Source organism: Callospermophilus lateralis, chromosome 8, assembly GCF_048772815.1.
Source record: "Callospermophilus lateralis isolate mCalLat2 chromosome 8, mCalLat2.hap1, whole genome shotgun sequence".
Classification (NCBI taxonomy): Eukaryota; Metazoa; Chordata; class Mammalia; order Rodentia; family Sciuridae; genus Callospermophilus; species Callospermophilus lateralis.
The window spans coordinates 12694650-12983007 of NC_135312.1; the positions used below are offsets into that span (position 1 = coordinate 12694650).

At 34.7% G+C, this 288358-nt stretch overlaps 3 protein-coding genes and 1 pseudogene across 11 annotated transcripts; 2 read left to right on the plus strand and 2 right to left on the minus strand.

The window, feature by feature from the left end:
- Nucleotides 1-12318: 12318 nt before the first annotated feature.
- On the minus strand, nucleotides 12319-23700 carry Dcaf16 (DDB1 and CUL4 associated factor 16). 3 transcript variants are annotated; one of them, XM_076864219.2, is made up of 4 exons: nucleotides 23511-23700; nucleotides 16100-16140; nucleotides 15701-15818; nucleotides 12319-15367 (listed from the first exon to the last, which is right to left on the minus strand). In XM_076864219.2, exon 4 carries the CDS (start codon nucleotides 14760-14762, stop codon nucleotides 14112-14114), a length of 651 nt encoding a protein of 216 aa, XP_076720334.1. In that variant the 5' UTR covers nucleotides 14763-15367; nucleotides 15701-15818; nucleotides 16100-16140; nucleotides 23511-23700; the 3' UTR covers nucleotides 12319-14111. The 3 variants fall into 3 exon arrangements, with proteins under 3 accessions (XP_076720334.1, XP_076720333.1, XP_076720335.1); XM_076864218.2 differs by lacking the exon at nucleotides 16100-16140; XM_076864220.2 differs by lacking the exon at nucleotides 16100-16140 and having other exon boundaries at nucleotides 12319-15382.
- Nucleotides 23701-23944: 244 nt separating this feature from the next.
- Ncapg (non-SMC condensin I complex subunit G) lies at nucleotides 23945-58402 on the plus strand. The gene is made up of 21 exons (XM_076865378.2): nucleotides 23945-24055; nucleotides 24964-25167; nucleotides 25590-25818; nucleotides 28143-28288; nucleotides 28540-28624; nucleotides 29984-30176; nucleotides 30564-30713; nucleotides 32870-33010; nucleotides 34160-34283; nucleotides 35382-35471; nucleotides 35786-35965; nucleotides 38860-38970; nucleotides 41653-41772; nucleotides 48246-48470; nucleotides 52075-52256; nucleotides 52543-52717; nucleotides 54391-54552; nucleotides 55008-55146; nucleotides 55509-55595; nucleotides 57261-57330; nucleotides 58279-58402. The coding sequence occupies exons 1-21, from the start codon at nucleotides 23945-23947 to the stop codon at nucleotides 58400-58402; spliced, it is 3048 nt and encodes a 1015-aa protein (XP_076721493.1).
- Nucleotides 58403-59105: 703 nt separating this feature from the next.
- Lcorl (ligand dependent nuclear receptor corepressor like) lies at nucleotides 59106-210207 on the minus strand. Of its 7 annotated transcripts, XM_076865370.2 has the most exons (9): nucleotides 209930-210207; nucleotides 184198-184263; nucleotides 169764-169843; nucleotides 168646-168775; nucleotides 105620-105871; nucleotides 89903-89996; nucleotides 77211-82009; nucleotides 70720-70746; nucleotides 60753-60825 (listed from the first exon to the last, which is right to left on the minus strand). In XM_076865370.2, exons 1-8 carry the CDS (start codon nucleotides 210090-210092, stop codon nucleotides 70721-70723), a joined length of 5610 nt encoding a protein of 1869 aa, XP_076721485.2. In that variant the 5' UTR covers nucleotides 210093-210207; the 3' UTR covers nucleotides 60753-60825; nucleotide 70720. The 7 variants fall into 7 exon arrangements, with proteins under 7 accessions (XP_076721490.2, XP_076721491.2, XP_076721485.2 ...); XM_076865375.2 differs by lacking the exons at nucleotides 70720-70746; nucleotides 77211-82009 and having other exon boundaries at nucleotides 59106-60825; XM_076865373.2 differs by lacking the exons at nucleotides 60753-60825; nucleotides 70720-70746; nucleotides 77211-82009 and adding an exon at nucleotides 86978-88573 and having other exon boundaries at nucleotides 168646-168745.
- On the plus strand, nucleotides 184675-184844 carry LOC143642093 (thymosin beta-4-like; annotated as a pseudogene).
- Nucleotides 210208-288358: the final 78151 nt, after the last annotated feature.

Sequence of the window (288358 nt, forward strand, 5' to 3'; positions counted from 1 at the left end):
CCATGTATGTTCTGCCTCAGAAACACAGATTAAAAACATGGTTCTCAGCAGGCCATGAACGAGGCATAATCATTCCTGCATATTTCTGACATAGCAAGTATATATTGACTCTAAGCATTGCTAAGCCCTCCTTCTCCTTTTCAGTTTCAACCGTGGTTCTCATGACCAAACTGTTAGAAGTGAGGGCTGATGTAGCAAAAGACATAAGGACATAACAACACTGTGTAACACAGAATTCAGGTAATATTGTCCTCTGACCTCTGCCGGACTTTGTCTTAAATGTATTAACCTTCACTACAACTTTCCAACCTTTTTTTTGGTTTGTTTTGAGTAATCAACCAGGTGATTTGAGCATCTTAATTTGGGTTGGGGGGATTCCTGTTCATGATATCTGGGACAGCTTGCCTAATAGTGAATTTGGAGGTTATCATTGCATCAAGATAATTCTTAATGACATCACTGTACATGAGTTTGCACAGTGTGTATTTCCATAGAAATAGTCCCCCTGTGTCATTTATTTGATAACTAGTATAACTGAACACCAATAGATCATTCAGTGTTATATTTAATACTTTTGTGCAATGTTTTTGCTTGAATTTTTTCCCAGATTAAAAAACCCTTTTTCTTAGTAGGGGCTTTTGGTACCTGGCTTGTCATACATATTACAAACCTTTTCCCCATTAAAATTTCTTCCAGCTTTCTTATGCCTTATATTTTTATATCAGCAAATCTATTGATCTTTTCCCTTATGTAATTTGACTTTTGCCTAATACTTAGAAAGGCTATCTCTACCTTACATGATAAAAAGTTACAACTCATAGTTTCTTCCTGCACTTTTATGGTTTTATTTTTAAAATGTTTATTTTTTTATTCTAGCTAGGATTTATGTTGACATATGAAATATAGTTAGGACCTAGACTCAAGATTTTCTTGACTGGCTAAATGTTTATCTCAACAGTTATCGGATAATTAATCCTTACCATAAACTGATAATCTAAGTGACACTTTAGGTGATTTCTTTAGTAGAAATTTACTTAGGTAAATTGACTTAAGTTAGTGATTTTTCTTAGTAATTTTCTTTTTTAATTAGTTAAGTAGCATGAGTAACTATTATTATCATTACTCATCATATACTTCTACCACTCTTCTAAAAACAAGTTCCAATTCTTGCGTATGTCACTGGTCTTTACCTAGAAGGCCACGTTCCATACTCTGCTGGACTCACTCTTATTCATCATTCAGATGTCAGCTTGTCTCATGGTCTGTATCTAGAAATGTATCCCCCAAAGCTCATTTTGAATGCATGATCTCCAATGTAGGAATGTCCAGAGGTGAAATGACTGGATTATCATGAGTATAAATTCATCAGTGGACTCGATTTGATGTATTAATAATCTGAATGGCTTACTAAGTGGTGACTCTGGGCAGATGGGGCATGACTGGATAAAGTGGTCACTGGATGGGTGCCCTTGGATTATATCTCGTCCCAGGTTCCCTGCAGTGTCCTCTGTTTTCTGGCTGCCATGAGTGCAGCAGCATTCCTATGTCATGCCTTTCTGCCATGATGTTTTGTCTCACCTTGGGCACAGAGCAATGGAGTTAGTCAACCATGGAGTGATTCTCTAAAATCAAGAGCCCAAAACAAACTTTTTCTCCTCTAAGTTGCTTATTTTGGTCAATGATGAAAAGCTGACTAACACAGCCTGAACATCACTTCCTCAGGGAGATCATCCCTGTAGTTGCAGACCAGTTTTCATTTCCCAAAATATGTTCCCATGGCTCTCACTTTTGAGTGGTAATGATGTCATTATAATATTTTTAAAACCTTTTCTTTGGTCAAATGTCCCCACTTTTGAGTAAAGAATGCAAGAACATACAGCTTTAAATGGCATTATGATTTTATTATTATCCTACCATACATTAACTAATATGGGGGTTTTATTAAAGGTATTTATGTTATTAAGGGTAACTTTAAGGGTACTATCTCATATACCAAAATAAAAAAGAAACCCTTGTCACAAAATGGTGACATTTGCACTGAGATTTCAGTATATCAACATAATATCATGGAACATGACATTTTAGAATAGAAATGTTTTGTGGAAAAAATAGGCTATATTAAATATTAATATGAGCACTATGAGCTCCACAAATTATCTTAGAAACAGCCATGGGAAATATGAGTTTAAAACTTTAGGATTGGTTGTCATTGTTTTCAGCTTCATATCTTAAAATTTTGTTAGTGGTAACAAAGGTGTGGAACACAGAGTTTACAAAAGAAAGGCACATGGGTGAAAAGCAGTCAATGGCACAAGTACCTTTCCAATATCAGAAACACAACCAATTTGAAAAGCACACCTGATTCATCTTAAGAGAAAACAGGAAGGAGTGAACCTGGCATTAATATTGTTGACATTCTGGTCTTTCCCTATAATTCAAAGAAACTCTCAACACTCAAAAAAATGAAAGAAACTGTACTTTCTGTTTTCATTTATTACATAGAAATAGAGTGCTCTGTATTCAATGGAAACACAAAGGTTTTTAATGGAATTAAGAATTGTCACTATGGATAACCTATCAAGTACTGGCAATATGGTTGGCCAATATTTAATGAAATTAACTGTTGGTAATATGCAGTGTAGCCATTTCTCAATTTCCTTCTGGAACTGATTACTGCTTTTTTAAAAAAATAATTGTATGGGATTTCTTTAATATAAATCCAAGTACCATTGAGAATATTTACATGCAGTTAAGATATTCTCAAATTTTGGTAAACATAAAATTTATCAGGAACTTGACAGAAATGAACATTCTGGCTCCTGACCTCAGAAATTTTGATCCAGTAGGTCTAGGATAAGGCATCTTAAACAATCACTTCATTGATGGCTGTTGTTTAATGGTTCAACCAAGCCTTGCCAGTTCTCTGCCTTCTTGCTCTGTTCATGTTCTTATCCTCTTCCCTATTCAAGTTCTATCAGCTTCAAGTCTCAAATCAAGTCAAACCTCTGAGGTAGCCCTGGCCTGACTATCCCATCAGAGAGATTTTCTGAGCTTCCATAGCAGTTAGTTTTTAAATGAAACTTTTGGAATATTATACATTATTAGTATATTATAATACAATATAACATTTAAAATGAAGCAATGTAATTGAGTGTTTCAACATTTTTACAATCTTGATTTATCATTTTGAGATGCTGTGATTCAGATTGTTTTAAGTTCAGTTTATTTCAACACTTTAATAGTTGTTATAACTAAAAACCCATGAAATTTCCCAAGTTTAAGGGAAGGATATCATTAAGTATACTTACTAAATTATGTAATCAATTTTGTGATCTGATCCACCAATTTGAAATTGAAGACATATTTTTTCTGACTCATCAATTCTCACAAGCTATTCATCAAATTTGTATTTCAACAAGTGTTTTTAAGTAGGTAATATACTCATATGGTACACTATTCAAACTTGAAAAAAATGAAGTCTCCCTCACATCTCTGTTCTTAGTCATAGAGTTCTACCTCCCTTGAGACAACCAATTCTTTTAACACAAGAGCATTTAAAGCTTGTATATATGATTTTCTAACTAATTTTTATATTTACTACCATTCTGAATGAGGAAAAACATGGTTTTCTCATACAAAACTCCCTACACATTCATCAATGCTATTTGATCAGAATTTAAATAGTAACTGCTTAATATTATAATTACCGTTATAATAATATGGTTCAAGGGGCAAAGAGAGCTTACAGTGACTCTTGCACTTTGTTACATAATTCCTTTATTTTTTTAAAAAATATACCACCAACTGTTAGGGATGTCCTAGAGTTTTTATTGGTTCAATATTCAGTAATAGACTGTTCTTAGACATTTCGTAGGTCTTTGGGAGGCTAAATAGATGAGTACCTCCTTTACTAGCACTTCTGGCACTCCTAAAATTATATCTAATCAATAATAATTATTGTTTTAAGATAAGCATCATATTTAGTCAGATTAATAAAATCTGCAAAATTAACAATTATATTAGTTAAGGTAATGTTAATTGCTAATATAACCTCCCCTTCCCAACACACATCAGTAGCTTAATATGTTACTTTTCACTCACATTAAAGTCAGAGTATTTGGACTTCCTTTCCTGTCTAAATAAATCATGGACTGCGTTCCTTCCGTCTTGTGGCTTCACTACTGCCTAACACTTGCTGTCAGATGCACCTGATCAGTGAAAGGCAAAAAAAAGAAAGGAAAAGGTATACTCCTAAAATATCTTGACCTGAAAGTGACACACCAATTCTATTGTTCTATTGGGAAGAACTGATGATAGGCACTATGTAAATGTTAGGAGGTGTGGGAAATATAATTCCTGCTGGGTTGCAATTTCTCATACAAGGGAACACATTTTTTTATAGATACATTAATTTGAACTAATAAGTCTCACATAATTCAGATTTATTTTTGATATAAATTCACTGTTAAATAGAGATAAAATTCTAACCAGGTTTAATGACACATGCCTATAATTCCAGAACTTGGGAGGCTGACACAGGAGGATCAAGGCCAGTCTGAGCAAGTTAGTGAGATCCTGTCTCAAAATAAAAAACAAAATGCAGTTTTTTTGGGGGAATGTAGTTCAGGGTAAAGTACCTGAGTTTTATTCCTAGTACCAAAAATAAGTTAATGAATATAACATTCTGAATATAAACAGAAATGGAAAAAAATCACACTAAAATGTAAGCTTTATGAAGGCAGGAATTTTTGGAGTTTTCTGTAAAGTTCCAGTGCTTACAACAGTAAGGATACAACAGTATCCTTGGCACTGTGTAGCTGCTCAGTAAATATTTGTTGAAAGACTTAACTGGATCAAGGTGTCTATCTCAATCAGCCAAGACATTAACGTGTATGTACTGCAAAAGTGAAGTGCTGTAAATAATTAATGCTTGTGAAAATTGTTAATTTTGTATGTAGAAAGAGATACTGAGAACTTCCTGGTCGTAGAGTAATAGAAAAATAAATGGATAATAAGAATTTTGACATAGGAAAAAAGAAGAATATTTGACTAAATAATGTCTAAAATTCCCTCAAATGTATAGACATTTAAACGATAATACATACAGAAAAATAGATTTAATTATTTATAATTCTAATAGCTGCAGAATTGGTATATTAACACTTAAAAATTTAAGCAAAATACATGTTGAGAACTATATTTAGTTTTTAGTCATTTTATGCCATTTAGAAAATTTTTAGAAAAATTCAGTTTGGAAAATCTTCAGTCTTTTGGGGTTAACTCAAAATAATGCCAAATTTCCTACCCCAAATTTCATGAAAGGACAAACTCCAAAATCTCACATACATGATAAATCACTGTTAGTTGGATTTTTTTTAAAAAGAATATAAAGTGTATAAAGAAAAGGAGAAAGTTGGGCTGGGGTTGTGGCTCAGTGGTAAAGCACTTACTTAGCATGCATGAGGCACTGGGTTCAATCCCTGGTACCACATAAAAATAAACAACAACAACAACAAAAAGCTTTTAAAAAAAGAAGAAAAGGAGAAAGTACTAGAGAAAACTCATACACCTAAAATGTTTTTCTCAGTAACCAAATTTGAAAATTTAACAGGAAAAAATCTGATAAACTACATTTCATCAAAATAAAAAATGTCTATCAAAATATATCATTAAGAAAGTAAAAAGGCAAGGCATGGAATGGCAGAAGATATTCACAATATACATATCTGATAAGTTGTATAGAGCATACATGCAGAACTCCCACAAATCAACAGAACTCCCACAAATCAATTTGTATGTGGACAAAATCCATGAACAGGTACTTTCAAAAGAGGTATATGGATGGCTAATAAGCATGTAAAGATGCACTCAACATCACTGATCATGGAAATACAAATTAAAGCCACAATAAGATACTATTACACAATATCAGAATGGGCAAAATGAAAAGGACTGGTAATAATAAGTGTTATTAAATGGAACTGAATGAAGCATTGTTCACTTATGGGAATGTAAAATGATAAGATCATTTTGGAAAGCATCAGGCATTCTACTAAAAATAAACATACACCTACCCTATGACATAGCACTTTGACTCTCCTAGGTATATACTAAGAGGAATGAGTATACATATCCATGGAAAACCAACATTGTTTATTGCAGCTTTATTCATAATAGCCAAAATTTGCTAAGAACTCAAATGCCAGCAACAGGTGAAAGGATAAATGAATTTATGATTATTCACAGAATGGAACTGTCTATAGTCTATATCAACTTTCTGCTGATGAAAGAAGCTGAGTGTAAAACAATACACACTATCTGCCACATCCACATGAAATTTAACAAAAAACAAAACAAACTGATCTTTATAGGTGACTATTTTTGGGGGAAGAGTGCCCAGGAACTACAGAGCCAGAATTGTTTTGTACTATAATCCGAGTGTATAGATATCTTAATGTGATCTTGTTATGAACATATACATTTGTGAAAAATCATTAAGCGATATATTTATGATTGGTGCACTTTATGTATATTTTACTGTATGTTATCCTTTTTACTGTACATTATCCCTATTTAGATAAAGAGGAGTCGAACAAATTGTCCTGATGGTTCACTCAATAAATTTGATGACAGTGAATATATCATTTACAATTAAATGAAAATTTATTCTGTAACTATATAATATAAACAAAGCATAGAAAAACCCCTGAAACATAATTCATAGAAAAATAATATGAAATATTATACAGGAATACATTATAGACCAGCCACTGAATGTATCTTGATAGTACAATTGGAAGGTGAAAAGCAGTATGAAAATTTAAAATATTTAAATCTACAGTAGTGAAAACTCAAATGAAAAGCTTGTTGAAATTGCTACAAGACTATATGTCATTTCTATACATAAAAAGTTGAGGGATAAAGTTCCTTTAACAAAAAAAGTTGTTGAAAAATTGAAAAAACCCCACAACTTTCTGCAGTGCCCATCTTATTTAAAGTGAACAACTATTGTAACTGTGGAGTATGATACCTTAAGGATCAATCTAATATCGAACAATAAAATTTTACTATATTTTTAATGTCAAACCTCTAAAATCTGATTACTCAAAGAAGAATATTTCAATCTATTCTTGTGTGATTCTCATCCAAAATGTGTTATTTGGTATACTTTTAATTTTCTCCTTTTGTCATTAACCTAGTTTCCCTAAGTATTTGGATCCTTTCCCCCTTATGTCCCCAAATCTGTCTTACTCCTTTCTGCATTTTCCATTTATTCAAATACTTTGTGCCAAGTTTTCCTAGAGACCTACTTCTGGAATCCCCATCCTACTTACTTGACATAGTCTTCATCCTGAGGTTTTCTTTCAGTTTGCCTTTGAGATTTTGTTTTCAGGATCCCATGCCCTCTTACTTACCTAGTCCCTTGGTGAAGCACATCCTCCAATGTTATCCTAAGAGAGGGTATATGGTGAGATAAAAACTTGAGACCACAAAAGTCTAAAGATATCTGCCGCAGCCCGGCTGGCTGGGCAAACTAACGAGGGTGTGTGTGTGTGTGTGTGTGTGGGGTGTGACGAACAACTTGCATAGATTGATACAGCAGGAGAGGGAGCCATTTATTGTAGGACAGGAGCGGTATTTATACATTCCACACAGCTTATCTAATTAACATAAACTAGATGCAGCAGTCAACCAATCAGGAATCTCCACACTTAATGGCTCACTGGCGTTACTTCGCAAACCACTCCCTCTGGCATTTTGCCAGGTGCCATCCAGACTTGTTTACAGACTCTTAACATTTCTCTGGCAAAATGCCAGGCGCCATCCTGGCATTTTTTGTTTACAGACTCTAACAGATATCTTTATTGTAGCACCATATTTGACTGCAATGTATGGGTACAGAAATCTAGGCTGGATATCATTTCCCTTTTTAAGTTTAAAGGTCTTGCTTTAACAGTCTCCCAGCATCCAGTGTGGTCTACTAAGGAATCTAAATGTCATCCTGAAAACATTCTTTTTATATAATCCGTTTTTCTCCCAACTTGGATATTCTTTAATCCTGGCATCATAAAATATTACAATGTGCTTCTTTGTCTTTTAACTCATTGGACTGGGCAGTTGGTGGGATCCTTTTACTTTAAGATACTAATGACCTATCTTTTCAGGAAAAGTTAGTTTTTTTCTCTCTTCATAAAATATTTTATTTTGGAATTCTGACTAATAATCAAATGTTGTATTTTAATTTTTTTCTTGCCTATTTTTCATCTTTTTATTTTACCTTGGGAAATTTCTTCAATACATATACTGAATGATTAATTTTGGCTCTGCCTTTCTAAGAGCTCTTACTTTCTGATTATTTATTTTTATAGCATCTTCTTATTTCATGGATGCAATATGTTTTGTTTCTGAGATCACAGCTTCTTTCAGAAGTTTTATCATCTTTCACATTGCAGGTTTCCTCAAATGTCTAGTGAATCTTGGCTACCAGTGCATAGTGATTTCAAGTGATTATAAGCTATGTATGAATGAGCAAGGCTTGTAGACTCTGGGTGTCACTATAATAAATAGTTGTCAAACTATTGTTTTTTCTTCACTGTTCATCTTTTTTTCGGGTGGCGTGGATTAAAGCTAGATATAAGCCCAGTTGCTAGATTTCATAGTTGGTTGGAGAAGATGGACTGGAGCTTACAATGTTTCCAATACTGACAATGGTCCTGTCTTCAATACAGCACATAGCTACCATTACCCTCTTCCCCCAGTTCCCAGTTTTGTTTGGCTCAATTTCTCCAAAAAATAGGCCTTCAGTGTTTTGTCAGAGAATTAGTTGTCTGGTTACAATGTGAGGGCAAAAATTAACTTTCAAATAATTTGTTTTCAATTTTGCTTCTCATCCCCACCCTCCAGGGTACCTTGTGCCTTCAAATCCTTGAATCTTTTGGGGGTTCTGGAAGGCAACGATAGGTGTTCCAAATTTGTGGACTTTTTCTGTGATGAAGAAAGGCTGCCACAACTGTTCTACCTATCAAGTATTAAAAAACAAAACAAAGAGGAATACACTTAATTTTTCCCTTCAGGTAAAGGAGTGAGAAACTGCTTAAAACACATAAACAAGAAACAACAAAATCAAACTACCTACTATTGAGATAGCATTTTGAAAACTGCTATCTGGAAATTATAGAATGGTTATGTTTTAGCTAAATATAAAGGAATCTCCTTAAAAAAAAAAAAACTCTTTTCTGCAATTAGGCCTACTTCTTCACCACTTAATATGTTTTAACCTTGGGTCAACCATGTGGTAACCTCCCTAATTCCTAGTCAAGTTTATAGAAGTAAGACAAGAACATATAATGGACAAAATCAGACTATTGCCTGGGAACAGCTATGACAACAACTCAAGCTTAATCAATGTTGTTTTAATTTGGGAAATTTCTTCCACACATCTACTGAATGCTTAATTTTGGTTCTCCTACTTTTCTAATAGCTCTTATCTTCTGATTATTTTTCATAGCATCTTGTTCTCATTTCATGGATGCAACATGTTTTGTTTCTGAGAACCATGGCTTCTTTTTAAACATTTATAAAGTTGTCAGATAAAATCAGAAAAGCAGTTAAATTTGAATTTCAGATAAACAAATTTTTTTCTGGTATGTCTTATATGGCAGTTTATCTGAAATTCAAATTTATTTGGGTGTCCTGTATTTTTTTTTTTTTTTTTGGTACAAGGCCTAGTATTTTTGTTTGCTAAATTTAGCAACTTAACATTTAAAGAAATGTATCCCAAGAAGTATAGAAAAGCTCGGTTCAAAGAAGGAAACTGGGCTTTGAATCAAAGCATTCAGGTCACTGGGAAAGTCTACTTCACCATCAGGTAGGGAACCAGGGGCCCAACACTATGTAACACATTTTTATTATATTAAAAGTCCCCATGGGGCTGTTGGGATGTGGCTCAAGCGGTAATGTGCTCGCCTTTCATGCGCGGGGTGCTGGGTTCCATCCTCAGCATCACATAAAAAATAAAAGATTTTGTGTCCACCGAAAACTGAAAAATAAATATTAAAAAAAATCTCTCTTAAAAAAAAAAAGTCCCCATGAAATGAACACATTGGCTGTAGCCAATAATCATCCAAGCCTGAAATTATGGTTCTCCATGTAGTGGCTGGTCCTTCAGTTGTGTCACCAGAGCTCTACCACTCTATCAAGCCATTGGGTTACTTAGGGTGCAATCATAAAGCCAATCTAGGGTCTTTCTTGATAAAATGTTGCCATACCTTTGAATAGTTTGTCTGGATATCTCTGGGAAGAAGTTACTGCTAGTAGACCATTGCTTTAATACATCTTGTAACACCAGTTGATACTTTGGAATGTCAAGTCCCACCAGATAATACCATAGATAGGAGAGTAATAATAAGTATAGGCATCTCAGAGAGTCAAACATAATGGTTTCTGTTGCAATCTCATTTGATATCCTACCATCCTGATTTCTCTGTAGTCACAACTGTTTTTATCTTGTTAGGTCAATCAAGAACCTGAGTCTTTTTCTGGAAGATTACTGGTTTAGATAGGCCTAACTCCCCAAATGATCCCAGGAATTTTCATATTATCCCAAATAAACTGTCCAAATTCTGGTCAACTTTCTCTTTTATAAACCAACTCTAAACTGTTGCTAACATTTTTAACTTACTCTACATTTGTTTAGAAGCAATACTCAAGTGCTGTCTTCCTCATTTTTAAAAATCAGCATTCATTTCCCACATTGAGAAGTGCTGGTCACTTCTATCTGCCAAGTGTCAGATATCTTTGTCCTGTCCCTTTACTTATCTTGCTCCTAAAGGAAGAGCTCAGCAGACTACTTAAAATGATCAGACTTGAACATGTAGCCATTATTGAAATTGCCAAAGATACAAGCATTTTCTTTTGGCAACCGCAAGTTGACCCACAAAAAATACCAGTTAGCTGATGCCTGTTCATGTAGCTCCCTTAGTTTTCCTAAGTATAACTGATACTATTCCTTGGTGTACCACTATGCCAAAAGCATATACAAAGTTGTTCCATGAGTTCTGAGTTTATCCAGACTTTTCCATATACCCTAGCCACCTAAGCAAATGTTTCTAGCTTGATATTTGTGTGTTTTTGCTTTGTGTACTTGGCATATACAGCTTAAATCTGCATTTTATTGCTTCTTTTGCCTATTCCTTGTGGAGTTGATTTGTTGAGAGTGCCCTCCATATGAAATCTCCATGACACTTGGATGGCTGCTCCATTTAATTCCTTCATGTGATCTCCAACCATAAGCCATTTTCAAATATTTGAAGGGCCTGTTTATGGATTAGGGGCTTAGGCTTCTTTAGTGGGACCCCAGAGAAATGGCATTGGATGATGTATGTTGGTTCATATATTTTGCATTCCCAGAGTCTAGTCCATAGTAGGCACTCCTTAATAATAGTAGTCACTATATGTCTTATAAGATATTTTAAAAACTAATGGTATGCTCTAAAAGACATTTCATTCTCTAACACTGGAGCAAAAAGTAGAAAGCTAGTTATCAAACATATAAGACAATTTATGCATCAGTAAGAAAATAACCCAAGTGACTTCTAAGATCCTTAACTACTTAACAATCTAATATCAGAACAGTTTTCCCAAGAGAAAAATGTTTAGATGGATAGATGTGGGCATAATAGGATCTCTAGAACGAAAAATCCCTTGGAGAAGACCTACCATCTGTCTGCCTCCTGCCATGCATGATCCCCCCCCCCGCCCGGGGCTTTTCTTAGGAAGCAGATGGGACCAAAAGACAAAGTTCAAGGTATCTGGACTACTTCAACATAAAGGCTGCCTCTGCACTGAGAGAGAAAACACCTTTAAATAATCTATTAACATTCACTGGTTTAGAAACCCTGTTTCCTCTCTTCTTTGATAACTATTATTATAAAGAGTGAAAAATTTGTCTTTCTTTACCCTAATTATGGTGACTACATTTAATCAGAGGCCCACACAGGGAGAATGTAAAAGTGGTACATTTGTCTCCAACGTCAAATCTGACACATAAAAGGAAGCAAAGGCTTAAGGCTTATTCAGGTACTTATTATTTTGTACAACCTGGGATTACTTAAATTTGAGTCTTGCCTGAATGAGATGTTTTCTTCTTCAAGTGTGTTCTTCTCTAAAGATGCCAAGACACCTTGTCAGATACTACACAGATATAGATAAATCTGTCTACTAACTGCATTCAATACTTATTTAATGTTGAATATGCCTTATGCCAAGCAGGATACATTTCATTTGTGGAGGATAAATGACCATACTCTGTTCCGCATGTACAAAGATGTTTGTTTATTCAGCTGCCAAGGTGGAAAAAGGCTTCCTTTTTGGAGTGAATAGCAAAAATGCATTCACAAGCAAGGCACTTTTACACACACACACACACACACACACACACACGAACATGTTATGGATACATAAAGAACACATTTTAATTTTCAGATTTCTTTCCTACCTCCTCCAATCTTTACCCCTAAAAAAAAGGAAAACAGATTTTGTAACGTTTTAAAAACCAATTTCACAGAACATCTATATAGGAACAGTTTCTGATACATTCAGTTATACTAACAGTATGATATAGGTCCAGGTCAATAATTACCATGAACAAGTTTTTTTTTTTTTCCCCCTACTTACTATAATACTCTTATTTTCCCCCTTAAGACAGGATAACTAAAGCTCAGTAGAAATACTTATTAGGTTATAAACACTGTTTGCTCTCCTTAAGCTATTATATATTTACAAAATTTGTGATTGCATCACTGCTTTTTTTTTTTTTATTCAACCTTGTACATAGCAATTATGGAGAACAAGAAAAAGCAAAACTAAAATAAAGAGAATATATGATACATTTTTAACAATATGTTTTATGATTCCCTTTAGATGCCCAGTTATCCACAATGACACACAAATTTCACTTTTTATTGTAGGATATGTCAAAAAATTTAATGGTCTCATGCATTTTATTTTTGTTGATTTCTATGTTTTGGCTCATAGTAGAATCATAGGCAATGTACTCAAAGGCATATACTCTTCCTTATTCAGTCAGAAGAAAATCAGAAGTTAATCTACTTAAAAAATGCCAAAATGCTTAATTTCAGATGTGTTAGGCTGATTCATTAATATTAGAAGGGTTTTTGAAATGTTTGCAATGGATGTGGAAAGGGCATAAATTTCTGCTCCATGAAATGTAATACAGTTGAAATGTTTTAATCTTTTACCAGTTGATAGTGAAACCATATTCTCTCTTAATCCTTTTTATCTTTTTTGAATATATTTTATTTGCGCATGACAAAAGTCTGAGTGCCAAGATCCAGGAAACATACTCCCTACAGAATAGCGGACTGTTATAATTCAAGGGATGATATTATGGGCCAATTTAGCCACAGAAAGCCTGGTAAAAGCCTATGATATAGAATGCTCAAGTTGTAAATGCAGATACCTTAATAGGTTTAGAGTTCGTAGGCTAATTTTGAAAATGCACTCCCCATAAAAAACAGGAACCCCCCAAAAGGTATATCTATATAAAATCTGAGAGAGAAATCCACATTTCTATCATTTTCGCTCATGTAATTACTCACTTTACTGCTGTAGAAATGAATGTTGAGAAGATCATACTTGAAAAGATTTTAGTGGGGGTAGCTAATTTCTTGCTTTCTGATGGTTGAATCCCACCAGTCTGTTCTGTTGATTCAGTAACAAAAGGGTGATGGTTTATTTTTTCCTATCCATTAATAACCAGACATGTAACAAGTACATTCAGGCAGGCAGAACAAAATGAAGTAGGGTGAATACTAATTGTGGAGAATATTCAAGTTAGCTTTTAAAATATGTTTTCTTTTGACTAATTCTTTACTGAAGTTCTCATTTTATCTCTAGGGTTTGTCAGAAGGTATGCTTACCACACATATTTTGTATAGCTGAAATACAGGGCCCTTGGGTGCTCTAGCTTGTTAGGACATGGCAATTTGGTTGAGAAGGCATTTGTTTCTCAGCTGTAGCCTGTGTAGTAATTAATTTTGGACTCCCACTTCAAATAGCAACATCAGAGATATCAGGGTGAACGGCAATCTTTATAATGAAGCAGTTAGGAGTTTGTTAACTGCCTTTTGGAAATCAGTGTAGGAATAAGTAGTGTTGATGGGTTCGGTGCGGGTGGTTTCCTTTACTGTTTTAGTTAGCCAGCCACAGCAACAACCAGAAACACATGAATTAGGATTCTGTTTTAAGTATTCAGGTATGGGAGTAGCTCTGCTCAATGTTCGGCTTAACTGTTTGGTAGCAAACTGCAGTGCTCCATTTAAAGAGGCATGATCTCTAGAAAGCCTGCTGGAACTTGTAAGGGGCTTTTGAAAAGGTGGGACTCCACAAGAGGCTAAAGGGGGCCATTCAGGAATTGGTTCCAGTTTGGGGACACAATGGGAACAATGGGAGAGTCTTAGACCTATCTCTCGAAGTATATGAACTGGTGTACTTGGATCCAAGAGTTTAGCATGATACAACCAGGAATTAGGATTTAAAGGTTTCCAAGTTGTAGAATATTTTAAAAGGCACTTAACCTGCCAGGCAAGACTCTCAAGAGGTGTTAGGTTGGGCACCTTGGGGTCGTCTTCTTCTGAGGAATCCCACTCTTCTCCAGAACTCTCATTTAGGTAGCTAATGTTTTCTTCTTCCTCACTTTCTGATTCTGACAAAGGGTCAGGAGAGGGATTTCTGGGACCCATTAAGAAAAAAGTAAGAAATCAGAAAAAGGTTAACAATCTAAGCCAGCAGAACAATGACTAACACTGGCGAATAGAAATAAGATGACAAATCTTTTCACCAAGATTAATTTGTCAGTCCATTATACACACAGAGTATGCCTCTGGCCTACACCACTGTGCAGTTCTTCAAGATTATGATGTATATTCTTCACTTACAAGGTAGACATCTTAGTCCTCAGGATCAGTTCAGCGAGTAAAATTGTTAGTCACTTACCAGTGGCACATGTCATCGAGTATCTCCTTCAAATCCTGACTACCCAAGAAGAGAAGGGTCCTCAACTAGGCATGCTGATTTTCTTGGCGTAGTTTCAACGGGTAGTGATATTATCAAGAGACACTTTGTCCACTCTGTTTTGTTGGCAGTGACATTAAATCTACTTGGTAATAAAAAGCTCAGCAGTTGTCTTGGTTGTCCGCTGGTATGGCAACTTATGTAGAATGGGGATGATGGGATGAGTTGTCAAGAACATCTGATAGGCAAGGATCTGAAGTTTTCCACAGGTGAGGTAAATGCCCTTGGAAACTCCTGACTTAGTGGTTGGACTATGTGGAAAAGTAGCCTTAACCTGTGAATGAGAAAACTAGAGACTTGATATTAAAGTCTGAAGGCACTAAGTAACATTACCACCCATCTAACTTTACACAAAACCAAGAAAATGAATACTAAGCAAAAAAGCCTAGTTGATTTTCTCCTCTCTATGTCATAGGCTTAGGCTGATTTTCCTGTTGGGAACTCTTATAATCACAAAATTAGGAAAGAGCTTGGGGACATTTTAATACTTTGTTGGAACAAAACTGGTCCAGTTTGTTTTTAAGAATACAGCTCTCACATAGAAAATTACTTCTGAAAAAATAGATCCCTATGCCCCAAAGCCCAAACTGAGAGTTTATCTTTTTACCTTTAGATGTACTTGTTAGGATTAGTTTTAGAGGGTCTGTCCTGGTGATAGAGCTGCTAGATGTTGGAACTCTTGATGTGGTCTCAGAGACTGAGTCATACGAACAATCTTATATAAGCTGTTCCAGAAAAAAAAAAAACAGCATGAAAACTGACTAATTTCTTTTATGAGAATAAAAAAATTAACTTCAAATCTAGAGACATATGAAATATAAAAAGCATACGCTCAATGCATTTTCAAAAACTCTATTACTTAAGATAATCTAACAGTACCTTAAATAAAGTAAAAAGAATGTTATAAGTAGAGCTTTTCTGGGAAAGAAAGAAGAGTCCAACTTTAGAAATTTATAAATTTAAGTTTCCAAAAGTGAAAGGGAAAAAAAGATTAAAGTTTACTTACCAAAAACTTTAAGCAAATATGATCCCAAATGAGATATATTCCTTTAAAAAGTGAAATCAGAGTATGAATGATACTGTCTGACATGGTACTGAAAATGCTAGTTAATGTTATAAATAAATGACAGGTTCAGGAATTGGAAAAGAATCAATAAAACTATTAATTTACACTATTAATTTCAATATCAGCAACACTAACAAGAAAATATATTATATAGTACATTTAACAGTAGGAAAAACAAATGTCTCCAAATTTATAAAGGACATAAGGACTAGTTAATAATATATAAGACCAAGTAAGACATAGAAATAGAAACATTCCATGCTCTTGGATGAAAATAAATAAATGCTACAAAGATACTAACTTTAATTTATACAACTCTGGACAAAATTTTGAGGAATTTAATGAAAATGAACCTCAATGTTTATATAGAAAGAATAAAACTTCACACATGGCCAAAGCAGTAAACAGACGAGAAAAGGTTTTTTTTTTTTTTTTTTTTAAAGTTCTTTTTTTAGTTTTATATATAACATTAGGAATCATTTGACGTAACTACAAAAGCATGGAATATAATTTGCTCTAATTCAGTCCTCAGTACTTCCCCTTTTCCCCTATCCCTCCTAGACCCCGTCCCTCAACACTACAGAACTTTCTGCTAGTAAAGGGCGTTCTTAATCTTCAAACTATTAATTATAAAAATCTGAAAATTAAAATAGGATGGAATGTAAGATCAGACATAATTCAGTAAAACAGAATACAGTCACATATAATTTGGGAATACAGTATAAGAGTGGTACATAAATTCAAGGGGGAAATGGATGCATTTTAGCACATTTATTGGTACAAGTGGCTCAAATGAAGAAAAATAAAACTGTACACCTATATAATGCCAGGTGTATAGGAGGATAAAACCTAAGTGAGATGGTAAAGCCATATAGTTAATCAAATATAATAGATGAGAATACTTTTGTGATTGGAGGCTGATGTTATGGTTTGTATCTGAAAATTCTACCAAAAGTTCATGTGTTGAAGGCTTGGTTGTTTGCGCAGCAATGCTCAAAGGTAGGCTTTTGGGAAATGACTGAATCACAAGGGCTCTCACCTCATCAGTGGATTAATCCACTGGTAGCTGAATGGACTACTGGGAGAGGATGAAAACTGCAGGCAGGTGGGACAGGGCTGGAGGAAGTAGTTCAGTAGGACATACCATGGGTACTATATCTTGTTTCTGGCCCGTTCTCTTTGTCCCTCTGCTTCCTGATTGCCAGGAACTGAGCAGCTTCCTTCTGCTATACTCTTCTACATAATGTTCTGCCTCATGCCTCACTTCAGGCCCAAAGAAAGGATGCCAGCCAACTACATACTGAAACCTCTGTAACTGTAGCGCCCCCGCCCCACAAAAACCTTTCCTCTTTTAAGTTGTTATTGTCAAGATATTTTGGTCATGGTGACATAAAGCTAATACAGTCAGGGAAAACAAACAAAATAGCATAGAGCACAAGACCAAACAATGATTAATTCAATCACCAGAATCAATAATACCTGGAGAGAACTAAAGATATCAAAGACAACATTAATTACAAATTAACTTTTTAAAAAGGGTTGGGGCTCTAGCCCAGAGCTCAGTGGTAGAGTTCTTGTCTAGCATACTTGACGCCCTGGGTCTGATCTCTAGCATGGCAAAGAAAGAAGAGGGGAAAAACACAAAACAAACTAGTAGCAAATTCAATTTAAAAAATGGGCAAAATACAAGAATATCCAATTAACAGAAGAGAAAATCCAAATGGATTAATCATATGATAACATTATGCTATTAGTTTGGTGAAAATTAGAAGGCTAGATAACATCAAGTGTTAGTGAGTTCCCTGTAGGAACTGGCACTGTTGGTGGGATTGTATATTGGTATAACCATTCTGAAAAGAAATCTGGCAGTAATACTTAGCCAAATTAACTGTACAGCTCATGATCTAGCAACTCTACTTTTGGGTATATAGCAAATAAATTTTCCTTAAGACCAACAAGCATTAGGATATACTCTGAAGCTCTATCAGTGATAAGGAATTAGATATATTCTAAGTTTTCATCACTAGAGAGGATAGGTAAAATGCAGTAGAAGCACATTAGAAATATGCATAGCTAGAAGTATATGTAACAAAACAGATGGACTTTAAGGGTATAGTACTAAATGAAAGAAAATCAAGAAACATTATCAAGATCTCATTTGTATTATTCTGAAGGGGTAGTATACAAAATAAAAGTCAGTGAATATCTGTAGTTTCAAATACACTGAGTTGTGCTAACATGGTCATATGGTATGGCTTTAATTAATAATTTTTTTATATGCTTCAGTTCTCAGCACAGTGTCTAGCATATATTAAGGGCTCAATAAATGTTGTTTGAAAGAATTAATAAAAATCAGGTACTGTGGTATATGCCTGTAATTCCAACAACCCAGAAGGCTAAGGCAGGAGTATCCCAAGTTTGAGGCCATCCTCAGCACAATTAACAAAATCCTCAGCAATTCAGTGAAACCCTATCTCAAAAAAAAAAAAAAAAAAAAAAAAAAAAAAAAAAAAAAAAATTAATGAGGAAATGACTAGGATCTGAAGTAAATAACCACAGAAATGTTGTTTTATTCTTGAGAGAGAAAAACCCCCAAGTTGTATTTTGGTGATCTAGTAATACGGTATACAAGAAACAATCCTAAAGAACAAGATCAACAAATATGATGCTACTACAGCAAAACAAAGGCAACTCCTTATAACTTTAAGAAACATGAATATAAATACTTTTTTTGAGGGGGGAGGTAATGGGAATTGATCCCAGGTGTGTTTAACTACTGAGCCACATCCCCAGCACATTTTAGTTTTCATTTTCAGACAGGATCTCACCAAGTTGCTTAGACTGGCTTTGAACTTGTGATCCTTCTGCCTCAGCTTCCTGGGTCACTGGGTATAAAAACCTTTTAAATGTATGTATTATTACCTAGTTCAATCTGAAATGAATATTAACATCTGTCACATACTGTTGTCTTAACTTTATTGAGACTAAAGAAGGGTTTTAATTGTTCTTTGTGCTTTTATTTTTACTGTTTTCATTTCAAGCAGATTGCATCTATAAAATTATTTGGGTACACTTCAGTTGTTACTCAAAACATTCTAAAAAATGGGTTACTCTTGAAATCAGCAAAAAGGCTGAAAAAGTCTATGTGAAGGCATACCTAAATCCTAGACCTAACAACGAACCCATTACTGTTATCCTTAACAGTCCATGCACAAAATTTTTCCATATTGTTTATTCTATGCCATTATGTGTTCAATGTATATAACCTGCTTTTGAGCTTTCCTAGGGCTCATGCTGAGAGTTTGTCTTGAGTTTCAGAGGAGACTTTGGACTTAGACTTTTGGGAAATGGTGGAACTGTTAAGACAATGGAATCATTAAGATTCTTTTTTTTTTTTTCTCCTTCTTTTGGTACCTGATTCAACTCAGGGGCATCTGACTACTGAGCCACATCCCCAGCCCTATTTTGTATTTTATTTAGAGAGAGGGTCTCACTGAGTTGTTTAGCACCTTTCTTTTGCTGGGTTTGGCTTTGAACTCACAATCCTTCTGTCTCAGCCTCCCAAGCCACTGGGATTACAGGTTTGCACCACCATGCATGGCTGATCCTTAAGCCTTAAAAAACAGACTATAAACATATTTTGCACTGAGATGTGCATGAGCTTCTAGGGGCCAGGGGCAGAATGTTATGTTTGATTCAAAGTGTTCCCCCAAAAGCTCATGTGTGAGACAATGCAAGAAAATTTAGAGACGAAATGATTGGGTTATAAGAGCCTTAACATAATCAGTGCATTAACCCACTGATATCAATAATTGTAGAAAGGTAGGGAAGGTATGGCTGGAGGAGGTGGTTCACTAGGGGCATGCCTTGGGGATTTATAATTTTGTCCCCAGTGAGCTGAGATCTGTGCTTTCTGATCACGATTTCCTAAGCTGCTTTCCTCTGTCATGCCATTCTGCCTTGATGTGCTGCTTCACCTTGGGCCTAGAACTATGGAGTCAGCTGCCTATGGACTGAGACCTCTGAAACCTTGAGTGCAAACTAAACTTTTCTTCTTTTCAAACTATTCTTGTCAGGTCTTTTGGTTATGGTGATGACAGAGCTGACTAAAACACCTATCAAAACTGAATGTACTGGTGGGACTGCAAATTGGTTCAGCCAATTTGGAAAGCAGTATGGAGATTCCTTGGAAAGCTGGGAATGGAACCACCATTTGACCCAGCTATTCCCCTTCTCGGACTATACCCAAAAGACCTAAAAAGAGCATACAACAGGGACACAGCTACATCAATGTTCATAGCAGCACAATTCACAATAGCTAGACTGTGGAACCAACCTAGATGTCCTTCGATAGATGAATGGATAAAAAAAATGTGGCATTTATACACAATGGAATATTACTCAGCACTAAAAAACAACAAAATCATGGCATCTGCAGGGAAATGGATGACATTAGAGCAGATTATGCTAAGTGAAGCTAGCCAATCCCTAAAAAACAAATGCAGAATGTCTTCTTTGATATAAGGGGGGCGACTCAAAACAGAGCAGGGAGGAAGAGCATGAGAAGAAGATTACCATTAAATAGGGATGAGAGGTGCGTGGGAATGGGAGAGAGAAGGGGAATTGCACAGAAGATGGTAGGAGACCCTCATTGTTATGCAAAATTACATAAAAGATGGTGTTGGGGGGAAGAAAAAAGAGAGAGAGAGAAACATGTCACAGTAGATTGGGTAGAAAGAGGAGAGGGGAAAGGAGGGGGGGATAGGAAGGGCAGCACAATACAATAGACACTAGTATGGCCCTATGTATAAACGTGGCTGTATAACCAATGTGATTCTGCAATCTGTACACGTGGAAAAATAAGACTAAGATTACGGTACCCCATTTGAATCAAATGTATATGTCAAGATCATTGTAATGTTTTGAGCAACCAATAAAAAAATAAAAATAAATCTGAATGTACTCTATAATTTCCATGTACAATTTACCTTTAAAGAAATATTGGTAATTGATACCTTTAATACACATCTTTTCTTAGTGTTTGTTATTTTTTTAGTCAAACTAACTTTACCAAGGACAGGAAGAAATTCCCATAGTTGTTATTATTTGTTCTCTTCCACAGCACTAAAAACAAGGCAAAACCCACGTAAACTTTAGAGTGGTAAGACTGTGCTGTTTAAATTTAATCTAGCATCTTTAAAAAATTTTCAGATTATAATTTTCAAAAAATACTGAACAAAAAGCATGGCACTAATCATAAAAAAAAAAAAAAATGTAAACAGGCTGACCTCTGGTGGCCAGATGCCTCATCCTTTAGTAACTAACAAAACATTATGAAGTCTCTCATTGATGGTGAGATAGTCAAATAAAATGTACTACATAATACAATTAGAAATTTTACAAAATAACAAAGGTAGCAAGCACCCAAACACAAAGAGAGGGGTACAATTAAAGTCATCAAAATAAGTAAAATGTCGCCAAATATTAGTTTGTTCTAATGTTTAGTTTATCAGTTAATGTTACATTAAAAAAAAAAATTGTATATGAACTAGTTCTCCTAAAGTAAAGGAAGAGTTCTGTGCAGTTCACTACTGTAACCACTAGCCCTGTAGACCACTAGCCCCATGGGCCTACTCAGTGCCTGAAATGTGGTTACAGTAAAATAGTACCCAATTTCAAAGACTTAGGAAAAAAATGTAAATTATCTCAATCATTTATATTGATGACATGTTGAAATAAAATTGAGTATACCTGGTTAAAAAATTAATGCCCTTTCTAGGTTTCTTTCACCACAGCTTTCTAAGTATTCTGCCTTTTAGTTATAGTGAGATTATCTATGCTCTCCTTATAATCTGTGCATTTTTAGGCCTCTATGCTTTTACTCTGATTAACTTGAATACCTCTCTTTTCTTTAAATTTAGACATCATGTTAATTTCAAAACTACAGGCAACTCACTTAACTAGCACTTGAATACTTCAAAGTTTCAGGAATTAGGGACATGAAGCAGAAGAACCTTATTCTTTGGTAGTTGGTCTGTGCCTTGGTTTCATCATCTTAAAGGAGACTGAAATTACCTTACAGGGGTTTTTGTAATGATTTAATGGTCTCTGGCACATTGTTACTATTAACATTATCAATATGAATAAACTTAAAAATCATATTGGCTGCAAAAGCCAGTTGCACTTATGATTATTCATATAATATTCAAAACATCCAAATCACTACAGTCTATTCATTCAGCGATATTTCTTCATATGGTTAATATATAAAAATTTGCATGATCAAAATTAACAGTAAATTTTAAAGTATCTGTTATTTCAGGAAAGGTTAATTCTAAAGTTGTACAGGTAACTTTGTTGTAACTATTTCTTCACCTGGCAGTGGTTACTGAAGTGTAGGGGAGAAATGTTTCTTTCTGCCCTCCTAAGTTCTTTGGTTGGATTAGGAATTGATAAAAAGACATTAATTACAAGAACAACAACAACAAAAACACATTTAATAACGTACACAGGCACAGAAGACTCACAAGACACTGAGACTAGAAGGGTCAGATGACTGAAGTATCCTGAACTACAGAAGGAAGAGGGGCTTGGGGCTTCTGGGGAAGCAGGTGGTGCCATAAATTAAGGAAAGATGCGGAGAGGTAATGTATGGGGAATAAAGGCTGTCGTGTCATGCAGATAGTTTTCCAGTAATAAAAACTGTCCGGGGAGAGCCCTCTTCCTGACATAGATACTTTACTAAAGTTGCCGTAAATGATGATTTACTTTTTTATGTCTTTAAATGTGTATGCTTTACAAAGACAGTTTTAAGAACTAATCCTGATTTGCGGTTTCTCAGAATATAACAGCCAGAAATACGCCAAGTAAGCACTCTCTAGTGACATATTTTGGAGGGGTATGTCCTGAGCCTCAACAGAGGTATTCCTTTTTATTGGAGATCATTTCATTAAAAAAAAAAAAAAAAGTTTAGACTTCCTTCTCTTAATCACGACCCCGAAGACCTCTCTCCCTGCGATCTCTTTTGTTTACTACACCGAGCTCCCGCAGGTTTGTGAAGGACGCCGGAGAAGCGGCAGCTCGACCACACCGGGCTGCTCCTCCTCACAGGCCCCGCCTCCATTCGCCATGGCAAGTGCCAGGCACCCTAGGCCAGGACAGAGGGCGGGACAAGGGCCGCAGGGTGTCGGGATCGGGGAACTCGGGACGGCTGGCTTCTCGGAGCGCGCCGGCCGCGCCCCGGCTTCGCCAACGCCCGGTCCCTCCTCCACCTCCACACGCATCCCTCCTCGGGTTCCCTGCCCCGTCGCAGGAGCGGAGACAGTTCCCTCGGCTGACTCCCTGTTCTCACCGTGGAGGATCCTTTCTGCTTTCTCGCCTCACGCCCAGCCACGCGAGTCCGCTAACGCCTAGCGCCACCAGCCCTGTCCCGAACGTAGTACCAGATCTCCGCTTGACATCCCTGACGGCACCACTTCCGGCCGAACCAACGCCTCCGGTCCTTAGAAACGCCACTTCCTACCGGGAAAAACGGGGGGCGCGGGGGCGGGGAAACACACCCTAGGCGCATGCGCCGAAGTCGCGGGGCTCTTAGTGGATGGACTCCTTTCTTCCCGCTCAAGCATCCTAAGCGCTCGCGGCGTTCTCGCGATGTTTCAATCTCCCGCTGGAGTTATTTGAACGCTCTGGCGGTAACCACGCCCTGGACGCTCAGAGGCCGGCTTGCTGGAGTCAGTGGAGACTAAACTACTGGGTTTCGGGGCCGACGGTAGTCATCTAGGCGCCATGGGAGCGGAGAAGAGGCTGCTGCCGATTAAGGAAGCCTTTCGGCTGGCACAGCAGCCTCACCAGAACCAGGCGAAACTGGTGGTGGCGCTGAGTCGCACCTACGGCACGGTAAGCTGTCTTCCCAGCGGCGCGCGCCTGAGTGCCGCGCCCCACCTTCCTCCGCCCAGCCTCCCCGAGGGCCTCCTGTAGCTCTGCGGACTTGATGCATCTTGCCTCCACCCCTATTCCCTGTCGTGACCCCCGGCTTACAGTGATCAGGCCACTTGCCCGAGTCGCCGGGGGCGCTGTCCACCCGGGGATCCGCCCTGGCTTTTCTGCACTGACCCTTCCCTCCTCTTCTGCGATCTCCGGGGCGGTGTGGACCATTAATCCTGAGCCTGAGGCACCGAGCGTCAGTACTTAGAGTGGGCTCGGTGGCTCTGCCGTCGTTTCGCGGAAAAGCCCCAACCTCCTGCCACCGCCAAGCTGGAACCAGTCATCAAATGCCCATTAGGCATCGGAACTTAGCCCTTCCTTTACTGTGTGTTTTGAGTGGAGCCTAGGGAGCAAAGGGACAATGATTTGGGGGAAGATAAGGTATCTTGATATCAAAGAAAAATTGTAAGGAAGTATAATAGGGCTTTAAGAAGGAGATGGGATAGAATGTGGAAGTTTTACCAAGGGAAATTTCCAGGTAATAGAAAGGGCAAAATATGTCAGTGTTGGTTATGAGTTCTTGAAAAAGCAGGTTTATACTCCAGTGACACTAAATGCGTAATGAAAATTTAAAGGGCATTTAAAAAAAATATAAGAATTCTTTAACTGCCAAAAGTCACTCTGGTGTACCCTCTGAGAGGTGCAAATTATAGTTTAGAGAGAAATTCGTGCAGACTTCTTTGTTTTTGCTCTTTTTGGATAACTGAGCTTACCAATGATTTTAGTTTGTGTTTTGGCTAGTGCTCTCACAGTATTAGGGTCATGTTGGGTTAAAGGATCTTAATCAGTGCAGTTTATGAGGGGTTTCTTTTGTCTTTCAGATGGATGATAAAGCAGTTTTTCATGAGGAGTTTGTTCATTACCTTAAATATGCTATGGTGGTCTATAAACGGGAACCAGCCGTGGAGAGGGTAATAGAATTCGCGGCAAAATTTGTTACTTCATTTCACCAGTCCAATTTGGAAGATGATGAGGAAGAGGAAGATGTTGGCATTTTAAATTATTTGTTTACTTTTCTCTTAAAGGTACTTATGAAAACTAGCACCTTGGGGAAGTAATGTAGAAACTTTTACTTTAAATTTTGTATATGTCAGGACAATATCTGGTGATTGAGAAAATATCTGAATGAGTATATAATAACTCTGGTTAACAGTAAAAGGTGGGCTTTACAAATAACTTCAGCATCAAGTGTTTGATGATCTCTTTCAATCGGTTCTCACTTGTTTTCAGTGAGTTTGATATTTTACAAGTTCCTACAAAGATAATAATTTGTAATTTAGTAAATACTTTTTTTCAAACTGTCAGACTGAATAAAAAGTATCTTTATATAGTTAAATATAAATGCATTCATAGTTTATTAGCAAATAATGAATTACTGTTGTCATTTCAGGTGGCATTGAATACTTAGGAATGGTATGTTGACTAGGAATATTGATTTTTGTTTTAGTCTCATGAAGCAAACAGCAATGCAGTCAGATTTAGAGTATGCCAGCTCATAAACAAGCTTTTGGGAAGTATGCCAGAAAATGCCCAGATTGATGATGATTTGTTTGATAAAATTAATGAAGCCATGCTTATTAGATTGAAAGATAAAATTCCAAATGTGAGAATACAAGCAGTCCTGGCTCTTTCACGACTTCAGGATCCTAAGGATGATGAATGTCCAGTGGTTAAAGGTATGTGTGACCTCCTAAATCTTTTCAGTTTTTATTGATCTTGTTAATTTTTCAGCAATTGTAATTTTTTTTGTATGTGTAACACACACACACATACACACACACACACACACACACATACAGAAGAGTAGAACACCCAAGTAGCAACCACCCAATTTAAAAAAACAGAACATGGGCTGGGGTTGTGGCTCAGTGGTAGAGCACTTGCCTCGCATGTGTGAGGCACTGGGTTTGATTCTCAGCACCACATATAAATAAAATAAAATAAAGAACTATTGAAAACTAAAAAAAAATTTAAAAAAAGAACATTATCAGTGTCTTTGAAGTCTGCCTGTCTGTATCTCACAACTGTATACCTGTCCCTGAGAAGTAATTATTATTGCTTTTTTGAAAAAAAAAAACTTAATTTTTAGTTAAAAAACATAATCATATGTGGCTCTTGTAAAGTTTTGTCTATCATTTTGTGTGAACTGTACTATATTTTTCTTTCAAAATTATTTTTAATTTTAGTGTCTATATGTGATACTTTTTAAATGTATTATATAGCATTCTGTTGTTTGGAGTTAATAGTTTTTTATTATTTCTAATCTTAATGTATTTTTTAATTGTTTCCAATTATTTTGCTTTTAAAAAATTGTTATTATGAATTTTCTTAATTACATAGCTTTTGGTATGTATGTTCAAATATTTTTATAAGGTTTATGCCTAACAGTGGACTTGGAATATATGTGTGTTCAGCTTTATTAGGTAAGGTATGAGTACTCTACACAGTGATTTACAATTAATATTTCTAGTAATAGAGCATGAAAGTGTTCATTGATCCATATCCTGTCAATATTTAGTAATATCAGATTTAAAATGCAGTGATGATGTGGGTGTATGTTTGCGTGTGTGTATCCCATTGTTGCTCATGTTTTCATATATTTAGCAGCCAGTTATAGTCATGTGTCATGTAAGTATGGGAATACATTTTGTGTTCTTAGGTTGATTTTTCTGGTTGTGTTGTTGTGTGAACATCATAGAGAGTACTTATACAAACTGGATGCTATAGGTCAGTTTTTCAATGTGCTTTCTTGGTGCAATCAAGAGATGTGCTGAACATGAGATGTATGAGACTGCTGCCAACACGGCATGACATTACTTTTCTACAAACACTTTTTTAGTAGTGGAAGGCGTATACTCTAAACCGTAAAAAGTATGACAAGTACATAGACCAATAAAAGGTGTTTTATTAGTGTCATGTATTGAATGCTATACCTTGTATGTACTTTGTTTTATATAAATGGCAGTACAGTATGTTAATTTATATTTGTCATCACAAACATGTGAATAATGCATTATGATATGATGTTACCCACAGCTAAGATGTAGCTAGGTGATTGGAATTTTTCAGCTCCTTTGTAATCTTATGGGACTACTGTCACATGCTTTTAGTCCGTCATTGACCAAAACATCATTACACATGCATTATTATTTCTATATGATGCCTGTCAGTGTGTTTTATCCATTTATCTGTTTTTTATTTAAAAATCAATTTTTAATTGATTTATTGGAGTTCTTTGTATATTCTGAAAAGAAAATCCTTAGATTATATGATTTACATATGTCTTCCAGTTTTTCCTCATTGTTTCACTTTTCTTTAGGTGTCTTTTTTTGATCAGAAATTCTAGTGTCAGAATTATTAACTTCTGTTAGGATTTGTACTTTTTAATCCCTTATTTAAAAAAAAAAACTTTACCTCTGGAGTCATAAAATTGTCAATGTCACTTTTCCATATGTGCTAGATATATTTTAGACACTTTTGTGCTTAACTATTCACTTGTCCCTGTTACCAGTTTTGTAATCAAGCTTGATAGCTTGTAGTATTTGGCATTTTGGGGTGTTAAATGATATGCATAATGATGTTGTATAAAACATATATGTTTGATAGTCAACATGTACTTGATAATGAAGCTGGGGACAATGTGAAAAGTACAAGAATAAATATAATTAAGTATAAGAAATGGATTTTGTTTTATTGAGGACTACCAGAAGTTATTTTTACCATGCATTCATTAAAAATTCAACTCATGGATCCTAATAAAGGCATAGTAGTTTAAAATAAACTGCCCACAAAGTAAATTTTCTTTTCACTTTTAGGGTTATTTTTAGGCACACCTAGTTTATTTTTAATTTCTCGTTCTGTCCTTAGAAGGGAAGTTGGTGGAGAATATTTTCAGTTAAAATTAAGTGTGTGAGACTAAAATATGTAATTTTAAAAAAAATTTTAAATAAGACTTGTTAAATAATTTCTTTAGTACTAAAATGTATTACTTTATTTTTAGCATATGCTACTTTGGTTGAAAATGATTCAAATTCAGAAGTTAGGCGTGCAGTGTTATCATGCATTGCACCGTCAGCAAAGACTTTGCCAAAAATTGTGGGGCGCACCAAGGATGTAAAAGAGTCTGTCAGAAAACTGGCTTATCAGGTAAATATATTCAATATTTTTGCAGGCATATTAAAAGAAGCCATTTTCTTTAAGTACTTTTGGAAAATACTTAGCACATAACTTGGTTTCTCTAAGATTATGGAGAGTATAGATAATTTAGGTAGAATTTTTGTCCGAGTTTTTTTTGGAGATTCTGGTTAACTAAGATGAATGTTATTTATATTACTAGTTAAGAAATCTATAAATTGTGTTAAGCTTAATGACCATCTTTTTATTATTACCTTTTTAAGGTTTTAGCTGAAAAGGTTCATATGAGAGCAATGTCCATTGCTCAAAGAGTAATGATCCTTCAACAAGGTCTTAATGACAGATCGGGTAAGATATACATCTTTATATATGAAAGTTTTACTAGATTTTGAAGTCAGACTTACTGGGGTTTAGGAAACAAGTATTAGAAATTAGGGTGAGTAAGCCTGTCATTCCCATAAACTTGGTAGAAGTTGGTGGATCATACAGAAAACATTTCATTGTGTTAAAGATCTTAGAATTTTGAAGGAGCTGAGCTTTCAACCTTTCTGTTTCATAGATGGAGAAACTATATTTAGGTCTCTGAAGGTAATTAACATCAGAAGTTAGAATCTTTTTGTGCCCCCCCCTTTTTTTTAGTTTTATTGATTTTATTTTTTAAAATACACAACAGCAGAATGCATTGCAATTACAAAATACAGTACAGTTTTTCATATCTTTGTATATAGAGTATGTTCATGCCAATTCATGCCTTTATGTATGTACTTTTTTTGCATTGTAATTCTTATTACACAAATATACCACAATTTTTCATATCTGTTTATATATAAAGTATGTTGACACCCAATTCGATTCTTCATACATGTATTTTGGATAATGATGTCCATCACATTCTACTGCCCTTGCTAATCCTCTGCCCCCTCCCTTTCCCTCCCACCCCTCTTCCTTATCTAGAATTCATCTAATCCTCCCATGCTCCCCCCTCCCTAACTCACTATGAGTCAGCCTCCTTATATCAGAGAAAACATTTGGCATTTTTTGGTGGGGGGATTGTGCCCTTTGTCTTTCTTAAAATTTGTGTATCTTGGCAAATACTTGACAGACCATATACTGGTGCATTAGGCCAGTATAATATCCCTCTCCCCATCTGTTAAACTACAGAATCTACTTATAGGAATGATGTTTTAAAATTCCCAACTCTGATGGGAAGGCCAAGATGGTGCAATTTTGCTATAGCAAGAAAACAAACTTTTGTCTGAAAAACATTGTCCAAAGTCATTGAGTAGGATAGTCTTAAAACCTAAGACAAAGGTTTGTGCATTGGTGTATATTTGTTTAATTCACTTCTGCAAATAGAATTGTGTTATAGATGCAACAAAGTAGAATAATAGATATTATAAATTCTAGGCTAATACCTGGAGCCCATTGTCTTAGGGTAGAGGGAATGCAAAATTTTTTAGTTGGGTATTTGGTGCTGAATTTTTTCCATTTGTAGTTGGAAGTGAGCATCATTATAACTTTTGCAGTATGATTGTATTTTTCTTTTCTTTATTTAATATGCTTTGTTCTGCTTCTTAATCTATTTGCATTGTAAATATCGTCTTGATGTTAACATCAATCTGAAAGAAATTAATGAAAATGCATGAAGTACAGGAAATGAAAGCTAGGGGGAGCCTTTGTTTATCTATGTTTCAAATGATCCAATAGATGCTGTGAAACAAGCAATCCAGAAGCATCTTCTCCGGGGCTGGTTACGTTTCACTGAAGGAAATATCTTGGAGTTGCTTCATAGGTTGGATGTGGAAAATTCTTCTGAAGTGGCAGTGTCAGTTCTTAATGCCTTATTTTCAATGACTCCTCTCAGTGAACTGGTGGAAATCTGTAAAAACAATGATGGCAGGTACATAAGGGATTCATTATTTGAATTGTGCTTATGAACTTCTGCAAATAAAATTAGTTTTTCCTCCCTATTGCTTTATATCAATATCTTTAATTTTTTTCTAGTTCCCCCCCCTGTACTATAAGAATGCATTGATTTATTATAGACTGTCTACTTTAGCTGTGATCTCCCATTTTATTATTTTGATTTTTGCATTAGCCTTCCCTGAGAAAATCCAAAAACATGCATCCCTATTGTATATTTGTTCATTGTGTGTGGATAATTAATTTATGATGTCATTAAAAGAATGGTAATTATAAAGCAAATATTTTCATTTCAATTTTTATTCAAAATTTTAACTAAATATAAAGATTATTCTTTTTCTTATCGTCTTCTTATTTAATGAAGGAAATTGATTCCACTGGAAACATTAACTCCTGAAATAGCTTTGTATTGGCGTGCTCTTTGTGAATATTTGAAATTACAAGGGGATCAAGGTGAAGAATTTTTAGAGCAGATTTTGCCAGAACCTGTTAAATATGCAGAATATTTACTGAGGTAAATTTTTTTTCTTTTGTTTTTTATTGTGTTTGTGTGTTGGTCTTAGCCCTTTCTTCAAAGTCATGCTTGATTGGGAGTAAGTTAAAAACCCCTTTTTAGACAGGTAGAGATAAATGGGTATGTATATTAGGTATTCTGGAGAATATCCTATACTGGTCAGTAGTCAATATGTTTATGGTTTTATTCCTCAAAGCTGTTGAGACATGATTATGAACATTTCTCCATGAAATTAATAATAATGGTGTGTGTGGTTTTTTTTTTAATTCATTGGTAAACTTATTATTATGTGCCAGATAGTAAATGTTTTCCTATCTGTGGGCCATATATTCCCTGTCAAAATTACTTAGCTATGGGGCTGGGATTCTGGCTTAGCAGTAGAGCGCTCGGCTAGCACATGCAAGGCCCTGGGTTTGATCCTCAGCACCACATAAAAATAAATAAATAAAATAAAAGCATTGTGTCCAACTACACCTAAAAAATAAATATTAAAAAAAAATTACTTGGCTCTGCCACGGTAGTGCAAAATTTGCTGAATACATTATGTTAATGACTTGAATGTGGCTATTTTCTGATAAAATTTTATTAACTTTTATGACACTAAAATTTGAATTTTGTATAATATGCAGTGTGTAAAAACTTAAAAAAATTTAATAGTAAGAATTATTTTTGGCTTATAAGATGTACGAAAATAGCATAGTGGATTTAGTCCTTGGGCCATAGTTTTCAACTCTGGGTGGGATTTTATGGCCAGTTTTATTATTAAAAACTTACCATGTAGATTTTAGTTTTAAAGTTTAAAAAATTTGTTTTTCTTAAATTATTTGCATAACTTATTTCTATACATTTCATTTTAAAATTATCAAGTAAAATATTCATTCTTGTAAAAATTCAAATTACAAAAGTACATAAAATAAAAATATTGAGTTCTCCTTTTATTTCTTGCTTTCCCAATCCCATTGATTAATTGATTGATTAGTTAACAACTAAACAATGTGGGATATGTACTTTGAAACTTCCTTGTTTATATATATTACTGTAAATGTATACATAGATTTTTTTCTTGTTTTTTTAAATATAGCATACTAGCCTGGTGTATTGGCTCACACCTATAAATAATCTCAGCTATTTGAGAGACAGACATGGGAAGATCACGAGTTAGAGGCCAGCCTATGCAACTAGTGAAACCCTTTCTCAAAGTAAAATATAAAAAGAGCTCCATGGCATAATATCTCTGGGTTCAATCTCTATTACCTGCCCCACCCCCCACACAAATAAATAAAAGAACAGCAGCTCTATATTTTTTATGTGTGTGTGTATACACTCTTGTTTTCCGTTTATGTATTTGTTTTTTTAAGTGTTGATGGCCAAAGGCATTATATGTTGTTGGATATAAATCTGTATAGTCTTGACAAGAGTTTATTGTTTCATAGTACATTGGTAGCATTTAATTTATTTCTCTGTTAGATATTTAGGGTGCCTCACCATTTTCACTGATTAAAACAAAAAGTCTACTAAGCTTCCTTGTAAATGTCTAAATTTTGCTTTTAAGTAGCCTTTTTTTTTTGGTTTGTTTTGGGGGGTTTTACACATGAGAAAGGGAGACCTTTGTGATAGGGTATTGAATATAATCTTGATATGAGGGTTGGGAAAGGCTTCAATTTGGGCAATGATAAGGATGAAAGGTAGTTAATGGTGATTTTTTTAGTAGTACATTCAATGAAATAAGAACACTACAGAAATGAAATAGGGTCCTAAGAAAGGATAATGTACATTTATGAAATTGTTCATTTAAAAATTTTTTAATTGTATTCATGGATTACTTCTGTAATTACTATTATTACTATTATTTTAAACAAAAGAATGATTGTTAATTAGGTATGATGAGGAAAGACTAGATTTTTATGACTAGTTGAACTTTTGGACAAGAGATTCAGAACTTGAATATTTTTAATAGAAAATACATTTTCTAATTCTTTAGCTCCATCAAAAGTTTGCAAAGTTCATTATAATAACATTTATTATTGAATGGGTATAAACTTCATGTTTTTAGAATAATAAATTAATTGAAAAAGATGTCTTTATGGCCTAAAGGTGGGAATCAACTTCTTTTTGGGGTCCACTAGATCCTACTTTATTAATTTTGCTTGTTTTAGTTATATCCAGAGCATTCCAGTAGTTACTGAAGAACAAAAAGGTAATTTTTCTTACATTGAAAATTTGATGACAAAAGAGTTCATAGGTCAGCAATTGATTCTGATTATCAAGTCTTTGGATACCAGTGAAGAAGGAGGAAGGTATGTGTAAATGTTAATCCTTTTTCATATTTACTCTTCTAATTTCCTATATTGGAATAATGGTCTTGTTATAATATGATTGGACATATTTACCCTAGCTCTCTAAGTGTTTTAAAAAGTTTTCATTTTTCTTTTCTGTATATTTCTATATGTATATATACACATAGACATATAGTTATGTGTCATTTAACAAAAGGAAAAGAGAAATGTGTTATTAAATATTGTTGGTGTGCAAACATTATGCTGTGTACGAACAAAAACCAAGATGGTGTAGGTTGCATGATATGGCCCCCTGGTGTAATGAAGAGACTATAACAAACACAAGGCTGCCACCAGCATAACATAAAATGGAATAACTGTTTTATGGTAGGCTTTTGTTTTAATAAATAGAAGTACACTCTAAAATAATGATGAATACAGTATAGTAAATACATAAACCAATAGCTACTCACCTATTATTAAATAAATGTTTATTATTAAATAAATATATAAATAAATATATTTATTATTAAATATATACAATAGTACTCGTTTATTATTAAATATTACATACTGTAACTGTACAGAATTGTATGTACTATGCTTTTATATTGGTAATAATGTGATGGGTTTTTATTTTTTATGCCAGCATCACCACAGAGTAATGTGCTGAACTATATTACTGTGGCTATTGTGTCATTAGGCACTCTTTTAAGCTCCAATTTAATCTGATGGGAATCTCATTATATATGTAGTCTATTAACTAAAATGACACTGTGAATCATGATGGTGTGTGTATGTGCATATATATGTATGTAAACCCACTTGAGTTTCTTCAGACTAAATTTTTTTTAGCTTTTAGTTAGAAAAAAATCTCTATTTGTATTTATTTCAGAGAGGGCTAGTAGTACTACTTTCTAAAAGGTTTGGTTCATGTTTGGGACTTTGTCATTTTATTTTGATTTATTAAAGATTATAGGGTGGTTTATAAACTTTGTTTTGCAGAATATGAATTTTTTTTACCTAGTCTGTACATATGGATTTTTTTTAACCTATAGTGATAAACGTAAGTGAAAAAACCTGAGATAAATTTAAGTAAGTGAAATGTTAGAGATAAAATGTGTTCTATCATAGTGATATTTAAATTAAAACAGATCTCTTTGATTGTAGGAAACGACTGTTGGCTATTTTGCAGGAGATTCTTACTCTACCCACAACTCCTATATCCCTAATTTCATTTCTTGTGGAAAGACTTCTTCATATCATTATAGATGATAATAAGAGAATACAAATTGTAAGTGATTTTGCTCATTGTTCATAAAGAGGTTTTGGTCAATGACTTTTAATTTCTCTTTAGAACTTTTTGTTTTGTCTAACTAAATTTTTAAAAATTAAAAGTCCATATATCTACCTCTGTCTCTCACTCTTTCTCACACACATACACATTTTTAACATACCTTCCTTCTTTGGTGGGTCTGTTACTCTGTTTAATCAGTTTAAAGTAGAATAGGTTTGGGAGGAAGTGAGTAGTAGTAGGATGAGGTTTTGCCCATGAGGCACTGGGTACTGCAGTACTAAGAGTTGGCTGAAGTCACAAATACCTGGGTTGAAACCCCTCTGATACTTTCTGACTTTGTGTCTTTGGGCAAGTTACTTAGGTTTTTTACTCAACTACAAAATAATAACGAAACCTACCTTTATTTAATGAGGTACTACTCATAAAGTGCTTGGTAAATATGGAAATAAATTTTATTTACAATATTGTTTTCAAAAGTGTTATTTTTTTTCTAGGTTAGCCAAAAGAGACCTGTATTATTTTCACATAATTATGTAGTCTGAGTTGCAGGTTCAATTCTTTCTACAGTGTTCTTAGTGATTATCTAGCGTTTGCTACAGTACTTTGATTTGGGAGGCAGCCTTTTCCTGAATTAGCCAACTCCAGTGTCCAAATGGCTCCTTGTTTATGCTATTAATATTTATGCATTGTGTACCCAGTAGAAGAATAAAAGGATATTCTACTTTTCTGTATTTAATTCCCACAAAGCCAAACAAGAGATGAATTGAAGAGTTTAGACAGAATTTTAGTTTATAGTGTCTAATCATGGGCATCATAATTTATTTTTTCTGTTTTTCAGATATCATATGAGAGTTAATTAATCTTTAACATCTTTGTGCCTATTTCCCTTCAGATATCCTCAGTGTTTAGTCAGATGTGTTCAGTCTTTTTTGTTCTAAAATTGTCTAGCAAGCAGAATGTGTGCTACTTTTACCTATATATTTTGCTCTGGTTTTCTGTAAATGACATATGACAGATAATACTTGGAGTTTCATGTAGCAGTTTGACATCATTTGCAGATATGTAAACCTTATAATTTGAATTATAACTTATCAGGTTACAGAAATTATCTCAGAGATTCGAGCGCCTATTGTAACTGTTGGTGTTAATGTTGATCCATCTGATGCAAGGAAGAAAGAAATCAAGGTCAGTCTCTTTTAAATTAAAGAAGTGTTTGAGTAATCTAGTTGTGCAAGTCTAATTCCTCTTGCAATATGATTTTGTGATATTGTTCACAAAGTCAAATTATTTATTACATATCAAACTATAAAAGTATTTACAAAGTACCAGATTTTGTCAGTCTGGAGATTTGCTGATCCATAATTCAGGAAGATTGTGACTGTAAGTTTTATTGCTTAAGTTCTGGGTCATTGAGATATTAAAATAATACTCATGTTTTCTATAGATTTTCACATTAATAATTTTTGTTTAGTGTTTACACAATCAGTATTTTTTCCTAGATGGCTGAAATAAAAGTTAAACTAATTGAAGCAAAAGAAGCTTTGGACAATTGCATTACCTTACAAGATTTTAATCAGGCATCAAAATTAAAAGAAGAAGTAAAAGCATTAGAAGATGCCAAAATAAACCTGTTGAAAGAGACAGAACAACTTGAAATTAAAGAAGTCCACATAGAGAAGGTATTAATAACTTTTTAAATTAATTAATTATTTTCATTTATATATGATAGCGGAATGTATTACAATTCTTATTATACATATATAGCACAATTTTTTATATCTCTGGTTGTATACAAAGTGTATTCACACCAATTCGTGTCTTTATACATGTACTTTGAATAACAATATCCATCAATCAATAACTTTTTCATACTAAATCTCAAGTGTAATTAATTACCTCAATTAAATCTTATTTTCTTTAACTCACAAAACTGGCAGAATATATTCACTTTGCAGAAATTGGTAGTAGCAAAATGAACTAAAATAGGGAAATTTTTTTTGTTTCCCTTGTTCCTTTCTATTTTTGGACTTGGAAAGGCCTTAATTAACTTCAATTATCCTGTAGCTAGGACTTTTTTTGTTCCCTTGTCATGCTAATCTCTGAAATCTGAAGTATTTCTTTCAGGGAAAGTAGTCTTCCAGTAGTTTACTTCTCAGTTTTATTTATTTATTTACTCCCCCCAACATAGTTTAAAAAAACCATTTAAAAAAGGAAAATATGTCCATTGTTCCCTTATTTGTGGAAGACCAATGACCTTTCTACTGCTAGGAAAAGCATTTCATTGGTAACCATGCTGTTACCAATGGTTTTTTGGAATGTTAATTACTCCTTTTTATTTTCCTCCTTGGGGAGAGGGGAGATTGAACCAGGGGCACTTCGCTATGGTACATCCCTAGCCCTTTTAATTTTTTTCTATTGAGACAAGATCTTTCTAAGTTGCTCAGGCTATCCTGGAACTTAAGATCCTCCTGCCTCAGCCATCTGAGTTGTTGAGATTATAAGGTGTACACCACCATGACTGTTTTTTTAAAGTGTAATTACTTTAAATGTTTTTAGAAAAAGTTTTGTTATTTTTAATGAAATACTAATCTTGATATCTAATAATATTTAAAACTTTTTAAACAGTTTTTAAAACTTTGGTCATTTGATAAATTAGTCTCTAAAATGGATTATTTATTTCCTAACAAACTTACTTTAACATAGGATAGATTGATATCAATTATTAAATTTGATGTTAACTTAATTCAGATTTTTTTTGGATCTTGCCTTTGTAGTGAACATTTATTATTATACTTTTCGTTTAGGGAGTGGTATTTATAGTACATTCATAAGTAGAATGCTGACTTGGAAAGTTTACTATATAAAAAGGTTTCATAAGCTACATTATATCCATATCATTATATCTCTAGCCATGGACTTCCTCATTCCAGCACTTCATCTGTCCATTGAGAATGACTGAATTTATTTTCATAGTAGTAGCTTCTTTCTTTCTTGTTTTGTTTTTTTTTTTCAAAGTCTGTGGATCATGGGCCATTAAACTTTAAAGCAAATTTAAAGCAAATCTGAAATACAATCTAAAAAATGACAAACTGCAAATAAATTCGGAGAATATTAGCAAAAGTGGTCTGTTATGATATCTCTTTATGTTGACTCTGACCATTTACTTGTCTAATTGTCCTATTTGAAGGGTATAAAGCTATTTTAGTACAAATAGAGCATGGCAAAATAGATGCTATGATTGGGAAATACAGGTTTTATGGAAGAAGTGTTTTAACCTGAGATCTGAATGAAAATATTAAGTGAACAGTAAAAGGATGTTTTTTCTGTTAGTTCTTCAGGCACTTCAATTCATTTGATTGTAGCTGTCACTCTATGAGGTTGGTACTATTTTTTTTTAATATTTATTTTTTAGTTATAGGTAGACACAATAGTTTCATTTTATTTTATTTTTTATGTGGTGCTGAGGATCAAACCCAGTGCCTCACGCATGTTAGGCAAGTGCTCTACCTCTGGGCCACAACCCTAGCCCTATGAGGTTGATACTATTATCTTCATTTTTTAAAAAAATATTTATTTTTTAGTCGTAGATGAACATAATACTTTTATTTTTTTTAAATGTGGTGCTGAGGATTGAACCCAGTGCCTCATGCATGCTAGGCAAGCACTCTACTTCTGAACCACAACCCCAGCCCTATTATCTTCATTTCCAAAGATTAATTTATTTGCCTAAATTCACACTGATAGTAAATGGTAGAGGTAGGATTTGGATCTAAGGAGTGATCTACGTGTGTACTTTTAATGAACTCTGGTATCTCTCCTTGATGGAATGATTTGTGATGGCCCACAGGTTAAACAATACCTCCTTTGTTTTAAAACTTCAGATTGACTTGACTAGAGAATTGAGGGAGAGGTAATAAATAAATCTAGGGGAAAATTGAGGGCAAGGTCATGTAAGGCTTTGTAAAAAAAATCTTAAGAATTTGTGCTTTACTCAAGAATCCATTAGTATTTTGAGTGGTAGGAGTATTCTGTCTTAGAAAGATCACTGTTTTTCAGAAAATGGGTGTAACAGTGGGAGACTGCTATAGTGATGTAGGCTTGAGATGATGGCAGTGTGAACAAGATGACTGGATATGGAAAGAAGCAACGTATTTGAGAGGCTTTTAGGAATTTACAACAGGAAAAAGAGGGAATTCAGCATATTCTAGGTCTTTTACTTTAGACTGCTGCATAGATAATGATGATGTTATGAAGAAAGAGAGCGCAGTAGGAGGAGAGATTTGGGCAATAATCAGTTCCCTTTTGTACATGTTGAGTTTGAGGGGCTTGTGGAACATCCAAGAATAAATGTAACAGTTTATATTTACGAATCTGAAACTTAGAAAATAGTTAGTCTACCTCATAGATGATAAATGGAGGTGTATGACTGGATAAAATCATCCAGGGAGTAAAAAAAAAAATCACCCAGGGAGTATATGTGAAATGACAGTATGCCCTAGGCATTTAAGCAGATATTTAGGGAATATGCAGAAGATATTCTTAGTAATGGTGAATATTTTGTCTTTTATTTTAGAATGATGCAGAAACATTACAGAAATGTCTTATTTTATGCTATGAACTATTGAAGCTGATGTCCATTTCAGCTGGCATAGGTGCAACCATGAATGGAATCATTGAATCTTTGGTATGTTGTTGACCTTTGAAGCTTTATTTTACCCCAGTCCTTCCTCTCAAGTAATACGTTCATTAGGTTTCAAAAGTATGAAAGATTACTATTTTAAGCATCTGATAAACAAATAGTTAAAAAAATGTTTAAAATGACTATTTCATATTGTGAGAACTAAATAAGGTAATGTGTATAAAGGAACTAGTACAAAAGTAATAATTACTCTTAAAAGATTTGGAAAAACTTATTTCACATTGGAAAGAGAGAAGAATGACTTCATTCTTTGAGTAAGAAGAGGAGATAACTTAATCATATAAAAAATAAAATTTTAAGTGCTGGAATATTGGTGTAGAAAAAAACTGTGAGAAGGTTACAGTGTGATCCCCGTGAAAAGAGTTCATTTACTATTATTATTATTTTTTGAGATGGTTCTTGCTCTATTGCCCAGGCTGGCCTTAAATTTTTAGGCTCAAGCAGACAAGTCTGTCTGCTTTAGTCCCCCAAGTGGCCAGGACTACAGATGTGTGCCATTGTGTTCTGCTGTTCATGACTATATTTAAAGGACTTTAAAGTAAACTTTTATAGTTAGTCTCCATTGTGTAGACATCAGAACATAAGTACTACAAAACTCAGGAACGGTACTTTATGATAGGAATATTATAGAAACCTTATGTAACTTCAAAATTTTCTAGTAATTTAAAGAAAAGTAAAAAGAATCAGGTAAAATTAATGTTAATGTATTAAGACATATTACATGTATGTCCAAATATTTTTCATTTATGTCCAAAATGGTATTTTATGATTTACTTGGTGTTAAAATTGTTAAGATATTTTATATCGTTTTTCATACTAAGTCTTTTAGCATATCTCAAGCTTGACTAGTTACACTTCAAGTGCTGCATAGCCATATGTGCCTAGAGGACACAGTATTAGACAGTACAGATGTAGGTCTTCCTTTTTTTTTTTAATGACATTTTTCATCAGAAAACAGATTCTGAATATGCCCAAGCTTTTAAGGATTCTGTTGAAATTAATTTAATCTGTGATTAGTGAGAAATAGCCAGTTGTGTGATCTGAAATGTAATTCCTTTATTGGGATATCATGAGTTTCTAAATGCTCTAGACAACTGTCTAGAGCTTCTGATTAAAGTATAGATTCTACTTCAACCTTTAGAATTTAGTTTTATTTTTAGAGAAGCAGTATCTTTAGTGAAAAGTGATCCCTTTTAAACTCTGCTTGGGAACTTTATGTCTGGTCCTATTAGAGAATGGTATATTGTAATACAGTTCACTCTAAAATTGAAGAGTAAATATGAAGTGTGTGTGTGTGTGTGTGTGTGTCTGTATTAATGAAGAAAATACAAAATTGAATGATCATAATGACTATACAGTCTATGGCTAAAGATTGAAAAGATGAATAAAGGAATGTAAATTAGATATTTGAATAAAATAATTATATTTATGTGTTTTAAATAAAATGTTATAGATTATTATAATATATAATATTATAAATATTATATATTTATTGAATGCTTACAGTAAATGCTGGGACTATAATTATACATGGTATATATAATCTAGAGACTGCCATTATGGTTCTTCTGTCAAGAGAGGGGAATATCAGTTAAATAAAATAAACGAGTGAACACTATTGCCTTTAATATGTGCTATGAAAAAGAGCTACGTGGTCATAAGCAATCATAATTGGAGTAGATATTTATGTGAAAAAGGGAGGGAAGAATGTTTAATACAATAGCTATTAGGCACATGTGGCCATTAAAACCTACTTCAAATTGAGATCTCTATCCTAAAAGGATTTTTGAAAAATTGGCTTTCAGAGACAGTACAAACAACAGAATATGAGTTGATTTCATTAATAAGTTTTTTATTGAGTACATGTTTAGTGATAATATTTTGATTACATTGGATTAAATGTAAATAAATAAGATTAAAATATAAAATTAGTTTTACTTCTTTTTACTTTATATATAAATGAATAAGGTTAATATGTAAAATTAGTTTCATGTGCTTCTTTTTACTTTAATATGGCTTCTATAATGACTAAAAGAACAGTGCAGTTCCCATTTGTAGCTTGTATTGTATTTCTGAATAAGAAGCATCAAAATCAGACCAGTTGAGCTGGTCTACTTAAGAGGTTGATTCAGGAGGATCGAAAATTTGAGCAAACCTGTGCAACTTGGCAAGACCTTCAATCAAAATAAAAAAGAGGGTGGGGCTACAGCTCAGTGGCAGAGCACTTGTTTGCATGTGCGGACCCTGGGTTTGATCCCCAGTACCACTAAAAAGAAAAAAGATCATACCAGTTAAACAAACCTAACAACAAGGGGTAGCATGATATATGATAAGATGGAGAAAGACTACATGATGAGGGGTGGAGTATATCGTTCTAATGAGTTTTACTTATTCTATAAGCACTGGAAATCCGTTGACTCAGTTTTAATAGATATAATGGAGATGTTTTATGATCATCTATGTTTCAGGAAAATTATTCTGGCTTTTGCAATTTAAATATTTGCCCTTTTTTCTTTTTTTAAACGAAAAATGACTTCTTGGAGTTAATAGACAATATGACAGTGAAGTAGATTTACAAAATAATGGAAATTCACATTTAGACCATGATTTTAATATATTATTATAAATTTCTTGCTTTGGTCAAAATTAACTTCTAATTCATTTTAGATTCTTCCTGGAATAATAAGTGTCCATCCTATAATAAGAAATCTGGCTGTTTTATGCTTGGGATGCTGTGGACTACAGAATAAGGACTTTGCAAGTAAACACTTTGTGTTACTATTACAGGTAGGATTTACTTTGTGACAAAATCTCCATTGCATTTCCTGAACTATTCTGTCTCTGGTGATAAGGCTAATATTTAATTCATTCTGAAGATTATTGATGATGATTGTTGACAATCTATAGGAACTCATTTTTTGTCCTTTGATTTTTTTTAATTAAAACATCTTTGTAGAAGAAAGATGAAATGTTAATTTAAGATAATCTTAACCACAGATCAAATATTAAGTGCATATTAAGTTCCTTGCCTAGACTGTTCTAGGTTTATGAAAAAAAATGTGACAGGTAAGTGGTGAGAAAAAACAAGATTTTAAGTTCTTGTGTTAATAGAGCTTACACTCTAGAAAGTAAAACTCACATTGAAAAAATAAACATGTAGTATGTCAGATGAAGAAAAATAATGCAGAGAAGGGGAATAAGGACTGAATAGAAAAAGGGACAGTATAGTTCAGGAAGGCTTCACTAATAAATGGGACCTGCATCAAAGTGAAGTCGAAGGAGTGAACCACAAGCATATCTGGGAATAGGATTTTTTTTTTTTTTTCTTAGCACATTTGAGGACCAGGAGGACATATGGCTAGGAAAGACTGAGCAAAGTGGAGAGTAATAGGAAAAAGAATTTGCAGGATGTCTATCTCTTATAGGAGTATATGAACTAAAAAGCTGTCAGCTTCCACCATGAGTAAAGTAGGAAGGAATTGGAAGACTTTGAACAGAATATTGTGATCTGACTAGGTATGGTGTGGTGTAGACCAGGGAAGGGTTGGACACCTTTCCTATAAAGTGCCAGAGAATAAGTAGTTTAGACCATTTAAACCATAGTTCTGTTTCAACCATTCCTCTCTTGTGTTGTAGTGGGGAGACAGTAATGGATGGTACATGAATGAATGAGTGTAACTGTAGTCCAGTAAAACTTTATTTATGGACATTGAAACTTGAATTTCATAAATTTTTACATGTACTGAATTTTTTTAATAATTTGAAAATTTAAATAAACTATTTATAACTTGCATACTGTACAAAATTAGGTGGTATATTAGATTTGGCCTGTGGGCCATAGTTGTTATATCCTTGGTATGACTGCAGAGGTATAATTATAGAAGCATGGATACTAGTAAGGAAGAAGTTCAGCAATCCAGGAAAGACATGGTTGGGATGAGGTGTATGGTTATTTGGATTTGAGAAGGATAGTGTATTAGCTACGATTCTTCAGAGATATAAAACCAATAACATACATATGTATACATGGATGTATTGTATGTTGATAGATAGATATGAGGGGATTTATTAGGGGAATTGGCTTATATGGTTTTGGAGGCTGTAAACTTCTGTGACAAGTGGTCTGCAAACTGGACCCTGGATGCTGCTAGTATGATAGAACAAGTGTGAAGGCCTGAGAACCAGGGAAGCCCATGTGTTATGGTTTAGTTGTGGTGTCCCACAAAAGCTCACATGCGAGACAACGCAAGAAGGTTTGGAGGAGAAATGATTAGGTTATAGCCTTAACCTTATCTGTGAATTAATTCCTGATTGGGTTAACTGAATGGTAACTGGAGGCAGGTGGGGTGTGGCTAGAGGAAGTGATTCATTGGGGGCATGGCTGTGGGGTATATATTTTGTATCTGGTGAGTAGTTTGTGCTTTCTGGTCATCATGTGAACTCCTTTCCTCTGCCGCACTCTTGCCATGATGTCCTGCCTCACCTTGAGCCCTGAGGAATGGAGCTGGCCTCTCATGGACTGAGACCTATGAAACCGTGAGCCCTCAAATAAACTTTTCCTCCTCTACAGTTGTTCTGGATGGGTCTTTTAGTCATAGCAGGCAAAAAGCTGACTAAAACACCACGTAACTATTGATCTGTGACCAAAGGCCTGAGAACCTGTAGTCCTGCTGGTATTAAGACCTGGCGTCCAAGGCCTGAACAGTCTGGAATTCTGATGTTCAAGTACAAATGAGAGTATATCCCAGTTCTAGGAGAAAGAGGAGATCCCCTTTTTGTTCTGTCTGGGCCCACATTGAGAACATATCTTCCCCCAATTAGTCCATTGACTCACATGCCAATCTTTCTTGGAAATATTCTCACAAATATACCCTGAAATAATCCTTAACCAGTTCTGTGTAACCCCTAATCTAGAAGTAATCCTTAATCACTTCTGTAGATAATCCATAATTCAGTCAAATTGACCTAAAATTAACCATCACAAATGGGAAGTCTAAGATTGAAAATAGTCTGTAGGATTTGCTGATGTATCTAATATAGCATGTGAGAAAAAGAGATCTAAGATAACTAAGGATTTAGGTTGGATTAACCAGAAGGATTAAATTATTATTCCCCATGATGGAGAAAACAGGAGCCTGTTTTCCCCCTTTTTATATATTTTTTTATTTGTTCTTATTAGTTACACATGATAGTAGAATGCATTTCGACACACCATACGTAAATGGAGTATAACTTCTCATTCTTCTGGTTGTACATGATGTAGTGTTAGACAGGGCGTGTAATCATATATGTACATAGGGTAATAATGTCCAATTAATTCTACTATCATTCCTATCCACATGCCTCCTCCCCTCCCTTCACTCCTCTCTGTCTAATCCAACGAACCTACCTCTGTTTTTCCCACCACTCCCTGTCCCCATCATGAATTATCATTCAGATATCAGAGAACACATTCAGCCTTTGATTGTTTGATTGTTTGAGATTGCCTTATTTAGCTTAGCATAGATTTCTCCAGTTCCATCCATTTACCAGCAAATGCCATTATTTCATTCTTCTTAAATTAGGCTGAGTAATAGTCCATTGTGTATATATATACCACAATTTCTTTATCCATTCATCTATTGAAGGCACCTAGATTGTTTGTCTCTAATGTCTGGGCCTAGCTTAACTTGAAAAATAAACTTCAACTTCTACTAGTCTGGTGTTGCCAGTGGGATAAAATGTTTATAATAGGATAAAAAAGCCATGAGAAATTTTGATGCACATTGCTTCTGAACAGTTCAATAAAGGTAGCAAAGGAGAGCTTTGTATGCCCATGTTGAAAATAATGTGTTAGAATATGGCTCATAATTTTCATGAAAAGATTATTTTAAAGGGCTAAACTCAGCAAAGAAACTTCCCTGGAACATAAAACTCTGTTGTCCATGGAATGGTCAAACTGACTTGTATTGAAGGAAGTTTTGTATTGAAGGAAGAAAAATAGCGCTGTACTTTTAAAAAATAATTATTTTTAAAAAAGTAATCCTCATGAATTTCAGTGTTTTAACTTTCTGAAAAATTACAAAGAAATTGACAGCTAATCAATTAATTTTAATGTGTATCAGTGAAATTCCTGGTGTGTCTGCTTCTGTTTATCATCCCATTCTGTTAGTATCCATGAAAAATCTCTATTGTTAACCTCCTTTGAAAAAAATAGAATGCCAGTATTGTCTTTAAAATGGTGAAGCTTCTTTTTTAAACTGGAAAAAATAAAGTCATTAATTTTTATATCAGCAGGTATTGACATTAGTGATGCTGCTAGTAATTTTTGCAGGGAATTTTATTTGTAATTGAGAAATTTATTGTTTTTAAATATTGGATTTATTATCCGGGAAATAAAATCCTACATTTTTAAAGGAGTTTTGCCTAATATTGTCATCCCTTGGTATCCATGAAGGATTGGTTCCAGGACCATTGTGAATATCCAAATATGCAGATTCTCAAGTTCCTGATATAATACTGAAGTATTTGCATATAACCAGCACTTCTTCCTGTATGCTTTAAATCATCCCTAGATTACTTATAATAACTAACACAATGTAAATGCTATTTAAATATTTTAATACTGTATGTTTTCAGGGAATAATGACAAAAAAAGTCTGTACAATTTGTTTTTTCTTTTATTTAGTTTGTTGAACTGATGGATTCAGGATCTTGTATGAGATGCAGGGTAGACCATAATTAGAACAGGAAATTTTCTACTTCCATTTCCTGGGATTCTAGAAGATGGGCCTTGAAATGTTAGAATAATTGTTGGTCATTACCTTTTTTTTTAAGTGGAAGAAAAAATCTTATTAGAACATCTGATAGGGAAGTGTTCGTTTATGTCTGGCTTACTAAATAGTTCTCTAAAAAATGAGGTAAAGCATTCATTAAGATGGCCTTTATGCTATTATGAATGATCCTTAAAAATTATAATTTCTTCTAGTCAAGTTGGAACTGATAGAAGAGATTAGAGGCAGACAATTATATAAACTTTCTAGTGCTAAAGTAAAGAAAATATCTTTAAATTGCTTTCAGATGATATTTAAATTCACTTGACCTTTAAACTGAAATATGGAATTGTAATCCTTTTCTTTTTAGTGGTATAATATCATTAATAAATGCCTTGGACATTTCAGACAGAAGAAATGTAATATGAATTTAATCCCAAATATATCCCAGGAGTATTCTTGAGTTAATCAGTACAAACTCCTTCTCTACAGGACAAGGAAACCTCTAAAAGTTTTGATATTGTTTTTCCTATTTAATTTCTTGTAGTTATCAGGAATTGTCAAAATCAAGTTGATGTGAAAGATGTTATCGAGACAATTTCATAATTTTGATAGATTTTCAAATAAAGTAACAAGCTTGTCATGGAATTATAGTCTTCAAGAATGAAAGTATACTCTTTGTTTAAACAACTTACATCTGTAAATTTCCATTAGGATCTAGCTATTAATTTTATCAGATTTTTTTTAAAATTAAAAATATATGTGAATGATATCAGATTCAATTGCAGAAAAAAATCTTTATAAACTTTTTAAATATTTTGTATATTCTGGGGGCTAATATCAAAAATATTAACCACAAAATAGATTCAGTTGTCTTTATAAGTGTATTTTCAAGGTTATCATTGAAAGATATTAGAGAAAAATAGCTCTTTTTGGGGATAAGAGATCAATCCTTCTTGTTAAGTTTTAGTAATAAATTTGATGTAAGAAATATATGAGCCCTTGTTAGAGGGGCAGAAGAGGGAAATTATTGCATTTTAAAATCTTAAGTGAGAATCCAACTGGGCTATTGGTGCCCAGTAAGGTACATCTTTTTTTTTAGTATTGGGGATTGAACTCAGGGATACTTTTAACCATTGAGCCACATCCCCAGCCCTTTTTTAAAAAAAATTGAGACAGGGTCTGCTAAGTTGCTGGGGCTGGCTTTGAATTTGCAATCTTTCTGCTTCAGCTTACTGAACTATTGGCATTATAGGAGTTTACCACTACACCTCGTCTATAAGTGTCATCTGTAAGAGTGAGGGAAACCAAGTTGCTGCTGAGATAGGAGAATATTTGGGATATATTTATTATTAAATGAGAGCACTCATTTTAGTATATTATTATCAACATTTAGATTTAACAGATTTATAGGTCTGACCCTCAGAAATAGTATGCTGGTTCCTTCCAAGTTTTGAAATTTTAAGCCATTTTTCCTGATTTTTATTAGTTTGACCAACTTGATGATCATAGGTGTATTTAAATTTATTTTAAAGGCCAAATTATATGCCAGTTATTTTTTTCATTAATCAAAATGTTATCACAGAATATAGTTAATCTTTCATAACAGAAACATTGATTGGGTTCTGTTTTTTAAATCAAAATGTAATCACATAGAATATAGTTAATCTTTCATAATAGAAACAATGAGTTCTGTTTTTTCATGGCTTTGAAATTTGGTTTATATTTTTGTAACTCAAGACAGACTAAATAAACTGCTGATTTTTATGGCTTACCTTCTTTTATACAAGAGTCCAGTTGAAAACTGACTAACATGCTTTTAATTTTTTAGAATCTAGTGTTTTTCTCTTGATGGATGAACTAAATCAACAATTTTGATTTAAACAGTTTTTCTGTATCTTAAAAAAAATGATAAAACCATAGTTGATATTATTGTTCTTTTTATAATGAAAGTGACAAATAATATGTTCAGCCAGCCTCTAATTCAGGATTTTTTTTTTTTTACATACCGCAAAGATTAACTTCTTTCGTTTTTTCTTTTTTTACGGTTCTGGGGATCGAATCCAGTGCCTTACACAAGCTAGGCAAGTGCTCTACCACTGAGCTTAATCCCTAGCCAGATTAAATTTTTCTTAAGGAATATAATTTCAATTATTATGGTACAAATAAATGCATTTTTAAAATTGACGTTTATATTTTAAATTGAATTTAAATTATACTTCTGAAAAGTGTTGTTTTCTCTATATCTGACAGTCATTGAAATTTGAGAGCTGGGCATGTGGCTCAAGTGGTAGCGCGCTCGCCTGACATGCGTGCGGCCCGGGTTCGATCCTCAGCACCACATACAAACAAAGATGTTGTGTCCGCTGAGAACTAAAAAATAAATATTAAAAAATTCAAAAAAAAAAAAAGAAAAATAAATTTGAGTAAAAGTTTGTGTAATCATTTTACTAAGGGTAAATAAATCATTAAACTGAATGCTTTTTGGTGGGGGATGTCTCACTTTAGGTTTTGCAAATCGATGATGTCACAATAAAAATCAGTGCTTTAAAGGCAATCTTTGACCAGCTGATGACGTTTGGGATTGAACCATTTAAAACCAAAAAAGTCAACACCCTTCAATGTGAAGACGCAGACATAAACTGTGATGATGAACAAGAATCAATAGAAGTTGAGGAGACTGCTACAGCTAAAAATGTTTTGAGACTCCTTTCTGATTTCTTAGATAGTGAGGTAAGAAATAGTTCCAATCTTGTGGTTATGAAGTGTCATTTGCAGCATCTAATTTGTTTATGTTCTTTATGTTTTTAGAACTAAAGTTTAAACTTGGACAAAATTTTTGAATTTGCTTTTTTGACATCTTAATTAAATCTCAGATTTCACTTTTATCATAATTTCTCACTATTAAATTGGGTAGCATAGGATTGCAGTATAAAGAAATGACTCTTAAAGGCAGTAATTAATATTTTTTGTTTTATAAAAGATGGTTTGTGATTTAAAGACAAGCTTTTCCTCCAAGAGTTTTAAGAAATTGTTTTGAATGCTTTTACATTTGACTTGGTAGGAGGTATAATAAAGGCTATGGGATTAGATTTTTTTTTTTCTTTTTAAGAATTTTTTCACAATACGTTTATTCTATTTATTTTAGTTTTATGTGGTGCTGAGAATAGAACTCAGGGCCTCACACATGCTAGGTAAGCGCTCTACCACTGAGCTACAGCCCCAGCCCTCTTTATATACTCTGACCTACATTTTTATAGCATATAAAAACATTTAGCTTGTTTAAAAATGTTTATACTGACTTAGTTTCATTTCATTGAGGTTAAATTGACATAATAAAACTAACAATTTTAAAGTGAACAATTAATTGGCAATTAGTACTTTCATAGTCTAGTGCAGCTATTATCTGTATCTAATTTTTAAAACATTTTCATCATCTCAAAAGGAACTGTATCTAGAAAACAGTTGTCCCTTATTGCCCTGCTTTCCAGTCCCTGACAACTACCAGTCTGCACTCTATGAGTTTTACTATTCTCGGTATTTCATATAAATTGAATCATATAATATGTGACCTTTTTTTGTTTGGCTTCATTTAGCATAATGTTTTTGAGATTCATTCACATTGTAGCTTGTAGCAATACCACTTTCCTTTCTGTAGCTGAATGGTATTCCATTTTATGTGTATTCAGTTTATTTTTTCATTCAACTATTGAAACACATTTGGGCTATTACTACCTTTTGGTTACTGTGATTGTACTACTATGAATGTGCACATATATGTATTTGAGTGCCTGTTTTTAGTTCTTTGGAGTATATACCAAGAATTGGATTTCTGGGTCATATGGTATTTCTTTGTTTACCTTTTTGAGGATTTGCCAAATTGTCTCCTATATCATCTGAAACATTTTATGTTCCTGTCTTCAGTGTACAAGGATTCCAATTTCTCCACATCCTTTTCAACACTTATTTTATTGTAGCCATCCTAGTATATGCGACATAGTATGGTCTTGATTTCCATTCCCTAATGATTAATAATGTTGAGTATCTTTTCATCTGTGTGGCCATTTGTATATCTTATCTGCAGAAATGTCTGTTAAATCTTTTGCCCATTTTTAAAATGAGTTATGGAGTTCTTTATATTGCTTGAGTAAGTATATCCTTATTAGATACATAATTTGCATATACAGTTGTTTTTTCACTTTCTTGATAATACTTCTTAACATTAAATTAAAGATGTTTTTTCATTTATTTAGGCTGTTTTTAATTTCTTTTTGCAGTGTTTTGTGTTCAGCATAACAGATCTTTTTATTCCTAGGTATTTTATTCTTTTCATGAAAAATTTTTCTTAATTTTTTTTTTTTTTGGAATTGTTCATTGTTGGTGGATACAAATTAAACTGGAACTTTTGTTTCTGTTAATTTTATTTTCACCCTGGAGCTTTGTTGAATTCATTTATTAGCTCTTGTGGGCTGTGTGTGTGTGTGTGTGTGTGTGTTTGAAGTTTCTTTATGTAGTACCATCTTATTTGTGAAAATACATAGTATTCCAATTTAGATGTCTTTCTTTTCTTGTTTGATTTTTCTGGATAGAACTTCTACACAGTGTTGAATAGCAGTCGTTAAGTGTTAAGAGCACACAGTCTTGTCTGATTTTGGGGGAAAATTTTTCAATCTTAACCACTGAATGGGTTATTGTAGGTTTTTTATATATATATATCCTTTATCATTTTGAGGTAGTTCCTATCTATAATTACCACCTCTGTTTTTTATTTATTTATTTTTTTTTAATGAAAGGGTGTGGATTTTGTCCAGTGATTTTTCTGCATCAGTTGAGTGATCATGTGGGGTTTGTTTTTCAAAGTAGTACATTATATTGCTTGGTTTTCTTATGTTGAATGACTGTTGTGTTCCCGGGATAAACCCCACTTGCACAAGTTATATAATCCTTTCAGTGTGTAATTTGATTTGGTTTGCTAATATTTTGTTTGAAGATTTTTTGCATCTATATTTATAAGTGATATTGGGTCTATAGTTTTCTTGTGGTATCTTTGGCTTTGGTGTCAGGGGAAAACTGACCCGATAAACTGAGTTAGGAATTCTCTCTTATTTTATTGGAAAGTTTGAGAGTTGTTAATTTTTTGCAAGTTTGGCAGAACTTATTAGTGAGGACTGGTCCAGGACTATGCTTTTTGGGAGAGTTTTGATTATTTATTTAGTATGTTTACTTGTTTTACATCTGTTTAGATTCTCTGTTTCTTCTTGAGTCATTTTTGGGGATTTGTATGTTTCTAGAAATGGATCAAAGAAGAAATCACAAGAAAAAAATCAGATAATACTTAGCCCCGAATGTGTTAGTGAGGAAGACACATTTCAACACCTTAGCACTGACTGTTGTTCTTAACTTCTGTTATCTTATAATTTTGAGTTTGGATAATAGTTTTGAACTGGGTCTTCTGTTTGCTCATTATACTCTTTTTACTTCTATCTCCCTAATTTAGACTTTTTTCATTCCTGTATTTTAACCTGCCAAGTGATTTTCCTGAAATCTCAGTAAATCTTGTTTCCCCATCTTTTGAAAAATTTCATTGGTTCCATATCATGCCTCATTATGCTTAAATTTCTCTACCTAATTTTCAAGGTCTGTATAATCTGACTACCGAGGATTACTGTATACATGGCACATGTACTTTTCTTCACCTTTGTAACACTTATGTGATAATTCCTATCTTATCCTTTTTGTATATGAAAAACATGAGGCAGAGAGGTGAAGCCCAGGACCACACAGCTAGGATGTGTCAGAGCTTGAACCAAACTCAGTCTCTATTGCTGGTATTCTTAACCACCACTGTACCAGTACCTCTCTCTGAACACCCCTGCATCCTCTTTTCCTTTTGCCTCCCTAAGTTTTTTGCACTTTCTAGGACTGCTTTTTTTCATGTGTATACCTTCTGTTCACATTTCAACCCTGTTCAGACACATTTCTACTTGCACTTTTGAGCTTTCTTTTATAAGCACTTCCTGTGATGACAGGGAATATTGCTGAGTGTTTCCTTAGAAATACTAAGCATTTAAATATATATAATTTTGCCCTCCCACAACATTTATAAAAGAACTTTTGGTTCTTTTGAAGTTTTTAAGGCTGGATTGATTTGTCTAAAATCATTTAGGTTTAACTAAAATCATTACTTTAGCTGTGAAGAAAGAATACCTTTTCATGTGTCTTTAACAGATTTATAACATGAGAGATTTTTTAAATAGTTCACTTAAAAATATTGTTGGGCAGCTATGTTGTGAACCTTAAAGGAAAAAATTTTTCTGATGAATGTCATCTTTATTAGGTGTCTGAACTCAGGACAGGAGCTGCAGAAGGACTAGCCAAGCTGATGTTCTCTGGGCTTTTGGTTAGCAGCAGGATTCTTTCTCGTCTCATTTTGTTGTGGTACAATCCTGTGACAGAAGATGATGTTCGACTTCGACATTGCCTGGGCGTTTTCTTCCCCATATTCGCTTATGCAAGCAGGTATTGAGTTCTGTTGATAAATCAAAATCTGACTTAAGCCAACTTCATCACTCCCCCTGCCCCCGACTGATTATATCTGTAACGTCATTATGTTAAGATATTTTTTCTTTCTTTGGTGGATATATGATGAAATGAGAAGAATTTACTTATCTGTCTAAATTATTTGACTCTCTTCTAGATGAAAATGTGCTTCATCTTGATGGAATGAATTTTATATATAATTTTTTTAGAATTATGATTTTCTTTCAAATAATGCAAGCATACTTTCAAATTGTCTTTTTAATAGGACAAATCAGGAATGCTTTGAAGAAGCCTTTCTTCCAACTCTTCAAACACTGGCCAATGCCCCTGCATCATCTCCTTTAGCTGAAGTGGATATCACAAATGTTGCAGAGTTGCTTGTAGACCTGACAAGACCAAGTGGATTAAATCCTCAGGCCAAGGATTCCCAAGATTATCAGGTGGGTGAAAAATATTAGCTTGTCGAAATAGTGAGGAGCTGAATTTTTATCTCGACTTCTGTATGGTGGTGCGTAGCACAAATATGAAGGAAAGATCTTTTTGGAAACTTGGGGAAGTCACATGAAAATAGACATAGTTGATGCAAACATTTTTGCTACTTAAGTTACCAAAAATTTATCCCCTCTCTACCACCATCCCCTCCATCATTGACTGAATCACCCTGAAGTAATAACCTATGTTATCTAGGTCTCATTTGATTTTAAAATGTTGACTTATCTGTTAATGCTGTTGATACAAAAAAGGGTAATAACATTTGGTCAGACTTGCTACCAGTTTTGGAATTTAATGTGTTATTAAATCATTTCAGATGCCTGAAAGTTTAAAGTATTGCTCTTCTCTTTTTATATTTATTTGATATTTAGTGACTTCATACTGTCCAAGTCACAATATTATATGTTATTAAAAAAATAAGATTACAAAGGATATTATGCAAAATACCATATTGGTCAGTGATATGGCTACCGAACACTTAAAAACTTTAGAGAAAGGCAGCACTCATGTGATAGGAATGATGAGAATAGCAGTAATAGTTTCAAAATCCATTGAGTAAATTTCATCTTAAACCTAGATGAAAGTTGAGGAGTGGTTTTGATAGAGAGGAGGTAATAGAGGAGGTAATATTGGTAGAGGTAATAGATATAGGTGGTTTTTCAAATCATGCTTTAAAGGACAGTGTAGGAAATTTGGGGTTGGCCTTATTTGCAATATAGAGCTTATGATGAAAGTGTAAGTAGGATAAATTTGCTTATTAGGAAGATTAATTAAGTGGTCACTGATAGTTGAGGGGAAGTGGTGAGAAAAAAGAGAATATTAATAAAAGGAAATGTTTGTTAGATGTGACAAGAACTATATTATATGTGACAAGAACTATATTATCTATATGATTAGAAGATAAAGATTTGCAGAATAAGGAACAGTATAAAGTAGTACTACAAAGAAGAAATAATAGTAATATAGTAAAAACAATAATAAAAAAAGCTATGGGTACAACAGCTTGAAGGAAAGAGCTTAATATGCAAGGGAAATGAAGGAGTTCAGGGACACTCTTAAGATCCTTGGTATGAGACTTCATAGGGACTGTCTGACTTAGTTTGAGGGGGATACTGTCATCAGGAACATCTTGGGAGAGTGAACATCTTGGGAGAGTAGGCTGTGGCATAGAGCCAAGCTGAACTGCCATGCAAGTTAGAAGCTCAGCTGATCTCAGAGTTTCAGACTGGGATATTCCTTTGAGTTGTTTAGAATTGGCAAAATCTAGATCATTGTACCTGTACATTGACTGGCTACTCATTGAATGTGGACTGGCCCTTAGAGGAAAGAGTTGTGACTTCCTGTAAGGCCTGGGATCAGTTCTGCAGCTGGGAAGTTTAGCCTCCAAAACTGGCGGATGCAACAGTCCTAAAGAAGGTAGACCTGGGCCACAGCATCTGCCACAAGAATTCAGTGGGGGAGTTTATTTTGAAGTGAGGGAGACATTAAATTTGGTTTCAGATATTTTGCATTTGGGATTACAGCAGGGTAACTAGTTTGGAAATGTTTGTTAGATGAGACAAGAACTATATTATAATATTCACTTTTTATTTACAAAGATTTTTCTCTTTAATTTTTCTAGGCCTTAACGGTACATGACAATTTGGCTATAAAAATTTGCAATGAAATCTTAACAAATCCATGCTCACCAGAAACTCGGGTCTATACAAAAGCTTTGAGTTCTTTAGAGCTCAGTAGCAACATTGCAAAAGATCTTCTGGTTCTGTTGAATGAGATTCTAGAGGTAAAATAGTTTCTAATTACTTTTTTTCTCTTTTGTATTGAGGGTTGAACCCATGGTGCTTCAGCTCTTAGAGTTACATCCCCAGCCCTTTTTTATTTTTTATCTTGAGACATGGTCTCACTAAGTTTTTTGAGGGTCTTGCTAAATTGCCGAGGCTGGCCTTGAATTTGTAATACTCTTGCCTTAGCCTCTTGAGTTGCTTGGATTACAGGCATGTGCCACCCGTACCCAGCACACTTACTTTTAATTAGCTGTGTTTATATTTATTGGAGTGGAATTTATGTGGATGTATTAAATTGAACATGTTAGCATACTGTAAATTTGTTCATTTGGTGTAAATATTCCCTTCATAAGTTTCATAATTTTTAGAATGTTGATATTGGTTTATAACTTTTTTTTTTAAAGACTAGAAAATGTCATGTTTAATTTTTTTGTTTTGTTTTGTTTTTGGATAGCAAGTAAAAGATAGGACATGTCTGAAAGCTTTGGAAAAAATCAAGATTCATTTAGAAAAAGGAAATAAAGAACTTGGTGAGCAAGCCATAGCAGCACAGGATGCCAAGATGACTACAGATCTTTTTCAAGATGATGATGGTAATGACATACCTGAATATTGATAAAATTTTTTGAGAATTTTTATTGTGATATGTTTTTTTCTCTTCTAATGTGTTTGGGTGTCAGATATGAATGAAAATCTAATTAACCTCCTCAGGAAAGTGTATTATTAATGTGTGTATACACATTTTATTGTGTATATTTCTGACTATATAACCATTTTGTCAGGAGTTCTGATTCATAGTACTCACATTTTTTTTTTAATAGTAATTTATGATAACCTTTCGGTAGTTTCTAATAGAACTGTTTGCCATTTCTGTTTTATGAAAGATGAAAAGACAATTTGAAATATTTCATGAGACTATCTTTTATTTACACTGTTTTATTATTTCCTTTAATAGAAAAGAATAAAGAAGTATATATGACTCCTCTCAGGAATGTTAAAGCAACCCAGGCATCAAAATCCACTCAACAAAAGTCTAATAGAGGTAGCGTTTGGATTGACTAGCTCCTATAATAAAATTGTTTCAATTTTCTCTTCCAGTGAAAAATACTTTGATCCTTGTCTTTGTTTCCTTAGGGATAATGATTTTTAAATGTCTTAGATATCCTTAACTTATTTCAGAGGTTTTGCATTGTGTCTAAAGAATCTAAAATTGGTTCAGGTGCTTTTGATTGAAAGAAACATGATACAATAGACCATATTGTAAATTACTATTTGGGTTAAAATTTAAGATTTGGTTAAGTGTTAGCTTATAAGTTATTTGTATTCTATGACTGAGCATTGATTTCTTCTATTTTTCTGTTTTCTTTCCATCCCATCTGATATTTTCCCAACTTAATTTGTTTCCCAAGGATAATCTAACAAGAGGATTTGTTGGAATAAAGTAAATGTTTACTACTTACTAGGGGATCACTTTGAAGAAAATATGAAATTCAAGATTTTTTTATTGTTTTATTATTATTTCCTTATTACAAAAGCAGTGCATGCTTATTACAGAAGAATCAGTACATTCAAGCAGACTACTGTAAAGAATACTAATAATCCCACCCATGAGCCAACCATGATTTTAATCTTCAAAAAATATTTTTAAGGCCCTTTTCTAAATAGATTTAATTTTTTTTCTTAAAATGGAATCTGGCCATTATAGTGTTTCACAACCAATCAGTTATTTCAACACCAATTATTGGCTATTGTTCCAGATTTGTCCCACAATGTTGGCTGTCTTGGGGATAAATGCATTGTAGAAGCAAGTGAGGCATGAGAGGGAATCTAACTTGTATAAGGAATGTGATGTTCAAATAAATGATCACCTTCACAATTTGGTTTTGATTAGATTACTTTTAGTCACTTGAAATATGAGAATTTTATCTTTTTTTTTTAATAGCCCAAACTTCATGTATACATATTTTATTATAATTGAGGAACATTATAAGGTAAATTCTGTCTTTGTAACCTTGTAAATTTCTAGCAAGTAGAATTTTTAGAACCCTTAGTATATAAAGATTTTTGTTTTTACATGGAAATATATTTTAGAACACATATTTGAATTGTTCGTGTATATATTTAAATATTTTGTAAGAAGCCATTAAAGTTCTATTTCAAGCTGGGTATAGTGGCATATGCCTGTAGTACCAAGCTACACAGGAGGTGATGATAGGAGGATCACTTGAGTCCAGAGTTTGAGACCAGCCTGGGCAACATTGTGAGACCCCATCTCTGAAATGAAATGACACTTCTCTCTTTTTAAGGTCTGTTCATGGACATCACCTGTCTTTCTGACCTTAATTTTCATTAATCTACCCATATGGATTGTGTTACAGCTATAATAGTTATTTTTAAAATTTAAGATTGTTTTCACCTGCTTCTCCCCAAATTAAATTTTGTCTCTTTTTTAACTTACTTTCTATTAATTCCCATTGTTCTTTATCAGTACTTAACAAAAGAAATTAATATAAATTTTAATCTTGCTTGGGTTCACGGGTTCTTTCTCCATGATATATTGATAATTGACATCAAAGTGGCTGGGAATAAGAAAGAAATATGTTAGAAGATTGTGTGTCGAAAATAAAGGATTCAGATAGCCCAGAAACAACATTTTAAAAACATTAAACAATTGATAATAAATTTTGATAATTATACTATCTTTAAGGACGGAGAAAAGTGTCAGATTCAACTAGGACCAACAGGAGACGTCAGATTACTGAGACTGACTCTGAAAGGTATGTCATGTATGTTTGGAATATGTGAAGAGGCCTATGTTTCTTGTTATTTTTAAATTTTTTTGTCTAGAAGTAGAAAAAAATTCTGTGAGAGACTCAGTATATATAACAATGTAGTAAAAACTATAAATAGCTATGACTTTGATACATAGTCTAAAATTCCATTATCAAGAGCATTTGACTATGGCTTGTGTGCTTTTGCCTATTAGTTGGCATAGCCTGTACAGTTATTAGGTAGTCATCTTTAATGTGTTCTCTCAATTTATATTTCCACATATTTTTGTAATTGCATGACCCTGTATGTATGACTCCTTTTTGATCGTGAAAACTCTTCATTTAGATAACATTTGGGTTCTTTACATTTATAGTGATAGAATAATTCTGCCTATAATTGAATATATTAATGGTTTGTGTGATAGTATTTGGTTTTGGAGTTTTGTCAGTTAAGTCCTTGTTGGAGCTAAAAGTTTGTAGCTGTCTTGCATTCATCTATTTATTCATTGTAAAATTGTGTGTATTTTCACTACATGCAGATTAAATCTTGGTTATACTTGTGTGTGTGTGGGGGGGGTTGCCTTAGTAATTTACATAATCAAAAGAACTTAGTTCTTTTTCCACTTCTTTAGTTCTAAAAATCCCTCTTTTGGATGATTTGTTATGGTCCCTGTTTAATTATAAACTTTGCTACAAAAGTTTGGTGTTTTGTTTTCCTGTTATAACACTGGGTTTCAGTAATATATAAAAAATTGGCTAGGTTTTCCACAGTCCACTTAGCTGAATAGCTAGTGTTTTTGGCTGGTATTTTGAGATTTTAGTTTTAAACTTAGTTAATGGAATCAGGCTATCAAATACACACTGATATAATGTCAGAAACAAGAATGTTTTATTTATAAATAAATTGGTTTTAAAGCTTATATCTAAATTGGTATATTTTCAACGTCTGTTTAGTGATCATGAAATTCCAGAACCAGAATCAGAAATGAGGATGAGATTACCAAGACGAGCCAAAACAGCAGCCCTGGAAAAAAGTAAACTAAACCTTGCACCATTTCTCAATAAAGATGTAAATTAGGAGAGATGATGGAGGTGGACTCCTTTTAAAGTTATATTCATTTTTGCTTTAATAAAGTTGTCCTTGTGTCAAAATCAGAAAAAGCCAGATGTCTCTCTGAAAACTTTTGTTGTGCTTTGCCTGTACCTTTGGTGGGATACAAAGATTGCTGGCATTAGCCAAATAGATTAGTTTTATCAGAATCTGAGGTGGGCCTAGGAATCTGCTTTTTAAATAGGCTCACCAGGCAATTCTTGTGCTATTATGGCATTATAGAAAACTTGTAAGTATAGCTGAGTAGGAGCTTGCACTTGAGAAGATTAGAGAGAGCAGGTCCAACAATACTTGGTGAGAATGCTTCAGCACACACTTAACAGGTGGCATTTCAAGGACAAATGAATTACCATAAACTAGCCAGAAAGGAGCTTCTAAGGAGGACCAGTGTAATGAATCAAAGTGCTCGTCTTCCAAGTTAAATACTTATTTGACAATCTTATTTTGTGACTCCTTCACTAAGAACATTTTCTTATGCTACCTGCAGGGTAATCTCCCCTCCTAAAGTATTTGCATGTGGGAGCCCATTTGTGTTTCTGGGTTAGAGAGATGTCTACATAGAAATTTTACAGCTGCTTTTTGGCAAAAAAATTTTTAATACTGTTACTACTACTACTACTACTACTACTACTACTACCACCACCACCACCATCACCACCACTACCACTACTGAGAGAAGCATTGACAGGAAGTCCTCTTTGATTACTAATTCATGAGCTTTCTTCCCTGTCAATTTCATTTATCATCTTTTGAAACTGACATTTGCCCGATGTATGAAACTTGCACCATATGAAATTAGTCCTCCTTCTGCAACACCCAACACCTTTTCTCATTCTCTGATAATTATGTTACTTAGAACAGAAATGTTCTAACATGGATCTGTTTTAGTAATTGTGCTTCTTTAATTTTATTTGTCAGAGGTTATTAAGGTGATGTTTTATGATGGAGGTGAAGTAATATTGCTGGGTTTTAGAACCAGGTTGCTCTATTCTATATAAACATGTGCTTTATAGAACTCAGAAAGCAAGAATGCTTATTAAAAAAAGGAAAAGGAGGTATGACGATGCAAATCAATAAAAAACAGATGTTATTCATTTTGTTGGCTCTGTGTCTTTTCCTGTGCTTCAAATTCTTTTTGAGTTATGTCTTTAGTTAAATCCCTGTCACTTAGAAAGTAACTTTTTTGGTAGAAAGGAAGGAGGACTGATAATGGTACATAAATTATGTTATAAGGAAGTCTTTTAGACACAATAAACTAAAATCCCATTTACACATGGTTAGGCTATCCAAAAGGAAAGGAGCCATGTTTGGATACAGACCATACCACAGCTTGCATTCTCTGGCATGGGGAAAATAAATTTAAGCACCAAACCTTTAGTGTTCTTACTATTCAAATTTTAGACAAAATCGCTTAGCCATTGCTAACAGTATATTTGTACTAGTATAATTAACGCGGTCCATTATTAAATGATATCCCTTTAAATTTTAAAATTAATGGCTAAAATACAATAAAACCAACAGGTATAAATAAACTTACCATTTTTCATTCAAAATTGGTATCTCAGACCAAATAGTATTTTTGTCTACCCAAAGGCACAGATTTGCTGAAGGTTAACATGCAATTGTGCCATTTCTCTCACAGCCCACAGGCTACTGTTTTAAAATAGAGAATGAAAACTGATCAATTCAAAGTCTTTTTACGAATGGAAACATGCTATCTGATGATAAACTAGGGATCAATCATTTTTTTCTGTACATATATAACTTTGAGAGATTTACTTCCAAAAGATACCTTTGCCTTTTCTTTTGCCAGTTTGCTTCGAGGTAGTTGGTATCCACCTATTATACAACTTCCATGGGCCAGGTCAGCATCACAAATCTTTACAATACTAGTTTTCTAAATTACATGAAGTATTATATATTAAAACTGTGCACAGAAATTGGGGACAATTATGTATTTAAACTTAGGGCATAAAAAATTCACAAAATACCATTAAAAAGAGAAACATCAAAATTGTTTGTACTGCAAAATTCCACAATGGTCAGGTGTAAAACATGTAAAAAAAATTATACAAAGAATATAATAAAAATGATTAATGCTAATGACAATATAAAGACAAATCACAGGACTGGAAATATTTCAAGATCAATTGATAACTGCTAATTGTTTAGCAGAAATAATAATGATATACAAAATGAGAACTACAATCTATTTTTCTTCACTTTTGGGATTTTGGTTATGAACTGTACAGCTTGCTAGAGATGCTGCTGTCAAATTCAGGTTCCACTCAATGGGACGATTAAGGCACATCTTAACGGGGCTCAAAGGGCAACTTGCTGTATTCCCATCAGATAAATTCAGTTTCTCATCAGTTTTCATTTGTAGCATGCTGGAAAAAAAAAAAGTGTAAGGCATTTTAGTTTTTTCTTTAATTCCACACTATCAACCTTGTAAAAGAAAGTTCAATAGTATTATTAAGGTCTCTAAAAGAGTAGGTAAAGCATTTATTATTCCAGAAGTAATTATATAAGTTCTACTTCCTTCTTACTAAACTGAATACAATGAACTGTGCTTGTACGAATTGGGTAGTGAGTGAGTTCACTCAGATAACACTGGTCAAAACAGCCACTGCATATATGGATTATATCAGTATATATCAGAAAAGACATTATTTAACCTGGAAAGATTCAGTCCTTTAATTTTAATCAGGATCACAGCCACTTTGAAAAAAGGAATTCATATTTGTTGAATGCCTACTGTGTTCTCTAAGCACATTCACATGCATTATTTCATTTGAATTTTAACAAGTAAGGTGTGTATACTTAAACCATGAAAGTCTTCAAGAATTAATCACAAACATGCCTGAGGACATACTGTCACCAGCCTGGAACGGGAAATACCAATCTTATTCTTTCCCTTGCAGCTTGACTATAGCTCTAATAAGGCTGATAAATCATTAGTAGAAAAATAGTCCTTTTTTTTGATAGGCTTGACAACTTTACACTCTTCTATCTGGTGACCAGTGCATGTCACATCAAAGGATACTCTAGTCACCTCTTTCAAAGAGCTTTTATGTTGATGGAGAAACTGGCTTATTTGGATGTTAGGTTGGTCATCTCTTCATTATTCCTTTATTCCACAAAGTCATGGGCACATTCCCACCCGTTTTTGAGTGTTGTTCCCTCCTCAGAAGCCTTGCTCTCTACTCTCTTTAACCAAAACTTACCCTTGCTGTTGTTCCCTCCTCAGAAGCCTTGCTCTCTACTCTTTAACCAAAACTTACCCTTGCTTTTACACCTGACCCAAATCTCATGTCATCTCTGAATTTAACCATCAATAATACTGCACTTTATTGTAAACTATTCTAGGTTCTCCACTATCTTTGTGTCTGAATAACCCTTGCAGATCTGAAGGAAAGGAGGATAACATTTTTATCTCTGGAAATAAACACATTGCTGAATGTAGTTGCTCCATAACAACCAAAATCAATAAACATAGAAATCATAATGAAATGTCTGAATAGTACTACTCTTACAGAACCTTGCAAGTCCAAAGGGTGCCTCGTCGGCTCTGCATAATGCTCATGTGATCCCTAATCTTAAATATAGGCTTATAAACTATTCTGCAGCATAATGTAGACTTGTTGGTCACCAGACAGACTTGACAACTTTATACTCTTATTGTCAAAACAGGACTTTTTCTATGATTTATCAGCCTCATTAGAGCTAGTAGTCATGCTGCAAGGGAAAGAACTCATTTGATTGGTTCTTTTAAGCTTTCTCAATTATAGCTGTACATCTATGAATCTATTAGTGGAGGATACTGAAGTGGCTAATGTGTAAGCATTTTGGCAGAGTTGGGTAATGGTAATATGTAGACTCCAGTAACATTTTTCTGATTCCTCCTTGCAATCTCATGTGACTAATTTTGCTATTCAGTAACCCAAATCTGATATGTCATGGCTTTATACTGCTGTTCTCCTCACTAGAATCTCCCCGAGCAAGTAGTTCCACTGAATGACAAGAGTGTCAATTTGTTTAAATAGATACTATGCAAAATGACAGACTATAAGTTAGCTTATTCCTCATAAAAATAAATAGCGAATGCTTTAAAACAAAAGTTAAAACTAATATGAATAGGAACATATTTTAAATTGTTACATGATCAAAGAGATCTAAAATACATTATATTCATTCATGTCAGAAATGTTGATTTTTGAAAAAAGTTACACTGGCTATTGCTAGTCTGCATATTTTTTTTTTTTTTTTTAAGCAAAAGCGTTTGAAGTACACCTTCTTGAAAACTCATGGCAAGTTACCAAAATGTATTACGATAGGTTGGCAGTTAAGCATATTAAGTATTAAACTTGAAAAAAGAAAATGAAAGCATAGAACACATCATGCTCATAAAGTATATGTTTCATTTGCTATTAATTTTGACAAAGGTGTGTCTGTCAGAATGATAAGTTTTTAGAGTGGTGGTACTATAAATTTGGGTACAAAAACCCTAGTGTTGCACAAAAGTATACATTTGGAGAAAATGAGTTTTGAAGTAACTAAATGTTACTATTAATATACAGATTGATGTGTTTAATTCAAATATCCTTAAGTTACTGGGTGTGTATTATTGATCTACTTAATTGGCAATTAGTTTTCCTAGTTTAACTACTAAACTACCAAATTTGTGGTATGATGACACAAACTGGTTCCAAGTCAAATATGACAATCAATTTTTCTTGGTGCAATTTTTAAACAATGTTTTTGGTCTTCTGCATGTTTTAAAATAATGTTTGCAAAATGTTATCAACTCTACATAAAAAATCAATCAGTACAAAATGTTATACAATGAAAAAAGTCTGTCACTGTTCTTAGTCCCTGTTTGAGGGCAATTATTAACCATTTTCTTCTAGTTTCTTCACGTTGAAATATATACATATTGTTTCAACTATGTCCTTCCTCCTATACAATTCTATGTATTAATCTGTTATCTTGCTTTTTAAAATAAAAATATATTTTGGATATTTCATATCTGCATAATAAATACTTGAGCTTTTAACAACTACACAGAATTCTCTGGAATTTCATCAGTCCTGAATTCACAGACTTTTCAGCTGTTTTAATTCTTTGCTTAAAATAGCAACAGTACATTACTATTTGTTTAATAACATGTGCAAGTATATCTTTGGAGTTGATATCTAAAAGTGGGAAGAGCTGGATCAAATTGTGCTTTAAAAATTTGATATAGTAGTTGCTTTATTCACAAGAGACACATTCCAGAACCTTCAGTGGATACCTCAAACCATGATAGTACTGAACCTTATATATACAGTTTTCCCTATATATACATACTTATGATAGTTTATTAAGCACAATAAGAAGTTAATAATAACTAATCATAGTATTATTACAACATACACTTTAATGGTGAGGGCTACTCAGTGACAAATGGGCAGGGAGTATATACAGTGTGTATACACTAGACAGGGATGGTTCATTCTCTGGATAGGACAGAGTGAGATGGCATTAGATTTCATCATTCTGCTCAGAACAGCATGCAATTTTAAATAAGTTGTTCATTTCTGAAATATTCCATTTAATATTTTTAGACTGTGATTAATTTTGGGTGACCAAAATTGGAAACCAAAAGAGATGGGTGAACAGGGCTATTTCATAGACTGCACCATTTTCTACTGACCAACAATGTGTGAAAATATTCTTCCCTCACACTCATATAAGTTAAAGACTGTCAAAAATCTCAAAAAGTGGCATGCTATTGTTTTAATTTGCATTTCTGTTATGAGGAATACTTTCATGTTTAGCATGAAATTACTTTTATGTTTAGCAGCCATTTGTATGCCTTTTCTGTGTTTTTTTGGTTAGGGTTATGATCGTATTTCTTGTTAAGTAGTTCCAAATTTTTATGACTAGTTTACTTCCTCTGGAAACAGTTCTAAATGTTAACACAGTGGAAAATTACTGAATAGCTGTCATAGCCCAGCTCTATTCTGCAGATCAGTGTCTCCAAAAATCTACCAAATGGTGAGGTTCTTAAATGCACACAAATAGATGAGAACCTTCATCAAGTAGACAAATGCATTCCCCTGCTTATGATGCAGTAAGAAGTTATAAAAGGGTTATTGGTCTGCTGTATTTTGATGGCTCCTAAGTCTTACAAGGCTTAGATACAGGCCCATGCCACAAAGCTCTTCAGTCCTATGAAGACCTAGAATGTGTTCATCATGTCCATAATGACTGCGAACATGATTCCCTCAAATCCTTAACCAAGACCTAACTCAAATATTAGGAATACAAAAATGTGTAATGATGTTTGTCTCCAAGGGTTTGCAGCTTGGTAAGGAGGAAGAGAAAAGTCATTCATAAATGACCCAGTGTGAAAAAACAGCATGCAACAGATATGAGTAAGGAAAGACTAAGAAATTGCAGAGAAGGGAAAAGTTGATTCTGGCAGAGCAGGGAGGCCAATGGGAAACATTTGAAACAGGTTTTTAGGGATGAGGATGTTATTAAATTGGGTAGAAGGAGAATTTGCAGAGCTTGAGTTCTGATCCTGAATCCAGCTGAGTACACATTCCTTAATCTTCAGAGACTTCAATTTAATCGGAGAGCGAAGACAAAGTTGCCACTTAAGGCTAATGTGACTATTAGACGAGTCCATGAAAAGCACTGATGTATGTAACAGTACACATGCTATTTAATAGCATCCCACTGACACAATACTCTGCAAGGGAGTTATGTTTGTACTATTAATAAGAAAAAAATCAAACGGTGCAAGTTTTTATTGGGGATAAAATGAATATGTGTAGGATTTGGTTCTGTAATGTCCACCATGTCAGGCTATTTCATATTATTTTTGCAGATAATACAATGATTTAATGTGTAGTCATAATCATTTCATTTTCAATCTCTGGGCTTAAAGTAGGTAAAATGTAAAGAACCATAGGATCTACACAGGAAAACACGGTTGGCTAGGGTGGCCATGAGGTCAGACATTTGAATAAATCTTTTTTCTCTATTGGCAACCTGTAAGTCTCTTTCTTCCTCTTGTCCTCTTCCTCCTCCGCCCTCCCTCTTGCTCTCTCTCGCACATGCTCCCACTGTGTGATGCTGTCCACCATAAGGCCCTCACTAGAAACCAATCAGGCATCAGATTCTTGAACCTCCAGAACTGTGATATGATTAGATTTGCAATTTTCTCTAACCAGTTTTAGGAAAAACTACTTAACACTAAAATTCTCTAAATATAAACGGAACACAAAGATTGGTACACCACATACAGTATGTGCTTAAAAATAAGTGATATGATAGCATGGTAATCAGGAATTCATAAGAAAACATTCAGAATGGAAAGAATAGTTTTCTACTGAGAAATGGTAACAATTAAGTGATATGACAGTTTTACCTGGATTTTTAGTTGAAAGAAAGTCATAGTCAGATCAAGGACAAAAAATCACTTTTAGAAATCAAATGAGCAGTCTGCTGAATTATCTGCTGAACAGGGCACGAACATCCCAAAGCCGGGAAAGGACTAGGTGAGGAACCTCTATAGGCCGTGCAGGACTGGTTATACTTTATGTTCCCACCATCCAGATGGTAGGTCCTCCAACACATGCGGTGTTTTACAGTCCTCAAGTGGGCACTGGATTGCTTCATTACATGTATCAAATTAACCCTAGAACAGGCTTTTCAATCTTGCCACCATTAAAATTTGAGACAGATAATCCTTTGTTTCGGGGACTGTCCTACACACTGTAGAATGTTTAGCACATTGACCACTATCCACTAGGTGCCTAAAATAGCACCTCTAAGTGTGACAATTAAAAAAAAAAAAATGTCTTCATATATTACCAAATATCCTCTGGAGCAAAATCATCCCTAGTTGAGATACAGTGTCCTAGACTAAAGGCTAACAATGCTTAAAATCAAGACTTGAAAGGATCAAAATTATTTCTGAACAGGTTAACAGCATTCAAAACATTTTAAAGCATCACAAAAAATGCAGCCTGCAACAAGGTAAATTCACAAAATCTGGTGTCCCATCCAAAATTACCAGGCATGGGAAAACTAGGAAAATATGACCCACAATGAGAAAAATCAAATAAATACGAACAGATAAAGAAATAACACACTAATTATAAAATTATGAAATTAGCACATGTGAATGCTAATGTAGGTATTTTAAATATACTCCATAAGTTCAAGAAATTTAAAAAAACACACATGACAAGATGAAGAAAAATGTTAGAGGTACAAAGAAAACTAACTTTGAACTTCTGCAGGTGACAAATATAATTTATAAACACTATACTGGTTGGGATTAACAACAGATTAGCAGTGTTCAAGAAATGGTCTATGACCTTGAAAATATGGGAACAGTGCTACCCAAAATGAAACAAAGAGAAAAGAAGTAAACAAACATGAGCAGAATATCAATGACTTGTGGGATAAAATATATGTGATTTAAATCACCGAAGGAGCCAGAAACATATTTGAGCAAATAATGGCTAAAAAGGTCCAAGAGTGAAGAAAACCGAAAGGTGTTCAACAAACCCCAGGCAGAGAAAGAATTGAGGCAGCCATGCTACGTACGATCCTTTATAATCAAACTTTGACCAGCGATGAGGAAAACAGAAAAGATACATCACAGACAGGATCAAAAATAAGAATGATGGCAGACTTAACTTCAGAAACTACAAACTAGAAGACATCTTTAAAGTACTAAAAGAAAAACATGGTCCAATCTGAAATAATTCATATTCATGGAAAATATTTTTGAATGAGAAAAATGAAATGAAGACTTTCAGACATATAAGGACAAAGCTAAGTGAATTAATCTTCAGCAGGCCAGCACTACTGGAAATGCTCAAGGAAGTTCTCCAGATAGAAGAAAATGATTTCAGATGGGAATCTGGAATAAAGAGCACCAGGAATGACTGTATGCTAGAGTCTGGATATGGCCTAAGGGTGTCCCCAAGGGTTCCTGCACAGGAAGTTTGGTCAAGAGTGGCAGTGTTGAGGTGCAGAAACCTCATGCCAGCATCAGAGCCCAGTGGGAGGTTAATTGTGTCACTGGGGCCAATGCCCCTGGGGTGAAAGGATTAATCTAATTCTCAAAGGAAATCAGAGTTCTCACAAGAGTTGTTAGAAAGTAAACTTACTCCACATGGGTGCTCTCTTCCACAGTCATTTCCCTTTCTGCTTCTGTGCCATGTTGTGATCTAGCCACAAGGGACATTTATCAAAGGCTGAAAAGGTGGGATTGAACAATGTTGACTTTCAGCCTCCAGAACTGGGCTAAATAAACCTGTTTTGTTTATAAACAACCCGGCCCAAAGAATTTTATTGTAGTACAGAAATGAGACTAATATCCACTTCTTCTGGTGAAAATAGTAACAACATACTGTAGGGTATATAAAATTTACAGGAGAAAAATATATGGCAACAAGAGCGTATACGCTTGGAAGAAGGAAATGCAAATATATGGTTGTGAGACTCTTAGGCTATCCATGAAGTGGCATAATGTCATTTGAAGATGAACTCTGGTAAGCTAATGATATGTGTAACAGTGTAAACCATTTTTTTTAAAGAAAACAATTTTTTAAAGAGCAAAAGAGATTAAGTGTAATAATAGAATATACTCTGATCCAAAAGAAGTCAGGAAGAGAAAAAGTGATTAGGACAAACAGAAAATGGAGATAGGGCTGATTTAAACCCAACCACATGAACAGCCACATAAAATATAAATGGTCTATTAAAAGGCAGGGATTATCAGGTTGAATAAAAGTGCAAGCCTGCCTAAAATAATCCTCCTTTAAATATAAATACACAAAATGGTTAAGAATAAAGATATACCACAATGACACTAGTAAAAAATTAGCTGTAATGACTATATGGTGTCAGATAAAACAGATTTCACAGAAGGAATTTTTCTAGAAACAAAGAGGTTCATTTCATAATGAAAAAGGAATGAATTCATCAAAAGTATCTAAGAAGTCTCAATGTGTATGAACTTAATTATAGAGCTTCAAATTACATGAAACCAAATTTGAGAGAACTGAACGGATCAAGATCCACAGTCCAAGCTGCATATTTTGACAACCATCTCAAAAACAGACAGAAGTAAAATGAAACTTGATAAGGACAAAAAAGACTTGAACAACACCATCTTCCAACTTGCTTCACTGACATTTATATAACACTCCATTCTGCAGCTTCAGCCTATATGCACAACATTTTCAAGAACACACAGAACATTTATTAGGATTTGGATAGATTCTGAGGCATAAAATGAATGTTAATCAATTAAGAAAGTAAATCCAAACAAAGTATTTTAAAACCATAACAGAATTAGAAATCAGTAACACAAAGATGTCTGGAAAATCCTCAAATTTTGGAAACTAAACAACACTCTCAATAATTTGTAAGTTACAAAAATCACAAAAGAAATTAGAAAACATTTTGAATTTAACGAAAATGAAAACACAGCAAAGCAAAATTGTGGAATACAGCTAAAGTATGTTCAGAGAGAAATTTATAACACTGTACTCATATTAGTAAAGAATTAATCTTCTTCCCATCACTACAACCAACACTCTACACTCTACACCACTGATTCTCAAAGTGTGGTCCCTGGACCAACAGAATAAACATCACTTGGGCTCTACCCATAGCTACTGAATCAAACTGTGTCAGTGAAGCCCAACAACCTCCTTTTGAACAAGCTCTCCTGGTGATTCTGATGCATATTAAAGTTTGTGAACCACTTTCTAAAATAGAACCATCCTCATCTGAGCCACCAAAATGGTCTACACCTCCACTCTTCACAATGCAGTTAGATCTTCAGAAAGAAAGAAGAGTCTGATAATATCATATACTTTCCTTATTCTTTTACTTTTTTAAAAAATATTTTTTAGTTATAGATGGACACAATACCTTTATTTTATTTATTTTTATGTGGTGATAAGGATCAAACCCAGGGCCTCACATGTGCTAGGTGAACACTCTACAATTAAACAGCAACCCCAGCCCTCTACCCTCTTCTTTAAGAGCAATGAGAAGCCACTGAAAGTATATAAACTTCTTAGCATTGTTTACAAGGACATGCACAACCTATTCCTTTACTTCCTCCCCAGTCTTCACTGTACTGAACCGTACTCTTCTCCAATCTAGGCACACCGTTCATGTCTTAGCCCTTTAACCTGTCAAGAAACCCACACATAAGCACTTTTTCACACAAAATCCTCCTTTGTGGAAGATCATTCCTATCTTCCTGGTTCTCTACCACTTGACCTAGTTAATTCTTATTCACCCTCCACAGCTGCGCTTCACCAGCATTTCCTTAGGGCAGTCTTCCCTCACTCCTGTAACTTAACAATGCTCAGCTATTATACTAACATACAAATCATTTACTAATTACTACTAATTACTTCCTAATTACTAATTTATTATACCACTTACTAATTGAGAATTTAATAGATTTATGAAATCATTTACTCAATGTCTGTCTCTCCAAATAAATGTAAACCAGGAGGGCAGGAACTACACATTGTTTTGTGGCCCAGGATTCCCCATGTGTCTAGCATACTGTCTGACACAGTATGCTAGACATCTTTGAATGAATACATTATTAGAGTAAATAGAAAAGACTTTTAAAATTTAGCTTTCTATGTTTGTTATAACACAGAAACAAAGAAGGAAACAAATGAATTTCCAGGTGGCCTACAACAAAAAAAGCCTAGGTTCACCTTAAAAGAAAACAAACACCAGAAAAGTGAAAAGTGGTAAGGTGAAACCATTAACACACCTACTCTGCTCTTTTTAAAAGTGATTAATCTATAGGTGAATTTACTAGGCTTAATATTATGATAACTACAGAATTCTCAGCCCCACAATGATGAAAACTGTCTATTGCCCCCCAAAAAATGAGGGGAAGAAATGGTGATCTGAACTGAACTACAGATTTTAAATTCTTGAGAGGAGAAACAGAAAAGAACACACCTACAGTACCAACTGCTGCAGAAGTTGAGGATCTCCTGAGCCTATGAGTTCAAGACTGTGTCTCAATAAATAAATGAGAGAGAGAGAGAGAGAGAGAGAGAGAGAGAGAGAGAGAGAGAGAGAGAAAATGAATGAATATAGAATTAAGAATTAAAGGGGGAGAAAGGAAGAAGACTTGGATGTTGAACCAGGTGGGAAGCAATGAAATCAATCTCTTTCTAATAGGTGATAGCCGCTGGCTAAGGTAGAAGAGCGACCCTTGAACTTACCTCAGATATAGAAAGCAGATCTGGAGGCTGCAGGGAGAGAATAAAGATTTACAAAATAGAATAAATCTGGTCCTCATAGCTCCCCTGGTACCACTCTGCTGGATTAAAGATAGATACTGTCCCCAGGAGACAAAACAAAACAAAACAACTAATATGGCAAATAATTGTCTTGTGCTGGGAAAGGGAGTAGATGGGGTATTGGGGATGAACAGGATAGAATAATCTTAATGTATTTTTAAAGACAATATGTAACTCATTTTTTCTAGCCATATCATATCAAAATTGTAGTGATATAAACATGAGTTAGCAGTTTTCTTATGCAATGTGTCGGATACTAAATATTTTAGATTTTGTGGACTTTAGGTCTCTGTTGGAACTTTACAATTCAGATTTTTAGCACAAGTAGAGCAACAGTTTTATTAGTACTCTAATAAAACTTTTTTGTAAAAGAAAAAAAAAACAGGCCATGGACTAGACCACTTAATTTAGAAAATTAAATCTATGTTAGAAAATAGTTCCATACTCTATAATCACTACTAGTATGGTGAATCAACCAGATTACCTTTCTTTAAGTTGTACTAATTACGTTAGCAAAGCAAAACCAACTTGAAATGTTTAGAGTGGTTCTTATGTTTCTCTAATATCTAACTCAATGTCTGGTAAATCAAAAGAAAAAGTATTCAATGATTGTTGAATAAACTGAATGGTTTCCTATGAAAGATATGGGATATTTAGTAAAACAGGATACCTTGAAAACACGGTAATGTTGACAAAACAATGGAATACAAAATGTTCAAGAAATTTCCTTAAAACCCCATCAAGACAAAGATGATCAAAGTAGCTGTTTTATATTTTAATGGCATTATGGCAAAAGTTACAAACTTTTCAAAGCCTACAACTCTCCTGAGGAAATTATAATAGAGAAAAATTCAATTGCAAACAGAATGGATTTTAATTAAAATACCTAATTAGAATACTTGAAACAAAAAAGTTTTAATAGTTTTATTTATGACACTGACACTTTTATATGAAGCCCACATAAAAGATATGTTGATGAATTAATTTTATATACAAATATCTTCATTTATTGAGTTAAGACTATGGCTACATATTTGAGGAGATACCAATTGATCTTATGTTTCTCTAAATTCACAGTCAGCTATTTTCTCATGGTTTGTACTACAGACAGTAAGACCTTCTAAACTCTCAGCTATCACAGCTCTCCCTCTCTTAAAATGAAAAAAAATTAATAAGGAAAAATAAAACAATGATCAGAATCTGATCATTCCTTTGAATGCAGAATGATAATTCATGTACAAAAGGACCAAATCCAGTATATAAATCAATTTATATTTTGATAGTCACTTATATTCTTTCTGGAAGTATAATGATAAAAACAGAGAAACTTAGCAGGAAATTATATATAGCAGCATTTCTAGTTGTTTCCCCAACTGCTCTATGGCATACAAAAAGTTGTGATACATAAACAAAAGTTTGGGAAATACAAACTAACATGCTAACAGGGCACTGGAAATCAGTAAGAAATGGACCTTATCCCATCTTGAACTGCTATACACAAAGCATCTTGGGGAGCTAGTGTCCCCTAAAATCCATCTTTGGGATTTTTGTGAAGTAAACTAGATTAAGGTGACTGTGAATTATCTAGAAATATTTTTCTATCAAAATTAGAGTATCATTTACTCTGTGCTTCATAATTTCTTCTATTAAATACCAATTATGATGTTGAATAACAGGTACAGGAAGAAACTCCAAATTTATACAATAATGTCTTAAGAATATTTTGCCCAATAGGTTGCTTGTACCATACAAATTTAAAGGAACATCTGTGTTCAATTTTCAGTAAATGTGGTAAAATGTTCATAAGCAGGACTGGAGAAGGATATATGGTCATTCTTGATTTTGGGTATTTGGAGTATGGTGCTTAATGCCCATCAGTTATATACCTGTGTGAAAACCAAATTATGAATGGAAAAATGGATATTCAGTCTTTCTGAGTTTGTCAGGAGAAGCTGACAAACTAAACAATTTTTTCCTAATCATCTTAGAATCTAATTCAAAGTAGCAATTAAATTATGAATATTTATAAGAAAGTTTATTGCAATTTCAAGTCCATGTTGGGTTATTTAGTCTTAAAGATTTTCTCATGGGCGTCCAAAATCAGTTTATTTACTTCCAAATACTTACCAATTAGAAAAAAGCACAAGTTTACTTGAGTGACTTAAAAGATACTGATACTAAAAAAGGTCTTTGTTATTATTTTCAATAATCATGTTTAATTTAGGTCAGTATCACATCAAAAATGTGAAACTGACTAACTCTCCGATTTCTGTCCTCTATCCCCAAATCTGTTGTGCTACTATTAGAAAAGATAATCTAGAACTCAACTCTGATCATGTAGCTCCTCACTATTCAAGGAATGAAGGTTATATCCTTGACTTGATCTCTTTGTCCTTCTGTTATACCCACATGGCAAACCCAACTATTCTTATACCTACAGGACCTCCCACTCAGGTCCAAGTTTATATCCTTGCAGCTGAGATAAAACCCACACAGCCATACAATGCTGTATTTCTCAACAGAGTTTATTTCAAACTCTCTCCATATTTCCCAACACCCAATTCTCCCATACTTACTATTAGAGCACCTCTAAAGTCCTAGCAGATGAACACTAATATCTCAACATTCTATTAATTACTGATTTGCATCCCTACATATCATTCCCATTATTCTCTCAAGAGACAAGTGAACCTTCTGGCCAAGACTAATCTCCAGCAATGCCCCAGGTCCTCTCCCTGGTAATCAACTTGGTGGTGTCTCTTCTTTCCTACTGCTTGCCATCACATTTTTGAATAGTCAACCTTTTCCCCATTGGCTTTTTTTCCCCAGTGACCCCCTAAACATTTTTTTTTAAACCCACCTTCAACACCATCTTACTCCAGTAACCTTTCTATCTCCTCTCCATTTGTAGCCATTTATATTTTTTTGTGCTAATTTTCTTCATTTCCTCTTTCTCCATTTAATTATGAAGCTCTGAATTAGACTTTGGGGTTTTGCTAAATCAACTAAACTAATCCCTTGATTCAGTGAAACTGCTTCAGTCTCATCTCAACAACTCACATTCCCTTCTTAAAACATTTCCCTTTAACTCTCTCTAGGATTTCCTCCTTTACTTCTTAACTATTCTCCTCAGTCTCCTTTCACATACATCTTTTTTTCTTCCCTTCACACTTGGAGCTCTGAGATCCTAGGTTCTTTTAATATTACACTCAGTAATATTAATGATGATGTAACTTAAATTTTTCTGACTCCAGATTTTCCAGTTTAGCTCAGGCCTCTTTCCTAACCCACAACACCTGCTTCCCAAATGTCATTCTTGGATATTGCACTAGATACTTCAAATCTCTTATGTCTAAAACTGAATCCTCTGAGGGTTCTCTTATATCTATTTCACTTAATGTTGATCTCCCCAGAAGATCAAGATAAGAACCTAGATGCTATCCTTTATTTCTCTACTCTGTAAAACATTCTATTTTACTTCACAGATCTTTCTCAAATTTATTCTTTTCCATTACTCCTACTGTTAGGGATTCAAACATTTTTTTTTTTTTTCATTAACTAATGTTAACCTCAAAATTTGGAACATGTTTCCCTCAGTAGCTTTTTCTTTTATCATTCCCCACTCTCAAACTCAACCAATCCATGATTCCTATTTTATATCTCGGCTCTGATAAATCACTCAATTCTCCAAAAAGCCTACTCTCTTGTATCACCTAAATTTTTCACAAGCAGCTTACTCTGCCTGAAAACCTCCTTCTACCAGCTTTTAGTATTTGGGCATCCTTTGTTTCCACTTATGTGATAACGTATAAATCTTTGCATTCAGTTTTCCTTACATGTTCCTACAGATCACCTCTCTCTGGTCATGACACCCATCCTCCTACTGGGACTGGCTATTCATTTTTCTCTCCCCCATGAGACAGTAAGCTCCAGAAGAACAAAAACCATGACTAACCATTGTATTCCCTTAAAATATGCAATATCTTGCTTAAAGACATGAAATACACTCTATTTATTGGATAAATATTCTGGGTCTTGTTTTCTCACTTAGGGAAAATTCCAAACCTTCCATAGTGACTAAAAATGTATTGCAGGCATTCATTAAATATTTGTTAAACTAAGAATAGGATGGAATTTCATTTTTCTTTCTCCTCTCCATGTCTATGCTTGATAAAGAGCAGTACAAATGTGGTAAAATAGAAATCTAAAAACTCCCATGTATTAAACTATATCTGAACAGTTAATAAAAATGTATAAAATAAGACATTCATGGTAGAAACAAAATTTTCACCAACAGAAATATTTCAAAATTCATTATATACATTATCCTAGGAAATTTTCTAGAAAAGTCCCATTGTTAAAATTTTATCTATTAAGTTTTCATTTGGTATTATTCTACAAAGAAGAAAATCACACATAAAACTAATAATGATCTTTAGTGTCATTCCCAAAAGGTCAAAAAGAAGTATGGAATACCAACAATAATGAGAAAAAAAATAATATTATAAGAAAACACTTAAAACTCAGATAGATATAACAAATATTGCCATAAATACAACCTTATAAAAATAATGTCCTTGCTGATTAAAAAAAGAATGTTAAAAAATAAAAAAGGAAAGTTATCAGTAAAAGATAAATAAAACGTTAAGCAGAACAGGAATTAGTAATAGTAATTTTTAAAATAAGATGAAAAACAATTTTTTTAAATACCCAAAAAGAACTTTGAAATTAATTTCAAAAAGTCCTAATTAGACAGCTTCAATGTTACTTTTTTAGGATGGGATCATATTTAGTGGGGTAAAAATCAGATTAAAATGAATTTTATATATAATAATTAGGAAGTTACAATGCTTAAGAGGCTGAAAGGATAAAATACGGTTCTGTTGTAAAGTGAATTAAAGTAAATTACCTTTGGTAAACTATAGCAGCATGAAATGAGGATGATATAGAACATTAAAATGAAACTTTACACTTTATTCTTCATAAAAATACACACATTTTTAGGTGAATTATAAGCTTCTTCCAAAACTCACCAATCAGGTTTTTTCCCTAACATGGTATTTTCTATAATGTCATTTTTAGTTACTTTGAGGACAAGAAACAAAGATCATTCTCTCAATTTTGATTTATTTTTCCTAATGGAGATCTTATTTTGACTATCTTTGACATTTTAATCACTGTATGTTAAATATTTGAAATTTTAATCAATACATACTAGATATTACTGAAAAAAGTATTTTAAAGTTACTCAGTTAAATAAATGAATTTTTAGGCCCATAAAAATCATAAACCTATTAAAGAATTTAATTCTTTTAATAATTTTAATATAAGACCCATACTACTTATTTTAGCTTTTAAAAAAGTTTTAAGTAGGTAATCAGAAAAAAAGCCACCAATACTTCCTCAACCCCCAAAACACACCACTAAAATATACAATGTAAAGTATTCTTAAATTTCCAAATGTAGCCTGGAATTCTTTCATGGCAAAGAAGTCATCAGTAAGGATTCACATACTTCTAAATATCTTGCATTGTCCAGCACTTTATTAGTAAGCAGAGATGAAAATGGTCATATTGGCAACTAGTGTCCTTATCATATTTGTGCTAGGTTCCAAAGGTGCCCTGAAGCACCAATATCAGGTCAGTATAACTGAATAAGAAATATATTACTTGTTCAAGTGATTTGTTTGTATTCTCAATGTAGCATGAATCCTAACATGCATATGACTCTTCTTCTCTTACTAGGCTGTGGAAAGAACTTCTCATCTTTCTATTAGTGAAAATGAGCTCAATGTCTGAGGTGAAAATAAATATTCAACAAGTTTGCTAATTTATTGAAAAATATTGTTCCTCTATTTTTAAAACAAGCAGTCTTAAATAAAGTAAATTCCAAAACAGTACCAAATGGCATAACAACTTGATGGTGAATTGGAGACTGGTAGCCTAGGATTACAATACATTATAATCAAGGAGAGTTTTTACTTTATCCTGCAAGATCTAATAGCTGTTATTTATTAAGAGAATATATATATTAACATACAATGTAGCAAATTTTTAGTTATATGGTCATATTAATCTGGCAAACTGCTTTCTGATTTTGTATTAGATCAAATGCAAAAGTAGACAATATAACTTTTCTACTAATAAAATATTGTAAAGAAGCTTCTATGTCGCTACTAAATATATCTGTATGTGCTTGAAATCCCAGGTATATCATTAATGGGGGAAATGCATTGAAACATTTGGTAGCACCTAACTTCATGAGTTTCATACTAGGTGCCAAGAAATTAGGTTGTCCAAGTATTCTAGAAACAAATTAGAATGGAATCTGCTGTTTCTTCTCTACCTGCTAATTTCACACTTTACTCAAGGCACCTAAAATGAAACTTTAAAATTAAGGAGAGAAAAACTTACCTAGTTGGGATTTTGAAAAATAGTTTGCCATTTGTCCACTGTTGTAAGACTGTCGTTTATGTCTTTTTGTTGACAACTCTGTGGTCTTCCATGGTGGTCTTTTTCTTTTGTTCAATTTGCTAAGAACTTGAGAACTATCAGAAGGATTCTTGTCAAAATTAACACATTTACTTAACTTACTGTTGCCAAGTTGGTCAGCAAATTTATCAGGTAAGGGACTATTTGCTTTAGTATTTTCTATTTCTTTAGCTTGCTTTTTAAAAGAATTTTGCCTAGCAGAATGGGATCTTAAAGTACAGCGCTTTGATTCATCTATATGTGTCAGATGTTTACTTCCACTGTCAACAGATTCAGGAGAGTAAATGATTGTATTTAGCTTAAAAGTATTTCTGTGTTCAAGATAATTGATCTTCCTCAAAAATATTCTACAATCTTTCAAGGTTTTTGACCTCCAATTATTTGGACATACATTTCCTAGTCTCTTTTCAAAATCTCTTTGGCTGCAGTTTGTTCCATTCTCCTTTGCTTCTGACTGAAATTTATTCTCTAAACTAGCATGTGTTTTGAAGTCAGGCATTGCCACCTTCTCTTGCAAAAAGTCATCCCTGATCTCAGGTGGCAAAATACACTGATTACCTACTGCACTTTTTCCACGGAGTGGGATGTCAGCATTTGTTCCCCCCTCAGTCTTATTTAAAAACTGGTTCTGGCAGAAAAATCTTAAGTTCCTCCTGTTAGAGTTCCAATCAACTGTTCCAAGATTGTGCAGCTTTCCCTCTCTTCTCCACCTTTCATGGTGCAACCTCTTAAACTCAGTCCTCTTCAATCTAGCTAGTGTTAAATTACTTTTCACATTTAAGAGTGGAGAACTAACCATCTTATGCAGTATATGCAACTTCCCTGATTTTGAAGGAGAAGAGAGTGCAAATTTTTTAAAGTGCTTTCTAAAGGGGTTGGTATTAAAATCACAATATTTGGCCCCTAACTTAATTCCCTTGGTATTTATTACTTCCAAAGGATTCCGAGCATTTGCTTTTCTAACTAGTGAAAGAGACTGTGTTTCTGTTGACTGCATAAACCAGGTACACAGTTCATTCAAATCATACTTTTTCTGAAAAAGCATTTTTACAGGTGAAACTTCAAGTTCTAAAAGACAAGTCTCCAATGGCTTGGCTACTTTGAAATTATTGTTTTCAATGTATTCTTTCTTTTTATGAGCAAAACTTTCAGCTTCATCTCCACTTACTCGCACCCAAGCATTTGTTATTTGCTCAAATCTATTGTTTAATTCCTCTAATAAGGAATCGCTTGAAGTAGAAGTAGCCCACCACCTGAGCAAAGAATTTGATGAAATTATAGGGTCCAAGGATACTTCAGAAATGGGCATTAATTTGTTATCTTCCAAACACTGTTTTGCTTTCTTTGTATGTCTAGTTCCTGGGTTATCTTTGGAACTTATTTTTATCCTTGACTGCGCATGTTTTTTCTTCTGATTTTTGCCTTTCTGCATATGGGGTTTATATGATTTATGAAGCAGAGCATTTCTATAAATAAGTGAGCTAGAAGATGCTAATGAATGCAAGAAATGCAGAGATGGTTTTCTGTTCCTAATAGAATGTCTCAAAGGTAGAGTAGCGACCATACTTTTTGATCCATTTTTAAATATGTCAGCTTCAGTGTGCCTTGTTTTATCCATATTATTGCATTCTTGGTCATGCATTTCTTCAGGCAGAGATTTTTCTAATATATTCTCCTGTTCTAAAGGAGGTAAGCAGCTGCTAATACTTACTTCTCTTTCCTGAGGTGAAACTCTATTAATAGTCACAGATATGCCAGAGATTTTAACTTTTGCAGGTCTACCAGGTTTCCTAATTATTGCCAAAGGTTTCTGATTTGGTCGAATAATGTTCTTAGGAGGCTGAGGTACCACACACTTGTTCTTGACAGGTCTAACATGCTCAAAGCCATACCCCAAGGCCTCTCCTTGAGCAGTCAAACTTGATACAGCACTTACTCTTTTACTCAAGTCAATTTCATGTTCTCTAGTATTTCTGAGACTGTTATATTCAGTGGGAAAATCATCAACATTGTTTAATGACATAATATTGCTGTTTACACTTCCTTCAGAAACATGCCTTTTAGTTCTTCTTGACCTTCCATAAATAACAGTTACAGTAATACTCTTTTTATAAATACCCTCTTTTACTTCTGATATGAGAGATTCTGGGCTCTTCCTCTCAGCATTAAAGGATTCATTTTGGCAAATGGTGATGTCTGTTTGATCCGTTTTAGGTTTTGGCGGTCTTCCAATTGGTCGTTTAATCTGTTTCACAACTTGGGGACCTATTTTTTTAGGTCTACCTGGTTTTCTTTTAAAAGATGAATCAACAGCACTGCTTGAATTTCCCTTAGATTCTTCTTGTGGCTTATCCCTATTCAGATCATCTGTAAACACTGCAGAAGATTCTGCAGGTTCTTTTACACAATTGCATTTGTTTAGTTCTCTTTGAAGAGTATCAGTATCATGATTAAAATTGTAATTTTCAAACCTAGCATTTGGGATATCCTCATTTGCTTCTGTGTTTTTTCCAATTACGTGATGCGTTACATGTTCCTCAGAAGGAATATCAGCATTTGATTGCGAGGTACCAACTGAGGTCAATGTATATTTGACTCCTTCACTACTTTTAATCTCTGATAAAAACATGAGTTTGATAGGACTAGAATAGTTAGAAAAAGAAGAGCTTTCAATACCTTCATACTTTGTTGGTACATTTTCAAAACCAGAAATCAAACTATCTGTATCTAAAATAGAAGACTTTTTCTGATTATCAAGTCTTTTGTTATTCAAGTCCATTGGAGGTATCTGTGGACTTTGGATAACACTGCTTAATGACACTGCAGATTTTGATAAACCCTGCCCTTGACATGTCATTCTGCTTAAATTAGGAGTCTTCTCTCGCTCAACATTTTGGTCTTTATCATCAATTTCTATCAATTTCTTAGAAACTTTATATCCTTCTGATAACGGCCCATTATTCCAAGACTTTTTGGCCATACTTATTGTATCTTCCAAACGCTCCACGACAACTTGTAAATTCGAATTCATTGCAATCTTGCTTAGATCTATATTCTGTGAGTTTTCAACCTGAATATTTTTCACTGCATCTTTTTTATGTGTGGAATCAGACACTCTTTTGGCCTTAGGGGATTTTTTGAAAACATAATTGTTTGTTACATATATAGAATACCACCCTGGAGGTACAATATTTCGTTTAGTTCTGTTCAAAAGTCCATCACTTCTCAGAGGAGTCTGAGTACTCTCTAATTTTGGATTCTCCCCATTATTTTTTCCAGCTGAAAATTTCTCCTGTGATTTTCTTATGCTTATTTTCTCTGCTAAAGTTGTTTTATTAAAGTTTTCTGAAATTTCATCAAAAGCCGAGTTAGTTTCTATACTATGAAGAGGTAGTTGCAATGACTGAAGAGTATAATTTGGAGGACATGTTTCTGCATGATTTTTATCTTGAAAGCATTTAGAATTTTGTAAAGGCGGCACTTGGCAATGATGCAATTCTTCCTTGTCTGATGAAAATATCTCATCATTGTGCATCAATTTCCTTGAATTTTTTTCATTGTATTTTTTCCTAATAAAATTTTCATCAAGACTAGCAAGTTCTCTTTTGATCTGTAAAGACTGCCTTCTAATGATTGGTGAATCAGGAGAGTTATGCATTGCAAGTAAAGTTTGTTGACGCTTTCGAAATCTTGTCTGAATAATTTTATTTTCTACCTTTTTATCATGTTGACTGAGTAATTCCATAAAACTATAATCACTGGCCTTTGCATTATGCAAGAGAGATGTTATTAAATTTCCCAATTTAAAATCATTATCTGTATTACAATCATTGCTAGATAATTTTACAAGATTTGTAATATCTGTGGTTTCTATTGATTTTAATTTTTCATTAATGCGATCCATTAAATCTTGAAAAATTATAGCAGTTTCACCTTTTTCATAATTTGGAGTACAATTACCACTGGCATCCGAGAATAAAGAATCAGAGTTACTGAATTTTTTAGTTTTATGTATTTTGACTTCATGGTCACCCTTGTTGCTGCTTATTTCTGCTGGTGTTAGAGATGGAGGCTGGTTAGTACTTGTTTCAAGTTTGTTATTTTCTAAGGCTGAAAGCTCTGAGATGACATCTTTCAGTTTTTCAAACCCTTCAGTCTGCACAGGTGATAACGGTGGGGGTGAGGGACTTCGAGATCTACACACATCTTTAAGATTGACTGAAAGATCACATACTTCCCTTGACAAAAGAGGACCATGAAAGGCTGATTTTGTAGAGTGAATGTTTGGTAACAGTCCAGAACAGCACCTGTGAGAATTGTAAGTATCTGCAATTCCTCTATTCATTACTGTTGTAATGTGTTCAATAGTTACACTTTGGCAAGATAAACAATGTAATTCCTTAATACAGACTGGCAGAGGCACCAAACCTGGGCTTTGTCTTTCATTTGGTAAACACCCTCTTTCTGCCAGTCTATATTCACAACTACAGAACAGACCACGTAAATCATCTTCAAATAGAGGCTTTTGAGATTCTGAAGACACAGCACAGGATGTATTACAACAGCAAAGAGAAGTAGCATTCTGCTCTTGGACTAGAAATTTCAACATAGCCAAAACTTGTTGCTGGTGATGTATGCACAAAGATTCCAAAACTTTGCTTAATGCTGATTTTCCTTTTTCCATTTTAGTAGCTTCCTCTGATTTTGCATCAACAGTTGAACTAAAAATAAAAATCAAACAAAAAAATGAATTACAGCAAAAACACCACGATAAGGAGTTATAATTTTGACAGAGTTTGAACAAGATATTTTGGTACTGCTGGACTCCTTCCTGACACCTACAGAGCTGCAATAATGACACCTTGATTATTGTTTAGCAAAAATATAAGGAAGCACAAATAGCATAATGTCCAATGACAAAAGTATAGGAGTCAAAGCAAAGCCCTATTTTTGCAATATAAAAGCTGATAATTATACTTATATTTACATATTGGTAATATTTAGTGTTTTGGATATATTAACATTTAATGTAAAGAATTGAGAAGGAGTTAAAATTATTGTAAAGTACACATTCTATGAGTTATTTTGACAATTATCTATGTTAGTGCAAATAAGGAAAATAAAATGTAGGAGTATAATCTTTATTTAAAATATTTTTTCAAATGCTAAAAATGACATTGTTAAGAAAAGAGAGCTATGTATAGTTACAAGGAAAATTAAGGAATTTAGATTTAATGTAAGTAACAGAATGTCTTTTCTGAGATTAAGCTGCATTTTTGCCTAATAAAAAATAAACAACTGGAAGCTATTTATAAATTAAATCTATTTTTAATTGATTTAAAAACTACAGTAATTAAAGGAAAACTAAAGGCATTACTTACCTAATTATTAAATTTCAAATGCAGGAAAATGCCCACTGCAGAAACTAATATACATCTAAGCTTAATGCCCAAATTGCTTATCAATTAATATAAGTCTATGAAAAAAATCTTTTTAATCTAATACCAGCAGCAAGAAGAGTAAATGTATTAAAAGAATTCTGTTTCAGAAAAGTATCTATTTTTATTAAACATATCACCAAACTCTGTACATGAAAATAACCTTTCTTTTGTGATTTGTTATGTATGTAGTTAAATTCCTGATTTATACAAATTTTATTTAGGGTTGGTATAGGGATATACTGATAGTGTTCCAACGGAAGAATGTAGTGTTTTAAATAAAAAATTATTATGTTGGTGTATTAATACAAACTAAAGAATTTTTCTTTTAAAACAAAAGGTGGAATTAGTATTATTTTGCTCCTTAAAACTGGCATAACCTATTTCACAGGTAAATGTGCAACATTTCATTTAGATTTTATTAAAATAATTTGCTATAAAAAGCCATCAAAGTGAAGTGAGATGTGAATTACAATAAAACTTCTTATGTCTACTGCTGCCTCCAAATAAATAAAGCAAATAACCTCAGATTCTGAATTTTCCTTCTGTAAATAATTGCTTTGTAAATTGTGTCATATTTGAATTGTACAATGGAACTGACTCTCAGGATTTAAAATCAGAAAGTTCAGAACAAGCACAAAAGCATGAGGAAATGATAGGTATTAAATACTCTATCTAGCAAACTAAAACTTTGTCATAAAAGCAAAAGAAAACCCAAAATATCCTAAAAGATGCACTTCAACAGTTTCTAAAGCCACGTTTTGTAGCCTATTAATCCTGTTTGTTAACTAATAATGAAAGGGAGGATGTTTGTTAGAAAAGTATATTGCTCTGTATCTTAAAGATGAACATCCTTTTGTAACAGTTCCTGAAATGCTCCAAGGTATTTTTCTATTAATGAAGTTAAATACAAAGCTGAAATAATTTGGGGCTGTGGTTAGTAGAATGTGAGCTTAGCATGAGGCCCTGGGTTCAATTCCCAGCATCAGAAATAAGTATGTCCTTAAAAAGTAGGAACAATCAAAATGAACAACTAGGGTTAAGTAATCTAAATAAAAATTATAATTTCAATTTCATTAAATTCCAAACATTATGAAAACCACTGATTTTTATAACCATTTTCTGACATTCCAAGGAAATCTATGCTTTAGAAATAGAATTTTCTAATTCAGCTCATTCCTTTTAATGATGCAAATTCATATACCCCGGTGGCCAATAATTTCCATCTGGTGTCATATGAAGAACAGCTTAATACAGGTACCCATTAGATATTCAGATATTAGGCTGTATCTTATATTATCAGGTGAATAAGTTTTCAAGTTATAGAACTCTCCAATATACTTATTTGGCTTTAGTTTTTTTCTCTTCCTGGTTTCTTCCATCTCAAAGAAAAACCTAATATGAGTAAGTTGAATATACACAAAAGTCTCCAATCTACAATTTTTTTCCCAAGTGATTAGAGGCCCTAAACTTATATTTCTCATAGAGCCCAGGTTGTTCTTCATGTCAAAATTTCTTCTAACTTTTCCCTGTTTGACATATAAATGAAAACATCCTGCCTACTTTATGTTACTACCCATTTTTCCATTAGAAATTTATTTTTGAAATATTTCTTCAGAAAAAGTCAATTTCTAATTTTAATAAAAATCCCTTCCTACAGGGAATCAAAGAAGTCAGTGTAGTCAGATTTTTCTTTTGTTTTTCTTTTCTTTCTTTTACTGAATGAGTAAATCAATCACACACCAACAGTGTTGTAAATTTAAGTGCAAAAGCATTGAAGTGCTTTACTACAAATTACAACCTAGAAACACGTTAACTGAACAATTAAAATTCATACAATCAGATTTAGATATATAACAACACAAAGTAGGAACAGAATTACAGTACATTTACAACACAAGACAGATACATGAATTCATTAGAAAATATTGTAATAAATAATTCATGAATTATAGTGCAATTGATTTATGCATAAATATAACTAATTGCCTAACAATCAGTTTATATTAACAAAATCTGTCAAAATCAAGGCAGCCACAGAGTTTTACTAAATTACTGCGACAATGGAAATACTGCAATTAAAAAACAAATACAAGTATTTGTACTGTAAACAACTAAAAAAATCAGTCTCACTAAAGTTAGTATACAATTTAATATAAAATTGTCATTAGCTACCAGAAATGGTTTAAACAACTTTACTGAGCAGTAGTTTTCTAAAAACAGAGGCACTGTTTTTTCTTTTCCTTCTTTTTTATTTTAAATATAAAATACTTGAGGAACATTCAAATAAGTAGAAAGCACATAAGGGTTGCTTTCACTTTCATTAAAAGTCTGCTGAAACTGGATTTTTCAGAAAACTGTCAATTAAGTAGTAACTGGTAACTAAATTTATAAAGTACTTTGAAAGTTTAACATAAAGAATATCTTACTAGAACCACTGGGGAGAAGGGGAACCCATAAATTTCCCTGCCTTTCCTAGTTTGTATAATCAAAAAGTTAACTCAATAATAGAAACATTTTGTTTCTTTTAAGTTATGGGTTGATCATTACCTATAAGCTATCAAAAAATATTTTAATTTACTATTTCTGACCAAAAATAAATAATACAAGTACTAAAATGCTGCAAATTAACTATAATATTACCTATAAAACTACTGATCACTGTGAAGTCAATAGCAAAATGATCCCTGATTTATGAATCCTGTAAAGTTTTTGGTCAGGTCATCTTTTAAATGATATAAAAGTGTTCTGTAAATTTCCCTTTACTATAAACTTCTCAATCAATTTATTAATGTAAATATAGTGTGAGGAATAAAAAAGCTCAATACAATATAAATATTATGTAATGCATTCGAGCCCCCAAAGTTTTGCAAGTAAAATTCTGTATAAAGAGGTCAATAAAATTGTTTTGAAACATTTACTTTATCTTTAACTTTGTTTTTCAGTGGGGCGGGGAAGGGGAATATATTAAATAATCCAAGTCTGGCCCTCACAAAATATGGCTTAATTCTTTAAAAAGAAAGATGACCCTGACATCTGCTGTTTTGTAATCTATTATGTATATTTTCTGGGGGGTGGGGGTTGGGGAGAGTAAGAGGATTCATACCCTAGTATGCAGGTGACATTAACAGCTGAAAAGAATTCACTACAGATCTCAGATACCAAATAGCTACTAGATTGTGTATTTCCTTACTCGTCAGTTACTTTAAATACATGTAAGCAGTTTTTAAATTTAATAGCTGAAAATCTCTTTAGTATTACATGTATATGTGATTATTAAATACACACAAACACAAGTGTAAAAACACAAGTATTTGACAAGGTGCACTCATTTTTTAAATTCAGCTGTAAGAATTCCGTTTGAACTTGAAAAATCTGACTTAGAAAAATGATCAGAACCTGAATTTTAACAGAGAAAAGGGGCACTCAGAATTTTTAATGTATAAAGCAAAATCCTCATTCTTTATATGGAGGCACATGCTTTATAACATTTTTACCTCTAAAACTGCATACTCCATAAATCCAACATGAATACTCTGACCCATATTTTAAAACTGCTATATAAAAATTACTGGTCTCTCTTATGAGTCTAGTAAAAGTTAAAATGCACTGCCCAGCTTCTAACTACCCAATTAGTAGTGAGTTTACATTACTGAAAGTTCAAAACAGCTTCAGTGTTAAATATCTGTAAATCTATTCAAGACCCTGAACAAACTGCAAATTTGGTTATTAGCAAAATGATAATGTATCGCCCACCAAAATGAAATCTGTAATTCATTTTGATAAACTGAAAATGTTTTGAAATGTCACAGCAGCAAATATATTAAAGTTACACTGAGGTTTTTCAATAGTAGGAGTGTGTCACAATCCTTAAACTTTAAAGTAGTCATAACATCAACTAACCAGCACATTTAAACCAAAATTATCATTCTCAAGCTTTTTTCTGTGCACATTATAAACATGCTCTAAGTTGCATTCCAACTTTCTTTTCTAACCTTACACATTAGCTTATTTTCAAATGAAAAAGAAAATTAAATTATTTTAATAATTAAATTTAAATTACTTTTTGTTCTTAGTATTCCATCTTATATTAAAAGATTCTATAGCTGCTGGGGTTAACTATGTGTCAGGTTTTTTTTTTTTTTTAAGTATATACCTTATAAACCCCAACTTCCTGCTAAATCAACTATTAAATGATAAATATTAAATTTCATTATACATATTTTTAAGGTTTTCTTTCTATTCCTGGTGGATGCACTTGAGTGCATTTGTATTTTATAGAATGCACTGTAGTGTATTAATACTGTATATATTAATTTTTCTTAGCATGGAGATAGCTGTTTATTTAAACTTTGATTGGTTCTTTGACATACTTATAACAACTGTTAAGTATGTTATGTAAAATTGTTTACAAACTATTAATATCATATTACCATTATAAGATGGTTCAACTGAATGGCTAGAATGTCCTTTCAACAATAAAAATGTTTCACTTGACATTTACTTGTTTTCCCACGCTTTATGCTATTGACTACTAAAGAAAACCTGAATTTCTTTCACCTATTTATACAAGGATTAAATACAAACTATCAGAATTAAGTAAGCAACTATATAATTCTGTCCACAGTGAAAACCCTGAATAAAACTTTTTTTTTCAAAAGGCATGTAAGTGGTTTTTGAACTGTAAAATTTCATGTCTCCTGTCAAAGTGAGCATTTGTAATTCCCACATGTGTGTATGTAGACACACAAATACACACCTGTGCACACACACACGCACACACACGCGCACATACACACGTTTTCCTAACAAGTAGTCTACACAGGCTTGCTGTTTTTGCAGCTGCCAGTCCCTGAATCTGTCATGTTATATAACCCAGTGTCTGGTAATCGTAGTTTCTTCTTCGGAGGAGTCTTCAGTGTTCCAGATCTTTCTTTTACCTTGTATTCTAAAGTGCTGTGAGGTACCCCATAAATTCCTTGTGCTTTGGAAACACTCATTTTTCCACTCATTACCATTGCAATAGCCTCTTCCATTATTTCATGATCATATTGCCGATATCGGCCACGTTTTTTCCTGGGCTGCTTATTATCTTTTCGATCCAATCCATCTTCAGTATTTTCAGAGTTTCCATCAACTGTTCCATTTTTAGAATTAAGACACAAAGGAGAGAGGTCCCCATGTAGAAAGTAAGAGTCAACACTTGAGTGAGTTACAGAACCAGAACACTCTATTTTGTTCTGTTTAGGAAGTATATTTTTCAGTTTTTGGAGCGCTGATCCTTCTAGGACTGAAGAGGTTTTGGAAACTTGATACATAACATCCAGCAGACCAGAACCGTCGGGTTGTGATTTTGAAACAGAACTTACTCGTAGCTGAGGAATTTTTAATTGTACAGTAGGATTTGAAGTTTCATATTGAAGGCTTTCATTTTTTTCTTTAAATTGAGTAACCATTTTCTGTAGAGTTAACTGATGGAGGTAACTGGAAGCTGTTGGGAATTTTAATTCTGAGGTTTCAAGTAGATTGAGTTTACTTTTTTCTGTGCGCTCTGCTTGAGCTCTTGCCCACAAGGCTACTTTTTGCAGCACTGCACAAGTTTCTTTACTGTCTTTATATGAGTAACTATCATTGAAATCTCGAGTTTTGTTTTTAAAAGATGCAGGCTTCCCTGCTGGTAAGGCTTCTAAGTGGAGAAGTAAAGTTTTTTGAGGTATGCCATAAAGTATGCCTGCTTTATTTATGTCCAGTGCTCCAGACTGAATGTCTTTCAAAGCTTTTGAGAGCAAACCATCTGCAAACTCAGCACTTCTTTCCACATAGTCCTCTCTGTTTCTGTGTAGTCTCCTGGATGGATGGAATGAAACGATGGTAAACTGATGCATGAGAGACTCTCACACAGCTATGGAAGGGGAGGGTCCACTCCTTTATTATACTCCTTGCTTAGGTAACATCACTGCTTATGACACTTTTAAGTCTGTGAGATGTGGTAGTTACTCCTTATCAAAGCAAACGTTACAGTCCTGGTAGGACAATGTGTCAATGATACGGTGGCCTCAAGGGGCAGACCTTCCAAGAACATAAAATCCTAACTCAGTATTTGTAAAAATATTCTCATGATGTTGCTATTCCTCTGAAAGATGCTTGCAGAGCAACACTTATAATTTTTATTTGTACAATTAGAGTTCCATTATAAAAAAAAATACCCAAATCCTAAAGGAGTTTTTGTTAGTAGAAACGTGACGTTACCGCTAAACAAGTAATAAAAGAGTCAACCCATTTAAAGGAAATTTGTAGCAGCAAGAATATTTCCAAACACAAACATCCCCTATTTCCACAAGACTAATTTTCCTCTAGACAAAAACTTAAAATTTGAAACGAGGTGTATTTGAATAAAATACTTTTCTTTTTAGACACTACGAGTTATTTCTAGTATAAATGTTTCAGGTAATTTTCAGTTTCTCAAACAGAAAGCTTATAATCTATTTTATGACTCAAACACTACAGCAGCCTTATTTGAAACAAATGACACTCTACATCTCAGATTTAAATGTGACCAAAAAAGCTTCCTATGTAGTTAATGGGAAGATGTGAAAGTTACAAAAAAAGGAAAAAAATCCAAAAGTCCAACAGAACAGCATTTCACTAGTATTTATTTAAATTTATTCAATGACAGCTTTCAAAACATGAAAGGATTTTTCGTGGTGACTACTAGATATATTAAATCATTTGCCACCACATCTAAAGCATAATGAAAAAAATATAAACACTATAAACTAGCTTTAAGAATTAGTAAGTATAGTACTTTTAGAATTTGTTCATTGTTTTTAAAAAATTAAATACTGAAATCACATATTTCCCTTAAAATTGCCTCCTGAATTTTTAATGTAAAGTTTTCTTACTTGTCCTGCTTCTTAGGTTGCATTCTATGATTAAGCTGATAGTTCATTTTAGCAACATGAACTAAAGTTTGGTGATTGTTCTGATAACTTTTCTTTAACAGAAAGAATAAAAAAGAAAGAGAAAGGACAAATGAAAGGTATGAGAGAGACACACTTATGAGTGACAAAAATTCTGGAGGAAAACTATGTCAATACCACTCAGAATATTATTAAGAGTTCTCTGCAAAGATAATTTTACATTAATATTAAATTATATTTCCTAGATATTGCTTACCCAGCCATTGAATTTTCAGAAGAAGGATCACATATAGATGACTCTTCAGATTTTATGCTGGTTTTCTTTGTAGAGAGATCTAACACTCCATCCCCTATAATTTTTGCAAGAGAAAAAACTTTTATATTTGTAATAGATAGGCAATCCTTACATTTTATCATCCCATATCTTGTTGAATTCTAATTTATGACCTAAATATTAACACTTGTATTTGATATGTGGCCATTACCTATTTGTCTTAAATGGTTTTAGCAAAGACATGACTGGGAAGGCAGTACATAGGAAAGAAAGAGCAGAGAAGGAACTGGCATTGCCAGATGATTTGAATAAAGTAACAAACGACATATATAATTTTGTGTGTGTGTGTGTGTGTGTGTGTGTGTATGTGTAATCTCTTTAGAATCAACTCTTGAATCCCCTTTCCCACAATTTTGTAGTGAACAACTACTTGATTGCTGAATCATGACTGTTTTCCACTAAAGGCTTCCTAGATGGTATTTTGGGAAGGTAGGAGAAATGCAAGTTGTACAAAACAGAAACAACAGGAAATGTGATGAGTAAGAGAACTGAATAATTAATACTTATTAGGATTAGCAATATGTGGCATATATACATTAGGTAAACCATTGACTCTTTGAAGCCAATGTATGTGCAAGAACTCAGTGTAAAATTTGACTATTTTAAATTATTGAAATGTACAAAAGTTCAATCTTTGCTTATGTAATATGTTGTAGCTATACCTATGATTATATAAAGATATAACAATAACTTCAGGGAAAATAACCTGTTATAAAACAACCGCTTAAGTAATTGTTACTAAAATGCAGTTATTATTATTATTATTATTTAGTACTGTATTAAAAATTCAATGATTCAGATATTGTTAAGCTGATATGCTTCTGGATCAAAAGAATAAACTATGCATTTGAAACCCAGTGATATACAATGCTGTAAATGTGTTTCTACTGTTAGGTAAACAATTGAAAAATTTTATTAAAGAAAATACATGTTTAAAAATATAGTAAATAATCTGAATGAGTTAAAGGAAAATCAAACCAATTTTATTGTTACTGTATCAATTCACATAATACTTAAGTGTTCCAGGGAAATAAAAAGATGAAAACATAAAAATAAAGCATCTATAATGCTTTAAAACATAAAAATAAAGCATCTATAATCTCCTTAGAACTGAATAATATTTTGAATGTTTATTTTATATATAGCTGTTTTAGACATCATGAGAGCAACAGTTAAAATAAAAAAAAATATTCATTTTCATGATTCTTAGCATCCAGTGAGATTACTCATGCAATACTGCCACCTGCCAATTATGGTCAAGCCACTTAAGACAAAATGCAGAGTAAGCTGAGAAAAAAAATGAATGTAGGGCTGAGGAGGCTGCTATTTTATAAAGTGTGATCATAAGTGCAGGTCTCTTTGTAAGATGAATAGAAAAGAGGCTACTATGGCTGGAGTACAGTAATCCAGGGTAAGAATGAGATAACATCAGAAATTTAGGAAGAGGGTACACAGGGCCACTTGGGCAATTGTAAACCTTTCAATTTTATTCTGAGGAAGACAGGACACCAATGGACAGTTTTGAGCAGAAGACGGACATGATTTTAATTCATGTCTTTAAAGGATCAATCTGATGTGGGGAGAGTGGACTGTAAGGGTCTGAGGGTACAGTAGGGAAACTTGCTAGGAAAATGCTATACTATTTCTCTTTTATGGATTTTTACTCTGCCTAAGTGTCCTCTTCTTTCTGTCACTTGCACTCATCCCAATTCTCACCAAATTTTTCTCATTATTCAAAGGCTCAGGACATAAGTTGTACTTGGTTGATCATCATCCTTCTAGGTTCCTATACCAGCAACATTTACCTGCATTATTTAACAGTCAGCAGGGTGTATTCTATTTGCTTTTATACTTACCCGTGTTAACTGAGGACTATAAGATATGTAAAGGCAGAGAACATGTATATTTTATTTTATCCCTTCTGCCTAGAATAGTACCTATATACAATAAATGTTCAATAAATATTTGATGAATAGAAATTTGAACAACTCAAGGAAATTTAGTGTGCCTAGAGATTAGATTGCTTAGACTAGAAGGATAAAAAAGGAGACTGGAGAGCTACAACATACCTGGCATGTAGTACCTTTAAAATTTGTTCAAGTATCTTGCTTCACTTTATCAATACAACCTGATTTTATGCTTGGTGTTCAATTCATCTCAAATCTTATGCTTCTCATGTATCTAACCATAGCATGTTACTGAAAAATGCTGTGTGATGTCATGTTTTTCAAGTTGCAGTAAACCTTCCCTTTGCCAAGAATGTTCTTTCCATTTATTCAACTTGCCAGACATCCTTGAAGATCCAGATACCCTCTAGAAGGAACTTATTATTGTTTCCCTGTGACAACAGCATCCTATAACATTTATAACACTGTCATGTTCTTATTATGTATTTTTCTTTCCCATGACACTAAATTCCTCAAGGTAAGAAATCTATTCTTTATACATTAATAGTTCTAGAACCTACTAAAAGAAGAAAAGTTGTCTTCTCTATATTTCATCATTTCTTTTGTTCTTTAGCAGTTAAAATTTGACTATTTAAAAGACTTGTGAGAATATCTTTTTCAAAAACTATTACTGCCTCACCCATATTTGTATTTATTAACTTCAATTTTGTTCATGTTTTATGTACAACTTAAAGCATATAAAATAAACAATTATTCTACGTCTAATTAATAGTTAAAATTTCATAATAAATTAACAAAATTTCCCCAGTTCTAAACTCTTCTATACTTTTGATGCACTCAATTAAAATCTAATTATTTCCCCAAATAGAAATAATGAAAGAAGTACAGGGAACCCCTTCTTTCTCTTCTACATGCAAACTATGGAAAAGTTAGGTTTTAGCTTTCTAGCTAATATAATAAAAATTTCTTATTCTTTCTGAACCACTACCACACACAGCCCTGGTTAAAGCTCATTTTAATCTAATAAGCCAGACATAAGCCTTGTTATGCTTTCCCTAGGAAGTCTAAATTATGTACCTGGTGAGCAATGCTTTCATCTTTTTTCCACAGCCCCTTCTCCATATTTAGGCTGCCCATGTTAAAAGTTTTGTTCTAAAGATATTTGACAATGAAGCAATATATTGTCTGTATCTAGTATCATCAAAAAAATAGTCACATCAAAATTCACAATACAATTTTCAGAGTAAACACAAGATATGTAAATATGTAAATAGTTTTAATGTACATTAAGGATTTTCAGATAAATTTTAGTAATCTATAAAAAAAATCACTTTTTTTTAGCAGTATATCACTTAATATGAAAGCATGTTGTCAATGTCATGTTTCCTTTTTCTACTTTCAAGCCTGCAAGCTTAAGAGCTGAAAAAAATTAAGAAGTTCCCCCTAGGGCTTCTTAATTAGAAAAGTAAAAATCCTAAGGGAAGGAGAAAGACATTTTTGGGAAGAAGAATGAAAAATAAGAAAGATCAGCAATGGGGGCCAAAAGTATTTTCTTGCTTCTGCCGATGATTGATAATCTGACTGGTGATTACATCTGTCAGCATCATACCTTTACAAGTATTTTCTTGCTCCTGCTGATGATTGATAATCTGACTGGTGATTACATCAGTCATACCTTTACAATGTAGATACCAGATCATATCTACATTGGTTTTTTTCTTTTGTGTGTGTGTGTGTCGCATATATATATATATATATATATATATATATATATATATATATATATATATAAATTTATATATATAAAATTTCCCCCCAAACTATTGAGACTTAACTCCATGGACAAAAACTAAGCACTTACTATGCTCTTATAAGGTGACATAAACAAAAGGCAACTAGTTCATTCAACAAAAGGTAACTAGTTCATTCCCACCACTGTAATCTGTCTTCTTTTATTACAATTTGTTTCCCATTCACCTGTTGGCAAGTATCTGAGTTGTTTTAATTTTTCACTGTCATGAACAATGATAAAATGGACATTCTTCTGAGTGTTTTCATATTATAAAAATTTATCATATATTAGATATATATCTAGAAATGAAAGTGCTATATAATGAAGCATGAACATTTTGAAATACAGTAGATATTTCCAAATTTCAGGATTAAGGAAGAAAAGTGCATGCTATTTATGTGAATTTTTAAAGCACACAAAATTAATTTATGGATGCATAGATAGGTAGTATGAGTGACTGCTTCCATGGATAAGTGAAAGGATATAAAGAGATCATAACTGTATTTCTAGAAATGCTTAGTTCTTGAAGGGTGAACAAATCAGAAGTACATATGAGGGGTTGGGGTTGTAGCTCAGTGGTAGAGTACTTGCTCTGCATGTGTAAGGCACTGGGTTCAATCCTCAGCACAGCATAAAAATAAAGATATTGTATCCATCTACAACTAAAATATTATATTTTTCATTAGGTTTTTCCTAACTAAAAAAAACACATTTTATTTCTTAGTTTCAAACTGGGCATTCAGTATCTCAATATACTTACTTCTGATCAAATGCTACTAAAAAATATTCAGAATTAAAAGACAAGCCAGTGTAATCTTTCAGCAAGGCCAGGAAATTGTATACATATGTCTGACAGAAATCAGATATAACTTTAAAAATGGACTGGTGTTTGAAAAATTGAAACCAGTGCCAAATTAAGTAATTTGAGTTTCAACATTTGGCTGGTTTTTTTTTGGCGGGGGGGGGGGGTGTTAAAGTTTATTAACTGTTCTCTCTCTGTATTTTCATGCAAATTTCTGATAAAGAATCTATTCCAAAGAGGGCAACTACTAATACAGAACTCTCGTAATACAGAATTGCTTCCCATTCCTCCAAGGACATCATCCTTTTTCACTGCTTTCTGAGTCTTTTATCCACTCTTCAAAGTTATGCTCTATGCTCCACTGGCCTGGCTAAAACACACATCTTTCAGCATCATATCCTCAAAGGTGATTTTTAATTCCTCCCTAGTTTTCTTTCACAATCTCAAGCATCCTATGTATCCATCTATTCTATATTTAGTATAATTTGCATAGTTTAGCACTATAAGTCCAATAGTGCTATTGGGAGTTAGTAACTATGTTTAGACTCAAAATTTATATTTAATTAGGTAGAAATAACTGAATCATTTTCTCATAAGTCAAATGCTAAGCAAGGGCCTGGGAATAGTAGTAACTCAATAAACACTTAATAACTGACTCATTGATGCCTCACTCAATTCTGCAACACAAGTTAACTAGCAGATAGCACTGTATATAGCAGAACTTTATTTACTAACAAACGTCTTAAAGTAAATAAACTTTTCTCGGCTAGTCAAAAAATGACAGCAATTCCAAAAATTGGTATCTATCTACCTAGGAGAAAAAGTGTTAACTTTACAGAGACACTTCATTGAGTAAAAGAGGCTTTTAATCATCAATTTCCAATTTTTTTAGATTCTAATTAATTAAGAATTTTTTTCTTAAAATTTCTAGATTAATGTTGTTTACTTCAAAAAAGATAAACATCAACTGTATTAAAATATTATTTACTAATTTACTGTCTCACAATACTATTGGTCTCCAGTTACTACCCAAGACAAACCATGAAACTTAGTAAATACTTGACTATCACCATGAATTAAAAGAAGCCACATTATCTATCATCAATATTATGTGTATAAATATCAGTAAGGTTTGACACATGAATATTAATAGAATACTGAATATTCATTAATGAACAGTAATAGAGAGAAAATATCACATATATTTTATGTTGACCAAACAAGGGAACATTTCAAATAAAATTCCAGAGAAATGCTAAAATAATCATTAGCAATGAAACTTTTATCACAATTATTGCTTAATATTTAGCACTGTTGGCACAAAATTATGTCTATTCAATATCTAATGCTTTTTCCATTATAACCTCTCTGAACACTTCTTACCTACTTCCTTACATGGACCTTCAGATTCGTTTAGTCCTTAGCAATCAATGAAAAAATATATATATATATATATATATATATATATATATATATATATATATATATATATATAACAATTAAAACCATAGTCTCTCCTAGAAAGTACAGTAAGAAAAATACAGGTTTCAATTGTTCTTCATTCATTTCCATTTGATTGCTAGGAATTAGTAACTTATATAAAATCTAATGTATATAAAAATATAATACTTCAGTATAAAGCATGCAAAGCACTATATCAAAAATGCTGCATGTTTTAACTTTCGTTCCTACAACAACCCAATGACATAAATAGGTTTTATTAATTTGTACATTTTAATGGCAAACCAATTAAAAGAAGGCTTAATTCAAGTATTCATATTCTATAGTCTGCATTAACTAAACTTCTAACCTGTACAATATTTTTAAAAAACAAAGTATGTTGTTAAGGATAGAATAAACTTGGACTATCAAATATTACTAGTAGGGATTGAAAACTCTTAAAATGTTCACATTCTTCTAGTTTATCTATCTTGTATTTGACATGAAAATTATTGCATATAAAGATACTACATTTCAATATTATAAATTTTTAAAAAGTTGCAAAAAAGTATATAGTTTAACTTGCTTATTAAAGGTAACAAGCTGTTAAGGTAATAAAGGGAATTAATAAAATATGGGAAATTGAAAAAATGCTATTATATTTTTAAAAGGTATAATATAAAACTTCAAGAAATGTAAACATGTAGAATAAAATAAATAATAAAATAAAATGTAGAATCACTTCAGTACACAAAAGGTAGCACTGGTGATCTTTGATTGACAAAGCTCTTAAATATTTATGTATGTGAATGTGTCCAAGCATACCTGCATCCACTTGTACCTGTATGCAATAAACGTGTGTGTCTACAAACCAAGTTTTCACAAAAGTTTACAATAATGAATATATATTAATGGATCCTTCCCCAATTTATTAAGGACAACAAAACCATGGTGGATATACTCAAGGGAATGCTTTTACAAGTTCTGATTTAAAATTATTTTTATCATTTCTAGTCTTAACTGATGTTTCAGCTACAAGAGAAACAACAGAATATAAGAGTTTCATTATCAATCATTCATTTCCCTCCCTCTATAAGCCAAGAGTTGTTTTTTTTTTTTTATAGGAAAGAGGTTGTATATTTTTGCCCAATCTGTTTTACTCTGTGCATATGCAGTTAAAAACCCTAAAAAATTATTCATCCATTTATTTATTGATAATGATGAAACAATATAGTGAATTTAAGATATAACTTTTTATAATACTAAATTTAATTAAGAAAGTGCTACTGGTAAAATTAACATAAAGTTTTAACATTTCACCAAATGTCATTTTAAAATTTCATTACAGTAGTTCTTTCCTTTTTAGCATGTCTAGCAAGCACTGAACCAAATCAAGGCTTCAAAGGTTAAAGTTTTAAGTCAATGCCAATGAAATATAGTTAAAAACATATTCTATTTTTTATCCTTTACATTATATTACTTAATTCTCTGTTAAAGTCTTAGCCAAATATTTTATTTAAAAGATGGATTGTATTCTTATTATAATATTGTGGAAAACTTGAATTTTTTGCCACCCATTTGTTAGTCCTTTTCATGTTCATCCATAGATCAATCATGACTTTTAAAAAATTTTATTGAAATATTACATCCATAATCAAAAGTAAACCTAAATAAAAAAGTAAACCTAAGTACATAGTTTAATGAATTTTCACAAACTGAACATTCCTATGTAAATAGCACCTACATTTCCTGCCATCAACCTAGAAGCCTTCTGAAATTACCTTCTGGTCACTACCTTACTATTCTTGACTTCTAACAGTATGCTCTTTGGTCTAGCAATTTCACTTCTGGGAAACTCTAAGGTAAAAATTAAGATTGAGTACAAAATCTTAGCTCAAGCACATTTACTTATACATCAAAGATACAGAATTACGCATGAATGACCCAAACAATAGAATACTGTTCAGCTAAATATATCAACTTAAGTATTAAATTATTTTGTAGAATAATACTCAGTAACATGAGAATATTTAGAAATATGGGAGAAAAAAACAGTTTACAGAGGATTATCTAGTATAGGTCCTATCAGGTGACTACTGGGAGGAGTGTGTGCCTGCACATGTGGATGTTCTCCAGAAAATGACTGGGAAAGGTTGAAAAGATGAGTAGCTACAGACACTTATGAATGGATGAATACAAGATAACTGTTATTGTCTTCACTTTGTTTTCCAGATTTTCTACAACAGGTACTGCTATTGTCTAACATCTGGTTTATATTGAATTTTCTTCTAATGGGTTAAAATGTCTTTTTAATTGATATGTTCCATAAGTATCAAAATAAAATAATATCTGTTATATCTGATTTTCATGTTCTTAATTATAGAGCAGATTTCCCCCAGTTTTTAAAATAATAATACTAGTTGTTTTTTGTTTTTAGTACTGGGGAATGAACCCAGGGGCACTCTACCACTGAGCCACATTCTCAGCCATTTCTGATTTTGAGACAGGGTCCCATTAAGTTGCTTAAGGCCTCACGAAACTGCTGAACTGGCCTTGAACTTGTGATCCTCCTGCCTCAGCCTCCTAAGTCACTGGAATTAAAGGCATGTGCCGTGCCACTGCTTGAATAAAAAATTTTAATCTAGCAATAAATAATACTAAAATGCAGTCTTCAGAGTTGGTGCTTCAAACCTCTCTCCTGAATTTCTGGCTGGATGTTCCCATACGTCTAGAAATCAGTATTCCCCACAATGAACTAATTACCTTACTCTCAAACCCAGTGCAAAATTTTTCACTAAAGGACACGTACATGTGCAATGCAAGAGTCTAGAAATATGATATTCCTAACATATTCTTTTATTTTACCTTTCAACATGACATTGACTTTTTAAAATAATGAGTTTTACTGGAACATATTACATTATGGATTATTTTCTTTTCTGTGGTGTCATTTACATTATTTTTTAACCTCCACATAATTCTGATAAACTTGGAATTAGCTCTAAGGCAAACAGTTCTTGAACTTTTGAATCTTATGATCCTTTTTCACTCTTAAAATACTACAGAACTCGGGGCTGGAATTGTGGCTCCGTGGTAGAGCATCTGCCTAGCATGTATGAGGCACTGGGTTCAATTCTCAGCACCCCATAAAAATAAATAAATAAACTAAAGGTCTATCAACAACTTAAAAAAAATACTATAGACCTCAAAAAGCTTTTACTTACGTGGATTATTTCTACTGATATTTACCATATCAAATTAAGCAGAAACATTTAAAAATATTAACAGATAACAAAAACAATCTGACAAATGTTAATAAAAAACATTTATGAAAACTGAGAACTGCATTTTTTTACAGTTTTGAAAAAATCTTTTCACGTCTAATTTAATAGAACACAGTTGGAATCTTATATCTGTTTCTCCATTCAATAAAGTTAAGCCATCACACATCTGATGCTTGTCCATTACACTCCTGTGACACAATGAGAGTGAAAAGGACAAATAATTATCATTAAATTTCACCTAACATAACCCCTGGAAGAGTTTCAGGGATTCCTACAGCTTCCTGAACTGTGCTTGAGAACCAGCAACCTAAAAGAACCGCAGAGGTCTAAGCTCAAAATATTGGTAGGAGTACTTCACAGGTGAAGTGACATTTTGTGAGGTACATAGAGTCTATATTCAGTGAAACTCAAGTGGTCAGAGGATTCTGATGGCCACGGTCTGACCCATGCATTGCAAAGTTCTCCAAATAACCTTTCTTCTAAGTCAGTTTTGTGTTCTGATGTTATTTGATTCAATTAAACTCATTAGGACTCACAAAAAGTAATATTTTAAGTTTATTATGCCTTTCATATTTATTACCTGAGACTCTTTATGAATCTTTCTGAAATATAATTTGTAAAGGAAAGGCAAGATAAATATTTAACTCTTTCATTTAATTGCTTATTTTCAAAGTATGGAGTTGGTGTGCTATGTGTCTCTATTACAGACTATTGACTTTAGAGGATACTCCTGAGGGTCAAATCTTCTCATTTGACCAAGGAGGAACTCATAACACTGGCTCCTGCTTTCTTTCAACAAATTAGTTTTTGAGCATCCTCACTTGCTGTCCTAAGATATTTGGGTCTTATCTTGTATATTTTTTGGTCCAAACTTTGGACTCTAAGAAGCCTGCTTCCTTCCTTTTAGCAGGAAATTGTATTTAGAGATCACATTCCAAGAGTAGGGTCAATGTCAGTAAATTTTCATTGCTTGAGGCTATATTGCTGTGGTCAGACTAGGAAATGTGTATTTTTTTTTTAAGGAAAAAAAAAGATTTGTGGTTTGTACTGACATTTTTAATCCACATGATATTATCCATGTGAATGTGATTACCTACTTGATTTATCTCATATATTTAAAAAATGATGGCAACATCATTACTAATATTACTAAAATGAAATTCTAAACTTCCTTTTAAAGTATTTCTTGCTCTTAAAATACAATTTCACTGAGAATGTATATACATTTAATTTCCTAGGTAAAGTCTCATGATGTACCTCTATACTTCTTTTCTAAGTGTGTAGTGTTACTAACATCATAATACTAACTTGATGCTTGCAACAAGATACATTTATTACACTCTCAAAACCCGAAACTATCACTTTAAAGAGATCATCCTCACCCCCTTTTTCAGATATCTTCCATTGTGTGGGTGTATGATAACTAGTCCAGTACTGGTAGATATTTGTATTATGTCTAATAATTTGCTATTATACATTTATAATGTCTCAGTGAATAATCTTAAGGTATATCATGTCATATTTGTGGTGCAGGTATAATTAATTATTGGCTTGACTGTATGAAATACAATTGCTGGATCAAAGGGTAAAACATTGCCCTCATAAGAGATGTATCAGTTTATATTCTCACTAGTAATGCATGAGAATGTCTGCTTTTTAGAACAGCCTGAATAGAGTATTTTTAAACTTGATATCAGTTTGATAGAGGTGAACCACATAAGAGGATAATTAGTCTACTTACCTATGTTTAAAGGCTTTTAGATTTTCTTGTTAAATGAACTAAACTATAATTTATGACCATTTTTTTTCTGTCAAGTTGTTGATTTTTACTATTCAGTGTTTTGGAACTCTTAATATTAAGGCTATTGGTCTTTCATTTTATAATATAAATTGAAAACAGATTTTTCACATGCTGCCATTGTCTTTTGATTTTTCTAATGATAGTTTCTTCTGTGTTGTACCCAAGCTTCTCATTTTTTATGTATTGGAATTTATCATTCTCTCATTGTTAAAGTCATGGTCTAGCCAAGATAAAAATGATGAAAAGCAACAAGCCAAACAAGCATGACACTCCATTAATATGTACAATTTTTGCTTTTATATATCAGTTAAAATTAATAGAAGAAAAAATGTGACAAAATAGCAGCTTTTCTTTATTCATCAACTAGAGAATACCATGTGGCATACTTATAACTTAAAGTCATATTAAGGTAAATACGAAAGTTATCTCCTTGGGGAAAGACCACATGAAACTATAAAGGAAAAGCAGAAAACAGTGGATTCTCACTTGTGAACCTGTGGTTAGTAGCCAATTTTATATTAAATTATACAAATTTTCTGGGAAAAAATGGAATGGGTACAAAAGACATTAATTTATCTTCTTTTTTGCTTTATATACCTGGTTTACTTAATCAAGTAACATTTTATGAGCCTTGAGAATTTATTAAAGGACATGCCTTTTTGTAATGATGTTCTTTGCAAAAGAAAAAGAAAAATCCAATTTATACACACTGGAAAGATTACATTTCTTTTCTTTTTGCAGTTAGGTACCAACATGTGGTAATGAGAGGGTAGGACTTACTCAAGAAACTGAGAAAAAGCCAGTACAAAGACTAAACAGAGACACAGACACACACAAACACCACATACACACACAAGCACACACGATGGGACTAGATAGGTAGGAAGGAACTGGATCCTGGAGTTTAGGATATGAGACATTTTCCAAAGTGCTAGCATGGAAAAGAAAAGTCTTGGAAATAAAATCTTTTTTTGTTCTTTTTAAAAAGTCTCTCTCTATGACAGTACTGGGGATTTATTTTTCACATGCTAGGCAAGCACTCTACCACTGAACTACATGTCAAGCCCCACTGTCCTTTTTATTATGAGACAGGGTCTTACTAAGTTGCCCAGACTGGGCCTTGAACTTGTGATACTACTACCTCAGCCTCTCAAGTATCCTGTGGTGCCCAGGTAGATATACTACTGTAAATATTGGTAACAAGATGCTGTTGCAGATGAAAGAAACACAAAACAATGGGTTTGTTTCAGATATGAGTGTAATGAAGCAGTCAAAGGTTCTGGGGCAAGGATTTGTAGTCAATCAGAGGTTTAAATACTCTTCTACCACAAAATTTAAAACTTCTATATTGGGAATGAGGGCAAAATATTCTTTCAAGCACCTTTTTCTTTGCTTAGTTGTCTATTCTAATATCTCCTGAGAATTGTGTCTGCATATTTTTCCCATTGGTTCAGGTTTTTTTTTTCCTTGAATTGAATGCTTGCCAATTTTTTTTTTTAAATCAGTTATAGATAAAGCTTAACATTTCATTCTCTTAAGTGAATTCTATAACACTTTTAATTTTTGAATTTCAGGACAGTCAAATATACGTGGATTGTGATTCTTGCATCTTCTTTACTGTTTTGAGCTCATTAAAGTATTATAAATTTTTTCCTTAGTTTTATTTTTCACTCTTCCCCTTAACCAAGCTGGAATTATTTTTGTTAGTGGAATAAGGTGGGGATCCATCTCCCTGTCTCCCACTACATGTGAGTAACCAATTGCCCTAGAACTGTTTAATGAATAGTATATCCTTCCCAGTAACTTACAATGGCATCTCTGTCTTGTTGTGTTAAGAGTCCAATAATGTTTGGGGGAATTTCTAGGCTTATTAATCTGTTTTACTGATTTGTATCCTGGCCAACAGCACCCCTTTTTTAATTATTATTTAAGTCTTGATGTTTTTAGAGAAAGTCCCTTGCCAATTTTACTTTTTTTTTTTTTTATTCTTTAAGTTTTGCTTGTAAATTTCAAGTTCAACAAGCCGTATTTAACAATAAACCCTATTAGAATTTTGTCTGGAATGACAATGAATTTGTAAGTACATTAAGAGTAAAGGTCCATATTCTAGTCTTCCCAGGGTATAATCGTTCATTTTGGAAAAATGTTAAGCAATAGCAAATGGCCACAATGAAAAGGAAGTGGTATCACTACCTGTATGAGAAACTTATTAACCAAACTCTTAAGTAAGAACAGTAAAAAAGAGCCAATAAGACTTCCAATTCTTAAGGAATCTACTTGAAATATAAATTTATACTTTCTATCATTGCTAATGAATCCTGAAGTATGTATTTTGCAATAAGACAGAGGTAGTAAGTCAGTTAGTCATAACGATTAGCAAGACATTAAAAATTTTGTTTATAACATCTTCATTTCAATCTTAAAAGTGTTTTAATTTGTAGAAACATCAGTGCATCTAATTTATCAGTAGACACAGACACACAAACACATACACATTCATTGAAAGTATGCAGGTCCACTTTTTCTTTTTTGTATGAAAGTATACACATCTGAGAAACTACTAATCCATACCATGGCAAAATGGTTTTATAAAAGAAAATCTGATCGTGTCACTCTCCACTCCAAATGGTCAAGCATTTTTTCATGGCCCCCATGCAAAGTCAAAATCTTCAATATTTTATAGCTTCTTCATAATCCGGTCCCCACTTATTTCCTTCATTTCATCTGTCACTATACCCCCTTGTTCTCTATGCTAATAATCACACTAAATGATTTTTATCCTAAAGAAAAAGGAAATCACATCAAGAAGTTACTCAAGTATTTAAAGTATCAAGAAGACTAGTTTTAGATTTATAACTATCATTACTTTTACAACTTCAATTTGTATTCATATATCTGTATACTTTGCCTAGAATATGACAATAGTTTAAACGTTTTATGTTATTTTCTGTATATGCTTGGATCTGTCTTACCACTTATGTTCATTAAAATAATAGAATCTGAGGACTAAAAATTTTAAAAAGTTAATTTTAAAATGTTAATACCTATTTTAAACACGTATCAGATGCTTCTGAATACCTCCAAAGACAAGGCAATAAAGGAATCATGTCCTTTTTCTTCTTTGAGAAATATCTAATCCTCAGAAATAATCTTCCTTTCATTCACCTGAAATATTTCCCTCTAATTTATAGCTAATTTTCCTAATTCTACTTCCTGGACCATGTAGAAAAAGCTCAGTCCTGCTTCAATGTAACAGCTATACAAATATTTACAGCTCACTATCAATTTACTTCTAAGGCTTCTCTTCTGTGGTGGTAAAGAATGGGAGGTGGAGAATATGGAGAGATTAGTGTTGCCCATCTGTGAGTTTAATTTTTATTTACTTCTCACATTGCTCCAGCAAATTCATTGTTAGTATAGGCAAATTAAAAATGAGAAATTAAAGCACTGATAGGTAAGTACTTGTAAAAGGAATTTAAGTAGTATAGCTGAGATTTCAATCACAAGTCTGTCATAAGCCCAAGTCTATGTTCTCACATCTTGAGAATTTTAAACTGCCTCCCTAAAAGGGGAGGTGATATAAAGGAGTATAAAACATGCATTGCAAATAAATATTTTAAAAATGCTCTGCTTTCCAATGCCCAAAATTCTATGTACCAATATATTTTTTATTAAGCCTTATATCATAGTTATCTTTGACATTTCTTTTGTCTTAACAATATAATTATTATCTTAATGTTTCTCAAATATTTCCAAATAAACTCATATAACCTAAAAATTAGGAAAAATTAAATCCATATTTCAAAACAAGGGGAAATTATATCCATATTTCATTCCCTTTCAATTTTAATCTGACTTAAAAACTGAAAACTCTATCCCTTCCATATCTATACTCATTTTTGTACTTTCTTTTGAGAGCCCTGAAATAACACCACTGCTTTCAATGATCAAATTTAATGTTAACGTTTTTATCGCTTCCAAGACATAATCTTTAGCCCAGGTTAACAAAAGCTACTTGTTCTCTCATCTCCACACAAGTATTTATTTGATAACATTCTCTCACACTTCAAAAGGCTCTTCTTGACTTTCCTCTGTTAACTCAAGGTTCTCCTTTAATTAAACTCAGTTAGATATGAGTTTAATATGGCCTTCATCATTCAGGCTTCTGAAAAATCTGTCCCTATACAATTCAGTACATGATTACATTATATTTGTCACATATACTAAGTTTCTTCTTTTTCTAGTTACATCACAAACAATTAAAAGATAATTCATCTATTTCTTTTATTTCTCAACTAAGTACAAAAGATGGAAGAGCCCATTTTAAAGGTAATTTATAAACAACTTTTTACTCGGATCTTTTAGTTTGTTTATTGTGAATTTCTTACCATATACTTCATTGTAAAGAGATGACACCAATTCAAATTTTCTTTTATAAATAATTAAAAATGCAACACAAAATTCTAAATTTGCTTTTTTCTCTAGACCATATTACAGAGGCAAATTAAAATGTTACTTCTAAGATAAATTTCCCTATGAATACAAAAACTTTTGTATATGTTTAAGGATATTAAAACATAAAATTACATACTGTGCACACACAAAAATCTTACCTTGCTGAGTAGTTTGTTCTTGCATTCGATTCACAGTGAGGTCTAAGGGGCCTTCCTGCTCTTCCTGAAGGGAGTTTTCTGCTTGATTCATTTGGATACTTTTACATAGGAGACTTGGTCCAATTGAACCATTTCTATTCTCTTGAATTTTACCACTTTTTGAAATGTACTCAATTGCAAACTGACGTATCATCTTTTTCATTAATTCCTGAGCAACTAGGGGAATGTTAGGATCACAGTTCTGAGGAAGATCTAGGGAAGAAATAAATACAATAATCATTAAAAAAGGGAAATGTAAACCACCATCATTTAAAACTTATTTTTATTACAAAATTAGTGATATTAGAAGTCTTAGCAACAGTTCTGAATTGCCAATGGTTTCTGGACTGAGAAACAGAAGCCTCATTTATTTTTGTGATAACATATCCCCCCAAAACGTCATATTTTCTCAATTCTTGCAAATAAACATTCTCTATACCAAACTAAAATACAGATAGACAATTAGACATAAGCAGAACTTATTTTCAGAATTTTAATATTTAAATATATTAGATATTAATAATTAGTATGTGAATATAAATTATGTATATGAATAACCAAACATTCTCTCTCTCTCTCTTTTAATTTTTGGTAGCACTGAGGTTGAATCCAGGTTTTCATGCACATTAGGCAAGTGCTCTACCACTGAGTTATATCACCAGCCCACCAAGCAATTTTTAATTTAATATACAGAGTACATGCATTAAGAAAACATTTAAAAAACTCTGTATTGAGTTTTTCAAATTTGTTAAATATGTATTTCTGTACCCTGAATTTTTTCAAGAATTTTTAAACTTTTTACATAGAAAAATTTTGATCACAAAAAATTGAATAGTATGATGACAAAGCTTCCATAATGCTTCAAGAATTGTTAATATTCATCACATTTCACTTCTTTTTCCTGTTATTAATGTGGAGAGACACTGAAGGGACTCTATGGAATTAGGACATTTCATTCATAGATACTTCAGCATGCATCTCCTATGATTCCCTATAAAAATGACAGAATTGTTGAGGTTCTTAATCCTTAATTCTATAAATATCATTTGATAAGATACCCACTATAAAGAAGTTCAACAGTGGTATATAATTCTGCCTGAAATTTGCATAATGGGCAAAAACAACTGAAAGATAGTGTGACATAAGTTGTGTGATAATGATAGGGCATTTGTAAACACAGTGTATAATAGCAGTATAGAGATTTGTTTGACAGTGGTAATGGTGGTGGCGTTTTTGTACATACTGCTAGTTTTACTCCAATTCCTTTATATATACTGGCCTTCAGAGGTAGAGTGACTGGTAAAATGGGAAGGATATATTTGCTTAAGTGTCCCTATTTCTAGAGATACTAATTCTCTGAACCTTAAATACCTAACCACTTATCCAGGCAAAGTAGTATTATATGAATATGCCTTTCCTGATCCTTGGCTAAGACTGAAGGCACAACTCTCCCTAGTTTCATTTAAGTATTAGAAAAACTTTTCCAAGAGATCTGAAGGGGAATTCTCCAACTAGTATCTATCACCATAGGTCTATGACTCTAAAATGTTATTATTTTGAAAAGAGGAGATACACAATCCTGCCTCCCTATCGCATCTGGTAGCAAAACATGACCTAAATCAATGTGTCTATTTATGGTTCTATAGAAATGTCAATAAATCTGATCACAGAGCACTTTCTCAGACCTGCTAGAGATACTACATAATAAACTCTATATTTTATCTCTAATGAAACAAAGAAGTTTGAATTTAAAAAAAAAACTTCTGAGAGAAGAGATACTGGTTCTATAGAGAAAGTAACATTTCAGCCTTCACTTTTATTCTTTATTTAGAACTTGAATGGGAAAAACCCCCACTATTTGCTCTTGGAAACTGGAATAAAAACCATAGCTACAGGTTGCAATCTTAGCCATTTTTATGATCAAGGTATTTATATATATTCTCCATGTTTTAATTTCTCCAGTCATTCAGATAAAATAACAGGCTGGGCATGGTGGTGCATGCTTATAATTCCAGCAGCTCAGGAGGCTGAGGAAGGAGGATGGTGATTTCAAAGTCAGCAAAAGTGAGGCACTAAGCAACTCAGTGAGACCCTGTCTCAAATTATAGAAACGCTTGCTTACAGGATGCTGTAAGGATCACAAGAGATTGGAGGTAAAATGCTGAACTATGCTTTTGGCATATTGAAAGTTCATTAGATGTTACCTACTATCAGAAATCATAGTAGAAAGAACAAGAGAAACAAAAAGATGCAAATTAAGCGGTTATATTTTATTTATTTTTAGTTTTAATTATATTTTATTTAAATCATAAAATGACAAGTAAGTAAAACTAAGGATAACTGGGGAAACGATATAATTTGTAAATCCATTTAATACTTTTTAGTCCAGAATAGTTAGCATTATCATATATACCTTAATTAAAGTGAATCATCAAAATAAAAAGTCTCCATGTTGCACACAAGAATTCCAAATATATAAACCTTTAGGAATCTTGAAAGGCTTGTATGAACATTCTTCTCTTTTTTCAAACCTAATTTTGCTTTCCATTATGTGTTTAAAAGAGACATTGGCTTTGCTTTTAGATATTTTAGTTAACTGTCCTGCCATTAATTGACTAACATTATTATCACCTCGCTAATTGAAAAGGATAAAATTCGCCAGAAAGGAATGAAGACATAATAAGGAATGAAGACATAAACTTGTATCATTTAACTAGAGTTATACTTTAGGGTTAAGTTTAGAGCTAAGTTTATAAAACTCTGTTCTATTCACCTACTTCCTCTTTGTACCTTTTATGTTACAATATAGAATAAACCCCCACGTGAAATTAAAAAAGAGAGAGAGACACAAACACAATGCTAATCAGCTGCTGAATAATCAGTAAGTATCCTACATCACTAGTCCAAATTGTCCTAACTAAAATAAGCAAATGATAACTTAAGATCTTGGTAAGGGATTTTAAACTCATTTTTACAAAGGTCAGATAAATATGGGAAAACACGCATAGATTATATGAAAATACTACACCATTTTATATATGGGACTGAGTATCTAGAGATTATGGTGTGTGTGTGTGTGTCTTGATGGGGTGCTCCAGGAAACAATCCACCATGGATACTGAGGGAATATTTTATTTAGCTAGAAAAGAGCGAGCATTGCCATACAGAAGTGAATCTACTGCCCTCAAAAACAGAGACTTACTTATTTTTGCCTTATCTTTTCATTTTTCAATGTTAAATAATTTAAAAAGTTTAACAAGCTCTGTGTGGTAGCCAGCTGCCAAGATGGCTTTGAAATGATTCCTGTGTCTCCTGTATTAAATTATTTTGTAGTCCACTCCATGTTATACCATGGTGATTTGTGGAAATGTGTGGTTACTTTAAAGATCAGGTTACAAATGACTGAAATTTCTAGCTGGAATATCATTGAACGTTGGTGCTCTCGTTCTGTCTCCTCTGCCCCTCTCTCTCTTCCTCTTGCCTTCATTTCTCAGTCCCTCCATCTCTCTTTCTCATCACTCACGCTGCAGGCGCTATAAGAAAAACTGTTAACTATTAATAACTGTTAATAATTCTATATTCAACAAAACTATTGTTTAAAAAAACAAGGAAAATTAAGACATTCCCAGGAAACAGAAAATGCATCACTAGCCGAGCTAACCTAACAAAAAGATACTAGACAGTAACTTCACTCCACAAGGAGAAATAAGAAGCATAAGTAAGGTAACTACATCAGTGAATTACAGTATAAATGTATTTTTCTGGATCATTGTACTGTTATGTGTAACAAAACAAATTTTAAAAAAAGAAAAAAAAGAAATAAAGAATATGAACCACAAAAAAAATAAAAATAAGAAGTAAAAAAATGTATTTTTCTGGTCTTAAAATTATGTTTATTTTTTGTTTCTAACTTTTCCTATCTAATTTAGCAAGTAAATGCATAAAACAATAATTGTGAATCTGTCTTGGTGAACATATAATGTTTATAAAGATGTAACATGGATGACAATAATAACACAAAGGAGGGGAAAAGGAATAATACCTGTAGGAACAAAGTTTTTCTATACTACTCAAATTAAGCTGGTATTAATTCAAACTCAATTTTTGTTAATAAAGATATGAATTGCATTTCCCAGAGCAATCACCACCACCGCCCCACAAAAAAAATAAAAAAACAAACAAAACCCTGAATATACTAAACAAACAAACAAAAGGGAATAAAATATTATACTAGAAAGTATTTATTTTTACTCAAAGAAAGTAGTTATGGAGGCATAGAGAAATCATATATAACTAATAGAAAGCTAGGTACAGTGGTATGTACCTATAATCCTAGCAACTTGAAAAGTTGAGACAGAAGGCTTACATGTTTGATGCCAGTCTCAACTTTATTTTTAAGACTCTTTTCTCAAAATAAAACAAACAAAAGAGCTGGGGATATGGCTCACTGGTAAAGCACCTTTGTGTACCAGGAAAAACCAAAAACAGTAAAATGACAGATGTAGGTCCTACTTTATTAGTAATTACATTAAATGTAAATAGATTAGACACTTCCAGTAAAAGGAAGAGATTGGGAGAATGTACTTAAAAAATTAATGATTTGGTTAACTGCTGTCAAAAGAGACATTTTAACTTCAAATACTCTAATAGGTTTAAAGAAAAAGGATGGAAAAAAGACATGTTATAAAAACAATAATAAAAGAAAGCTGAATGGGTTATACCAATACAAAACAGGATTTTATCTCAAAAATTGCTACTAGAAATTGAGGGAATCATTTGATAATGATAAAGGTTTTAATTAATCAAGAAGAGATTATATACACATATATAAAATCTCAACACAGAGCAAACATAAATGAAAAAAAATTAGTTGAAGGGAGAAATAGAATATTTGACACTAAGAATTGGAGACTTGAATTTTCTTTCAATAATGGACAGAAAAACTAGACAAAAGATTGATAAGAATATTTGGACAACACTATAAATTGAATAGATCAAACATATATATTTATCACTCTGTCTAATACCAACAGAATATTTTTTTTTCACAAATGTACATGCAAATTCTTAAAGAGGACGAAATGTTAGGTCTCAAAACACATCTCAATCAATTTAAAAGAATTCAAAATATGTCCTTCAATCTTATGCTTTGGAACTGAAATATCTCCCAAAGGCTCATGTGTGGAAGTTTTGTCCCCAGCTGGTGGCACTACTGAAAAGTGGTGGAATCTTTAGGAGTTGGGGCTTAGTTGGAGAAAACAGGTTGCTACTTTAAGGGTATATCTTGTCCCCACCCACATCCTCACATTTCCTGACTAGCATGAGGTAAACTGTTTGCTCTATCACATTCTCCACACCATCATGTTCTACCTTACCACAGGCCCAGAACAATGGAACCAACTGATCATGAACTAAAACCTCTGAAACCTAGGGCCAACTAAATCTTTTCTCCTTTAAGATGATTTTTTTTCCCTTTAAGATGATTTTCTCAGGTATTTTGTCACAGCAAGACTAACACATCCAATACCAATAGACAAAAGAAAGCATGTAAAATTCACAAACATGGAAATAAGGAACACATCCTGAACATTTAAAGGGTCAAAGATAACATTACAAGAGTAGTTGAATGAAAATAAAACCACAATATACCAAAATATATGAGATGCAATTAAGGCAGTGCTTAGAGAGAACAACTGTTAACATTTAGATGAAAAAAAAAATCAAATAAATAACCTAATCTTTAAAACAAGCAACAAAAGTATATAAGTAAAAGGTCAGAACAGAAACAAATACAAATTAAAGAACAAGAAGTGATTCTCTGAAAAGCTAATACACACAGACACACACCGGGCCTTTAGCAAGGCTAAGCTAGATAAAAACCAAAGAATACTCAATTTGCTGAAAAGAGGGAAGAGTAAGAGGAGATATCACCTATGATCCAAAGACACATAAAAGATTATCATAAACTACTATTAAAAAAAGATTATCAGAAACTACGTCAATAAATTAGATAACCATGGTTAAATTCCTTGAAAATTATAAACTACCAAATCAACTCAGGAAGTAATAAAAAATTCTGAATAACCTATATAGAAAATAAGAAGCTGAGTTAAATAAACAGAAACCTCAAAACACATAAAAAGCCCACTAACAGATATTTAAAGAATTAATTCTAATAATGCATAACCTGTTTAGTAAAAAGAATGAACATTTATAATGTATTCTACAGGACTAGTATTATCTTGACACCAACATAAGAATGCATAAATTATCAAATCAATAGAAAACTATTGATAGACAGAAAACTTCATCAAAATACTGTCAAACAGATGCAGCAACACATAGAAAGAATTATACACTATGACCAAAAGGGATTTATACCAAGAATGTGAGGTTGGTTCACCATATAAAAACTAATCAATTGGGACTGCAGTTGTGGCTCAGTAGTAGAGGGCTTGCCTAGTATGTGTGAGGTAACTGGGTTCTACACTCAACATTACATATAAATAAATGAATTTAAAAAGGATCTATCAATATCTAAAAAAAAAAAACTTTTTAAAAACTAATAATCAATTAACGTACCCACAGATTAACACAACATAAGACAAAACCCACATAATCTTAAGTGTAGAAAAAGCATTTAACAAGATACAATAACTTCCTGGTAAAAATATAAAACAAACTAGAAATATAAGAAAACTTCTTCACTCTAATAAAAATCATTTATGAAAAAATCCAAAGGTAACACAAAGTAATAGTGAAAGACTGAAAGACTGGCCTCTAAGATATGGATAAGACAAGGATATAAATGCTTAGCAGGTCTACTTAAAATTGTACTGCAGTGTTTTAGCCAGGGCAATTGGGTAAGAAAAAACAAATACAAGACATCCAGATTGGAAAGGAAGGAAGCAAGACAATTTATTTCTCTAAGAGAGTATGCATGAAATTCAAAGGAATTCTACACATCAAAAAATAAATTCCAGCTCATACTCAAGTTTCCAAGTCACAGAATACCATATCAATATACAAAATTTTTATTGTATACAATACCACCAAATAATTCCAAAATGAAATTAATAATCACTTTATAATAGCACCATAACAGAATAAATACTTGCAGAAATAAGTGAAAGACTTATGTACTGAAAATTATAAAAGATAAAATAAATATTGTGTTTGTACACAGAAAAATCTTAATGCTGAATGGTAATACTCTGCAAATTTAATCAACGGATGAAATACAATCCCAATAAAATATTCCAAAAATAAAAAATGCCACCTAACATTTTTGTAGAACTTGACAAATTAATTGTTATGATTTAAATCTTAAATGTCTCCAAAATACCACATGCTGAAGGCTTGTTTGCTACCTTGTGATACTACTAGGAGGTGGCAGACATTTTAGGAGATAGGCAAAAAAACAAAAACAAAAAGCAAAAACTTGATCAAAGGGGATATTGAGGCCCTTTCCATCATCATTTTTATGTTGCTTCCTGGTCTCCATGAGGTGAGCAGTCTTTTCCACCATGTGCTCCCTGCCATGATATTCTGTTTTTTACCATGGGCCCAAAGTGCCAGGGGCAAATGACCAAAGACTGAAACCACCATGATCCAAAAATAAATCTTTCTTGTCCCAGGTATTCTGTCACAGTGACAGAAAGTTCACTAATAAAATAATTCTGAAATTCATATGGAAATGTAAGGGTCCTGGAATAGAAAAAAGGGAAAATATTGAAAAAGAAAATTTAAATGGAGAATTAGTACATCTGGATTTCTAAACTTAAAGGAAAATGCAATAATCAAGACTAGATGTTACTGCCCTAATAAATGAAACATAGATCAATGAAAAGTACTGAGTCCAAAAATTAATCCATACATATATTATTTACTTGACGAGTACCAAAGTAGTTCAATAAGAAAGAATACTTTTTAAAAAAATGCTGAAACATTTGCATATTTACATGCAAAATAATGAAGATAGACCCTTCCTCATATAGAAATAAATTCATCATGGACCAAAAGCATAAATACACAGAAGATAAAGTTATAGAACTCTCAGTATTAAGACTTGTACAAATCTTCATGACCAATAATTTCTTAAATTGGACACTAAAAACCCAAAGAATAAATTAAATAAAGTGGACTTCATCAAAATTAAAAATCTGTGCTTCAAAGGACACTACCAAGAAGTAAAAAGACAAATGAAGAACTCTTAACAACTTAACCTAAAAGGACAAATGCCAAATTTCAAATTAAGCAAATGATAGTAGACATTTCTCCAAAGAAGATATTACTAATAGAAAATAAATACATCATAAGATGTTTAGCAATACTAGCCATTAGGGAAATGAAAATCAAAACCATAGTAAGATACCATTTCATACTCAGGAGGATCTCTATAATAAAAAAATTTAAAAATTTAAAAAACCCATAATAACAAGCATTGATTGAGGATGAGGGAAACAGGAATTATTGGTAGAAATGTAAAAATGATGTAGCTACTTTGGAAATGAATTGACAGTCCTCCAAAAACATAAAAATAGAATCACCATATGAACCTGTAAATTCTATTTCAAGAAAAATATATATTGAGGAAAATTGAAGACACATGCTGAGTGCTGGGGTCGTAGCTCAGTGAAAGAGTGCTTGTCTACCATGTATGAGGTACTGGGTTTGATTCTCAGCACCATAAGTAAATAAATAAATAAATAGAGAGATAGATAAATAAAGGTCCACTGACAACTAAAAAAAAGTTCAAAACAACAACATATATTGTTTCCACTGGTGAACATATAAAGTGTGTTATATACATATACAACAGAATATTATTCAGCCATTAAAAAAAAGAATTCATATCTGCTACAAAATGGAAGAGCCTTGAAAATAATATGCCAAATTAAGGATGCCCATTGTAGAATTCTATTTTATATGAAATCTGTGGATGAGGTAAATCTGTAGGGACAAATTACTCAACTACTGTTGTTATGGTTTAGATATTGTTTACTACTGCTAATGGGAATATAGTTTAGATGTGTGACACCGCCCCCACCGCCAGGGTCCATGCTTTGGAAGCTTGGTGCCGAATCTGGTGGTGAACCTTTTAAGAGGTGGTGCTTAGTAGGGACCTGGCCTGTGAAGGGATTAAGGTGGTTCTTATGGTATCCCTTGGAAGTTCTCCCAAGAAGGATGCTATAAAAAGAGGACGCTTGGTCCAACTCAGCTTCCTTCCTGCCTGGTGATGTGATCACTCCCAAAGGTGCTCCCCACATTGCTATCCACCATGCTGTGATGCAAATGAAAGGGTCCTAATCAGAACTGAGTTCATGCCAGCAGCATGACCTTGAACCTGTAAAACTCAGCTAAATAAACTTATTTATTCTTTATAAAGTTGTCTGCCTCAGGTACTTCATTATAGTAATGAAAGATGAGTAAATCCAAATACTGTTAGCATAGGTAGATTAGTTAGAGATTACATTAGGAATAGAGTGGAATGACTGCAAAACCAGCCCCTGGTCAGGAACTGACACAGAGGTACAAGTCTTCTTCCACATTGCAAAAAAGAGGTCCAACACGATTGCTAGTAACTTTAGGGTCTCACATCATGTTCCCAAGGTTATGCAGGAGTCCACAAGCTGCTCCAAGATTCAGCTGTCTATTACATAACGGTGGCACTAGTCCTAGTCTTAAAAGTGTAAAGTGACTTAAGTACATATATGTGTGCCCTCAATTTTAACACAGCACAGGTGTCTGACTTCCCCCAAAGAGGCAGCAGCTACACAAAGCACTGCCACTCCACTTTCCCATCCCCATCCTAACAAAAGGTCAAAGCTTAATCATTCTGATGCATTTCAGTCCCTAGCTGATCTGTCCCACCCCTCCTGTTTTCCACAATGTATCTTCCTTTCTCTTACCTTATAATAAACTTGTGCTTTAAATACTATTTTTGCCTCACTGTGTACTTTTAGCACTGGGGGAATTGTCTAATCTTAAGACATAAACTCGAGGACCAGGAAACACAATATGTACCACAGTCAACTCTCAACCTCTGGTAACACTGCTAAACCATTTTTTTTTTCTATATATGTCCTTTAGCTTTTTCCTTCTCAATCTCAGGATGCAATCACATAATGTATTTGATTGTCATGTGTCCTCAGTCTTTTTTAATTTTCATGCCAATTGTTTTATAGCATGTCCTATAATTTATATTACTCATGATTTAGATTCAAGGTTAAACATTTTTTGACAGGAATAGGACATAGGTGATGTGACTCCTTGGTGTTATATCAATTTGTTCCATTATTAATGGTATCGATTCACTTGCTTTAAGATGGTATACAATAAATACGTCTATTGTAAAGGTATCTTTCCTTCTTTGCATCAGTCATCTGTGATTATCCTGTTCTTCAACAAATCATTTATTTACTCAATGGTTTTAATATATATATAAATCATACTAAATTATACAAGTAGTTATTCATTTGAAGGGTAACACCATATGACACCCCAAAAAATGACACTGTGAGAAAGATTATTTGAGTTGAGGGTAACTAAGAGGAAAACAATGTAAGAAGAGCTGTCTTTCCTCCCCTTCATTGTCTAGAAGCAGGCTATAAATTTGCATAGGTGTCATGTTCCTCTCTTTCAGGAAAAACAGAAGTTAACTCACTAAAAACAACTCTTGGCTTGCCAGCTGGTGAATAAAGATGGTTCCTCTTGCTTTAGGATCAACTCGGTAATTTATTGCAATCTCACCATAACAATAGCTGTTCTCTATAAATGATCAAAAAGTTGTTTTACCTTGTTTTTAAAGATTCCCTGTATCATTCTAAATAAATTTTTACCTATTTGCCTTTTTCTAAGTAACACAACAACTCAAAATTCTAAGTGCTCAAAGAGATTATCAAAAGAACCTACACAACAAAATTTATGAACTAGACCTAATTTTCCATTAGTTTGTTTACATATTTAATTTGTTATTAGAAGCTTTGACAAACTCAAAGTTCTTTTCCTTTGCCTTGTCACTTTTTTACATAGGGATTGGAGCTCAGAGTGACAGTGTTTGCCTAGCATGACTGAAAACCTAGGTTTGATTCCCAGCACCTCAGGAAGATGAAAACAAACAACAAAAACCCACCAAAAAAGCTTCCACAAACTATGTATATCCAAGTTCTAACCACCCTCTGAGTTACTTAACTTAGTACTCCCACGTGCATGTGACATGAACAGGTTAATATGCTTTGGATTTCTTTTCTTTTTGTTAATCTGTCTTGTTAGTCTAATTTATAGGATCCCAATCACAGAACCCAAATGCTAATAGGAAAAGTTTTCTTAGTTCCCGTACAATTCTAAGTTTTTATCTAGCATTCTTTAAAGTAAGAGGAAAAAATGGTACCTTCTCTTCTCTAACCCTCATCTTTTGTATGTTTGGACATCATTGGACATTCATGGATTATATGGACATTCATGGATTATTTGTTATTTACTATGTAATCATACTTGCCATTATTCATTTTAATGCACAAATTGTTCTAAATTTGGCCTTTAGAAACCCTCTTTTAAGTTGCTCTCAGTATTATTTTGATATATCCAGTTTCTGAAGACTTCCGTATTTTTTTGGCACACAAAAAGATATTACATATTTACTTTCAATCTTTTTTTCTCATTTAGAATCAACCAATCTTCCAAATATGCTATTTTTACTTTTTGTGGTTGAGACTCCAATTCAGGCACTGACGTCTTAATAAGTATGACCATTGCCAGTGTGCTATCATTTCTTCCAGAATCTTACAGTAAGTAAAAGTAATATTTATTACTATTTGTATGGTATCTATCTATATAATGCAAATACTATATAAATTTATTGGTGTATACACACAGCAGTATTAATCTATACAGATATATTTATAGCACCAACTAAATACTAAATACATAAATCTTTAAATCATGAGGTCATATTGTTACTTCTAATGTCCATTGAATACTACATGTTCTGGCTTTCCTTCCTCCATTTCATATTTGTAATCCTTTCTCTCACAGGAAGCACTCTATCAGAATTACTATACTAATACACCCACTGATAACAAATATACTAAGCAAAGCTCAAGCTGTTTAGGCTTAGAATAAAACCCCTGACTATACAGAGTACTGTGTTAGTTATTTGAATTTTTCCTGTTTACCATTTTATCAGTTTGACACAGTTGGGTTCACTTGTTTGTTTTTAGTCAGATAGTTCTCACCCCTCCTTTTTGATCTTTAAGATCAACTATTACATATACAGAATTAACTTGTCTCAAAAGTCAAAAATAACTCCTGAATTTTTGGTGTAATATATAATAAGTCTGAGTAATTTTGTGCTTATTTTCATGTCATTAACAAAGCATCTTCAGGTAAATTCAATTATTGGGTCAAAGAGTAAACACATACACAGTTTTAATAAATATTGTCTGCTATGATCTCAATGTGTAAAATCATGTGTTGAAAATTTAATTCTCAATGCAACCGTGTTGGGAGATGTTAAGGTCATGAGGGTTCTAAATTTACTGATGTCTTGATTTTAGACTTCCTAATCTCCAGAACTGTAACAAATAAATCTTTGTTCTTTAGAAATTACCTAGTCTCAGGGATTATGTAGTAGTAGTACAAAAATACAGTAGGACATTGCTTATATCTCTTTGTAGGGGATATATCAACTTGTACTTCCAACAACAATAATGAAAGCCAACTGCTATGGTTTTAATGTGTTTCCCAAAATTCATGTGTTGGAAACGTAACACTCAACAGTGTTGAGATGTGGAATGTTTAAGAAGTGATGGATTAATGTCTCATTGTGGGAGTCGATGCCTGATAAAAGGATAGATTTGGTCCACTTTTCCTTCTCTTGCCCTTCCCAACTTCTAAAGGGAAAGACACTGCCAGAAGGGATGAAAGCCCCCTGAACTTGGACTTCCTAGCCTCCAGAGTTGTTAGAAATAAATTTCTGTTCTTTAAAACATTACTCAGTACATCGAGTATTCTATCATAGCAACACTAAACAAAGTGTTATGGGCCAGGCTGATCAAATAAGACTCCATTTTACCCTGAGACTCCCTGTCATGTAAGAAATGCTTCTCCCGTGGGAACACTCCACCTGTGTACCTATCGATAGTTTGGCAACACAAAATGGCAATTCTTATTCAATGTAAAATTGTTCTTTCTTTGGTTCTCATTTTTCTTAGGTAATGTACCCTGTCAGAGATTGACTGTCTAGACAACAGTAACCATTCTCTACTCTGTACTCAACTAGAGTCATTTTGACCCCCTTTCCTTCTGCTTGCTTGCTGCTATGCCAACCTGAAAAGTACTGTGGGAAATACCAATGTACCATTGCATTGTCTCGCTAACTGATCAACTCAGCTTCTGTACCCCTGCTTCCTTACAGCTATGTCAAGCTGGATGTGGTTTTTGCCTTTAAAGACCCTGAAATGCTCAGGCTCCATGTTGTTCCTTGCAGAGACAGTTATGGTCCTGCCGGGAGCAATCACAGGCCAGCCAACTAAATAAAGACTTTCCAATTCAGACAAAATGGAATTAGTATGTTTTCTGAGTGGTCTGCCCCATAACAAAAGTAAGATAGTAACTATTACCTAACAGAGTGCTGTTAGGCTTCTGAATTTTTGCCAATCTAATCGAAGAGAAATGGTTACTCGGCATAATTATAACTTGCAGATTTATCACAAGTTTAAAGGTTAAATGATTAACTTACTTTTCTGTGTGTAATTATCTGCTCATGCCTTTTGTCCACTTTCTCTACTTGGTGTTTTGTCTTTTTCCCATTAAATTCTAAAAGTTCTTTATGCAATACATAGTTAACTTTTTATATGTAATATAAATTCCTTATATTTTCTCCTAGTTTTTAATTTCTCTCAACTTCGACTATTTGATTTTTTTTTTTTTTTTGCTAGACAAACTGTTTTCTTGTATCTTTCAAATAAAGTCAATATTTTATTTACTGCATTTCAGCTTTGAAGTCACAAATAGACTTTGCCCTATATCCAGGTTACAAAACAATTTACTGATATTTTCTTCTAGTACTTATCTCAGATTCACATTTCTAGCTGAAATTTATTCTGGTGCACATAAGAATAGATCTAATTTTAGTTTTTTCATTTGCAAGTAGAACCAGTTCTAATTCTTCTTTTCTAAAACTTATGCATCTAAAATAGTTTTGTCTTGTTTAATTACATAAGCTTTAACCTCTAATACAGTGTTAAATAGGACAGAAGACAATAATGTCTTGTTTCAATATTCATGGAAATCTTAAGAATGTTCCCACATTAAGTATTATGTTGCATTTAGATCTGGGATATATGTATTTTATTATGTAAAAGTTACATGCAACATTTTTTTTTTCAGGAACAATATTAAATTGTGTCTAAGTTCTTTTCAGCACCAGTAGAGAGAAACTTCATCTTTGATTCTTTCTTAATGTATGTTATATTAATGGATTTCCTAAAAAATATTTTATTACTGAAATAAATCTTGCTTGACTATGATAGGATAATTTTCTTAATGTAGTGTAGAATTTTGTCTGATATTTTTGTCTGTAATACACGACACCATTCTACAATTGTATGTGTGTGTATGAACTACCTTTACAAGATTTTTATCTAGGTCAGCATCATACTTTAGAATAATTTCGAAACTTTCTATCCGATCTAGAAAAAGTTATGGAGAGTTGATATTATCTGATTTTAGAAGTTGTGGCAAAATATTCCTTTGAATTTCTCTTTTGGATTGATGCATTTGAAAACATTTCTTGATAACTTTTTCTATCTAAAAAATGGTCTATTTAAACTTTCAGTCTCTTCTGGGGCAATTTTAAGAAACAGATTTTCACTTGGGCTGGGGCTGTGGCTCAGCAGTAAAGCGCTAGCCCAGCACACGCGAGAAGCTGGGTTCGATCCTCGGCACCACATAAAAATAAAACAAAATAAAACAAAGGTGCTGTGCCCAAGTATAACTAAAAAAAAATATTTTTAAAAAAGAAATAGATTTTCACTTACTTTAAAATATTCAAAACAGAATCTTGGGATTTTTTTAAGGTAACTGTTTCAATAGTTACTTCTGCTTTGTTATGTTATATATTTATGCTCCCCCCCCCACAACCCTCTCCTCCTTCTGCCCCTATCCCACAGAGGAGGTAAATGTGGCTTTTTCACTGTGTTGACTTTTTTCAAAGAACCAGCATTTTTCTCTTTTTGTTTTTACTCTATTGTCTTTCTGTTTTCTAGTTCATTTTTGCTTTGACCTCTTGTTTTCTTCCTTGTTCTTTTTTCTGATTTGACTTGTTTTATTCTTTTCCTTTTTTTGAGAATGTAATTTCTTCTTTATTACTGTAAGTACATAGGCTATGAATCTTCTAATCACTTTTAATTATATCCCTTAGATTCTTACATCTTTTTTCATTACTAATATTTTTCAGAAATTCTGCAACTTCGCTTTCTTCCTTTTTCCATAAAGTTGTTGCTATGGTTTAGATCTGACGTGTCCCTTGAAAGCTCATGTGTGTGACAATGCAGGAAGGTTTAGAGGAAAAATAGTTGGGTTACAAAAGCCTGAACCTAATCAGTGCATTGATCCACTGATAGGGAATAACTGGGTGGTAACTATGAGCAGGAAGGGTATGACTGCAGGAGGTGGGTCACTGGCAGCATGCCCTGGAGGTTTATATTTTGTCCATGGTGATTGAGAGTGTCTGTCTCTCTCAGCTTCCTGGTGCCACGTCCTGACCTGTTTTCCTCCTCCACACCATTCTGCTTCACTGTGGACCCAGAGCAGTAGAGTTGACTGTTTAGGTACTGATATCTCTGAAACTGAGCCCCAAACAGACTTTTCCTCTTCTAAATTTGTTCTTAGGTCACAGCAGTGAAAAAGCTGACTAAAACAGTTGTTTAAAAGTGTCTATACTGCAGGTGGACAGAACTTTAAATGTTTTTTCATGTTCAATCTTACTAAATTGTTAAAAAAAAATGTTTTTTGGGGGGGTACTTTTCCATTTTATGACAGGATTACTTTGATTTATTATCTAAAATTGTGGGGAAACGTCGCCACTTGATGAGAAAATATGTTTTATATTTTTTGGGAGTAGAGTTCAACAGGTATTACTGTGTTTTTAGGTCTTCCTTATTTTAGATCCTTTTCACTTATCTTGGATTAAAAATGATGTGTTCTCAACGCTTACAGCAGCACAATTTACAATAGCCAGACTATGGAACCAAACTGGGTGCCCTTCACCAGATAAATGGATAAAGAAAATGTGGCATATATACACAAAGCGGTATTAGCCATGAAAGAGAATAAAATTATGTCATTTGCTGGTAAATGACAGAACTGGAGACTATCATGCTAAGTGAAATATGCCAGATTCAGAAAGTCAAAGGTAAAACGTTTTCTCGGATATGTGGTACTGGTACCAAAACAGGCAGGTGGACCAATGGTACAGAATAGAGGACACAGAGACCAATCCTCAAAATTACAACTTTCTTATATTTGATAAAGGCGCTAAAAGCATGCAATGGAGAAAGGATAGCATCTTCAACAAATGGTGCTGGGAAAACTGGAAATCCATAAGCAATAAAATGAAGCTGAATCCCTTTCTCTCGCCATGCACAACAGTTAATTCAAAATGGATCAAGGAGCTAGATATCAAACCAGAGACCCTGCACCTGATAGAAGAAAAAGTTGACTCCGATCTACATATTGTGGGGTCGGGCTCCAAATTCCTTAATAGGACGCCCATAGCCCAAGAGTTAAATACAAGAATAAACAAATGGGACTTACTTAAACTAAAAAGTTTTTTCTCAGCAAGAGAAACAATAAGAGAGGTAAACAGGGAACCTACATCCTGGGAACAAATTTTTACTCCTCACACTTCAGATAGAGCCCTAATATCCAGAATATACAAAGAACTCAAAAAATTAAACAATATGATAACAAACAACCCTATCAACAAGTGGGCCAAGGACCTGAATAGACACTTCTCAGAGGAGGACATACAATCAATCAATAAGTATATGAAAAAATGCTCACCATCTCTAGCAGTCAGAGAAATGCAAATCAAAACTACCCTAAGATACTATCTCACTCCAGTAAGATTGGCAGCCATTATGAAGTCAAGTAACAATAATTGCTGGCGAGGATGTGGGGAAAAGGGTACACTTGTACATTGCTGGTGGGACTGCAAAATGGTGCAGCCAATATGGAAAGCAGTATGGAGATACCTAGGAAAACTGGGAATGGAACCACCATTTGACCCAGCTATCGCCCTTCTGGGTCTATTCCCTGAGGACCTCAAAAGAGCATACTATAGGGATACTGCCACATCAATGATCATAGCAGCACAATTCACAATAGCTAGACTTTGGAATCAACCTAGATGCCCTTCAATAGATGAATGGATTAAAAAACTGTGGCATCTATACACAATGGAGTATTACGCAGCACTAAAAAACGACAAAATCATGGATTTTGCAGGGAAATGGATGGCATTAGAGCAGATAATGCTAAGTGAAGCTAGCCAATCCTTAAAAAACAAATGCCAAATGTCTTCTTTGATATAAAGAGAGCAACTAATATCAGAACAGGGAAGAAGAACATGAGGAAAAGATTAACATTTAACAGAGACGAGTGGGGTGGGAGAGAGGGAGAGAGAAGGGAAACTGTATGGAAATGGAAGGAGACCCTCAATGTTACACAGAATTTCATATAAGAGTTTGTGAGGGGAAAGGGAGGGAAAAAAAACAAGGGAGAGAATTAAACAACAGCAGATGGGGTAGAGAGGGAAGATGAGAGGGAAGGGGAGGGGGGATAGTGGGGGATAGGAAGGGTAGCAGAATACAACAGTCATTAATATGGTATTATGTAAAAATGTGTAAAAATGTGGATGTGTAACCGATGTGATTCTGCAACTTGTATTTGGGGTAAAAATGGGAGTTCATGACCCATTTGAATCAAATGTATGGAAGATGATATGTCATGAGCTTTGTAATGTTTTGAACAACCAATAAAAAAAATAAATAAAAATAAATAAGATAAAATAAAATAAAATGGGAGAGGGATGGAGGGAGTTCCCAAAAAAATTATAAGAAAGATTGGGGGGGGGTTGGTAAAAGGGGACTGGGGAGGGTAGAAGGAGGTAGAATGAGACAATGAAAAAACAGTAGAATGAATCTGACCAAACTTTCCAATGAACATGTATGAATATGTATATCCATAAGACACTATTTTTTTAAAGTAAATAAATAGATCAGTAGAATGGGAGAAAAGGAACAGGGGATCTAGGAGAGGAAGGGTAAAGATAAGTACTGGGGACTTAGTTGGAGAAAATCATACTGCATGTATTTATAACTATGTCAAATAGGATTAAATCATAACAAAAAATTTAAAAAAGAAAAAAAAGGAGAATCCTTATCTCTGAATTCACTGTAGTTTGTTTTATAAAGGCTAAGTTATTTGGCAAATATTAATATCTATATATATTTATTAGGTACTAATATATAGTATCTACATTATGAGTTATAGTCTTTAACATTATAAAGTACCCTTCTTTAGTACTTTTTTTGGGGGGGGGAGCTAAATTTCACCTTGCTTAACATTAGGATTATAATCTGTCTTTCTTATTGCTTTCATTTGCTTGCTGTACATTTTGCTCATTCTTTTACTTTTAGCCTTTCTGAATCATTTTCTTTGAATTGTTAATCATACTGCTTAAACTTGGGTCTTGTTTTGTGAAACCACTTTAGACATCTTTTTAATACAAGAGGTAAGGCTTTATATTTCCTATAATGATTGATATATTACTGTTAGAGTTATGTTCCACTTTTCCCATGTAGTCCATTTTATTTGCTTTCTAAATTTACTTTTAGTATTTAAGATAATTTGTCTCTCTATTGATGACCAGCAGTGCTATCTACTACTTCTTATGATACATGTCTATTAATGCTTTTGAACATGTTTGTATCTGAAATATAAGTTGCCTGGATACAAAAGGTTTGGCTCACATATTCTTTCCTCATGGTTTTCTCCCCCAATCCTACCCCTGAAAATATGACTGTAGAGTTGTATTTCTTTAATTAAATGTTTCTGTTTAGAAGTATGATTTACCTCCTTTTCATTCTTCGTGACTCAGTCTTTTTGTCTACTGTCTACTATATTTTTTTCTTTTACTTTTAAAAAATTATTATAGTTTTATCACATTTTTTACCTTCTAATGATTTGAGGTTTGGTTTGTTTTTGTTTTCTTGAGACTCCGAGATACATCATTAGGTTATTTATTTGAGATTTCTGTGCTTTGTTTGTATGTTTTGTTTTTAATGTAAGTACTGGTTTCTGTAAATTTCCTGTATCTCATAGTTTCTGGTATATTGCGTTCCCATTTTCACAGGATTGCAAGAATTTTTAAATTTCTCCTCTGATTGCTTTACTCAATACCCACTGTTTGTTCAAAAGTGTGCTGTTCCACAAAAAAAAAAAAAAAAAAAACCAAAAAACAAAACAATCCCCCTTACAGAAGTCATACAAATACAAGGAGATTGAAAAACATACATGTGAATGATAAAGTGGCAATAGAAGAAATGAGGGGAGAAAAAAAAAGAATTCTTAGAATCAAACAAGAATAGTGATACAACAACATACCAGAACCTTTGTGGCACTATGAAGATGGGTCTAGAGAAAAGTTTATAGCTTTGAGTACTTAAATAAGAAAACTGTATCCCAAATAAAAAGCCTAATGATACATTTGAAGACTCCTGAAAAACAAAAACAAACCAATTTCAAAACTAATAGAAGGAAGTAAAGAATTATAATCTGAGCCAAAAAGAATGACATACGAAGGATAGATGAAACAGAGTTGGTTCTTTTAAAAGACAAACAAGATAGAAAAAATATTAGCTAAACTAATCAAAATTAATATAGAAAATATAAAACTAAACAAAATTAGAGGTGAAAAAGGAAAAATCACCCATATATCACAGAAATCCAGAGGATCATTAGACTAATTTGAAAACTTACAATAACAATTGGAAAGCCTGGAAGAAATGGACACATTTCTAAATACATGACCTAACAAAACTGAATCAAGAAAACACAGAAAACCTAAACAGATCAACAAATAGGAATGAGAAGCAATAAAAAACAAACAAAACCCTTCTGTTTTTGAAAAGCCCAGGTCTAGAAAGATTCTCAGTTGAATTCTACCAGACCTATTAAAAAAACAACAACAACAACAACAAAAAACTAGTGCCAATGCTCTTTAAATTATTCTATGAAATAGGGGTAAAATATTTATTCTATGAAGCTAGTATCATGCTGATGATAATATCAGATAAGGACATATCAAGGAAAAAAACTACAGACCAATAAAACCACTGATGAACTTAGATGCAAAAATCGTTATCAAAATATTATTAAATCATGTTCAACAAATATAAAAAAGATTATACATTCTGATCAAGGTTTTTTTCAGATTTAAAATTCAATGCATTTTTCAGTAAGAAAGTATGTCAGAAAATATCTGAAAGACAATTTTAAGTTGACCACACATTATAAAATAATTTTTTAAAAATACATTTATCCTTGAATCCTAATTTTTCTGATTTGTTATACAATACAAATACAATTAACAGAAAATATATTATCAGGAATACAAACAATAATAAATGTTGGTGAGGATGTGGGGGAAAAGGTACTGTACACTCCTACATTATTAGTGGGACTACAAAATGAAATAACCACACTGGAAAGCAGTATGAATATTCCTGAAAAACTAGGAATGGAACAACCATTTGACTCAGCTATCCCACTCCATGATATTTATCCAAAACAACTGAAATCAGCATACTACAGTGATACAGCTACACAATGTTTGCAGTAATAATTCACAACAGTCAAGTTATGAAACCAATGGATCAAGAAAATGGGGTAATATATATAATGTAGTTTTATTCACCCATAAAGAATGAAATTTTGGCATTTGCTTAAAAAATTTTAAAGGTAAAAACATTGTATTTGAATTATTATTTGTGCTCTTGATCCCATTCTGACAGGAGTGAGATGAAATCTCAATGTAGTTTTGATTTATATTTCCCCAACTGCTAGATGTATTGACCATTGTTTCATATATTTGTTGGCTCTTTGAATTTCTTCTTTTGAAAACTGTTATGTTCTTTTGCCCATTTATTAAATGCTTTTTTTATGGTCTTAAGTTTTGAATTTAAATATTCTGGATATTAATCCTGTCTAAGGAGTACATAGTAAAGATCTCCTCCCATTTTGTAGGCTCTCCCTTCTTGCTCTTGTTTCCTTTGCCATGCAGAAGCTTTTTGACAGAATGACACCCCTTTTTGCACTTTAGGAGTCTTGCTAAAGAAGTACTTGTGCCAGTATGTTGGAGTGATGAACCTGCATTTTCTTCTGGCAGTTGCAAAGTTTCTGGTCTAATCATTAGGTCTCTAGTCATACGGAATTAACTTTTATGCAGGTTAAGACATAGGGATCTGGTTTCATTCTTCTACAGATAGATACTCAGTTTTTCTAGCACCATCTGTGAAAACAGCTATCTTTTCTCCAATATGGGCACCTCTTGTCAAGTATCAAAGGACTGTATGCTTACGGATCTGTCTTCTATTCAATTGGTTTCCCTGTCTGTTTTGATGCCAATACCATTATTATTTTTGTTACTATAGCATAATTTGAGGTTCAGTATTTTGATATCTCTAACATCAATCTACTTGCTCAGAATAGCTTTGGCTATTCTGGGTCTTTTATTCTTTCAAATGAATTTAGAACTTTTATTTTTTTCCCCCTAGTTCTATGATGAAGGTCATTTTTGTTTGTTTGCTTGCTTGTTTAATTGCAGTTCTGGGGATTGGCTTATGGTCTCATGCTTGCTAGAAAAGTGCTCTACCCCTGAGCTAATCCTCAGCCTGGTCATTCATATTTTATTGAATTGTATAACACTTTGGGGAGTATTACTATTTTGTCATCATTAACCCTGCCTATACAAGAATAAGGAAGGTCTTTCTATTTTCTAGATCTTTGTTTCTTCAGTGTTCCCTAGTTTTCACCATAGCGGTTTTTCACCTCCTTGGTTAGATTTATTCCCAACTTATTTTTGTTTTTAAGGTTATTATAATTAGGATAGTTTTCCTGATTTTCTACTCATCATATTTATTAATGGAGCATAGGAAAGTGATAGATTTATGTCTGTTGATCTTTTATCCTGCTACTTTGCTGAATTTGTCAGATCTAGGTGAAGATTTTGGGGGTAAAGGTGGGGTCTTCTAAGTATAGGACTACATCATCAGCAAATAGAGATAATCTGGTTTCATATTTGCATCCCTTAATTTTCTTTGCTTGCCTGATTGCTCTGGCTGGAGTTTCAAGAACTATGTTGAGTAGGAATGGTGAAAGTGAATGAACACCCTTGACTTTTTTCCTGGTTATAGAGGAAATGTTTTCAGTTCTTCTCCATTCAGTATAATGTTGGCCATGGGTTTGTCATAAATACCTTTTACAATGTTGAGGTAAGTTCCTTCTATCCCTAGTTTTTCAGTGTTCTACACATGAATGGGTGCTGAATTTTGTCAAATACTTTTGCTGTATCTATGGAGATAATCATGTGATTCTTGTCCTTAATTCTATTTATTTGGTGAATTATACTTATTGATTTGTGTATGTTGCACAAAACTTGCATCCCTGAAATGAAGCCCATTTGATCATGGAATACTATATTTTCTTAATATGTCTTTTTTGAATGTGGTTTGCCAATATTTTATTAAAGAGTTTTGCATGTATATTCATCAGGGATGTTGGTCTAAAGTTTTCTTTCCTTGACGTGTCTTTGTTTGGTTTTGGTATCAGAGTGCTATTGCCTTTGTAGCATAATTTGGCAGTGTTCCCACTCTTTCTATTTCTTGGAATAATTTGAGGAAGACTGACATTAGTTCTTCTTTAAAGGTCTACAGAACTTGGTTGAGAATCTATCTGGTCTTAGCTTTTTTGTTAGAAGCATTTTAATTGATACTTCAATTTTATTGTTTAATATTGATCGGATTAAGTTTTCTATATCATGGTTCAATATCAGTTGTTCATATAAGTCTAGAAATTTGTCAAAATCTTATAAATTTTCTAGTTTATTGAAGTATAACTTCAAAATAATTTCTAATAATCCTCTGGATTTCAGAAGTGTCTGTAGTGATATCTCCTTTCTCATCTCTAATTTTGCTGATCTGGGTCTGGTTAGTTTGCCTAAGAGTTTATCATCTTATGTATCTTTTCAAAGAACCAATTCTGTTGCATTGCTCCATTGTTGTTTTTAATCTTCAATTTCATTAATTTTGGCTCTAAATTTTTTCTTGTCTTCTGATTTTTCAATTAGGTTGTTATTTTTCTAGGGCCTTGAGATGTAATGTTAGATTATATGGGAACTTTCTATTATTTTAACGTAGCAACTCAGTTACATAAACCTTTTCTGAGAACTTCATACTGTTCTAGAGATTTTGATATATCTCTAACCTCATGTTTCTAAGAATTTTTAAAATTTATCCCCCAATTTCTTCTATGACTCATTCCTCATTCAATAGTGTATTATTTAATCTCCAGGTATTAAATTTTTTATCTTTTCATTGATTTCTAATTTCATTCCATTATGATATGATAGGATGCAATGACATATCTCTATTTTTTGTATTTACTAAGATTTGCCTTGCAATACAAAATATAATCTATTTTAGTGAAAGCTCATGTTCCTCTGAGAAAAAAGTAAATTCAGTTGTCAATGGATCACATAATCTTTTAGGTCCCTTTGATTAATATTATCTTTTAGTTCTAAACATCTTAATTTGTAATGGTCAGAGAGGTATGTTGGAATCACCCAATATTATGATAATGGTAACGTATGTATTTTTTTCATTCTTTCACCTTCTGTCTGCAGATGTTCTTACCTGTAAGGCAAGTCTCTTATAAACAACATACGGTTGGGAGTTGTTTTTTAATCCAATCTGTCAATGAATGTCTTTTTTAGACCATTTACATTCAGTGTTATTACAGACACATGATCTTTATTTTCTACCAATTCTCCTTTAACTGACTATTCTTCTAGTGTGATTCATCGATAAGCTAGTTTTTGGGGTTTTTTGTTTTGTTTTTCATTTCTTCTACATGAAATATTTCATTGGGTATATTTTGTAGTGCAGGTTTAATGGTTATAAATCCTTTTAGTTTCTGCTTAAAATGGAACATTTTTATGCGTCTTTAATTGTGAAGAATAGTTTTTCCGAGTATAGTAATCTTGGTTGGCACCCATTTTCTTTCAGGGCTTGGTATGCTTTTAGGCTCTGGTTTGAGAAATCAGTTGAAATCTAAATTGGCTTACCTATAACTGTGACTTGCCATTTTTCTCTTGTGGCTTTTAAAATTCTATCCTTATTCTGAATATTAAGCATTTTTATTATATTATGTCTTTGTGATCTTTTTTTTTTTGATCTTGTCTATTTAGGGTTCTATAAGGTTTCTATATTACAACTTTGATCTTGTTCCTAAGGTTTGAAAATTTCTCTGATATTATTTCCTTGAAAATTCTGTGTGTTCCTTTAGCTTGTATTTCAGAGTTTTCATCTAAGTCTCTTAATATTATCCCAGATTTCTTGAATACTGTCATCGTGGACTCTTAACATCTTTATTGTTGACCTTATTTTCAAGATTATATACTTTGTCTTCAAGGCTTGAAAATATGTCTTCAAATTGGTTTAGGCTATTGATGATGCTTTCCACTGAACTTTTAATTTGATTTATAGAGTACTTCATTTCCAGGATTCTCTTTGGCACTTTTTCACAATCTCTATGATTGTACTGAAATGATCTTTAACTTCCTGTGTTTTCTAAGTTCATTCCTTATATCTTCTTCTAAGCTCACTAAACATCTGCATTATGAACTTTCTAAATTCTTTCTCCAATATTTCCTTTACTGGTGTCAATAACATCAGTTAGTGAAGTGCTATGGGCTATTTGGGATAATTTGTCCCTTCAGGTTTTTATATGGCTTGTATATTTACCTATTTGCTGTGATGATTATCACTTCTAATTTAATGCAAGGGACTACTTGGCTTGTTTCTCTACAGAGCCCCGGGCTAAGCAAATAGTCAGGTACTGACACTTTCACTTAATGTGTGTTGTCTGCTTTTCACAGTATCGGCACCACTTTAGAAGATACTAAACCCTATCCATGACAATCACTTTGGAGCAAAGCCACGTACTTATCAACCTTATAAAAAATAAAAACTTGTTCATAATGTTCTTCACATCCAGGTATAAAATTGTAATAAGTAGAGGAATTAGTTATTGAAGTGAGTAAAATATCTGGAATAAGTAGAGGAATTAATTATTGAAGTGAGTAAAATTACTATTTAGTACACAGGCACAGAAAAGGGGAGGAAAGAAAAGTTGGGCATAAGGGGAAAAAATAGAATAATTCAAACCAAGGTACAAAGAAGGAATGAGATGGATAGGACAAGAATTTGAGGCAATAGCAGGTAACATAAGAGGGAACAGAGGGGCTAAAAGGAGCAAGTATAATCTGGATCTAGGAATACAAAGAAAGAATGATTCCAATTAATGCTTTAAAACATGACAAAATCAAAAAGGGGTTAGAACAATATTAGATACTAGGGGAAAAACTATGGAATCAAAATGAAACATAATAAGATCAAATTTGACATTAGAACTGTTTATAGTATCCTACGCCAAGATGGGGATAATGCTTATTGAGTCATTGGGACTTGGGACCTTTAGAACATGCTCATCACTCTTCAGCTTTGGATCCTCCTAAAAGTGCTGGGACACAGAAGCTCATTCCCTGGTTGCTAAAGATTTCACACCTGCTGGTTCTTGGTCTTCAACCGAGGACTGAAGCTGCATGCTCAGAGGGTGCTGTTTCATATGCTGGCTATTTCTGTATGTGGAACACAGAATGCAGGGCTCAGGGCTGTTGTCCTGACTCCTGCAGGATACTGTGTCCCTTCCTTCCCTCCACAAGATCTTCTTTAAAGTGGCAGAGTCCCTGGTGCACACATGGGTCCTGTGATTGTGGGTTCTTTGTGGTATAGAAGCCTCTCCACTAACTGATATAGATCACTGGGTTCTTAGGACCGGGAATATACAGTCAACTGGCCCACCTGCATGTGAGCTACCATTACCCCTGGTTGTAAATCACTAGTGCCTGCTCCCCTCCACTAGGTCTCCCTTGGAGTGGTGTTATTATGCACATGGTGGCTACCCACAACTGTGGGATCCATGGGTACAGGTTCTTTATTGGGTATCTGTGGCACAGAAGCCTCTGTGATCACACTTATATAGATCACCAGGGTACCATCCTTGTGACTAGGAAAGAAAGTTGGTTGGCCACTTGTGTCTTAGCTCTTACTATCTAGTCTTATAAACTGTGGGCACTATTCTCCTCTGCTGACTGGGATATAATCAGCTCACCTGCGTTTGACTTCTTACTGCTCTTCATTGTGAAATGCTTGCTGGGATAGTGAGTCAGTTGGCCACTTGTGTCTGAACATTCAATCCCAGGTGTCTATTCCCTCTGCTGTGGTTTTATTCCAGGACTGCAAGGATGGTTCAACATATACATCACTAAAAGTAACCCAACACATAAATAGAATTAAAGGTAAAAATCACATAGTCATCTCAACAGATGCAAAGAAAGCCTTCAACAAAACTCAGCACCTATTCATGATAAAAAACACTGAAGAAACTAGGGATAGAAGAAAGCTACCTAAATGTCATAAAAGCTATATGACAGAACAGCCCAAAGCATAGTGAATGGGAAAAATCTAAAAACATTTCCTATATAACTCAAAACAAGACAAGGATGTTCACTTTCACAATTCCTATGCAATATAATACTCAAAATTCTAGTCAGAGGAATTAGGAAAGAAAAATAAAAGGGATAAAAATAGGAAGGACCTGGGCATGGTAGTTGGTCCATAATCCCAGTGGCTGAGTCAGGAGAATTCAGTTCAAAGTCACCCTCAAAACAGTGACTCATTTAGCAACTCAGTGAGACCCTGTCTCTAAATAAAATACAAAATAGGATTGGGGATGTGGTTCAGTGGTTGAGTGCTCCTGAGTTCAATCTTCCTGGTACCAAAAAAAAAAAAAAAAAAAAAAAGGGAAAGGAATACATCAAATTACCTTATTTGCATATGATACGATCCTATACCTAGAGCATATTTCACCAGAAGACTGCTAGAGTAATAAACTAATTCAACAAAACATCAGGGCATAGAATCAACATACAAAAATCAATAGTTTTCTTACACTCCAATAACAAATCTGCTAAGAAAAGAATCCCATTCACAACATCCTCAGAAAAATAAAACAAAACAACTAGAAGTAAATGTAACCAAGGAGATAAAATACCTCTATAGTAAGAACTATAGAACACTGAAGAAATAGAAAAAGACACAAGAAGATGGAAAGACCTCCCATGTTCATGGATAGGCAGAATTAATATTGTTAAGATGGATGTATAACCAAAAGCAATATAGAGACTCAATGCAACATTCATCAAAATACAAGTAACATTCTTCACAGAACTAGAAAAAAAAGTCCTAAATGAATTTGGAAGAATAAAAGACTCAGAATAGTCAAAACAATACTGGGTTAGAAAAACTAACTTCAAATTATACTACAGAGCTAAAGTACTAAAAACTGCTTGTTACTTCCACAGAAACATACACAGAGACAAGTAGAATAGAAAAAAAGACAAACTCACATAGACACAGTGGTTTGATCCTTTAAAAAGTGCCAAGAAATATGTTGAAGAAAAGACAGTCTTTTTAGTGAATGATGCTAGGAAAACTGGTTAGTTTTCTACATATGTTTAAGAATGAGACTATATTTTATCTCTTACCCTGCACAAAATTCAATTCAAAATGGATCAAAACTTAGGAATTAGGCCAGAAACAGTACAATTCCTTGAAGAAAATATAGGTCAACAGTCCAGGTGCAGGCAACAACTTTTTCAATAGGACTCTTAAAGCTCAGGAAATAAAACCAAGAATTAATAAATGGCATGCATGAAATTCAAAAAACTTCCATACATCAAGGGAAATAATTAAAAATTTGAAGAGTGAACCTACAGAATAGAAGAAAAATCTGTTAGCTATTCTTTCGATAGAGAATTAATATCTGGAATATATAAAGAAATAAAAAAAAAAAAACTTAATGCCCCCAAATCAAATAACTCAATTAATAAAAGGTCAAATTGAACAGACACTTCTTAAAAGAAGTAATACAAATGGCCAACAAACATGAAAAAATTGGGCTGGGGATGTGGCTCAAGTGGTAGCGCGCTCGCCTGGCATGCGTGCGGCCCGGGTTCGATTCTCAGCACCACGTACAAAGATGTTGTGTCCGCCGATAACTAAAAAATAGATATTAAAAAAAAATTCTCTCTCTCTCTCTTTAAAAAAAAACATGAAAAAATATTAAAATCTTTATAATTAGGGAAACGTAAATCAAAACTACACAGAAATTTTACCTCACTCCAGAATGGCCACCATTGCGAATACAAACAATAAAAAATGCTGGAGAGGATGCAGAGAAAAAGAAACATTTTTACACTGTTGTTGGGATTGTAAATTAGCACAATCACTATGGAAATCAGTATGAAGGTTCCTTCTACTACCACATGATCCAGCTTTACAAAGCCACTTGTATTTATCCTAAAGAATTAAAGTAAGCATACTATAGCAACACACCCATTTATAGCACCACAATTCACAATATCTAAACTATGGAACCAACTTAAGTGTCTACTAATGGATAAACAGATAAAAGAAAATGTGGTATATATACATAATAAAGTTTTATTCAGTCATAAAGAAGAATAGAATTATGTCATTTGAAGGAAAATGGATGGAACTTAAAGAATGTTAAGTGATTTAAGCCATAGCCAGAAGGTCAAAGATCATCAGGTTTTCTCTCCTTTGTGGAAACTAGACAGGAAAAAAGAAGTAGGGGAGGGAAATCTCATGAGAATCAAAGGGACATCATGTAGTAGAGGAGGGGAATCAGGGAAAGTGAGAAAGGAGGGGAAAGTGGGATACTACTACCAAATTACAGTTATATTGTATATATGTACAAATAAATACAAACAAATCCATAATTATGTATAATTATAATACACAAAACTATGGGAAAAGTGTGCTGTTCAATCTGCATGTATCTACATAATTTCTGTAGGTTTTATTTATTTATTGCTACTGATTTCTAGTTTCAATTAAGAGCTGATATATACATATATACACATTTGATCTATTTTGGGGGAAAGTTCCACGTTTTGATGAAAAGAATGCATATTCTACAGGTGTTGGATGAAATGTTCTATAGATGTCTCTTAAGTCTATTTGGTCTGTGCAATATTGATTGCTTTTTTAAGGTCTATCTCTCCTTTTATGTCCAGTAGTGCTTATTTCATAAAAACAGGTAGTCTGCCAATCAGTACATATATATTGATAATATTGATAATCATTAAATCTCTTGGATGGATTGTTCCCTTTGTCAATTATGTAGTGCCCTTTTCTGTGTCTTCTAATTCTGATTTAATAGCTTTTTTTTTCAGATAAGAATATTACCATTCCTGTTTGCTTTCTGATTTTGTTTGCTTGAAATATCATTTTCCATTCCTTTCACTTTCAGTCTGCAAACATCTTTGCTGGTAAGGCAAGTTTATAATAACAGGCAGCCTGTTACTGGGTTCAGGCAGCTAGTCTACATCTTCTAACTGGAGAACTCAGTTCATTACATTCTGGGTAATTATTGAAAGGTTCTTTTTCTTCTGATTGCTCTCAATGTTTGGTTTCTTCTTCTCTTGTTCATCTTAGTAAAGGCTTGATGGTTTTCTGTATTTACCTTTCTTTCCTAATTCTCATTTATCTACTTTTCTAATGAGATTTACTCTTTTCTGTGCTATTAAAATGGGACTTTATCCTTCTTTCTCTTCTGGGTGTATGATTTCCTTTTGTATCTTCTGTAATGTTCATTCAGTGGTCATAAATTCTCTTAGTGTATGCTAATCATGGTAGGTCTTTATTTCTTTCTCAAATTTGAAGGACAGTTGCTGGGTATGGCCGTATTTTCTTTCAGGACATGAAATACATCATCATTCCATTATAATATGGCCTTTGGAGTTTATCCCTAGAAATCCTTTATGAGGATGAGCTTGCAGCTTTTTTTCCCCCCCTGTACTTCTGGCAGTTTAACTATAATATGGCAATGTTCAGGTTCTTTTCTGATCATGTCTACTTGGGATTCTAAGTGCCCCTATACATGTACCCAGATGTCCATGTCTTTCCCAAGATTTAGAAAATTTTCTACTATTTTGATGAATAGGGTTTCTATCCCTTCAGTCTACAGCTCTTCTTCCTTATACCTTCCAATTATGCATGTTTAGTCTTTTGATGGTGTCCCAGCAATTTTATATGTTCTATTTGATTTTGCCTGACTTATAATTCCTCAAACAATCTGCAAGGCCTGGCATTCTTTCTTCTGGTTGATCTAAGATATGAGACTTTCAGCTCTGTTTTTAATAGGGCTTACTGATCTTCATTTCCAAGATGTTTGATTCCTTCCTTAAATCTCTTTATTGAATTCATATCCTACACAATTTTCCCTAACTCAACTAGTTATTTATTCATATCCTTTGTATTCACAGATCATTTAAAAAATTGGGGGGGGGGATTTTTTTCAGTTACTAGAGATAATAAACTTTAGGAGGTGTTATCTTTTTTCCCCCCATATTTCTTTTATTTTGATGATATATGTCCTCTGTTAGAGTGGGTGTATCTTCCACTTTTATGTGAGGGGGCTTGTTAGTAAACCGTCTTCTCTTGGCGATGTTTCCTTGGGTATCAGTTTGCTATGTAGTATGGAGTTTAATTCCAAATGGACTTCATAGTGTAGTTTTTCTGTGATTTCTTGGTTTCTTGGCTGTGATTAGAGGATTTTGACATGGTAAGTACTATAACAAAACCTGAGAGATCCACATTCTCTGTAGGTCTTGCAAGCGTGGGATTGGTCTGGTAGTCCAGGCTGGTGTGAAACAGAAAACAGAATATATGGGTGCATCTTTTATGGTTTCTCCACCAATCTTGTTAGCAATATGTTGTTTGATGGCATTTGAAAACAATCTATGCTGAGTTCCCTTACAGTGTCCACAACTGTTGTGTTGTTTCTCTCTGACATTGCTATGGGGGTAAATGCCCAGGAATGGGATTCCAGGGTCCCCTAGCTGTGCCTACTTGGGACCAGGTCTGTAGCTGATGCCTCAATCTCCCCTATTCTTTAAGTTGATGTATCACTAGGTTGTGGTTGGAGTAAGAGACAATTTTTTGAAGTGGACTGGGAGTGTAACTTAGCAGCAGAGTACCCACTTAACATGTTTCAAGTGCTAGGCTTGATCCCCAGCATCATGTAAAAAGAACAAACAGAAAAAACAAACAACAACAACAAAAACCAGATAAATAAAAGTAAATACAACAACAGAAAAGGACTAAAAATACTATACACAAGAAACTAAAAGTTTAAAAAATAACTTCGTTTTCTGTGTCTTAGGCTTTCTACTCTTTGGAGAAACAAAGGCCAGGAGTTATTCACCCCATTCTTCCTTACTTGTTGTGCTCACCAAGCAGCAGTGGTCTGTGGCCTGAGCCAATTTCGAATACCTCTCAGCTGCTCTGCTTGCCAAAACAAGCTAGGGTGGAAATGAAAGCTCCACAGGCTGATTCACTCCAGAGTTATTTGTGTTGATCACTCTTAGGACTGGGGAATCACCAATGCTGCACTGCCACCTAGGCAGTATAGAATGTGGAATTATAGCATGGATTCTGGTATTCTCTGTGTTGCACATTTCAAGGGCTGAGCTGATAGCAAGCGCTGAGGCATGTCAAAGACTCTTGCACCTTTTCTTCTGCACACTCCAAGTGCACAGAAAGCTATGGAGTCACAAGTATCAGTGTTGGGGTGGAGGGGTTCCCAGTGCATAGAATTCTCAGCAGGTTTGTTTTAAAGACTCTCTTCAGGGAACAGAGTCTCAGGGCAGCTGCCTACACAAACAATGTAGGAATATTGCTGCAGGAACCTGGAGACAGGAAAATAGAGAGGTCTTTGACTTCCAGAGCAAAAAGGTCTAACAAAACCTTCTCAAGATAACTTCTTGTTACAGTATCATGCGAACATGCTGTGAAGTGTGGAGAGCCAGTTTGCTGGGCAGATTCCAACTGTACAGTCTGTTTAGACTGTACCTTCAAGGTGTCATTTCCTGGCTAGTAGTAATCACTGATTCACCTTCTTTTATCTCTAACTCCACCCTCTGCTATGCTGCCTTGTGACTGTGTGGTGGAATGTTCCATTTTACCCTCTTATTCCACTAGCCAAAGTCTATGGGTTTCTCCAAGTCTCTGTCCACTATTAAGCTTCAATGTTTTCTCATAGTCCCTCCTCTCAATATGCAGCTGCTCTCCAGTTGTCTTCATTCTATCACCTGGAGAAGTGGGTGAGTGCTGAATGAGATTCTGCCATCTTCAATCTCTATTGGTAATTTCTTAATGGTCCAGAATGCCAGTTTCTATATTTTCAAATATACTTGGAAAGAACACATGTTCATACAATAGTTGGGCTCATGTTAACTGAGTGTTCAAATTCTCTCATTAATTTTAGATATGTCTGACTTGTCGAATCACCCAAGATGTTAAACTCTCCCTCTATGATGCTCTTATACAGTTGACAGTATTTGATTCATGTATGTTATTCTGATCCACACATGAGAATTTTCAATTTTGGTGAATATTAACTTTATCATAACATAAAAATCCTATATTCCTTTCTATCTTTATAAGCTATTAATCTGATGTGAATATATTGCTATGTACTACTTTTTTTCAAGCTGTTTAACCTATGCTAGCTGTACTTTTAGGATCAGCATGTAGAAGAATGTAAAGTTTTATCCCACCTGATAATCTATATTTTAATTGGAGAGCTCCTACTATATCTATTTAGATAACTGACAACATTTCCACTTATGACTATTTTTTCCTTTGTCTATCTCTTTTTCTTTAAAGTTACTCACTTCCCATACCATTTTCCTTCTTCTAGAAGTTTGAAATTAATATCTAGTCTTTTATTACTTACTAGAAAATTTCAATATCCTTCACCATATGTAATAGGCTGCTTTAATTTATAATGTTTTAATTTTATTTTTAGATATTCCACTTGGTTATTTTGTACACATGCTGAAGAATTTTGGACAGTTATTTAGCTCTTAAGTCATTCTCTCCATTTTTAACTTTATATTTCTTTAAATAAATTAATCATCTTCATGTTTCTATTCTGTATCTTTTTATAAAACCATAGAATTTAAAGATCTAGTCCTGTTCTTCATTATTTCTGCCAATTCTAGCACAGGTACCTACTTATGTATTTTATGATTTGTCTATTTTTATTTTCTGGGATATGGGCTCCTTTGTTAAAAACTTTATATTTGAGTATATTTTAAAATTAAATTTTGGATGTGTTCTGTTAGGCTATGTCTTTATTTTTGCCCAGCACTTGGAGACCAACCCAAGCTGATTTTAAACTTCAACTACACATTTGTGGACTAAAGTGAATTTCAAATCTTAAAAATTATAACAACCAGGCAATGGGCTAGAAATTATCAGGAGACATTTTCCGAATTTTTGGATACATTTTCTTGTTCCCCATTTTATACTGTAGTTCTGTTTTCTACCAAGCATTTTTTCATTGTTTCTTTAATGACATAGTTTCATAGTTCTAATTTTCCATAGTTCCAGAGACAGAAGTCTTCCTTGATCATAAAATTCTCTGTCATATCAGAGAGCATTTTTAACTAGTCATACACATTTCTAAAACAAACACTGTTTAATCATTCACTTAAAAACCAAATTATTCATATGTCTTATTTTTAAAATTCATACTTAATTCAGAGATGGCTAAATCCCCAGAGTAAACCTCATCTTAGGCCAGTTATTCATCCTGAAAAGAAGCACTTTTTAATTTCTTTTTGAAATGTCTCTATATTCCAATGTTAAATTGGTCTAAAAAGCCAATGGCAACAATTAAAGCAGAAATTGGATTAAAATCTATGATATAATTTCTGAATTTTTCTTCCTTTAAAAAAAAAGCACCCAATAGATGGCATCGGTGATACTTAAGATTAAAAAAAAAAAAAAAAAGGGAATCTAGTTTATATTCTATGCCTTTTTAAAAATTAGGATCAGCATGTTCTTTGATAAAATCAATAAATGATAACCCCTAGCCAGGATTAAAAAAAACAGAGAAAAGACACAAATTATTAGTATCAGAAATCAAAGATGAGTCATTACTGCTGATCCCCTGGACATTGAAGAGATAAGACAATATTATGAACAACTTTATGTTCACAGATTTGACAACAAATAAGATAAACTGATTCCTTAAGAGACACAATCAACCAAAACTCACAGAATAAGCTTATATCTAATAAAGAAACTGAATTAACAACTGCAATAAGAAATCAATCAGCATAGGTTTTCACTAGTAAATTCTAAAAACTTTTATGGGAGAAATTAATAAATTCCCTAATATCTCTTCCAGCAAACAGAAGCAGAGGAAATACTTTGTAACTTGTTTTTTTAGTCAGCATTACCTTATACCAATGCCAAAAGACAATATTTTCAATAAGTAGTGCAGGAACAATTTGATATCCACATGCAAAGGAAAAAACCTAGATGCAGATCTTATACCTTCCATAAAACTTAACTCAAAACAAATACATCCAAATGTAAAAGCCCAAAACTAGAAAAGTACTACAAGACAGCATAGGAAAAAAAATTAGAAGCACTTGGGTATAGTGATAACTGTTTAGATACAACATGTATCTATGGGGAAAATTCTTGATACAGTGGACTTTAATCATTACTGGTGTAAATGTAAAATGGTACAGCCACTTTGCAATAGAGTCTGGCAGTTTCTTACAAAGGTAAAAATAACTTTACTGTAACACACAGCAATTGTAATCCTAGGTACTTACTTAATGAGTTGAAAACATTCACACACAAACCTATGAATGTTTAAAGCAGGTTTATTCATAATTACTAAAAACTGGAAGCACTCAAAATGATCTTTTGTTTAAACAAAATTTTTAAAAACTTTATTTATTATTTATTTATTATTTGTATGTGGTACTGAGGATCGAACCCAGGGTCTTACATGTGCGAGGCAAGTGCTCTACCACTGAACCACAAGCCCAGCCCCTCAAAATGATTTTTAATAGACAAAATTGTGGTACGTTTGTAGCACTGAGTATGACTCAGCACTAAAAAGACCTGAGCTAAAAAGCCATAAAGACATTCTGGTACGTTAAATACATACTAAGTGAAATAAAGGGACCTGAAAAGGCTATGTATTATGTGATTCCAATAATATAACATTCTAGAAAAGACAAAATTATGGAGATAAATGTTTGCCAGGGATTGGGGTCTAATATAGGCAGAAGAGGTGGCATATAGTGCATTTTCAGGGTAGGGATATAATTTGCTATTGCAATGGTACACAAAATACATCGTGCATTCAGCACGACCCATAAATCTATTCAATATGCATTAAAATGATACTAATGTAAACTATGGACTTTAAATAATTTATCGATATCAGCTCATAAATTGTAGCAGATGTAACACACCAATTTAAGATATTTATAATGCGGGAAACTGAAGGAGGGGAGAGAGAATATATGAAAACATTGTTTCCTATATCTCCAAATCTCTAAAAAAATAGTTTATTAATTAAAAATAAAACAAATCAGATTAAGTGAAAATCCTATTTGATTTGATTTCACGTTTTTTCCTTTTTTTTTTTATTTAAGCACTCAGTAGATGGCACTAGAGATCTTCAGAATAGGAATCACAAGATGTCTTGTGCCATAGTACTTAGTTTTGATGTTATGTATGCTTTTGAGATCCTCTTTTATTTGTTAATCAATAATACAATTAATGCTCTGAGAAACGTGTGTTATAGACAGCTAAATTTAGGTGCAAATTATATCATTAAATATTTAGGTAAATAATCTTAGAAATGTAAGAATGCAGATCTGAAGAATAAGGGAGCAACAATAATCCTAATTCTGTATTACAAGTCAATAAAAACAGTGCCAGTAAGCTACCTGAAGACCAAATTCCAACACACATTTTAGCAGTTACATAGCACATCCATTTGACACTTCCTAACTACCAGTGAGCAAATATCTCATTAGTAAATTGTCTTTCACTGAACACGGCCTCCAAGTATTTTAAAAATTCATTTTTTCCTCAAGCTAGGACAGAACAAAAAAAAACGAGGGTGAAAACATATTAATTAAGCACCAAGCAACAAATTACCCACCTACTGGCATTCCAACTGATATACTCAATGTGAGGTTTATAAAGAACAAATGAAGTAGCACTTACTTATAAAACAAATTTTCCTCCATTTAAAAATTTAGATCACTTATAAGTGATTTAATGCAGAGAACCAGTTATTATTCACTTTACATACTGATGAAGACCCAAGACTATATTCAGCCACTTTGGTGGCTACAGAAGAAAAGGGAGAATCAAAGTAGTATCTAGAGAAAAGAGTAAAATGTATTCTCATTCTTCTACATTTAGAATTCAATTCTCGATAACAAATGATCGATCGTGACAGTACTGAACAATACAAATGAAATACATAAACCATTATCATTATACACCTTTATACACTATATGTGTTATTAACATATATTTCCATTAAGAAACATTACTCAGAGTTCCAAATAATCAATACTTTTCAAATATAATTGGACTGTAGTTGAAGAATGACAAGAACATTGAATGAAATTAGATTCAGTATATGGTAATTTAAAAATCAGTCTTAGAAAGAGAACACACATTGGTGGGTAATACAAAAATAAGGCTACTGATAGATCTGATCTGTTCAGAAAGAAATGTATTAATCTTGATTTGAAAGATAAGTTATTCATCTATACCTCCAAAAATACATTTTGGAAAATACAGAGCATAACAATTTCCAATCTTCAATTCCCTATTTTTAATTCAAAGACTTGCCAATAAGAGTCAAGGAGTATGGTCTGGCAAATTTTATGAAAGTAGTAATATAATTTATTTGGTTTACTATTTTAACACAAGTAAATGTAATTTTTAAGGCTCCTTGAAATATCAAAAAGGAAAATTTCCAAGTCTCTCTCAAGCTTTTAGAGATCCCCTTCTTACTTTTTAATATTAGCTTAGTTTTTTTCCCTATATGTTATAATATCTAGTTTCCCTACCTACTACACAGAGGATATAAACACTAACATGTTCATAAGGTTAACCTACCCAACAAATTAGGCAGGAAATATAAAGGTATCTCCATAAGACTAAAGCAGTCTTTAGCAAACACAAAACATCAGTAATTATCTGACCAAGGATTCATCCAGAATTTACAGGTATCACCTACAAATTAACAATAACAGCAAACAAACCAATTAAAAATGGCCAAATGACTTGAGCAGATCTTTTAAAATGGAAGGTAGACATACAAATTGTCTCTAAGAACTTAACAAGTGCTCAACATCATTAGTCATCAGGGGAATGCAATTTAAAGCAAAATCTGATACCATTTCATACCCACTACAACAACTAGTAACAATGGCTGATAATACTAATTACTGACAGGATGTGGGGCAAATTGGAACACTTATGCCCTGCTGAGAAGACTAGAAAATGATTCATTCTAGAATACTTTGGCAGTTTCCAATACATTTTATACATAACCCTACAGCCCAGAAATTCTACTCTTAGGTATCTTCCCCCCCCCAAAATGAAAAAGAAACCCAAAAAATACTTGTTCAAGAATATTCACAGCAGTTTTATGAAAAATCTTCAGGTACTCATTAATAACCTCATTCAGAGGAAGTAGCAGGAAAGAACAAAGAATGAAAAATAGTTTGTACACTTTAATTCTGGGCATTACCGTGTCAATGGCACTAAATAATGAGGAAAATAGGAAGAAAAAGAACAGGTTCACAAAGGAAAGTAAGTTTTTTATTTACTGAGCTTAAAATGCATCCTGCAATGCCTGCCCACAATGTATATGATAGAGATATCAAGAAAACAGCATAGAATTTGGAAAGAGGCTTTTACTCATCTTTTAAATAGTGGTTAAGTGCTAAAGCCAGGAAACTGGCAAAATCTGGAAAAGCAGAATAAATATATGTACATAAACACACACATACGTGTACATATCAAATATAAGGACAGACTACTTAAGGTATGGCATTCTAGGGATAGTATGAAGATCAAATAACAAATGAAGCAGACAGGATTCTTAACAGTTTTTGTGTAATCCTTTGGCAGTATGGTAAGGCCTAAGAACTCTCAGATTCCTGTTTCTTTTTTTTTTTTTAATATTTTATTTATTTATTTATTTATTTATTTTAGTATTCAGCAGGCACACCATCTTTGTTTGTATGTGGTGCTGAGGATCGAACCCTGGGCCGCACGCATGCCAGGCGAGTGCGCTACCGCTTGAGCCATATCCCCAGCCCAGATTCCTGTTTCTAAAGCCATTAATATATCAAAAACCAACTCTATTAAAATACAATTTCAACATTTTTCAAAAATTGAGATGTAACGACATCTTTTGATACAAGATCTAGTAGTAGGTCTAATATCTACCATAATTTCCAAGTAGTGAGAATGTAAGCAATAATTCAAGATATAATTGACATAAAATATCTATAACATCTATCATTGGGAAATGTAATACTTATAACCATGGTTGTCTGTTGTCTACATTTATAGTTGGAGATATTAAAATTTCAACTCAAGGTTAAAGAAAATAAAAATGAATTTTCCCCCTCACATTTCAAGTTCATGGACCCATAAAATCATACCCATAAATTTTTGGGGGACTATATACAGACACAGGTTAAGAACCCCTGAGACAGGAAGGAAAATTAAAGAGAGATAAAAACTTAATAAAGTATATAATGGGAATGTTAGTGGCAAAGTAGTATATACTAATTTTAAATTGCAATAATAAAATACTACATCCATTGTTTCATTTCCTACAACTGTGAGATGAAAAGAGTGTTAGGTCAAAGAAGAGCTTGTTAAAGAGTCAAATAAAATAAATTCAGAAGTTGCTAAGTATTTTCAGAAAAAAAGACAACAGATCTTTAAAAATACCCCTATATATTACTGATAACCACTAAAACCAAAGATGATATATCAATCAATAACTATTTTATATCAATGCAACCAGATTTTCCACTTCCATCCTGTTCCATCCAGTTCATACCTCTTACACAATTTACTGTTATATTCTACCACGTAAGACAAGATCAAAACAGATGAATAATAGCATGAGTCTTTTCTGTTGGCCTAACTACTACACTAGGTACACAAAACAGTAAATTATGATCTTAAACAGAAAGGGTAAAACATCTTCTTATAGGGATAAATTCAGTTAGCAAATGTATAGGGACATTAATTTAATGCTCATATCTCTACACAAAGGTCAGTGCTATAGTGAAAATATGACTAGAAATTACTCGGAATGCTGATTCAGTTCCCATGATAGGCTGCTTTTCTGCCTCCTCAGCAGCAATGGCACTAGCTTTCAAGTATCAATCTCTGCTCCAACAAAGCTGTCATCTAGATAATGCCTTATTCCTTTTCTATCACACCCACCTTCCACAAAGCTTAGAAGTATTGTCTAGAGGCAATTGTGGGGAATTATAACTGAGTGTGCCATAAATGTTTGACTTGTACAATATACCCACAAATATGGTACCCAACAGACACAAACATCTTTATATGAATTTTTAGATATGTAATATTTGGTCCACTCCTAGGAACAATGGAAAACAAAGCAAAAAGTGTTAAAAAGCAGACTCCCTACCAAAGAAAATCTAATATTTTAACAAAAGAGGCAAGCCCAATGAAGTAAAAACGTCTACTCCCAATCAGTTAAGTTTGATAGGGGCTGCTATGGACTACCACAGGATTTAAACATAATTGTTTTCTGGTCATGATAAAATCAGGTAGAATATCTAAATGTGGGCTAGGGGTGCAGCTCAGAGGTAGACTGCTTGCCTGGCATGTGTGAGGCCTTGGGTTCAAGTGACAGCACTAAAACAAAAAATCTGTATGTTACAGTAACAGAAAAGTATACTGAGGTGTGAAGGTTAATACTCAACTAGCAATATTAACATTTTTGCTCTATCTTGCCTATTGAATATCAGACTTCCAAATGTTTCTTAATTATCTTTAAGTAGCATGAAACTCTAGACAAAAAGCAAATAAATTATTATTAACAAGTATTTACAAAAGTTGTTTAACCTAGAAAACAGTAGGATGGCTATAAAGGTACAGAGCTGTTTTAACTAAAGATAACTTTTCCTTTTTATAAGTTATTAAAAATCTATTATCAACATTCTATATACACCCGGGTGTGGTGACACGGGGTGTATAATCCCAGTTCCTGAAAGGCTGAGACAGCAGAACAGTTGAACCCATGATTTCAGGATCATCTTTGGCAAGAACACAGTCTCCTTAAAAAAGAAAGGAAGGAGACCCTACTATAACTATTATTGTTGCTAAAGGTAATAAAAAAAAACACAGAGAAAGAATATATAATTTCTGCTCTTTAGGAGTTGACAATCTACTGTGGAATGATCCAGTGTAAAGACTACAATTTAAAGACTATAAATTTCTTGAAGAAATACCTTGAGGCTCATGCTATCTTCAATTTCAATATACCTGAGTGTACTAAAATTCAAAACAATGAGAGAACCAAGAACACTTGAATTACTCCATCTCTCCTGTATTCAACCATAACAAGTCAGTGTTTTCCCTGAGACAAAAAAAAAAGTATCTTACATTTTCAGTGATTTACCATGGTACTACAACATGGTAACTTGATAAATATTTCAGAATGACTCTTCATTCTTCAAAGGCAGTAAGGACTTTTATGTCAAAGGTTCTACTAAAGAGTCACTGAAGAAAGTTATTAAATAAAAATAAGTTTTTAATTAATGGATTTTGAGCTAACTGGTTCTAAGGCTGGCCAAGAATGAAGACTTACACATTATCAAAAGAATCCATACCATTATCACAAAGGAAACTCTTGTCCCTGGTTATATACACTCCCAGGTTTCATTTCTCACAGTTTATTTAAGGTTTTAGTAAAAGTCATGTACTACCATAGTTTTATGTAGCAGCTTATCAATTAAACATTTACCTACTGTTTAACAAAACTGAGAATGCATTTTATATATATATATATATATATATATATATATATATATATATATATATATATATTAAACAAAATGCTTAGTCAGGGCTGAGGATATAGCTTAGTTGGTAGAGCACTTGCCTCACATGCACAAGGTTCAATCCCCAGCACCACATTAAAACAAACAAACAAAAATACATAGCCATGCTACTCTTGTGCTACTCTTGTGAGAAAAAAAAAAATCACAAAGCATAGCACATATATTCTATTAATAATAGAAATCTTTTAAAACCAATAATTTATTTTTGGGACTTAATTTAGATACAACTCTATAGGAGAATATGTAAATCCACTTAACTGACCATGTAAACTGTACTATATCATAACACATGACCAAAAATCAAAGAGTGAAAGCTTCAGTCTCTATCCCTTCTTGTCTGAGAAGCTGAACTCTTATACTTGTTCCCCCAGAACACTCATTCTCCTTTATCTGACAAAAGCCATCTGATATACTGCATAAGTCAATCTGTACATTAAATATCAATAAAAATTAACCTGCTTTATATTTTTATTATTCTAAATTGTTTTAATTTTTAATAACTTTCAAGTACAGAAGAGCTTCAAAAATAGCACAAAATTTCTATACATCCTTCTCCCAGTTTTCTCAGAATATTAACATTTTATTTAATCAGAGTACAATTATTACTACTTGTGGGCTACAGTAACAGAATATCTCAGACTGGTAGCTTATAAAAAGAAATTATGACTTTTTAATTTTTTTGAAAACGTTTTTTAGTTGTAGACAGACACAATATTTTTCGTTCTTTATTTATTTTACATCATGCTGAAGATCCAATTCAATGCCGCACGCATGCTAGGCAAAAGCTCTGCCACTGAGCTACAACCCCAGCCCAGAAATTCGTTTTTCATAGTTCTGGAGGCTGGAAGTCTACAGAAAAACTATAAAATAGTCTGAGAGCGCTGTGGATATAATACACAACTAGCAATGGCTATAGCAGACAGTTCATAATTATATGTAAACTAAAAGTGCCCCAATGGTAGTTTACAAAACGAACTGATCACTTTTTATAAATACAATATTTGGTCAAACACTCCACTGTAACCCTAGACTTCTTACACCTTAGTAAATAATAGACATTAAGATTTAGCAACCTCTGAATTTTCGAAGTGGCTTACAGATAATTCTTTAAAACAGAATAAAAAACCTAGGTGTGAGAATTGTCACTGTAGTTTAAAGTTATCTTACAATCTCCCCTTTTTAGATACATGACAGAGATAATAACTACTTTTAAAATATACAAACTAATAAAAGTGGCTTAATTTACAATACCATGAAAAGAATAAAAACTTAAACAAAATGTATTCAAAAGAGAAAAAACCAGAGAAAAACAGACTTGAGACATGCAGATTGCCCAAGATGTTTTAAAAAATAAACTATTAATTTTTTTTACAACATCTTCTCATACACATAGAAGACCCGTGGCAGGAGAACTGAATGAACATGTATGTAATCACCAGTCCTTAATTTTTTTAAAAAAGCAAAAGAAATATAAACTAAAAACACATTTCATAGAGCAAACTTTTTAAGACACCCAAATATATAGGAATTAAGCAAGCTACTTTTATATCATATCAACCCTTGAATAGGCTCCTCCTTAACTGGCTTGGTTTCTTGGCAATACTCCTGAACTATACTGCTGTATATGGTATCCTAAACTTGTTAGATTTGAACCATGGTATTACAAAAACCACACACATGTATATAGTATACATAAACATGCATTTAGGGAAAGACCTTTTTTTTTTTTTTTTCCAAACCTATACCTAAAATGCACAATTTAATTGTACATAAATTAAGAGGAAAATACAGTTGGCTTTTTGTCTCTGCATGTTCCACATCTGCAGAGTCAACCAACTATACATCAAAAATTTGGGGGGCTGGGCACAGTGGCACATGCCTGTAATCCCAGTGGCTCCGGAGGCTGAGGCAGGAGAATCGCAAATTCAAAGCCAGCCTCAGCAATGGTGAGGTGCTAAGCAACTCAGTTAAAAACCTGTTTTTAAATAAAATACAAAACAGGACTGGGGATGTGGCTCAGTAGTTGAGTGCCCGAGTTCAATACCTGGTACAAAATAAATAAATAAATTCGGGGGGAGGTTTGGGGGGGACAATCATATCTGTACTGATCATGCCCAGATATTTTTCCTTGTCATTATTTCCCAAAGATAACATATTAACAACTATTTCCATGACATTTACATTATATTATACATTCTAAGTACTACAGAACAATTTCAAATAAATGGGAAGATGTTTATAGGTCATAAATATTATGGCATTTTATATAAGGGACTTAAGCATCCACGGATTTTTGTACCTTAGGGGTCCTGGAACCCATCTCCCATGGATACCAAGGGAAGACTATATAGCACATACTAAGAGTTATCTTATATGTATTTGTTTTATGACTAAAACTCCTCTCTAAAAAAATATTTATTACACAAAGAACTAAAAATATAAATATTATAAAGATATTTCTTGCCCCCAGGAATGTCAAAAGTTATATGATAGCATCTAAAATTGACTAGGTAAAATCATTTTGTAGAGTAAAAATTATCCATAAAAATCCCTTTAAAAACTCACAGGTAGATTCTATACCATACAACATCATAAATTATCATGTATTATGAAACACAACTTTTTTAAACAAGGGAATTACACTTATTTGCAAAGATGATAACAGTACATGAAGCTTGTAAAAACCAGGAGCTATTATGTAACAGTAAATTCATTTATCTCACGTATCATGGTTGCTATAGAGTGTAATGTGAACAAGCAGAACTGTGGACAGATGTCTACATGACAGATTTTTATTTTTTTGTTACACTCTCTTTTTGAAAGAACACATGACACTCACACTCCATTTCACACATGTAATGTTTCAGGAAATCTAAGAAGGTAACTCCTTTTTGCCTAAAGGTAGTGAAAAGAAAACCAGGGACAGGACCAGAAAAACTAAAGCATTTCTTCTATTAAAGATGATTCAGAATTCATCAAAGAAGAAAAGAGAAGCAAAAAACATTACATGTAAGTATAGAAGAATTTCAGTGCACCTCTGCTATTGATACTAAGTAGCAAAATAAAGTCAGAGGTTTTCCAGTAAGGGAATAATGACTTCGTTTTTAAAATAAAATTGATGACAAAATAACAGAGGAGACAGATAAATTCAATTATAACATGAAAAACACTATAACAGTATAGTGTACAGGAAAAGAATCTAACAGCTTAGGAAAGGGAAATGTAGAAGTCAAAAAGAACAACAAAAATATTCTAATTTTATGCATATTGTCTTCTTTGAAATTCTTGTGGGTTATACCTAGAAGTAGAAATCTGAAGTAGAAACAAATATGAACTTGAAAAATGAAGACTAGCAATACAGATTTCCTATAAATAGAAATTGAAGATTTTAAGCTACAGAATTAAGTAAAATTGTTTAGGGAGTATGAGAAGGAAGCCTTAACATTTAAGGGATGAAACAAAGAATATGAAAAATCGCTTTACTCCTGTTTACACCTTCTTCTTATATCACGGGGGGAAAAAAAAAACAGAGGAAAGAAAGAGGGATACAATGTTCAGAGAACTAAAGAACACTAGAAGAAAGTAATGAAATGAAAGCTAAAGAGAGTTCCCAAGAAAGAGGAACATACCAAGCAAAGTCAAACACTGTAGGGTTGAAGCAGTCCAAGGGTTCAAATGGTGTTCTTGGTTCTAGGACATAGTGGACATTTTGGGGGGGCGGAGGAGGAATACTGTCTAGTACCCAAAGTCATCTATTTTTAGTACACTAATCTCCTTTTCAAGGCATTTACCTACTAGGTTGGAGCACTATTATAAAAAACACACTTCATTTGAAAACTCTTAAGCTTTTCTGTACTCTTGGTCTGTTTGGGCATATTCATTTTCTGGGCAGCTATTCTCATCTCACTTGTACCATACATGTGGATGAGACTAGATCCCTTCTCTCTCTGTTTCCTAATGAAGATTAAGCCACTTGAATGTTTCCTCTTAGGACCTGGAAAATAAACACTATGAAGACATAAACCTCAAGTTATGCAGACCTGTTTATTATAATGTGTCTTTGACATAGTTCCTGCATATTTGACATGCTGAGTCCTTTAGCTTTTAGAAAATTTTGAAAACCTTCATTACTCAATAGCCTCCTAATAACTCCCCCTTTTCCTTAATAAGGCCAAAGTTAGTAAATCTGAATAAAGAACCTTGATACAAGAGCTATTCACTTTCTTTGCTTTCTTCTACTGGGGACTCTCTGCTCAATTTTCATCTCTATTGTAAAACCTATGCTGGCAGCAATATATTTTTTTCTTAGCTCTAATTTCAAGTAGAATTATTTGGACTACTTTTTTATATTTCCATAAATATTTCTTACATATTCTCTTATAATAAACTAACACACTGTATTATGGTATATAATAAGAATAAGGCAATGATTTACTGAAAGAGTTAAGTCCAGAGTTTTGAAAAATTTAATAACTCCAAACTATATAATTTGAAAATCACAGGTAAAAAAAGTTTGGTTAAGGGGAAAACATAAGAAGTTAAGATAACTTCTATAACCTGGGCCTATATACTAGACTTCTACATGCTTTTTTTTAAAAGCAATTTACCCAAGACTATTCTGCTGTGGTGTAAGTCAATATAGTATGTTAAATTCCTTGACAACCTGTTATCCTAAAGGCTATTCTCAGGGGTAAGGAATGCAAGACTCCTCCCTGAAGATACAAGAACAACAATTGCCTGGAAAACAGGACTTTTGTGACCTTTATACAGATGAAGATTCCAAGACTCAGGAAGACAGAACAATCACAAGAAAAGCCTTCCAACCACAAAATCTATAAAAACAAGTTCCAATCAGAACCAGTCATCACGGGCCAAGGTGACCAAGAGCTGCTTTTAGATCTTTAACATATAATTTTAATCTTATAATAGTAAAAATTTCTCCCCGATGGCTTTCACTTGGGTACCTATGGGTAAAATCAAGTACAGAAAGGACTTTAAAATCTGATGTCATCTTACTGTCAGTCAAAAGCTGAAAAACGGTACCTGGGCAGAACCCTAGAAATTTCCCTAATATCCCCAATAATAAGTAGGGTAACAAAAGAGCATCACACTGCTTTCTACTTTGAGATGAGCCACCATTTCCCTTAAGGGCATCTTTCCTTTATCCTAACAAGCTTGGCTATACTTTCACCACATTTCAGGTTTTGCTTGAAATTTCCTCCTGTGAGAACAAAAGAGCTAAGAGACACAATGTGACCCCAGGACCCTTCTCCCTAGATTCTTGGGACCACCACCAGTAACATGCTAACAGTGAGGCCATAGGAGTATTCCCTGATGATTTGACAAATGTGTTTAAATCACCATACACATTCTCAATCTTGATGAAACACAAACTTTATGGGGGTAAACGGTACCTCAAATATGTTTTAGAAAAACAGATGTGATGATGTCCAAAAATAGTTCGACATTGCTTTTTAAGTGATAATTTTAAAGGTGATATTAAACTAAGACCTTTGTTAAAAGTCTTTAACAAAGGTCTTAGTTTGTGAAAACTCACACATTTTTTTTTTGTGGGGGGGGGGGCGGGGGTGCTGGGGAGTGAACCCAGAGCCTTGTGCATGCAAGGCAAGCATTTTACCAACTAAGCTATATCCCCAGCTCACACCCTTTATAAGATAATGTTAATGAAGCTTATTTTATGATGTTCAAATAATAAGACTTGAGTATCCTTTATGATTCATCAAAGAACATAAGAAAAAGAAAAATATTTCAAATAAGGCTCTCTTGATAATAGTCCATGCTCACATACACCTTATCTTATTTGTTTTTGAACACAACATTTATACGGTCTTTTTGCCTATAGTTAAATGTTATTACCACAGCTTACAGGCAATGGACATATCACACACTATAAGCATATTGATAATGAGTATCAACATATTGAAAATGAATATATAATGAAGGATGCTAGTGCATTTGACATTTCTGTGAGGTAGGATTTACGAAAGTTTTGGTTAAAAGATACCGCAGTCCAACCAGTGTCATGGTTTAGATATTAGGTGTTGCCCAAAAGGTCATAGATGAGACAATGCAAGAAGATTTAGAGAAGAAATGATCAAATTATGAGAGCCTTAGCCCAATCAGTGAATTAATCTCCCTGATGGGATTAACTGAGTGGTAACTAAAGGCAGGTAGGGTGTAGCTGGAGGAGACGGGTCACTGGGGACGTGCCTTCTTGATATGGATCTCGTATCTGGTGAGTGGAGTTTCTCTCTGCTTCCTGATCATGTGAGCTGCTTGCTTCCCTCTGCCACACTTTTCCACCATGATGTTCTGCCTCATCTTCAGCCCCAAGGAATGGAGCTAGCCATCTATGGACTGAGACCTCTGAAACTCTTGAGCCCCCAAATAAACGTTTCCTCCTCTACAATTTTTCCTTAATCATCAACTTAGTCTTTAGTCACAGCAGCAAAAAAGCTGACTAATACAACCAGGCCTGGACAAAAGTGTAACAATAAACAATAAATGGAGAATGACAGAACATAACCAATGTTTGCTAACTTCCAAGAGTTAAAAAAAAAAAAAAAAAGTTGACTATAAAGCTAAAGCTCTTACATCTTCTTAAAGGAAGCTGGATTTAAAGAAGTCAAGATTAAAGATGTTAAAGAACCATTTAACATAACCCAATAAAAAGTTTGATTAAGGAGACCCAACACGGCGGCAGCCGGGTGGCAGCGCTTTCAGTACCTCCTCAATAACGGGGTCAAAGAGACGCATTAATACGCTTAGATTCTACCTGCTGAGAAACTTCTAGCAAAATTCCGCTAAAGTGAGACCTGCCGGGAATTAGTAGGATTATTGGAGGTGACAGTTTGCCCCAGACGAGTGAATCTCCACTACGCGGCATGGAGGTCCAGACCTGCCACCCGCTGCCGCTGCCCAGCCCAGCGACCAGCCGCCGCTGCGCAGTGACCAGCCTCCAAGGCCGCTCAGCAGGCGCGGCACAGGGACCCTATGAAGAGGTCTCTAACGAATAGTGAACCGAGAACCAGAAACCAACCGAGATTGGGTCAGACCAGAGACAGGCCAGTCCCACCCCTCTCTTCGGACACTCCGGCAAGGAGCCTGGGGCCCACCATAGCAGAGGGGTGACGTCACCAGAGTTCCGCCAACAAGATTCCTTCCCAGCGGAATCCGCTACAGCAGGTGTGTGACTCCCACCCCCACCAGATACATACGGCAGAGAAACCTCAAAAATCTCTCCGTGGGCGTGACTGTAGTGGCCAAGGGACTCCCGACCCCCAACTCCCACTACCGCCAGCGGAATGGACGTGACTGTAGGGGCTGATGGAAGTAGAGGAGATTCTCGGTCCCAAACTCCCCTTACCACCAGCGGCAACACCCAAGGTCTTAGCCGCCAGTTTCCGAGGGCATGCCCACCAAAGGGGTCCGGAAAAATTAAACTGTCCGATCCCAGATCACCGCTCCACAGCACTGGGGCTTAGATGAATGACAGAGAGGGTGCTCAGTTGTTCGGGAAATAGGGCACACAGTGGGGCTGCAAGTGTAACCAGATCCTTGGGGAACTGCCTCCAGTGAGCAGGACCTGGCTGGCTGGCAGGAGGAAGGTGGGGAGGGGCCGGAGAAGTGAAACGGCTCTGGACTAACAGGATTGAGAGACTCCCAGGAGCCGCCTTACAGGGATTACTGTCGGCACATAGAGGGCAGAAGCTCGGCTAGGAGGGCACAGCTCCACCTACTGGAAGAGAAGAAAATGGATCTCTAAGACTTCATTTTTTTTTTAATTTCTATTTTATTAGTTATTTTTCTCCCCTTTTCCTTCTTTCTTTCTTTCCCTTTTCAAGTTTTATTGTTCTTTCCATTCTCCTCTACTCTATCTCTCTCTCCTTCTTTCTTTTTAAGAGCACCTCCTTCCCCTACCCCCAACTTTCATCCCAAGCATTATGTCTTCCATTATGTGTAATTGTCTAAATGCAAATAGGTGAATGTTTGGAGGCTGTTAATAGGGCTCCTAAATACCTAGCTATTACCAAACACCCTTATCCAATCGCCTGTTAATATCCCCCCTTCAGTAGAGCAATCTTCCAAAGTAGCCAAGACATACATACTAACCCTCATATCATCATAGCAACTAACCTAAACATAAAGTCCCAAGACCAAACAACAAATCACTATAGGCATACAGAATCCAGAAGCCTTTTATGAATTGAACGAATCAGCTTTAAAGTACAATAAAGCCCAACATTTCTAGACATAGTCTCCCACGACAAAGGAGAGACCACAGAGATATACAAAACAAAAACAAATTTATAGGAGAAAACAGAAACACAGCAGTTAAACATAGTTGGAAAGTAACGTGAACAACATGAAAAAATAAGGGAAAAAAGGATTACAAACAATGCAGGACAACTTAAATCTACAGGAGAACCTAGAGTCATCAAAAAAAGGTCTGAGAAAGAACTCAAGGCATACCTAAATCAGATGGAATGGAATCTTAGAGAAGTCATTAGACAGCAAGTCGAAACAATGAAAGAATACTTTGAAAACGAATTGCATAAGCAAATTCAGATTGCAAAGAAGGAACTCTACCAGGAGATAGAGATTTAAAAAAAAATAAAACAGTAATCCTAGAAATGCAGGAAACCATAAACCAAATTAAAAACTCAAACGAGAATATTACAAATAGACTAGATCAAATAGAAGTCAGAACATCAGATAATGAAGACAAAGTTTATCAACTCGAAAAGAATATAGTCAACGCAGAAAGGATGTTAAAAAATCACGAGCAATCCATGCAAGAGATATGGGATATCATAAAAAAACCAAACTTAAGAGTCATTGGGATAGAAGAAGGTATAGAGGTTCAAACCAAAAAAATAAACAATCTGTTGAATGAAATAATCTTAGAAAACTTCCCAGATATGAAAGATGGAATGGATTGCAAAATCCTGGAAGCCTACAGGACCCCAAACATACAAAACGGTAAAAGACCAACTCCAAGACATATAATTATGAAGATATCCAACATACAGAACAAGGAGAGAATATTAAAAGCTATGAGAAAAAGGAGGCAGATTATATTCAGGGGTAAACCAATTAGGTTAATGGCTGATTTTTCATCACAGACTTTGAAAGCGAGAAGATCCTGGAACAACGTATTTCAAACGCTGAAAAATAATGGATTCCAACCGAAAATACTGTATCCAGCAAAATTAAGCTTCAGATTTGACAATGAAATTAAAATATTTCATGATAAACATAAGTTAAAAGAATTCGCAGCCAGAAAACCAACACTGCAAGGCATTTTGAGCAAAATACTACAAGAAGAGGAATTAAAAAACAGCACCCAAAACTAACAATGGGAGGTAACTCAGTAAAGGGGGAGAAAAATAACCAAAGAGGAAAAACTAACCAAATTAAAATAAATAAATAAATAAGCATGACTGGAAGTACAAACCATGTACCAATAGTAACCCTAAATGTTAATGGCTTAAATTCACCAATCAAGAGACATAGGCTAGTAACCTGGATTAAAAAAACAGATCCAACAATATACTGCCTTCAGGAGACTCATATGATAGGAAAAGACATACACAGGCTAAAGGTGAAAGGTTGGGAAAAATCATACCACTCACATGGTCCTCGGAAGCAAGCAGGAGTGGCCATATTCATATCGAATAAAATCAACTTCAAACCTAAGTTAATCAAAAGGGATAAAGAAGGACACTATATACTGTTAAAAGGAACCATTCACCATCAAGACATAACAATTATCAATATGTATGCACCAAACAATGGTGCTGCAACGTTCATAAAACAAACTCTCCTCAAGTTCAAGAATCAAATAGACCACAACACAATGATTATTGGTGACTTCAACACACCGCTCTCTCCATTAGACATATCCTCCAGACAAAAGCTGAATAAAGAAACCATAGAACTCAATAACACAATCAATAACCTAGACTTAACCGTCATATATAGAATATATCAACGATCATTAAGCAGATACACGTTCTTCTCAGCAACACATAGATCCTACTCAAAGATACACCATATATTTTGCCATAGGGCAACTCTTAGTAAATATAAAGGTGTGGAGATAATACCATGGATCTTATCTGATCATAATGGAATGAAACTGGAAATCAATGATAAAAGAAGGAAGAAAAAATCCTGCATCAACTGAAAAATGAACAATATGTTACTGAATGATCAATGGATTAAGAAGACATAAAGGAGAAAATCAAAAAATTCTTAGAGATAAAGGACAATACAGACACAACATATTGGAATCTATGGGACACAATGAAATCATTTTTAAGAGGGAAATTCATTGCCTGGAGTTCATTCCTCAGAAAAAAGAAAAAAAACCAACAAATAAATGAACTCACACTTCATCTCAAAACCCTAGAAAAGGAAGAGCAAAACAACAGCAAATGCAGTAGAAGACAAGAAATAATCAAAATCAGAGTGGAAATCAACAAAATTGAAACAAAAAAAAACATTGAAAAAATTGATAAAACTAAAAGTTGGTTCTTCAAAAAAATAAGATCGACAGACCCTTAGCCATGCTAACGGAGAGAAGAAGAGCGAGAACTCAAATTACTAACATACGAGATGAAAAAGGCAATATCACAACGAACACTACAGAAATACAGAAGATAATTAGAAAGTATTTTGAAACCCTATATTCCAATAAAATAGAAGATAGTGAAGATATCGATAAAATTCTTATGTCATATGATCTGCCCAGATTGAGTCAGGAAGACATACACAATTTAAAAAGACCAATAACAAAGGAGGAAATAGAAGAAGCCATCAAAAGACTACCAACCAAGAAAAGCCCTGGACCGGATGGGTATACAGCGGAGTTTTACAAAACCTTCAAAGAAGAATTAATACCAATACTTTTCAAGCTATTTCAAGAATCAGAAAAAAAAGGAGCTCTTAAAATTCATTCTATGAGGCCAACATCACCCTGATCCCGAAACCAAAGACACTTTAAAGAAAGAAAACTACAGACCAATATCTCTAATGAACTTAGATGCAAAAATCCGCAATAAAATCCTGGCGAATCAAATACAAAAGCATATCAAAAAAATTGTGCACCATGATCAAGTAGGATTCATCCCTGGGATGCAAGGCTGGTTCAATATACGGAAATCAATAAATGTTATTCACCACATCAATAGACTTAAAGATAGGAACCATATGATCATCTCGATAGATGCAGAAGAAGCATTCGACAAAGTACAGCATCCCTTTATGTTCAAAACCCTAGAAAAACTAGGGATAACAGGAACTTACCTCAACATTGTAAAAGCTATCTATGCTAAGCCTCAGGCTAGCATCATTCTAAATGGAGAAAAACTGAAGGTATTCCCTCTAAAATCTGGAACAAGACAGGGATGCCCTCTCTCACTACTTCTATTCAATTTAGTTCTTGAAATACTAGCCAGAGCAATTAGACAGACGAAAGAAATTAAAGGCATAAAAATAGGAAAAGAAGAACTTAAGTTATCACTATTTGCAGATGATATGATACTATATCTAACAGACCCAAAAGGGTCTACAAAGAAACTACTAGAGCTAATAAATGAATTCAGCAAAGTGGCAGGATATAAAATCAACATGCATAAATCAAAGGCATTCCTGTATATCAGCGACAAAACTTCTGAAATGGAAATGAGGAAAACCACTCCATTCACAATATCCTCAAAAAAAAATAAAATACTTGGGAATCAACCTAACAAAAGTGGTGAAAGATTTATACAATGAAAACTACAGAACCCTAAAGAGAGAAATAGAAGAAGATCTTAGAAGATGGAAAAATATACCCTGTTCATGGATAGGCAGAACTAACATCATCAAAATGGCGATATTACCCAAAGTTCTCTATAGGTTTAATGCAATGCCAATCAAAATCCCAACAGCATTTCTTGTAGAAATAGATAAAGCAATCATGAAATTCATATGGAAAAACAGAAGACCCAGAATAGCAAAAGCAATTCTAAGCAGGAAGTGTGAATCTGGAGGTATAGCGATACCAGAGTTTAAACTGTACTACAGAGCAATAGTAAAAAAAACAGCATGGTACTGGTACCAAAATAGGCAGGTGGACCAATGGTACAGAATAGAGGACACAGAAACCAATCCACAAAACTACAATTTTCTTATATTTGAAAAAGGGGCTAAAAGCATGCAATGGAGGAAGGATAGCATCTTCAACAAATGGTGCTGGGAAAACTGGAAATCCATATGCAACAAAATGAAGCTGAATCCCTTTCTCTCCCATGCACAAAAGTTAACTCAAAATGGATCAAAGAGCTTGATATCAAATCAGAGACTCTGCATCTGATAGAAGAAAAAGTTAGCTCCGATCTACATATTGTGGGGTCGGGCTCCAAATTCCTTAATAGGACACCTGTAGCCCAAGAGTTAATAACAAGAATAAACAAATGGGACTTACTTAAACTAAGAAGTTTTTTCTCAGCAAGAGAAACAATAAGAGAGGTAAATAGGGAGCCTATATCCTGGGAACAAATTTTTACCCCTCACACTTCAGATAGAGCCCTAATATCCAGAGTATACAAAGAACTCAAAAAATTAAACAATAAGATAACAAATAACCCAATCAACAAATGGACCAAGGACATGAACAGACACTTCTCAGAGGAGGACATACAATCAATCAACAAGTATATGAAAAAATGCTCACCATCTCTAGCAGTCAGAGAAATGCAAATCAAAACCACCCTAAGATACCATTCTCATTCCAGTAAGATTGGCAGCCATTATGAAGTCAAACAACAAGAAGTGCTGGCGAGGATGTGGGGAAAAGGGTACACTTGTACATTGCTGGTGGGACTGCAAATTGGTCCAGCCAATTTGGAAAGCAGTTTGGAGATTCCTGGGAAAGCTGGGAATGGAACCACCATTTGACCCAGCTATCGCCCTTCTGGGACTATTTCCTGAAGACCTTAAAAGAGTGTACTATAGGAATACTGCCACATCAATGTTCATAGCACCACAATTCACAATAGCTAGACTGTGGAACCAACCTAGATTCCCTTCAATAGATGAATGGATTAAAAAAATGTGGCATTTATGCACAATGGAGTATTACTCTGCACTAAAAAATGACAAAATCATGGAAAAAAAATTGCAGGGAAATGGATGGCACTAGAGCAGATTATGCTAAGTGAAGCTAGCCAATCCCTAAAAAACAAATGCCAAATGTCTTCTTTGATATAAGGAGAGCAACTAAGAACAGAGCAGGGAGGAAGAGCATGAGGAAAAGATTAACATTAAACAGAGACGAGTGGTGGAGGGAAAGGGAAAGAGAAGGGAAATTGCATGGAAATGGAAGGAGACTCTCATTGTTACACAAAATTATATATAAGAGGTTGTGAGGGGAAAGGGGGGAAAAAACAAGGGAGAGAATTGAATTACAGCAGATGGGGTAGAGAGAGAAGATGGGAGGGGAGGGGAGGGGGGATAGTAGGGGATAGGAAAGGTAGCAGAATACAGCAGTCACTAATATGGCATTATGTAAAAACGTGGATGTGTAACTGATGCGATTCTGCAATCTGTATTTGGGGTAAAAATAGGAGTTCATAACCCACTTGAATCAAATGTGTGAAAGATGATATGTCAAGAGCTTTGTAATGTTTTGAACAACCAATAAAAAAGAAAGAAGGAAAAAAAAGTTTGATTAAGGAAATCTTTCAACTTGATGCTCAAAGTAAGCCAAACAAAGATAAAGGAGTCAAAAAGACTTCACCAAATCTTTACATTTTAGATCATGTAGATAAAAACATTTGCCATTTCAAATGAGTGTGATCATGACATAAAGAGAATTATCACATTTAAAAACAAAACTGTAAATACAGTCTTGGGTGATATTAATTGAAAAACTGCAGGAGAAGGGACCTTGGTTATTTGCTTTCCCTCAATAAAACATAAAAGTCTATGAGAAAAGAATTATTCAATATTTTGGAACAGCACCGGACATTTATTTGGAGCTTAGTAGTGCTTTGCTGAATTAATGAGCAAGTAATGAACCTGATATTTGTTTTATAAAGCATAATGTACTTGTCTTGCTTAGAGAAAAGTTATGCCTGGAGAAAAATCTAAACTAATAATATTCTATAGAAGAGCACAGAGGTGGGTGACATAGAGAAATATTAATTTGTACATTAATACTAACCAGTCATACAGCACATATTGATTCTTCTGTTATTGCCACAGAAAAGTAGTGCTTCTTACTTACCACTTGAATATATTATTCTGAATAGCATATATATAACTACATAGTGTGATACTTGTTATTTTTACTGTTATCACAGAGCATAGAAAGCATATCACAGAGCATAGGGAAGAAATATTAACCAAGGACGTGGCAATTTAAAAAATAGGGTTCAAAAGAGAATTACATCTCTTAACAATAAGGCCAGCAATTTCCCCTCTCTCCTGCTAGATTATACTTTCTCAAATTAATTAAAATATGCAAAGAAATTATTTATATCCACTCCTAAAGAGATATATATATATAAATGAAAGGCCTATTTCTTTCCAAAAGTTTTTAAAATACTTACTTCAAAAGGACACTAGGGCTGTGTAAAACCATTCAAAGAATAATTTAACAACTAAGCATTTCTGAAGGAAGTTTATAATACTAATATATTTTCAGTATTTTTGTCTGATCTTCAGAACATGTTCAAATATTAGCCCGCATCAACTGCAAGGAAGGACTCACTACAATTTTTTTGTAAAGGTCAAGTGTACTATAGCTGTAAGTCAAGATTAAAAAAAAAAAACTGTGAATAGGTAATCATGACTTTAAAATCCTCTTTGATTTTTAAACCTTTCCTTTTCAAATAGTTTAAATGTGCTCAATTAACATATTGGTATTAACTTGGTGTATAATTAAAACTATTCTAGGTACTAAAAATACAGTGAAACAGACAAAATTTCTGCCCAATTGGTTCTCATACTATAAAAGTAACAGATAAACAGATTTTAAAAGGGGCTCAGACTGAAAATAAATGGTAAAGTGAAATAAGGCAAAAGATAGCTAGTGAAATGAATAATTCTATTGAATGTTGAGTCAGAGCATGGTTAAGACAGGAGTAATGTCTGATGACGTCAAAGAATAAAAAATGTTCCCTGATAGAAATAAGATTCCAGGTAAAGGTAATAGCAAGCATGAAGACCCTAATATAAGATAAGGCTAGCACATCTGAGAAAAAGCAGTCAGTAAATGGTGAAGAGAATAAACAACAAAAGATGTGATTCAAGGAAGAGGCATAATTAGATTTTATTCTAAGTGACATGCAAATTCCTCAGCTGCTTTTGGGCAGAGGAAAAACTGCCTGGTTTAAGCTTTAGATACATTATCTTGCTTTCTGGGTAGAAAAATTATAGGTGAGGAGAGGAAAAAGTAGAAACAAAGATGAAAATATAAGCAAGTGACAACAGTTCTTTGAGTAGAGTAGTAGCAAAGAAAATAATGAGACACGATCAGGTTTAGGATAAATTTCAAGGTAGAGACTTGATTTTTGGATGTAGGGTATAAGAGACAGGAAAAATGAAGAAAAGCTCCTTCCTAGCTGTGGAGCTTGGTCAATCGAGTCAAGAGTGGTACCTTTTATTAAAACAGGAAAGGCTGAAGTAGGGGAAAAGATTAAAATCAAGTATTCTGTTCTAGGTAATTCTGAGATGTAATTAGATATTCTAAGAAGAAATAAAAGCAGTTAGATATATAACTGATTGTCAGAGGGTAAAACTGGAGAAAAGGTCAGGATTAGACTAATATTTAGGTATTATCAGCACACACATGACAATTAAAGCCATATAACTGAAAGAGTCCATCAAGTGAGTGAAGATAAATCAAGAAAAGAAGACAGTTGAGGACCAACTCCTGTGGCTTTTCAATATTTAGAAAGCAAGAAGAAATCCAGCAAGAAGCATGTGAAGTGAGCAATTCACAAGAAAGGAAAATAATAAGAATCAAAAGGATTACAATTTCCAAGAAACCAAAAAAGGAAAGTGATTAACTTTTTGACATGATACTGAAGAAGGTAAATACTAATTGGTTTTTCTTTAAAAAGGACAAGATGGAAATACAACGAAATTGATAAAACAACTTTAATGGAATGAAAGGGAAGAAAGTTTAATCAGGAAGGACAGAAAAGAGAAAAGAGAAATGGAGATGGTAAATGTATGGATAATAACAAATATTTATTAAACTCCTACTTTATGCCAAGTCCTGGAGATGTACCACTTACCAAAAGAACAAAAATCACACAGAATACAGACAATAAATTAATTAAATGATAAAAGGTGATTGTGCTACAAAAAGGAAAGGTGACTTTTAGTTGCTGGAGGTATAAACAGAGATGTGTAAAATAAGTACTGTAAAGACAGGAAACCAAGACATGACTGGGTATTTAACTCTAGTCAAGTTCAAATGTTGTGCAATAAATGGGAAATTAACACAGGTGTTTTAGTCAGGTTTTTTTGCTGCCATGACCAAGAGACCTGATGAGATCAATTAAAGGAGGAAAAGTTTATTTGGGAGCTCACGGTTTCAGAGGTCTCAGTCCACAGATGACCAGAGACAGGGTCTTACTAAGTTGTTGAGGCCGCAAACTTGTGATTGCCCTGTCTCAGCTTCCTAAATAGCTGGAATTACAGATGTGCATCACCATATCCAACTTGTTCTTAACAGTTAATTTCTAAGTTCTCTGATGTGTCATTTCTGCTTATGATGTCAACTGTGAGTTTAATTTTTTTTTCCCTAGAAGGCTAGACAATTGACATAATGCAGTCTGTTGAAAAGTCTAGAATACTTTTACTAAGTTTATATGCCCCTATTATAAGCTATATTTCAGTATGTTTTGGGGTTGTCCTTCTATCTTTTCTGAGTAATGTGTTCAAAAGTAATGTCTATATCTATGTCAAAACACACTGTTTTAATTGCTTTATATTATGTTCTGATAATTAGTAAATCAAGTCTGACTTTTTAAAAAAATTAACTTGCTAATCACTGCTGTTTTTTTCACATGTATTTGAGAACCAACTTGTCAATGTCTATAATGCTGAATCTTCCTATTTAAAAATATAAAACAGAATTTCATGTATACAGGTTTTTAAATACCCTTTCATGAAAATCTTGCATGTTTCCTATTTCTACATAAAAATATATTTTGTTGCTATTATGAATTATAATATCCTTTTATTTTGTTTTGTAGTTCATCATTGCTAAAGTTAAAAAATACTGTTGGTTTTGTATATTGACTTTTGAATCTGATTACCTTATAATGTTAAAATATATTCTTAAATTTTAAAAAACCTATCACTTAAAAGATAGCTGCATTAAGTGAAAAGCAATCTAAAAGATTAACACTCTAAGAAAATAAACACTATCATCAGTCATAGTCCATTTGGTTAGTGAATTTAATTAGTATTTATTTCATACTTTAGTATAAAGCTTAAACATAAAGAGTTTGAATGGAAAATGGCCTGTGTTCCAAAAAAGCATGGGAAACTTTATATATAAAACCTGGCTATCATTTAATTTAAGGGGGTTAATAAGAGCTATCAAATAATTTTTCAAATAACTTCATCAAATCCAACAGTATCATCTTTAGGAAAAACAACAAAAACAAAAAAAACCCCACCATACCAGAATAGTTGTTATATGACTGTTACATTTATGGGAATAAATAAAAGACGAGCAGGAAAAAAAAATGGATCCAGAAGAGCTTCATTTTATTATATATTTAGCAATATGTTGCACTTAGGTACCATGTCCGTACTATTTGTCCAATTTAGTCAAGTCCAAGAGCTTTAATTTAAAAATAAAAGACACATCTTCCTAAATGGAAGCCAGTAACTTGCACACTTCAGGTGTAATCCAAGAATACGAAGCTAAAAGTAAAGTAATTTAGTTTACATTTCATGTAGATAGTTTTGGACAGATATTTTGAATGTATAGGTCTATGTCTATCCACTTTCAAAACATGTTGAATGACATTCAGACTACACACAGCAATATTTACAATGTAGGAAAGGAAACTATATGTACATGCTAAATAATTTACTTGGATATAAATAATAACTGGATATAGTTTAACTTAGTACTAATTAATGCATTCAAGAAATATTTACTAAGGATCTAGGATGTGACAGATAATGTCCCAGATGCTGAGGTTCTGGAATAAACTAAATAAAATCCATATCATCATGGAGATTTCATTTTATTCTAGCATGCTAATTACTTTAAAGTTAACTTCTAGAAGGAATTCAATTTTGAAATAGTTCTAAAGTAAAGAACATATAAAACTAGTTAAAAGTGAACTTTTGGACTAGGACATTCCTCCCCTATTCTATGTTTAACACTTTAAGAGCATTTTCTACTAGCTTCTAACTACAAGAGACTGTATGAGCTGTATTTAGATGAGGTAAAAAGCTTTCTCCATTCCCAAAGAAGGTCTAATGTCACTGGCATTTCTATAATCTGTGTATTATTAAATACTAAGAGAACTAATCATTAAAAAGGAGAAACATAATATATAGTAGTTCATATAAAAGAAAAATAATAATTCAAATAAAACAAATTCTAATCCTAGGCTACTAAACATCAGAGAATGGAAAGTTCTCTCTCTCTCTTTCTTTTTTTCTTTTGCATAATCCTGGGGATCAAACCCAGTGCCTAGCACATACCAGCAAGCCTTCTTCCGCTGAACTACATTTATCAGCCCATTTCTTTTCTACTTAATATTTTTTTAAATGAGATGCTTTTCACATAGAACAGCTTTCATATCATTAATTTTTTCTTGAAAGGTACAGACATTTCTTCAAATGTTCATAACACAGAACTAAAAGATATGCTATTTAATTTCACTAGCTTCATTGTCCCTACCTGTTAACATGATAGTAAGAGTACCTACCTCTTATTATTGTTTTGGAATTGAATGAGGTAAGGCATATAAAAGACTAAGCACTTAATCATAATTGATAATATCAATTATGACTGTTATTCCAGGTATTAATAGTCTCCAATACAGTTTATATTTATCATTAGCACCATCCCAAATTGGAAAACTCAATAATTACTGGGTGTGGTGGCTCGTGCCTATAATCCCAGTGGCTCGGGAGGCTGAGACAGCAGGATTGCAAATTCAAAGCCAGCCTCAGCAACTTAGTGAAGCCCTAAGCAACTGTCTCTAGATAAAATTTTTTTTTAAAGGGCTAGAGATGTGGCTCAGTGGTTAAGTGCCCCTGGGTTCAGTCCCTGGTACCCCCCCCCCAAAAAAATAAAACAAAACCCAAAAAACTAACTCAATAAACAAACTTCAATAGTATAGTCAAAAAATATATGGTTTGCAAGAGAGGATCAACATGGGATGTACCTCAATCTAAACAATGGATTTTCAAGAATCAGTAATAAAATGCTACCAATATCCAGAATTTCTACTAAAAATGACTGAATCTGGGAAAATTTCAAAAAACCAAAGTTTCATTGACAAGATGCTTCATCAATATTTATCTGCAATTCCAAAGACCTAGAAGTATTTTCTGTCTTTAAAAACATATTTCTTGCCTTTTATTTCAAAGTAAACTTAAGAATAGAATTCAAAATACAAACAACAAACCAGTAAATGGAGTTAAGACCATTAAAAATTAAGATTATTTAAAAGATATTATCTCTAGCTCCAATCTGGACAAACCATATTGGACTCTCAAATGATTCTATTTGGTGGCGGCGGGGGGTGGGGTGAGGGGGTGGGAGGACAACAAAAACTCAAGTAAAAGGCTGGGGATGTGACCCAGTGGTAGAGTGCTTCCCATAAATAAACGAACAAAACCCCCAGTAAACAGAAAAACTTACATTTTAACTTAATCTGAAAAGTGATGATGGACTACAAATGAAGGAATTAACAAATTTAAGACCTGAAGTAAAGCAAAAACACTAATAAGAATCTTCAATTTAAAAACTCTGTAATTTTTCAAAGGATCTTGAAGAAAACCCAAATGGAGAGGTCACTAAATATCCAAGAACACTCACCCAACCATTGGTAGAAGACCTCTTGGAGACCCAGATGCTTGAATCAGCTGAAATAGTACCAAGTTTTTACTGATTACTCTTAATAGGGCAATGGAGCACAGGCTAACTCCATATTATCAAAAATTAAAGGTTATTATTATTAATTCCAGTTACTACCATTACAAAAAACTCCAAGGAAAAGGACAATGAGTAATAAATTCCAAGGTTAATAAAATTTATGTGTGCATATGTGCAAATGTGTATATTCCCTTCAGTTCTCTTAGTGCTGTAAGTCTGATTACTAAGTCTCATAAGTACATTGGCAGAAAAAAAAATTTTAAGTTAACATTATAAAATTCTTAAAGAATTTAAGAATGTAAAGTATTTTTAACATTGGTTCAGATAGAAAATTTTGAAAAAAGAATCTGCTTTTTTAATGATAATGCAAATTCCTCCACACTTAAGCACTTCAGTAACACAGGAAAAGGTTTAAAATCAATACAATTCTTTAGGCCTTTGAGTTACACTAAAGATTGTTCTAATCAGAGGAATCTCATATTTCAACACATAAAGGAACTCAATAACACTATAAAAGACCCTCAAAGTTGAAGACTATTTTCAACATTATTGATTAAAACATGAAAGTTATCAATTAATAGAAAATATCTAATGGTATCTAATTCTGACAAGAAATTAAAAAGAATCAACACTCCAGGTTGAGAAGATACTTATGTATTTATCTCTAGAAGCTGAGGGACAGGATTAATCACACCCACCAAAAAAACACCATAATTTATTCCAAAGTTCTATACATTAAGATTTACAACAAAATTTAAAAAACATTCTTCTACTAAGGAAATGGCCAAGAACAAAAACTGGAAGATTCTAATTTTCCCAAGTAACTAAAATATAAAAACTACTTACTGCTCGACATATGCGGGACAAGTAATGAACAACTAAAGAATACTCATTTTGTTTGAACAGTTTAAACAAACAAGTAAAAAAGAATATATTTTTAACGTCAAGTAAGCATATGCAAGTTAACAAATAAATACTGAAATAGGATGCCAGCAAATACACTCCAACCTAGCTGTTAAATGACTGAACTGTTACATATTAGGGATAAGCTTGCAATATAATATATGTATAATTTATTGAACATCCAAACTAAGGAAAACCAAAAGCATAAAAAAAAGCGTTTTTAAAAGGTTTCTCTAACAGAGAAGAATGTATGATAAAGTCAGGAAGAGATGTGAGAATACCAGAAAAAAATGCTTAATATAAGATTAGCACTAAGAAAGATTAAGAATCCTATTATCCCTAAAAATATGAAGAAAAAGGGTAAAGAAATTATTTAGAGAATAGGAATTGACTTAAAAAATGACTGTGAGAAAAATTCAAACATTTTAGAACTCTATTGCAAATTTAAATGACAAAATATACCAATATTACCTTTCTTTCGAAAGAGTGCATTTAGGTAATTTTCTGCTTGGCATTCAATCTTATCAGTGTTGGACTGGCCCTGAGATGATAGCTCCTCCGTTGGTGTTGACTGTGAAGAATCAAGAGATGGTATACAATCCTAAGATTACAAGAAAAACATCATACTAAATTACTTTTATTAAAACACTGAATTCCATTAAAAATGGAAAAAAATTTCTCTAAATGTTAATTTGTTCTAATTTATGCATATTAACTTATATAAAAAAAACATTAAAAATTCAGGTCACCAGTTAGGAAAAAGGAAATTTATCTGATAAAGGGCCCGAACAGCTATTCCTTAGCAAAACTAAATAAAAAAAAAAAAGAGAGAGAGCAGACAAAATAGAAAATGTTACAAATAAATTAACTATATGGCATACCAGCAAGCTAATCCAAAGAGGTGGGGTTTTTTTTCTTTCTATTTAAAACAACACAGCAGATATGTTTACCCACTAATCTGAACAAAGTCAGTACAAATTTTCTTCTAAGTCCTTCTCATAAAAATAGATAGGAGTCATGATTTCTACCATCCAAGAAGAAGTAGATTGTATGGTTTATGTTCTGGATATAGCAGACACTGACATATTTCAATATTTACCCAGGAAATATTTATGACAGCCAAAAGACTTCAGAAGTGAGTGAAAGGCTAAAAGATAGTAGCAGCATATCATCTCCTAACTATTGATTCCTAAAAAAATTATCCTGTAGGGTGCTGTAAGGTGGCCTCAGACCCAACTAGGCTTTCATGCTTATCCTTCTATACCTAACTGCTGGGAGCCATCAGCCAAGCCAGAGACTGCGGCACCTAACTAACAAAATGACCTGAAGTGAATTTCATGAGTCAGAGAATAATAAAGGAAAAAATGTGAAATAAGTCAAAGATAAATTTTCTAGGATTTTTCACCTGCAAAGCTAAACTAAATATTGGACTTTCAACATAAGACTTTAAAATATTCTTTTCATTTAGTAAAATTGTTTTATAACTTTTACCACATAACAATTTTTCAGAAGAAATTAAGTTAAAAGAAAAAGAAGCGTGTTATAATTGTGCAATTAATTTACAAATAATTTATGGCATTATAACTTACACTGACTGCTTCTCTCTGTAGGTTACAAAATGAGCATTTTTCATCCATAGACCAGTCAGTCAGCTCTTCTGGTTCACAGTCTTTAAAAGAGGAAAAATACTCATTAAAATACATTAACCTTATTAAAATCAATAAAATTACCACTCTCCACAGCAATGGCAAGAAAAAAAGACAAGAAAAATTTAAAAATAAACAAGAAATATAAAAACCTAACTAGTAATAGTTAAGGGAGAAGGCCTAACTTCAAAATTGAACTATGATATCTTGAAAGAAATAATCAGAGGCCAGAAAGAGAATAATTTTACACTCTATTTTTTTAATATTTATTTTTTAGTTGTAGCTGTGCACAATACCTTTATTTTATTTATTCATCTTTTTGCTAAGGTTCGAACCCAAAGGCCTTGCATGTGCTAGGAAAGTGCTCTACCAGGAGTCACAACCCCAGCCCTAATTTTACACTCTTTAAAAACAAAATAGCAAGAACAGTGAGTTGTGTCATAAATTAACAAATTTCCTACAATAGGGTTTTTTTTGGGGGGGGGGGGTACCAGGGATTCAACCCAGGGGCGCTTAACCACTGAGCCACATCTCCAGCCTTTCTTTATATTTTAATTAAAAACAAAGTCTCACTGAGTCGCTAAATGCCTCCATAATTTGCCGAGGCTAGCTTTGAACTTGTGATCTTCCTGCCGTAGCCTCCCAAGTTACAGAGGTGAGCCACCATGCTGGCTCATACAATAGGGTTTTAAGTATCACGGAACATTTTCAAAGACTCAATTTATCACTGTTCATTAATTTTACTTTTATTGGGCTACGGTTGTGGTTCAGCAGTAGAGTGCTTGCCTAGCACATTCAAGGCCCTGGGTTTGATCCTCAGTACCACATGAAAATAAAGAAAATAAAAGTATTGTGTACAACTATTTTAAATTTTTTTTTTAACTTTTATTTTTCCTAAGAAAGAAACCAGAACAAAAATGGAGACATGGGGAAGAAAGGAATAGATTTTGTGCAACATACAATAGAGAAATAGAAGAAAGTCAAAGTTTACAGATTTGAGACAATGAAATGATGCCTAAAAAAACAAGTACCAAGCCAAAGATCAAAAATCACATCAGATATCTGTGATATTTTTGAAGACTTTATTATAAGATAGTAAAAAAATCAGTTAAACAAATAAGGCATATTATTCAATACAAAATGTGTTTTTTCAGAAGGCTACTCCTTATAATCCAATGGTTGAACCGCTGGTTGAAATATATTAAAAAGTTTATGAAAAACAAAAATATTTTCTACTCAAGAAATTTGATGAAAGTATAATACCACTCTAACTATATTTAGTAGAGACACTACTGATTTTCAAAATTAACCTTGCAGTAGACTAGCCCTCCATTTTTTCCCCAAATAAATTCAACAAAATTTTTATTGTCTGAGGCAGTTACATGGCAACTAATCTGAAAAACCTTGATATGCTACAGAAATTTCTCATTGTTTTGAATACACTATGATACTGAATAAAGTACAGAGAAATAGATTACTTTTTTGAGAATGATAATGAATAAATACTAGGAAGAATCAGCCCCTATGACCCTGCCCCCAACACCAATCCAAATACAGAAATAGAAGATAATAGGTTGGAAGTAGTATAGGGTAGTAATCTCTCCCTTTGATTTCCACAGTGGTCAACAAATAGTAATATTTACATAAATGTGGAAAGGGTAGGAAATGGTTATGGCCCAGGATAATGTAATAAAAAAGATAGCTAGATTTGAAGTCTCTGAAAATCTGGGATGAAAACACTTTTCTAAATAGTTGTGACCTTTTTAAACCACAAAAGTATTTTGTTTTAATTGCCTTATGTGTAAAATGAGAAAATGTGTAAAATCACCTAACTCATTTGTAAATCAAATTGAAGAAAAGTATGAAAATGTTATCAAGTATAAAACATCACACAAAGGCTAGTCTTTAATGACTTTAAGACAATTGTCAATTGAAGGAAAAAACATGCAGAGAATACATCATTTATTTTTAGTTTTTTTTTTAATAGGACTACTTCAAGGTAACACTAATTAAAACAAATACCTACACAGTTAAATAAAGTGGCACTGAATAATCAATTGACTAAATAAAAGCCATTAAAATTTGCAAAATTCAAAAATTTACAGGATTACTTACAAATATTTAATAATTACTCTTTGATAGTAATTTTTATTTTCAGCCCAAATAAATGGTGATGAGACACATTTTTTCTATATGGGAAAGTAGATTTGAAAAATCAACTATAGACCAGATTGTTCCTCTCCTAAGACTATCTTCTCATGTCATTAAAAATAAAATACATATTAATTATATCTCAGAGACTGACAGTAAATCAGATATTTCTAATATAAGTTAACTTCCATTTTGAAATGTTAATACATGTAGGCATAAGCTCAAAAGATATTAAATAATGTACTTTATAAAAAAGGAATGACGGTAAATGACTGACAAAGACCAATCTTTCCATCTTTCCTTGTAACTAGGTATGCCTCAAATCAATTAACAGTCCATCTCCAATCATATTATCTAATCTACAGAAAGTTAACAGACTAAAATGAGAGAAACTTGGTACTGAAACAAGAGCTTTTCTACATGTTAGATGTGACCTCAGACAAGTAAAACTTATACATATTTGCAAAATATTACAGCTGTAGTAAATATTAAAACACCTAAGTCCAAAACATGTTACTTTCATTTTCTTCTAAACAATCTTACTTTTTAAAAATTTGATATTCTTTTCATTACTATTCATTCATAGGATATAAATTTAGACTTCCCAAGGGGAAAGTCCAATGAAAAGTCACGGGAGGTGGGGGATGTGAGCTAGACTTTTCATGAATATTATCAAATACTGGGGGTAAATATGATTTTATGGAAAAGGCTGAACAGTGGATAGCACCATTAAAAATAATTTTTCATTATGAAACAAGATACTATATTGAAAAGTACAAAAGAAAAAAGAAAAATTACAATACCATCATGCAGAAATAACTGACATTTACTATATTTCCACTCAGTTTATATTCTAGGCTTTTAAAAAAATTAGGATCACTTGGTTCTTTGAAAAGAAACTGATAACTCTCTAGCTAGATATATTAGGGAAAAACTCAAATTTTTAATATCAGAAAAAAATGAACCATCACTACTGATTCTGCAGATTTAAAATAAAGAAAAATTGTGAATAAATCATAAAATCTCTTACAGATTTAATAAATTTTAGGTGAAATGGCCTAATTCCTCAACAGGTATAAGTTACCAAAAGTATAAACAGAAAAACTCAAAAGACCCTCATCTATTAAAGTAATTAAGTCAATAATTAAATACTTTCTAAACCAGAAGCACCAGCTCAGATGTTTCCCTATAATCTTTTCCATAAAACAAAAAGCAGAGGAATTATTACCTTACTTGTTCTATGATTCCATCATTACCTATGGAAAATTCCATCATTACATCTCACCGAAGAAGATATACAGATGGCAAATATGTATGTAGAAAAAACCTTAATACTAAAGAGATCAATAGGGTGTTATAAAATAAGACAACAACATACTACTACATCCCTATTATACAGGTTAAGTTAAAATTCAAATCAGTGACAACATCAAATGCTAGTGGAGATGTGGAACAACAGGAAACTTCATTCACTGCTGGTGGGAATTTAAATGACACAGCTGTTTTTCAAGATACTCTGGCAGTTTCTAACAAACCTAAACATGGTCTCTCTACAATCTTACAATGATGCTCCTAGGAATTTACCAAAAATGAGTTAAAAATTTTTGTCTCTCATAAAATACTTGTTGCCTATATTCTTCATAATTGCCATCTGACCATAGTGAGATGAAGTCTTAGTTTTGATTTGCATTTCTCTAATTGCTAGAGATGTTGAATACTTTTCATATATTTGTTGATCAATTGTATTTCTTCTTCTGTGAAGTGTCTGTTCAGTTCCTTAATCCATTTATTGATTGGGTTATTTGATTTTTTTGTTTTAAGTTTTTTGAGTTCTTTATATAGCCTAGAGATTAATGCTTTATCGGAGGTACATGTGGTAAAGATTTTCTCCCAATCTGTAAGCTCTCTCTTCACATTATTGTTTCCTCTGCTAAGAAGAAGCTTTTTAGTTGGGATCCATCCCATTTATTAATTCTTGATTCTACTTCTTGTGCTTTAGGAGTCTTGTTAAGGAAGTCAGATCCTAGGCCAACAAGGTGAAGAGTTGGGCCTCTTTTTTCTTCTATTAGGTGCAGGGTCTCTGTTCTAGTGCCTAAGTCTTTGATCCACTTTGAGTTGATTTTTGTGCAGGGTGAGAGACCGAGATTTAATTTCATTTTGCTACATATGAATTTCCAGTTTTACCAGCACCATTTGTTGAATAGGCTATCTTTTCTCCAGTGAATGTTTTTGGCACCCTTGTCTGGCATGAGATAACCATATTTATGTGGGTTTTTCTCTGTATCCTCTATTCTGTACCATTGGTCGACAAGTCTATTTTGGTGCCAATATCATGCCATTTTTGTTACTACACCTCTGCAAATTGGTGCAAGCACTATGGAAAGCAGTATGGAGATTCCTCAGAAAACTGGGAATGGAACCACCATTTAACCCAGCTATGCCAAAGGACTTAAAATCAGCGTACAATAGTGATGCAGCCATGTCAATTTTTATTTCAGCTCAATTCACAATAGCTAAACTATGGAACCAACCTAGGTGTCCCTCAATAGATAAATGGATAAAGAAAATGTGGTATATATACTCAATGGAATATTACTCAGCTTTAAAGAACAGTAAAATTATGGCATTTTCCAGTAAATGGCTGGAGTTGGAAAATATCATGCTAAGTGAAATAAGCCAATCCCACAAAACCAAAGGCTGAATGTTTTCTCTACTATGCAGACACTAATTCACAATAAGGCAGGGGCAGGCACTAGGGAAGAACAGTGTTACCTTAGATTAGGTAGAGAGAAGTGATGGGAAGAAAGTAGAATGAAACAGACATTATTACTGTATGTATATATGTGACGACATGACCAATATGATTCTGCAACATGTATACTCAGAAAAATGAAATTATATCCCATCTATGTATGATATATCAAAGTGCATAAATGCATTCTACTGTCTTGTATAACTAATTAAAACAAATAACTTATATATGAATATTTAAGAGAAGCTTTTATTCCTAATTACCAACACTTGAAAGTGACCAATATCTGTAAACAGGAGAATGGATAAGCAAACTGTGGTATATACACATAAGGTAAGTATTATTCAGCAATGAAGAGAAAACTGCTACTGAGCCACAAAAAGACAGAGACCCTTAAATACACACTACTAAGTAAAAGAAGCAAATCTGAGAAAGCGATATACTTTATCATCCCAAATGTATGACATTATAGAAAAGTCAAAACTTTAGAGACAGTAAAAAGATCCACTGTTTTGCTCAGGTTGAGAGAGAAAGGGAAGGAATGAACAGTATGATACAAGAGATTTTTAGAGTTGTGATACCACTGGATATCATACCATAGTGGTGGACATATGATACTGTATACTGGAAAAACTCACAGCTGTACAACACACAGAAAATGAGCCTAATGTAGATTTTGGACTTTTGGTAAGGATAAGGTATCAATATTGGCTCAACAAAAGATATTAATATAGAAGCTATATATGGGAACTCTGTACTTTCTGCTCAATTATATTTATAAATGTAAAACTGCTCTAAATACATTAATTTAAAGTTGAAATCATAGGGATTGGGTTTGTGGCTCAGCAGTAGTGCACTTGCCTGGCATGTGTGAGACACTGGGTTCAATTCTCAGCACCGCGTATAAATAAATAAAATAAAGGTCTATCAACAACTAGAAAAAAAATTGGAATCATATTATATAGTTAGGCTTATTTATCACAAATATTTACCATGTTCAAATGTACTTCTAAATAACTTTGAACAGGTAAGTCCAGTCCATCAAAGTATTATAATTTATAATTATAATATCCTATTGCTGAATATTTAAGCATGGTTCTGTAATTGTGGTACTACAAACACTATGATAATTATATTAAGTCTTTACCTCATATAAGTATGCATCCATAGCTACATGTGATTAAAGCTGATATAATTTATATAGCTAACAATAAAACAGTATTAAATCTCCGATTTTAGTTATATAATACAATCATTAATTCACATTAGAAAACTGCTGGCAGCCCCCTTCCCCAAGAGAAGAAACTGGTCTAAATAAGACTTCAGAAAGGATTAAGCACGGCAGAAAATAAGAACAAATTTTTGCTTTACAAGTCCTATGCGGTCTGAAGTTTTTTCTTTGATGTTCTTTGCCTGGTTTTGGAATCAGGGTGATACTGGCCTCTTAGAATGAGTTTGGAAATGATCCCTCTTTTTCTATTTTATGAAATAATTTGAAGAGTACAGGTATTAGTTCTCATTAAAGGTCTTACAGAATTCAGATGCGTATCCATCTGGTCCTGAGTTTTTCTTGGTTGGTAGGCTTCTGATGGCATCTTCTATTTCATTACTTGAAATTGATCTGTTTAAATCGTGTATATCATCCTGATTCAATTTGGGCAAATCATAAGACTCCACAAATTTGTCAATGCCTTCAATATTTTCTATTTTATTAGAGCACAAGTTTTCAAAATAATTTCTAATTATCTTCTGTATTTCTGTAGTGTCTGCTGTAATATTTCCTTTTTTATCACGTATGTTAGTAATTTGAGTTTTCTCCCTCCTTCTCTTCATTAGCAATAAATGGGCCAAGGAACTGAACAGACACTTCTCAGAAGATGATATACAATCAATCAGCAAATATATGAAAAAATGTTCAACATCTCTAGCAATTAGAGAAATACAAATCAAAACTACTCTTAAGATTTCATCTCCTCCAGTCAGAATGGCAGCTATTAAGAATAGAAACAATAAGTGTTGGCAAGGATGTGGGAGGAAAAGGCACACTCATACATTGCTGGTGGGACTGCAAATTAGTGCGGCCAATAATGGAAAGCAGTATGGAAATTTCTTGGAAATGGAACCACCATTTGACCCAGCTATCCCACTACTCAGTCTACACCAAAGGACTTAAAAACAACATACTACAAGGACACAGCCACATCAATATTTGTAGCAGCAAAACTCACAAGCCCCAAACTGTGGAACCAACCTATAAGTTAAATTAGCAAATCCCAAAAAAACAAGTGTGGAATGTTTTCTGATATAAGGATGCTGATTCATAATGGGGTTGGTGGGGGGCATGGGAGGATTAGACAAACTCTAGATAGAGCAAAGGGGAGGGAGGGAAGGGTGAGGGAATGGGGGTAGGAAAGATAGTGAAATGAGATGAACATTGTTAGCCTAAGAACATGTATGAAGACACGAATGGTGTGACTCTACTTTGTATACAACCAGAGATATGAAAAATTGTGCCCTAATGTATAATATAAATTGTAATGCATTCTGCTGTCATATATAGCAAATTAGAATAACAAATTTTAAAAAAATTTAAAAAGTCCTATGTGGCAGGAGAAGTGCATTTAAGGCAGATGGAAAAAGATAAGCACAAATAACTCTCCTTCCAAAAAAAAAAAAAACAAACATGAGAGAGGATATAAAGTGCAACTCTTCTGGAAATAATAAATATGTGAAGTTTATGACATTCAAAGTTTCTTCAGAGACCTCAGTCCACAAATGAGAAAACAGTTATGCTTTCTTCAAAAGGGTGAGTCATGAGACAAACCAAAGAGAGAAAACTAGAACTTCTGCTTTGTTTCCAACAAATTCACAACTAGCAGAAATCAAAAACCTCTTTCAAAGACCATTTAATCTGGAGGTGATTGTGAACTGAATTCAAGAATTAAAATGTAAACTTCTCAAAAGAATAGTATGTACGATATAAATGTCTTCAACTTCAAAACACAGTGTGCCAAAGTTGATTTTTAATGTAGGAGGATTAAATTTGGAATGTTTTTCTAAAGAGATTTGAAACTAAAAGTCTGTTTAATTTATATGTATCCTAAAACTATGCATTTAATCTCATAATTAAAAGTAATTTACAGGAATATACAAAAATTTTTTGCTACCCAATTTATTTGGCTCCTGTGTCGCTAACAGTAGTAACAGCTCAGATCTCTAATGATATATCTAAAAGCATATATTAGTTCACTTGATTTCTGCATACAGATTTTGTTTAGTGAGAAATGCCCATTTTTTAGTGAATCTAGCAAACCATTTTTAATAATGGTAACAACAAATGAAGCACCTTTATTTAGAAGAGAATTAGAAGCCAAGCTGTCTTAGAGATGTTTAGATGTTTGGAGGTATCTGTAATAAGAGTTTCTACATGCTTGCTTTTTTCGTTTGTTTGTTTTGTGGGACTGGGTTGAAATTAGGATCTCATGCATGCAAGACAAACACTCTACCACTGAGTTCCACCAGTCTCCAGCCATCCACAGGCCGTGTGTATGAGTTATGCACATCTGAGCTGTATGGGAGGATTGGTCTGGCACTGCATGCTAATTGGGCTGTGCAATGTTAAGTGCACCTTTCCTCTAGCTCTGCCTATGATCGGACACAGCACTTGAGATGGGTGTGACTTGCCAAGATGTCAATCAATCTACTGACCACAAGACAGCACAAAGCAAGACTCCAACTTTTGAAACCCTATCCCCTGGCCCTACTGGGGGAAAAACATTCCATCAAAGCTCCTTTGTGTGCCCCCTCCCCCCATAAAATAAAGAGATTCCAGGTGCACACTCTCTTTCCAGCACTGTCTGGCATGGAAGCTGACCCTTAAGTTCAGAGCCACCCTATCCTCGATCTTAGAAACTCATGTCTGTGTTTTGCATGATTTCTTCGCCGTTTTCTTAGTTTAATGCTGCAGCCAGCTCCTTTGAACCCAGCTCATCTCGTCAGCTGAGCCAGCTGGCAGGATCCACCCCCAGCCCCTATATGCTTTCTGAAGAGGCTTTATACTTTCATAACACTAATTTAATTTTCCCTCAAAAAGAAAGCATAGGGCTAGGGTTGTGGCTCAGTGGTAGAGCACTTGCCTAGAATGTGTGAGGCACTGAATTTGATTCTCAGCACCACATATAAAAGATTCATCAACATCTAAAACAATATTTTTTTTAAAAAAAGCCTGGCTTTGTCCTTGCACGCTAATAGATTTTACTGTAATTAACATCTCACTCTTTGGTCATCAAACTATGATTACAAACTTCTTTTAATTCAAGAAAAGGGAGAAAGAATTTACGTAAGGCACCTGAAGAAACAAAAAAGTTGAATACTTGGCATTAAAAAGGGCAGAGTTTGGGGCTGGGGTTGTGGCTCAGTGGAAGAGCGCTTGCCTCATGTGTGAGGCAATGGGTTCAATTCTCGGCACAACATTTAAATAATTGAATAAAATACAGGTTCATCAACACTAAAAAAATTTTTTAAAAAGGGCAGTTAAGTAAATATGTGCATACCTGTGAAAAAGACTGCCTGAAACCCAAAGTTTAACCAATTCATAGCTCTCCCTCCACCCAACAAAGGACAAAAAGACAAAAAAAAGTACAAAACACATTTCAATTAAAAGTATAAGTGAAATGAAATCACAGACATTTAATTAAATCAATTAATTATAAAACTTACCAATGAAATCCCATTCAGTCACCAAACATTATGACCCAGAATTTCATATATCCAACTGATATACTAATGAACACACACAAGAGGCACAAAAATATATACATTGTATATATATATTTATACTAAAATGGTAACAGAGGTTTTCCTTGGATACTGGATTTGAGTAACTTCTTTCTAGCTTATCTGTATTTTTAAAAATGCATATGTGTTATTTATAATACAAAGAAGTAATAATCTACAGGGTTGGGAGTATAGCTGAGTGGTAGAGCACCTGTGCAGGATCATGCAAGAAGGAGGCTGTGGTTTCAATCCCCAGCAGTGCAAATCATCACCATCATCATCAACAACAACATCATCATCCTCTTCAAAAAATAAAATACAGGAATTTATTTCCTTAGAGCATTTTGCCCTTTGTATAATAAACTAATTTCTTAAGGAGCATAAACGTGTCAACCTGTGTGCGCGTGCTCGCGCGCGCACGCGCGCACACACACACACACACACACAATACATAGCTATATAAACAAAGAGATCAAACTGGGAGAAGCAAAAGGCTAGGGTCACAAGTTATAATCTGGGTTCCCAGGTAAGAAAGGAAAGCTGAAGAAATGTCATGCAGAGGTTAAGTTCCTGATACTTTAAATTTTTCCTTTGTTCATTCATAAGCTCAATGGAAAAACTGGTGCAACTATAATTAGTTAGCAGTACTTGTATTAAAAATATTTAAGTCAGAGTAAAACTATACTAAAATAATAAATAATTAAAATTTAAAATTTTTAAAGCAAACTTTCTGTAATGGTTAATTTGAATTGTCAGCTTGACTGGTTTAAGAAATGCCAAGGATTAAGAGGCTTATGGGTGTGTCAATGATGTTGTGTCTAGGAATGATTGGCATATGGGATAGCCAACTGAAATGGAAACACTCCCTGAGCATGGGCAGCACTATCCAATAAGATGATGACCTGGATGGAATACAAGTTGGAAGACCAAGGAAACAGCACAGATGCAAGCTTCCATTCTTCTTGCTGCTGCAATGGATCATCTGAGGATGTTGGACTCTCGCTTCTTCACTCTTCCAAAGCAGACTCTGCCAGTGATTTCCCCAGAAGCCTTTGGTCTCAACTAGCACCGTTGATACCTCTTATTCTGGAGCTTCAGCCTCCTGGACTGTGCAACTACTGGTTTTTCCAGCTCTGCAGCCTGAAGATGGCCCACTGTGGACTATCCAGTTTCTGGTCATGTAAGCCAACCTAATAAGTCCCCTTTTTATAATTATACTTCCTGTTGATTCTTTTCCTCTAGAGAACCCCGATTCCTATACTCTCCTAAGCGATAATAATGATAAAACACTAGAACACACACATTTTGGAGTTTTCCATCCTTAAAATCATGTTCTACAAAGATAATTAATTCTTCTGATTGAAGATTAGTGGTTGGTACAGTTATCTTTCATATATATACTTTCAACTCTGGGACTCTGACTGAGGAGAAACTTTTTATACACATCATCACTGTATTTCTCTCTTAACTTAAAAACACTTGGCAGAAGAGAAAAGAACCCTTAAAGATACCTTGGGTTTCAGTACAATGGAAGATAATCAATTACAACGGAAAGTAACAAAGTTAACACATAAAACTGACCAGATACAATACCTAAAAATAATTCAATCAAAATAAAAGTAGGTAACCTATACTGAGACTACTCATTTTGTAAATGAATTGTACTATAAAATTCCAGATGTCTACAAAAATGTTTTTTCCTAGTGCCCCACATTTTCATGTAAGCAATAAGACAGCTAATCTACTGTATCATAGCAACTATATCACAATTATATAAAAAATTTCCACCAGTATTTACTGAGTTTTTGGAAGACTAGGCTACAACAAATAACAAACAGTATTACATAAACATAAAACTAAACACACAGGCAATATTTCTCAAAGTGGCAATTTGATTTCCAGGCTGTTTATATTATGTGGAACAGGAGATAACAGTACAAACCATTGCTGTACAGCAACCAGGGGCCAAAGAGCTGCAGTGAGTCTTTCAAACACTTCTGAGCACTGATTAGTTGCCAGGAATACAAAGTTGTATATCATGTCCCTGATCTCAAGATTTAAAGACCTGAAAGTCCTTAAAGCCATGGGTAATATACCTAGGATAATTAACAAGTACTTTAAAAACTAGATAGTACAGACTGAAAAACTGCTATGTCCTTACATACCTATAAGACCCCATCCCCATCCCAAGGTTAGTTTAATAAACAGGGTTATATGTGAATCAACTTATTGTATATTTGAAACCCCCAATAAAATTAAAAAATCCTTTTTGTTCTATAATTTTATAAAATTGAGTAAAGTTCATCTGAGAGCCAACACTGTTCTGTAGTACACAATATGATGAATATCAGTAAAAATGATACTTGATGAAAAAATATATAAGGCTTTTAATTTACTATTTATGAATAAGTTAGGAAATGTAATTTGTAACATCATTAAAATGAAAGTACATTACATAAGGAGAGCTATATACCTCTCTCTCTCTAATAAATTTTAACAGGAAAAATACAGTGTTTTTTTTTTTAGAAGTTTCTTTTTTAAACAATTTTTTTTTCTAAATTGTATGTGGACACAATACTTTTTTATTTATTTATTTTTATGTGGTGCTGAGGATCAAACCCAGTGCCTCACAGGTATTAGGCAAGTAATCTACCACTAAGCTACACCTCCAGCCCCAAAAATTTCATATTTTTTAAATTATATAATACTTGTTTGATATTAAAGAAAAAACATATCGAAACAAAAACTATCCACAATGCATACTTCAAATATAATCATACGAACCTTTTAGTGTCTTTTTTTCCTAGAACATTTTCAATAAAACATATACTTTTCCTTTTTTTAACAAAAATAGAACGAATCAACATATACAAAGCAATTTAATTTCATCAGCCTAACAATCCATGCATATCATATCATTCATTACAAAATTCAACAATATAACTCTCAATGGATGCAGATATCCCAATTATAGAGATAAAATAATTTATTAAACAGTCCCTACTTTTAAATACATAATATTAAGAAAAAGGTAGAAACAACCTTGGAAGGACTGTTATGGGCAAGACTGTTATGATATGTATAAGAGAGAGAGAACAAGCGAGCACGCGAGTGAGCACTAAATAAATTCATGAGCACACGAATGAACAGTAAATAAATTCATGCAGATATATGCCATCTGCACACTTACCTAATTATTTTCTTGAGATTCTTAAAAGTAAAACTACTATGCAGGTATGTATGCTTTTAGGCTTTTGATACTTACTGATATACTGTCTCCTTTAGGAAAGTTATTCTAGATTTATATAGGGGCTCTAAACCATACAAACCCAATCATACCTTGAAAACTCTTATTAGACTTTATGATTAAAAATAATTACTCTCAACTTGATGGTAAACCTTTTTCAATGGAATAAATTGCAATACAATTTGATGGTTATCATATAAAGAAACATCTGGGATCGTAACTTGAGTTTAAAATAATAAATTGTACTCAGATTTTAAAATGAATAAAAGAAATATTAAAGAAATCTTACAAAATTATATAAATACTAGCAGTAAACAATCAATTTTGGCACTTAAAAAAAGAATATTAGAATGGTTTAAAGACATAAGTTTGAAAACAAAATGGTAACATTAAGATGAAATAAAGGCTATGATTATCCTCTAGATATAACAATTGAGAAGAAAATCGAAATAGGTCATGCCTAATAAGAAATGTATTCCTGTTAAGTTTAAAAACAAATTTGTCTGTTATCAATTATTATCAGCATCATTATAACTAACATTACTGCCAAGGACACTTCTCCCTTGATCAATAACAATAAAGGCTCTGCATATCTTCAAACACTGTGTCAGTGAAGAGCTTTGCCCTTATAGGCTTAACTACCTTTCCCAAACTCAGCAAAAACAACAACAAAAAAATAATCTCCTGACTTCTAATCAATAGTCTTTTCCAATTTTTAAAATTTATTCTACTTAATTGTACATGACAATAAAATGCATTTCAATTCATCATACACAAATGGAGTGCAACATTTCAATTCTCGGGTTGTTGTATAGAGACACATCATTCGTGCAATCATACATGTACCTAGGGTAATGATGTCCATCTCATTCCACCGTCTTTCCTATCCTCAATATTCTTTTGCATAAATTCTTCCAAAGAATGTCTTATTGCAACTCTAGTTCTTCAGATATTAAAAAAAAAAATGTCCTGACACAAATAGATAAAATGAATGTAGCAATAAACTTAGCTTCAGAGTCTCTAATATTCACAAAAGTTTCAGTATAAAAAATATTAAAAGTACAAATTTTAAAAAATAAAAACTGGGGAGATAGCTTTTTAGAATTTGATATGCCTAGTTGACTTATTTAAATCCTCTCCATGAATAAGTTAAGAAAGGTAATTTGTAAAATCATTAAAATGAAAGTACATTATACTTGGCAAAGACAAACTTCATTTTCAACTTTAATTTAGTATACCAAAATTTTAAAGACATTAGGATATAATGTAAGATATCATGTATAAAATAATAATGATAATAATAAAGTATATTTGATAATTTTACTTATTTTATTTAAAAATGCTTTCAAGAGACCATAAAATTGTGTTTAATAAAAAGTTACTAAATAACAATTTTTCATTTGTTAAATGGGGCAGGACCTTAAATTTTAAAACAAAACTTAAAAAATTACCTTCAAATAAACTGAGGTCTCTTCGTAGCCGTGGTCCATAAAGCCCTTCTAAAATACTCTCAAAACCTGTGTTTTCAAAGAGAGAAAAGTGTATTACTTACTGGAAAAGCTTTATTTTACAACAGTTAAAAACCATAAGCATATATATATACGTATACATATATACACACACACAAACACACACACACACACACACACACACACATATATATATATATATATATTTTTTTTTTGCTACTAGGGCTTGCTACCAGTGAGCAATATCCCAGTCCTCTTATTTTCTTGAGACAGGATCTCACTAAATTGCCAAGACTGGCCTCAAACTTGTAATCCTCCTTACTCAGCCTCCCTTTTGTATCCACCAGCAATTTATTGATTTAACATATTGTGTTTTTTCCCTGTAGTTTAATTAAACTGAACTAGGCAAAAATATGCTTAAGTAATTTCTGAGCATGGCTTTATTTCAGCATTATTTCTCTCATTCCAGCGTCGGACTCCACTTCCTCTACAACCAAGTCTGACAAACTCTTTATGGCTGAGATCCATAATTCAGTAAGTCAAAATTGAAGAAGACAGAAATACAAGAGAAAAATTCTCTGCCTTCAAAAGAAACAACTGAACAGAAGAAACAAGCAGACAAATCCTAAGGAGACATGTACTGCCAACATGCAGTGTACATTCCACAAGCACTGCCTTCTTACTGTATTTATTTTAGCTCTTTAACTTTGTAAGATACAAAGAAGTTAAATCAAGTTTAAATGACTGTGCTACCTCTCTTCACATCAAAAAACCAGGGACTACTAACAATGAAGGCCTGCCTCTACCATCTGGCTGTCTTATTGTCAGGGAAAGAAAAGAACTTGCATGTTAGTGATGAAAGAAGTTGGGTGGAAGGAGGGTAAACTCTAGAGTGAGATCCAATCTGGTGCAAGGTGTCCTACAGGCTATAAAATACAGTTTAATCAGAGTGCCTTTTTGTTGTTGTTGTTGCTTGGCAGTGTCAAGGATTTGAAATTTCAATGAGATCAAATCAATTTTATTAAATGAAAAGCACATTAGAAGAAACAATTACATCACACTTCAAGACTTCAGATGTCAAGGAATTCTGTGTGGAATGAAAAATTGTGGACCAGAGATATCAGTGTATTGCAGGTGCTCTGAGACTGAATTAAATCAATAGGTAAGTTCTGCATGATGAACTGTCACTGTTATTGGTGGTTATTCTATCCTCTCAAAGTGCTGCTAAGGCTTGAACAGAGCACTTGGAACACATTAAAAGTGAGTGCTTTTTTTGTTTTTTAAGATTTTTAATTTTTTTGTTCTTTTAGGTATATATGAGAGTAATGTGTATTTTGCCATATTATACATACATGAGGTATAACTTATTCTAACTAGGATCCCATTCTTGCAATTACACATAAGGTAGAGTTACACTGGTTGTGTATTCATACATGAACATATAGGAAAATTATGTCTGATTCATTCTACTGCTTTCCAGATCCCAACCCCATTCCCTTCATTTCCCTTTGTCTAATCCAAGGAATTTCTATTCTCCCCCTCCCCCAACCTTAATGTGTGTTAGCATCCACATATCAGAAAGAACCTTCAGCCTTTGGCTTTGGGGGACTGGCTTATTTCACTTAGCATGATAGTCCATTTACCGGCAAATGCCATAAATTTCATTCTTCTTTATGGCTGAGCAATATTCCGTTGTGTATACATACCACATTTTCTTTATCCATTCATCTGTTAAAGGGCACCTAGTTTGGTTCCATAGTTCAGCTATTGTGAATTGAGCTGCGATAAACCCTGATGTGGCTACATCACTGTAGTATGCTGATTATAAGTCCTTTGGGTATATACTGAGGAATAAGATAACTGGGTCAAATGGTGGTTCCATTCCAAGTTTTCTGAGAAACCTCCATACTGCTTTCCATAGTGGGAAGTGTACCAATTTGCAGTCCCACCAACAATGTATGAGTGGCACCCTTTTCCCCTAAATGGGTGCTTTGACACTGAGATACACCCCAACCTGGGAAACATCATAAAAAGAAAGTAACTCATTAAAAAGACTCATAACAGTGAAAGAGATATCTATCCCAACAGATGCACAAATCTCAATACAGAAATACAGGAAACATAAGAATAAAAGTGAATAAAACACTTCCAAAAATTTGTAACTCCCAATAACCAATCCACAGATGTCAAAGTGAAGGAAATACCAAACAAAGATTTTTTAAAGTTGTGGTTAAAATGATCAACAAGTTAAGAGAACTAAGGCATGAACCAAGGAAGATGATATGAAGCTTGAAAGAGTGTTTCAATAAAGAGATAGTATTCTGAAAAAGAACCAAACAAATACTGAAAATTAAAAAAGAAATCTGTATGTAAAATGAAAAATTCAGTGGAGAGTGTTGCCAATACACTAGATCAAACAAAAGAAAGAATATTAAGGTCAAAGACATGGTGGATGAATTAGAACTCTAAGGCAGTTATAAGGAGTTTTTTACAAAAAAAGAAAAAGAAAAAATATATTAGAGCTCTGGGAAGAAGAGGAGATACAGATTAATGGCACAGAAACCTTATTCAATAAAATAACTGCAGAAATTTTCCCTAATCCTTGAAATGAGTTGGACAGGCAGGTACTGGAGGCATTAAGAACTCCAAATAGATATGACCAAAAAGAACTACTCTCTGAAAGTGAAATACCAAAATTCAGAACTAAAAATTTTACTTTTATCTGCTTACATATTCTTATTTTTAAAAATCTTTTTGTGGGGATTGAACCCTGTGGTGCTCTTCAACAGAGCTACATCACTAGTCCTTTTTATTTTGTTTTGTTTTATTTTAAGACAGGGCCTCGCTATGTTGCCCAGGCTGGCCTCAAGCTTGCTATCCTCCTACCTCAGCCTCCCAAGTAGCTAGGAGGTGATCATTAGGTGATCACTCAAGACATATGCACCTGGCAAGAAAAAATTTTAAAAGCTGCAAGAGATAAATACCAAGTCACTTATAAAGGCAAACCAATCAGATTAACAGCAGATTTCTTAGTATAAACTCTAAAAGGCAAGAAGGGCAGGAATAATGTATTTCAAGCCCTGAAAGAAAACAACTGCCAACCTGCATGACAACATACAGCAAAATGATCCATCTGAACCAAAAGGGAAATAAATACCTTCCAAAAAAAACCATAATCTAATGGAATTCACGACCACTAAGATAGAAGCAGAAGATACTTAAGGGACTCCTACACAGAGAAGATGATAAAAATAACCAAGACAGCTCAGGAAAAGAGAAAAATCTCATTAGCAGAGTACATAAGCAAATGAGAATCATGAGCAAACATTAAAATAAAATGACAGGAAACAAAACATACCTCTTTGGGTTATTCCTGAATGTAAAAGTCCTTAAATCTCAATGAAAGACATAGACCGGCAGACTGGATTAAAAAACCAGATTCAAGTGTATGTTGTCTCCAAAAAAGGCATCTCGCTGGCAAAAACACTCACAGACTTAAAGCAAAAGGATGGGAAAATGACATTCCATGTAAATGGAAACCAAAAGCAAAAAGGAGTAACTATTCTCATATCCAACAAAACTGACTTCAAGTCCAGAGTCCAAGAGGCAAAGATCACCACATATTGATACTATGTAATTTACAGGAAAGTGCATGAACTGAAGAACATGGAGCATGTTAAGCAAAATAAGCTACAGACATGTATAATATGTTTTATCTCACATACAGAAGCTAGAGGGGGGAAAAAAGATGTCATGAAAATAGAAGGGAGACCATTAGGTAGAAAAACGGGATCAGGGAGAGGGTAAAAAGGAAGGTAAGCATGTACAAATATTTCACTATCTCTACAGGAACCTACTAATCTGTATAATTAATAGCAACACTAAAAAATAATTTTAAGATGTGAGTGGTGGCATACATCTATAGTACCAGCAAATCAGGAGGTTGAGACAGAAAGGTTATCTTTTAAACTTTAAAAAAAAAAAAAAAAGCCTCTATTGGCAAAAATGTTACTATGTACCCTCACTATCTCTATCTATATGTTAAAACACAACAAAAAAGGAAATGAAAATGAAATTTAAAAGTTTTAAACGTATTTATATTGTTTAAGTCTTCTTAATAATCATTAGGTGATCAGTCAAGACATATGTATTATTCACTTATTGCTTCATAACAAAAGACCACAAACCTAGGGCCTTAGAACAATACAAATTTACTTGTTCACAGTTCTTTAGTTTAGAAGGTTGGCACATATTCTTACCTCTTACATATTCTTATTTTTTAAAATAACAAAGGTACAGTTAAAATGTTGACCAGGCTGCATCTTCATCTGGAGGCATGGGAAAAATTCTGATTCCTTGTTCATTCATTGAATTCTATTGTTAGGTCTATGGCCATGCCACCCTGAACACGCCCTCTCTTGTCTGAATTCTGTTGTTAGCAGAATTCAATTTCTTATCAATACAAAGGAAGTCCCTATATTTCCTTGACATAAGTCAAGGGCCACCCTTAGTTCCTAGAGATTACCTTTACTTCTTGATATACAACTTCTCCATTTTCAAGTCAGTAACTGTATATAGAAGTTTGAATATCTCACTTCCCTTCTACCACCAGCAGGAGAAAACTCTCTACTTTTAAAGTACTTGATTAGGTCAGGCCCACCCAATAATCTCCCTCAAGTTATGTGCCTTATAACATAACCTAATCACCAGTCAGACGGTGGGAATGGGTAGGATATTGGGTAGTGGCTGGGCAGACTATCTTATAAGTCTGTCCACCATATCATAATATATACTTTCAATAAGTTCACTATTAATGATAATGGCTATAAATTTCCCTATTAATTCCCATTTTGTTATATTTTAATTTTTTGGTCCTATTTCTTTTCAAATATAATTAAAATTACATTACTATTACCTCATAATATTCTAATAAAGAGAATACACTAGGATAGAAAAAATATACCAACTCTGAAACTTTCTTCTTGCTCACTTATGCTTAAATTTTAACATTACCTTTTTAAAAAATATTTTTAGTTGTAGATGAACACAATATCTTTATTTTATTTATTTTTATGTGGTGCTGAGGATTGAACCCAGTGCCTCTCACATGCTAGGCAAGCACTCTACCACTGAACTACAACTCCAGCCCTTAACATTACCTTTAATCTGTGGTTTCTTTGTAGGAATCTCTGTAAGGTACTTGTTTGTTTTGTGAACCTTACACCTTACTTTATTTAAAATTACATGACACAGCAAAAAAATAATAATAATACACTTGACTGAGTCAGGTAAGCTGTAATATCTTTAAATGTTAAGGTCTGTAAACAAGTCAGGATGGCGCCTGGCATTTTGCCAGAGAAATGTTAGAGTCTGTAAACAACTCTGCATGGTGCCTGGCAAAATGCCAGAGGGAGTGGTTTGTGAAGTAACAAAAGCGAGCCATTAAGTATGGAGATTCCTTATTGGTTGACTGCTGTATCTATTTTATGCTAATTAGATAAGCTGTGTAAAATGTATAAATATCGCTCAGATCCTACAATAAACGGCTCCTATTCCTGCTGCATCAACGTACACAAGTTATTCATCACCCCCCGGCATTTAAAGAGAATGAAAAAATTAATGTACAGTATCAAGTCAAACCACTATAGAATGAATGTATGAATGCATCCTCTTCCATCTGAATAACTTGAGATGTGACCTTCCGAAAAATAACTAGTTTTAAGTTGTACATTCAAAAATTACTAGAATAGTCACTCTTGCTTAAAAAAATAAGCACCACAATACATTCTAACATTTTCTTTCTCCATCCTTTAGACTGAATAGACTCTTGTAGACTACTCACCAAAAATATGATCCAGCTTTCGCCTAGAGTATAAAAAGCTGGAAAGAGAATCATTCTCAACCCAACAAGAAAAAGCTGAATAATTTACAAAGTTCCTAACTTAAATCTGTTGGTACTAACTTAAAATGTATGAAGAAGACAAATGCCTCCAAAGAAGAAGTGAAAGAATATGGAAAGAGCACCATCATGGAAGTAGGTTAGAAGTATTAAACTAATATTTTAAACAAATTGGTAATAAACAAGTGTGAGCTTGTTCATATATGAGAGTATAGAACCACTGGGAACTGCAGATAGCCAGTCTTCAGCTCTTTACCATGAACCTCACCAATCGCTGATAAGAAAGTAAAATAATAGCAGGAGACAGGAGACGCAGTGACATAGACTTTAGTGACTCAGGCCTACAAATACAGAGTCTTCTACTGTGGAGAAAGCCTAGGATGCTGAGTGATCACTAAGAGGCAAAAACTTTTAAGCTGCTTGTTTTACAGCAGCAGACCATGACACTCCCAGAGCATAAGTGAATACCATCCATTTTGACTGGAGTAGGTGAAAAAGTTTTAACTCTGAAGGAGAGCAGTAAACTGTCCTGAACTTAGAAGGATATCTTCTACAGCATGACAAAGGGCAAGATCTCTGAGAAAACCCTACTCCCAAGATCCAAGAATACAAAGACTGCCTAAAATTGAGGCTGAATGAGAAATTCTTATCCCAGCCCTGACTAACAGGCTTACTACTTAAAGAGTAACAAGCAATAACAACTTACCAGTGGTGAAAAGACAAATGCTTGACAAGAACCTCTAAGAGGTGCAGGGCAGAGGGAAGGCTAAAGATTAAAGTGGAACAACAACACTGAGGGGAAAAACCCTGAATAAAACGACATCACCCTAAGTAACATCAAAGGAATAGTTAACATCAGAGGCATTTGAAGCTAATAAAGGTAACTAAAGAAACAAAATCCAAAGGCAGTTAAACTCCTGACTAGATAGACTTGGTCCTTGATACTCTAACAGCCTAGAAGCATAAAATACATGATTTCCAGACACAAAAGCTATTCACCTCAGTGCCTAATGTTCTACATACTGTATCTGAAAATTGTTCAAAATAGAAAATTGTTTAAAAACTCACTACCAAGAAACTAAAGATCTACACAAACCTTACTCAGACATAACACAGATGACATATCAGCAAAGGACTTTAAAATAAATAATTATGATTAGTTTGATAAAGACTTATGAGGAAAAGTGAGCAACATGCATATATATAAATAGGGAATGTCAACACAGAAACTATGAGAAAGTCAAATGAAACTTCTACAAACAAAAACACAGTAAAAGGGATGAAGAATATCTTCCAAAGGTTCTTCAGTAGGCAAGGAAAGAACCAGTGAATGTTAAAGTAGGTCAACAAAATGTATCCAAACTGAAACACTACAGAGTTAAGGGGGCAGGGGTGTCTCAAGAACTATGAGAAAATATCAAATTGTCTACTATAAATATAACTAGAATTCCAAAAGGAAAAGAGAAAAAGAACCGAACAAAATATTGAAAAGATAGCAAAAAAAAAAATGAAAAATTTCAAATCACAGATCCAAGAATCTCAGAAAACACTGAGCAAAATACTTTAAAAAAATCTTGAAAGCAACAAGAGGAAAAAGAGGACAAAAGTAAGAACTACAGCATATCTCACATCCCAAACTATGCAAGCCAAAGACAATGGAGTGACATCATTAAAGTGTCAAAATAAATTTGACCCAACATTTTATGCCCAACAAAATTTATCTTTCAAAAATGCAAGCAGAATGAAGGCATTTCAGACAGACAAAAACTGTGAGAATTCAATATCAACAGATCTGCACTACAAAAAATACTAAAGTAAATTCTTCAAGCACAAAAAATATATTAACACACAAATATTAGGATCTGTACAAGGAAATTAAGATTCTGAAAAATGATTACAATGAAGGTAAAAATAAGACCTTCCCCTGTTTTTAATTGCTCTAAAAGAAAAATCTACTATCTAAAGCAAAAAATAGTTATAGGCTTATAGCATATGTAGCAGTCTTTCACTTTGTGTGTGTGTGGGGGGGGGGGGGGTCCTGGGGATTAAACACAAGGCTTCCAACATTCTGAGCACATGCTCCACCCAGCTGACAAACTGACTTTCAGCATGCTCACAGAATACTAAAAATCCCACAAACAGAAGCACAATACTGAGTGTACATAGGAAAACAATCCTAAAAAAAAAAAAAAAAAGCTTCTTGAGAGTAAATGTAATATGTTCACATGAACATGACATTTTATAGAAGAGTTCATATCACATAATTCTAATCCCTTTCCTGGTAGGTGAAACTACATATACATATAGATGTGTGTGTACACTTGTGTAAATTAGAAGACGGTAAGAAGAAATGCCATTTTTTAATGAAAGATTAATAATTTATTTAGATTAGCCCTAATTTACCTAGCATAACCTCTCTCACCACTAGTTAATCTTCTACCTTATCCAGGCATTCTTATCCTCTCTCCATTTCTAATACTTTTGCTCATTCTTTATTAGTTTGCCTTTATTGGCTTCTACTTATTCTTCTCCCACTCTTCTTTTGCCTAATTCAAATTGTATCTTTTACGAAAGTACCTCTCATTAAGCTATTCCTCATTAATATTCATTCTTCCTTAAATATCCATTTTACTTACTCATATCATCAATTTAAGTCTCTAAGCCTTTCCAATCCCAAGTGTTGCTAAACTCAACTGAGTTCAGAAAACTAGGTTATTGAAAATCATCCATTCCAAATCTGAATAACTAAAAAAAAAATACTAAAAATAAATTATTTCCATAACCCATAAAGTAGCATTCTAATTTTTTTATCCAAATCTTTTCCATGATAGCCTCATATTGCTGGATGGATTAACAAACTCCAAACCAAATCAAAGCCAAAGCCATTATTTAAAAGAGCAAAATAAGGCAAAACTCTCTTTAGAAAAGATAGCCAGATCTCTGGTCTGAAAAATACAGTAATTAAATCTATTATAAATAGGCCAGAGGGAAAATGTGTCTTTTGTACTTTTCCTGTAGTATAAGGTGTACCCTGGACAAAAAGTTGAAGACCTTCCCCATTTAAATCTTTTCAACCTGTAAACTTACTATTTACTTTTACACACACTCCTAGATTGCTGGTTAAGTCTGTTTTAAAATCTGATTAAATGTATGCAATTATTATCATTCAAGTAACAAATCTGAAAATTCTGACCTACATAATAAGTGAAATGACTCAAGTCTTTCCTTACAGCCACAATTACTTCTTCAGTCAGTACTGAGAAATCAACTTAAGAATCTGAAAGACACATTACACATTAGAAAAGGACAGCAGCGTATATGAAAACAAGAGAACTTGATATGCTCAAGAACACTATGCAAGAGAACTTCTGTAATGACAAAAAAAAAGATCCAAATTTGTGCTATACAGTAGGTGAGTAACTGAATTTTTATTTAGTTTTAATTAATTTAAATCCTAAACAGCAATGTCTAGAAATTTTTTAAAAAGGCAGAAGTAAAGAATGTGATCTGAAAAAAGGACAATATAAAAGGCTGGAGACATGTGCAAATACGGATCCTGAAGGGCAAAGCACCCTATGCCAAGTAATCATTTTTATCCTGAGAGCTGGAATGAGACATGGAAGCCCTTTAAGTAGACAAGAAACAGGATTATTTTTGCACTCAGAAAAGATCACTCAAGCAGCAAGTGGAAAACAGACTGAAATAGGAAAAGAATAAAAATAAAAGAATAGTTAGAATGCTTGCCGAAACACATCAGAGAAAAGACAAGAACACAAATTTATGTGCTACAAGTTTACCTAACAGCAAAGATATGGCTTTGAGATATATTAATACAAATAATGGAAATAACTTAGTAACACAGCTTCATTATCTTGAGGCAGGAATGAGAGTACTAAAGATTTCTGGCTTGAGAAATAAGGGTGGATAAATACTGAGAAAAAAAATCTATTAGATGTTTTCGTGTTTTGCTTTTATTTGAGTAACACACAAAAAAAATCAGTTCATGTTTGGTTAGATATGTGAGCATGAATTAAATAAATATACCCAGAGGCAGAAACACAGGCATATGTCTATGGAATATACTCATTTTCCAATTAAGTTACTCAAAATAAGTTTTCTTCAAGTATCAAATTTAAAATGATCATTTAAAAATTTCTGTTTTATGGGGCTGAGGTTGTGGCTCAGTGGTAGAGCACTCGCCTAGCAAGTGCAGGGCGCTGGGTTCAATCCTCAGCACCACATTAAAATAAAATAAAGGTATTGTGTCCAACTAAAAACAAAATATTTTTTAAAATTCTGTTTTAGTTGATGTTATCATACTGTTCTAATATAAATATTCTGTATTTCTATACACCAGAAAATTAATATCCCATTCATAACATACCACCCCCCAATCACTGCCAATACTGGAACCTAAGAAAAGTCACCTTGCATCTCACCTCAGACATTCATATATTGTCCTTCGGCCACCATATATTCCAACCCTTATCCCCACCTCTAAAACACATCTGAATAACTACCACTCATTGTTAAAATATTTTCTAAGAAATACTGCTCCAGGCTGTGGTTGTAGCTCAGTGGCAGAGCGCTTGCCTTGCACTGGGTTTTCTCCTCAGTACCACATAAAAACAAAAAACAAATAAAATAAAGGCATGCTGTCCATCTACAACTATAAAAAATAAAATTAAAAAAAGAAATATTTTTGGGGGGGTATAAATAACCCAATTTATACTTTCATCTAATTTAATCTAGCTTTAAACCAGACTAGATCCATTGTTACATGCTTTATATTATATAAAACAACTTATATTATTCCCTTTAGAGCACTAATCATAATTCTAATGAGTCAAATGTAACTTTTAAATATTTCTCCTCAGTTTATCAATTATAAAACAAGTATTTGCATGTCTATCAAGTGTTCTAGATAGTGGTAATATATCAATGAGTAAGAAGAAACAAGTATTCTGCCCTCAACTCGAACTAGGGGGAGGGGAGTCATTAAAATAAAAAATCACATAACTCCTTATTTGATATTTTTATCTGAAAAAATGTCACAAAATTCTGTAAGCTACAAGGAGGCAGGAACACATCATTTTGCTTGCTATTCCAGTCTCAGTGCCTGGCCCATGTAGGTACCCAAATATTTGTTGAAAATGTTTGATGGAAAAATTTCACTCTAGGACCTAAGACATTAGTTCTCAAAATAACTTTCAGAATGCAGCCCTATTTTTAAGTTAAAAACTGCCTGTTATTAATAATTACCTTTCTCACATCAAGTAGCTTTCTGAAACTCATAACCATTTATTTATTTATACCCTTTCCTGCTTAGTTTAGTGCTTTTCCTAGTTTTTTAATTTCAGCGTAACCATTCCCTCTCTTCAGTGGTGCCTTACTATTCTGTTCAGTCTCTTCTTTCTGTAAACATATATCAGCTATATTTTCTGCTATGACTAAGGGACTACAGGAACTCTATTAATAAAGGTGTTTTTATTTCAAGGTCTTGAAGTCTCCCTATCCCCAAAATGAGTACATACATGGAAGTACTGGGTGGCATCTTGTGGGCAAAGCCATTCATTGATGGTGTTACATGGTTAAAACGATCCCTTACAACAAAGAATTAGCCATCACAAAATGTCAAAACAGGATGTCATCAGCACTGCTATGTCTCATTCTATGCAAATCTAGTAGTCAAAAAAAAAAAAAACTAGCCTTATATAGAAATGAAGACAAAAATCTGGAATTAATGATATACTTTAAGAACTTAGATTTGCTAAACATTTAAAATAAAGAGAAAACTCTATGTGTATCTTTTATGGAAGATACCTAATAAATAATATGTATCTAATTCTTCACATTGAATTAACTTATAGGAAATAGAATATGAATGCTTTATATTAGACTAAAATGAATGCTTTATATTAGACTAATAGTAAAAGAAATCTATTTACCTGCAGAATGGAGGCAAGGGGACAGGACTGGCAAATGAAAGATGGGAATTTCAATTCCATCTGTCATATTTTATTCTTTTAAGATTGAAGTTACTTGGATATACATTATATTATTGTGTAAAATATTCAGAGGCCTACTGTAATTACTAAATTGAAACAAAGTTTTATAATTCTAAATAATAAGTTTGCTACCTTAAAGATTAATTTTTGATGAACCATTCCCAGCACTGCAGAAAATTCAAAGTACACTAGAATATCTCTGATTACTAAAGCTCCTACAGTGGATATCAGAATCATTGTTTTAGTCAACTTTTATCATTTGGAAAACAAGACTGCATTAACTTTGTTTAAAACTCTTCAATGAATCTCTACTACCTACAAGATTAATTATAATATTCTAAGACAGCAATACTCAAGATTATTATGAAAACCAAAGAATCTAATGTGTGTGAAACACATACTGGGCGCAAGCATTAATAGATGGTCAATAAATGTTAACTGCTATTATTATTATACTACCATTACTGTGCTACTATACAGCTGTTTGATGGTGACCCTCAAGGTAGAATGACAAACAAAAAGCTATGGTATCCAGAGGGGGCAAATTATGCCAGACTTTCTAAGCCATATTGAATTTAGACAAAGGTCATTGGGGAAATCAATAAAAAATAAAAAATTTTAGACAAATGTAAATTCTACCTTCACACTTAACAAGACAGAAAGTATTGGGCAAACCACTAAGTCTCAGTTTTCTCATATATAAAATGAAGATTAAAAACTGCACTATTTCATATGTAAAAATTAAGGGTGGTAATGCATATCAAAAACAGTACAGCGTCAGACACATGTTAAACAATAAATATTAGCTATCATTATTTCAAATGGGAATTTTTAGTGCTAAAAACTGTAGAATAATTTATGCATCACATACCATGTAATATTAAGGATTGAAAATGATTAATTCAAGAAAACATACAAACTCATGACACTGCTTTTAAATATTTGTGTTTTATATTTAACTATCTTACAAAAAATGTTTTATGTGTAGTAAAAATTTTGTTTTTCCAATCACATGGCCTACGTGATGTCCATCACTCTTAAATTCTTTAATTAGTATTTCCTTACAAAGGTGTTCTCTTTTGAAAACCACCACTAAATTCATGGAATTAAGAATGACATTATATTCACTTCTCCTTCACCCTTCTCAGCAACAACATAGGGTGGGTATATACATTTGTATAGGTATATACACACGTTTATTTCTACAGTTCTGCGTGTGTATGTGTGTGTGTGTGTGTGTGTGTGTGTGTGTAAGATGTTCAAAGCAATACCTCATTTCCAACCCTTCAGAGAGCATTCTAGTTTTTTCTGCTTTCATATTTCTAAATTCCATCTCAGCCAATGAGAAATCTAGCTCCCACTGTCCTTAAAACTTATTTTATTAGTTTCCCTATGCATAAACAACCTCTCAATATTACTGTTTCCCATTTTCCACATGGACACTTCTCATTATTCTTCTTGGTCCCAATTTTTTACCCTTTCCCTTACCCCATATGTATAATCTCCTCATTCTGCTAAGGCTGATATCTATTCCTCATGCCTGGCACTCCTACAAGAATATCCTCCCACACCCACCCTCAGGCTCTGATCTCCCAGATTGCACTGACCCTCTGATGAGATCACTTCCTATCCCCACACTAGAAGCCTGACTCCTTGCACTTAATGACACATCATGTTCACTGCTACTGGTGAATTATTATTGACACCCTGCACTCAGACACCTCCATTCATGGATTCTTCTTCCTCAACCGACCTGAACCTTGATATACTCACATAAGACTGCAATCCTATGATACCATCCTACTCCCCTGCTACTTGCTGGGTCCCTGAGAGTTCATGCAGGAATACATCTTACCCAAGTCCATACCCTACTCATTTTGTTATCTGTTCCATTCTGAACACCCCTCACTGGGACCAACAGAACCTCCCCATTTCCAGGCCACACTTCTCACAGACGCCATACTCAACCTGCTTAGATTCTAATACTCTGCAATTGCAAGTCCTCCTATACAGATGTACTCCCTGCCCTCAGATTCCACTAACACACTAATCCCATCAGACTGATATCCTGTATCTTCTGAGTACATGCTGCCTCCAGCACACTGTAACCAGGGTGTGGACACCTACCCCTGCTTGGTTCCACTTGATAGTTTTGATACTGAATTATTCAGAAAGGGAAGAGAAAGAGGACAAATAACAACAAATGATGATACTCTCAAAAAAAGTATAAGTGAATAAACTGTGCAAGCACCTATAATCAAGCTAATTAAAATAATAATCTATTTGTCAAAATATAGTCTGCCCTCAATATACATGAAGAATTGGTTTAAGGACCCCAACCCCATACCAAAATCTGCAAATGCTCAAGTCCCTTTATATAAAATGGTACAGTTTTTGCATATAGTTTACATACATCCTCATGTATACTTTAAATCATCTCTAGATTACTAATAATATCTAGTACAAAGTAAATGTGATGTAAATAGTTGTTATACTGAATTATTTAGTGAATGACACCCCAAAAGTCTTATAAGATCACTACAGATGCAGTTTTTTTCCCCCCAAATATTTTTGCTCCAAGGTTGGCTGAATCAACGGATGGGGAATCCACACACGGTTACACAGGGCCACCTCTACCTGCTTTTTTCCCACCCAAACAAGAACACTTTCTAGTCTTGTATACTAATTCTTTCTAAATTTAAAGTTAATTGAAAGTTATGATACAGAAAGGAGATTTGTCTCTATTTTCTAGACAAACATGCATTTTACTTACATATCCTACTTACGCAGTTAATTTTTCAAAATTAAGGAAGAAAACAATAATTTTAAATTGAAAGTTTAAAAAATATAATTGTTTCAAACACTATAGAATTAAATATTCCATATTTTGCCACATAATCATTGCCACTGTATTAAGGTACATCCATAAATATTCCATGCATCCTAACTTTGCAAGTTTAGTAATAAGAGTTTTTTTAAGTAATACTGAAACATTTTTTTAAAAAAGCTTCACATAACGGTTGCACCCCACTTCTCTTCCAAAGAAAGAAAGAAAAAGAAAATGGCATCAAATCTGCAATAATTATGCACTAAACTATGGTTTTTAGAAAATATTCAGAATATGGAAGTTTGATTATTTTTAGTATAGGAAGAGTTTTATTGTTTACAGTACACTTACTAACAGATTTAATCCTACAAAAAAGTCCTAATAGCCCTGTTAGAGGCATCACAACACCTTGCTCCTGGTTTCTTTGAGAAAGGATGCTTCAGAAGCACAATCCGAGTGTCTTTTCACCTTTAGGAAAGTGAAGTGATTTTTCTGATAGTTGATTCTGAAACGAATAACTGAGCAGACAAGTTCACTTGGTTCTGCTCCTCTTGACCTTGGGAGTAAGCTATTCAGAAAGAACCTATCTGTAGAGAAACCATATTTCACTGACAGCGTAAGTCTGTCTAGACCAGCTACCTAGCCTCTATTAGTAATAGCAATACTATCTGGGCTTCCATCTTCCTCCTTTTTCTTCATTTCTCAAGTTGTTGAAAGTCCAAAATGAAAGGTACCACCTAAAAGTACTTCAGCCATACAGTGTATTAACTGATTTACTGAAGAAAAAACTGCTTATTTCCCCAGTTTTGACTTAAAGGGACTGCTTCAATTTGAGCTTCTTTAACTACTGCAAACAAAAAACCCTCAAACCTGAACCAACAACAGATGTTCCAAATGAAAATAAAGCTGACTTATCTGATCATGCTTATTTTCCATTAAAAAAAAAAAATCAAAGGCTCATAATGTCCTCCCTGTAGAGGTCGTAATTTATACTTTCAGTCCCACTTCTTACTCTCATCCTATACTTCAGTAATACATACTACAGTGCTAAGTATCTTCTGAACATATCATTAATATTTCTTTATTATGCTTACCCCTCTGTTCCCTATACTACTTTTCTTGCTGGATATTTTAACTCAAAGATCATCAAACTATGACCTGCAAGCTCAATCCACCTACTTTTTAATGTAATTTTTACTGGAACACAGCCATGCTCGTTCATTTAGGTATTGCTTTTGCCCTACAAAGCAGAGGCAAGTAGTTATAATAAAAGACCAGATAGCTCTTGGGAGTGAGCTATCCAGAGAGGACATATCTGCAGCGAGCTCATATTACACTGTACTTAGGACAGTGTACTTAGGATGGATGAATAAGTCTGTTATGCCTGCCCACCTGTCTATTCCTCTAACCTAGCAAAGCCTAAAATATTTACTAACCAACCTTTTACAGATGAATTTACCAATCCCTGCTTTCATTCAATCCTTTAAAGCCTAGTTATTTTGAATCCCTCAAGTCAAAATTAACTGTTCCCTTCTAAGTCTTTCCATTATATTGTATCAAGTCTAATATTTAACATTCCTAATGCCTGTGAGCTCTTTTAAAAGCCAGGTCTAAACAGCAACCCAGGGTAAACAGCATGCTTTTTGACCCAACCCACAGTTCCTGCCTTCCCATACAATAGAATTCCCACAAAAGCTTTTCACATTCTTCAGGAAAGTACTTTGGAAGAAGCTTCTGCCCTTTTCTCTATTCCTCCCAAAGGAAGAAGAAATAACTAATATCTGGATATCCTAGTGGGATACATTAATGTTTTTAAAAGTCATTTTTCAATCACAGCCAACCCTTCTGGTCACTCTGACTCATTGGGGTAGAGTTCATTATTTCAGAAAAGCCCTGCAGCTCCAGTTGCACTGTGCTTGACAGGTTGCTAAGTTCAATTCAGGGGGCTAGATAGAAAGGAGGCATGATATCCACTTCTGATCTCATTTCCAAGTCCTTCAATGCAACATTACCATTAAAAAGCTAATATTTCAATCCCTGATTCCTAAATTTATTGCCATTTTGGAAGACAGTAAGGAAAAATAGAATTATACCCTACTCAAATAGCATACAGTAGGACTTAAGATATATGAAAATTAACAACAGTAAATTAATTGAAAAAAATTCCTTTAAAATATATAATGCATCTATGCCACATGTACCATACATTAATGATTAACTTGATTAGGTAAATATTTGTTGAAAATAAAGATTAAAAATTTAGAGTTCATATTCAGTGATTCAAGCCCAGTTCATCATATTTCTTTGTCTAATATATATATATATATATATATATATATATATATATATGTATGTATGTATGTCTCAATATTCTGTTGTTATCAGCTCTTGGTTTAATTAAATTCAACATATAAAAGAATCATGTATATCACTTATTCAAAATAAAGTATTCTCCATCCTACTTAGTATTAGAAATGGTATCTCCCATCTGAAAAACAAACATCTTTGTATCGCATATGACTCCAATTACTGCTTCATTTATGTTTCTTCCTCAAAACAGCTCTTAATGATTAGTCTACAAATATTATCTCCACTTGAACATACCTTTTGTTAAAATATTTTTTAGTTGCAGATATTTTTTATTTAGTTTAAATAAAAATCTTTATTTATTTATTCATTCTTTTATGTGGTGCTGAGGATCAAACCCAATGCCTCATACATGCTTGGCAAGTGCTCTTCCACTGAGCTATAACTCCAGCCCTTCCACTTGAACATGTTAATCACTTTCTGACCTATTACAATATGGCTTTCATCTCCACCACTCTGCTGAAATTCATCTAGTCAAGGTTACCTAGAACATTTATGTTGCCAAAAATTATGTATGCTTCTGTTTCACCTATATACCTAAATCTCATCAACATGTAACAATCCTTGTTAAATGTAAAATTCTTTTCTTATATATTGTAACAGCACTCTCTCCTATTTAATACTCAGTCAAAGGCCTTGCTTGCCAATACAAAGTTCAGTGCCTTACTTTGAGGTTTTTCTTCTATCCAAGGAATTTAAAATTCTCTTAGGTGTAGTTGAGTTCTCACTATTTATACTAAATTATATCCCTAGGTAATCTCATCTATTTCTATGAATTTAAATATCATCTTTATGCTGGTAATCCCATAACATATATATTCAGCACAGAAACTACTGCACATATTTTAACACATCTCATTAAAACAAAATTAGCAAACATTAGAGGGTAGATATTACCTTAGATTCACAGAACTCCATCTGAAAGATGAAATGACTTACATCAACAATCATAATGATAGAGGTTAACAAGGACCTTTCTACCATTTATGAAAACTTAGTAACTAATAAAAAAAAAGAAAACTTACTCTTGTCTCTCAAGAGTTCACTACGTAAATATAACAAATAACAGACAAAGCTACTTCTTGTAAGCACACTATGCATACACTCATCAGAAAAGAACTAGCCAATAAGTACTTTAGGTTGCCACTGAATTTTAAAGGTGACTGAGAATGAAAGCAGAAGATATGATTTAAAAGTAAATGAAAAAGCTCATGCTACCTGAAGAAACTAGACAGACAAATAATACAGGATACTCTAATAGCATGACCAATCAGTTGAATATGGTCAATAGTTCTTAGTTGATGGAAAAAAAATAGACAGATGGGAAATATTAATACTTTGTAAACTATGAAATCAAAGCAGCTATTTCAAGCAATGATTTATAGCATGATTTAAGTTACACTAGAAGATAGTAAAATCAGCAATGCAGATACTGATATAAACCAGAATCTTCTGAATTGTCCAAGTGCTTACAACATCAAAAATAAATAAATAAATAAAATAATAGAACCCATGAGATATTGTAAGGAAATTAGTAACTTGGCAACAGATTAAAGTAAAAAAGAAGAAGCAAATATAAGCAGGATAGGGTTGCTGCCAATTATGGGAAACCATATGAAAAGAAAAGAGATGAGAGACAGAAAAATTATTCCTAACAAACAATTTTCTAACAAATTTAAAAAAATTTTTTTAGCTTTAGTTAAGAAAAAAAGTGCTATTCTTCAGATGCAAAGATGTCATTGTTTTGTTAATTAGTTTTCTAGTATTAGTATTCTGGGTCTATTCACTTTTTTTTTAAATCTAAACTCTGTTGTGAATATAAACCTTTGAAAGTATTTCTTGATTATAGATTCAGCCCTAAGTATGAACTCATTAAAGTTAAGTGACTTGTCAAAATTTTAGAGCCACAATTTTGGTGCTCTAATTGCTATCTATCAACCATGAATGTTAGCCACATGCTAGCTCCTTATTTTATCATAGGGTCATGTCATGAACATAATATGGCACTAAAGTACTTGGAACTCTTATATTACCCTACAGCTGGACAAAATCATCTAACTCAAAGCCTACTGTATAGTAAATGATCGACTATCTAATGACTATCTTCATGTAATTTACTGAGGAGTACATTGTTTACCTTCATGAACGTGTGGCTGACTGGGAGCTATTACTTATTACTGCTGTCTGGCAACTTAAAAGTATCATACTATATATCACTAGCAAAAGAAAGATCAAAATTTAAAATTCCAATTGTTTCTGCTAAATAATATTACTTTTGTATCACTATAAAGCAAAACAAAATATCGTAAGTGGGGCCACTGTAAGTCAAGGACTGTCTGGATACCAAAAGGAAAGAGTGTAAACAAGAAGGAAAAGAAAGGAACTCCACATATGCAGAAAGTAGGACATTTTAATTGAAAGATTAGACTTACTAATGAGGAAGAAAAAGTTACATAACCAAAAAAAAAAAAAAAATCTACACACCTTTGTTGCTCCTCCCAAAACTATACTGTGGTAGAAGAACTGTAGATCAGAGTTTAATGTCAGAAAAATCAGAGGAATGTGGATACACATAATAGCAACTTATTATGTGCAACAGCCATTCAGGGAGGAGGGCAAACCTGTAGTCAATCAAGGGAAGTAGCATGGACACAAAGACATGGCACAATAAAGAATGAGACTACATTACATTAAGACCAGTGTACAGCCCATATCTAACATCTGCAAAAAAAAAAAAAAAAAAAAAAAATTCACTCACTACTTGGTTTCAAAGATGGCAGAACTTTAGTCTTCCCAGTATGAAATGATCCAGAAGTATAGACAATTTTAATAATACGTACAAAATTCATCAATATACCTATTTTACAGAGAAACTTGAAGATATGTCTTAACCATTCAACTGGTCATCAGCACCATGGATTCCATTTGTCTAATGCATGTTATTAAATAGTATCACAATTTACATCTTTTTTAAAAAGATAACATATTTGCTGATGTTTAAAAAAACAGTTGTAGAGCCAACGTTTTTGGTACTTGACCCATACATACCAATACTACCCATCAATCCAAATTTCTAAGTAAATCTACTCTTCTGGGATTTATAAAACAATAGCAATAATACAGGGACAAGTTAATAGTAAGATAAAAGAGCAAGAGGCAAGCAGCAGCCAGAAAGAAGAATCAAGTTAATCAACATAAAGACTAACATAGAGAGTAAATACCAATAAATAATAGCTTCAAGATGATCTAGAGTACAGTATAGATTCTTTACATGAACTGAAACTAATCTTTTGTATTCAGCTACCACATAGCCAAAAGATTCCTTAGAATGCAGGAAGGCATAAAATGCTTTTTGGTTCCTTCAATGACATCATTAAGCTAAGTGATAATCTGTGGTTCTCAAACAATAATTTTATGGTTCCAAGTACTCTAGAAAAGAGATGGTTCATGTCCTTACTATTTTTCAGCCAACATGTCCCACAATCTTTTAAAATTATTCCTCAGTATTCCCACCAGAAAGGATCTATCGATAAAACGTAAACTCAAGCATGTAATAACAAAACAATAATAAAAGTAATAGTTAACATATTAAATGTTTTCTGTATGGAAAACACATATTAGCCTATATCAGCCTATATCAACACAACTAATTCTCAAACAACCTAATTATCTCCATTTTACAGATGAAATAACTCAAGTACAAAGAAGAATCTTGTCTATACCCTAAAACGTAACACCAGGATTCAAATACAAGAAGTCTAGCTCAAGAGCCCATTTTCTTATTTTCTGTTCTGTAATACCCAAGAAAAGAATTTGAGGAAAAGATAAATTAAGTTATAGGTTTGTTTACCATCATGAGATTTTAAGGTAAACGATAAACAGCAACCAAGAAAGGAAGTGCCCAATGAGGTAAACATTTACAACATGTGGCTAGTAAACACCACTGAAATGTAGCTAGTCCAAAATGAGATATGCTATAAATGTAAAATACCCAATTTTGAAGGCTTACTTAAGAAGAGTATATAAATCAACTCATTAATGATTTCTATATGAGTGTCAAAATGATAATATTTTGAATACACTGGATTAAATTAAATGTGCTTTTTCATGTGGCTTCCAAAAGATTTAAAATTAGATATTTGGCTACCCTTGTATTTTTATGAAATGTAGTATTATGTAGGCAAGATTCTAGAGTTTATAAAATGATTCTAACCTAATCTTTGCCAACTTGTTTTGCTGTATGATCTCAGGAAAAACTGTTAACACTGATTATGAGCATTAGAAGAAGGTTTTAAAATAGCCCTAAAACCTACTGCTCAATTTGAGTATCTAAATTTATTTTCCACTAAAAGAACAAATTACTTGGGACAAACAGCTGATGCTAGAGCTGGGACAAGTAAAGTACATGAACCTGGAAACCACCATACACAGGAACCATCCTGATGAGGCTCCTGTTAGCCAAACCTGGTATATTTTGAGAATCAAAATTATAATGATAGATTAAGCCATTGAATATGAATTCATGCTGACTTTAAAAAATGGCTGAATAAACAAATAAGGGAGAAGAGAGGAAAGACTGATTTATGACAGAATGTCAACTTTTAATAACTGCTGAAGGAATGAAATTAGAAAATCATCAATGGATGCTAAAACTTGTGGGTAAAATTTTGATTGAGACTCTGACAACATCCTGTTATTCAGAATACTTTTCCATAAGCTGTATGTTAATTACAGAGAAATAATAACTTTCAGGTTGGAATATACAGACCACCACGCTAACCAAATTTTCAAAGCTAACATCAACAACACTAGGACAAATCAACCTCATGAGCCTTAAGATATGATGTACTGAGAAGAACAAAACATCTCTTCAGTGGTATTCCTGCCAAATGCATAACCAATCTAATCATGAGAAAACAACAGATAAATTCAAACTGAGGCATATTCTACAAAATAACTGCCTTGTACTTTTCAAAAATGTCAAGGTCAAGAAATAGGTTGAGGAAGTATTCCCAATTTGAAAAGACTCAAGAGATGTGATGATCAAATATGGTGCATGATCTCAGAGTGGATCTTGTATTGGGTGGAAAGGGTTATAGAGAAAACAGATAAACAAGATTTGAATATAGATTATAAATTAGATAATAATATAATGTCAATACTAAATCTCACGGTTTTTAATAACTCACTCTGGTTAGATAAGATAATGTCCTTGTTTTTAGGAAAAATACATAAAACAATTTAAGAGTAAAAAGGTATGATGTTTTCAAATCACTCACAAATTGTTCAGGAATACATATGTGAATATAAAGCAAGAATGATAAAGCCAAATAAAACAAAATGTGAAACAACTGGCAAAAATTGTTCCAATTTTTTTGTAAGATCAAAATTATGTCAAAATAAAGTTTTTCAAAATTGGCCTATCTCCCAAATCAGATATTTTAATAACTCTACCAAAATCTGGATGTTTTTAAATGTACTAATACATTTATTTTATTCTAGACTTAATTTTGTTAATTTTGACTCATCAGATAGTCATTTACACATTCCATAAGATTCAGGACTATGTCTATTATTGCTCATTATCATTCAAAGTACTATTTACTACATCCAATAAGCATGCAAACGTTTTTTAAAGTGAGCACACTCACATACTACATGATGCTTATAAACAAAGCATTAAATTATATAAAGCTCCATAATGAAAACAGAACCATTATTTGGGACAAAGAGGGACAACTCTCCGTTTTTAAAAACAAAAACCAGGAATGAATCAAAAGAGTGGTCAAAAATCTAAGTTAAAGAGATAAATTCCACAATTAGAAGAAGGTAATTACCTCTTTTTTATAATGGGAGTCAAGCATTTTACCTTTACAATCAACTATAAGCAGTCACTGACAACTACAATAACTTGCTTCTTTATAAATTTTGACTATATTAATAAAATTGAATCAATTACCTTAAGAGAGTCAAAGTAAGTGCTGAGATTCAAAACTTCTCTAGGAGTTCACTAAGTTGCTGTATAACCCTGAGAAGCAGCCTAACAATTTCTTATCTTACAAGTAAAACTTCTGGATCATTTCCCCCCCCCGAAAGGCAAAAAGGGTATTATGTTATAAAAATAATTTCAAGCAGTAATAGCAATGACTATTAAATATAGAAATATAAAGTCACACATGCAAAAAAAATTTGGCTTTTTGTAAATATGTTTACAAAGTAATGAATGTAAGCATATTAATAACAAAAGTTGACTCAAAATAATTACACAAGCTACTTTTAGACCATAAATAAGTATGACAGGACACACACACACACACACACACACAAAAATCAATCAACAAGTACATACCATGTTTAAAATGGTTCTATTGTTTATTTAAAAATAATGGTGACAAAAACCAAGTATGAGATAGGTCTCCTGACTAGAACTGGGACAATAAGAAACAATACAATTCTCAAATATAGGTAGAACCCAGGAAAAAAATTATTTTCATGTACAATTATGTGTTACATTAAAAGAGTAGCATAGATTGTCTGTTAGATATACAGTATTAACTCAATTTTCAGTGTTTTCCAATATTACTTGAGTATTGAAGCAGGTAAGTCAGAAATATAATTGAATTCCCTTTTCCACCAAATCGGTTAATTTTGTGTTTCATTAAAATTTGATTTTTTCAAAAGTACAAGTAGTTTTGCGATGCAAAGTCGCATCTGGATAAGCAAGAGAAAAACATACTCCCAAAATATTCTAAAATAAAAACTGACCAAAGACAACCTTAAATCACTGTATCCCTTGGCAAAACTTAACATAGTATCGGCATGAGCCAGTATTACAATGCTGTCATCCTACCTAATTCTATCTTAATAAACTCAACAATTTCTATGCAGTTTTTTTCAGCAGAAAAGATCCCCACATACGTAATAATAAAGATATGTCCACTTTGTATTCAAAAAGAACAAATACCAACACACTTGGTATAAAGAATTCCCAGAGGTTTTTTTAGACTGAAATCACTTATGAACACTTGACTAAAGCTTTTTCCCTTAACTTCCTCAGATAACACCAAAACATATTTTATATATATATAAAACAGTACAGGTCTTAAACAGCACTTAAACGCCCCTCATCCGAGCAGTCTTCCTTCACGTACGTTTTCCTACATGCATCCCATTCTGCAGGGCACCTTTCGGAATCGAAGTTGTCACTGGTGTAACCTAGGAGGACCTCCGCCCCCCCAGTGAAAGCAGGAGAGATCTTAAGGAGCTAACCAAACAAACCTAGGGAGTGGGGAGGGGGAAGGGGCGCGAGGTGGCGCAAGAACAGATGAAAACAAGGTGAGACAGTTGTTTCCTTAAGGCACTAAGGTCACTCCCCAACTCCAAATGCCAATATTTACTGGCCAGCAGAAAAAGCCGGGCCATCGCCCACCGCTGACACAACGCAACCTTCCTTCCCACTCTCGGCACCCAGTCCCACCCACACCCCCGATACACAAACCCGCGCAGCTCGCCCGGCCCGACCGCTCCGGCCCCTCCACGCCCACCCACTAGCCTGCCCACCAGCTCCAGGCGCAAGTCTCACGCGGGCAAAAAAAAGGCTGCTGCAAGGTGGGGAGTCCCGCCATCTCCCGCCACCCCGAGCCACCCACAGAATGAGAGCCCCTAGTCCAGAAGTTTGGAGCAAAGGAGTCGGACCCCCTCCCCCGGGAAGGCAGCCTTGCAGCTGAACCGGGCTGCGAGCCGGGGAGGGCGACGCGAGTGTGTGTGCAGGGAGAGTCCATCACATGACAGTGAAAGGACCGGAGTCGTCGGGGCGTCCGCGCGGAGGGGTGCGTGTGGGGTGGGGGGGAGAGGGTGCCGTTGCCGTGGCAACACCCCCCCCCCCGGCCGTCCAGACTTGCAAAGAGGGAGGAAGAACTTCAAATCCCAACCGTCAGCGCTCGAGCGGCTCCTTCTTAAAGGGGTACACACAGAGCCGCCGCCGCCACCGCCGAGCGCGAGAGGGCAGAGTTGGACGCCCCCCGCCCCTCGGGCGGCGCCCCCCGCCCTCGTCCCCCGCCGGCCCACCCGCGGCCCCCGCCCCGCGAGCGCCCGGGGGACCCCCGGGTCCGGATCCCCGGGAACTCGGCCGCGTCCGCCAGCCCGGCCCCCGGCGACGAGAAGGGGGTGTGTGTGCGCTCGGCGGGGGCGCGGACCAGCCCGCCTTCCTCCCGCTGCCCTGCCCGCCGGCTCCCTTCGGCCAGGGCGCCGACCAGCCCGGCCGCTTCCCCCTCCTGACAGCAAGGACCGCTGGCGGCGATACGGGCACCGAGGAGTTTCGGCAAGAGCGCGAGCGAGTGGCTTCCTCCGGGCTCGGCGAGCGGGTCCGAACTAACAGTTCCCTGGGAGCCCAGGAGCGGAGAAGGCAGGCGACCGAGCGCGGACCGCGCCGGGCGAGGAGCCCCCGAGACAAAAGGCGAGCGCCGGGGCCGCCGCGCCGCCGCCGCTCCCATCTCTCTCCCCATTGAACTGACCCGAACCGGAGATTCAACTAAACCCCTCAGCCACAAACTCCTCGGGCTGCGGCAGCCGCCGCCGCACTGAGCCCGGGGCCCCGACCCGTGTCTCTCTTACCTACACAGTGCATGAGGCGGTGGCGCCAAGAGTCGAGTTCCCGCCGGAATCCTCTCCTCTCCGCCGCGCACCGAGGGCTCCGGCACTGAGCGGCAGCGGCGGCGGCGGCGGCGGCGGCAGCAGCGGCGGCGGCAGCGGCCATTCTCTCTCTTCCCTTGTCCATCTGCGTCCCGCGTCACGCGCCCTCATTTACATACGAGCGGCGCAGGCACGAGGCAGGGGCGCGAGCCCTCGGCGCGAGCCCCGGAGCGCGCGCCCCCCGGAGGGGGTTGATTGACACGTGTCACTACCTTCCCTCTGCCCTTCCCTCCCCCTCCCACCGCTCCCTCAGGGAGAGGCGGGGAGGGAGCCAGAGGAGAAGGAAGCAACCTGCCGCTTCCGCTGACCCCGCCCCCCCATCCACTCCTCTCTCCCCTCCTCCCCCGGAGTTTACTCAAGCGAGCCATACCGCTCCCGCCGCCCGCGAAAACCCTGAGCGGGAGCGAGAGACCCGGAGCTGAGCCAGGAACCCGCGTGCTAAAGGAGCTGACTAGCAACGCCTCCTTTCTGCCTTGGCGCTGGCCGTTCGGAGACTTCACTTCCCAGGCCCCCTTGCGCCCATGTCCCGAAGCGGAACTTGCGGCGTTGGCGCGGTGCAGGCTGGGCGTTGTAGTCTGGCCGAGATGAGCACCCACGGGTCCTCTAGCACGCTGTAGCTAGCCGAGTGGCCTTCGACTTCTTGGCGCAGGACCTAAGGTGGGCTTAAACTCCCACTCCCTACCCCCAGGACCTTACACTGCCGGCGTTGTCCAGACAGACGCGCTGCTTTAGCTTCCACAATGGAAGTGCAAAAATTGTTGGTTCTTGCAAGTGTGCTTTAAGTGTTGGAAACTGTGAGGGGTCACTGTCATCTTGTCACTACAGGGAAAGAGCAAGCCAACTATTCAGTTACATCTGAAATAATTGCCAGACGTCCAGAGATGCCGCAGTGACTTCAGTTTCCAAAGCGAAGAGATCATTGCAAAGCGAAAGTACTTGCTAGAATTAGGAGAAAGATGAAAGACTTTTCACCGAAAATTATTTAAGGGAGAGGACTTAGCTGGCTGAAAACTCCAGGAGGGAATTTTTTATGATCTGCAAAATATAAACTCCTGGAGGGAAATCACTCCCTGAGACTTCTGTGCCTTGGCATCTTTCATTCGCCCTACCCTAGGACAGTGCCATGATGTGGCATGGGATTCAGCTTTTTAAATTTGTTATGGAGTGAATTCTGCGCTATGCTAAAGAAAATAACTTCTTCTAAGAGAAAGAAATTTTTTGGTTAAATTTAGACTTCAATTAGATTTTTACTTTTGCACCAGAGCGAGCCTGGTGTATAGTTGCAGAGGACCAAACCAAGGCTAAGCCACCCAAAGTTTACCGAGAAGTGTATTACTGGGAATTTATGCACAAGTCTATGGGAAATATGTTTCTGAGTTCTGTATCACCCTCCTTGTTTTATGGCTTATCTTCATCTACCTTTCTTACCCACTCCGCGCGAAGAAGTATTGTTCGTCATTACCTCAGTAGTGAAGATGTGATTACACCTTCATAATTTTTTTTTTTTTAAACAGTGACGTTGGAAATCTTACAAACACCTTTCCTAGAACAGTCACATTTGAGACAGGTGAAATCACTAGTGAAGGTGCTTTTGAAATTATAAGTGAATGGTTTCAGTTACCACTTCTACACATAAATTGCTAAGATGATTAGACTTTGTAGGTTTCCTGATGGCTTCTGTAGTAGTCTTCATTAGTTAGGATGGAACACTTTGGTGCAGTCACAAAGGATCTCAAAATATTAGTGCCTTAAAACAAACAAAACAAAATTTAATCTACACGTTCTTCTTCAGGGGTGAGGGACCTTCATTCCAGGTGGTTCTCACCAAGCAACTAAATGTTTAGGGAGGCTGGAAAGACTGGAACTTTCTTCCATATTTGATAAGCAAAAGGCTTATCAAACTAGTTCTTCCTAAAAGTACCAGGAGTCTGTTCCACTCATATTTCACTGACCAAACAAATCATATAGGTATCTCTATCTTCCAGGAGCAGGGGAGGTGCAATCCTATTTGCCCAGAAGAACGATAACTAGAATTTCTTAATGGAATAGCACCAAGGATATCACAATTCATCCTCTAGCCACTAATTTACAGTTAATTCTTTACACTACAAAATACATTCACTCCTATTACAAGTGAGACAATCTGAAAATTCTGTTCAGTAAAGCATTAATCTCGAAGTCCAGCATCTCTGTATTGCTTGGTAGGATATATTAACACTGGATAAAGCTTCTCTTTTTACAGAAACCTAAAAAGGCACAGTATCTATCCTCCCCCAATTATAGTTTACACACACACACACACACACACACACACACACACACACAAACACATTTAACAAATACTGGTGGGACAGGGACAAATTAACTATCTTAGTTCATTTTGTGCTGCTGTAACAGAATAACACAGACTAATTTATAAAAACAAATTTATCTCTCACTGTTCTGGAGGCTAGGAAATTCAAGACAATAATGTTGGCATCTAGCAAGAGCCTTCTTGCTGTGTCATCCTATGCAGAAGGGCAGAGGCAAGAGATTAAAAGGGTGAGCCAAACTCCCACTTTTCTAACAAACTCATTCTCAAGATAACAAAATTAATCCATTCACTCTAACCTTTGAGACTCATTGCATCTTATTAGGTCCCATGTCCCAAAGCCATTGCATGAGAAAGTAAGGTTCCAACATATGCTTTGTGTGTGTGTGTGTGTTGTAGGGGGCGTGGCACCTTCAAACCATCATACATTGGAAACATTCATATTTAGGAGTGGAAATAATGGGAGCCATATATCAAATATTTAGCAAATAGTTTACCATCAGTAACTAGCATGGATTGCCATCTTTCCAACCTCTAACAAGACTCCTTGCCACTACCTATTGGGCCTATAAGATATAACTACATATTTTAATATTCTATCATAACTTTACCTTCTTCTGGGTATGAATTTCTACATTCTTCTGGGTATTAAATTTCTACCAATTTAGGCAGAATGGCCTACATTATGCTCCAGTAATACAAACTCAAAACCTTAGTGGCTTAATGCAAAGGTTTATTTCTTATAATAGGTCAGTGTGGGAGAAGATGGAGAGAACTGTTCCATGTCCATTCAGGATCCAGAATTTATGGAGCTCCACCATCTGAAAGTTCCCCTGTCACCATGAAAAGAGAACAATAATGTGGAATCATAGTCCAGCTCTTAAAGGGTTCTGATAGAAGTGATACATTTCAATGGATAAAGCAAATTATACACCCATGACTAATTTTGAGGAAACAATATATTAGATACCTTTGAGGGAATAACCAACCATCCCAAAACTTAATATCCTAAAAAATCAGATGTTTATTTACCTTATGAGTCTATGGAATGATAATTTGTGCGAGACTAAACTGGATATTTTTTCGACACTTGATTGGCCCACTTAGGTGTGGGCATCGACTTGTCAGCTAGGTAGCTCAGTATCTGAAGTTAGTTGATTGTCATCTGGGAAAACAGATCTCAGTATTCCTTGTCATCAAGGAACAAACAAACCAGGGCTTGGTTTATTTGCATGGTGGCACAGTCATAGGGTTCCACACAGCAGTGAGAGAGCAATCCCCAGCCTACAAGTGCTTTTCAAGTCTCAGCTTGGATCACATTTGCCCCAGTCATGGCCAAACCCAGAGTCAATATGGGTAAACAGAGTCTACCTCTTAGTAGGAGGATTTGCAAGTCACATTGTAAAAAGGCATGGATAGAGGGAATTACACAATTTTTGTGGCCAGTTTTTCAGTTTACCACATTTGGGGAAATGCAGTGTTACCATAATTCTCCAAAGGAAAGAGACATAGAAATATGGACAAAATGAATTAATACAGAATTTCTGGAAGAATGGAAGAATTGAGGTCAGATACAATGAAATGCATAAGATGGAGTTAACTTTGGAACTCAGTTTCACTTAGAAGAGCAAAGAATTTTTGTGGCAAGTATAACAGAGTATATTATAACTACCCAGCAAACGTAGAAATAGAAGCTTAGCTGATAAAATTGTTGTTACATTTGAAGCTGGACCAGGCACCAACTTAGTACCTACTTGTTATTTATTGATTGGACAAATGTTTGGGGTATCTATAAAGCCAAGGGTAGAAAGAAAGTCATATCAAAGATTATCTCCTACACTGAAAATGCAGTTATAAAGGATCTTAATAGAACAACAAATATATAATATGAAAATGTTAATGTTGTTTGAAAAGGTGTTTTTGTTCAATTATCAACTTCCTATACAAGTTATATTAGTTATTTTTTGCTGTGTAACAAGCCAATTCATAACATAATGACTTAAAAGGACAACTTCTTATTCTTTAGTCCATAGGTCAGATGAACTGTTCTGTTAATCTGCAAAGGTTCTGCAAATCTTCACTAGATTGCTGATGATCAAAGATGGCCTAACAACATTGGTATGGAATTTGACTCCCTATTTGCTGGGGGTACTGAAAATGATTGACCCATTTTTCTCTTATCATTCACAGGCTAGGAGAGCTTATTTACATGTGGCAGCACGTGAAGCACAAGTGAATAAGTATTAATGTGCAAGTATGTTCTATCTTTGCTTGCATCATATTTGATTGCTACTGTTCTATTGGCCAAAGCAAGTCACACGAGCAAACCCAAAGTCCTAGTGGGAGATACTAACAAATGGTATGGTCACAGAAAGCTGTGAACAAATTGGGGTCATTACTGCAATCAAACCACCATAAATGTCCATCCAAGTTCATCTACAACTGGAAAGCACATGTACAAAGTTCTTGCACATGCTAAGAATAGATATAAACTGCTGGGCAAATTAATAGTTTATTGGTTTATTTGACCATTCAGCAGTTAATTCCCAATCTATGATCCATTTTAAGAGACAATTATGTGAAAATACAAATAAATTAAGTAGTGTGAAGTGAATTTCCATAGTAGGAAAATACAAAATTACAGAGGGGTTTGACTAGAGTCATGTTTTTTGAGATATTAACCCAAAATGAAAGCTTTTCTTTTCCTTTATACAAATGTTATATAATTCAATATACTAGTAAGATTGTAAAGTACCTACTCAATTATGAATTACCAATATGTAACAGAAAAATTCATTTTTTTAAAAAAATTTTTTTGGAGTAGTAGATGGACAGAATGCCTTTATTTTATTTGTTAATTTTTTTTTTTTTATGCGGTGTTGAGGATCGAACCCAGTGCCTCCTGCATGCTAGGCAAGCGCTTTGCCACTGTGCTACAGCCCCAGCCCAGAAAAATTCATTTTATAATTAGTAAAACCGAAACACTTTGTATTAGACATTTACAATTATAAAGCATAGTTATCATATCTTAATTAACTATAAAAAACTTTATAGTACTGAGAAACCATCTTTTGCACATTTGACTTAAATCACATTTTTCTAATATTTCTTTTAGTTCACTGATCAGATAAAAAACAAAGACATCCTGATTTGATCATTATACATTATATACATGGATCAAATTATCACACTGTTCCATATAAATAGATACAATTAAAATCATAATTTATGAAAGAAAAATCAGAAACAACTTTGATTAACCAAAGATTTAGAATATGGAATATAGTACCCTTGCAGAAAATTTCTAACCATCTAAATAATTGTTGTGCTAAACTTTTTGTAATATCTTAGATTCATCAGGTTCGTGAGCCAAAGATTTCTCAGCATTTTTTTTCTTATGGGAATATGGACTCTATAAACAATGTCATATCATACAGATATACACATGCCAATGCACTTACTTCCAATACTGTAAATAGAGATAACTAAAATACATGATGATTTTGTCTTCTTGTTATATTTCCAAATACCATTAATACCTTTATGTATGTTTTATAGAATGAAAGATAAACTCTCACAAAAGGAAATAATAATTGAGGAAGCAGAAGTTCAATGATGATGCATTTCTTATAATATCTACCTATCTCCTATTCCAAGAATATGAGAATGGCTATGATAGCTGGTCCAGTTCTGCCACTTGGCGAGGGTGGTACCTCAGATTTTGTTCTTTGTTTAGTTCAACCATGGGCCATGGGGTATTTTTACAACATCATTGTTATATCTTGTCATCATATTTATAATAAATTCCATAAAATTGAACATAATTTTTACTGTATTAAGAAGACCCAGACCCTAAACTGTCAGAACAATGAATACTGAGATTAGGGTGAGAATGTTTTCTATTTTTTAAAAAAAATAAAATCATACACCCTTGAACTTGGCATTTGAATTTAATATCATTTACCATCCACTTTCTCTTGCATCCAGGCATGATAATAGGACCTGCTGTATCATTACTCTTCCTGTGTCCATTTGAAATCACTCCCACAGCCTAATGCATTATTATCACTTTCATTTTCAGCCTTTTAATAAAATTTCAATGTATTAGAGGTTCAATGATGGCAATTTGATCCAATTTAATCCAATTGCATGGTTCAGTATCAAAGTCAAATAAAAACGTCATCTATAGCACATAGACAATTACAGTTTAGAAGAAATACAGATCATCTAGGTCAATCCCCTAATTCTGCAGATAGGGAACTGAGGCCCAGAGAGGATAAGCAATTTATGTAGGTTACACAGCTTTTAAGTTGCATGACCAAACCAAAGTTCAATTTCCTGATTCCTATTCTTATCTCTTCTTGCAATAAGGGACATTAGTTGTTCCACACTTGCATATGTTATTAATTCATTTGCCATAACCTTAAAATAAGTACTTTTATTATTATTATCCCTGTATCCAAGAAGAAGAAATATAAATTGATCACCCAGCTAGTTAGTGGTGGATCTGTCCTTTCAAGTTTAACTACTATTTTCCTTTAGGGAACAGAAAAGAAGGAGATAAAGCTGGCCTGGAAAGGAATCAGAAATTGAGGAACCTTGACTTTATCTGATTTTCATTGAGAGCAACTGATGATGTCACAATCGTTATTATGGGAAATTAGTGACATGCAAACATGACAAACAAAAAATTGTGGTTCACAGGATTTAATCTGTCACTGAGTCAAATTGAAGTTTCTGCTGTGCCCCCAACCTAACACCTTGGGCTGTTCTACTTCCATGAAGCAAGTTTGATAATTTTTAACTAATTGATGATTACTACTTTCCATGCTCTTGAAACACTTCCTTTACAATTTTTCTCATGGGTCTTATTATATTCTTCCATGTATTATAATAACATGTAAACATATTGTTCCTTTCTACAACCTTGCAGATTGGAGATCAAGGCTTAGGTATTCACCATCTCTATATACCTGCTTTCTAACACTTTGTTGGTATCAAAGACATTTTTTTTTTTTTGAGAGAGAGAGAGAGAATTTTTTTAATATTTATTTTTTAGTTTTCGGCGGACACAACATCTTTGTATGTGGTGCTGAGGATCAAATCCGGGCCGCACGCATGCCAGGCGAGCTGCTACCGCTTGAGCCACATCCCCAGCCCCTCAAAGACATTTTTGTCAAATTGAAATGAAAGAGTAATAAATCACAAATTTTTTAAAAAAAGAAAAATTGGAGGTATATAACTTCTTTTACCCCTACCACCATTCTCAAAACTTCCTCCTAAATCCAAACTTTTATTTCATCCTCAATGTCAAGACAGTGACAGAAGGAGGGGCATGATTTCTTTTTTCTTTTCTTTTTTTTTTTTTTAAAGAGAGAGTGAGAGAAGAGAGAGAGAGAGAGAGAGAGAGAGAGAGAGAGAGAATTTTAATATTTATTTTTTAGTTATCGGCGGACACAACATCTTTGTTTGTACGTGGTGCTGAGAATCGAACCCGGGCCGCATGCATGCCAGGCGAGCGCGCTACCACTTGAGCCACATCCCCAGCCCTGAAAAGCCTTATTTTTCTTGGTGCATATTAATAATAGGATAATGTATTTCATTGTGGTATATTCTTATATGCAATATAGCATAATTTGACCAATTCTTTTACCAGTTCCTCCCCAACACATCATTCTCCCTTCCCTTGATCTCCATCTTCAACCCCAATGATCTGCCTTCTACTTTCATGACAGCTTTATTTCCCCCCTCTAGCTTCCATAAATGACATTTGTCTTTCTGAGTCTGGCTTATTTTGCTTTACATAATATTCTCAAGTTATATTCATTTTATTGCAAATTACATAATTTAATTCATCTTGTGGTTGAATAAAACTCCATTATGTATATATACCACATTCTCTTTATTCATTCATCTGTTGATGGACACCCTGGCTGGTTCCATAGTTTGGCTAGTGTGAATTGTGCTGCTATATGCATGTGTCACTATAGTATGATGACTTTAGTGCTTTTGGATAAATATTGATGTATGGTATAGCTATATCATATGGTAGTTCAAGTTTTAGTTTTTTGAGTAAATCAACAAACATTGATTTCCATAGTGGTTGTACCAATTTATATTCCAACCAGCAGTATATGAGTCCTTTTTCCCTGCATCCTAGTCAGCATTATTATTTGTGTTCTTGATGATTGCCATTCTGACTTGAGTGAGATGGAATTTCAATGTAATTTTGACTTGCCTTTCCTTAAGGGTTATATTTTAAAAGAAGAAATTAATATCATTTGGCCTTTTTTGTGTATGAAACTTCTGATACAGACTGTCATAATTTCTTATGTGAATAAATGATACCATTTAACTTGCTAACATGACTAAAGAGAATCAGAAATATGAACAATTTATAAATTTTACAGTTATATTTTCGTGCTGTTGACAATACTTTAGACTTAAGTGTCAACATATGTATTTATTTTGATATAAAAATATTATAAAATACTGATGTTTCATAGTTAAGAGGTCAAATTATAAAACTCTGAGATAAAAATCCACTGGGTGGAAGAAATTATTTTAACATGTGGCCATAAGAAAGGTTTATTTAAATTATGAAATTGATTAGTGGCTGAAATTAGTATTCATCTAGAGAATAGATGTAAAATAAAAATAGAAAAGAATGAAGCACTTCAATTATATTATGATTTACTCTTGTAAAGAGATGTGAATGAAAATGTGAAGTTGGTAAAGCTTTAATACATTTACTGCCTTTGAACTTAGTCAAAATTACATAACATTTGAAGATTTAAATTATAATAATGATTGAATTATAATTAATAATTACTTGTACAAATGCAGAATTTAATATTATCCTATTAGAGGCTTTCAAATTTCATAGGCAAAACCACCTGATTTTATTTTTATACACCATTTATTAAGTTCTAAACATGACACTTGAAAGAAAAAGAAATCTAAATATAAAACTGTGCAAATATTTTAAATATCATCGGCCACCTCCAATCTCTGTTTCTCCAGTGTTCCCAGGGAATACAACCATTGCAAAGCAGAAGGTGAGAATGAGGGTGAGGGCTAAAAGCCCAGAGATTGGTCCATGTATTCTATAAAGTGCTACAGAACACTTCCTCTTCCAGGTTCATCTCCACTCCCTGGAGCCAGACATTTCTATCCTAAGCCCTGCAAGAAACATATTCTGTGGAAAAACTGGACGAAGGCTCATGGGTTTGAGGACATCAAGCAAAATGGAGCATGAGGCTAATGCAGACTGAGCATAGGTTATTAAGTAAAAGTTTGCTGAATTTCTCCCACCTTGTTCTTGGGAGATATATATATATTAATATCATACATTTGAATGCCTCCATGAAGAATAATTGGCCTTCTGCTTGCTCACACTTTCAGTAAATCTCACTTATCATCAAAACTCACTCACTCACACAGAGAGCTTTCTATAAATATTTAAGGGCTTCACTTGTAAATATGCATTGACATTTGGGGAAAGCACCCAAGGAGAAAGAGAGAGGGGTGTGGGGGAGAGAGAGAGAGAGACAGATAGACACAGACCAAAACAAACAGATAAAAGGAATTCAAAGAAAAAAGAAATTGCAGGGAATAGAAGAAAACTTCCAATTAATTATAATTTAAATCCTCAAAAAGATAAGAAAAAAATTACATCATCAAAAGAAGAATTACTTTGAAATAAGATCCTATAGGAACAGAGAAGAACGAGAAATAAAGAGCTCTTGGAAATTAAGTATACATCAGACAAAATTAAAACAAATTCAGAAAAGGTGTTGAGAGATGAAGATAAGAAAATTTTTGAAGTAACATAACAAAAAAGGACATGGAAACAGTTCATGGGACATATAGAAAATTTCAAGATCAATCCAAGAGTTCCAAACATCTGACTTACATGAGTTTCAGAAAGAGCAGACAAACTGAGGGAAGGTTGTTATCAAAGAAAGAATAAGAGTTCCCAGTACTGAGATAAATGAACCTCCAGATTAAATAGTTTCATTCTAAGAATCATGAAATTTCCCTACCCTAGGAATAGTGAGAAGATTCTAGAAACTTCCGAGAAAAAAATTACACCATGGGCACTGTATAATCAAAAGAGCATTGGGCTTCTCAACACATGATAATGGAGCAATATCTTCAAGATTATAACTGAAAATGATCTTCAACATAGAATTCCAAAAATGTGTTTAACTATTAGTCAATTGTATGCATAGAAAGGATTTTCAGGTGTGCAAGATTTCAAAAGGTTGACCTCCCATTCATCCCTTTTCAAGATGCTATTGGAGGCTATGCCTCCATGTAGCAAAGAGGACAAGAGTTCTAGGAAATGGGAATCCAGAACAAGAGGAAGGGTCAAAGGGTTCCTAAACCAAGGAAGGACCGACGCAGATGACAGCTGACAGCAGAACCAGAAAGCAACAAACCCAAATGCAAGGAGAACAATGGAGGGATTCAAAAAATTTCTGAAGACCAAATGGAGCAAAAATTATATAAAAGGTTTGACGTGTAGTCAATGAAAATTGGAAGCTTATTGGGAAGAGCAAGAATAATTAAGTATTAGGCACATAGGTAATTTAGAAAATAGGAAGATCCTTGATGATTTTTAATTTTTGTCTTTTTTCCAGGGCTGATAATACCAGCTGATACAGAAGGATCTCAATGAGCACTTGCTGAACGGATGATTGCATGCATGAATGAATGCTGATAAACTTTATGTTTTCCTTTCCACCCCAGGCAGTTTACAAACCCTATGAATGTTTATGAAATTGTATGAATGCATTATTGACTTAATCATGTGTTTCCCTTATATTAGTCAGACTTTCAGTTCTGAAGGACAGAAACTAAAGTAACATTTGTTTGATCAAAAGAGGTAATTTGATTAAATTTTAGTCATAAATTGCATCCAAGCACTCAAAAAGAACCTCCCTATCTTACTTCTGCTTTCCTTTTCATTGTTTCTTTTCTCAGATCTCTTCATGTGCTGGCAAAGGTGACCAGGGATTGCACACTTAATCCACCAAGTTAGCAACACTTCTTGTTCAGTAATCTTTCAAAAGCTCAGGAGTGATTCAATTGATCAACTTCTACTAATTTTTTGAAACAATCATTGTGCCCAAGGAAATGGAATATTCTGATTGGTTAGGCCCAGGTCACATTCTCAGCTCTAGAATTGTGGGTCAGCCACATCCAAACCATGTGGACTCAAAATCAAGGAGACAGTGTCTCCACAGAGAATCACTAGGGCACTCTAAACCCCAGAAGGAAGTATAGATACCCAGACTGGCAAAAACAAGTAGCAACTTTATTGAAAAAAGTTCACCTGGGCTGGCGATGTGGCTCAGTGATAGAGTGCTTGCCAGGCTTGTGTGATACCCTGTGTTCAATCACCAGCACCTTGATAGATAAATAAATAAATAGATAGATAAATAATTAACCTACCCTAACTTACTAGAGAGATAATAAAACTCCAGAAAAGCATTTCAAAAGAGAAAATAGCATTGAGAATGTTTGATAAATATCTCCTAATATCTCATCTCCGACCTTTTTAACTTCTAGGTGTAGAAAATTGTATATTAATACTGATCAAAAGAAATGTAAAACAGATATGCAAGCCACATATGGAATTTTAGATTTTCTTATAGCCACCTTTAAAAAGTAAAAGTTAAATTAACTTTAAGAATATATTTTATTTAATCTAACATATCCAAAACACTCTCTTTTCAACATATAGTCAATATAAAAGTTATTTATGAGATATTTCACATACATTCTGTAGTAAAACTATGGTCCTTGAAATTCCATATGTATTTTACACTTGCAGCACATTTGGATTTAGATTCGTCGCATTTCATAGTCACAGTGGATAGAAGCCCCATTGGACAGAGCAGTTCTGGACTCTGAAAGTATTTGTGTACTAAGTAGAATTTTCATTTTCTCCCTCCTTCAACCAATTTCCTCTCTTAAAAACCTTCCCTTTCCATTCCACTCATCTTTCTTCCTCCAATCAAATAGGGCAATGCTAATTTATTCACAGTCTTATCATTTGGAAAAGGAAATAAGAAGAAGTGTTCACATATTTTCTACTTTTCAAGAGTAAGAGCTGAAATAAAATGGCAAATCACACTGGTGCTTTCCTTCTGCACGAGTTAAAGCAATATGAAACAGATGATCACATCTTGATGACAATTATGGTACTACTTGGCAGGAGTAAGTGAAGAAAGAATTTGGCTTGGTAGCATTAAATAGCTGCCCAGATAGATTCTATAAAGAATAGGAAGAGTGAGAAAAAGCAAGTTACCCATATGCAGCTAATGAAATAGTTGCATCATACTGCTGGGGAAATTTCAAATGCTAAGATAGAATACCTGTTAGCACACCTTATACTTCAAAGAAGTCTGGCTTGCACATAGTCGCTTTTGAGAATAAATCTTCAGATGTGCTTTATTTTTTTTAACATTTAAAAAACATGTTTTTTATTTCTATTATGAATCCCTAGGCCCAAGAGTTTATTTTGGCACTTTGAGAATTATGTAAAACTTATTGCAAAAGCAGCATTTTCATTTAAAGCATTAGTTTCCAAGCACTCCTTAAGAAAGATTTAAAAAAAAAAAAAAAACTAAAATAAAAAAGTGCTTCAAAATGTCAAGTACTTTGGGAGGGAATTTTTCATGATTTTCTCAGTTCAAACAAAACTGCAGTGTATATTAAAATGTGACAATTTTATTTTGCAAATTTAGTATGATTAGAATTTACATATAGCTATAAAAATTCTGTTCATTTTCACAGACATAAACAACTTGCATTTTTAAAAACTGGATGACTTGATTTAAAAATATCAATATTTAAGATGTATACGTTATCATAAAATTAATCTTTTGGTCAGAAAGCAATATCTCACATATAAAAATTCAGCAAAAACTTTGGGCAGCTAATGTTGGCCAATTGCCTCACTATTGAATCTCCAGAGAAAAGACACAGAACCTGTTTAGTGATCATGGTATATCTCTATAGTTTTTGTTGCACTGTATTGATACACTCTCCATTTAGAAAGCAAAGAAGAAATAAAATATTTTTATTTACTCTATTAAATTGGAGCTTAAAATATTTTTAAGTCAAAGCAATACGAACATATGATTTAAAGATAAATTAGTATATAGTGACATATAATTAAAAAAAAAAAAAAAACCAATAGTCTGTCTTTTTGACAAGCCTAGTCCTGTTCCCTGGAGCAAACTACTTTTAACTTTTTAAACTGCTGATGCTAATTGTTGTTCTTGTGGTCACTTAGGACTGCCATATTCACTGTACTTCCAACAATTCACACATGACACATGGCAGCCTCCAGTTAGCTCCAATCTCTAAATACCGTTTTTCACTATTTATTGACATTAATTTTAGACATTAGCAAATGATCTACTTTTACCTCCTCTTCTCTTTCAATATAATTATATCACTATTTCTGTGCATAAAAAATAATACATTTGTGATTGCTCTGGGCTGAAATGCTTCTCCCCACCGCAGATTCCTATGTGGAAACCCTAAGCCCCAGAACATGAGTGTACTTGGAGATTTTGCCTTTAAAAAGATGCTTAAATTAAAATGAAGCCATGGGCTGTAATCTAGCCTGACTGGCATTCTTAGAAGAGGAGGAAATTTGAATACACAAAGAAAGGAATGTCAGTTTACAGAGAAAAGACCATGTGAGGACACAATGAAAGGATAGCCATCTATAAGCCAAGGAGAGAGGCCTCAGAATAAAACTGACTGCCAACACCTTGATCTTCACTTCTCGCCTCCAGAACTGTGAGAAAATATATTTCTGTTGTTTAAGCCATACAGTCTGTGGTAATTTGTTATGGAAACCCTAGGAAATCAACAGTGATTAAAAATGTAAAAGTATATATTTCTGCATCTTGTTTTAACAACCACAGATGATTTATTTGATTCTTCCTTTATTAGGATGACGGTTTGGATCACGCTTACCTTTCCATTTGTTCTTTCTTAACCTCTCAGTTTGCACTTCTCATCCTCTCTACTTTCACATCAGGCTTGATAACGTTTAGCACTTATTCTTCAACCATATTTAAATTTTCTATGCTGTATAGATAGGTTGGTCCTTAAAATTGATAATAAAAGTCACCTACAGGCCATGATTATGTTCACTGAATAGCCAAGCCGTTTATTTTTTATTTTCTTCATGATTTCAATTGCCTCGTTATCCTCCTGCATCATGAATGTTTAAGTTCTTTTCAAGGAAACTTGCAAATCTCATGAATCGCCCCTTTCCCAGAAGCCTCCTCTGGCAGCTTCTTGGGCTGCCTTTTGGGTGATGACCTAGGTAATTACTCTAGCACTTCCTTTGCTGCGCTGTCAGGAGTCACAGATTGCTAATGCCATGCATTTCCCTTCTGGATTTACTCCTTCATGTACTTCATCCTCCAGGAATTTCCTGAAAAGAGGTGTCTTGAGAAGTAAATTTTCTTAGTCTTTATATTTTAAATGTTTTCATTCTACCTTCACTCTTCATTTCTTTTACCTAGAACTTTGAAGAACATCATGCTAATATCTGCTGACACCATGAATTACTAATGAAAATATTCATGTCATTTTAGTATTTATTCTATTGTCAGATCATTAAAAAAAAAAAAAACTCTAGAGGTTTGTGTTATTTAAAAATTTTTGTGATGTTGGGGATCAAATCCAGGGCCTCACACATGTGAGGCAAATGCTCTAATGCTGAGCTACATCCTCAGTCCCACTCTAAAAGCTTTTAATGTTTCTTCATTCTTGATGTGCTAAAATTTTATAATGATAAATGCAAAGGTAAGTTATTTTTCATTCATTATGCAGGATATTTAACAGCATTTTTCAATTTGAAGTATCATATATTTCTGTTCTGGGAAATTCTCTTTCATGATTATTTTGGAATTTTCTTTCCTTCCATTTTCCTTCTCTCCCTTTCTCGTGCTCCTGTCAGTCATCATTTATTCTTTATTTCTCATTTTTCTCTTGTATTTTTTCATAGTTCTCCCTTTTTTCTGTTAAGGAAGTTTTTTTATATATCAAAATATCCTACTGATTATTTTTATTTACTTCAAAAATCATGTTTTAATATCCATTGTGAAACAATGACCTTTTCATAGTATCTCTTTCATGCTTATGGTACATTTGCCTTTCAAATATGTCTGAAGACAGTCATTAAAATACTTTTTAAAGTTAACTTCTCCCTCCTGAATTGTTTCCTCTGGGTCCTGCTCTCTTCTTTTGGTTTATCCTATCCTCTGTGCTCATATTTACAGTTTCCTCAGATGATTGGTGATCCTTAGTTATTCCTTTATACTTAAGAATAAAGAATTATAAAAACTGGTTGAAAACACTGTTTCACAGACGGGGTATTCTAGCCGGGTTTCTTTTAGTCACAAATACCTGAGAAAATGAACTTATCAAGAGAAAGGTTTACTTTGGCTCACTGTTTGGTCATTTTAGCCTCATGATTCCTTGGCCCCCTTGCTTTGGGCCTATGGTGGGGCAGCACACCATGGTGGAGCACAATGCAGACAGAGCAAAAGTGTCACCTCACTGCCAGAAGCAAAAGACTGAGATGACAGGTGGGTCCCACGGCCCCTTGAAGGTCATACTCCCTATGATCCAAAGACCTCCACCAGGCTCCACGTCTTACAGATTCTACTATTCCCCAAGAGTACCACCCTGGGAACAGTACGTTAGCACACGGAACTTTGTGAAACATTCAAGCTCCAAACTATAGCATTGGGCATTTTAAAGAGCAATCTGGACTTTACAGTGAGCTTTTGAGCTGGACTGTGGAAAGCTTTGCTCTGGAGCACTATTTGTCAGCTATTGCTGCAATTCTGCTAATAATACTTAATTTCTAAAACTCATGGTTTATAACAACAGCAAATCTCTCTCTGTCTTTGCATGTCAGTCTGTCTGTCATCATGATGACAAAACCTGCAGGTTTTCCAGGCTACAGGTAAGGGGTATGCATGCTCCCCATGTATCATTCTGGGATCTGTGGCTACTTGGGGTTCTTACCATGAAGATGGCAGAAATGCATGAGATTAAGAAAGACAATCTAAATTATTTAAAGCCTCTCCGGAGTCACGTAAATTAACATTCCATTGGTTCAATCAAGGCACATAGCCAAGCCCAAAATCATTGAGGTGCAATGTCTATTCATTCCATGATAAGCCCAGGCAAGGGTTGAAGAGAAGGAAGACCTGTGAACTAATAATTTAACCTGCCACAGGTACATGTATGTGTGTGCAATTAATGCTCTAGATTATTTGATTAAGTAAGTAATCTTTTTTTTCCCCCCCCAAGGAAAATACCAGGCTTTTGTTACAAATCATATACATTTAAGAAAAGGAATTTTTAAATAGAATAATAAGGCAATAGGTTCTACTGGTGCCTCATACAAAGCAAGCACAGGATCAACATCTGAATGCAAAGGTAGATGATTAAAAAAATGAAAAAAAAATTAGTTTTATAAAAAAGAGGCCTAAGGATCTGGAAGTTTCAAAAACATTTATCCTTTTTCTTCCCAAATAGATGAGACAGTTTCAGACTCATGTATAAAAGTACACCTTACCTGCTCTGTATTAATTCTCCTATCAACTAGAGTTGTTCAGTGAATATATTCATTTTTCAACATTATAGTACATAGAAGACTACTTTAAAATTATTATTGTTCACTAAAAAGTGCTACCATGCAGGATAATTTGCTAGAAGAATTTAGGATTTCATAGTATAAATGTTTTAGAATTTAAATAGAAAGTGTTCCATATTTTCAAGATTTAAAAAATAATTTATTTTACAAACAATCTCACTTTAAAAGTAAAAGCACTGGCCTGAAACAGATGGAAAATTTCAGCCAAAAAGGTGACTTTTTCCTGTGTTTGTTGGGCTACCTCTACTGACTTAAATTTAAGACTGAATTTGCAAACATTCTGTAATTAGAAAGTATTTGCACAATGATTTTCTTTTCTAAAAAGCTTAAAAACATTTAATATTAGCTAGTAAATTTTATTAAAAATAACTCCTGTGATTAAGCTTTCTGGCAATGATGAAAAATTTACAAAGCCATTTGGGCCGACATCATGGATTCCATTCCTGAAATGAGACCAACTGAATTGTTGTTCTAACAATTGTTCTTGGTTTGATTTCTTTCCGAGAGCTTTCTTATTATAAAATGTTGAATTTGGTAATTCAGTAATGTTAGTGGAATGCAAGTTTTATTGTGCAGTGTGGCACATCCACTCTAGAGCGTATGCTTTAGCTTCACCATCTTATTTACTTTGTTGAAATATTTTCCTCTGTCAGTGAGAAACTACTGTTTAAATGACCAAAAAATTCTATATTCATGTTATGGCCTGAATACACCTCATTGTCTTTTTGGCCATTAATATCTCTGTTTTTCCTCTGGTTAATTTTTTTTCCTCCCTGAATTACTATTTGGAGAAGTGGAAAGAGATTACAGAAAGTTTTTCTTGTTATGAAATGTTTCAGATTTAGGAAGCTTCTATTCTTGAGAGTTGAGATCTCAGGAATAAGCTTGCAATTCATTGAATGCCAAAGCATATTTGTGACAGCCATTAGTTTCTAATCTCTGATTTATTTTGAGAGTGTAGTTCTGTGGAACAAACAGCAAGAGAATTTTGCATACAGTCAAATTTCTAAACTTAAAAAATATTTCCAAAATAACCTTTTTGTGTATGCTAAAGTGTCAGTCAGGTATTCTTAGTTGAAGAGAGAGGATCCCGTTCTATTCATTGTATTTTCTGTCTTGTAGTAGTATACTTCTATTAGGGACAAAAAAGGATGGTGTAGGAATAAAGTTGACTGCTAAGTTGACAATGGGCAGGGTGTTCTTTCCTCTCTCTTTTCTTTTTTTAAGTTTTTATTCATCTTAGTTATACATGATAGTAGAGAGTCTATTTTGACATATTCATACAAAAGCGGGGCATATATTATTACACTTGTGTATTACTTTCCTAGGATCGTCATAACAAAATACCATAAACTGGGTAGCTTAAAACAATATAAATAATATCATCCCATAGTTTTGGAGCTAGAAGTCAAAATGCAAGGCATCAACAAGGCCATTATCCCTCTGAAAAAGAAGAGTCTACTTCCTTGCTTCTTTTTTGCTCTGAATCTCTAAAGATTCTTGACTTGCATAACTCCAGTCTCTGCTTTGATTGTCTCATGGTATTCTCCTTTATTCATGTGATATTCTTTTTTTAAAAAAATATTTTTTAGTTGTAGATGAACACAATATCTTTATTTTATTTATTCATTTTTATGTGGTGCTGAGGATAAAACCCAGTGCCTCACATGTGTGTGAGGCAAGTGCTCTACCACTAAGCTACAACCCAGCCCCATGTAACATACTTTATAGGGACATTTTGATTTAAGTAATCACATCTGCTATTTCCAAATAAAGTTTCATTCTGAGGTGCTGGTGGGGGCGGGGGGGTCAAGATTTTAACATATCTTTTGAAGGCGAACATAATTCAGAGTGTAAAGCAGGGAGTAGACTCAAGAGCAACAATGAACTTAGTCAAGAAAAGGCCTTTGCTAGCCTGTATGGAGTGTGTGAAAATAAGGAAAAATACACTTTCTGGGTGGACATATGCCTTACTCACAGCAGTAGAGCAGAGAACAAGGTGGATTTTGGTGGCTCCCTCCTGGGCATGGTGTCTTTAGGCAGCATATAAACAGCCCAAATTAACGGTAACCCAAAGGTTTGATGATAATGGTAAGGTATGAATGGTAAGAATGTTAACAAGGACAAGGTTTTGAAAATGAAAAAATTTTGGTAGGAATGGAACAGAGTAGGGATAAAAGATGACGTTCATTCATTTATTCATTCATTTAACTAGTATATATTGAGTATGTGCTTATACTAGGTAATCTGATGGAACTTACTATACAGCATAGAACAGAACAGAGTAGGTGCATTTCCCCTCCCTGTTTAGCTTTTCCATTTTTCTATGCACATGGCAGGGGGTTGAGGTAGGGAGAAGATGGATGAACAAAAATAGAGGTCCAACTCTAAGTATACAAGCTCGTACCTGCAGTTAACTGATGTGCATACTTCTCATCTTTGGTTATCAATGGCAAATTACCAGCAGAGAGAGCTCAGAAGTCCCTTTTGTCTCAACTTCAACTCTGGTCAATTTTTTTGTGGTTTGGCAACAGATTTCACCCAGTAAAAGGCCTGATACTTTGGGGGTGCAATATGAACTAAGGGGAGGTCCTTAGAGAAAGGGAGGGGGAGCAAAGCCTATATTCCATAAGAGCTTACTGTAGTGTTCATGGAGACAACTTTGGAAGAGATGGTCATTCATTCAAAAGTAAAAGTTCTTCAGTGTTTGCAATCAAAAGTCAGTTTAATTTATTTCCAGTCACCTCTTCTGTATAATTTGTAGAGTTTTGACAGGAAGTTGATGTGAAGACTAGTCATAGAAGATGGTACATAGGTGAAATAAATTAAATATATAAAATAACCATAGCTGCATATTCATTATTTTACAATTTTGAAAGCAGGAGAATGTTTATTATTGCACTCCAAATGAGAGTCAGAAAGGTAATCAAGAAAAGAATACACAAATCATTCAATACAACTTCCTTATTTTCCAGCAATAATGACAAAAAATAAAAACGGACTTCACAATAGCAATACAAAGTAAATTGATAGTAATAAAAGTGATATCTTGAAAGCTACAAAATTTTCTTGAGAAATAATAAAAAGATGACCTAAATATAGATGTACCATGCTTATAGATAGAACAATTCAGTAGATAAAAATTTGTGAGTCATATAGAAATAAATGTATGACCAATTCTGGGCCAAATGGTCCAAAAGGCGAGTGCTCAAATTTAACTGAAGAATTAAGAAATTTTCTCAAGATTTAAAAACATCGAAACTGAAAGAGACATTCCAGGGATCTTCAGGTCCTGGACCTGAAAGAATGTGAATCTGGGACTCCTGGCAGTTGTTTCCCACCATTTGGAAAAAATCAGTCTGTAGTAGCAGAGGGTTGATCAGTGATGAGACTTAAAAACTGCATGATCTGGAGGCATCAATGTCTAGAGCCAGTGACTAAGTTCTTTGGAGCTACATAACACCTTATTTTATTAATTAATTTATTTTTATTCTATGAACTACTTCAGTATCCTCCCAATAAGTCCTAATGTCTTTCTTTGTTTTTGTTTTCATTTTGCTTAGTTTTGAAACATTTACTGAATGTCTAAGCCTACAAAACAATTCTTCTTTTGCTCATACAACTTACATTTGAATGAGCACTGATAGGCTGTAAACAAATAAATAAGCAAGAAAATATTAGGTAGAGTTAAGGGCTACGATGAAAACCAAAAGGGACCATGGAACAGGAAGTAATAAGAGAACTATGTTAGTTTGGGGTGTCAGAAAATATTTAGTCAAAACCACAATGATGGTTTATGTGGGTACTTTGCATGCCAGACAATGTTTAATATGATTTATAAATATTAACAGTTTTCTCTGGATTTTTTGATCAACAATGGGCAAAATTAACTTCAGATCAAATTTCCAGTTTTGTCAAGTTTAGTGTCTGGAATGTATATAGTTGTAATTTCAATAACAATTCCAAAGTGCTATTTATTTTTTATTTTATTTTTGTTATTTTTTTTTTAATTTGGAGAGAACCTGAAGTATCTAGCCAAAAATAAGGAAAAGACAAACAAACTTGCTGTATCAGTTACTAAAGTACATAATAAATATTATAATCAAAAATTACTGCATGGAAGGACTGGGGTTGTGGCTCAGTGGTTGTGTTTGCTTAGCACATGTGAAGCAGTGGGTTCAATCCTAAGCACCACATAAAATAAATAACTAAAATACAGGTATTGTGTCCATTTACAACTAAAAATATTTTTTTAAATTATTGTATGGAAATTATACAAGAGGGTTGGGGCTGCTCAGGAGTAGCACACTTGCTTAGCATGTGTGAGGCACTGGATTTGATTCTTAGCACCACTTGAAAACAAATAAATAAAATAATTATTTTACAAAATGCTGTAACAACAGATAAATTGATCAATACTGAAGTATAAATGGCCTAGAAACAAGATTCTAATATACATATATAAACATGTACAATATAATGAAGGTGACATTAAAAAGTGGCAATGGGGAGGACTTATAAAATAAATTGAGCTTGATAATTATATAACTCTGATAGACAAGAGTTGTGTGATAATTCCCAAGATTCATGGCTTCTGGTAAGAGCATGCCTTCTTCCAATTATTTAGTCAAACATGAATCTAGGTGCTACTGTGAAGGGATTTTGCAGATTTAAGTTCCAAGTCAATTGGCCTTAAAAATAAGGAGATTATGCTGGTGGATCTGACCTAATCACATGAGTCTGAAAAGGGGACTAAGCTCTTTCTGGAAGGAGATTTGAAGCATGAGCTGGACTTCATATGAGGAAGATTCTTTGTTGGCTTTGTAGATATGGAAAGCCTATAGGAAGAGAGTGGCCCTCAGCCAATAAACACGGCCCTCAGCTTTGGAACCACAAGATCTGAATTGTTCTAACAGCCTCAATGAGTTTGAAAGTGAATTCTTCCCCAAAGTCCCCAGAAAGAAAGGGAGCTCAGCCAATACCTTGATTTCAGCTCTGTGAGATCTTTAGCAGAAATCTCAGTTACATCCTGGTTGGACTTGTGACCTTCAGAGTTATGAGCTAACAAATGCATGTTGTTTGGGGCTACTAACTTTGATGTGATTTGTTAGGCAGCAATAGAAAACTAATACTTTAAAAATTTTTTAAAAATATTAAACATAGAGAATTATATCTTTGTCATATAACAAAATAAACTCCATGAGTATTGATGCTTTGATGCAAAGAAGGAAGTCAGAAGGCCAAGCTATCTTATTTTTTTCACTTTGTATTATGTAATATTAGTTATGAAAAAGGAATACATGCAATATATATGTGAGATTTGATGCATAATCATAGAATGAACACTAAAGTTCAGAAGTAGAATATTCCCAATGCTGTGAAAGCTATATTCTCCTAACATCATTTCCTTTTTCTGGGTCTCTCTTCCTTTATCCCAACAAGATAAATTATCCTGAAGTTTATTTATGTCTCTTTTGCTTGTGTTTGTATTAATAATAAATGCCATATATACATCTATCCATAGACAAGGTATTGTTCAATTTTGATTATTTATGAGATTTATAGAATATCATATGGATATTGCCTTCTGTGGCCTACTTTTTTCCCACTCAAGATGATGTTTTTAACATTTTACTTCTATTACTGCCTATAGCTTTGGTTCATTCAATTTTAAATCCAATGTGTCAACATATTATAATTTGTCCAATCTTTTGTTACTGACATTCAGATATGTACATTATCTTTGCTATGATAAACAAGACCTCTATGAATATTCTGGTATAAGTTTCCTGGTTTCTTAGAATATATATCTAGGAGTTATTTTGCTGGATTGTAGGTATGTGAACATTCAACTTTACACTATAATGCCACATTCTTTTTCTGAAGTAAAATAATAATTTCATTAGCAGCATTTTGGCCAACATTTATTTTTGTTATTTTCCCTAATTTCTGCCTACATACTAGGTATAGCTTGTGCCTCACTGTAGTGTTATACAAGAGGGTTGGGGCTGCTCAGGAGCAGGACACTTGCCTAGCATGTAATGTTAGTTTACATTTCTCTGTTATAAATGGAGCTGAGCGCATTTTTATATTTTGAACTGACAACTTTCTTTTGCAGTGCAATGATGCTCCATATTTTTTGCACATTTTTCTATTGAGTTATTTGACTTTTTCTCATTGCTTTAGTTCTTGGTGTATTCTGGATACTAATCCTGTGTCAGTTATTTGTGTTATTTGTGTTGTGGTTTTCCTTAATAGTTTCTGGTTTGACTATTCCCTTTCATTATGGATGGTTTGTGTCCCATTCATATTTTGAAGCCCTTATCACCAATGTGGTGGTATTTGGAGAAGGATTCCTTAGATGTAATTAGGAATAGATGAATAATGGTGGTAGGTCTCCCATGAGGAGACCAGAGATTAGCGTTCTCATGAGATGACACACCAGAGCATTGGCTCTCTGTTTCCCTCTGCCATCAGCAAGAAGGCATCATCTGAAATCCAAGAAGAAAACCCTTACCAGAACCAGCCAGACTGGCACTCGGATCTCTGACTTCCAGTCTCCAGAAATTTCAAAAAATAATTTTTGTTGGTTAAGCCATCCAGTCTGTGGTACATTGTTACCCCATTCTGAACTGACTAATATAGTATCTTTTGATGAAAAGCTCTTAAACTTATTAAAACAGAATTTAGAAGTCTTTCTCTCAAGGGTTTCTATCTTATTTAAGAAATCCTTCATTATCCCAATATTATAAGACATTGCCCTATTTTATTTTAAAAGTTTTAAAGTTTTATCACCACACATGTGGTCTTAATCCATTAGAATTTGATTTTTATATAGGCCATACGTTAGGGACTCAATTTAACTTTTTTTCTACATGGATAACAAATTGTCTTAACATCATTAGTTGATTAGTCTGTTCTTTCAGGCCCCCTTAGGATTGCTCTGCCAGTAAGACTCTACACGCACAGGTTTGATCAAATTTTTGATCCTCTATTTTGTTCCATTGATCAATTTGTTTATCTCTGTGCTCATATGACAGTATCTTAATTAAGATAATTTTATGATAATAAATCTTGATGTATGATAGATTTCCTGCATTTTATTTTTTATTCTTCAGGGCCTTTTGCTCTTCTTGAGTCTTGTTCATAAAAATTTTAGAATCTGCTTGTTAAATTCCTAGAAAAAAATCTTTTGGGATTAAAAAAAAACCTTTTTGTTATTAAAAAAAAACTTCTAGTGTATTTAAAAATACAGATAATTGTATATTGAATATATAAGTGTATCAGTGAACTAAATTTAACAGTTATTAACATTTTTCATGTTGCATCTCTATTTTTTTTCTTGGCTGAATTATTTTAAAGTGAATCAGATGTCCTAACATTTCTCTCATACATATTTTAAAAAGAGGGTGGACATTTTTTGGCATATACAAGATTCCATATTATGCCCAATAAGATTAAAAAACAATTCTTAGTATAATTAATACATAGTCCATATTCAAATTCCCCCATCCCTTCTTTTTATAGTTGGTGTTAACATCTAACATACAAAAAGACCTTTACATTTTATTGGGTTATTATGTCTCTTAAATCTCTTTTAGTCTGGACAGTCCCCCACTATTTTTTTTCATGTCATTAACTTCTTGAAGAAACTGGGTCGACTGTCCTATAGAACATCTTACATTTTGGATATATGTTTAATTGCTTCTTGGGATATCCATTGTCTTATTTCTCTATTCTCTACATTCCAGATCTTAATTAACTTGTATTAATTTCTTAATACAAGTTCATGATACAGAAAACGTCTGGTTGTATCCCTTGCAGTGGTGCTAACAAAAATCAGACAAAGCAAGAGAAAGAGAATTTCCAAAAGGAAAAGATGCAGGGCAGAGGGCAAACATGTTGAAGATGTTTTGTGTTTGGACTGATGCACGTAGTAGGAGGTGCATGTGCAATGGACAGAGTGGCAGTAAGGATGTGAGGAGACTGGAAAGTGAGGGAGTTTAATGAAGTGAAGCCTCACATCTGCGTGTAGAAATAGTTTTAGAAGAGGAGGAGATGGAAGAGACGTAGGTCAAAGGAAAAAGTGCAAACCCACAAAGAAAGTCCTTTAGTGTGTGCCACGCTAAGGAGCATGCAAACTGACTACAGGCAGAGACTGAACTAGGATTAAAGAGGAAAGTTTGGATAGTAAAGTTTTGGATAGAGGGACTGACGTACTTTGCAGTCTGTGTGGAGGAGGGATGATGAAAGGGAGCAACCTGGAGGTAAGGAGACAGGTTAGGGTGTTGTGGCAGTGCTATGAATGTGATCTAACTGAAGAGCTGAACTAACTCTGGGGCAGTGTCGTTTCTACAGAAAAGGATGCGACTGAGAGACAGTGAGGGCATGGAAACCTTAGAACTTGTAGAATTATCTGAACAATGATGACTCCCACGTTTCTGGCGTGAGCTCTCTATCTCTGACAGTTTCAATCAGAACATGCTTTCCATTCATCATGGTCAGAACTAAGTGGAAACCACATGCACCTGTAATTGTTCAATTCAGAATTGCTACAGAGAAGACTGCTCTCCCATCAAGTAGTCAGGATAGGCACTAGCAATCATACCTGACGTTCAGAAAGCTCAGTTTTGAGTCTGTTGTACAAGTGAATGCTTTAGGAGTGGATTAGCTCATTCAAAGAAGCAGTGTACAGCAAATTTTGAAGAAGCCTGACACAGACCCCAGGGGAGCAACATTTGGGTGATGAATGAAGGAACGAGAGCTGAGTTATAGCCAGAATAGTAGGAGAAAAATCAGAAGTCGTGGCATGGAAGGCCTGTGATAGTTTGCTGGCAGTTTTAGGCATCTCTTGTGGATAGCATTCTCCCTGTGCCTTCCCATTATCTTCCCTCTCTCCGGTCTCTCTTCACCTGATGTTCTTTTTTTATCAGGACAACAGTTCTATTAGAGTAGGGGTCCATCTTTGTCCAGTATGACTCCATCTTAGTAAATTCCATTGGGAACACCCTATTTTCTCAGTACTTTATATTCTGAGATACTGGGGGGTTAGGATTTCGACACATGGATTGGGAGGAGGGCACAATTCTAGGTACAACAGATAGTTTGAAGCCTAAGGCTCAGGGTCTTTGAAGATATTTGAAGGGGTTTCATATTTTTTTCTGTGGGAAAGATTTTGAACAGATTAGTTATATAGTTGAAGAAAAGTTAGTTTGATGTCATCTAGTGTTTTATCAGTCAAATTTATATTGAAAGTTAATTTACACTCAAAAGTAGTTTTGGGGTGGGGAAAAACATGAGAGAACTTACATATGGGAAGCCTACAGAATCAGCGTATATTCTCACTGGACTAAGGCTACTCTAGGGGTGTAGATGTCATGATACATCACCCCAAATGAATTAGATACAACTCTCCTTGGTCTTTGTACTAAGTCTGCTGAGTATTTTTATTCTAAGAGGAAGCATGTAATGACCTATGTTAGGTCAAGGATGTGCTTTTGGGGGTTGGAGGTCACTTTGACCTCCAGCAACAAAGGGGGTGGTGGTAATCATCTTAAAGAAAATTGGAGTAATGATACTAAATGGACAAATGTTCACAAAAAAATGTGTTAAGGAGAAGCCAGTGAAAAGTCAACTCCAAAAGTGCTATATTAAGTGGCAAGAGACTGAACTAGGATTAAAGAGGAAAGTTTGGATAGTAAACTGCTTGATGATGAGGAGGGTAGGCATATGAGAAATTGAAGGATGCTAATCAAAGTAAGGTGATCAAGAGGAAAAGATTGTTTTAGAGCAAGGTGGAGAAACATTGGTTGATTTTAGCTGTCTACCACTTGAACATTCTTCATATTTTAGAAGGATTCCCCAAATAGCAAGCAGGGTCCTACTGTGACTGTCCATTTTATGTGTCGACTTGACTGGGTTGTAGGGTGCCTAGGTATTTGGTTGAACACTATTTCTGGGTTTTTCACTGAAAGTGTTTCTGGATGACATTAACATTTCATTCAGTGAACTGAGGAAGTAATTACTCTCACCAGTGTGGATGGGCATTGTCAATCTGTTGGGGGTCTGAAGGGAGCAAAAAGTCAGAGGAAGGGAGAATCTAATTTCTGTACTTCCTTGACTGTATGAGTTAGGGCATTGCCTTTTTTTTTTGTTTTTGTACTGTGGCTTATACCATTAAACATCCTCAATGCCACACCTTTAAACTCAGACTGAAACTACATTACTGGATTTTCTGGGTCTCCAGCTTGTAGATAGCAGATGTGAAATTTCCCAGTCTGCAAAATGTGTATGTGTGTGTGTGTGTGTGTGTGTGTGTGTGTTTGTGTGTGCTATCTCCCGTTTGTTCTGTTTCTCTGGAGAATTTTGACTCATACCCTGGAAGCTGAAAGTGTGTGTTCAAAAGCACATGATTTTTCTACAGGCAGTAGCTAACCCATAAGTAAGTAACCTAAACTGGGCACATCAGATGCTCTCAGGTGGAATTTTGGTTCTCGAGACAGTGATAGAAAGAGTCAGTGGATGGTCAGAGATTATTGTTTGTGGTAGAGTTGAGAACTCAGCAGCGTAAAAGTAAGTGTTGGCTGGGGAGGGTGTAAAGCAGCATCCTTAGCAGCCTGAGTCTGTGGTGGAGTTGTAGATGTGTCCGAAGCCCCTTAGTTTCTGCCTGTTCTCTGGAGCCTGAGAGCTTGAGAACTGGCCCACGGAGCCTTATAATCAATTCATTTTCTGCCTAAGTTGAAGGTTTGTTGTTTTGTTGTTTGGAAAGATGGATGATGATGTACAGAAGGTACAGTGGGGTCACCATCGACTGGCGTTTTTGTCATGATGAGTGAAAGCAAATAGCATGACAGTCACAGAAAAATGTCCAGAGTCAGATGGATAAGTGCAAGGAGTTCATAAAAGGGGTCATGAGTGAAGGTAGATTTGGTTGTTATCCACCTAGATGTGATCAAGGCAGTTATGACAGTGGATGAATTCCTAGGGGAAGAGAGTAGGAAGAGAGGAAAAAATGGCAAGGGCTAATCTTTGGTTAGCCTGCAGGAAGAGAATAGAAGAAAGAAGTGAACAGTTACCACCACCACCACCACCACAAAACACACACACACACACACACACACACACACACACATGCACACACGCACACACACGTGAACAAGGGCATTTACAAGAATGGGCAAGAAAATGAAATAGTTCAAGATATAGATGTTAAGAATGGAGAGAAGTTCAAGGAGAAGCTGAAGGGTCAAATGAGTCATGAAGGGTTCAATGAGAATGAGAACTAAATAATTTATTAAATTTGTCGCTGTTTACTGACTTAGTATGTTTTCTGTTGCTGCAACTGAACCTGGGTAATCTATACAGGAAAGAAGTTAATTTTGCCCATGTGCTGGGCATGGCATCAAACACATTCCCATCAGCTTCCCAATTACCCATCAAGTGGCTTCTGAGATTATGCTTGTTTTATAAAGAGACAACCGAGGCTTAGACAGGCTAATTTGTCTAACATTTGAGTTTGTACTTTTATATCTATGATTCTAGGAGACCATGATCTTTCAGAATCGATTGATACTCTGTTTGATGTTTATAAAAATAATTCTTGCACAAAGCAGAACCAGAAGTCTTGATTACCCATCCACTTGAAAACTAAAAATGTTTAGGTCTGTTTTGAGGAACTGGAGCTAACCAAACTTTAGATAAGTTAAGAAACACAATCCGATATATGAATGTGAATAAGATAGTTGTCAACACTTTTGAAAGAATGGGACACATTATATTATTAACATTTGCTTTCCAAAAGCTTTCAAAAATATAAAACTCAGACTCTTGAATTCAAAATGCTTTGGGATTCTTAGCCCTTTCCGTGACTGTAAAACTAGGTCACTGAGTAACGTTCAAGATTTTTTTGTTGTTGTTGTTCTTAAGCTTTAAGAAATTATGTTGACATTGGGATAAAGAGTTGTATTTATATCTTGAAAATCTGATAAAGATGGTAAATTGCTGTTTACACAGTCTGAGGAAAATAGACTGTTAGAGAACTCTGAGCTGACTTTCTTCAACAGTTGAGCTTTTTAATACTTCTATAATGTCAGGAAAGTGAGAAAAATTTAAAGGGTTAAAGTCTCTCCTGTCCCCTCTAACACCTCTCTCTGATGGGAATTATTAAGACCCCTGGAGAAGTCAGAGAGCCTTGGGACTTGTCCAGATTCTAGAGAATTCAAACAAAATATTCCTGAACCTGTAGAGCCAAGTGAATTTTCTTTGGCTTAATTTACTTCACCCATTGACATTTCTCAGAATTTGATCCACCAAACAGTATTCTTTGGGCTATTTAAAGATACTCCTTGAAAACCAGTGCTCTGTTTAAATACATGTAAGTAACTGGGTGAAGAAAAACTGAGAAAAAAAAGTTTTAAGGTGTAGTTCTCAGTAAATTGTATTGAATATGCACAGAATTTTTTGATCAATAGACATTTATTAAGCAGCTTCAGTGGGCCAGACACTACAGTAGGCCTTAGAGAAGCATCTTTCCTAACCTCAGGGAAGTAAGAGCTGGTGAAAATCTCCTGTAAATCAGCAAGCAGATGGATGGTAAGGTATGAAGAGCTTCTCATTTTTTGGTCTTGTTTTTCAGCAAACTGTCATCAATTTATTCCCTCCTCCAGCTTTACTGAGGTAAAACTGACCAAAATTATATAAATGTGATATGTACAACATGACTTTTTGATATACTAATACATTGTAAAATGATTATCATGCTGTGTTTGGACCACAAGAATCTTCCTCTCATCCTCTCTCTTTCTCTCTCTCTTCTTTTTCTCCTTCCTTCTCCTCTTGCCTTCCCCCTCCCTTCTTTTTCTCTTTTGTTGGTGGAGCATCTCCAAGGTAAGAGTTGCAGAGGAAAGTACTTTGGATAAATGTAAGACTACACTGATTAATTGATTCCCTGGATAATAGATTTTTTCAGTGTTTTCTCTAAGAAGTCCAGATGTTAGAAAGCAAGGCCAGGATGAGCAAGCAATGAAGTTGACCCAGCTGATGACTGTATACATCAATGTTTGTATACAACAATGTTTTCCAAACACATTGGCCAAGGTGAGATCAGTCCTGGGGAACACAGGGCCAAGATGAGAAACAGGATACTTCAAAGTGGGGAAGGTTTTAAAGGTACTTAGAAGTTTTCAAAGTACCAGTAATCCAACTTGAATTCTAAACAGAGGGATTCTGTGGGCACGGTCTCTTCTTTCCTGTCTGAGATGGAGGGAGGTGCAACCAAGAGACACTTTGTGCTGATACGGTTAAAAGGCTCCACTTAACTTCTCTCTGTGGAAAAGAACCAAAGAACTAGGAGGCAGAGTTTTGAGATGGTGGGAGCAATGAGGTGGGAGAATAACATGAGTCAGCCACAAAAATTGGATTTTTGGCAATAATTTCCAGCCAAGTGTATGCATAACTTAACTTACATATCAGAGAAGGACCTCTTGCCCATAGACCTTCAACACTATTTTACAAAACAAGTGACTATTTTATGGTCACTTGGCATCAGAAAAGGACAGGCTTTGAATTTAGACAGACCTGAATCTGAAACCAAACTCCTTTGCTTTCTGTTGGGTGCCTGTGGTTTGTAATTGTTGTGTTCTCAACTATTGCAGAGGATGGAAGCAATTGGGAGTTTGTCCTCAAAGAGTGGATTTGAATGGGACATATGGCATGTGTTTTTATCCCTGATCCAATGCAGAAAGTGAGTAAATACAAAATGAGTGTCATGAAGAGATATGTTCAGTTCATAATTTTATTTACTTGAAAGAACAAGGACCTCTATTGGTCCCAGTGAATCAAATTTCTTCGGAAAAAATATTTTGTCTCCAAACACATAAAATTGCACATCTTCACTTCAAATGTATTTCTAACCAATTTTGCCTTGTCTGTTAAAATTAGGCATTAAATTGTTAATGCCATTTCTAATACTGACTAATCTGTGTTTTCTAGGTTTCAGCCTGCTTTCACATCTGTTTTCTCATTTGTTCCTTGTAACACTCAATTCTGGTAAGAAAGGTCCTCACACTTTCTTTTGACAGATGAGGAAACTGAAGCTCAAGGTCAGTGGACCAACTTCTGCAAATGAAGCAGAATTGGAAATAAAAAGCAAAGTTTGTTTTAAATCCTGTGTTCTTAATTACAGAATGTTATTTGGGTCTGAGAGTCTTAAAAAAGCTACACATTTATTGCAAGAGAACAGTGAATCCAAATAACTTTACACCAGAAATGAGCTATAGGCTGAAGAGACACATTCTCCCACATAGATTCGCTATTATGTCTTTATGCAGTTAAGATGCTATTGTGACAAATATTAATGTTATTTCATTAATGTGTAATCAATTCACAGTTTTTTGTTGTGTTTTTTATTCAACCATCATATGGAGTGTCTTACCATTATTATTTTTAATGTGGAAAATGAATCCTTGCTGCCTGCTCTTCTAGAAAGAAAATTATCAATGGTTTAAAATAAAATGCAAGTCAATTGACTGAAAATAACATTGCAGAAAAAGCTGAAGTATTGAAAAGAACTAATACAATACTACCCCCCCGAAACCCCCAACCCCCCCCCCACACACACACACAACAGCAACAACTTCTTACTGGTCACTACTTTGCAAGCCTGTGACTTCTTTGTAGTCTAAAATACTATTTTAGTCTATACCCAAAAGTCTGGAATTCTCATATTGATACACATGACCAAATTTTCCTTCATCCAAGTTTTTGATGAGATAGGACATAGAAGTCCTGTTTCTACCTTTATTTTTGCAGTTGCTTTAAAAATATTATGAAATATTATAATACTTAATATTAGGTGATCTGGAAAAAAATCTAATTTTCCATTAGAATGAACTAAAAACGAGTTCTTTTGCTATTGCACGAAATGATAAAACCTTTCTATTTAATTTCTCCATTAAAAGAAGCAACTTTTGAATTAGATTAAAAAATATCTGTCTTGGGTCAGAAGAAAACAATGGCGGACTACAAAGGAGATCACACGAGAGAAATGTGAAATAAGAAAGGGAATCATGTCAGTCCCTTTTGTGTCCCTCTCTCCCAGTCTCATATCACTAGGAAACTTTACACAGTACTTTTAAGAATTATGCTGGTAAATACTGGACAGACTGCCTATAGCAAACTGAGAATCATTTTCTTCCTACTTAAACAACAGAGGCAAATAGGAGTGGGCTTAGTAATGTGTACTTTAGAAAAAAGAGTCTTAGGATTCTTTTGCTATTCCCTCACACTTTTGGACTCTTTGTATTAGTAAAACAGATTACAAGTTTAATTACTTTCTTCTTCTTTTTTTTTTTTTTCCAAACTGGGGATTGAACCCAGGAACACTCAACCACTAAACCACATCCCTACCCTTTTTATTTTTTATTTTGAGACAGAGCCTTGTTAAGTTGCTTAGGGACTTGTTAAGTTGCTGAGACTGACTTTGAATTTGAGATCCTCCTGCCTCAGCCTCCCAAACTGCTGGGATTACAGGTGTGTGCCACAATGCCCAGCTAGCCACAAGAATGGTATCCTAATTGGAATGGGTTGTACTGCATGTATGTATTATATGTCAAAATATGCTCTACTATCATATATATCTAAAAACAACAACAAAAAATCCTAAAAAGAATAAATGAAAAACCTATTAAATAAAAACAAAAAAGACAGAAGGAGTAGAAATTCCCCTCAGTATATGAAGCTTGCATTAACCCTTGTGTTTGAACTCTTTCAAATGTTTCACTATTACAGATATGAGGTTGACAGAAGCAAGTGTTGCCAAATATGCAAATAGGGGAGAATAATTATAGTAGTGCATTATTTCTATTTTGAAAAATGAATGTGTTCTATTAAGGAAATTAAAAAGAAATTTGATTTTAAAATATGTTTATAAGAATTAGTATCAGTATAAATATTCAACATGTTTAACATCTTTTCCAAGTTTGTTTACTCTATTTCTCATTACTCCTACTTTCCATTAATTTCACTTATTTGTGTATGGCTACTTCTTACTGGGTAATTAATGATAAATTTATTTTAAAAAAGACAAAAACGACTTTAAGAGATGAAAATTTATAAAAGAAGAATATTTATTTAAAGAAGATAAAAGGTTGATTATTCTACCCCATTAAAAAATATTTTCCCTTCATAAAGCAAATGATATGTGGAGGTTGCTACATAGGATCACAAAAGCATCCAAAAAATAATTTAAAATGATTTTTAAACAAAAATCACAGTGTGATTTAATATTTTTAAAAATGACTGACAAAATCATATCTTTTTAGGAATTCAAGTGGGCTAGAATCACGTTTAGGTTAAGTACATAATAATTTAGGTATTGGAGGAATAGGGGAAGGTAGCTAATAACTTGGAACCATATTTTTCAAGCTTTTAGATAGGTTAAGTTGCTTTTTATTTATGCGAAATTACATATTATTTTAAAATGTGTGCTCTACCTGAGGACAAATAACATAGAATCAATTCTCATTACTTGTGGTAGTTAAGTTTTTATAAAGTCACTTAAGCACAGAGGTGAAAAATAGTGAACTTCTGCTCCCCAGGAAACACTAGGGTTGTTCCTGTGAACCTCTGGCCACATTTTCAATAACTGATCAATATGTAACCTTGTTTTATGAGTGCTTCTGTTTAAAGATGCCTTATGCAATAGATATTGTTGATTCATTAACATTGAACTCAGAACCAAGAGTACTATAACTCAGGTCTGAATGAAGCTTATCTAACACAGGTAGCTTCTCTACATGGCACATCAATCAGCCTTCCTGCACTTAGGAACCCTGGATCTTACTTAGTGCTATGTGTGGAGAAAGCACAAACATGAGAAAGCCATAGCACTAAACAGACCATGGAAAAAAATGCTTGCTTATAGTACAATATCTGAAATAAGAGGGTCAAGTATCCCCACTGGGAACATGCGACAAGCTTTTCACTGATCTGTACTTTCCTTCAAACGACAACAACAATTGTGTATCAATTTGTGGTTACAAATTAATTTTAGTGAGTCAGAGAATTTTCAAATCTGGAACCCATGAACAACAAGGCCTGACTGTATCTCGTTCACTTTGTGCCACTTGGGACTGTACTGTTTCTTGGCATAGTAAGAGCACAATACATACATGTTGAATAGATAGAAATAGTGACCCATAATTTTGAAATGAACATCATTGTATTTGCTATTCTGTTTTGTGCTCTTAAGAATTTTGTGATTTTCTATAAATAGAACATGAACGTTGTAAACATTTTAGAAAAACACAAGAATTTGTTTGGTTAGGCTCATAATCATTTCCCTTGAAATGTTGCTTGCTCACCTCTGTCATCCAAAACTGATTTAAAAATCTGCTTCCATCATAAATTTCGGTCCTTTGTAGTGTTAATCCCCCTTCCTTTGGAAATGTTTAAGATTTTTTTTTCTTTTTGGAATTTTGAAAATTCACCATATTAACTTAGTCTCTGACTTAGAACATTTGCATATTTCTATAATTCTGGAAAATATCCTTCTATTTCATTGTCTATTTCTTCTGCATTCTCCCACTGTTATTTATGGAATTTATATTAAATATGTTCTAAACTTCTGAATCTAGTTCACATTCCTCTTGAAGTTTGTTTTATGCATTATTTCTTTGTCCCTTCTTACTATGTTCCATGTTATAAGTTGACTTAAATTTCCAGCTCACAAATTTACCTTCAGCTATGACCATTATGCTGTTCAGTTCACACATTGTGTTTTAAAAAATATACATATGATTAATTAATCAACTATATATAATATCTCTCTTTATGGATGTTTAATTACATACACATGTATATACATATAGATTCAATTTAAAAAAATATTTTTCAGTTGTTGATGGACTTTTATTTTATTCATTTATCTATATGCAGTGCTGAGAATCAAACCCAGTGTCTCACACATGCAAAGCAAGTGCTTCACCATTGAGCCACAACCCCATCCCTAAAATTAATGTTTATACATAGCATGAAGTGTAATAGACTGCAGTCATGACTCTAAACAGCGTTTCTGAGATCTCGAGTCTGGCTAGTGAATCACTGAAACCGAGTGTGGTCTTTGGGACTCCCAACACACTAATTTAGATTCTTTGTCTATGAAAAGCAATGTCTGTGTTTCTTCAGAAGTAATTTCTATTGACTGCCTTTATTCCTGTGCATGGACCATATTTTTCTATTTTTTTCATGTGTCAAATTTTCCTTGAGAAATGGCTATTTTTAATATAACGTGGCGATTCTGGAAATGAAAACATCCATCTTCACTCTTCCCGAAGGCTTGTTGATGTTTCTTGTTGTTGCTGTTTGTTTGTTAAATGACTTTCCTGAACAAATTCTGTAAAGTCAGTTTTAAATTTTTTTTTTTTTTTGTCATGAGTGGTCATTTAATTCCATGCTCGGGTTACACAGTGGTCAGTTAATGTTTAGACAGGGATTTGAGTGCTTGGAACCTGTTGGTTCTACCAGTCTTTGCCAAAGGGTTCTGTTTGTGCACTTTGGCACACTTTCAACATTCTCGTAGTGACAATTCTGCTTTAGCCTTAACTTCCTGCTTGGGCCTCACAGGGGCTCAAGTTCCATTGGAGGTCAGAGATAAGGGTCTTCTCTGGTCATTCCTGGGCATGTGTGCAGCTCCATGCATGTGCTCCATCTTTTAGATTCCCAGGGATGTGTTGACACTTTCTCAAAGCCTCCTGTGGACCCTCGTTACTTAGCTTTAAAAACAATTTTTAAAATGTTTTTTAGTCAGCCTCTTGTTTACCCAGCTGTTAATCCTAACTCAGACAGCTGTGATGTTAAATAATTGCTAATGATTTTTTTTGACAAATGCTCTGGAGAGTAGGCTTTTCATATTGATTGTAGCCTGAGTGAGGCAAACAAAGACGAGTCCTTTGAGTGGGGGTTTCCAGAGAGCTGCCAGATAGGTCAAATATATGATAATTTTCTCATAATGGAGATTTTTTGGGGGATTCCAAATATGTTTTTCACCTTCCATTGCCTGAAAGCTGCTGTTTTTCACTGGTATTATAGTGGCGAAGCTGTTGATTTTCAATGGAACTAAAGGGAAGGAGATGGGAATAGGATAACGTAAAATGACACAAAGCTCACTCTTCCTACTGAGATTTAGTGTTTTTTTTTTTTCCTTTAGAAAATACTCCTTGGATTAATTGAGGACTTTCCTTAATTTCCAGATTTTTGAAAATGTTGATTTTTGATAATTTTGCCTTTATGAAGGAGTCATTCTTCAGAAGAAATAGAGGTCCTCGTTCTGCCCTTCCAGAAATGCTTCCTCTGCTCTGCTGTTTTTCAAGTTTGTTAGTGGCATCTATTCATCTTTGTATTTGAGAAATTCTCTTTGCTTCATTGTAAATAACATTTCTGGCTATATAGTTTGGTGATTAAGGGTAAGAGGGAAGATGTATGTACAAGTAAGTTATGCTGAACTCATGGGTCTGGGAAACTGGATGGAACTAGTTACTGAGGGAACCATCCTAAGTCTCCTGGAGAATCTCCACAGGTCCAAGCAGAGAGTTTCCTGTTCATTATTCAACCCACAGAAGCTGGGGGGACTTGCATAGTTGCTCCTATTGCTGTTCCCCTGTTAAACACCCCGATGAGAGCTAAAAGTCTTCTGCTTCTTGTATTCATCTTATGGGACCTGGAAGCCCACTGAGACTTTGACAACACACAGCAATCTTCCTCTGAGTATGTGTGTTGTCATTCTCTTTGTTAATCTGATCCTTTCGCTTTTTATTTTTTCAGTGATTCTTCCAAATTTCTGACCCACTGATGGTATGCTTACTTCTGGTCCACTGAAACAGAATCACTTCTTCAACCCTTTTTTTAAAAATTCTCCCTTTCATCTTTTTTCATCTTCATCCCCCATCCCTGCTCCTCCTTCCCAAGCCCCCTTCCTCTTACATATGTCTTCTGTCATTTCTAGAGATTTAGAGTGAACAGGAGGGAAAGGTGGTTTTGTCCACCATCTGAATCTAAATCTTCACACTATATATAACAGTGAAATATATGGGACAACTAAAAAGAAATGAAGGATGGCTAATTACTAGTGATACATTGTGTAACTATTAAATATGTGTTAAAAGAATGCTTAAGTCCTGCAAGTTTGTGTCATACAATAAATATGGAAAACAAAACTTAAGATGGTATTTATAGCATCATTACAAAAATGAACAAAGGAAATCATGATTACATTCTTAGAGACTGTATGAAATATGACAAAATATTAATCAAATATCAATAGCAGAATCTTAAATCCTATGTCCTTCCTATTCCTTGATGATTAGTTGATAGCTAGTAGTTAAACTGGTACCTGTCATTCCTTGCATGCTCTGGCCCCTAAGTCATCTGTCACTTATTTTCCTCATTGCTCTTTCAGCCACAGACAGACTGGCTTCCTTTTTTGTTCCTTTAACACACCAAACTTTCTTCTCTCTCAGGACCTCTCTTTCTGTTTCCTATGCGTGGAATATCATTTCACTGGGTATCCTTGGGGCTTAGCACTTCATTTCACTCAGGCTTCTAACTTAATGTCATTTTTATAAGACTATCCTATAAAAAATAGCAACACTGTTTCCACTACTACTCTGTCACATTATACTGTATTTTTTCATAATAAATTATTACCTCAATATATTTGTTTCTCTTTTCCTCCCATGGCTTATATGACAGTGCCAGTCATGAAAGCAACAACTTTGTCTTGTTTAATGCTTCGTCTCTGGGGTCTAGAACAGTGGCACATTCTAGGTACTTAATAAATGCTTGTGAAATAAATAATTTTATAAATGAATACCTGACATAAAATGTTATTTTAGTGTGTATTTTAATTAAAAAAAATTTGGACCCTAACTTCCTGTTGAAATTTAAAGAGTCTATATAGAGTATCGAAATAATAATGTTTAAAAATGTAGATTTTAAAATCATTTGAAATTAAATTATACTTTAAAACTGACATTAAAAATATTGAATTTTTACAGTTCATATTTGGTCTAAAAAACTGTTAGTAAAGGATGAAGCTCTCATTCATCTTTTTGATTTACCCTCCCAAATTAAGGAAGGTAACTGATTACATGGTTATTTGTTGAATGCCTCTTATACTGTGCTCTTATGCATAATCCTAACTACTCCGGTGAATACATGTGAAATGGATATTACTATCCTCTCTTTAAGAAAGGAAGCTGAAGCCAATGGTGAGAGATTATCATGGAATCTGTATTGAAACGTAGATCTTCAAACTCTAAGGCCTGGGTTTTCTCCTGAAATTGGTACATTAATTTAAAAAATATTTACTCAACGCATTCTGTTTTATGCACTAGGGAGTCAGCAGTCAACAAAACAGAAAAATAAAGAATTCTAAGGCCTTGTTATATTTTAGTCATTATGGCGAGGGACACACACCCATAAATTGACAAGTCAAAACTATAACGTTAGATGGTGATTAGTGCTATGGAGAAAATGTAGCAGGGCAGAAGACAGAGTGTTCTGAAGGGGCATTGGTAGTATTGGTATCAATATTTTAAAGGAGGTGGTTAGGGAAACCTTCGATGGGGAAGTGACATCTGAGCTGAGTTCATCTGGGGAGAGGAGCCTTAGAGGGCACAGAAAGTGCAGAAGCTCTGAGGCTATTGGATGCCTGATGTATTTGAGGATAAGCAAGGGAGCAAGTGTGGGTGGATGGAAAGATCCAGGCGGAGAGTGGAAGGAGATGAATTTCAGGCAGCTAAAGGGGAGGGCACTGGACAGGGCGGTGTGGGAGATCGTAAGAACTTTGTGAATGAAGTGAGGAGCTAATGGACAGGTTTGAGTACAGGACTGAGATGTTTTAAAAGGATCCATGTGACTTGGTTTGGAATGCCCAGAGTTTGGTTGTATCCATCTTCAGTTTGAAATGCCTGACATCCTGAGTAGAAACACTGAGCAAGCAGTTGGACATAGAGTTTGAAATCCAAGAGAGAGGTCTTGGCTGGAGAAATAAATTTGGGAATTGTCAGCACATAGATGGTATTTAAAGTAATAAGTTTGGATGAAATCACCCAGGGTGTGAGTGAAGATGAGGAAGAGGTCCAAAGACTGAAACCTGGGACTCTAGCATTGAAAGGAAATAGCAAAGAAGGCTGGGAAGAGTCATCCAGAGAGGTAGAAAGGCAACTAGGAAAGTGGGGTGTCTCAGAAGCCAAGAGAAGTAAGTGCTGAAAGGAGGAGGGAATCGTCAGCTGTGTAAAATGGTGAGAACTGGCACGCATGGAGGGCAGAGGAGGGGAATAACTTGGGAATATCATCCTGAGTTTCAGCTAAGAAATCAGCAGATCCACCCCAGTCCTCTGCAGGCCAGCCCTGTGGTGATGTAAGGTGATGGGCTGGGTTGGGCGCCATGGTTGACTTGCTTTTGTATGCGTAATCCCCCTGTCTCTACTCTGCCCTGATTACTGATGATCCTGGCGAGGAACATTTCCATGGGGATGCGTATGCGTTTGCTGTGTCTGGCTTGTAGACAAGTAAATACAAATGCGACTTTATCAATTTACAGTACGAATGCTCTATGGTCAAAAGCGGAGTTGGAAGTCGGCCTCTCACAGCAGTTGGGATAAAGGTCTGACTCCCCAGCATGCCATATCAGCCTTCAGAAGGTGCTCCACTTTGGCCAGCCTCCCACTTTCCCACCTTCCCTCCCTCACCCTGCCTCTCCTTTGCTACCACACATGCCCCTGTCTTGGGCACGCTGTGCTCTCCTGGCCTCTTTTCTTCATGTACACTACTTCTTATGCCGCCCAGCCTTCCATGCTTTTGTGGTCAGGAGAGTATTGCTGGTCCTTTGAAGTGCAGTTGATGTGAGATTTCCACTGTGAAGCCTTCTTGATCCCCAGGTCAGAGGACTGACTCCTTTCTCTGTTTCACCCTCTCAGAAATTTCACACTGAATTGAAAACATTTACAGGTCAGTTTTTCTTACACACAAATCCTGCTGGCTCTGTTTCTCTGGTGGAACCCTGGGAGACACAGTGAGTGGGTAAAAAGGTAATGATAAGAGGAACCAAAGAGAAAAAAAAATAGCTGAGAAGGGAAGAAAAGAATACAATAGTATAATAATAGATACTGTGAAGAAGGTCTGGAAAGTGGAAATACCTAAGGAACGGAGTGTGGGTTGTTGTTCTCCAAGACCCTGCTTAGATGCCTCCTTTTCTGTGCAGTCTTCCTTAGCCTCCCATCCTGGGCACTCACTCTCATTCTCTTCTGCCTATTGTTCCTCATCATGGCCCAGGTATAAGTAACTGCAAGTTGATAAGTTTGTGATCCCCCACCTTCCTTTCTTATCACCTGATTATGTGACAATTCATCTCCTTACCCCTGGTACCTAACTCAGTGTCCAACTTGTAACAGTGGCTGAATAAACATTTCTTGATTAGTCAGTGCTCAGAGATACCCACTCCAGGCCAGTCTATTGATCAGGGAGGGTTTTCTGGAGGAAGTAGCTTGTGAATAACATCAGAAGGAATCTCAGTCAGTAGGTCCTACTTCCTTTCCAGAAAGGGCATTTGAGTTAGGGGCTTGTGGATATTTCCAGCTTTATCAAATTCTCTTTCTAGGTTCTTTTTTCCTTTCTTTGTTTTACCAGAATCTGAACTGTTTGTGGAATACACAGATATGCTGATGGTTATCTTCTCTTTGCAAGGTGAGATACAACACCCTACAGAGAGGAAAAGTAAGAGGATCTTCCAGTGGGGTAGGACTCACTAGCCCAGGTAGTGACTTTCTCTTGATGGTGGACTTTTCGTTCTCAGAGACCTGAATGCATGACTCACTTGCTGGGAACCAGCACAGAAAGGGAGATGCTAAGCCCTTACTTCCTCCCTCTAGGAATCTACATCTTGTAAACTTATTTTGTTGTGTCTTTTTGTTGGAAGTGAAAGGAAACAGGAACCTCATGTTTACATATTGAATAAAGAACTATTGGCTGCAGTTGTGGCTCAGTGGTAGAGCACTTACCTAACATGTGTGAGGCACTGGGTTCACTCCTCAGCACCACATAAAAATAAATAAATGTGTCCATCTACAACAACAACAAAAAGAATTATTGAAGGAACTAAAATTGAGAATAAAGATTATAATTTGAGAAATGGTTGATTTTTAGGATTGGGGCAGGAAATACTACATTCTGAGCCTGAAGCATTTAGTGGTACTAAAATGTAAGCAAGTACTGGAAAAACAAAACAAATCCACATTGATGTGTGCATGTCAAAGGAGTACAGGAGCCAATGGAAGGAGCTGCCAAGAGTCAGAGCTGGAACCATTTGAAGCAGCAAAATAAATGAAAAGTATTTGATTATAATCCAAAGTATAAAATAAATATCTATTTATCCACATCAACACACATATACACACATTCATGCACTTGCACGTGCATGCACACACCTTTATGATTGAATGAATAAGTAGTAGAGAAGAGACAAATCTTCCACATGGAAGAATTCCAAATAAATTGTGCAGACCCTCCATCCTAATGGAGGGGGAGTATAACTCCTCACATCTTAAATTTGGGTAGGTATGTGCAGTAGCTTCCTTTCAAAGTAGAGAAAGCATGGAAAGGAGAATAAAGTATGCAAGTTGGTAGATAAACCTGACAACCACTACTTCAGCCAGGCGATCAAGGTTAATACCAATAGTGATAAATCATTCTGATGGTGTGTGCCTTTAATATGATTTGGCCAAAGATGGCCCTTTATCTCTGTGGTATTCCTCCCCCAAATGCATACCTGAAGACTAATCATAAGAAAAACATCAGACAAATCTCAAAAGTCGGACATCCTAGAATATATCTGACTGGTGTTCCTCAAAACGGCCAAGGTCATCAAAGATAAGGAAAGTCTGAGAAACTGACAGTCAAGAAGAGTCTAAAGAGACATTTTAACTAAATATGATGTGGCATCCTGGATGGGGTCCTAGAAAAATGACAAAAAAAATGTATTAGCTAAAGACTAAGGAACTATGAGCAAACCATGGACTTTATTAATAACAACGTGTCCATATTGAATTAATAATTGTAACAAATATGCCATACAGATATAAGATGTGAATGGGTGAAATTGGACAGGGGAGTAAGACATATGGGAACTCCCTCAATTAAAAAAACATATTAAATATATACATATACATACATATATATATACACAGACACATATGTGTGTGTGTGTGTGTGTGTGTGTGTCTGTGTATGATGCATGTATTGCTATTTGCTCAATTTTCCTGTAAATCTAAAACTGTTGTAAAGAATCATTTAAAAACTCAGGGGAAAGGGAAAAAACATAGGCTTGCTATGGTTATACAGCTATGTAGAACACATACTAACACATACACACACACATAAAGATCAATACCTATGATAATCTGCTAAAATATTGCACAGTAATCATGATGTGTCACCTGCCTCTTATCTCAAAAGTCTTTCTGGCAAGCCTTTGTCCCCTGGATTTTGATTACTGTTTCTCATGGCCATCCTTTCTTGGGGGAGAAAGGGGCAGAGTGGGAGAAAGAGACGAAAGGAGCTGCTGGGTTCTGTGTTGGCTTGGAAGGTTTCCATCCTTTCAAAACTGACTCATTGTTTAAGTTTGCATTTATTATAGCTAAGAGAGTATGAAGTAAGAGGGAGGGAGAGAGTAAACAGCTCATGGGCAGAAATCTTGGGCGCTCCTTGCCCTCACTGTTCAAATGCACAATTGCTTTGGATGCACAGGAGAGTAGATTCTCCGTTGAAGGAGAAGATTGTTCCATGTGAGGTTTGGTATGCCATCTTGATGTATCCTATTGTGTGTGGCTTGGGTCACTAAGCCCCCTAAAATGTTGAATTAAATTACTGAAAAGGGGGCTGGTGCTGGTAGAGGGCTTGCCTCACACATGTGGGGCACTGGGTTCCATCCTCAGCATCACGTAAAAAATAAATGAATAAACAAAGATATTGTGTCCACCTGCAGCTAAAAAATAATTGAACAAAATAAATTACTGAAAAGGACAACAGTTCAACAACATAGTCACAAAAGAAAGAAAAACTGTAAGGAGACTTCTTAGAACTTTAGGTTTAGGATCACCTGTGCCCGACTTGAAGAATACACCAGAAAACAAGAATGCTATTTATACCAGCACATTTCCCCCCATCAACGCCAGGACATGTGGTCTTGTAAGTATGAGGCCGTTTATAGGAAGAAAGGGATTGAGTATTTTTAATTGAAACTCCCTTGGGAAATCTGGCTTACAGAATCAATGAACGGAGAAGGAGTTGGGAAAAGGCAATGCTAGATGGAAGCGTGCAGGGGAGAGGCTGTCGATCCTTCGCCCTACTTGTATTTTGTTAACTGCCAAATCAATCTCCAGACTTTCTTTTTTATTCATCTGTTTGTTTCAAGCTAGCTGAACTCCTGTTTTATTGGGTGACAGTATGTCCAGCTAAAAGAAGACATTCTCCAGCCTTTCTTTCTGCTGGGAGTAGCCTTAGGAAACAGCTCAGATCATGATATGTGAGGAGAAGTTCCTGGGACTTCTGAAGAAACTCTTTAAAAAGGACATAGTAATAGTTGTTTTTTGCCATTCTCCCTTTTTCAACCCAGTGTTTGATGGGAAGGAGACATCTTGCTGCAAAGAGGCAGCATGAAGGGAAACAAGGATGGGGTAGAATCTTAGAGTCTAGATCACTGAGGGCACCAGAGTGTTCCCATACCATTCTTGGACTGCCAAACTCTGGGCTTACTTTACATGAGAAAAATGAAACCTTGAATTCTTTAGATCATTTTTTTTGTGGTTTTTATTTTATGGGTTATATGTTACTTCAAACAGACCCCAACTTTAACAGATAGACCTTGTGATAGAGCATTTGTTGTATACTACCATAATAACTCTTCTGCGCAAAGGCTGAGAGCAAGAACTGTCAGGACTAATAGGATCCCTGCTATACACTATTAAGAATATTAATCTGTACTCTTCCTAAGTAAACCTCAAATGAAGTTGGTGTTGATTCTTTGGAATTTTTCCTAACTAAAAGTGATGTCTCCATGACTAACAGGCAGCATGGTGAAATGAAGTCAGAACACTAATGTTTGAGAACTATTTAGTCACCATCTGCCTGTGTGATCTTGGTGACTTCTTAAAAATTTTCTACCTCTGTTTCTTTATGCACAAAATGAAGTTAATAAAACTATCTTATAGGGTCATTGTGAAAATTGAATGAGATATTTTGTGTATAACATTTAGCACAGTTACGTTCAACATTTAGCAAGTTTCCTGGCACACTGTAAACACTCAGTAGTGAATGTTGGTTATTATTTCAAATGAATTTTTAAAAGCTTTGCAAATTATAAAGAGTTATATATGTAAAGGCTTATTCTTCTGATTATAACTGTGCCAGTGATTAAACTCTTTTGTCTTTCATTTCTAAATGTTCTTTTCTCCTTTTGGCTGTAAAATTTTGGGGTCCTTGATTTGGCAAAATGTATTTTCGCGTTGTTGGCTGTTCCCTGTTACTCTTCCATCAGGGGGCACTAGAGGAGGACTGTGATGGAATAGGAAAGGGCACACTACTTCCTGTCTGCTTCCTATAAGCTTCTGACCTGCTTCCTGTACATGCTCTTGCAAACCTTTTCCACCCTGCCATTGGCAGTTCCTTCCCGTAAACGGAATTGAATATAGTTGCAGTTTCTCTGATTCTTTCATATGTTGTCCTCCATCTCTGAGACACTGGCAGCAGACAAACCTTATTATCTAGGGGTCTATGTTTCAGGTCCAGGAGGCTTTACTTCCACTTTTTTCATGAGTACCATCTGAACAGCACTCACTCCCAAGCTTTAGGTTTTACCTTTGTAAACCCATTCCTCCAAACTTGTAAGTATTAATAATTCCAACCTCTTCCTTTTGTTTCTCAGCCCTAGAGTTATTAGCAATTTCTTGAAATTTTCATGAAGTTTTAAAGCGGTGGTTAAACCATTGGTAGCTGGAAATCAACTGCAGTGGAAGGATTTATTTCCACCATGGAAATTAGCAGATGCTACTGATCAGGTTTACTTAACCAGAGAGCTGGTTGTAAAAACTCAGCAGCCCACACTACTTAGGGTTCTTTTTATACCATAAGATACCTAGTTGACAACTTCATGTCTTGTTTAAAAATATATTCATTTCTCTCTATAAAATAGCTTGTATGGTTTCTGTGTTCTGGGGGATAGAATTTGATTGACATAATAATTTTGTAGAGTTGTTATTTAACAAACTGATTTGTACCCCAGGAAAACTAGTACATGTGTGCAAATATTTCTGTAAAACTTATTTTGGAAAAATGTCCTGACATCTGAAATTTTAGAATTTGTGATTAATATTAGTTGAGTTCCTGACATTTGTTAACATCAATAACACAGTGGAAATGGCAATTCCTTCCTGTAAAAGGAATTGAATACAGTTTGCAGTTTCTCTGATACTTTCATCTGATACTTTCTCTGATACTTTAACCAGTTGATGCTGGGTGAAGCTCCAGTAGACAGGTGGAAAGCTATAATGTCTATTTCAGAGTATAGTTTATAATTCTGTCCTCTGTAGAGAAGGGAATGAGATGTAGCAACTAATCACATTTTTGCTGAGCAGGGAAGATGACATGTTTTCTGAAAAGAATTAAATAAATCAAATCTCCTTTAAACATGTTAGTGTACTTTGGGTCATAAAGAATCCTGTTATAGATTTTTTTTTAAATAAAAGAAACAACCATTCCCTGTTTTGGCACTGGGATAGATTTAGTTTCACATGTCAAGTTTCTAAAAGCAAAGTGTACTTGATATCTCTGATTCCTTAAAATATACACTCTGGCTCTCTTGATAACTATATGCTTTATGTGGAGGCCTTTGATCTTCATTTTAACTGCATAGTTTCGCTTATTAGACTGGGAGAAATCTTTCATTGGCTCTCCAAAGCTTTGATCTTTCTCATCACGCCTATGTGAAGCTCCACGAAGTTACATTCTGAAAAGAGATGCCAACATTCTAATGTAACCATCAAAATAACTTGTAAGAAAAAGCAAACTTTTCACACAAATCCTATATTTAAAGATGCCTTCCTTCCAATAACATTCATTAAGCGACCATCTGTTTGCCTTTGATTATCATCTGGACCACTAATAAGCGAGTTGAATCTGAGCAATGTTATTTGCACGCTACTTCTAAATTTAGTGCTTTTCAAAGAAGTCAGCAAGGCTGGCCTCCAGGAAATATTGACTTTGATGTAACATCTGGTTTTCAGTGAGTTTCTGCGTAGTGCCCAACTGGAGGGTGGACCAAAGGGCAAAGGGAAATCAAGTGACTTGGCCAGAGTCATGTAATCAGTTAATGACTTAACCTGGATTACCTGCAGTTTCTGTCTGTGGCTAAAAGTCCTTGCCCAAATATTTCTTTTCTGTATGTTGTATAGATTATGTAGACATAGCACCCCTTCTCCCAGATAGTCATGAACAGATAAGCAAATACATGTGGATCTTCAGACTAATTGTAGATTTGCTTAATTGCACCTTTCTCTTTGGTGTTTTCTCCTTATATTTGGAAAAGAAAAAAAAATTCCCTGTGTCATTCTCCCCTTCATGAAAATAAAATGGTTTGAAGTAAAAGGAAACTTATTGCCTATAACGCCCTTCTCTGTAAGTGAACTGGTCTTCTTTCCTGGCCAGGGAAATGGAAGGATAAATTGAAGGGACAGCCCACTTGATTTGATGGAGACTGGAAGCATCATCAACATCCAACCTATTTTCTCTTCTCAAAGGTTTCTCCTGTTCTCCTTCCATGTGCTGGAGATCACAGAGCTGTCAACATCTAAAAATGTATGATTGTAAAAAAAGTTCAAAGTTATGATGCTTTTATTATAAGAGCAAGTCTTTTTTTTTCTATTTTACCGAGTCAATACATTTTATAATCAATGTGTGATTTTAATATCCCTGTACCAATTATAGCATAATATATTCCATCTGATTAGTGCTTTTAACTTAAGATATTTTACATTTATGATTTAATTTAATCTTCTCAGGTTTTTATTATAAAATAATTTGCATATTATGCATATTATATATGCTTGGAATTGTTTTCCCATTACCAAAAGAGCTGCTTCAATTTTTATACAGTCAAGCATATCTTAATATCTTATAAATTAAGAAAATTAAAATTCTAATCGGACAAATTAGAGTTTAAGCCTCAGCTCTCCTAGCTGTGTGACCTTGGGCAAATCATTTCTAACCTTCAATGTCCTCATATGTGGAATATCTGTGAGTGTTGAGAGAATGAAATGAGATTATAAAGCTGTTAGCACAGTGTTCTGATGCACATAGAAAGGTCAGAAAATGGTCCTCTATTTTCTTTCTTGTTCTTTTTTTTTTTTGTGTAAAATGTATTAGTGTCCTCTGCTGGTTCTTGCCTGATTCTTACAGAATTTATGAAAATCACAAATGTATTTGTGGAGTGAGAAGGATCTTGGAACTCTTAGAAAACTTAATTAGAACATTAAGCAAAATGGCATTTGATGTTTGGCTGGATCAGATCTGTTCCCACTGCTTTGGGTGAGCACCACGCTTTCTTCTGAGGGTGTTTCTTTCCTCCTTTCTGTGCAGTCTTGAGAAGACTATTAGGAAAGTGACAAGCTCTCCATCGGCCAAAAGGTGGGCATGGACCTGAGCTGTTCCAACTGGGTCACTCTCCCAGGACTTGAATCCTGGTGAAATAACACAAAGACAGGAAAATGGTTGAAGGCACTTGGAGCCCTGAAATGACCATCAGAGAAACCATGCAGTACAGTGAGGGGTTAAAAGCAGTGACTCAAGAGCCAGGTGGCCTGGCTTTAAACTCCTGTTTATAGTTTAAGTAACCATAGCTCTGGTACGTTATTTAACTTCTTTATGCCTCAGTTTCCTTATTGCTAAAGTGAAATCATTAGTAGTGCCTAATTCATTATGAGAATTAAATATCTGAAGGTCATAGAATAACAGGTATATATTAAGTATAGTGTATATTATAATTGTATCTGCAAATGCTGGTAACACGACATTCTGCTCTTGCCTTGAGATACCTGGACCTGCTTGGTTCCAGCTCTTCACTGATCTTGTTTCTCTACTCTTCCCTTTAAATCACTTCTGGAGGACAATGAACAAGAAAAAGAATTGTGAGGTCTGAGGGGCAGCAGGGAACCATCGTGTTGGAATTTAAATGTGGAGTTAGAACTCTGAAGTTTTTTTCTAAGTGTGTTGGGAACAGTAATAGTCTAAAGCCAGTTGGTCTACACTTAAGAGTTTAGCCATTAGCATCTCATCCCAACCCTGTGTTTAGCTAGTTAGTTATTCAGCACACTGCCAAATGGGAAGTTCTTGGAGGTGTAAGAGAAGGAGAGTGGTACAGTCTCATTTACCTTTGAGAAGACCCTGCAGGCTGCTTTGTAGAGAACAGTTGGTAGGAGATAAGAGTGGAAGCAGAGAGAACATTAGGAATTGCTCGAATCCTGGGATCCTTGATGGGCTGAGTCTGGAGTGGTGGTAGAGTATGTAAGAAATAGTAGACTGTAGGATGTCCTGTGGAGACAGGGTGACAGCATATGCTGATAAATCAAAGGATGGGAAGGAATGAAAGGGTTAAGAATGACTCCAAGTCTGGAGTCTGAGCAACTAGGTTAATGGAAATGCTGATTACTGAGATGAGGAAGACTAGGGGAGTGGCAGATTTGGGTAAGAGCTCATATTCAAATATTGTAGTTTGGATTTGTTTCCAGAGTACAAAGACCTGAGGAACAAAGAAGAATATCATTGAGGAGTGAGGTTTACTCACACTGGAAGAGCATACCATAGACTAGCTGGCTTAGAAAACAAATATTTATTTCTCTTCAGCTGCTGGGGCTGAGATATCCTAGATCAAATGTGCCTGCTGATTTGGTTCCTGGTGAGGGCTCACCTCTTGGCTTTAGAGGGTTGCCTTCTCCCTGTGTCCTCATGTGGTGGAGATCTGGCTTCTACTTACATGATTGCTAATCCTATTATGGAGCCCTGCCCTCATGACCTCATCTCAACCTGATCACCTCCCAAAGGACCCACATCCAATACCACTGCATTGGGAGCTAGGGCTTCAACATTTGGATTTTGTTGGGAGGGGCAGACATAAATCTTTAGTCCATGGCAAAGAGTAACTATTATTATATTGTCACAAAAAGGAGGAAAGAACTAGGGACTTACTTAGAGGAACCAAAGCACTGGTGAGAAGCCAGATTATGCTCAGGAGTGAAAAATTGGAATTGAAATATTTGAGGGCAGATGTTAGCCTATTAGTGAGTGGGTTACTTCTTTTGTAAAATATAAATAGACTTCTATTTTACATTTTAAATGCACTTTTTCCTTAAATATGTGAATGAAAAATACAGATAATAAGAACATTCAATTAATTATTACTTGTCTAAGCCTATGCCAGATTGTCTCCAATGCATGAAGGAATTTCTGATAGGGCTTCCACTTAGCAATTCACCCAGACTCCTTTGCAGCACACTATTACAATGCTGAAAGTTCAGGAGCACAGTTAAGAGCTCCAATGTCTGGCTCAAATCTTGGCTCTGACTATTTCCAGTTGTGTGATCTTCAGCAAGTCGATGGAAGGTCTCATGTCAACTTCTTTTCAACAGTGACAAATGTCACTTTTGCTCACATTTGCTCACATTTCCTTGGACAAAGGCAGTTATGTGGTCAAGCTGAACATTAGCAGGTAGGAAATTTAATTAACTCACAGAGGGGCAGCACAAGTCACAAGACCAGGCCTGATTTTGATCTCCTTCTGGGAGTGACAGCAAATGAAAAATTCTTATCAACACCTAGAAGGAACAGATCAGAGAATTATAGTCCTGGAAGTTCATTAGACGAGAATAGCTTTCCAACTGTAGAATTTTAGTTTGTTTTATAATAGCAAATTTCTTTGGGGGTCTGAGTTTCCGTGGGCTTAATGTCTGGGTTTTAGAATTGCTAGCCACTGCTCGGCTTTCATCCCTGGCAGCCTCGAAGGCATCGGTGTGGAGGGCTGCCACTCAGCTTACCCCTGGGGCTCATAATTTTTCTAGGTAGACCAGTTGTCACGCACTTGACTCAGTCATGTTGTGAGGATTAATGAGTTAAAGTTTGTAAAATGTCTCCAGCTCCCAAAAGTGATAAATAGAGAAGGCATAATTATTGGTATTTTCTCATCTTTATTTAGACTTGAAAGGCCTTTCTACTCACCTTTGAGATTTTGACATGAGCCAGCTAGCGTGGTGAATTTAATTTGTTTTACTTCCCTTCTGTTTGACATTTCTCTACCCTCCCCCCATCACAGTGACTTTGAAGAAGGAATGTCAACCTTAACCTTTCATGTCTCTATCTGTTGAAATTTTTGGCCCGTCTTCTTCTTATTATTTTTTTGTTTATTTTATTTTACCATTTACAAGAATGTGCTCTCAGACTTGTGTTATTAGCTAAATAACGCAGAGGCATACAGGGTGATCTGTAGTCACATGCTTGTGAGTTTGCAGTGTCTGGTGAGTTCATAAGGTGGTTCAATGATTAACCGACATTATTCACAAACACAGGCTTCCTGTGAGCTCTTAGTCTGAAAGTCTGGCTACCAATCTAAAATGGAGTTCAAAACAAATGTTTTTTAATATATTCGGTGCTTTGGTATGTAGGTACTTTCCATCACTGGCTTTGCCCAGCTAGCATATGGAGAGAAGAGACAAGGAATAATCTAGGTAGAAGTTGTTATTTCAGGGATGTCATTGAAGTCAGTACTCCTGTGTCCACTATGATTTTCCCTTTGGGGTACAGAATTAAACTGTAAAACTTCTCCAGCCAGGAAAATTTGATTTCTTTTAAGAACATGCAAATAGATGGCTTCCATTTTCACATTTTCACTCACGGACACTAAGAGCAGACCCTTCTGCAGTGTCACATTTCTCCTTGTCACTGTGAAGCCAATTCACATTAGAGCCACCTGATTCCAGTATGGAATTTTTTGGTTTTCCTATAGCCTATGGAATGCAGGTTGGTATGGTAAACAAGACCATTAAAGAGTTGGTTCACATAAAGCCTTACATAAGGTGAGGCTCCAGAGATTACAGGCAAAGTTTAAATCAGAAATATAGGGGTTCAGGTTTTGCCTCATTTCTCCATCCAATCAAGAAACGATTATAATGGGCTTATTAGGTGTAGCATTGTTTGCCCCACTGCCTCGTAGTATTTATCTAGAATCCAGGGAGTCCTTGATTGATAGCAGTTTATTCAGTATATAGCGACTGGGCATGGGAATGGAGAAACCATGGATTCCTTTTATCAGTCTTTGTGTGGTGTGTACAAATTATAGACTGTCGTGGGTTAGGCCTTCCTAGGAAGAAGTAGCTTAATATATGTTAATTTCTACATCACAAGCAATTTTTTTTTTTTTTTGAGAATCAGAAATTGGATGCACAGTTAGAACACTATTTCCTTAGGCTGACTAACTTGTCCTTTTGTTCCTTGGATGGAAGACTTGTTTAAAAGCTGAGCAATATTAATGACAATGAGCATCATTAATCATTACTCAGCTTTGGTTAAGCAGGCATTCTAAATTGTTCAATGCATTATTCTATTTATGCTTTCAAAATCTTTCATGATTGATTGTGAGCAAATTACCTGCCTTCTCGGAATCCTAGTTTCTTTACCCAGGCAGTGCAGATGATATTGGTTACCTCTCAGAGTTGCTGTGAAGACTAAATGAAACCAGGCAGTCCTGAGACCAGTATTTGTTGACTGTCTCCTTTGTGTCAGGCGCTGAGCCAGCTCCTAAGGGTACAGAAACAAATCTGGTATTGCCCCTGTTGTCTTGGAGATTACAGACTAGGGAGTGAAGTAGATTTTAAATAACATAGATTACTATTTAATTACAGTCGTGATCAGCACTACAAAGTAAAAAAAAACAGAGCAGTGTTGACAAAGATTCTTTGCTTGATCAAATCAGTGAAACTCCTTCCATGTATTTCCTTGTAAAATCAGATTTTACCAAGAATTCTGCCAAGTCAGTCTGGAATAGTCCATTCTTCATATCAGTATAGCACCCGTAGATGGAAATCCTATTGAGTTCTTCATCCTCCACCCTTAGGCCCCTCCCCTGGTGCTGTCTGGTTACCCTGGCCTGTCTTCCTTATGAATCCTAAATTTGTTTAGCTAAAATCCTCCTAACCACTGATATTTCCCCTTAGTAATTTTCTATCCACCCATTCCTGCCTTCCTGGGTTCTAAATTTCCACCTGCCCATGCTGCAATTGGAATTGAGTCCAGTTCGACTGAGGTCTCTTTTCTTCTGTTGCATTAGTCCTGAATAAAATCTTGTTTTTACTGCTTTAACTCCTGTCTGGCTTTGGTTTTCTCTTGTATTGTGGAGAAACTGCCCAAGAATGTGGAATCAGGGAAGCTCTCTTGGATGGAGTCCTGTGAACTAAGACCGGAGGATAAGAAAGACTGAGAGAGATTCAGGAAGAAACAATTTCAGACAAAGGAAATAACCTGAGATGAGGAAGAGTTTATTGCTCTGAGGCTGTGGTGAGATTTCATTGAGCTCGAGAGCAGGATGCAGATGAGCTTGAGAGTTTGCTAGAGGTCTGTTCAGGCAGGGCTTTGAGGCTGTGCTGGAGAGTTTTCAATGTACCTTCAGGGTATAGGAACCATTGAAACATTTTAAGCTGATTTGAATTTCAGAACTCTTTTTTTCCCCCTTGGGTACCTGGGATTGAACTCAGGGGCACTTGGTCACTGAGCCACATCCCTAGTCCTATTTTGTATTTTATTTAGAGACAGGGTTTATTTAGAGACTGAATTATTTAGCACCTTGCTTTTGCTAAGGCTGGCTTTGAACTTGCAACCCCCCTGCTTCAGCTTCCCCAATCATGAGCCACCAGAACATTTTTATTCTGACTCTGGTAGCATAGTGGAAAAAAGAGTTCAGAGTGGATGGAGGGAAAACAGGAGACTACCACAGTTGTTCAGTTTAGAAATGCTGGTGCTTTGAATATTGAGGTATATCTATTCCTTGACAGAGATGCGTTGGCTATGGCAGGTGAGAGAGAGGGAAGGTTGAGACGACACCCAGGTTTTCTGATAAGAGCTTCTGTGAAATGTTTTCAGTGGTCTTTATTAAGGAATGGACAGTAGAGGAGGAAAACATTTGGAGTATATAGAGAACACTAAGTTCATTTTCAGATAGGTAGATCTGAGGTGTCTGTGAGACATGCAGGTGAAGGTCGTAGGCATGCAAGTGAACAGGCAATGATCTACAGCTCAGAAAGAGGTCTGGAGGAAAACAGATGTAGACAAAGAAGTGGAGGTTATTAAAACCAGGGATTGGATGAAGTGGAAGGAAAGAGGAGTGAGACCACACTGTAAGGAATTCCTATACCAAAAGGTTAACTAGTAAAGGGGGATAGGCCACAGAGGCCAAGAAAGAATGGGGAAAGAGATAGAGTGCACTGTCACAGGGCCAAACAAAGAGTGTCTTGAAGAAAACAGGCATGTGATTTTTTAAGTGTATATTTAGAAATGGAAAAGGTAGCTCAAGGGCTGTTTCTGAGAAGATGGGGGATATTCTCTAATTGGACTGTGATGATGATCAAATGGCTCTGTAAATGTATTAAAAAAATTGAATTTTATACTTAAAAAGGATGAATTTTATGGTAAATAAATTATACTTCAATTAACTGTTTTGAGAAAAAAAAATAAGGAAGGTGTGGTGATTACACACAACTGTTGACAGTTGAAGGGGGACTGAGACCATGGAGCCCAGGGAGTGTCTTCTTTTGTCCCCCATAGGAGGCGTTCATTAGACAGGAGTGCATTTGGAAGGAACTTGGGGACTGAATGGGTGTTGGGAGTGAAGACAGTGATGGGACAACTCTTTATAGACACAGAAAGTGTCTTGGAAAAAATAAATCAATTATATTGTATTGTGGTTTTAATTTCTGAACACACAGCAAGCTTTGGAGGACCAGAAGAAATTGTTAAACTTATAGTAGTGAGACAACGGTTGGCTTTGCCAACTTTTCATCTATGGGTGGTGCTTTCTTGGGTCCAGGAGTGTTTTCCAGGGTCAATACCTAGGGTGCTGTGGGGGAAAGGTGAGGTTTCGCGCAGTAAAGGGTGACTACTGGTGAGCTCATTCACTTCCAGCGAAAAACAAGATTTCTCAGGTTATGTGATTGGGGTTTAGATGATCCTTCCAAAAAATGGACAAGTTTCTTTGAAATGTTCCTGTAAATAAACAGCATCATCAGAGAGAACTCAGTGATTTAACTATAAAGAAACAGCTCCACTTCTAGTGTAAATTCTGTGTCAGGCATACAATGACATCAAAACCATGGTTTAATCTGACCAGAATTTGGCCCAAACACTGGACACAATTATGATTTGAAATATGAATCTCATCCACTATTGTTACCAACAGTGTTATCAAACTGTCCCATTTGTTTTCTGTTGTGTATATTGTGCCTTTGTGAACTGTAGTTTTTAGCCATAAACACATCCTGTAAATCCATGAAAGCCACCTATTGAGATAAATGGGACTCAGCAGCAAACCTTTGCATTGCTATGTCATAAAGTGTCAAGTCATTTTTAGAAAAGTTGAATATAACCAATGCACTGCTCATATCAAAACTAACATAATTTTGTTATGCAATAAATACTTAAATAGTGTACTAAAAATACTTAAAATATGTTTATGTAATCTTGGCCACCTTACCCTTGAACACCGTGGTCAGCTCAGGATAAAATCTATGGAGGTAAGTTTGTCTCTATACGCCCAGCCCAGGTGCTCTCTACCATACCTCTTTTACCCATGTTTCTCCCAATCCAGCCTGCTTGAGCTTATTCCTGAGGGCAGTCTTGCTTATTCCAGTGAAGAACTACAGTAGCTGAGGATGACAGCAACAATTATTAGAACCCCTTAAATATGTCCTTTCCTGCCCTGCCTAGGAGAATATAAATAGACAGTATGTAGAAAATCTTTAAAACTCAGCAGAGCTGCTAGTCCCCAAATTCTACTTTCAGGAAGTTAATAAAAGGACGTTTTCATTGTAGGCTAACAGATTTAACTTTAAGAGTGTCACCTTGCTGATAATATGAAAATATTTGAAACTATTTAAATACCCAATATTCAGGATTAAATTATGCTATACACACAATGGGTAATACTCAGTCATCAGGAATGGTGCTGTAGAAGAACACTTAGTGACTAAGCTGTTGTTAATATATACCATTTAACGAGAAAATCAGGATACAAAGTACGCTTTTGATTCCATTATTATAAAAAATGAATATGGATAGAAAAAAGCCAGATGGATGTACATGAGAACCCTAAGAAAATGACCTCTGGTTTTTGTATTATGGTAATTTTAAATTTCTTCTTTGTGCTTATCTAGATTCCTCAAATTTTCTAGGAGGAACATAATGTCACTTTTATAATGAGGAAAAATAAGTTATTAGAAAAAAGATCACATCTCCTTTCTTCCCCTCCCCTAAAGAAAGAGAAGTCAAGATCATTAGGAAGGTCAGATCCACTGAGACCATTATGGAAGCAAACGGTCCCTTTCAATATTACCCAGAACCTCTTTCCAGAGCACAGAATCTGCAACAGTTTCTGAGCACCTCTTAGTGCTAATACGGTAACAAATAAGACCATGTCCCTGGCCTTGGGAACTTCATATTCTAAGAAGTGAAGACAGTGAATTATAAACAAACACATAAATATGAAAGGTGCCAGGCATAATAAGATCTATGGAAATATATATATATATATATATATATATATATATATATATATATATATATCAGTTTAAGAAAGTAGAGGATGATGGGTATGTTGTGTGCGTACTCAAGGACCCCCTTAGACAGAAGAAGTAAGAAGGCAGACACCCAGAAGAAATGAAGGCTGGCTCATGAGGTTATCTGACCATCCAGTCTGAGGCTGCAGTTAGCAGAAATGTCTCAGGACAGAGGAGGTCAGTGAGGGTTGAGACATAGAAAGGAAATCTGTGGAACTGGAGGGTGAGCAAGCATGGAGAGAGTCAGGCCCCCAGAGGTCAGTCAGGTCACAGAGAATCTTGGAGGTCATGGGAAGGGCTATGATTTCATTCCTATGTGAGACAGGACAGAAGGACTTGGAGCAGGAAAATGACATGATGAGATTTAAGTTCTAAAAGGATCATCCTGCATGCTCTGGGGATAATGGCTTCTGGAGTTGCGGTAGAAACAGGGGGCCTACTTAGAGTAATAGTGTAATTGTTCAATCACAAGATGATAGTGGCCCAAGCAATTCCACATCCAGGTACCTAGTCTGAAGAGTTGAAAACAGAAACTCAGATACCTGCACACCAATGTGCATAGCAGCGTTCATTATTCATAATAGTCAAAAGATGGAAGAAACTCAAGTGTCTGTCAACAGATGAATAGATAAACAAAATGTAGTATAGGCATACAATAGGATATTGTTCAGACATGAAAGGAAGGAAATTCTGACACAATGAGGATGAACCCTAAAGGTTCTCAGTGAAATGAGCCAGACACAAAAGAATAAAATATTGTCTGATTCCACTATAGGGGGTACCTAGGATAGTTAGATACACGAAGAAAGTAGAATAGAGGTTACCAGGGACTAGAGGCGGGCGTGGATGGTGGTGAGGGTGGTACAACATTGTGAATGTACTTAATGCTACTGAGCTAGTCACTCAAAATGGTTCACCTAGCAAATTTTATGTACTGTATATTTTACAACCATTTTAAAGGATACGGCTGTGGCTTGAACTATGAGGAAGAAGAGGAAATGGTATAAAGTACTGGATTTTTTATGTATATAGAAGGTTGAACTGAAGGATTTTTTCTGATGGCTTAGATTTTATTTGTGAGCACAAGAAAGGAATTGGTGATAACACCAAGTTTGCAGGTGTAAGCAACTGGAATCGGAGAGTTTTCCTTCCTGAGATGGGAGAAGCTGTAAGGGAGGAAGGGAAAGGAATCAAGAGGAAGGCTTAGTTTCAGATGTGCAAAATGTAAGATGCTTAAAAAATGGTAAATTTTCAACTTGTTCATCTTTGGTCTTTCCTGGTGGGCCTTTTTTTCAGAAATGGGTCAGGATCTTGGCACAAGAAGTACAGTATAGGATCTGTTATTTACAGGACACCTATTAGTTAAATTATGTCAAATTTTATTTGAACTTATTATATGAAACAGATAAGTAAATAAGTAAATGAAATAAAGCACGCCAGCTTTCCAGGACAATAGAGAAAGCACTGTGATGTTCTTGTGATTATCCCTAATGTAGAATTTGTGGCTGTATAATCCAGGGCTAATTGCACTTTTGAAATTAGTACATTATGCTCATTATCTTTTATCACGAGGTGGCCCTCATTCACTTGGTTCTTCAGACGGAGTTTAATGGAAGAATCTCAGAGTCACCCTGTTCTTCCTTACCTGACAAATTAGAGTAATATAAAACTCAAATCTAACCCGAGCTCAAAGTTGTTAAATACTTTAATTTTCATCTGTGTTTTGTGTTGGAAAATAATTTTAATATTAAAGGACAGCTGTAGACTGCTAATGACTTGAATACAGTTTGACTGTTTTCATGAAGTGCTCTGTGGGATGTCAGAATATTTAATTCAGGATGTTAAAAACATCCCAAAATGTCACAATAATTATATCACAGCAGGCAATTAAAACACTGGAAAATGCCAACTGACTAAGAGTGTTCCTTGTTATTTAGGAAACTATTAAGAACCTGACATATAAAGTAAAAAAAAAAAATTGCTGGTTATAACTTTCTATTTCAACAGACAATTTCATTGTCATATATGAAATTGACACTGGATACAGTCAGGGTCGTGCTAAAACTGCAACCCAAGGAAGAACTAAGGAGAATTTCCTTCTGATCTTTAACTTTATAATATCTATATTCACACATCATAAAAATCATTGTTTGGTTTTACATATCATACCATATGTGCTGCAATACCCTCCACACAATGGCTGTGTTAATTATATCTTATGTTGGCAGCCTTCATTGATCTGATTTTACCATCTTAAATTATGGGCAATGGAATTGTTTCCTCTTTTTTTCAGATTGTACTTTTGTAAATCCTAGTGGATTAACAATGTAGTACTAAAGACCACGGGCAGTGTTTGGGTAATCCCTGAGGATTAGAGTGTCATTCTCAGTGGGGATGTGAAGAATGGGCTATGTTGAGCTGGAATGGGATACATCCAGACATGGGGAGGACAGAAAACACAATGTGCCTGAGTCCCAAGAGTTTAAATGCAATTATAGACACGTGGTTGTCTTTAGTATAAGTGAACAGTTTATGTAACTGTCACACTTGGAAGAACAAAGAACCCAGTGTTTTTTTTTTTTTTTTTTTTCTTTTTGGTATGGGGGATTTAACTCAGGGGCACCGAGTGACATCCCCATCCCTATTTTGTATTTTATTAAGAAAAAAAAAACAGGCTCTCACTGATTTGCTTAGCATCTCGCTTTTGCTGAACCACTCCAAAGGTTAAGGGTTATTTTAAACCAACACATCTAAGAAGAACTTAGGATATATAGTTAACACCATAACATTCATAGAGAACAAGAATCATTGGAACCAGTATTTATTTTTGATTTGTGGGAAATAATGGTAGGAGACCATTGGCCTGCCTTCAAGAAAGATACGTGATTAAGCGAGGTGTCATTGAAAACTAACATGAGGTCCAGCAGAGAGCAGTTGTTTCAGCATTTTAGTTCCATCTTTTGTGAAAACAGACATCCTCACAAAGAGCTGAGGCATTGAGGACATATTTGGGCTGAGTATTAAAGGAAAGCAGACTAGGTAGAAGAGGAAGACAATAGTGTCTTAGCATAATGTCCAAATACAGGGGCGGATTTCAATGTTTTAAAAAAAAGAACACAAAATTATCATTACAAAAATTAGGAGCAAAAGCAAATACAACATAATTAAATAACACATAATTAAAATCTGACAAATATCTCCAAATGAAGAAAAATAATATTCCATTGTAATTAATTACCTATATGCTTACAACACTTGACTACATTCTTTTCTTTATTCTTTTGGGTGCATTCTTTAAATTATGTTGTCATATGACATCGATTTTTATATTTCATATAGACCATGAAAGAGAAATTGATAATCAGTCTTTTGCATGATATTTAAAATTTGATTCTTTAAACTTGATTGTTTTTTGAGAAAAGTTTCAGTTTTGCAAGTCATTTATGTGCTATGTAAATATTTAAGATTATAGTCAAATTTGAAGAAGTCTCCACTGAATTTTTCTTTTTTTTTTTTTTTTACAATTTTTAATATACTTTTCTTAGTTGTAGATGGACACAATACCTTTGTTTTATTTGTTTTTAGTTTTTTGTGGTTACCAGAGATTCAAACCCAGTGCCTCACGCATGCTGGGCAAGTGCTCTACCACTGAGCCACAACCCCAGGCCCTCCACTAAATTCTTCTAAATAGGAGTTGAGAGATTTTTAGGGCATTTGAAATTTTCTTGTTTAGTGACAGAGCTTTAGTACTGAAAGAGTTAATGCATTTGGTAAGCAATTGGTCTTGGATGCCTATGTGGCAGAGGAGCATGGAATTAACTGTCATCTTTGTTGATGTAAGCATTTCATGTTAAATCAGCAAGAAAGTTAAGCCTTTTCCCAATGTGCTCACATCATTACTCCTCTTCATTAATTAGATTAATAACACATCCAATAGCCCATGCATTGCTTCCATTCAAAATTTATTTCTTCCTTTTAATCATTTAATTAGGTATATCTGAAAGCTTTTTGTTAGTTTGCTTTTTGAAGTCAGAATAATTACGATTGATTTCATTCTTTATCTTCATTGCTTTTATTTCAAATTTTATTTGAAATTTACCAGTTATTTAAAAAATAAAAGTGGTAAGAGATATGTACTCAAATGAGGAGTGTATAATTCCTAATTTCTGAAATTGTTTTATGGACCTGTTTTTCCAAATGGCCATAAAAATTGTGCATTTGAAATTTATAAGACCCACCATTCTCACCAAGGAGGAAGTCTTTCTTTCACTGAGATTACTTGAGTTCACTGTACATGAAAATTATTGTGAACACTGAACTCAGAATGAATAGCCACCTTGACTTCTTACAGCTAAATTCTCCCCCGGTGCCTTAGCCTTTCCAATGCCAGTTGACACTAGAGGAAGTTTGAAGCAGGGGAAGTCAGAGTGGAACAGACAGCTGTCTTTACCAATCGCAGTGAAAGTATCTTTCTGTTTAAAATTTTTTTTCAAAGATGGGAGACTACGAGAACACCTTGCAAGGTACCTTAAAAATGGTCCATGGAAATGGAGGCCTTGACACTTGAGCTTCATTAGCTTTACAGTAATTCGGCCTTGGTCCAAACTTCTTAGTATTTTGCATGTGTCATCTGCCAGCTTCTCCAGACCAACGTCTCATCACTGTGCCCCCTTGCTGAGCCTGACTCGATTTCTTTCAGTTCCTTGACTCTGCCACGCTCTGCCTCACCCCAGGGCATTCTTCAGTGCTGTTCTCTTTCTGGCTCAATATTCATCCTTCATGTGTCACCTGAGAAGTCATGGAGCATTCTCTGACTACCCAAGTCTGAGATGAATGTCTCCCTTATTTTTTTAACAGAATGTTAATAATCATAACAGTTAATAATTGATAATCCCATGGTATAATATAATAAAAATAATAATTAAAGATCTGTGTTCTCCAATCATTTCGCATGCGTGTACTTTCTCATCTGTATCCACCAGTAGAAGTGAGTTGGGAGGGAAGGGATTTGGTCTTTCTTCTTCTTTATCACTCCGCCTCTAGGTGCCTAGAATATTTGATGTCAAAATGAAGAAGGTGGAGTATTCCAGGCTGAAAGAGTAATGTCAACAAAAGCAGAAACTTAAAAGACAATGTGGTATGCTATTTGAAAGCCTAAACTCTGGAGTCAGGTTTCTGGTATTTAAATCCCAGGACCATCCGCTGTGTGACCACAGACGTTACTTATCATTTCTGTGCCTGAGTTTCCTCACCTATGACATGGGGTTGACATAGTGACAACCTGGTATGGGCTTTGTAAACCAAACAGCTTGAAAGATGTAAAGAGCTTAGACCAACTCCTGATACTCAATACACACCCAACGAATTTTAGTTACTATGAAATAAATCTTAGAAGTCATCAATCCAGGCTCCTCATTTTACAGAGAAGATTTAGTGCACAAAATGTCACATGACTTTTCCTCGGACTCCTCAGCCAGCTGGGTGGGGCCAGGACACTAGCACCCATCTCCTGCCAGATGAACCTGATGACCCTGGAGAGTTTAGAACCAGATGTTTGGGGTACATGTCTTGAGCAGTATGGGCGTTTAAGTGAAGTGGTGAGCTGCTCCCTGAAGATGGTGGTAGTACTGCTGTTGCCTGAGTTGTCACCCACCTGCCCACCTCGGTGACTCCACACTGCACATTGCCTTTACCAACCGTGGAACTGAGAACCTAGAAGAACAAAAGCACCATCCCAGTAGACTTGTGATTCAAGATCCAGCCTGTACTATCTGGCACAGAGGCTGATGCAGAGGGAGCAAAGTGATTAAGATGATTCTAGATTCTGGTTCTTAGCCCCCAAGTCAGAAAGTTGCAGGAATGGACCCTCCTTGTGGGCATCTTCTGTTTGTTTAAATATGCTGAGACCCTCTACATTGAGGCTGCAGTGTCTTTGCAAGACTGGAAACAGAAACGTGTGGAATGCTGGAAGGCTCATTTGTTAGGACACACCACCCTCACTGAGTTAGAAAGAAACAGATCATTTTGAAGTGTTCAGCTTGGGGACTGGCTTTAGAATCCATGCTAATGTACTGAACTGTTTTGCATGGCTTGTAAATGCTGCTTACCCAAATAGCAGGAGTCCTGTGCATGTGTAATTCTTTTTAAAAGGACTACTTATCACTTCTGCTAGAAGTAAGTGATAGGGCCTTAATAAGGAACCGATGAAAAAAATACAAAATAAAATAAAAATTAGAAAAAGAAAACATGAATTTGGTTTACTCGATTCTCTCTCTTTAACAATAACTTTAAAAGGCTTCATGTAACTCAAGATCTTGAAAGACAAAAGATTGGTTGAGAAGTGTGGAATGGACAATAAGGAATTTCCTGTGTTTGTTTTGCCAGATTTAGGATATATACCCAGAACTCTGCAAATAACACAAAGACAGACATACAGAAAGACAGATACATGATCAGAAAGGGGAGGGGGTGAGTCTGGTTTTGGACTCTGGTTGGCAGGCCAGACCTGTGTCAGAAAATGTAACATGATATTTGTTATTTCATTTTAGCTCTGTTCTTTTAAGTAATTGGATTATTTGCTTCTTGGTGTCACAATGTCTTTTCTTTCCCCTTTAGTTAGAATCTAGCTACTATTTATGGCCTTAGCTATTTCCCATCCCACTTACTATTGGACAAGTCTAAGCAATGTGGGAAAAACAAAGGGAGAAGATGCTCCAAATAATGCCTTTTGCCTGTGATTTTTTTCCCATGAACACCTTGCACTTTGCTGTTTTGGGAAGAGATTAATAGTCCACTCTGATTTGGAGCACAAAATAAAGCAAAACAAGAAACAAACATGTGGCTGGCTGTTCCCTGTCATATGAATAACTTTCCCTTTAGAAGCATTTCCTGTCTCCCACAGCAGTTCAACTCCCTCTGAAAAAGATAACATTTAGAATTAAGAACTATTCCTCCTGAAAAAGCGTAGTGCTCTTAAGGCTTTTCCTGTTTAAAGTATCATGCACTCTGTATGTGGTGCCCATAAAGAAAGCCGTATTTTCATTTTGGTATGAGAAGGCTCATTACTTAGAAGACTAGTGATTAACTTTGTTTGCATCTCATATATCTTTGCAAAAGTCCCAATTTGTACCATAGGGCTGTAGGTGCTCTGTGTGTGCATGTGTGTACTTATGTTTCATGTTTGATTCTCTTCTGAGTTTTGAATTTGCCCATTGATATAGCTGAGGTGTGTAAGATGACTAAAGAATTATAGGCTAGGAAACAAACTCAGGGAGCTGACTGGCCTTAGCTAGAAGTAAGTAGCAGAAATAGGACTAATCAGGTGTTTGTGTCCTTATTCTTTCTTCTTTCTTTCAGCAGTATTCCAAAGGTTTGTTTGGGGAGCCATGCCTTCCCCAGAGTCTGTCTGTGTCAACTGGATGGGACACCACCAGTAGTTTCAGGCATTTATTTTCTCCTGCAGGTCCAAGATAATCACATCTCCATCGTCTGCTCCAGTAGTGAGTTCAGAGTAGGCAAATGACCAACACAGACCCATTGAAAGGGTTTCCCGACTTTTGGGGGAGAGGTGTGGGAGGTACATCCTCCTTTCCTCTGTTGGAAAGAGTTGGGTTGGAGCTGCTTACCGTCACAGGAGTCTTGGATGAAGCCCAAAAAGCCAAAGGTAGTGCCAGATAAGGAGGGAAGGAAAACCCATGTACTGGTAGCACCACTTGACACCTGCAGTGAGCCACACCTCCAAGCCAGCTTTACCTTTGGACCTCTTTAGTTCAATGAAAAGCCTTTTTCTGCTCCATCCTATTAAGGTTGGGTTTTCAGTCTTACATGGCAAAACTGCATAGGTGAGTAGGTCATAGTTTCAGCTTTCAAGGACTATAATTTCTCAGTTTAGAAAATGAATGAGCTTTTACAGCCTGTTACAGCTCTAAAGTTATGGCCCCACCACTGAAGGGTCATCTCCATAGCATGCTGGGAAGGAGCCAGTGTCCCTGGTGTCTAGCAATTTAGATTTATTCTTAGGTGTGGTGTTCCTTTCCCCTCAACAAGTAGCTGGTGTTCTTAAGGCTAAATGTCCAGGAAAGATGAATTGTACCCCAAGATAGTGCTAGAATATCATCCTTCAAAGGATTAGTAAACAACTTCAAAGAACTTAATGAAAAGTTAGGTAAATCAGATTACACTTCTTCCGGGCTGACAGCAATCTATGCATTAAATCCGTACATTATCTTGGCAAGAAATAATTGGTATTTTTGTAAATGAATATAGCAAATTTCCTGTATGGTACGATAAACATGACCTCAAATATTTAGTCATGAAAATGTGGTGTTTGATGTTGCAACATTAGATATAATCAACATTATGTTACTGTGCAGGGAAAAAAAGAAAAACACATTTTTATATTTATTAGTAGGAAATAGACTGATTAGTACATTAAAATAAGCATCATCCATTGAAGTGAAAAGACTGGAATTCGGTGTGTGTGTGTGTGTGTGGGGGGGTGTTGCTATTACATTATACCACTCTTCTGTTTCCAGAAGAGAACTAACCTTTAAAGTTGCCAAGTGGGGATACTGAATGGTGGAGAGGAGTAAATTGCCAATTGCTTTATAGCCGTATTTGTTGCAATAGGAGGTTTTACTGAGTTTGATAGAAAGACATGAACATCTCATTTAAATCCTCATCATAAATTAAATGCTTGGGAGTTTCTAGAAAATGATTACATATGATTCTATAAACTCACCAGGGGTTTCATATTCCCATGCCTTTGCAAATGCAGCTCCCATCCAAAATGTCATCCCTTTCCTTCTCCACCAAATATGCCCCTTCATACATTTTGAGACATAAGGTAAGCACTTTGCTCACTCAGGTTCCTCTTCTAAATATTTTATTGCTCTGTGCAGGGTTCCTGCACTGTGCCATGTGTTCTACTATAGAATTGGTTAAAATATAGGGCACCATTTCTCTGCTGCCTGTCTTTGCCAGTGGACTTTGAGAACCTTGCCTTCAAGGACTTGCCCGAGCCTTCAATACCCAGTACGTGTTTGTCGGATGAATAAATAACCTTAGTGAACTCCATCTGAATGAACATTCTAACTCTAATTATAATGGCTAGTGATTTTGAACACTTTATATTGGTGAAGCACACCCTAATTTATGATAATTTGATCTTCAACCCTGCAAAGTACACATTATCTTTCCTCCTATTTTGTAGACGGGAAGATTGAGGCTCAGAGAGTTATAGAAGTTTGCTTCAGATGTCCCCAGTAAGTGGTAGTGAAGGCACTAAGTCTGCTCCTTCCTTCACATTGTATCTCCAGCTTTGCTTGAAATAGTTATTTTAAAAACTTCTAAAATGCTTCCTCTCAAACATTCCCTGAGTATTCCCTGGAGGCCTCTGCTTCCTGCTTGATTTGTGCTACCTGCTTCCGTCTGCAAAATCAAATAAGCTACTCTGTGCAGCTCCTTCCTGAGGAAATCTGGAAATCTGAGCTGTTCTTTCTAGGAACAGTAACAATCCGTCTCCATTTACCAGCCTGGCTTATGATTTTCAGCTTAACCCATTGTAACTTGTGTTATCCTGGGCTGAGGTTGGTAGCGTGGTTAAGTTTTAAAAAGTTTTATCTTCCAGCGAACGGAAGCAGGAAACAGAAGCAGATTTGGAAAGGCTGGTTAAGAAAGAACTTGTTTCAGTAATTGAGGCTGAGCAGCTTATTAAGATGATCTAACTAATTCCAATGCTTTGCTCTGCCAGGGCAGATCTGGCCCACACCTGTTACACTTTGCAGTGCACTTTACCCCGGTGATTACCAAATGCTGGCCTGTGAATTTATACTACTCAAGGTTTTGATGAGGTTTTCATCAGTCTGGAGAGAAGCCAGAAACAAAGGGACAGCGTTATTGTATGTGCCCATACAATAGCGCTGTCCCTTTTTTTTTTCTTTTTCCGATTGTCTCTCTCTCTCTCATGGGTACCCTCTTAAAAAAAAAAAAAAAAAAAATATATATATATATATATATATACATATATATACATATATATATGTATATATATATATATATATATATATATATATATATATATATATGTATGTTGTAGGTGGACACAATACCTTTATTTTATTTTATGTGGTGCTGAGGATGGAACCCAATGCTCCACACATGCTACGTGAGTGCTCTACCACTAAGCTACAACCCCAGCCCTCAATTTGATAAGGATTGTTCTTTTATTACAAGATTATGTCCTGTTTTCTATTTTTAACTTGAAAGTATTCTTTCTTTGAAGAGATTGTGGTGTGACTAGAGTCTAGATAATTTTCTTAATGTCTCCACTTGACTGGATAAAAATGCTCTGAAAGATCTATTTCATTACCCTTGATTTTTGAACAAATTTTACCTAGTCTATGAAATTCCAGGGTCCTGGAGCCATGTCTCTCTCCCTTTATGCCCTTGAGTTTTTTGGTAAGACGTAAGATAACAATTCTGCTCCCAGAGAGTGAACACTAACGTTTTCAAAATGGTTTCTTCCTCTCCTCTCGCCTGTTGTCTTTACCCATTGTTGGCTGATAGAATATGATGCTTTGTATCATTAGCTGCTTATGTGCTTCCTAGATATTAAAATAGATTGTAACTGCCCTTACTCAAGGCAAAGAAGCATCTTTTTCTTTCTTTGCATTGCTAAAATCTACACATAACAAATGCTCAGGTATTTTTAAAAAATATTTATTTTTTAGGTGTAGATGGACACAACACAATGCCTTTATTTTTATGTGGTGCTGAGGATCGAACCTGGGTCCTGCCCGTCCTAGGCGAGCGCTCTACTGCTGAGCCACAATCCCAGCCCACTCAGGTGTTTTAATAGAGATTTAGGGTCTGGAAACAGGGGCAGGTGTTGAAAATTAGTAAAATAATAATGACATTAGACCAAAATTAATATTTATTTCACACTTCTGTACACCAGCCACTATTTTAAATATACAATATGTGTAACTCATTTAATTCTCCCTGCTGCCAAGAGAGTTTTACTATCATGCCTTCATTTTACAGGGGGAGGGAAAACTGAGACAACCTGGGATAAGTAACCTGCTTAGAACTGAAGAGCTTTTAGTTGGCAAGGGTGAGATTTGAATTCAGATAGGCTTAATGGACCTCTCCACGTTGGCTAACCACCAGTCATGCCCGCTCTCAGAACAGTTCTGAGAGCTGCATCTGGGGAGGAATAACTGTCACACCAGTCATAACTAGAAAGAGGATGATCCAGGCTGCAGGTGAGCTAAGGGTTAATTAAAGGTCTTACTCCATGTTCATCATGATGCTCTGCATCTGGGCTCCCATGATTCCTATTTTATAGATGAGGAAGCTGAGGCACAGAGGTCTGGTGTGGATTGCCCACAATGGGAAAGTGGCAGAAGTGAAACTTAAGCAGAGTTTTATCTGACTCCAAACCCCATGAGCCATGAGGATGTGCTTGGATAAGCCTAGGATTTGGGGTAGGAAAATTCTACCTGCTGACCCTCCAGTAGCTGAGTGGACAGAGGGCTCAATATCTCTTCCATCAGGAGAAGGATCTGTATGGAAGGTGCTCAGTGAAGAGTACTGTGCTGCTTAGATGTGCTTTATTTATATATGTGTCATGTGCTTGTTCCATGTCTGGATCCTCAGTGCATCCGGGTAAGCCCCAGAAGTTTGCTATACTTATCTTGGATTCTCCCCACACTAGCAGGCACCTCAGAGAGGTTTGGGCTCCTGGTCCCGAGTACCTCTGGGGAATGTATTTTAAATTTGCTGATCACCTATTGCCACAGAAAGAAAATCAAAGCTGACAAGCACTGTGCTCATTAGGCAGATGCTCAGTTTTATCCACCACAAAGATATTTGGAAAAGATATTTATAGCTGACCTTTCAAGATTAACAATTCCAATGCAAGAGAAACTATGGTATTCAAAACAATTAAAAGAATAGTCCTCAATATTGAAGGAAATAATTCTTTTACTCTTTGTAGCATAGTTTGTCACCTTTATTAAGAATTTAATAAAATGCATATGCATATCTATCACACTTCAAAGATAGTAACAGATAATATAAAATTGGTTCAGAGCTCTTTTTTAAAATTAGATGTGTGATATTCTTATGACTCCTAATTATTTTGATATATTCTTAAAAATGTGTGCATTAATTTTGTAATCTGAGAAAGTAAAACCCTGTAACAGTCAATAAAAAATTCAAAATTAGATCTTTTAAGCCCATTAAAATCAAGTGCCAAAACATTCATGGTTTTTAATATTAGGAATGAAAAGAGAAAAAAACACAAAAATTTAACATGTTCCCTTTTCTTTTTAAAAAACAGTTTTAAAGATTTTAATTGACACATAATATTTGTAAATAATTGTGGGGTACAGTATGTATCTCAATATGTATATACTATATGTAAGGACCAGATCAGGATAATGGGCTTATTAATTGTCTCAGACATTTATCATCTCTTCATATTGGAAACAGTCAGAACACTTCCTACCAGCTAATTTGAAATATACAATTAATTGCTGTCTATATGATCTCTTTTCCTGACCTTTGATTTTCTTTATTCTTCCTTTAATCCCCACATAAGACTAGCAATGAATCTCCTGTTTGGGTAGCATGTGCCTGTTGAGAACCTTCCTGTCTTATCTTACTGTCTTAGAACCTAGAAGAATCCATATTGCCTCCAAATAAATACATGCTCACTAAGGCAACTTCAGCTGAAAAGCCTTATACTGTAAGGAATTACTTCCTGTGTGGTGAACAAAATGTATGCCATGTTACTAGTACAAAAAACTCACATCTGCTCTAGATGGGAATGACTTAGAATGACCCCTAGGGAGGGGAGGAAGAGGCCCGAGGGATCCTGGAGAAGTCATCACTGAGAATCATTTGCTTGCACTTCATGTCACCTTTATTATGTGACTGATTTCTTATTTATAGTGGAAATAAAAGTGTTATTATAAATTAAGCTGAAATGCAATTTAAAATAATTTTGTAAACATAAAAGCATTTTCTGAATATAAATACTTCATTCTTTTTAAAAAATTCTTGTTAATATATTAGGATCATTGATTTTAGGTGATTTTAAACATATGCAATGACATTTCATTTTGTCCATTAGTATCACTAAGTCCTCATAAGATCTTAATTTAGTCACTAGTTATTTAACCATTTCCCTTATTTTTTATTATTAGGGTTTTGTTCTTTTTTTTTTTTCTTTTCTAGAAATTCCAACTATACATTTTAGGTTTTCAAAACATTTTTTTAAGTCCTTTAATATTCTTGGTGTATCCTGCTTTTTTATTATAAAATATGGTCTTGATAATCATAATTTACAGTGCAACAAGTCTAAATATGCCTCAGAATTTTCTTCAGGTGCTGAATAGTTTCATTAAGACAAATTTTGTTCCCTTGGCCCATTAGTATTTTTTGCCATGTTCTCACCATGAACTCCTGCAGATTACTTAACACCCAATTTAAACAGCCTTTCTTTGAGGCTTCAACTGACATGCTCTAGTTTTTCACTCTGTCCTTAATCCATTATTGGTTTATAGCAGAGAGTTCACTACAGTTTAAATATGTTGAATTTCAAACATTTACTGCCTTACTCACTGTGCATTTGTTAGGGCCAGCTCTGAGTGCAGTATTTTGTACCTATATCCTAACTTCATAGTACAGTTTTTCAAAACTTAATGTTTATTAAATAATTGAATGAGTAAGTTAAATGAAAGAGCTTACAAGGACCTTAGTGAATAGAAGAAGAAAGTTCTATATAGAAGAGTTCAGGGAAAGGTGAGAAGCAAGGTAGGTGGAGGAGAAGAAGGGGAAAGGGGAAGGGAAGGAAGCCTTTCTATTGAGCTCTGTTATGTACCAGGCACTGTGCCAGGTACTTTATATACCTTATCTCATTTAACCTTGAGAACAGCTCTGAAGTATGTCCTGTTGCTCTCATACTGCATATTGCAGATACAGAGATTAATGTTCATGGAGGTTTAGTAATCACATAAGTTCATTTTATTAGTTTCAGGGCTGGAAGAGAGGAGAGGGGAAGTTTCACTGATATTCAAAAGAGCGGCAGGATGGGTGGATTCAAGAAGGTTTAGGCATAGACACAAATGGGACTGACTGGCGAGTGTTTATACATTACCAGGGAGATCAACCTGGATAATTTGGAGAGTTAGAAAGGGATGAGGGATTGGTAATTGGAATTCAAGGTGTCACATGCTTTGGGGATCATTAAGTCATTAAGCCCTCTGTTGGAGTAGAAGGGACTAAGGTTCTTCTGAAGGGTGTGTCTGTGTGAATTATGGTTGCAACGGGGTTGGCCTGGAGAACTCCTGGTACCCAAGGTGGGTCACCTAGTCACTACTGCTCTGTTACCAGGTGATTAGGTTGGACCCATAGGAATTAATTTACATGCAGAGAGCTTGGGGAGTGCTCAGTAGAGGGTTTTAATGAAACAAAAGAGAGGGTTGAACTAAGGAAAATAGTTTAATAGAAAGCATACACAGCTGCCGGAAAGAAGGCATTAAAAATCAAATTACTTTAAAAGGCAAAAGAAGATTAATAAAGTTGTTAGTTTAATTTCCATTTTTCATCTCCATTGGAACATGTGTAAAATGAAATATATGTTTTGGGTGTGGATGGCGATGGGCACCTTTTCTATCAATGCCTTCTCTTTGTGTCTTTGAGTCCCCAGCATCATCGTCACCACCAAGTCAGTGTCAACAAACGTGGACCTGTTCGTGTACACCTGTCATCACTGCTGGGTACACTAAGACACATAAGGCCGGTCCTGTTCTGGAAGGCTGATGACTGAGGAAATAGGAATGGAGGGAAGATACTATTTGTTTGGCACATTTTTTTTTTGTGCTGTCCACTTAACACCAAATACATCACGTGAGTAGAGGGAAAATATTGCTGGCACAAGAGTTATTTTAGGAAGGCAAGTCTTTAGCAGACATTGTTAGGATACTTTGGCAGTGGAGAGTGAGACCTGGAGAACTGGAGTTGGGGAGAAGGGGTCTGGATGAATTTAAAGAGATGGTAAAGTAGAAAGTAAAAAATTGGGGACGAGGTAAATAGTGAGTCAGGGTCGTTCCTTACATTCTTCTTCTTCTTCTTCTTCTTCTTCTTCTTCTTCTTCTTCTTCTTCTTCTTCTTCTTCTTCTTCTTCTTCTCCTTCTCCTTCTCCTTCTCCTTCTCCTTCTCCTTCTCCTTCTCCTTCTCCTTCTCCTTCTCCTCCTTCTTCTTCTTTTTGAAATGAAATACAGAGGCTCTTTGATACAGAGAGCAAGCATAGTTTGTTTGCATCCATGCAGGTCATATGCTCATATATGCTCATACTCAAACTTCCCATGTGAGGAAAGTAAGGAAAAGGAGTTGTGAATTCTACCTTGCAGAGGTGAGAGACATAATTTAGGGCATTTTTTCAAACATGTGAAAGTGGGGGACCACTGCAGATAGAAATTGTCCTTTGAATCTATTTTCATCTCTTCTTTCTGAATTATAGAGATCCATAAAAAATAGTGTGCATACAGAAAAGTGGCCTTGCCCTGACTGAGGACGTCTTGGGGTGGACCATGTGTCCAGGCTCTGCCATGAATGGCTCTGCTAGATTTGTGCGACTTGGAAGGCCTCAAAGTGCCCCTTGCATTTACAACAATAATTAAAACAGCATTATCGAGTGCTTAGTATGATTCTGGTACTGTCTTACTGTGTGCCAATGGAAAGGTCCAGAGCATGGACTTTAGGGTCTAATAACCTTGTGTTTGAATTTCATGTTTGCCACTTACTAGCCATGTGGCCAGGGGCTAGTTAAACTCTCAGAATCTTACTTTTTTTTTTTTTTTTTTTTGCTGTAAAATGGTGGCACAAATACTTTAGTATCACATTGTTATGTATTCCTGTCCCTGGGTGAGTACATGCAAAATGATAACCTAAATTATGCTCTACAGCATTGTCTTATTTAATCTCCATTGCAGTCTTACAATTTAGCTCTAACACATGGGGAAACTGAGGTCCAGAGAATAAAAGATTTGCCTAAGATAAGACAGCAGTAGAGTAGCAAAGAATGGATTCAAATTCAGATTTGGGAACCTGTGTTCTTTTATACTGACAGGTCGATTTTTTACCTGTTTCCCAAGAGGAATATTCAATCTGAAGTTCTTTTCCTCCAAGCCCTTCTTCATGTCCAGCATAAATATTAATGCAGCTACCATCTGCCACCATGTAAAAACATTTGGTCAAATCTATTTTAGCAAATGAAGAAAATTGCTTTTTGTTTGGTTTAGTGTATGTGTGTTATGCTTTCTTTTGACTATCCAGTCCGCTTTTGCAGTGAGTCTTGGTTACCTAGGGAACTAGCAAATGGCATCAGTAATTTTTATTTTTTCAAATGAGATCTAAGTTCAAAGTTGTTAGAATTGGTGACTGAATTTCAAGTGGTGACCTCTGTATTGACTAGAAAGTGGCATAATTTTACTTTTCATACAAAAATAAAATTAAAGGTAGGAGACATTGAGGAGGAGTTGCAGAGAGTTGGTGAAAAATATGAATCTTTAAGTTGAGAATAACCTGCCTTCAGTTGGAAGCTCAGTAATCAATATCTTTATTTCAGACCATATAATCTGCACATAATTCTTACTGCTTTGGGACATGTTTTATGTGTTCTTAAGTAGGAATAAATTTCATATGCCATGTTGTAGGAAATAAGTCACCATTAATGGTTTTAAGTTGTTTTTTGGAATGCTACTATATAAATCCTAGGGATTATCGCTTCTCTAACACTTATCTTTCTTTTTAAAGAAGGCTGAGCTTAGTTCAGTGATTCAATGCTCTCACAATGCACCAGTTATCATGAAAAAAATAATTGAAATTAAAAAATAAAGCAAAAATTACTTCAAGTCCCTCCTGCCACTTGAGGGACTACCATTTTTAATAAGGTGAGGGCAGAGAGTCAACCTTAGGTGAAATATGACTTCTGGGAGGTAGATTTGTGAGTCAAAACAATGCCTGTCTGAAAATCTGAGGTTTCTCTTCCAAGGAAGGTACAGAGATGTCAGCTTGGAGGGCTGGAGAACTGGAATTCTAAGGATTCAGAATGAGAACTTTGGGATCAGGTAGACTTGAAGGTCATGAACCTGAATTATCATCAAATGAGGGAAATGTTGGATGGTGGATAATTAAGAGTCTGAGTGGGTCTTTCTATGCTAGAAGGCTACTGTTGGAACCAATGTCCACACAGAGCATGGGTTTTAATTTTCCATGTTGTCCTCTTACCTTTTAGATTAACTAAATAACCTTGACTATGAGGAACTGTCTTCAAGTGGGTTTCCCAAAGGCAAGCCTGAGAGTATAGAGCCCTGAGAGGTGTATAAAGCAGATCAGGGCTGAGGTTGGGATGGAGAGCCAGGCATGTAATCTCTGAGTGTTAATTCAGCGATTCTGAGCAGAGAGATAATAATTCATGTGGCGGGAATCAGGGAAACCAAAGCAGAGCCAGTAAAATGGGAACATAAGGCTGGTGTTGCCCCGAGCTTCTGGCATACCCACAGAGCTATTTGCTAAAGCTCCTGCCGCCTGGTCTGTGAGATCTAGACATGAAGTTATTAAAGGAACTGAACCAGTGTAGGCTCACGAAAGCTTGACAATGGCTATGATCTCACGGAAATATAGAGGGAGAGAGCACTTCAGGGGAAGTGCACCCATGATGAGCCCACATGGGAGGGGCAGATGAAGTGTCTCACAGCGCTCTTCAACCCATTCTCCTCAGCCAAGCGACACCAACATTACGCCATTGAAGATTCCCTTTTCTAGTAGTTTTGGGCCCTTTCCATTGAGCCTTGGACTTAAGGAACACTGAGATCATAAAGGCAGCTGTTAGTGGTTTGTGGGTCAGGAGAGCATCTGTTGACGTTGGTCTAAAGAATCTCTCACTCTCATGATAAATGTTATCTTCCGATTGGTGGTGAAGTATCAAAACGATGGGGTCTCTGCCTGTCCCGTGCAGACATTCAGGCTGAAGAGACGAAAGGCTTTTCAGAGAAAGCTCACAGGAAAACAAAGAGTCTTAGACCCGAAAGGGGTAGTGACAGTGCAGTGTGATGCACAGATGGAGCAGATGTGGAAGCAGGAGAAACTGTGCAAAGACCAACAATTACAGCAGGAGGGGAAGGTGGCTCCCAAGAACTAGTCCTGGGAGTAGGGACTTCTGAGTAACTCAATGCAGGGTCTGTGGCGGGTGCCATGGGACTGGGTAGTGCCCTGCAGTCCATACAGAGTGACCAAGGAGAAAGGAAGACAGCTAGAGAGGGCGGTAGTCAGGCATGCCCAGAGCGGGTGTGAGGACCAGTTCTGGGTAGGAGAACTGGTGGTCAAAAACCTTGATGCCATCCGTGGTCTATATGTATACAGCAAGTTCTTTATTCAATAGTTTAGCAAAATCTTTTAGTGTGTATGATGTATTTTTATCACTATATAGTTTTTTAAAAAATACTAGTAAGTTAGTGAAAAGCTTCATTGTGAATAGGTTTGACCAATTACCTGTCCCTTGGATTAATGCCCAGACTAGACTCTCTCTTCTAATTTGCAGCTACCTGTTTCTTTGTTTTCCTAGTAGAAATGAAGGACTTTTAGGTATTCACATATTTGAGGTAAAAAATTTTTGATGCAATAAAGTCACATATAAATGTAGACAAGCTGCCTACACTTAAAAATACTTCACTTTCCAAGTGCAGGAAAGTGTAAGTTTAATGACAAATTTATACAAATAAATCACTCCACATACATTTGCTGATATACGAGTATACAGTGCTTTTAGAAACAAAAAGAAATGGATGGAAATGTTTACACAGACACTTAAATTCTTCACTTTCAACAAATATGAGCAAGGACACTGAAATATTCATAGAGGCTCCTTTTCAACAGAGCTGACTTAAAGCCTTTGTCCCTGCAATAGACAGTATTTAGTTGTTCTGAGGACTAGAAAAATCTACATCTTTGTCCCCCGCACAGGTGTGAAGGCTGTTGCCCTGTTGGAGGATAGCGCACTTTCAAACCTGTTCTGAGTGAATTGTTGGTACATTTAAAATATCCTTGAAGCACTGAATTATTCGATTTAAAAGAGCAGGCATGCATAGTTGTCAAGTAAATGGTGTACAATTTAGTTATAGTTATATATGGCACCATTTGATAATCTAAAAGGCCTGGCCTGGAGACATAAACAGACATTTCTGAATACATTGAGAAAAATCTCCAAATAGTGGCTTTAATATTTGTATTTTTGACTAGTTTTGAGTGACCATAGAAAACCATAACATGTATTTATCTCTGTACTTGTTTATTTTTGTCTTTTTCCATTTAAAAATTTGTAAATAACTTATTTCTGACTTTATAAAATATCAGAGGGCAGTCAGAAAATTTTCAGGGAGAAATTATATGCAGTAGTGACATTTGTAAACATTCTTCATGGACGTTAAAGCTCTGTCATATGAATAAAGGTATTAGAAATATGTTTCCGTGTGTGATAGGAAACCCAGACATGGATTGGAACCTGAAAATATGGACTGTCATGAGCACATGTGTGAGTGGCCCATCAGCAGTGATAAAGGAATGGTATAATTTGCTGTCTGTAGCTAGAGAACAAAAGGGATTCCAAGGGAACAGGAAAGCCCAAAATTGACCTTCGAAGGGTCAAATTCAAGGAACAAGGCAAGGACAGAGAGTGGTTGGCAGCCATGGGAGAACAGGGGATGTGAGGTCTGGCGTGGGTAATGAGGGGTGTGTTAATTAATGTGATTGTGGTAATCATCACACAATGCAAATGTAGATCCAGTCACAAAAATGTATACCTTGAATACATTCCATCTGTCTTTGGTGATTAAATATTTTGAACCAAAGAGCATGGAGGATGGGAATTGAAGAACTGGTACAGTGTTCAAAGTAGCAAATACCAGGAACGTAAAAGAAGGAGGGAGATTGAAGGTTACTCATATTTCCCGGAACTAAGGTCTTGAGTGTTGGTTGTCTAATCTCTTTTTAAATACTGCTTTTAGAGATGAGACATTCTATTGGGAGGTTGTTCTAGTTTTCTAGAAGTTGTCTTTTGTATATTGAACTTGAATTTTTATTTTTATTATTTTATCCATTGGTACCAGATGACTTCCAGGTACTTCACAATTCCTCCTTTTCATGAATATTTTGGGAGAACCTGCTACGTAGAGGTACTGTTATTGGGGCTGTGGATACAGTGTTAACAAGTCAGACGGGATGGAAGGACATGGAGCTTATCTTTTGGTGAAAGAAAACAAAAATTTCCAAGTAAATGAGTGAACTAAAACAAAAATACCCGAGAATGATAAGTAGGGTATGGGAGAATTAGATGGAGAACGTGATGCGGAGAGTCTGGGAGCCATGGGAAGGTTTCCCTGGGATGGGAACTTGCAACTGTGCAAAGATTGGAAATTAAGTATCAAATGGGGAAGAGCTATGTAAAAGATCTAAATGCTCATGAAGTTCATTTTGTTGGAGGACTTTAACAAGACTTGTGTGGCTGGAGTTTCATATGTCCTATAATCGGGTTGTGGTGTGTTCTCTCAAAGTTCATTTGTTGGAGGCTTGGTCTCCAGTATGGAGATGTGAGAAGTGCTGAAACTTATAAGAGATGGTGCCTGCTAGAAGGTAATTAGATTAAGTAGGATGCTGCCTTCAGAAGGAATTTTTTTTTTTTTTTTTTTTTTTTTTTGGTACTAGGGATTGAACTCAGGGGTACTTGACCACTGAGCCACATCCTAAGCCCTATTTTTTGTATTTTTATTTACAGACAGGGTCTCACTCACTGAGTTGCATAGCAACTCACTTTTGCTGAGACTGGCTTTGAACTTGCTATCTTCCTGCCTCAGCCTCCGGAGCTGCTGGGATTACAGGTGTGTGCCACTGCACCCAGCTCAGAAAGGATTTAGTGCATATAATATACCAGTCTTGTGTTGTGAGTTAGTTCTCAAGAGAGCGAGTTGTTGCATAAGAACATGTCCCTTCTGTGGGATCTCTCTCTTTTACACGTGCTCCTGACACGAAGACTCATGTCATGAAGCCCTCACCAGAGTCTGAATAAATAGGGCTGCCTGGTCTTGAACTCCCAGCCTCCAAAACTGTGAACTAAATCAACCTCTTTTCTTCCTCTGGTACTGAGTCTCAGGTATTTTGTTATGGCAATAGAAAACTAAGATAATGTGAAAACTAAGATAGTCTGTAAAGATTACCCAACCTCAGGTATTTGTTAAGGCACTAGGAAAACTAAAATAATGTGTGAAGAAGTATGTAGCCCAAAGTGAGGGTGCAAAGGAAAGCAAGGAGCAGATCATCTAGGACTTTCTGAGCAAGGTAAGGAGTTGGTTTTAATTTTAATTGTGATGAAAAACCACTGTAAGTTTTAAACAGGTGCATGAAATCATTATGTATATTACAAAAGGATCACTTTGGAGGCTGAGTGGAGAAAAGATGTTGGAGAGGCAAGAGTACAAGAGAGGTGACACCAGGAGACTGTAGTGATACTTCTGGTGACAGATGATGGGGGCTGGGATTATGATGGTGTTGAGGGAGAGGGAGAAATGAACATTGTAGAGGTGTGTTTTGGAGGACTTGATGGATAGACTGAATATTAAATATAAGAGGGGAGTCAAGGATAACACCTACATCCACACCTTACACAATAGACAGATGTTGCTTTTATTCCTAAGAGGGCAAATGCACACTGTCAATTCTCCTCTTCATTAAAATATTATAAGTGATATGGTTAGCAAATTAGTTTAACATATTAGAAGAAGGGCAATTGGAAAATAAGCTGCTTTCCATTATGGAGCTTATTGTATTTTACTAGAGTTCAAATACAAACTCCTATATTAAATTTATTTATCTAAGATATAAATTCATTTTAGAAACCTAAAGTTGTAAGAGACAAGATATTAATAATATGTCCTAGTATTTTCTTGATTTTTTCTAAGACCTCAAAGGTCTTAATGAAGAAAAATTTTATGTTTTGGAAAGTTTTAAAATAAAATGAAAAATCAGGTGACAAAAGAAAAAAATATCCTGGGAAAATATTTCAACAGCTAAGGCTGACAAAGTATTCATGCCTTTAATTTATAAGGAATTCTTCCACGTCAGTCCATTGGGAAAGTGGGCAAAGAATGTGAAAAGGGATTCACAGAAGAAAAGTTCTCAAAAAAGTTCTGTAAGGTGGAGAGAGCTCAACCATAGCAACAATCAAATCCTCTACCACATAAATTCAACAACTAAAAGTCTCATGGTGAGCAAGAACAAGACTCTTCACTGGGAGCTCTCTCCTGAGTTTGTGAACCTTGTGCTAAAACTGAGGAGCTGGATCACTTTGGGGCAAGTAT

Coding starts and splice junctions, on each gene's coding strand:
- Dcaf16 (XM_076864218.2), bottom strand. CDS start 14,762: ATGGGTCCCAGAAATCCCTCTCCTGACCCTTTGTCAGAATCAGAAAGT.
- Ncapg (XM_076865378.2), top strand. CDS start 23,945: ATGGGAGCGGAGAAGAGGCTGCTGCCGATTAAGGAAGCCTTTCGGCTG. Junction 25,819..28,142: donor TGAATGTCCAGTGGTTAAAG/GTATGTGTGACC, acceptor CTTTATTTTTAG/CATATGCTACTTTGGTTGAA. Junction 38,971..41,652: donor ATGGAATCATTGAATCTTTG/GTATGTTGTTGA, acceptor AATTCATTTTAG/ATTCTTCCTGGAATAATAAG.
- Lcorl (XM_076865370.2), bottom strand. CDS start 210,092: ATGGACAAGGGAAGAGAGAGAATGGCCGCTGCCGCCGCCGCTGCTGCC. Junction 184,264..209,929: donor CCGCCTCATGCACTGTGTAG/GTAAGAGAGACA, acceptor TTGAAAACACAG/GTTTTGAGAGTATTTTAGAA. Junction 169,844..184,197: donor AGACCTCAGTTTATTTGAAG/GTAATTTTTTAA, acceptor CCTCTTTTAAAG/ACTGTGAACCAGAAGAGCTG.